The sequence below is a fragment of the Acanthochromis polyacanthus genome, chromosome 9 (assembly GCF_021347895.1).
Source record: "Acanthochromis polyacanthus isolate Apoly-LR-REF ecotype Palm Island chromosome 9, KAUST_Apoly_ChrSc, whole genome shotgun sequence".
NCBI classification, from domain to species: Eukaryota; Metazoa; Chordata; class Actinopteri; family Pomacentridae; genus Acanthochromis; species Acanthochromis polyacanthus.
This window is the reverse complement of record NC_067121.1, coordinates 26,582,889-26,871,246: the sequence shown is the minus strand read 5'-3', so window position 1 is coordinate 26,871,246 and position 288,358 is coordinate 26,582,889. Positions and strand designations below refer to the sequence as shown.

General features: G+C 40.8%; 13 protein-coding genes and 2 long non-coding RNA genes across 17 annotated transcripts in view; 7 read left to right on the top strand and 8 right to left on the bottom strand.

The window, feature by feature from the left end:
- LOC127535465 (uncharacterized) overlaps positions 1-435 on the bottom strand; it is a 1,537-nt gene extending 1,102 nt beyond the window's left edge. The window contains exon 1 of the long non-coding RNA XR_007944329.1: positions 233-435. This is a non-coding gene — a long non-coding RNA (uncharacterized LOC127535465). The remainder of the gene's footprint in view (positions 1-232) is intronic.
- Positions 1-10,490, top strand: part of LOC110956531 (uncharacterized) — a 10,959-nt gene extending 469 nt beyond the window's left edge. Inside the window, exons 2-3 of the long non-coding RNA XR_002596049.2 lie at positions 6,566-6,610; positions 8,888-10,490. This is a non-coding gene — a long non-coding RNA (uncharacterized LOC110956531). The remainder of the gene's footprint in view (positions 1-6,565; positions 6,611-8,887) is intronic.
- A 2,297-nt stretch (positions 10,491-12,787) lies between these two features.
- On the bottom strand, positions 12,788-13,796 carry ccl20a.3 (chemokine (C-C motif) ligand 20a, duplicate 3). Its single transcript, XM_022202074.2, has 4 exons — positions 13,647-13,796; positions 13,365-13,473; positions 13,175-13,249; positions 12,788-13,085 (listed from the first exon to the last, which is right to left on the bottom strand). The coding sequence occupies exons 1-4, from the start codon at positions 13,717-13,719 to the stop codon at positions 13,040-13,042; spliced, it is 303 nt and encodes a 100-aa protein (XP_022057766.2). The 5' UTR covers positions 13,720-13,796; the 3' UTR covers positions 12,788-13,039.
- Positions 13,797-20,778: 6,982 nt separating this feature from the next.
- On the top strand, positions 20,779-29,470 carry capn10 (calpain 10). Its single transcript, XM_022202087.2, has 13 exons — positions 20,779-21,089; positions 21,484-21,697; positions 22,065-22,196; positions 22,314-22,510; positions 22,624-22,853; positions 22,935-23,076; positions 23,978-24,144; positions 24,236-24,492; positions 24,578-24,780; positions 26,169-26,424; positions 27,336-27,529; positions 27,662-27,707; positions 28,386-29,470. Exons 2-13 carry the CDS (start codon positions 21,551-21,553, stop codon positions 28,413-28,415), a joined length of 2,001 nt encoding a protein of 666 aa, XP_022057779.2. The 5' UTR covers positions 20,779-21,089; positions 21,484-21,550; the 3' UTR covers positions 28,416-29,470.
- Positions 29,471-29,589: 119 nt separating this feature from the next.
- Positions 29,590-34,374, top strand: eif4e2 (eukaryotic translation initiation factor 4E family member 2). 2 transcript variants are annotated; one of them, XM_022202091.2, is made up of 8 exons: positions 29,590-29,724; positions 30,628-30,739; positions 30,824-30,958; positions 31,115-31,219; positions 31,731-31,883; positions 31,973-32,109; positions 32,753-32,830; positions 33,259-34,374. In XM_022202091.2, the coding sequence occupies exons 1-7, from the start codon at positions 29,705-29,707 to the stop codon at positions 32,799-32,801; spliced, it is 711 nt and encodes a 236-aa protein (XP_022057783.1). In that variant the 5' UTR covers positions 29,590-29,704; the 3' UTR covers positions 32,802-32,830; positions 33,259-34,374. The 2 variants fall into 2 exon arrangements, with proteins under 2 accessions (XP_022057783.1, XP_022057784.1); XM_022202092.2 differs by having other exon boundaries at positions 31,973-32,113.
- LOC110956533 (phospholipid scramblase family member 5) lies at positions 33,626-40,253 on the bottom strand. 2 transcript variants are annotated; one of them, XM_022202088.2, is made up of 8 exons: positions 40,040-40,253; positions 38,303-38,633; positions 38,126-38,203; positions 37,835-38,027; positions 36,376-36,487; positions 36,184-36,283; positions 35,529-35,587; positions 33,626-35,067 (listed from the first exon to the last, which is right to left on the bottom strand). In XM_022202088.2, exons 1-8 carry the CDS (start codon positions 40,040-40,042, stop codon positions 35,041-35,043), a joined length of 903 nt encoding a protein of 300 aa, XP_022057780.2. In that variant the 5' UTR covers positions 40,043-40,253; the 3' UTR covers positions 33,626-35,040. The 2 variants fall into 2 exon arrangements, with proteins under 2 accessions (XP_022057780.2, XP_022057782.2); XM_022202090.2 differs by lacking the exon at positions 40,040-40,253 and adding an exon at positions 39,548-39,976.
- A 310-nt stretch (positions 40,254-40,563) lies between these two features.
- chrng (cholinergic receptor, nicotinic, gamma) lies at positions 40,564-48,386 on the bottom strand. Its single transcript, XM_022202075.2, has 12 exons — positions 48,323-48,386; positions 46,437-46,573; positions 46,307-46,351; positions 46,089-46,213; positions 44,703-44,858; positions 43,472-43,569; positions 43,149-43,349; positions 42,820-42,934; positions 42,597-42,711; positions 42,227-42,491; positions 42,013-42,146; positions 40,564-41,169 (listed from the first exon to the last, which is right to left on the bottom strand). Exons 1-12 carry the CDS (start codon positions 48,384-48,386, stop codon positions 40,954-40,956), a joined length of 1,671 nt encoding a protein of 556 aa, XP_022057767.2. The 3' UTR covers positions 40,564-40,953.
- A 1,446-nt stretch (positions 48,387-49,832) lies between these two features.
- On the bottom strand, positions 49,833-57,096 carry prss56 (serine protease 56). The gene is made up of 14 exons (XM_022202142.2): positions 56,592-57,096; positions 54,964-55,122; positions 54,587-54,841; positions 54,221-54,410; positions 53,798-53,906; positions 53,519-53,675; positions 53,236-53,378; positions 52,874-53,033; positions 52,533-52,721; positions 52,204-52,395; positions 51,893-52,095; positions 50,797-51,361; positions 50,567-50,673; positions 49,833-50,475 (listed from the first exon to the last, which is right to left on the bottom strand). The coding sequence occupies exons 1-14, from the start codon at positions 56,689-56,691 to the stop codon at positions 50,302-50,304; spliced, it is 2,703 nt and encodes a 900-aa protein (XP_022057834.1). The 5' UTR covers positions 56,692-57,096; the 3' UTR covers positions 49,833-50,301.
- Positions 57,097-86,064: 28,968 nt separating this feature from the next.
- vwa5b2 (von Willebrand factor A domain containing 5B2) lies at positions 86,065-103,960 on the top strand. Its single transcript, XM_022202093.2, is given in 24 exon segments — positions 86,065-86,185; positions 86,486-86,684; positions 88,074-88,241; positions 90,079-90,294; positions 92,095-92,320; positions 92,425-92,582; positions 92,853-92,984; positions 93,083-93,207; positions 93,326-93,449; positions 93,452-93,501; positions 93,908-94,018; positions 94,677-94,879; positions 97,603-97,717; positions 98,198-98,383; positions 98,467-98,680; positions 98,765-99,099; positions 99,579-99,816; positions 99,903-100,244; positions 100,333-100,470; positions 100,979-101,107; positions 101,185-101,235; positions 102,331-102,442; positions 102,591-102,714; positions 103,161-103,960. Coding segments are annotated over 22 exon segments (4,230 nt in total). The 5' UTR covers positions 86,065-86,185; positions 86,486-86,684; positions 88,074-88,102; the 3' UTR covers positions 103,923-103,960.
- A 403-nt stretch (positions 103,961-104,363) lies between these two features.
- Positions 104,364-108,944, bottom strand: alg3 (ALG3 alpha-1,3- mannosyltransferase). The gene is made up of 9 exons (XM_051953444.1): positions 108,708-108,944; positions 107,929-108,028; positions 107,693-107,840; positions 107,311-107,471; positions 106,544-106,664; positions 106,246-106,451; positions 105,864-105,939; positions 105,498-105,643; positions 104,364-105,397 (listed from the first exon to the last, which is right to left on the bottom strand). Exons 1-9 carry the CDS (start codon positions 108,886-108,888, stop codon positions 105,217-105,219), a joined length of 1,320 nt encoding a protein of 439 aa, XP_051809404.1. The 5' UTR covers positions 108,889-108,944; the 3' UTR covers positions 104,364-105,216.
- A 27-nt stretch (positions 108,945-108,971) lies between these two features.
- mul1a (mitochondrial E3 ubiquitin protein ligase 1a) lies at positions 108,972-113,248 on the top strand. Its single transcript, XM_022202096.2, is given in 7 exon segments — positions 108,972-109,047; positions 110,069-110,222; positions 110,748-110,835; positions 110,941-111,061; positions 111,779-111,825; positions 111,828-112,009; positions 112,173-113,248. Coding segments are annotated over 6 exon segments (1,059 nt in total). The 5' UTR covers positions 108,972-109,047; positions 110,069-110,105; the 3' UTR covers positions 112,677-113,248.
- Positions 113,249-125,446: 12,198 nt separating this feature from the next.
- On the top strand, positions 125,447-128,583 carry camk2n1a (calcium/calmodulin-dependent protein kinase II inhibitor 1a). Its single transcript, XM_022202097.2, has 2 exons — positions 125,447-126,018; positions 126,699-128,583. The coding sequence occupies exons 1-2, from the start codon at positions 125,850-125,852 to the stop codon at positions 126,767-126,769; spliced, it is 240 nt and encodes a 79-aa protein (XP_022057789.1). The 5' UTR covers positions 125,447-125,849; the 3' UTR covers positions 126,770-128,583.
- A 7,166-nt stretch (positions 128,584-135,749) lies between these two features.
- ece2a (endothelin converting enzyme 2a) lies at positions 135,750-239,253 on the bottom strand. The gene is made up of 4 exons (XM_051953718.1): positions 239,069-239,253; positions 236,071-236,235; positions 183,867-184,150; positions 135,750-138,140 (listed from the first exon to the last, which is right to left on the bottom strand). The coding sequence occupies exons 2-4, from the start codon at positions 236,228-236,230 to the stop codon at positions 137,850-137,852; spliced, it is 735 nt and encodes a 244-aa protein (XP_051809678.1). The 5' UTR covers positions 236,231-236,235; positions 239,069-239,253; the 3' UTR covers positions 135,750-137,849.
- Positions 239,254-249,763: 10,510 nt separating this feature from the next.
- map6d1 (MAP6 domain containing 1) lies at positions 249,764-260,614 on the top strand. The gene is made up of 3 exons (XM_022202104.2): positions 249,764-250,806; positions 251,584-251,893; positions 259,860-260,614. The coding sequence occupies exons 1-3, from the start codon at positions 250,280-250,282 to the stop codon at positions 259,935-259,937; spliced, it is 915 nt and encodes a 304-aa protein (XP_022057796.1). The 5' UTR covers positions 249,764-250,279; the 3' UTR covers positions 259,938-260,614.
- A 783-nt stretch (positions 260,615-261,397) lies between these two features.
- yeats2 (YEATS domain containing 2) lies at positions 261,398-285,980 on the bottom strand. The gene is given in 31 exon segments (XM_022202101.2): positions 261,398-262,947; positions 263,833-263,906; positions 264,070-264,144; positions 264,301-264,536; positions 265,244-265,369; positions 265,372-265,447; positions 267,467-267,546; positions 267,664-267,740; positions 268,097-268,247; positions 268,709-268,840; positions 269,261-269,395; positions 269,524-269,896; positions 271,103-271,294; positions 272,850-272,996; positions 273,792-273,919; positions 275,349-275,507; positions 275,868-276,096; positions 276,221-276,406; positions 277,149-277,240; positions 278,305-278,472; positions 279,343-279,585; positions 280,003-280,171; positions 280,257-280,301; positions 280,695-280,806; positions 282,254-282,415; positions 284,216-284,334; positions 284,454-284,687; positions 284,776-284,868; positions 285,040-285,137; positions 285,260-285,365; positions 285,792-285,980. Coding segments are annotated over 30 exon segments (4,320 nt in total). The 5' UTR covers positions 285,360-285,365; positions 285,792-285,980; the 3' UTR covers positions 261,398-262,838.
- Positions 285,981-288,358: the final 2,378 nt, after the last annotated feature.

The following is a 288,358-nucleotide window of genomic DNA, read 5'->3' as shown; positions in this document are numbered from 1 at the left end:
CAAAACGTGATGTGTGCTTTTCGAGATGTGAAGCCGTTTTTTTGCACGCTGCAACTTTTTTATTTTAAAGAACGCGTTCCGTTTTACGCGCATCGATGGTACACAGTGTACAGATAAATGCTGCCTCTCATTTCTTGGAAAGTTTCAAAGATATGTGTGAAGGGCTCACGCAGCTCAAAGGAATCCTGCTAGGAGGCTCCAAAACAATGTAACTTTGATTCATTTCACTCACCGAGACAGTCTCCTGTTCCTGCTGGGCCCTGAAAGTCGGCGAACACTGATAAATGGTGGCTATTATTTTTCAGCTGAACAATGCGCACCGGCTTTGTGTGGACCATCTGTCATTATATCGACATGACAGCAACCCCTCCTGCCCCGGCGAGGAATCCGAAAGAGACACCTGAAGAGCGGAAAACAGACAGCGACCGTTCAGAGCCGCCACCCCGTCTCTCGCCAAGCCGTGACTCATGATCCGTCTGTGTGGATGGGTGCGTAACGTAGCCAGAAAATAAACAGGCACAGGAAGAAACTGATGCAATTACAAACGTTTGATGTTCCGCAAAGAGATGCTACACAATGCGCGCACGTCTGCCGTGGTATTTTGGGGATTTGGAATAGGGCAGCGAGAGGAGACTCGTGGCTTTTGCGCATCCTGAATTCTCGGAAACAGTCTTTGCGCATCTGACTTCCTGCCGGAATTTGGGCCTTCGGCACATGGCAAGAACAGCCAGACTGCCATTTTCAGGGTGGGCACTCTGAGAGGAGGATGCACGCTGACCAAATAAACGCACTTCATCATGTGCATTGCGCACGCAGTTTTGGCGCACAGTGGGCCAACGTGCCATTCAGCTTTTAGCCTCCAGGTAGTTTAATGCAGATTTATCCTGAAAAACGGAGACTTTTAGAAACTGCCCTGCTCAGTCTCTCTTGGCGTGCAGTGCCAAGCACTAATATGCCTTAAGCTTAATGAGGCAGTCTCCATAAATTCTTCTGCCATCTGGATGTAGTGGGTCTAGACGCTTAGAGCAGCACTACAGTTTACTGCCTATGGATTGTACACAGCGTGCTCTAGTGAAAAAAGTACATTCAAGGGTTTTTTCTCTCTCTTAGAAAAACTTACACAATGCTGACAACCATTTAACTTCTTGCACCTCCATTTCTTTCACACAAAAGAATTGAAAATATCCGCTTCCGCGTGTGACTGTGCAGTCCTGATGGATGCTGATGTGATCAGCTGTGATGGCCTCATTCCTGTCCCTCTCAGGGCTGAGCTACATATAATTCACTTTAGCTTTGTCCCTCATGAAGATTAGAAAAAACAAAACAAAAGACCTCCTCCATCACATTAAAGAGCAGCGAATATCCAAGTGCATATCGGTTTAATTCAGTTTCCAGTTGCTCTCAGACAGTTTGCCAGGATGAGTGAACAGAGCAGAGCCGGTGTCTCCCTGCTCCTGTAATGTGGACACAGAGGTGGTTGGATGTTGGTTTATCTTATCTCCTGCTGGAACTGTGATCATCATTCCTGTGTAGCTCATTATCACATATGATGAGTTTCATCAGCTGCACTCTGCAATTATGTGGAGGAGCAACCTGCTATCACAGCGGAGAGGCTCTCAGCCACGGATCGCTGTTGTTCCTTCATTACACGGCGTCGCTCCCGCAACAGAACGCACACAACAATTCAAATTAAAAACTAATGTTGCCACAGTTTGTCTTTGTCAGTGAAAATGTAATGTTAGCATCAGGGAGTCCCATCACACATCTCAGCACCATCAGCAGCAGCTCTCTGCTCGCTGCCATCATGCTTCTCAATTAAAATGTAATATTCAGACACTTAAATTCATGAATTACAGAACATGTTGTTACAGAAGAAGAGTCTGTGTGAAGTGAGACTTTATTAGCGCGTCGCAATCTTATCGCAGCTTCTTAGAAGAAACATTTGCAATGTGCTCGTGTGTCTGAATGAGTTCATATCAGCAGGAACTTGTGCTCATCGTGTGTTTGTGCTTCCCTTCATGTGCGTTTGCAGTGATGGATAAATGGAGAGGTTAGGTAATGGAGACCCCTGCCCCCTGCCTCAGGCATTGCGACATACTGCCTATTTGGATGAGTGGATGACCCCTGACCTCTCGTCTAGCCAAGGGCCCAGGTCTACTCGGATCAACCCAGTTGGCTTTCGAGGGCCTGTTGGTTCGATCAGAAGCACATGACATTTGAACTCTTTCCACTTGAGCACCAAATGCACCCTTTCGGTTAATTAAGAAACTCTCACAGCTTATGTGCAACTGTGTGCGTTACAGGTAAGCGTACAGAACAGAACGCACTGATTAGAAACTCTGGAAAGCTTGTTAGGATCAGAAGATCTTCCCTGTGGAATAATCTGATATTAGCCATCCTTTATGCTCAACAAAGCCTGGCATTTTTGAAACGGTCTGATGCTTCAGCTACTTTTATCTGGAAGTTCAAAGTAGGGTTTAGCAGCATAGATATGAAAAATAGCAGATATTCCCTGGAGTTGTCAAAACCAGACACAGGTCTGCCATTACACTTCACGCACCGCTCCTGCTGGAGACGTTACAGCTGTTGTGTTGCTGCTTTAATCATAAAGTATAGCGAGACACAAACTGGTCCCGATCTTGTTACAGCTGAAGGAAACAGCCCGTCTTGATTCTGTCACAACATGCTCTCTATTGTATCACTGTGCAAGAAACTCCCCATGGAAATTTTGGAATCTTTCCCATTGTTCCTAAAGGAAAGGGGGCTTTCATATGGAAGTGGGGAACGCCAGGAAATGACAGGCATTCTTTGTGGACTACTTGAAAATAAACTTGTGGGTCCTCGCTTTTCCTCTCGACAGTTAAGCAAAAAGTAGAAATTAGAAGAGAGGATTATGGTCTTAACAATTCCTCAGTGGCATTTGCGCTTTCTTATGTTTCCTGCTACAATTTATCCCCAAAGTATATTTTCTTATTCAGCATACTGGAGGCACGCCATCAGAGTTTCGGCTAAAGAGCTTTTTGTCTGGAGCTTTTCACTCTTTTCTCTACAGTTTCTTGAATGGATGCATTCTTATTTTGCTCCTGATTTGTCCTTATTTTGCCTTATCTTCCCTCCCCTGGCTTTAAACACAACCCCACTGCCCGGGCTCGGCTTTATGAGGTGTGACAGTGAGGTCTGGTTGCCGAGGCAGGCCGTGTGGACTGGAACGTAAAGCTTTACATTCAGCTGGCTGCAGTCAGGTTTGGGGAGGACTTAAACTCACTTCACCCCTATACAGTACCTCGTATACAGGAACTGCCTTCTTTCTGCTGAGCTGGCATGAAAGTGCAGAATTGGAAGGAGGGGAAAAGGAGGAGAGGGGAAAAAAGACCTGCTGTCTTTAACCTCAGAGGTCTTAGTTGCACTCGTACAGTTGCTTCGGTTAATAGGGAGCAAGGAGCGAAAACTGGAGGAAAATGAAAAGCAGGTGCAGATTCATTAAGTTTGAAATCATACAGAACTTTTCTTTTTATGTCAAGTTTTTTTTCACGCGTACTTCATCACCAGGTGTTCATAGTTCTCTTTGTGCAACTTCGTCCTCCCTCCTTTTGACGTTTAATAACAGGTTTTATTCACCAGGATGTGCTTTCTTAGCCGGTCAGTCCTGCCATACTCCAGATTAACACTCACACCTTATCCCCCCACGTCTCTCTCTCTGTCCCTCTTCCTCCTCCTCCTCCTCTTGTTGTTTTTCCCACCAGGCCAGTGGTAGTTCCCAGGTATTTGACCAGTGTAGCGTAGCCGGGAGGCTGGTTGTTCTGTCCTCTGTGAGACAAAGGCAGCGTGCCTCAAGGAGAGGGATGAAAGGAAACGGGGCTGTGCAGCCACTCCTTTTTACAATGGGAAACCTCCTTAGTGAGGCTGCAGAGCAAATAACCACCTTCTCTCTTCCTTTTTTTAACAAGCACCGAGACGGTGAGAGTGCGCCTCGATCTTTTTGTAGTGGGATAAGCAGCGTTGTGTACATAGATGTGAGTTTGTGTGTGCGTGCGGAGAGGAAGGGGTATCCTTTATGTCTACATAGAATGTTTTTCTGAGCCTTCTCTTCCTTACACCTGTTTAGTCTGAGCTGACAGATGGCGCTTCCCTTGTTAAAGACGTTTCCTACGTTCAGGTCGGTGTTTGTCGTGCTTCACAGAGGGATTGAAATTTCATGAGACAAAGCAAAAAAGAAATGTTTTTTTGACGCAAATGTTACCAGCATGGTCCACTTTCTTCAGGATAAGTGCTAAAATTAATAATTGATATAATATTTAAATATAATGGTAAAATCACCATAATTTTAAAATAATTCAGTATTCAAAATTTAAATTGAAGCAAGCTAGTATTAGCTGCATAGTGTCCTTTAGTAATACTTCAGCACAATGAATTCTTTAGACATTTTCAATATGCTTCATGCACATATATTATAAATAATGGATGAGATTTAAGTGAGCCAAGCTATTTAATACATATACTGTTGCCTAGTGTGAGGAATACCTTTTGTGTAATATTTTACAAATCTGAAAAAAGTGATGTTTTTTTCTTTAAATGTGTCTGAGGATAATTATAAATCACCACAAAAGTCTTTAAAAATACATCAGTGCACACGACATGAGTTAAAGTGTTTTGGTTCTTTCCACCTCATTTTCAGTGCCACAGTTCTGATTGATTAGCCTGTCAGTCATTACCAATATTACACCACATTACTGCATGCTTACAAATGAGTTTAATTATACACAAACGCTGGTGTTTCCTGCGTCTCTGCTGCATATCTGTGTCAGCTCGAACCCACCGGTGCTCAGTCTAGAGTTATCATCTCGGGTGGCAGTCAGGGGGAGGGAGCGGAAGCCGCAGGAGTCTTTTATGACTCCATCTCCAGAGACAACCTGTTCTCAGGCACTTCTCTTCTGGCACTTTTTTATGACATCATAAATTCCTCCATTTCCTCTGACCAGCACTAGGTGGGTATAAAGGACATACCTGGCCAGTAATTGTCTGTCTGGCCCTCTCATCTGTCAGATTCCTTATACTGCCGGTGACTTCCTCCTGAGCCAGACTCTCAGACTGCCTGGAGATACACGTATCTCTTAGATCTGGACAGTGGCTCAATACAAACAGTAGCTTTATTTGATGGCTGATCGAGCGTAGTGCAGCTTCATCTTGTACTGCATCTTTCTCGGTAATTTAGCTCGGCGAGGAGAGTCAGCCTGGCACCCACACTGGAGGCCTTTCTGCGTGCATGTGCACTTCAGACCAACAACAACGGACTACTCTCAAACCTGTTGATACCTTTTGTTGGCTGAAGTCTGAGGATGAAGAGCAGAAAAGAAAGGATTAGTGGAAGAAAGAGGAGGGTTTTTTTTTTGGAGGGGTAGAGGAACCCTCAGGAACATTCAGGGTTCACATTCACTTGATGCTCAGTCCGGCAGGCCTCAGGGAGGCTGGAACAATACACGCACCAGCATGACAACATTCCTCGAGGTTAAAAAGGTCATGGGTCACCCAATGACCCCACCCTGCCAATCAGTTCCAGGGCACTAACTCAGTGCTTTTGTTTTTGCTCTGTGTCTGTGCACTTGTTGAACAGACCCTGCACCTTGTGTTACAATGTGCCCTTTGCTCTCTAATAGACTAGATTGGCAGGAGCACTTTACGCTTTTCTAATGTTGGTTTAGTCCGTTTTGGCTCAGGCATCGATAGTTTTAATATCCAGTGAGGGTGTTTTAAGGAAGGACAATATATTTTCAGTTAATTCTTGAAGCTTTGGGGTCCAGAGATGGAAATACTACATAGAACCAGAAAAGGAGGCAGAAAATAAATTAGAGAGAAGCTTCAAAAAGTGCAAATTGAATTAGAAGGTTTTCTTGGCAATGCACTTTTTCAAATTATGTCTGTAGGCTATGGCACATACAATAACCCAGCCAGATGTTTGGCAAGCCTAGGTCTATATATGGTAGAAAAAGAGCCGCCACAAAGCAGACAAACTGTAATTACTGTCCATATTTTTGAATTGATTTATGCCCGTTTTATATAATCAGCCCACGAGGGTCAATTATTAGTCCAACCAGGGCACCAGAGGTCTTCAAAGTCGTATTTTTTCCTCCCTTATGAAAAAATGTGAGCTCAGTTTTTTTTTTTTGCGAACACCGCAGCACACTTCAAATGCAGGCTGAGGGAACATATGCATGTGTAGGCATGGAGCGGCATGTGAGGCCCCTACAGGCACACTGCAGGTCTGTTAGTCATTACCAGTGAATGTACAGTATACACTGGAGTGGACACGCAGCTACATTAAAGCCTCACCCACGGCCACATCAGACCACCCCAGAGACACTCCGCTGGCACTTCCTCCACCCGCCTCCATCCGAGCTCAACCTTCAGGAAAGCGTGTTTTGGGATTTCCGGAGGATGCACTGGACATTAATCGTCGGCTGATTAGGAAACTTTCTAGTGAAAATCGTTGGTCTCATTCCTAGAAGAAGTTATTTGCTGTAAAAAATGATATCCGCTGTGTGTCTGACTGTCTTGTGTTTTCTTTTAGGCTTTCACACGCAGCCCCTGCTGACTTTGTCGTCGTTTCACTGAGGTATATTTCACAACATCATTAAAACATCTTCATAAAAATGCTCATTTCATTACTGAATATTTACCATGTGCCGCATTCTTTTGTCCCTTTCCTTGGTGGAATAGCATTGCAGAGAGATGACTATAAACCCCCAGAATTTTATCCTGCAGACTAAATCCGCTTACAGTAGAGGAAGGAGACACTGCTCTCTATTAGTCTGCAGTTAGAAATGAAAGCCTATCTGGCTGCAGCTGTGGAGGAGCTCCAAAGATGGGGACGTTTATTGTCAGGAACAAATAGAGGCCTTTTTATTTTGTCTAGCAGCTGACGCCTCTACCCACCCACTCCTCCAAAACCGCTTTTGTCAGTAATGTAGAGTGGCCTGCTCAGGCAAGAGCGAGAGACCAAGAGAGTTTGAGAGCAGAAAGGAAAAAAAAAAGTGTAGGGTTTGACGGTGATAGGCTCGGGGAGGAAAAGGCCCGGCTGTTTGCCATATGGTGTAATTATCTGCTATTTCAAAAGATTATCTACCTCCATCAACAGCGTGTTTAAATGTATATGTATATAGACATACATATATATGTTTGTGTATGTGATTTGATCTCTGGTTTGTACCCCTCGGTGTAATGTTGAGATTCTGTGGCCTGCAGCTTGGCCCCCCACTTAAGCTGGGTTAGCTATGATCTCTCCCCCTTTAACCCCAATCCCCCCCCACCGTGATCACTCCCTCCCTCACACACACTCACACACACACACACACACACATCTACGCTCAGAGTCTCTCAACACAAAAGAAATATTCAGCTGTAGAGAGGGGGTTCCTCAGAGGGCGCGACATTGAACTGGGGGGGATTAAGAAGAAATGGCTGGCTGACACCGGGGTTGCCATGGCAAAGCCCCCTTTTCTCCTCTCCCTCGACCCTCCGCCCATTTTTCATTTTAGGTCTCATTGTGGGGCGAGGTGTAAGTGTGTTTGTGACTGTGATGGAGTAGGGAAGATGTAATATGGCATATGAATTTAGTCTCTTATCTGAAGCTGCTCGGCTTCACCCTGAGAGAAAAGAGACTTCACGTGCTGCTCAGTCACTGTCAACGTGTTTTTATTTTTGCGTCAGACGGCTTATAGATTTCCCCGCCATTTGCAAAGTGACTGTAAATATTAAATGACGTTATTTACTGGCTAACGCATTCCTCTCACTGGGAATAATTTGTACATTTTTGCATATTAATAGAAGAAACATGTCACGAGAAAACTGGGAGCTGGTAATTCAAAGATCCAGCATACTCACGAGACAAAAACCGAATTGTCTACTTTATGACTTTCTGAATTATAGCTGCAATAACGTGACGCATTACTCATCCATTGTAGCCGCCGTGTTATCATTGCTAGCCTGATGTTGGCCCTCCCAGCCCCGGCAGAGTAATGGATGCAGGTTTCGCTCGCTCAATGACATCAGCAGCCTAAGCCGATGAAATGGGCCGATGAATGACCATAGATCAGCGTTTGCCATCCTGACGTCAGCCCCTGGCCTGTGCAGCGGCGCAGCGACACTGTCGGTGGTTGTTCCCCAGCTTTCGCCTGCTTCTGACAATGGGAGCTCACAGTCTGTAGCCGGGCGATGAACGGGGTATAAAAAGCATGGCTGCACAGTAGGATACCAGCATTGTTCTCTGGACTAGATGTCCATAAGAACCATGGCAGACTTGAAGGTGGATCGGTCATTTTGTCCTGAGAAATGTCAAACCAAATGAGCTTTTCAGGACTGTCACACAACCGTACATTTATGTGATAAAAGTGTGCGCTCTCACTTTGTACTTGTGACCATTAGTTCCAACGTTTGTTTGTTTTGCCCAGATTTTAAGGTATTTGTCTCAGTTTCTACCCCAAAACAATGCAGATGAATGGAGCTGCATCTTAGGCACACTGTCACACTTAAGCTGGATAATCCTCCGTTTTCCTTGGAACTACTTTCAACTGAAGAAATCGTCCTAATGAACGCTGCCGACAGAGTGTTTTGTGGATTATTCAAAGTAGCCGAGTTGTTTCTGGAAAGCCGTGTTGCTATTGAATATTTGAAATGTTATTTCTCAGCGGTGGAACCACAACAAATTTCATTCAGTACCGCAGAAATCCCAGACACGGATCTCTTAAAATCTGCACAAGGGAAGCCCAATTTTTGCTCGTGGCTACACACCACGGGAGGAAATGTGTTTTTATAACCGGGGGTAAAATAGCCAATTAAAGACAAAAATACTGTGGTGTAAGTGCTAATAACTTGCTCTTTATCTGTGTTTCAGATGCTGTTCCGGTCGTCTGAAGATGCAAGGCTTCCAGTTGGTCTGATTAATGAGGTGGTAGTAATGCAATAAAGCACATCCACTCGGCTTATGTCGAAGCCTAAACATACTTGATGATGTTTTCTTCTGTGTATAACATAACCGGAACTGTCATTGCCCTGCGGACAGCGGACTCATTCTGCCACTGTCTTGTGTCATTACGTCCCCCTTTGTTGCGCAACCTGACCTGGTTTGAGCGACGTCCTCCTCGCCTCAGTCCCCCCCGTCCCTTTCGCCTGTCCTCCCCTCCTCTTCCTCCCTCTGTCAGCTCGGCTCACGGTCACAGCTGCCGTCCTGCCTGCCTCGGTGAACATTCAACGCTGTCGGTGAGTTTGGTATGGATCACATAAAAACCATCGACCGTTGACTGTGCCCCGTGGCTCGCTCTGACAACGTGAGGGAATGAGCGAAAGGGGGAAAGAAAAAAAAAAAGGAAAGCGGACAAAAGGGCAAGCGGGTGCATGCAAATCCGTAGACGAGAAACGCACGCGTACATGCACAAAAAGTGACACTCTGTTTCCACTGTACCCAAAAGACCAAAGGTCACAATCAACATTCATTGCTGTCGCTGGGTTGGACTGTGTAGAAAAGCTCACTGAACAATGAGTGCAACTGTGGCCCAGATCTGCCTGACTCGCGTCTCAGCCAATCAGCCGACCGGATGTGAAGCACTCGGATTTCTTTATTTATATACTTCTTGTTTTTCACTTCTATTTTCTCCTCTCTTCCTCCCTCCCCGGTGCTGGGAGTCTTAAGGGGGAGAGAGAAGGGGGAGAGAGATAGAGACACAAATAGACTTCTGGCTGCTTGCTTGTCCTCATCCTCCTCTCCTCTCCTCTAATTGATGGTTATGTGTGCAGCAAGGGGGAAGGAAGCGGAGTGAATGTGTAATCATTTGGAGTCTCTTCTCCTTTAGATGTTTCATCCCTCTCTTTTTTGTTTGTCTAATTATATACTGAGCCCAGTTAACTCTGTGTTAACTGTGCTGGCAAGAAAGAGGATTGACAGAAAGGGAGGTGGGGGGAGGGAGAAAAAAAAAAGAAGGTTGAAATTATTATCTAATTTTTGGTATATTCTATATAATGTTCTTCCTGGGGCCTGCTGCAAAGGATATGAGCAATTTTCAAAAAGAATGAAGAAGATTGTTTTCACCTTTCTGTGGATGTCTCATTATCTGTGTTTGAGTTTCATGAGAGGCTGTCTGGTTTCCTGTCTACCTCTGAATGTGTGTGTGTGTCGGTGATAGAGGACCTGTCTGCTGATCTCACAGTGTAATATGTTATTTTCCTTCTATACTAAAGCCTGTTCTCTCATGGGAGAAGAGGCAGTGTATAACCTTGTCTTCCTTCGCAGTCTGACCGGCCACGCCGCTGCCATTTCTCATTGTCCTCCTCCTGTAACAACTCTTTCACCCTGCGTCCTGTGTCCCTAATTCATGCCAGGTAAACACACAGCTCAGGCAGTTTATTTAAATCTCCAGGAATGCGTTTTATGATCATGGTGTTTGCTGCAGGTTTTTATCGCTGATTCATTCATTAACTCAATAAAGTTGAATCTAAAGCCATTCATTAGTGTCTGATATGATTATTTATTGTGCAGATTAACTCCTATTTACAGATAATTCACTTATCCTTCCGACTACATCTTCCCCTTGTCTTCATCCCCGAATTTCTAACAGAATTCACTCCCCCTGTCATTTAGTAACCAAGCCCCATGTCCATGTCCCCCTCTCCCAAGTCTCTCTGTATTATTCATAGAAAAGCACTCTGTGCAGTGGTGCAGAAGAGTGGAGGTGATGTAATAGTGGCTGTGAGCGTGGCTTCAGACTGTCATTTGGGATGGACTCATGCGACAGGAGAAAATGCTCAGTTTGTTCGCCTTTGTTGGCATCGCCAACAGCTACAGCTGATGATTGGGGATCGGACACGATGCACGTCTATGATAAAAGTGTTTTTGCTTTTTAAAGTCGTTTGAGACTTTCACCGAAATTAAATTGAGAAAGTTACATTTCAGAGACCTCACAGGCACTCCTGAGCCCCGCTGTGTAAATGTGAAAGTGTTGAAAGAAGTGAAGAAACAGTGTGGAAATGCAGCTGAAGGTCCACATCATGGTGTGAACCAGCGCCTGGAGATTAACGTGCTGTGTGCCAAAACATTTTCACTTAGAAATCCCACTGCAACAGCAAAACTAATGCAAGGGCTGCTGAAATGTCATTTCACACCACTTTGAAGTGACACTACCTCCATCTAGTGTTGAGGTTTTTATTTCTTTCCTACACAACTTCATTGTGTAATTGTTGTGAAAATAACATAATTAAATAGTTTATGGAACTAAATCTACAGCAGTCAAGTCTTTAATGTCATATGATAAACTATATTATCTTGGTTTTTCATAATTAGACTACTTTTTTTCTTGTCTTAATTCACAAATGCTGTAAATCATCTCTTTCCTCGGACTTACGTGTGCACAGCTTTGGTATACTTTAAATGCTATATAGCTGACAAAAATGACTCGATTGCACAGAAACTGCTAATTTGATCAGTTAAAGTGATTGTAGAACTAAACTGATTCATCACATTATCATTAGTCAGAAATATTCATTCACTCAAAGGCAGACAGCTGTGTTGAAGCATTAATAGGCCCAACGTGCTGAGAACTTTTTGTTACATCTGGCCTGTGAGTTATCATTATTCTTATTATTTTTATCAGTATTTTTACTGTTTTGTTCTAGCAGGGCTGTAATGCTTCATCTCATCTATAATAAGCAGCACTCCAACAGTCATCTGAAGACACCTAATAGGACAACGATTGATCATTTCTGCGTGCAGTTTACTGTGGCTGTTTCCTGCCTCATCAGCAGGCAGAAATAAGCTTCCTTTTCATACAACCTGAAGCTGCACATACAGTGACAGGAGAGGAAGTCGACTTCAAAGTATATATATTTCAAATTTATCACCTAAAAACAGCCGTTTTCCCATGCGAAGTGGATCATCTACAAATCCTGTCCCCATTAACAGGATTTAAAGGGAGCTTTATTTCCAAATGGAAAGTTAAATTCATGATCTGTAATAAACTCCTTTCCTGAGCGTAATGAACACGCAGGTTTACCGCTGCAGTCTGTTAATGCTCTGCTCTGCTCTCCTCTGTAGGTTTTGTTTATAACAGCTGGCATTGATGAGATGTTACAATTGTGGGTAAAAATGTCATTTCTACATGTATGTTCTGTGTGTTAAATCTATAAGCCCTATTTACAAACATTTGTTATTATTTGTAGGATATAGTTATAGCTGTACTGTGTCTGTAACTGACGTCAGAGTGGCTTTATTTGTGCTACGATTTCATCATTCTTTATTGCATCATTATCACAAAGCTCGAATGTTTCAAAACCATAGTGTAGGTTTGCTTCAAGCTTGTAAAGTAAGTGAAACATTTTTATTAATGGAGTTATGATGGTCCCATTTACAGCATCATGCATGCAAGTTATGGATAAACTTTCAAGAAACTATTCTATTGTTCTACTGTCAACATGGAAATACCTGTTCTCCAAAGTGCTTTAAATCAACAGCGATCACAACTTCCTCCTGCTGATGTCACACAGGACTCTCACTCCTCCGCGTTTAATTATTTTCTAGGTTTGATCGCAAGGCTTGAAAATTCCAGAGCTGGAATTTTTCACCGTGAGAATGTTGACAGGGAAGTTAGATAAAACACTGGCATGCTGTCAGGGAGGTATCACGTTACAGCTCCAAAGCAGCTTTACTACATGTTATCAGAAGAAGATTGTTTACGTAAGCACCAACCAAGTTACTCATTGTATCTACATTTAGATATAACAACACAAAACCAATTGTGGAGCCAGGTAGTCTTTCTTTAACAAAACTTTAATGTTTGATATAAAAACAAGTGCAACAACAACATTTTACATTCACAAAGAACATAAAAATATGAAAATTATATTATAAAATGCTCTTACAACTGAGCTGATACACATGGCTCAGCAACACAGCTTTTATTGACAGCAGTTAAAGTGTAAAACAGTGAAACATCTTTGGTCACCGGATAACAGGCGAAGCTGAGATAGAGGGTAGCTTGATGTAGCTGGAGTCACTTCTTCATTTGAGTGCTTGTGAGGTCTTGTGCACAAGTTGGGCCTTTTCCCTGCAATGATAATTGATTTGAGTGAGTTGACTTGCTTCACTTGCTGTTTTCTGGAGGAATTGCGGTATTATGTTTCATAAAGTTCTTACCTTAAAATTTCGACATAGTCGATCACCCACTTCAAAGCAGGATCAGTACATGCTTTACCCTTGCTGGTGTGGAAACTATGGATTAAAAGAAAGAAAATTTAATATTTATAATTGTTATTAACAACAAAAACAATACTACTAATAATAATACAAACACTAATGTTGTCTCATGTATTAGTTTCATACTCACATGATTGCATCCAAAGGACACATCTCTGTAACAGTCTGGACTGAGTATCCCTTGATAATACGAAATGGTAGTTTGACTGTCATGTATTTTGAACAGCATCTGGAACTTACTGTAAAACAAGAGGAAAGACAATTTAATTAGATGACAGAGGAGTAAAAGACAGTGATATTCAAATCCTCTAGGTAGTGGAATACATACAAAAAAAAAGAAACAAATCAGATGACAATTAAAATGAAGAAAGACTTGGAGAGGTAGATGCAAGGATTAAATTTGAGTACACACCTGCTTCGTTTGTGGCCACGAGGCAAAGAGTGACGAGTGTGATCGCCATCACCGTGAGTCTGACTGACACCATGTCTTCCTTCGTGCTGGCAGCAGTGATCCTGAGCTGAGCTGCTGTCTCGCCTGTTGTCCTCAGGTGGAGTCAGAAAGGTTGTGGTGGCAAGCTGCTGATCTCAGCAGCCCTTTATATTCTTTAGAGAAAGTCGGAAAACATGAGCTCTGCCCACAACAGAAGTGTTGCACCATCACAGAAAACCCCCCAAAATTTTCCCCTGTGAAAGGAAAAGAAAATATTAAAGGGGGACATCGCATGCACACACAGCAGCAGTGCTGTCATTCATCTGTGTGTATGATAGTGATGGTATGTTTATCATGAACAACATAGACATGTTTTGTTGTAGAAAAAAAATGATACAACTATGTTTAAAGATCAAGCTGTAAAGAAAGAAATGCTGTCATCACATGACACTGACAAGCAAATTACCATATTAAAAATGAAAGTATCCACTGCAGAAAAATGTCCCATGAAATATATACAACTATTATATTATATTATATTATATTATATTATATTATATTATATTATATTATATTATATTATATTATTGACAGTTTTAAATTTGTGTTTTGTTAAAAATTAAAAAAAAGATTATTATTTCTTGTTCTCTCCAATTAGTCCTGCAAATTTCCAAATTATAAAAAATAAAATATCTGAAAAAAGCAAGTCTTTAAATTGAGGAAAGTTTTAGCTGGAAACATTAAATATGATATTTTTAGACTGATTTTTTTTTAATCAACTGTCAAAATAGTTGCCAGTTCACTTTCTGTCTTTGTTTCAGCTCTGCTTGGATTTACAGGTTGGACTAGTTTAATTTATAACAAAATATCCTCTTTTATGAATTGCAAAATCAATAATTTGTACAGTAATTAGTACCTAAACGTTCAGATGGAACTAGAAATGTAAAATCTACAGTACTGTAGTTGAATAGAACCGTAAAGTAAATACTCTATACAGTATCTGACTTTGTTTCATTTCACCACTGCTCATTGCATCACACATAGACCAAATATAGAAAACGCTTGCAAAAAAGCACTTGAACATACAATAATTAAAAGCCAGTTCACTGTTGGGTTACACATTAGGTGTTGGCATCACCACACCTTCACAAAACAAAGAGTTTTGCAGAGCCAGTACCAGGAGTGGCTCCTTTTGTGACTCTTACTACGCACATAAATCGTAAAAGGCATGAAAATATTTGTTTAAAAACCCTGTGACATTTAGAAGCAAGTTTTAAAAGAGTTTAAGGAGGATGAGAACGAAGACCTCTTCGCTCCTGCTTGATGTGGGGCGCTACAAGTGGGTTGCTTTGAGGTTGTGCAGAGGTTCTTTTCTAGGTCAGAGGAACACTTACTAGACGCTCAAGACTCATGCATCAAAGGAAAAATATGCACTGGGAGCAGTGAAATAGGTCGCGATGCAGTTAATGTCAGTCTAATTGTATATCACGAACTTTCCACGAAAACCACACAATGCTTGAGCTACAGCAAATGTTTCTGATTTCCTGCAGCACATTGTCTCACACAGAATAAGTAAATTTAATTATTGATGTAAGACAGTGGCGTTGCTCTGAATTCAACTTCAGATCTGACCACTGAATAGAATTTTTTTTTTTTACCTTTCAAAATACAACTTCCCCTCTCAAATGCAGTACAGTAAGCTTCACTTACAATGAGATTTAAATAATAGTCTGCACATTCTTTAAGATTATGTCAATGTGACACTCTTATCACGAGCTAACAGTCCTGTTGAAGAGATCCTCGTCGTTGGAACTGTTCCTTGTGTTCAATGATGGTAGTGATGGAAGCCAAAATCTCCAGATTAGAAAGTTACAGTCCTTTTTGCAACATATGTTTCGCTTTATCATACTTTGGTAGCATTGGAGCATTGCTTTAGAACATACTAAATTTCTGTAAGAAGAAGACGTGATCACTGAGAGTATACAAAAGTTTACGTAGTTTTTCAATAAGCCTTTTTCTCAGGCAACTCAAAGCCACCGAGTGACATACCCCGAACCAAAGTTTGGGAGAAAAGGTAATAAAATTCTGTTAAATTTCCTTCTAGGAAGTTGGTTGAGCATGTTATATTTCCAGGACCTTTAATGGTTTAACAATAGAAGCACAACTTCCCCTTGACAAAGAGTCATAGCTGTGGCAAGCTTTTAACAGCAGACGTTTCGATTAGTCACAGACATAGAAGAAGTGCACATATTACTACCATCATTAACATTGTCTGCTCTCTGACAATGCCCCAGTAAGACATAACAGCAAGAGAATCAGGACAGCCATTAAGAATTATGGACAGGAGGAAATATTTTAAAAATTGGGCCTCATCCACCTGTCATACTTGATCCCAGTTAGGAGTCAACCATAGATCATTACATGGAGTCTCACTGTGCCCTGGGCTGGTGTCGACTTTGATCCCACAAGACCTGGACACTGAAACAGAAGGAACTCAGAGGACTGAAGCCATCATTAACTGTATTATTTCACCTGCTGTTCATTCTGTGACATGTAGACTGAAACAAGACTTTCCCAGTTGTTTTTGCCAAGTAATGGTTCTGATAAATGTGTTGCATCTTAATGTAAAATACCTATTTCATGACTGTAATCCTAGTGGTAAATGGTTAGTACTTAAAGCACTTCACAGTGTGTTTCTCATTTGTCCATTAACACCAACCTTGCAGTTAGTGGACAACCACCTCCACCACAGGCGCCCCAAAAGACTGAAGCCACAATGACATGAAGCCAGACTGTCTTACTGTGTAGAGTGTCAGGTGAGTGATGTGGGAGTGGATAGCCATTGTTAAGTCAATCAGTAAGAAATGGATGTTGGAAATAAAAAGGAAAAACACTTGAGGACTGTACGGTGCATCGGAGCCTTTTCCTGTTCGATGATTATGGTTGAGTTGAATTCAAATTCCCATTCTCTTTCCAGTTATAACTTCTGTACTTTGATACAAAAACAATAAATAAGATTTTAAAAGTGGTTTGTGGTAATACAAACTAATTACCCTGTTGTGCTATCTGCGTAGCAATGAAGTCAGCAGGATGTTTTGTTGTGAGGTTTGAGGTTACTGCATGTTGTTTCTTGCTCTCAAGTCAACTCTATAAACAGTAGTGGAAGAAATAATCATTTATTGTACCTGAAATTTGGCAATATTTTAGCAAGAACTTACTTAAATCTTGCTAAAGTAAACATACAGAAGAAGCAGCTTAATAAAGCAAAAGTAATAAAGTATCCATTATGCTGTCAATGTAGTACTGAACTGAATATAGTATTGTTATATTATAATTACTCATCTATAACTGTGAAAGAAGAATTTTAATGTTGATGGAAGCAAAAAAAATTTAGTCACTTCACATGGAGTTAATAGTTAAATGTATAAAACAAACAAAAAAATCCTATTTTTTTTAACTGATACTATACTGAAACATAGTGGAGGAGAAGCAGAAAGTAACACATAATAATAATAATAATAATAATAATAATAATAATAATAATAATAATAATAATAATAATAACAGTGGAAAAGTGGAAATGTCTTGTATTTGTAGTACAAGTTACGTACAACCTGAATAAATGTGAATAAATGTGGGTGTCAGATAATATTCGTCATTAGCCTAAATCATATTATCATGCCACTTTTAAATGTATCGTCTTTCTTGTGATGAGGGGATTTTGGGTATAGTAAAGGTTATGTCACATTTCCCGTTCGACCCAATTTACAATGGCATAGGTGTTTCCAGCGAAGTTCCTCGGGTGCGGTCGGTCCTTTCCCTCACATCTAACAGTATTTAAACTTCACGACCAGAGACAAACTTCACCAATTCATCCCAACTGAGAATCCTGATCAGATCCACCGCTGAAGATGATGCTGAAGCTCGCCGTGTGTGCTGCTGTTCTGCTGCTGCTGCTGGCGGCGCCAAGTGAAACCAGTGAGTATGACTTTGCCACTGATCCACTGCACTTGTTTCACAGTAAAATGGGTCATTGCATGTGATACCTGCCTCTGGTTTTACTCAGAGTCTGTGCTTCTTTTCTTTAAAGGTCCCCCAAGGTTTTGCTGCACACGCTACCAAGAAACTCAGGTGCCAGTTAAAATGCTGAAAAGCTACAGACTCCAAGACGACTTGGGTCACTGCAACATCAAGGCAGTAGTGTAAGAAAAATTAACTGCTAATGAGACTATATGCTTAAAGTGCAAATTGTCAGCTCTGCCTTTGTACTAATTTCTGAACTTCTTCCCTTGTCTGATAACAGTCTCAAGACCAAGAAAAACAAGGATTTATGTGCCAATCCTGAGGAAGAGTGGGTGCAGAAAGCCATGGAGCTGATCTCTCGGTATGACACTCTCTTTGCTTAACCAAACTCTGTGCTCAAAACAGAAAACAACGACAACAACGCAGAGTCAAGATTCGGCTGTCTTGTGCGACTGTATCTAATGTTTTGCTGCTGTCTTTCTACCAGGAGGCACTGAGCAGCATCACAGAGGTCACCTGAAGAAATCAACCTGAAGACATAAAGACGTACAAGATGAATTTAATGCATCACTTTCAATTTTTGGAATTGAATTACTATATTATTTTTAGCATCTAAAATGTATCGATTTGAAAACAATAAAGACAATATATTTTTTAAGGAATTTGGATCTACTGTGTTTATTTGTGTATATCCATGAACAACAGCAGTAAAGCTCTCAGCACCTGATGCAAAAGTACTCACTTTAAAGAAAAAAAAGAGATTCACTGAGAAAGTAATCAGCAGATAAATCTATAATGAGACTAATTATTAGATGCAGTTGGATACAAAATAATTCGAAACTGAGCTCCACCCCAATGGAGATTCCAAAAAATTACTTCCAATGACAATAAATCTTATCTTGATTAATATTTCGATCTGTGAAATATCAGAAGAGGGTGAAAAGTGTTGATCATTGTTTTCCGAATGATGTCCTCAGATGTCTTCTTTTGTCAACAACTCAAACATTTTTAATTTATTGTCATAATAGAAAGCAAAACAGCAAATGTCCAATTTATAAAGCTGGAATCAGAGGATATAGAAAAATGAGTTAAACAAATGCATCAATTATGAAAATAGAAATTAATTTTATAACTGACAACTATTGGATTAATCAATTAATTAGTTCTAACCTCATCCAAGTACAACACCACAATCCTGCATTGACGATAATTCATAAGTAAACGATATTGTTTATCACAAGGGACAAAAAGGCAACTCATCCCCTCTTATGCACTCAGGATAAATTATAATTCATTCCACTAATTCATTTCAGTTAGGTTTTGAGAGGTGTGGGTGAGTTTGTGCACTATCACTTTGAAATTTTATTGACTAGGCCAGATGTAATTTCATTCAACTATGATTTCCTTTTTTCATTATTTTTTAGTTTGGGAGAATTTTCCATTTCACTTCAGGATGTTTGTGATAACATTTTGTGGGTGGATGTATTAAATGACTAATAGGGGTACAGTGGGTGGCTTTGTGAAAATGAAAACACATTTTATTGTCCCGTGATTTGCTGAAGTTCATTAAATTTCCATCACACGGTGACAGAATTCTTCAAACCTGAGATCATAACTGGGGGCGGTGGCTCGATGGTTGAGGGTTTCTAATGCAAAGGTCGGGAGTTCAAACCCCAACACCACAAAACTGCTGGGTCAATATATAATTGTGGGACTTTTTATAACATAGTTGGCAGGTATCGGAGTTGACCTAAAATCAACATGGCCGCCTATAACCAAACACCACATGGTATTTTTAGAGAAAGATTCTTCTAAACATTATACATACAATTAAGTAAAATTGAAATTGAAATGTATTTATAAGGATCTTGTAGTAAACCTGTTATGCAACAAATTCACACTTGACTCGCAGTATTTTATATTAAATATCTAAGAAATCCTTGGAGTCTTCCAGTCTTTTCTTCAGGAGGAAATGACATCATGTGGAGCAGGTCATGTGATCTGGAATTAACACACTTCCTTGAGAGGTGTTTTTGTAATGGGTAACTTTGTTGAAAGTGATTTCTTAGACACAGATATGATTTTTTATCTTACATATAAAATTTGATATATTGCCAAAAAAGAAATATCTGTCATGATTATTTCAACTTAAGAAAAAGGTAAACACTTCGCACATCTATCAAAAAACAGGTGCGAAGAGGGAAAAACAGACCATGAGGATTGCAAAAAGAGGCCCCCGCACACTGTCCAACTTGCAATATATCCTTTATTGTAGTAGTGACGTTTCGGTACTAGACCTTCATCAGACAAACATTTTAAGTCCATGAGAAGCCATCTTAAATAGGGAGTGGTTGTTCCTCCACAGCCAATCCCATTCACACATACACATGAAAGTCATTAGCCCTAATTTAATACAAAACACAGAACAATTAATAACAAACAAGCATAGTGACTGGCTAAGCCCAACTCCCAAAGGAACATGAAATACTGTTAAAAGAATTTTATAATATCCTTCAGAGGCTCAGAAATGTATATATATACAAAGATGAACACAATCAACAGGTCATATGATTAGATAAACCTCATGATATATGTGCATATTTCATATGTATCCAGAAGTAGTTAAAACTAGACAGGATCTTCCACTCAAATAGGACATTAAAATTCATGCTTCAGCACAAGGTTAAATATGTTTCTGTGACCTTGTGCTGAAGCATGAATTTTGGCCTACAGGTGAACTATTTCCTCAAATACACTGCAGATGGGCTATTTTAAAGAAAAGACACAAATGCTAAGTGGACTTGTACTAGTCTGTGCACACCAGATATTTGTAACTTTAACTGTAAAACCTACTACTATGCCAGCATAACCAAAAGACAAAGCTAAATACTAAGTTTAGCTTCTCTATGTCTGTTGATTTTCTGTCTCTGTCCATTTGATTCCTCCTTTCTGCTAAAACCTTTAGCTTACCTTTAGCTTAATGCATAAGTTCTACTTGTAGCAGCATTTAAAGACTGTGGTATTTGCACTTTTAGCTGAGTAAACAGTGTGAAAACCTCCACTGGTCCCAAACATGTAGTTCAGAGCTCCGTCAGTGGGCGGCGGTGGCCTCCAGCACAGGAAGGATTCACTCCATCAAAGAGATGTTGGAGGCTAAAGTGGCTCACCGTGTTTCTATTCTCAGCAATATGAAACGTTTGGTCTGGAAATAATTGTTACTCAGAACGAAATGCTGCTTCAGGGTCGCTGTGGTTTTGTGTGTGAAACCGTGATAAGATGAAGCGACACGGAGATGCGAGGATATGATGTGAGCAGTGCAAGCTAGCTGAAGCTAACTGTGCTAGCTGTGCTAACATGAGTAATGACAGCTACGAGAGGGAAGGTGCTTAAAAGAGGAGCCAGGTAAGATACAGGCACAGAAAAAGGAGTCACAGAGTCACAGTTCAATTTGGAAATCAAGTCTTACAGCTTTTTTTTTTGCATACCAATGTTATTGCAGTTGTGTTACTAAATAGGTATTAGCTAAAACATGAACCACAAAGCATGTTTCCCAGCTATAATGCACTTTTACTATCATATCTATGTGGTTTAACACTATATCGTCCCATTATGTGGTAAATCAGTCACATAAGATAAAATATTTGATCAGATATTCTTATTTATTAACCTTTGCATGCAGCTGCAGCAGCTTCCTAATAATAACAATACCACAAATCTGCCTGAATTTCATGAATCAGTCATGTGGCTGATGTTTTGCATTAAGTGTAATGCATGTGTTTAATGTACATGAATGCAGTGAAGATGGTCGCAGCTGGCTGAGGTTCACCCACTGACCCCAATCCAGGCTGGAAGAAGCAGGAGCCATGAAAGATCAGGAGGCCAGAGCAGAGTGTGGAGGTGCAGCTCTGTTCGAGGACCCGGACTTCCGGGCCGAGGACACGTCCCTGTTCTCTGATAGCTCCACACCCATCGCCAGGCTGCAGGGAGACATCAGCTGGCGACGCCCGCAGGTGAGCGCGTCACAGGAGGAAATTGGAAATGCTGCAGCACATTCCTTTGTTTGCTTTTTCAAGCCATGCGTGAAATGTTGATATGCTGCCATTCATTTTTTGGTTCATGGCCCATCAACTCGCATCACCTGTCACAGGTTGATCTGCTGGAGACAAATTTCCTTCATCACCTGGTTGTAAAATAGTACCTAAGGGTTAAAAATTTTATGATACAACCAACAGATATGTGTAATAAAATGGCAAATAATAGAGTAATATGTTTTTTTTTTTCCAATTCCTGTGAACTGTATTTATGAAATCAACAGCAATTAGTCTTTTTCAAGTCTACATGTCTTAATCCAACTTTATTTCCATGTCGCACCTCCAGGAGATCTGCCAGTCACCAGTTCTCTTCCCCAGCAACATCAACATGGGTCACGCAAAACAAGGCTTATTGGGAGACTGCTGGTTTCTCTGTGCGTGCACGGTCCTGCTAAAGAACAAACAACTTTTAAACAAGGTACTCTTTGTAAACTCTTTGCACTAAATCTGGAGGACACTAACCAACTAGTCAAACTGTTTTTTTTTTATTTTTTATCTCTTGCACTGCTTTACTTATCCTGTTTGTCTTATGTAGGTATTTCCTCCAGACCAGCCTCAGTGGGGTGACAGCAGGTACAGGGGCTCCTTTCAGTTTCGCTTTTGGCAGCAGGGACACTGGACAGATGTGACTATTGACGACCGCTTGCCCTGTATTAATTCTGCTCTCTGCTTCTCACGCTGCCACTCCCCCACTGCCTTCTGGGTAGCGCTGTTGGAGAAGGCCTATGCCAAGTATGTGGAAATTCCATGTCTTATCTTTCTCGTGGACCTACTGTACATAAACATTGACATAGTAACCTTGTGGTGCTGAAATTTCCTCTTCCCGTCCCTTTTGTCCTCTCAAGGCTTCACGGTTCATATGAGCAGCTGTGGGCAGGGCAGGTGTCTGAGGCCCTGGTAGATTTGACTGGTGGCCTCGCTGAGCACTGGAGCCTGGGAGAGTCCGGTTCAGAGGAAGACCAGCAAACAGAGCAGGACAGCGACCAGGTCAGGAGGAGAAGGCTGGACCTGAACCTTCTGTATGCCGTGAAGGACGACTGTGCACTCAGCTGCTCCACTCACAGCACCCCTGGAGGTCAGAAAACTGTCCCTCTGTAGATAAAAGCAAACAGGGATTCTGTACCACATCACCTGTTGAGCTTCTTGCCTGTTCTAGGAGTCAGCGAGCTTGATCAGTACCACGCTATGACCGTCATAGAGTGGTTGGATGTGAAGAAGGTGTCAGGGGGTGAAGTGCGGCTTCTCAGAATCAGAAACCCCTGGGGAAGATGCTGCTGGGGAGGGGCCTGGATGTGGAGGTAGATTGGTGTGTTATGAGGAAGTTGTATCTGTTGTAGAAGTGTGTAATTTAGAAAGAGTTATGCTGACCGTTCAGACTTGTGGAATACACCTCCTGTCGAAAGTTTTGAGACGGGTTCTAATTTATTTGGATGAGAAAGTGTCTCAAAACTTTCGACAGGGGGTGTAGCAGAGTTTACAACTGTAACATCAAGTCACGCTAAACCTAACTGACTCTAACTAGCTCTGTCATTAGCTGTTTGAAGTTGTTGTTATCTTATCAGTATGCATCTAAATCTGATCTCTAATTTTAAAAACATTTTATAAAGGCTGGTTTATTAAACTACCAAAGTAGCATTCATTGTTCCAGGCACTTTAAGGATTTCACTCATGCAGACTCTGTGCATTTTAAGAAAAACAGTGTATTTTAAATAGTCAAGCTAATTAATTAAAACACAGGAGAAGCGATTTCCCACATAAACAATGGTGACTGTTACCTTTCCTGTGTGGCTTCTTTAACCACTCCCTGGACTTGGTCAGTACAAAAAGCCACAGCTATGTGAGAGTATATTCATTGAGAAATTCACTGACTCCACACAGAGAAGAAAAATCAAGATTCACCCAGATTGTTAAATTTGTTGCTGAATTGGTTTAAAAAGTTAAATGTGTCAAGGAACCAGCACATTGACAGTGTTATTCGTGTCAAAATTGCTCTGAGTGAGATTTGTATTGGCAAATATCAAAGCTTCCTACATTGATGACCATGTGCATCAAGTCTAGTATCATCAAGCACACTTCAGTGGGCTTCGTTTATTGTGAATTTGTACAGACGATCACAGCTGTATACCTGTATTGTCAACAAGTTTCTAATCACGGAGAAGTCCAGACAGTCAGATTCACTTGATATTTCTCTCTGTGCAGTGGCGAAGGTTGGACTTCTGTTGACCCTGATTTTGCTGCAGAGCTACAAGCCAGAGTTGCGGAGGGCGAATTTTGGTTGGATGAGGCCGAATTTATGTCCCACTTTGATGATGTCACAGTGGGATATCCCATCAGCGAAGAAGGACATTTAAAAAGCATTCACACTGGTAAGTCCCTTATTCTAGAAAAGAGGGTTTTCTACTTTCAGGCTCTGACTTTGACCCTATTTTTACCCTGAGGACTCTTCTCCTCTGACAGGAAACCTGCTCACGCACAATCATCAGCTGGCTGGTCGGTGGATCAAAGGACACTCTGCTGGTGGGAGCCGAAACAGCAGCAGCTACAGCAGCAACCCAAAGTTTTGGCTCAAAGTGTGTGAGAGAGGAGAGGTACTGGTATCCCTGCTGCAGCATCGAAAATGGAGAAACACAGAGACATATGCACAAACACCACTGGAGGACAGCAAGAACACAAAGCACCAGCACTACCAGGCTATCGCTCTACACATGTGGAAGGTTTGTGCTGTTATTTATGTAAAACAAGTGCCGGTGTGTGTCTGTGAGGCTTTGCAGCTTGTTACTGACACGGAATTCTCACCAGGTGGAAAAGAAGCGTTTTAATCTGAGCCGGATGTTGAACAAACCTCCTTGTGCTTCATCTCACTGCCATGCCTATGAGAGAGAGGTGCTTCTCTGCAAGCATCTGGATCCCGGATACTACCTTCTGATCCCCAGCACCTACCAGCCAGGAGCCGAGGCCCGCTTTCTCATCAGGGTCTTTTCCTCCTCGTCCACATCCCTTAGGTAAGGAGAAGAGAGAGTCAGCAAGTCCATGTTACCACTGCTAAAATGACTGAAAACATGCTTTAGATTGAAACTGTGTTTCCTAATTTATGGTAGAATTTGTACTTTTAAAGACGTGTATAAATGCTTTCCCCTACATAGTCCTTGAAAAATCATTGGAATAAGACTATGTCTGCTCAAATTACTCATTTGTGCCTTTGAATTGATACATCATACACAAATGATCACAACAGCAATTAACAAATACATTAAAGCTGCTGTCCGGAGTTTGAATCGCAGCGTCTCCCAAAACGCTGTTGGTTCCACCCTCCCTCCCTCTGATTTCGCCCCTTTATTTGTGCACGCGCGCAGTACATGAGAGAAGTGCCCGGAGTGCTGCAGCATATGGCCTGTTTTGCTGTTTTCCCCTCTTCTGCATTTAGTACATTTAGTAAATAATAAAGGAATTACGTTAGAATTCTGTATTGAGTCTAACTTGTCCTAATACCAAAATAACATGAATCTGCTAGGACGAACGAGTAAAGTTTCAATATGTGATTACACTCGTGTATCCCTCTCGATGACGTTGTTTATCAAACTTAGTGCATTTACACATGTATATGTGTTAGATTGTTTATTTATTTCTATCTAGAGTTCAGAATTGCATGACTCCTCTGACGAAGAGTATGTCCCAGACGCCCCAACATCTTCCTCCAGAGGTCGGGTATCTAAACGAAGCCGTCAGGCGGGCTATGGAGGCCGTGGTCGGGGAGCGAAGCGAGCACCCCGACCACAGCATCTAAACGAAGCCCGCAGGCGGGCTATGGAGGCCGTGGTCGGGGAGCGACGCGAGCACCCCAAGCCAAAAAACGTCCTGCAGTCTCTTGGCCTGACAAGCCGTGGGATTGGTAACTTTTCTGGAAGTTGCTGATCCCTGATGCTCTCTCCTCCACAAGCAAAACAAATGTGTGCGTGGTTGCGTAGTGCGTAGCTCGCCCACCTCTGCATGGGCTTGCTTGCTGTGCGCGTAACCGTTGATTGACAGCATGACAAAGCTGAAGCTCGAACTTGATTGGTCGGCAGCAACCGGCGCTTTTTGGAATAACATGAGGGTCTATGAGAGGAAGGCGGAGCTCAGGAATAAATTTTCATATCGCGTTATACTAACTTTATATTATAGTATCGAACTAGACTAACACATTTAAGCTTTGTTAAAAAATGATACATGATACATAAATTGAAAACAAACGGAAACTCCGGACAGCAGCTTTAAATGCATTCACTCCCAGATGTTAAATCTCACGTTTTTAACTGAGCATGGATTTTCCCACCGCTTCTTTCTCTTCAATTAAAAAAATATATTTGTGATAGTATTGTTCATGACACAACAGAGTGAATGTCATCCTCAGTGCCCTGAAAAGCCCAGCACCCTCACTGCCGTTGACCACAGATGGTGAGTGGGAGACCAGTTACTTCCAGGGCTCGTGGGTGGAGGGAAGCACGGCCGGAGGAAGCAGGAACTTTCTGTCGCACTGGCAGAACCCCTGCTTCCCTTTTACAGTGTGTGATAACCCAGCAGTGACATCAGGAGTTAATGTCAGGATTACCCTGCAGCAGAGCCGCCCCGACACTGACCTGCACCCTATCGGCTTTCACATTTATAAGGTCAGTCAAACAATCAGGGAAAATGTCAGTGTTTGCTAAAAGTTTTTGGACATCAGTCATCCTGATGGACAGTTTGCTCTGTTTGTAATTAGATCTTTGAAACATCTACTGTTATTTTGGCAATTTTACACTTTAAGGTGCTTGAGGTAGCTTGAAGCTAAATAGAGACAATTTGCAGTACTTAGATTTCCATCTGTAACTAAGTGGACCGAAGCAGCCTTGGTGTTAAATAACTTGCATTCAAGCAGACACAACAGAACAGAAACATTGTCAAGCTTGAATTCAGCTTCATTATTACTGTGAGGATTTATTTTCAGGCTGTTTTCATGTTTGTGAAGATGGTTTTCATACCACACAGTGTCGACTGGCATCTGTGACAGCAAGAAATCAAGCATCAGTCAGTTTATGTGGTGCACATTACTAGGGCTGGACCCGAATATCCAAATATTCGAATATTTGGCCGTGACAGTGGTATCCGAATATTTATTTTGAGATCTGAATATTCTTCCCCCCCGGACGATGATGCTCGATCGGTATTTGTCGCCGCACGTGTCACATGTAGTTGGCTCCACATTTCACGAGAAGACCGCATTATTAAGTGTAAATGCTGCAGTTCATCTAGCCCTGCCATAGACACTACTGCAAATAAACAGATCATATCAAAAACAATGCACCAACTACAAGAATGAAGGCAAGGTCAAATAGCTCCAAAACATTAGAAGCAAATTAGGGTTTGTCTATGAAAAATGTCAGTTTATTAATAAGCACTGATATTCTCCTGATTGTGTAAGCACCACAACTTCTGTAAAACACTGAACTTCCGTATTGTGCTGTTCTCCACACACTTAATGGAGGATGAGTCAAAGCTGCCATCTTGATTTTAAGTATCTTATTTTAACAAATGCACCCAGGTACCAGAAGGGCATCCTGAGCAGACGATACCGAGAGATGAGGATCCGGTGGCCAGTTGCATCCCTCACTGTTACACGCAGGACGTCAGTCTGTCCTGCTCTCTTCCTGCTGGACCTTACACCATAGTGCCGTCCACCTATCAGCCCGACTGCTCAGCAAACTTCACCCTCAGTCTGGCTCGCAGAATACACAGGTTAGCTCTCTTTCTCTGAGGTCTGCTAATGTTGCAATTCATCAAACTGTTATTTCACACGTAATTGCAATCATTTCAGTTCTAGGAGTTGTGTTACTGTCAGGAATGATGGCGGATCTGTGTCTCTTTTAGGAAAGTGGTGAAAAGCCAGGAAAGGCTCGGGAAAGCCATCCAGGAGGTGGGTTAGTTTGGGTACATGTTGCATTATGTAGCATTGTCATAATCACTTTATTGATTGGTTTGTAGAAACTGATTTGAACAGTTGATCTTGTGTAGAGATCAGAATTCAAGCAAAAAAAAAATGCATCTTTATATAGTCACAGCTTCTCAAATGTGAGGATTTGTTGTTCCCTTTATATCCAGTCCAGTGTTTTGAGTTTTGCACAGCTGTCAAGACAAATCAAACAATTTAAACTCATCATTTTAAGGTCAGATATGCTTGACAATGTCCCACTAATGTTTGAAGCCAACAGTCATACCAATCTACAAAATAATTGCACCTGTATTTTCCTACATTGCCTTCGCCTGAGTCAGCTGAGATAGGCTCCAGCACCCCCCGCGACCCTAGTGAGGATAAAGTGGTGTGTAGAGAATGGATGGATGGATGGATTTTCCTACATTGTGAGCAAAAACTTCACTGTTGAGGCAGCATCTTGTCTCCTACTGTGTTTTACTTCCTACCAGACTCAACAAATCAAATAGTTAACAGCAAGTCCTGTATCAAGGACAGCTCAGGGAGACTAATTTTTTATGTGCATAGCTTAGATATACATGTTTAACGTTCTCTTTCGTGACTGTGGTCAGAAGATGGCAGCACTGAATAACCCCTCTGTGTTGCTTTGTCTCTGGGCGGCAGGTTTCTCACATCTCTGTGATGCGGAGCTAGTTCTCTGGGACTGTTGCTGCTCCACTGACGTTGACTCACCTCCCTGTGCCTCTTGGCCCACGATGAAAGAACCAGCTCTACCATCTACCCTCGCCACAGAGGACATGTGTGTGTCTGTGTGTGTTTGTGTGTGCATGTATGTACGTGTACCATGAGTGGCTGACAAGGCAGGCAGATTTAGTGGGAATCCCAGAAACCCCTTTATCCTGAACCGCTGAGGCTCTGGGCTGATGGGCAGCTACACACTCATTGGCGATTAGGACATCAGAGGTTGTCGGTGGGTTGGGCTGCTAATGAAGTATGACGGGACTGGTTGGTGTAAACAAACAGCCGCCACTGAAGAAGGCCGCCACTGCTCTCACTCATTCACTCACTGGTGCGCCTGCCGGCCCGGAACAAAGGGCCCTCTCATGAAGGTCCTCACAGAGGCTAGGGGGCAAGGGGCGAGGGGATGGTCTGCCACAGCAGAGCCAACCAAACCACACCACACCATACCGTGCCATACCATCACAGAGCTTTCCTCCCATCCCTCACCCCCAGACACTCTTCTTCCTATCTAGCCTGCACTGTCTGCTCCTACACACAAACACCAGGTTTGTCACAGTCTTTATTAACAAACCTGCCTACAGTTACCCAACGAACAAAAAAGTCAGGCCGGACCAATAGAAGTCTGCTCACTCCCGAACTCCATCCTCACCCTCCGGCTCCCTTTCTGTACCCCCAGACTCGGTCCATGGCTCTGCTTGGACCTGAACAGAGCTGCCGTTTGAAGTGGCCGCAAGAACAGATGACAAGCGGAGGGACGGAAGGGATGAAACGAGGGATGCGGCACATCAGAGGAAGACGGTTTGTATGAAGAAGCCGCCGGTCCTCTTTGTGTCGAGGCTGCATGTGTGGTGATGTGTGTCTGTGTGCTGAGGGTTTCTGATTATTCCACTGGAGCCACAGAGAACAGACTTTTAGAAAAGCTATAATTAACTGATCAGAATGGTACTGTTGTGTATTTATTATGACTGGAAATGATGAGATTTGATGAATAAAATGTTCAAACACAACTTGGTGCTTCATATTTTAATATGAGCTTCATGTGTGTATATTTTGGGGCTCATGCATATTTACGAGTGTTAAATGAATGCATTGGATTAAAGCTGTGTGTAACCTCTGACCTCTCCACGCTCACCACCAAACACACAGCATGCGCGCCCACGTGGCTGTACTGTGCGCGTCGCCGTTCCTGCGGAATTCAGGAGGCTGTGGTCGGACTCCGAAAGGCTCCCACCTAGAAAATAATGAACAACAAATTTGACGCGTGAGTAACCCAAAAGTTTCCGTGGAATATGCGCAGTGGAGTGGGCTCTCCGTGGGGTCTGCAAATTCACCGGGGAGCATAACGTTAACGAAAGCTGCTTTGCGTGTAAAAGAGAGAGGTGTGTCAGCTCTATTGCATGGTCCTGCATGCACCGTGTGCGCTTTTAAACTACCAAGAAAGCGACGTCCACACACACGGGTGCATGTAAAACCAAAGGAAGCGCTAACGAAGAGAAAATAGTGGTTTACATTGCGGAATGAGGTGTGTTGTTAGCTGTAGCTTAGCCTTGCGGAAGGCGGGTAGGCCGCGAAGCCTCGGCGTGGTAATTGTTCTGAGGCCGGGGAATGTACGTGCATTCTCGGCTTAAACTCGACTCCCATGGCCCTAAAGATACGGATATAAACTGACACCGTGACTGACGGACAGACAGCTGCTATCGATACTGGAGATAGTTTAAGTGGAGTTTTGTGCATGTGGTTTAATATAGGTGTACATCTTGCAGGCCACAGGGGGAAAGTACTCTGAATTGCCAGTTTATCAGGTTCACCCACCTCACACTGAAGCAGCACGGTACAGCAGCCGAGCTATAAATCCTCCCTTTACCAGGATTACAGTTAATGTTCTGTTTTGTTGTGTCATGATAGCCCTATTTATTTCAATGACGCCACACTAAATATTAGAAATACTAGTCGTTGTAACACAGCAGCACAAATGACAGCTTCCACTGACCATAGTGTTGATTAAAGACGTCTATAAAAATGTACTTTATTGGAAGCAGAATCTATTGCAGCCCTTTTAATTAACTGTCAAAGAGTGTATGACCCCCTATATTTAAACTAGCAAATGCATGATTTTTTTTTTCTTTTAAAAAAAAATTGGCTCCTGTGTTTCCATTAAACCCAGTCTGAAAGATGATGACAGTGGAGATCACGACCAGGACCAAGGCTCACCGAAAGACAGTGAGAAGGAAAAAACAGAAGACGAAGACAAAGAACAGAACACTTCAAAGAAAAAAGTGAGGACTGTTAAAGACTGTCACACATGTATTTGCGGCTTGTACGTTAATAACATGACTAAGTGACTTCCTTGTCCTTGGCAGATGGTGGTTCCAGGGGCAGGAGAGCATCCTCTTCAGTACAACTATACCTTTTGGTACTCGAGACGCACCCCGGGGAGGCCGGCCAGCACTCAGAGCTACGAACAGAACATCAAACAGATTGGCAGCTTCGCTTCGGTCTGTCACTACTCATAATCTCTTTAAAGGGCATAAATAGGGAGGGGACACCCTTCTGCTTTTGTTTATCACCTCAGCCAGACACAGTCTCTACATACAAGCTTTGCTGACTCATTCTGTAACAGCTGTCAATGTAAACATTTTCTCCTTCCCAAGGTGGAGCAGTTTTGGCGTTTTTATAGTCACATGATCCGACCTGGTGACCTGACGGGTCATAGTGATTTCCACCTCTTCAAAGAAGGCATTAAACCCATGTGGGAGGTGAGTATATTTACTGACATCTTGCATTTTCTCATCCTATGTGTGCGCTAAAATAATGCATGTTTTGTTGCATATTAGAGCCTAACTGGTGAATTGAGTGGCTGCTATTATCCATTAATGTTGGTCTCTCACTGATATATCAGTATTTGTATATCAAACAACATATGTCAGAATTTTCTTTTGCAGAACATACTACAGAAAAAGATGCTTGGGGTAATTTAGAAATGGTGTCATCACACAGTTTGTTAAACTACAACACCATATTTTGCAATACTCAGCACTGTGTGCAGCATATGTAGGGAAGTATGTGTCACAGTTGAGCAGATGGTGCCTGAAAGTTAAGCTTACTCACTAGTTTGTGAAACACTTTTCTGGAAAGTTTATCAAAGACCCCATGAATTTCAATTTTAAAAGCAGCTCTAACATACTGTATATAGACAGTATCATGTTGACACTATTGTACATTTAATGTATTGTGCTCCATAACTAAAAAAAACCTGCATGTTTTTAGGATGATGCCAATAAGATGGGTGGAAAGTGGATCATTCGTCTGAGGAAAGGCCTGGCGTCTCGATGCTGGGAGAACCTGATCCTGGCCATGCTGGGTGAACAGTTCATGGTAGGAGAGGAGATCTGTGGGGCTGTGGTATCAGTACGTTTCCAGGTAAAACAGACACACAACTGTCTCATAAAGTCATAATCTGCTTTATTTCATCACACTCAGACATTCTTTTTCTTTATGTCTTTGCTCAGGAGGACATAATCTCCATCTGGAACAAAACAGCAAGTGACCAGGCGACCACCGCCCGCATCAGAGACACCCTACGCAGAGTCCTCAACCTGCCTCCCAACACCATCATGGAGTACAAGACACACACAGACAGCATTAAGTATGTATGTCTCTTTGTTTTATTATTTTTCTCTTCACCTTTTCTCTCTTTTTCACACTTGCATAAATCTGCATGCTCACAGACAAATTGAATGTAATGTGATGTTTCATTGTTGCATTGTGCATTAAATGTTTTTTTAAACATTTAATGCACATTTCATGCATGTAAAGCTAATCAGATGTGGTTTTGATAAATTAGATTTTTGAAAATACTGTTTGGTTGTTTCACCTTCTCTGTTTTATAGATTTGCTGTAAATGTGATATGTTTGGGTTTTGGACTGCTTTTTGGGATAAAACCTGCAATTTTAAGATGCTATCTCAGTATTTTTTTAAGTTAAGAACTAAGATTATTGTCATAGTACTCCTTTGGACTACTTACTGCGATTACTATTCCTACTGCTGCTATCGTTTTTCTTTTGGAGTCATGATTTGCTAATTGAATGCTTGTTTCACAGCTATTAAAAACAGACAAAAAGTCATGTTTTTTTGTATTTTAATTGATATTTGTTGGCTTATATTAACAAAATGTAGTAAAACTCCATCATGTTTATTGTTACTTTGCAGTAAATGGATGTAGGTCTGACTGTGCACTTGAATATAGTTTTTATTGTGAATGATGATGTGCTGCGTCCTCTGTTCGCAGAGCCTGGGAAGACTTCCATGGTCTGGTGAATGCTAGTGGCGGACGTTAGCCCTTCACACAGAAGATACTCAGCAAAGAGTAAGAGCTGTTGGTTTGGTTTTTTTAAAATTTTGCCTTCATTTAAACTTGGGAGTACTTTAAGGTATGAAGGTTTCATTTACAACATAGCCGTGTAAGAAAATAAAGACACACACATAAAAAACCTGGATAATGTAAAAAAAAACAAAAAAAAAAACAGAAGAGGCAAAGTTACCCAAGTAGTTACCATGAGCAGAACAGTATTTCAGGTCAAACCGTGTGTGCACTGCTTACTGCCAGAGTCCTTAAGCCTCATCGCAGATTTAATATAATCAGCAGGAAACCATAGACAAAGTAATAAATGTCTGTATTTTTACTACCCATACATCAGATATTTAATTGTACCATAGCATGTTGTGTATATTTTTTTGTAAAATCAACGCCGAGATGTGGGGGGAAAAAATCTAAAAGCTGTGTGTGTTGTGCAGGTGTGTGTATATGAGATGTGTTGAAGGATGACGAGTCCGTGGAAGGATACCTCTGCGTGGGTTGGCACTGTGTAATATGAAGACAGAGCTGAAGTCAGGAACAGAGGCCAGAAGACCATTCCTTCTTCGTGTCAAATTGGAAGTGAACAGAAAAGCCTTTCAACGGAATACAGAACCAAGCCGAAGAGAAATATTTTTAATCAACCAGGAAAGAGTGAAGCCTCCCGTTTTTTTACTTTTGTCTTTTTTAATGCAAGTTTTACCATCCGTTAACTTGCCAGCAGAGGGAGGCTATGCGACTGGTGTCTGCTGATCTGGTCATTAGCTGTTGACAAAGTGTACTTGACAAAATACAACAAAACCAATCTAACACGAGATATGATTTTATTGCTTACCATGACATCACACCTGCTGTTGAAAGTTCGTGTTAATATGTTTTATTGGGACTCAAACAGGGTTGCAGGTAGATGTTATTTTATTACAGTGCTGTATTTTAACTACAAGTCCTCTGGTCATTTTGAACTAGAATGGATACTATTATTGTGTATGATATATTTGTAAATACAATCCGCTTCAAAGATCGCTTAATTGAATCAGCGACGATTCTCCATCTTTGACATGGAAGTTGAATCCCAAAGGATGAGGACCATCCTGTGTTGGGCAGAAGGTTGTATAACTGGCATCTTTCGAATGAACTGCCAAGCTGCCTAAATCACTGTGCCTGGCCTCAAGCCCAACCCGAACCAGGTTTCCCTTCTGTCAGTTCTGTCTTTCCCCCCGCCTTCTACGAATCCAAGGGAAGGGCTTTGCTTTAACGTCCTCAGCAAAAGGTGTATAGGACTCCTGAAACACTGACCTTCACTCCTTTTCCATTTTGTAGTAAAAGAAAAGAAACTGGGCCCAAGGGCAGGGCCTGTTACAGTTTTTATCTTGGGGAGCATTTTTTTGGACCCGTGTTGAGAAAAGCGCCTATAGTTTGTTGAAAAACTGTAATACTGCCCATATGTGGTGGCGTTGTGATGGGTGCAGGTGTGTGTGTCAAAAGTGAAGAAACACTGTTGGATGTACACCTGATGGATTATAGCAATAAATGTTAAATATGCATCTGCTGCTAAAGGTGATTCATTGTCATGTTCTTTTAGAAGTGGATGCTGGAACTGAGCAGAAGTCTTGGAGTGTGTTAAGGATACAACTGCCTTTTTTGTTATGGTAAATTCCTTTACTGGTCGCTCATTAAACCTCTAAAAACTCATCTCCATATATCAAAGTTATATATATATATATATGTATGTATGTATGTATGTACATATTTTTTTCCTCATGTAAATATAATCGTTTCCTGACATAAGATGGGTTTTATATAACCCTACATTACTGCTTCCAGAATGTACAGATCCATTAAGTCACCATCTCTCACCATCCACCCACAGCTTCTCCATTCGCTGCAGCACAAGCACACCAGCACACCTACAGTTTGACAGTACACCTATAGTTCTAAAGCTACTCTGTGCTACACAGTCGCAAGTTGAAATGCAGGAGTAATTACACATATATACACATAAATATTAAAAACTGGAAAGCAATTGTTAAGAAGAAAACTATTCAAAGTCTCACACTGCAGGTTGGTGGGGTTGTTTTCTTAGGTTTGGTATGTTTTTGATACTTATTTTTTCACCAGAGGGGGCCCTCAAAACCACAGCAGACTTGGTGTATGTGTTGCAGTATCTTGTTTCGCTGGTGTGTCTCAGTAGTTGTAGTCCACTAACACTCTGCCACCATCACTCAGCTCATCTCAAAGAACATGTGATTCTGCAGAGGAATAATTCAACATTAATTATTGTACTTTACTAAAATGTTTCAAAGTCAAGTCATGTCAGCCTATTTATACATCATATTTGAACACAACAAAACACTGGGGCCAAAGTGTGAGACAATCTTCAAATTGGGCAATCAAAATTACAAATGTGTATTAAGTTATTGTATTATTGGTACCCTACACTCAGATAAAAGTAAAATTGCCTCTAAACCGCTAAAAAAGAAAAGGCCAAATCAATAGTTTTCAGTTGGCATTTGAAAACGAGTAGCAAAATTGAATGCATTATGACATAGGGTTATATGCATTAAACTATACAGATACTTTAAATTAGTTGTGATTAAAGCAGCAACTGTAAAAAAGTTCAAATGTTCTAATCTAATGTATAAATTCTACCACTATTTTCAGTGTTCCACAACAACATTTCATCCTAAAGGACAGAGAAACTCATGCTTACCAGTAAGAAGGTGGCTGCCAGAAGCAGGAGTTTGGTGTGTGGTTCCATACTGGGTGGCACTGGAAGATGGAAATGGATCCACAAATGGAAAGATTAGAGATTTCAGATTACTAAATATAAAGTCCTTTATGTTCTCCTAAAGACTGGCATTGCTTAAAATTTAAGAACTACGCTGCAACAGTGGCATCCAAGTGGATGTCCATAGTAAACACTAAGACTTGTCGATTATCTTCCTTTGCACCAATTGCTGCAAAACAGCTGTTGTCAATATCAGTAGCTCGATCCGTCTTTTGCTTTCTATTCAAGTTAAAATGTCTCTTGAGATAAAGAGAATGTTGAAGAAACAAGAGTGGTTTGATACTAGTGAGGCAATCAAGATTTGGTTTAGCAAGAGTTACTGTATTTGGAAAGAGAGATGACATGAAAATCTAAAGAAAAAGATCGACACATCCGTGAAATCCAAAAGAATCTTTCTGTAGAGATCCTTGTCAGTGTCGTGAGAAAGTCTTGCATAGTTTGGGTACATGAAGTGCCTTGTGATCTTGATAGTGTCTTTCTTCAGCTTCTTTGATGTACAAATTAAGACAAGATGGATTATTTTTTACGAGCTACTTCACAAGAATTTGGAAATAACAGTTCTTGAGGTTGAACTCACCCTCCAACCCAAAATATTCGTGGTCCATGTTACGCTCATCATTGAAGCCAGGCCATTTCTTCCATATTGTGCCTATTTTCTCACCAATGTTGGAGACAATCTGCAGTACAGTTTAGAGTCATGTGAGAACGCTGCTGCAAATGAACACATCTTTACATGCATGCTTTGATAATGGGTTATAAATATTAATACTTGGAACTGCTGGCTGGAGAAGCACCGGCTCGGGCAGCAGGAGCCCTGGATTCTGAGTGTTGATGCTCCTTCTGAATCGCAGACTTCCAGGAGAGGGGTGAACATGCTCCACCTGAGAACACACTCAGCCAACACACAGCAACTTAACACACTTCCTTACATAACCGTGCAATAAGCAACCTGGCAGATACACTGGCCTGCACTTCACACAGAGGCAAAGCTCAGTCTTGATGCTTGGTTGACCACATTTTCAGCTGTCATGATTCTGCAGCACCAAAACCATTGTTTGCTCGGTGTCAGAGGAGTTCAAATTGGGGCATGCTTTATTCTAGCACAACTGAGAGAATATTTATACCAAGTCGATCTCTGGTCACCGAAACCTTTGCCAGACCAGTCCTAATTGGACACAACTTCATTGAGTGCTGCTTCTGGAAAACTCTAAATTCGACACACAAAGGCAGCCCGACTAACCCTGGAGACAGATTTAGGCCAGTTGAAGAAGGAAGTATTTTGGTTTGACTGCAGAGCACCGGGTGCTGCCATTCCTCCCATTAGGAAGGATGTTGCATTCCTGCCCTCCGAGCCCAGTGCTACTTTGTCGGTGTGTCTCTGTGCAGACAGCTGTTTTGTGCATTAACTCTCCCAGGTTTAGACTAGACCCTGGCTGCATAGAACAGCAAAGGCCCTCACTGCTATTTACAGACTAGTTTGGGCATCTAGGGTGGCCAGAGGCTGGGAGTGATACGGAAAAAGGCTTACGTGACGAATTGGTCAGTCTGAGAATGTAAACCAGTGCAATATTCTGACAACCTAAATTTAAAAATAACATGAAAAATTGTATTTTAGTGTTACTGTGTTGCTCCGCTTAATCAGCTCAACAGCTTCTACATGAATGATTTCTGCAAGAGGAAAACGCTTCACACACATGATCCAGTGTAATGAAGCATTGTCAAAACTTTCATGCAAAATTTAATGCAACTCCAACTGCCTACATGCCACTGTTGTGTATGTGAGAGAGAAAAGATGTAGAAATTTGTAATTTATGGCAACTCAATCGTGCATCAAATATGTTATATTAGTACAATAGTATTTTTCTGAAGACATTTTAATGGTACATGTTGTACTGCATTCAACAGAGTCCTAAAATGTATTTTAATTTTTGGATTTTGTTTTAAGTATATCTCTATAGCATAAATATTCATGACTAAGTAACACACGGAGCTTTGTGTTAGTGTGGTTTCATCAGATTTGAAGTACAGCAGCCTGGTAATTTTTGCAAACAACCCACAATTCTTTTTATTCAAATGTTGTTAAATAATGATTGGTGCAACGTACAAAAGCGGACCAGCCAACGTTAGACCCCTGAGAGAAGCACAGACAAAAACCATATAGAAAGAGATCTCTCTTCTGAAAAAGTCAGCATCTTAGTAACCGCATGGACATATTCAGACTTGCTTACCTCTGGCAAACAGTGCCAATGAGATGTTTATGGGGTGAGTAAGCTCTCATCTCCATCAGGCAGCAACCAAAGCAGCATGCGTCCACCCTGAAGGGCCTTTCAAAATAAAAGACCTGGCGGCCGTGACAGTCAAAGCCCTTTAAGGAACAGGCCCGAGCTGGACCACAGCACTGGAGGCAAACACAAGAACTCTCTGACAGAACACAGATCAGCTCACATCAGCAAACTCATGAGAACATCATCATTCACTCTTTCTTTACAAGATGCAGACATGAGGAACAACAACATTACCTTCCACAGCCACAAACAGCTGTGACCTGCTGCCTCCTGAGGCGATGCTGTAGACCCTCCTAGAAACACACTGTGGACCTGCAGTCAGGAAGCAGAGCAGACAAATCTGTACAATGTAGGTGTCCCCTTTTACACACAGAACCACAAATGTGCAACAGTAATCCCTCCTATTGTCACCTTGCAGCTCTGGTCTGGCAGTGATATGAATCTGACTGAGTGTTTCCAGTACAGACATAAAATGTGAACCCGTTGCCCCTTCAGCCTTCTGTTCCTCCACCCCTGGACTCCTCAGTTTTCCTGGTGGCTGCATGTAGCCATTCTCCATCTTCCTCTCAGGAGTCAGGCCTGACAGCTGCTCTTCAGATTCCCAGTCATTAGGCTTATGGTGGCACTCACAGGAGGGAGCACAGCGGTTGTGAAACGCTCTGAAGATCATCTGGATGTGCTTCTCCCGCTCAAGTTGACCGAGGGGAAGAGGCTGACTGGTCACCGCTGACATGGTGTTAAACTGAAAATATCACAGTATATGAGCTGCAAGCAGTTAATACAAACAATATTTAAGTATCTGAAGAGTAAATGCTACATAGTTTAGTCTTTTCAGTATTTGACCTCATGGAAAGTCCACTGAGAGTGAAATTATTAGAAGAAATCATGAAAAGCAGCTGAATTTTATTTCAAAAATGGAAATATGGAAGGCATTTTTTCAACTCTATAATCTTATTTTTGAAGGAAGAGCAGCTTTTTTCCAATGAAGATATCATTAAATTAATCAGAAATGCAGTCTAGTCGTTGTTAATGTGGTAAATGACTATTCTAGCTGGAAACGGATTATTTTTAATGTAATGTCTACATGGGGTACAGAGAAACATTTCCAGCAACCATCGTTCCTGTGTTCTAATGCTATTGTGTTAGCTAATGGTGCTGAAAGGCTAAATGATGATTAGAAAACCCTTGTAGAATTATGTTAGCACATGAATAAAAGTGTGAGTTTACATGGAAAACATGAAATTGTCTGGGTGACTTCAAACTTTTGAACAAGAGTGTGTATATTATTAAATTTTCTATGGTTATTATTCTCTTTTCCTGATTCCTAGAGTGGCACCAACAGCCGAAACAAAATTTCTTGTACGTTGCGTACGTACTTGGCCATTAAAGCTGATTCTGATTTTGATAGTTTTTGTAGTTCAATAAAAACCAACTGAATTCGTCTTTTAGGTACTTGAAGACGGTACTTGACGACGTTACACCTCTCATCTAAGAGAGAACTGAAGAAGCCTCTTATATAAGAAGTGAAACATCTTCAAAAACCGAAAAGAGAAATCCAGTTGCTTTTTAAAAAAAGTTCCTAGGAGTCTCTAGAAGACAACTTGCACTAGCCCCTCCTCTGAAACAAATATGTGGCTTTATAGAAAGAAGGCTTACCTTTTAAAATTTGAGGGAATTCTAGAAGTTTGAATTGAAAGTTTAAGGAAAGCAACTTCTCTCCTGCCGCACTGTGTTTCTTCGAGCTCAGTACAGTTCCCTGGTAGCAGCATAAACATCCTCCTTGCCATAGCAGCCGGCCTGAACCTCTTCTTTATTCACATCACACACTGACAGTTGCTTCCCAGTCTACAGCTACACTGTTACAGCACCAAACCGTCATTCTGCTATATGTCCTTCATCTATACATTATCTATACACTGCTTAATCCTCATTAGGAGGCTGGAGCCTATCCTAGCTGATTTAGAACCGGGGATCTTCTAGCTGTAGGACAACAGTGCCAACTGTGCAGCTCCCTCATAAAAACAGTGATTACTAAAAGAGTACAAAAGGTGCTCAACTGACTGAAATGTTCCTGCAGACTTTACAGTCATACAGTGGACATAAAAGAAAGAAAATAGCACAATGGAGCATTAAAAGTCTGTTTCTTACCATCAGTGTTCGACCTCCACGCTTCTACTGACTCGGATCTTCTTTCTGTGAGAAAGAAGAGCCCAGGCCAGCCTTCTTCCCACCTGTGTGTGTGTGTGTGTGTGTGTGTGTGTGTGTGTGTGTGTGTGTGTGTGTGTGTGTGTGTGTGTGTGTGTGTGTGTGTGTGTGTGTGTGTGTGTGTGTGTGTGTGTGTTAGTGGGATCTGTGAATGTGTTGTTGGACATCTCACTCCAGCTCCGTCTCACCCCGACTCCGTTTCCATCCCAACCAGCCGGATCTGCCTTTTGTTGGGCTAGAAAGGCACCACTCAGCCATGTAATTGAAATCCTGCTTCCAGAGGTGGGGGTCAGTGCAAGTAAGCTTGTGTTTTGGTGGTTGCATGGGGGGTGTCCCTGTTCTCTACTGGCCTCAAGAATGTTGTCAAACACGGGAGGGTCAAGGAAAGCCTGGGATAGTCAATCAAGTAGTAAGAAGATTACACTTTTATTGAAGAAAGCAATAATTTGGAAGATTTAGGTGTAAATTCCTTGCATGTGTGATCAACACCATGTCTCAACTACTGTCTCATGATGGCCTCAGATTTATATGAAATGAAACCGTTTACAACAAATACTTTTAACATACCTTTTCCAGCATTATATGCCACAAAACTATTGTACAACCTCAGCAGTCAGTTACAGCTCAAACAAGTATGCATCCACACAACTGCACAACGGATCCTTTATCACCATGAACAAGCATTTTTTCACTTTATGTCTTTGAAAATCCACAGACTCACAACTGGCATCAGTACAGAACATACATACAGCTGTATCTTCTCCATTCTCTGTGTGTGATTGGTGACACCTCACGGACAGACGCTGTCAGATTTTCACTCGGGGTGTAAGGATGAGCTCCAACAGCTTCCGTTCGGTTCACCCCAGGAAGTCGGCTCCATTCTCAGCTACAACAGTAAGATTGTTTAATGGAGGGAGATATTTCTTTGGATCCCCGAGGAAAGGTGACGAGGGCGGCTGGTTGAAATGTCCCATCAGGAAGATCCCAATAGTGCCGATGAAAAACACCAAAGCCATGACAATAAAGCAAACCCTGTCGATCACCCGGGCGACCAGGAACCACTCTTGATTCTCCTGAAAAATTATAGATTACAACTGGTTGTATTACGTGCAACCTATTTTATTACCTTAAAAACCATATTTACCAATCAATTTATCAAATAAACAGATTCAAATTTCTACCCGTATACAAAACCCATTGTGACCAAGCTCCCTCATATCCTAAAGGCTTTCTTGTACGACATCATCCCAGTAAAACACTTTACTCTCTTACTTGTGGTTCCTAGAGATTCCGAAAGTAGAATGGAAAGCAGATCCTTCAGTTTTCAGGCTCCTCTGCTGCTGGATCAGCTTCCAGTTTGGGTTCAAGAGTCACAAACAGGTTGCGTTTTGGTAAACTTATAGTTGGAGCTGCTGAGCTCAACCTGAACCATCGCTTAGTTATGCTGCTACAGGCCTAGACTACTGAAGGGCCTCCCCTGCTGCACTGAGCACCATTCCTTTATTCTCCTCTCTTTTATTTCCATACATTTATATGCCACTATAGCATGTCATTAACTTTGTGTCTTCTCTCTCATTTGGTTTGTGTTTTGCCAGGACGTATCTCTGGCTCTACAGTAGATAATCACCAACTTTCAGAGTGTCTATTGTTCCTTTATGTGTTGTTTGTCTGTTTTTATTAACTATCCTTCCTTTCCTTTGCCCTCACTACCCTAACTGGTTACCAACAGATAGCCACCCTCCCTGAACGTGGTTCTGCTGGGAGTTGTTTGAGGTAAAAGGGAGTATTACTTCTCAGTGTTGTTGGAGGGTTTGCTCACAAGGAATCTTTGTGTTTGGATTGAATTATTGAACTGAGCAGAACTGAATTGAATTATATTGAGGGTTAGGGTTAGGGTTAATAAAATAAAAACTTACATTCTGGAAGTCGCTCTGCTGTCGTGCAGTCTCTGCTATGTGTTTGCAGGAGGCCACACACTGCCTTAGCTCTGGAGAAGCCTTTACTAAACTGGTGCTGAGCTGTTCCGCTGTGCCGCCCTCCAATCCCTCATCTGGGGATAGATATTTATGTGGTTACAAAAGGAAAGACTTTCCAGCACACTTAAGCATTCAAACTCTTTCAAATACTTACGTAGCTTCTCTAAAGCAGATTTCATCAATCCGTTTCTCTCTCTGAGGATGGAAAACATGAGCTCGGATCGAGCTGTTTTCAACACATATTCCTCTGCTTTGCTGATGAGAATTATAGAGCTGCGACGTCGACAGGGGACCAGAAACACACCGTCCCTGCCTGTGGGAAGCGTTTCACTGTTTTCAGCTTCTGAGATATTGTCACTGTTTGGTGTCCAGGGCTGCATCCGCATCCTCAGCAGCCGAGGCAGGATGTTCAGGAGGATCTGAGGGCGACACGGGGTTAAAGGGGAGTTTTGGGCAAATAGGCTTGTGCTGACTTCTCAGCAGCTTGGAAACGTCCTCAAACAAAGATCTGGACGGATGCTCACCTTTCGGACTTTGTCTGTCATTATGTGAGTGTTTGGAGTTCTCAGGGAGACGTTGAGGACAATCACACAGTTCATCACCACCATGGTGGTCACTGACATGACAAACATCAGATACCTGCAGCCAAAAGGTCATCAGTCACGTCGATTTCAAAACTGTTTTAGATTAATTCTGGTTGAACAGAAATTTTGAGCTGAAACCTCAGGGTCATGCGTGTAAACTTACTTTCCAATGAGAGGCACTGCTTTTGATGTTTCTGGAACCTTCTTTGCAATAAGGAAGAGGAACACAGTCTGGCCCAGAAGAGTGGCAATAGACATGGTGCACTTCTGACCACCAGCTGCAGAAGTCAAACCAACATTAGTCAGAGTGGTGAGATTTGGGGCTTAAATACCGTAAGCATATGCTGTATTAATGTCTGAACTGGTGAAAGTTCAGTAAGTTTGCTGTAATCTTGAATAGTTAGACTATTACTGTCTTGTCATACTCACAGGTTATAGTCTATAGAAATCTAAATTATGTAGGCTCAAACTGTAAGATATGAAGAAAAGAACCTTTGGCAGGTAAGTAGTAGACCAGCAGACAGAGAGAAGAGAAGAGCACACAGGGAGCAATGATGTTAATGATGTAGAAGAGGGGCTTTCTCTGAATGATGAGGAAGAAGACGACCTCCTGGTACTCCAGTTCATCTTTAGTATACTGAGTGTTGATCACCTTCTTGGCTGGCCTGTGTTTGATGATCCACTCTCCGTTCTCTGAAAAACATCAAAGCCTTTTATTCTGTTTAAACTCAAGAAGAACCCAGACTTCATAAAACTCTAGGAATGTTTTTATGCTGTGCAACTATTGAAAATCTTTTCTTCAAATGTTGCTCTACCTGTAAAAGCCTCTGGGTCGATATCCACCCACTCCAGTGTGTGGTTCTCTTCCTCTTTGAGAACCAGCTCGATCTCATTGGCACTGTAAGTCTGGGAGCTGAACACAGAGAGAAGACAGAGTCTGTCTACATAACAAACACAGACATCTATTATGCTTTACAAGACAGCACAGCGAAAAGGGACTGTGAATGAAGAAGATTGCTCTTGGCTTGGACACAGTGGATTCTATTTAAGCACAAAGAAATCTGGCTATTTGGACTCTTAACTAAGAGCCATGAGTCCAAATATCCCCAGTTCAACCCTACCTGGCTTAGAATTCAAACTGGAAGTCAACAAAGGTCTGTGGAACTCTCTGATCATTATGTAAACAGTTCAATTACATATTCTCAATGCATTACATTTAAGGGCACTCTCAGGTAGAAATCAAGTTATAATCTTGTCATAAGCAGTCAACACCATGACAGAGCACTTCCACCTTCAAACTGCAGTGTTTTAATGACAGTCTCAAAAACACAGATTTAGACTTTCAGGGTTTCATATATAACAAATCTAAAGAACCAATCCTGTCAACTTGCAATGTTGTCCTTTTCAGAATCAGTTTCCAGTTTGAATATGTATGACTTAATCATTCCAGTTTTACAACATGCCATTTTGTAACTTTGAGTAATTTACAGTGTTTGACCAGAGTTGTAGGTGAACTGGCATGCTCCGAGCTGCACGAGCCAAATACATTAGAGACTTCACAGATCTGCACATTTTATTGCATCTTAAAGCAGGAAGAATTGTTTTCATGAAAACAATTCTAAATATGCAATTCTGATAAACAGAAAATTACTTTTAAGGGCTTAATCAATGACCACAGAGGAACTTTAAATTTAATTCAATGTTTCAGGTTAATCCAGTCAAATTTAAAGACGCTAAAAATGTATTGAATCAATCTTTTAAACCCTAGAGTAATAATTCATTTGTGTATAATTTTATGATGTAAATCCTCCCTCATATCATTTAAATCCCCAAAATGGGCAAAGACATGCCAATTACCTGATCTATATGTGAAGATATTTACTAAAAAACAAGAAATAAATTAGGAAAAAAGTGTTTTGGGGTCAAAATTCAAGCACATTTTGTAGGTAAATAAATAATGAATAAGCCTGATGAGTCGAGACAGTTGCCAGTGTTTTGTACTGCTCGCAGACAGATCGAACCTTAACAGATTTCATCTCCACTTACCGGAAAACCATAGTGCAGTTTTGCCAGTCAAAGGGAAAGTAGTTAACTGTGATGGCACAAGCACTGCGGTAAATGGCAGGAGGCAGCCAGTACACACAGCCATTAGGAGACACAAGGGCATTGCAGTAAAGTGCGACCTCAAATTGTCCATCCACACTGATGACCAGAAGAAAGACGAGAGAGAAATTGTTGAAGGTTTCATATGCTCAGATTTATAAATTCAATCTGTTGATAGTCACCGTATTACCACAATTTAGCCTTACCTTGAATCAAATACAGCTGTTATATAGGGATTTACTGATATTCTATTTGTATACAACTTCCAGAAGATGTGAAATGCTCCCAAATCTGTATTATATGGATGTTCAAAATACGACAAATGAAAATCTCTTTTTGCAGTGTGTGCGTGTGTGTGTGTGTGTGTGTGTGTCCATGTTTTTGCTATATTGTGGGGACCAAATGTCCCCACAACGGTAGGAAAACCGAAAACTATGTCACTTGTGGGGACCTCATTTCGGGCCCCACAAGTTTAAGCAGTGTTTTCTTGGCCATATTGTTGTTACTGAAAAAAGTAAAAGTACAAAAACATTTCTTTAGGGTTAGCCATTGTTTTGGTTAGGGTTAGGGTTTGGTCAAGGTTAGGGTTAGGGTAAGGGTTAGGGGTTAGATATGAATGGGAGTCAATGGTATCTTCCCACAATGATAGCAAGATACACACACGTGTGTGTGTGTGTGTGTGTGTGTGTGTGTGTGTGTGTGTGTGTGTGTGTGTGTGTGTGTGTGTGTGTGTGTGTGTGTGTGTGTGTGTGTGTGTGTGAGTGTGTGTGTGTCTCTGTGTGTTCAAAACATTTCTATTTTACTGTCTGAAGTTCACTGACATTGTGTGTCATGATTCTCCCGTCGTCAAGTGTGTCTCAAACTAATTACTGCTGGTGTCTATTTGTGGAAACAGGGCATTAACACTGGACTTAGAGGAGGGGCTTTTGGAAACATGCTGTAATGTTTAACTTTCAATTTGGGTGGATTAAGAGGATAATCATTAGAAGCCACATTAACTTAAAGCTTTACATTTAGGGTGACAATGCTCATAAGTCAAATCCTATAGTGAACAAAAAACCCTTCTGTGACCTTATATGACCAGATATTGTTTTACTTATTTATTTAGTGGTATGATTTGGCTTAAAGAAAACAGATACAGATTCACGTTTTGCTTTAACAATGTGCTTCATCGTCAACTTCACTGACTTCTTTCTTTGCCTCGATGCACAGTTTTCGATTTATGGAACCAAATAAATCAGACAAGAAAAGAAAAGAGAGAACATCACTGGCTTAATCAATACTTGGCCTACTGTCCATACATTCACAGTTTAAGGTGGACACACTCACTTGTTCTCCAGTATGACGTCAGGCAGCCAGATGCTTTTAGAGGGAACACGTAGCTCAGAGGTGATGTTTCCATACAGAGCTGATCTGGGCAGCTGGTCCCATCTGAGCCTGTAGTCACACCATTGCTACACACAGAAATGCTGTGGGTTTGACTTTTGACTCACCATCACTGAGATGCAGCTGAAAAAACACATCACATGAGGCGCGTATGAAGTTACCATTTCTATCCAGACGCTGGTCGTCAGGGCCTCCTCTTTTTCATTCTAAAGAGAGACAGTTTAGTGAATAATGTCACCTCAAAGGCCTGTGCAGCCACTGGCACTAGTGGGAAAGCTGAGCTGCACTCACCAAAGAGATGAGGTTGGTGAGTGTCATCTTGATGAAGACCTGGGTGATGTCTCCGCTGTTCTCCATGGGCCGAACGTTCTTGTTGTAGCCCTTCATCAAGTCTTTGAAAAGTTCTCCTTCGAGGTTGAGCGCTGATGCTGAAGACAAACCACAGAGAACGGAGCAGGGAAATATGAACGCCTGAAATCAGGACTGCAAGAGGAATTATTTAAAATGAGTCACTTCATATTAAAGAGACACTTTGGGCTTTTCAAAGTGAGGTATTTCTTTGTATTTCCTCCAGCAGATGTCAGCTGACCTGCCTCTAGTTTGTGGTCCCCCCAGACTTTAATGTTTTAACGCTTTAGTTTGCATCCAACCTAACATACTGAAACATCAGAGTCAAGTTATAACACAAGAAAACCAATGTCAGCAGAGTCTGGCGGCTTTAATGGGAGCATAAAACAATGTAAAAGCTTCAGTTCCACACCCAACAGGGCTGTCTGGTGCCAAGATGATAGCTATATTCTAAATGAAGCGTAAAGAACTGTTTTAGCAGGGCCTTTTATTAGGTCATTTAAATTTGTTTTTGTTCATTGCTTAGTTTCCATGTTTATACTCCTGTCTGCTGTTACAAACTGTCCTCCATGATCTACTGTAATATACTAACTGTGGGTAAATACCACATAAAACCCAACTTCAAAGAAACCAAAATATCCCGTTAAGGTCAACTGGTACATCATGAGGAGTACTACTCTGTGAAAACAGGTATTTTCTGCACTCTGGAAGAAGCATAATGAAGTTTGAGAAAATATCCTGAGCTTGCAGTTTAACAATGTGAACAAAAAGCCTCCATTAAGAAATGTCAGTGTGGGGTTTAAAAGAAGGAGGCACTTAGGAGGAAGGGACATCTGATTAAATATGCTATTAAATTGCATCGTAGGAAATGTAAGATGTTGGTTTAGTTACTCAGAGTATCTCAACATCCTCAGCTTAAACCATAACCTTTAAAATCTTCCTCTTGTCAGTCCCCCAACATTGTGGAAGCATAATTGAAAACTGCAAAAGTGTCCTCGTGTAACAGCCAAGCTTTTGAAAACAAAATTCCAATTAAATCTCAAGTAGAGTGTTCACTGGAATAAAAACACATCAGGACTGGCAAGAGTAAGGATATAAAAGATTATTACTTTGCAATACAATGCAGCAAAATACATGTATAGCAAATGAAGTGACAGACAAAACTACAAAGTAGAGACAACAAGCAGGCAGATTGCTTGTCTGTATGGGTTTCATCTTTGGCAGAGTTGGTCTATTGTTTTGTTGGTGTCTAGTATTACAATACTTTAAACTCTTCTGTGGTGAACATCAATACAAACACCCAGTGACCCCACAGGCAAAATTAAAAACAGATAAAAATGAAATCTTCTATGGAGGTTGTCTTATATAAAGACTGTGCAGCACAGACAGTATGAGCACAGCAGGTTAAGTCTGATTTTACAGCTATGTCTGTCCTGTCAAATAATGAGATAAAATTCAGTAGCCAAATGTGTTTTTTTGGCCAAAAAAAGAGCCTTTCATCAAGACACGTGTGTTGAACAGTCCGGTAAACAGTGATGCTTCATTATTCTGTTTTGTTAGAGCTTTTTTAAAGTAAGCTTAATGAATAATAGGGACTGTACCTCGAAAAGCATTTTGTAAATAACTCTAGAAATAAATTTTGTTGATAACTTGGATCAGTCAGAAGTTATGTGGAAATAAGGTGCCTACCTGAAGAATGCTTCGCCGTCGTTTAACTCGTTTTTGGTCTTGCAAAATCTGAAAATTATCAACAAATTCACCCCACACCATGCAAATCTCTTGTAACTAACAAGACACTGTGTCGGGGGTATGTTAGACAGCATCCCTACCTGTGGCAGAAATCATAAACACTCTTACAAAGAGTGCCAGAGAGCAAAGAGGTCCAGAATCCATCAGTGCAGAGTTGTTTGAGACAAAGCTGCTATCACTAATCTGATCCACATGGACACAAGTAGTTGGAGCTGCTGGCACTCGGCCTGCGTTCTCTTATGAATGTGTGTGTGTGTGTGTGTGTGTGTGTGTGTGTGTGTGTGTGTGTGTGTGTGTGTGTGTGTGTGTGTGTGTTTCTCTGCAGAGGTCAGGGCTCGGGTTGATGGGAGGGCTGAGGGTTGGTGGAGTGGTTGGTGGTGGGGGGGAGTTGGAGTTGATGATTGTTGGGGTTAAATCCAATAGTGTATTTCCAGTATGGCATAGTCAGCTGTCACAACACGCCAACACACACAAACACTTAGGGAACAAGACATCCACGTAGTTTGGGCACTCCGCTCTGTGCATGGCTGCCCTCCAGTGTTGCACATGCTGTATTGTAATTCGGTTCAGTGCACCTGGCTATTGTCATTTAAGGTTCACATGAACATGGAATATAACTCAGGGAGTCTTTGAGGGCAAAATTTAGCACAGCGGCGATCTATAAAAAGCCAGTTAACAACTTTTCCATCAGAAGTCATGGTTAAATGTGCTCTTTACAGTAAAAGGATTAGACAGAAGATTAAAAAGAAAGGGAGCCTGCAGCAACATTATGGGCCAGAGAATTAGAAAAAGAAAAAAAACACAGACGGCGGATAAGAAAACAGGTGGCAGGTCTTGTTAATTTCCAGCACACTCTCTGTGATGACTGACTGGGATATGTGGAGGTTGCCGGCAACATTTGTGGCCTGTCATTACATTGTGAGTGTGCTTGCATGTGAGTCATAAGAATACTTGCTCCTGCCGTGATAGGAAGCATTTACCTCCCCCACACACACATCAACACAAGTCTGATGCGTCGTAACAGGAGTATGTCTGTGTGTTTACTCAGCTGTTACACTCATACCCCTGTAGATCCCTCTTGTAGGATTTGAGCTTGGCATAAAAAGTGCCACAGATTAGACGGCAGAGATTGATTATGAAGTCTTGTTCAGCCAGTCATCACTCAAAGAGTGGCCGAGACTCAAAACACGACGGACAGAGGTCTACACAGAGAAGAGGATCACTTCCTTAAACAAATGTTGTTGATTTTGCAATATTCTGACTCATGCCAGACAACAAGAGACTCTAAAGGTCAGTGGAGTTTTGGATCCAGTTACAATTCCTTATCCAGGAAATAAAGGGAGAAAACATGGAGGTACTAGTCATAACACAGCAGCTGTTGTGTTGATGGTAAAGCGTACTGGAACTGAGGTTAACATGGGGCCACAAACAGGGGTCTGTAAGCGCTGGAACCTGTCGTCGCGAAATTATGTTTGGGTGCAGAGAGAACCACAGCAGCAAAATAGTACAGGATTAGCAGCATTAATGTTAAATATCTCAAATTAAATGTTCAATTTGAGATAACTGCATTGCATTTAACACAACATGGCATAGCAACAATAACAATTTTATTTATATAGATTTTTTTTTTTACAAAAATACAAAGATTTTTTTCTATACAAATAAATATTACAAGAATAAAGATAACACCAACAGTATATACAGTCTGTGTGCTTCACAAGAGGCTCAACCTTTGTAAAAGACAATATGAATAATTTAGCATTTTGTACAGATTCATAAATTAGACAAGGCTGCGTCTCCCACCACATAAAATAAACCTGTGGTGTGACTGGCGGTCATAACTGGATTGATACATTCATGTTTTCATTTAGAGTCAAAGTCAGGCTCTCGGATGGGGAAGGCAAAACAATGCAGAAGGAGGAAAGTTTGTGAGTGTGCGCTTTCAATGCATCTCTCTGTTAGGACAGAGTTTCTTTTTAGATCCTTGACGGTTCACTTTAAGAGACTTTGTGCCTTCGTCTCTCATTGAAGTTCTTTATTTCCATTTCAGCCACACAAATCAAGACTTGAGTGCCTCCAGTGCAAGAGCGATGATCCTCGGCACACTGCGGTAGAAGGATTCATTCTCCAGGCCGACGAGACTGTAGAAGGTCAAAGGTCGTCCTCCCACCACAGCTCTGACTCGAGCCTGATAAAGCCCTCGATCGTTCTTGGAGCTCAGATCAACTAATACCTAAAAAAATGTGAACCCAAGTTTAATTATTGAAATGATTACGTTGCAAGCACATTTACTCTGATCAGCATCTTTGTTTTCAATTATTTACCTCTTGGAAGTTCATGCGTAAATTCTTGCTCGGGATGTTTAAAACCCAACTGTAAGAGTCTCTGACTTTGTTGACTTGCTGTGAAGTTTCTCTCACTCCAGGACAAACTACAAAGAAAAACGAAAAAGGTTTCACTTGAGAAATAACATCCACCCACATATAGATACTACATGGATTATTTAGTAAAGCTATTTAATTAAACTTTTGACAGGACAGGGTGTGGTTCATACCTTTCCCACTAACACCAGGTATCTGTCTCTTGTGAAGAAGGCTCCTGTATTTTCTGTGAAGATTTAAAGGCTTGCCAGCAGTCTGTCTGGTCTCAGCAGTTTCTGCGTGGGCACTCTCAGTGACTGGCTGGACGACAGTTACTGACTCTTCTGGGAGTGGTAACACGGAAAATTTTACTACTCCATTCTCAATAAAAGTAAAATCCTCTGAGGTGGGGTTCCAATTTATATCAGGGGAATCGTCTCTACTGGATGAAGTTTCACTTTGGGATTTATCTTCTGCTTCAATCCCATCTTGCGTACTCAAATTTTGCATCTCTTTTATCAAATCTGTCAGAAGTGACCAAGGCTCCTTGGGTTCTTGGGGTGAAGAGGATGGATCAGTGTGGATGGGTGCTTCGGTGGAAGAAATAAGAACAGATTGTTTGTTGGGAGACTCCTCCTGGAGGTAGACTGTGCCCAAGTGCAAGATAGGAGGAGCAGCTCTGAAGTCCAGTTTGGAGCGCAGAGCCGAGATAACAGATCGATATTCTCTATCCAGCTGTTGTACCGAGGAGTCCTGTGTCTGCAGAACACAATTCCATATATACATTAGGCTACAATAAATCCACATTAAAACAATGAGAGGACCTCTTTGTAAATGAGAGAAAACTATGCTGAAAGTGGACAAAAATAAGAAGCCAACATGTGCAGTTTTTAATAGCTTCATTTTTACTGGTATGCATCATTGATCCAATTCTTAAGTTTTGTAAATTACTGCATGTTTGCATTTGTTTCAGTTACAAGCTTCTCACAGTTTTTAAGAGTCCACTGAGCCTTTACATTACAGGGCTTCAGGCTACATTTTTTACAACTAACCAAAGCTAAAAAAGTTATGCAGAATTTTTTTAAAAAGTCATTATGAACAGTACGCTGTAAAACACTAATTTCTTTTAGGTGGTCTCTATTTTTTCTAACAATATAGCAAGCTACCTGATCCAGTTCTTCTCCCACTGGTACAATTATTTGAGGCTATTAGTCTACCTCTCCCGAATGTAACAATCTGCTGACCCCTCAACAAACCAAAAGTCATTTAAAAAATCATTAAACAATTTACCTGTAAGAAGAGGTTGTCCTCCTGCCTTTTTGCTGGGGAAGAGATGTATGTGGATGTATCAGAGGGTTGTTTATCCATATCATCAGCCATGTTTCTCAGGTATTTCTCCCAGTCATCCACCAAGGGTCCCACATCTCTGAACAAGGGTGGAGGAGCTGGAGAAGCACTCTGCTCTGCTGGCACCACAGCTCCACCTAGCTGTTCTGCAAGTAATAAAAAAAATTACAACACAATACATGAGCCATTGCATTTGTGTCTATACTGTTTTCTTGTTTAAGTACACATGTTGGAATAATCTGTCAATCACATACCTTTAATCTGTGTGAGATCATGGCTCTGTCCCAGGTCTCTCTTCTCTCTGGTGTGAATAAAAGCAGTGCTGTAGATGTGCTCCACAAGCTGAGGCAGAGTCTGAGTGAAGAAAGTTAAGTCCACTTTGTCCCTGATGTAGTCCTCAGCCCTCTGGAGCAGGTCTAAAAGAGTCTGCAGGAACGAGCGTAACTCTAAATGACAGGGAGTGAACAAAAGATCAGAAACCTCTCCAGAAAACAAACCTCAAAGCAAATTCCAAAATATCTAAACAGTAGATTTAGATTTTGCTCTACATCCATCAAGCTGGACTTTGAAGAAGAGCACTCACGACATTTCTTGAAGCGGGTAAGGCATTTCTCCTCAGCCATTCGGCTGCAAGTGCTGGCAGACTGACCAGGAGGACAGGTCAGGGTATAGAAGCGACAGAGAGAGCTGAACTCTGACCTCTGTTCCTCTTCTGTCATTTCAGTTGTCTTCAGAAGCTCTGGACAAGTTGGCTCCCGGCTCCCAAAAGACTCTAAACAGGAGAAACAGCGATGGTACGGGTGATTTCAGAGATGATTCAGGGTTTCATTATTTTGACACACATATATTTCAAAATACTTTGTACAAGAAAGATTTACAAAATATTTTAGTTTGGGCAGTATTTTGCTGTTACTTTAAACTCACTCTGTATCTCAGCCTGAATCCAGTCAGAGAAAGCAGAAACCCGCGTGTACACTCCAGGTTTGCCTTTCTCTCCACAGCCATCTCCCCAGGAGGTGATGCCATAGAGCTGGAATCGACCTGAAATTCGGTCCTGGTAAATCAGGGGCCCTCCAGAATCTCCCTACAGGTGGCAGAAAATTCCCAAAAGATTTAAAGTCTGCTTACCGAAAATGGTTTACTTTCTAGGATTTCAGGGCATCAGAAGGACCGCACCTCAGATCTTTTACTGTGTGTTATGAGTATGTTAGTTCAATTCGTTACTTGAGACTGAAAGATCTGAAAACAAGGACACTAACCCTAGAAAATGATGCTGTTTTACCCACCTGACAGGAGTCTATGCCTCCAGAGAGATAGCCAGCACAAAGCATAGTGTTGGTGACCAGTTCTTTGCCTAGGGCACTTTTACAGGTGCTTTGAGGCAGCAGCGGCACTTTGGCCTCCATCACCACATCAGCAGATGGGCCATCTGTGGAGAAAGATACACACGGATATACACTATGTCATTGGTTTATTAGGGTATTAAAGTACTCATAGAAGTCTATGAGTTTGCCAAACCATTTTTAGCTGTGACATGGTGAAGGTGTATGTCATTTATCTTCCACTCACCTTCATAGAGGGACCCCCAGCCTGCCACCAGACATGGGCTACCAGTGGGGGGCTCCATGCCAGAGGGGAGGCACACCGGGGTAACATGTTCAGACAGGACCACCGGGGACGTCAGTTCCACCAGGGCTATATCGTTGTTAAATGTCTTTGGGTTAAACTGCAGACAGATGGGAGTTTGATTCATGACTGAGCTCATCAATAACTTGAGGATTCAAATGACTAGTCTGTTGTTTAACTGCTTGGGCGCTGTGATGGGTGGCAGTATATTTGGACTTTTACCTTAGGATGGGGGATGATGCGGTTGACTTTAAGAACCTGCTCATCCGGGTCAGTCTTGGTGATGTCAAACTCGCCCACTACAGCTGTCCAGTAGCTCTCACTGCGGCTGCTATGGAGAAAGAAGGAACAACACATCAGAACTGTTGCTTCTAAAGCAGGGGTGTCAAGATCCGTTCCTGGAGGGCCACTATCCTGCATGTTTTAGATGTTTCCCTCTTCCAACACAGCTGATTCCAATGATCAGGCTCGTTATTAGGCTTCTGCTGAGCTTGATGATAAGCTGATCATTTGAATCAGGTGTGTTGGAAGAGGGAAACATCTAAAACATGCAGGATAGTGGCCCTCCAGGAACTGAGTTTGACACCCCTGTTCTAAAGAAAGGTCTGTCTTCTTAAAAAAAAACAGTGACACATGCACTCTTACCCAGCAAAACAATGTGCAGCAGTGACCACCCAGGAGCTGTCCACCAGGACCCCTCCACACATGAGGCCGCCATCTAGCTGCAGATTGACCAGCCAGGGCCAGCTGCCTGGAGGTGCAGGCGAGCCACCCACGATCCTGGAGCGAGGCTGAGTAATGTTTGGCACCGTGGATGACCTCTGACCACACACTGCTGCTGGGACAGAGAGGCAAAAAAAATAAATTAGCCAAGCTGGGTTCTTGTAGATAAACAGAATTCTGGAGCTGTAAATAAACATCACGCCTTGTTATTGACTTCACTGACAGAGAAAGCAGGCTAATCTGTTAAAATGTCTCGCTACTGTTCTGTGAAAACATGCATCCCCTCACCCTGTGCGTGTGTCTGCATAGTCGGTTCCAGGTTCTGCATTGTGTTAAGCAGGCTGCACTGGAGGACACGGGCGCTGCAGCTCTCACCCATGATCCTGATGCAGCTTTCGCTGTCCAGCTCGCCAGGCGGACAGCGACGCTGATAGTAGGCACAGGCCTGACTCAGAGCCCAGCTCCGCTCAGCTTCATCTTGAAGCTTCTGGGCCTTACTGACAACATCACAGCTGGGCTCAGATAAGGCACTAGAAGGAGAGGCTGTTGGACAAGAAGGGAACATCTGAGTGTCATGGATATAATAGGAAAGCATCTGGCGTCGATTCAATGTGACCCAAAGATGGTCAAGGATGAAATGGCAGTAGCAGTAATACTGCACTTACAGCAGGACCCTGACAGCTGTCCACAGTTCTGAAACAGACAAGGAACACAACCTCGGCAGCCGGCTTCAGCCCGACTCCTCTCAGATGATGCACGCTCAAGAGTGGACAGGGCACTAGTCATGGCAGCTTCCAAAACAACAGTGCCACGATCTGACAGAGCTGCAAAAGAACATAAACTTTAAATATATAAGAATCTAAAGCAAACAGCAATACATACTACAGCCAGACTTATTTATCAGCAGAGCTGATATACAGAGACTGCAGTATACGTAGAAGAGGCACATACATGTTCAAGATAATGTCTCCATAACAAATTTGTTGGTAGTCAGTTGATATCTCAGTCACATTTCTTAACACTCATATTCAATGAATCTGTGCAAAAAAATGCTTGTTTATCTGAAGGCAAGCTTAACAAATCCAGAGGAGTACATTTTTTATGATTATATCTACAGAGATTTGTTGAATTTGGACAGAATTAAGAAATTTAAAAGGGAATATTTTGGCAACAGGATCAAAGGGAGGCCATTACATGGAAGATTTGTCCTTTGCTGTGGGAACATTATGTTTATGTGAGCATCAGCATGAGCCGGTGCAGCTTTCTGGTATGTGTGTGAGTAGCCCCCTTTTTCTCATGCTGCTCTTTGAGCTCATTGGCAGCATTTTAGGGGGAGCCAGCTCACGCTCAGCGCGTTGGTGAGGCTTCTACAGACACACTTCAATCGAGCCGCCGACCCTGCAGCCCCCCTCTGTGCCGCACCACATCACAGGATGGGCCACTAACAACAACAATGCTGATTGAAGACTTAATTAGAAGGCCAGGGCTGAGCGGGCAGAGGCTAGTGCACAGGGACAGGCCCTAAGGGCACGGGCTGGCAGCCCTGGGGCGGCTGGGACTAGAGTCCCTTGTTCTAAACACTCCAAACACACTGCCATCACCAGCCGCCTGTATGAAGGCTCTGCTATGCTCATCACCTCAACCAGAGAAGGCTAGAAGCCCCTCAACACTGTGCTATACTGCAGGATTTGATGTGTTTCTCTGCAGTAAATGAAACCAGAAATAAAATTCTTATTGTGTTTATGAGACCCACTGCTGTAATTCATTGGTCTCATATGTGTTTTGGCATATCATAGCGTGTTATACTGCTACTTTGATGAGTGAACACCTGTTGATCTTCCATCTAACAGTCCAGTAGAAGCACTAGAAATGCAGGCAATCATCCAGCTTAAATAATATGAAGATAGTTGCAAAACTCCAGATTTTTCTGTACATGTGCCCACTATCATATGGCACCTGAGATGTTTGTGATAGTCCCATTTAAGATTATGCTATTGATGTTAGTAGCAGCATCAGATGTTTTGGCTGCAAAAATAACACTTGAAGCATTATAGCATTATCAGTATTTGCAGGATTCTAGTTATGACACATCTAAGAAGCAATCATGTAGACATCATAGATTTCCTGAAGCAGTTTTCATTTAGTTAGCTCTGCCTCTAAGGATGTCTGTAAAACTTTAAGAGATCAGATTTCCCAAACACAGTCAGTAACAGATACTGCTATGATGACTCTTTACATAAACTGCCACAACTGAGACACGGTGAACAAACGGCTGTAAGTTTAAAGAATGTACCTTTGAGTGCACTCTGGGGCATCCTGTAGACCTCTCTACCCGTCGGGGCTCCCAGCAAGCAGTCCAGCCCCATAAGCAGCAGTGATATCAGCAGCGACATGGTGTCAGAACATCAGACCTCCACTCCACAGTAACAACAAGCAGACAGGCAGGAGACACGTGGGACAACTGGAGGAGATGCAGAGGTGCTGGAGATGAGGCTGGTCTACAGTGTTTCCAGGTCCTTATTGTCTGGTGGCTCTATGCAATCACTAACTGTCTCCCTCCTCCTGACTCTCTGGACTCTCTCCCACACTGTGGTGCAGGGCATCTGTCTGTAAGTTTACTTAGAGGAACAATAGATGCCTGGAGTGGTCCCCGGTATATATAGAGTCCCCAGGGGAACACCAGTCAGAGGGAGGGGAAGAGGATAGGGAAGAGAGAGGGAGAGGGAGGGAGGAGGGAGAAATGCTCCCATGGCCAATACACAAACAGATGAATTCATTAAGACTGTGACAGCAAATCGGGTGCAACTTGCCAAGGCTGGACATTACAAAGAGGTTTGGTTCTATGAAAGGAGACTGAGGGAGGGAGAGAGAGATACAGAGATGCAGGGAGGAGGAGGGGAGAGAGAGAAGGGGAAAGCAGAGAGGATTGGCTGGGCGGCGGGGAAGGGGGTGTTGTTTGAATTAATTAATGTGAGAGGAAGAAGGGGGAAAGTTGTGCAGATAAGGATATGTGCTGATGTGACACTGGAGTGCAGGAATGTGGAGTGAACGGGACGTCAACAAGCGTCTGAACAGAAGAGTGGCAGCGTGAGCGGCAGCGAGCGGGAGGCCGAGGGAGGCTGAGTGACAGAGTGTGAGAGAGCAGGAGCGAGGGAGAGGGAAGTGTCTGCCATTCTCCATGCCTCTCAAAGAGGGCATTGTCCCCGGCGTCCCTCTGAGGATGCCCACATCAAAGCCGTCCCCTGGGCATCACTTGGCTGCCGCCTCCATTGATCACTTACAGTCTTTTATCCCCCCCATTAAAATATTGTCAGTTCACATCACTTTTGTCTTTCTCTGCTGAACTCTGCTTTTTGTTACATAAAGATACAGTAAAAGAGTGCTTATAAACATGATGTATTTTTAAAGTCCAGAAGAAATCATCATTTTTACATGGTATATGTTGCATGTGTGTTGTAGTGCATGCTTTTAGCTTTTTGGATGTGTCATGTCACTGCACCTATTGAAATTAAATGGGCATGCATTTAGAGAAAATCATTGCCTTAATGCTACATAAATGAAGTATGTTGTGCTTGCTAAATAATGCTAATTTATAACAATTCTTCTCGAGAAGTGGACATGCCGCTGAACAAAACTGGCAAATCACATGAGTTGATGGGTCTGACCGCTTAAAGTAAAGTGTGATTCCTATAGCTTACCTTATCTTCAGAATTTATAGTTTAAGCAAAAACATATACATAAATATTAAATGTCAAAAGCATATGACAAAAATGAAGAAATTAATAAAGGTTAAAGTACCCTATACAGTGCTGATGTAGCTTAGCCTAGCCGCGCTAGACCCAATTCGTTGCCGTGGGTTGTCTAGTGCGGCTAGGCTAGTGCTGATGCTCTTTCTGTTTTTAAATTTGACTATTTATTGAATGTGGATAGAAGTGTGTGAAAGTGTGTGTGTATAGTGTGTTTTTTAGGCGTTGCACAGCAAATCTAATTGTAGTGTTTGGTACAATGACAATAAAGCTTTCAGTTTCTCTTCCTTCTTCACTGTATCTCACTGAACAGAGATTTAGGAGGAGACGATGCAAATTGTGAAACTTTCAGTCAACTCAGGCTTTAATGTTTTGTGCTCTCACTATATAAAAAAACGTATGTTAAAGCATCTGCATGTCACCTCAACATCAATAAAACAATGTTTAAGAAAAGAGAACTAATTTTAATCATTTTTCAAAGACTGCATACCACTGCTCTGGATGGTCAAAATGCAGACAGTGGTCCATGGATAAGATGGGTAAAAACAAAACGTTCTGTACATTCACAGACAACACACAGGATGGACACAGAAAGAAGTCTGTGCTGACCACAAATCCAAAGCAGGAGTACAAATTGGAGTCAACTTTGAGCCAACTAACTGGCTGAACGATAAAAAGAGCGGCGGCTGAATCTAGCGGGGCATTGTCAAAGAGAGCCGTCCACTGCTGCCACAAGCCAGCTCGGACAGCCGAGTTCACACTGACAACAACATACAGTATGTGTTAGCGTGTGACTGTGTGTTCATGTTTCAGTCAAAGTTTCTGCAGCCAACTTCGGTTTGTTCTCTGATGGGGCTTAGGATGGAAGGATGGGAAGCAAAGACAGGTTTTTAGAAACAGAACGAGAAGCCAGAGTTTGAGTTAGACAGACTATAAAAGTGATAGTTTCTTCAGTTTCAGGCTGTACTTTGGGACGTTTGTTAGTGTGTGTATGTGCTGTTATGTGCATTGTGCCCCAGCCCCCTCCATGCACCCGTGCGGCACAATGGCCCTGAGATCTGAGAACAGGCTCAGGCGGAGCAGAGCCGGAACGGCATGGGACAAACGGGCGGCACTCTTTCATTTCTCCCTTCCCTCCATCCATTTGCTTTGATGTCCTTTGATTAATTTGCCTTCTGCTCACTCTTCCTTCATCTCTCCATAAAGCATGGAGTTCTCTCTCTCTCTTTTTTCCACTCTGCTGGCCTGTCTCTAAATCCAAAACCAGTGATGTTCAACACTCTCTCGGGTAATAGTGGCTTCATATAACTATCATATATGGCAAACCTCAAAGCCCCTTCGAGACTCCAGCACCTTGTGAAGCTGTGTAATTGTATAAGTGGGAATGTTCCTGAGATGAGATCTACAAATGAGATGGGAATTGTTTTCAATCATGTAAATATAAATCTTAATAAGCATATTTACACACCATTCAGACAACATAAGCAGCTAAGTTTACCTGTGCACAGCCTTTAGTCAATTATGCATCAATCTGACAAAAGACAAAGTTAAATTCTTAGCCGACAAGAGAGGTGAACAACTATTCCTATAATCATTTACATCTACACGTCTCAGTACATCATGTTCATCTCAAGACTGTCTGAATCAAAACCTGATGACTCAGCAGGTGTCCTTGTGGAAAGGTCAGTCATAAATTTTAAACAAAACAAACATTAAGCAATTATAAGTCTGAATGTCTGTAATTGATTCATTCGTCTGGCACTAAATCAATTTTCTAACTTCAATAAGCAAGATATTGTACCCCAGTTTTCACTCTCATTAAAATTTCACTGTGCTGTCATACACCTGTGACATATGAGGGTTTTAGAGGCCCATTTTTGTACAATCCATCAACAATTCTATTGCTTATCAGTGAACAAAGGATGTTAAAAAGAAAGTTGTAGCCTCGTGCCTAAATCACAAGTTCCAGATTAAGTTGGCAACCTTCCCAGTTGATGGGAGGACCTTAAATAGTCAGTGAATCACTTAAACTCAAGCTAGTTTTATGCCCAAGTGGCACGTATTCAATGATCAGCATGGTAATCCTTGATATTTACTGAAGCACAAACTACCAGGTTGGTTTTAAAAGGAGCACACATTTAAGATGCACAAAATTTTCTGTAAGAAAAACAAGAGGTGTGCATGTTGATCTGTAGAAATTCATGTGAATGCGCAATCATCTGTTGAACCATCTACAAGTGATTTGCTGTCTTGTACACAGGCTCGTCAATGGCTGGCTGCTTGAGCAGGTTACATAAAGAAAACACACAATGCACAGCACAAACTCACACCACAATGAGAACCTTAACAACAATCGTGTTGAATAACACCCAGGTATTGTGTTCAGTTATGAAACCATTTCTCCCATTGTCTCAGGCAGAAAACAATTGAAATCTAGGTCAGTGGGGTACGCAAGGGAGAGAAGGTTCCCAACATTTCAGCACAGACAGACACTTGAACCCCCTGACAATAGTCAAGCAGAAGCAGCTCGTCTGCACAGGCCTGTATTGGGTCATTGTTAGACATGTTGTTAATTAGATCTATTATGACCTCAACGATCACATTAACTGCCATCAAATGCACATTAACCACCAACTGTTCAAAAATGAAATATCCAATTTACTTAAATTGAGTGAGAATGATGGTATGGCTGATTAGGTTCATGGGGAAACACTGCATTTTCCCTGATAATAATTAAACTACACAGGCCCTTGATCTTGTTATAAAATGTGGTATTTTTACAGACATAAAAGCGCAGCTTTAATTTTTTTCTAGGAGTGGCATGCAGATATAAAAGTAAGTTCTTGGAATTATAAATAAGATCAAGTTTGCAACAGGGTTATAATGCTGTTGTTTAATGATCTTTTTTTTTTTTAAAGTCATAGACGTCCTCTGTTGATTTGGCCTAGCTTTAACATGTTTTGGGGTGCTTGCTGTGATGGTTTGCAATACTGGAAGGCCATATCTTTACCCTAAGACCCAAGTTTAAGCATGTGCTACAGCTCTTTTGAACTTCCTTCTTCGCACATTTTCACTCTGTCAACCTGCTGGAGGTTAAAGCAAATCCCCATACTGGTTGTACTGAAAGCAAAAATGAACATAAACAGAATGACCTATTTGTTTCTTACTGATAATTAATGCTTCAAGTACAGCAATGATAATGTATTACTTATCAAGGAAGCTTATGTAAGATGAGGTATTTACTAGATGTTTCTTGAAATTGTCCAGCTCCAAGTGCATGCTTCACGATAATATGCACAGATCAGACATAACATTATGACCACCTGCCTAATATTGTGTTGTCCTCCTTTTTCCTGACCCATCGAGCCATGGACTGTGGTATCTGGCACCAAGATGTTAGCAGCAGATCCTTTAAGTTCTGTAAATTGTAAAATGGGGTTTCCATGGATTGGACTTGTTTGTGCAGCACATCCCACAGATGCTTGGTTGGATTGAGATCTGAGGAATTGGAGGCCAAGTCAACACCTCAAATTTGTCGTTGTGCTCCTCAAACCATTCCTGAACCATTTTTTGCTTTGTAGTACGGCACATTATTCTGCTGAAAGAGGCTACAGCCATCAGGGAATACTGTTTCCATGAAAGGGTGTACATGGTCTGCAACAATGCTTAGGTATGAATGCTAATCAGAACTTTATCTAAAGTATCACATTGCCTCCGCCGGCTTGCTTTCTTCCCATAGTGCAACCTGGTGTCGTGTTCCCCAGGTAAGCGACGCACACACAATTGTCAGCTGACCCAACAAAATCTGACTCCCCCTACAGCATCCCCCCATAATGACTACATACTTGATACTTTTTAGTATACAACAGCAGCAGAGGTCCAGATGTTTCAGCTGAGAAAATATGTAGGTTGTCACTTCTTGCATTCACAATATAAAGGAGGAGTCAGATTTTGTTAACTGACCCAACAAAATCTGACTCCATTTTTATTATTTCATATCATACAGTCTGCACAGTTAACACAACCTGCATATCTCTGTTAAAGTCCTAGTTTTGAAATAGCCATTTTGTTCTTCATCTGCCACACTGTGATCACTTTAGCCCCTTATTTTATTATTCTGTTTTTACAGACTGTAATTGACAATGTCTTTTTTTTTTTTTAACTTGTTGTGATTTGGTGTTTTAGCTGTTGTAGGAAATACATTCCCAGGTGTGGGATAAATAAAGAATTTCTATTCTATTTTTAACTGGTCCAATAAAATAACAACAATAACAAATGACTTTATACTTAAGTACTCTACTTATATTAAATACTTTATACATAAATACCAGACATATGCCACGTCTTGTATTCTTCGGGGAGTCCAATTTTAAATAAGGAGATAAAGTTTTCTCAGTGAACAATTATTATATTGACACGTGTATAACACTGATGGAATATGAACAATATTACACCCTGTCCTGACGTCCTCATACGAGTAGCGTAGGATCTCCCCCGATGGCATTTAGACACTGGTGGAGCGGACGTACGGATGAGAAGACGAGGAGAAAAATGTCACCTAATCATATTTAACATGAAAACATGTCCGCAGTTCGGTACTTAATCACATTTAACCCGAAAACCTGTAGAAAACAACAACAAAAACAGCAAACGTACAACAGAAAACCCGTCAAGTGGTCACAGAGTAAAACGTCAGTCGCGCGCGTTCACGCGAAGGGGGAAACAGATTTTTCCGTGAGAAGAAAAATTCTACAACACCTGTAAGGACTCTCAACTGTCGCTGGATCTCAAAATATTTTAAAGACCCGCCCCCACTCTACTTCCCATTGGCTAGTGATATTGTTTGGTTGAGAGCAAAAGCTGTGTTCCCTTCATTCCATTGGTAGACGAACTCGAATGGCAATGTTGTCCTATCGTTTTTTCTTTTTTGTCGAGCCAAACGCCGACGTCGGACGCTGGAAATCCGGAACGGTGCCGGAATACTTTAAGCCATGTAAGTGACTACAGCTGGTGACTTCTCTGAGGCCATTTAAATAGGACTCATTGGATACAAACGCTACAATGGGAAAGTCAAAGGAGCTCAGCACGGATCTGAAAAAGCGAATCACTGACTTGAACAAGTCAAGAAAGTCACTTGGAGCCATTTCAAAGCAGCTACAGGTCCCAAGAGCAACAGTGCAAACAATTGTTTTTAAGTATAAAGTGCATGGCACTGTTTTGTCACTGCCACGACCAGGAAGAAAATGCAAGCTATCACCTGCTGCTGAGAGAAAAGTGGTCAGGAGGGTGAAGAGACAACCAAGAACCACTAAAAAGCAGATCTGCCAAGAATTAGAAGCTGCTGGAACACAGGTGTCACAGTGTCCACATCAAGCGTGTTTTGCATCGCCATGGACTGAGAGGCTGCCATGCAGGAAGGAAGCCCTTGCTCCAAAAGCGGCACCTGGTAAGACAAGACCTTCTGGAAGAAAGTTCTGTGGTCAGAAAAAACAAAAATCGAGCTGTTTGGCCACAATGCCCAGCCATATGTTTGAAGGAGAAAAGGTGAGGCCTTTAACCCAAAGATCACCATGCCTACAGTCAAGCACGGTGGTGGTAGTATTATGCTGTGGAGTTGTTTTGCTGCCCATGGAACTGGTGCTTTACAGAGAGCAAATGGGATAATGAAGAAGGAGGATTACCTTCAAATTCTTCAAGATAACCTAAAATCATCAGCCCCATGGTTGGGTCTTGGGCGCAGTTGGGTGCTCCAACAGGACAATGACCCAAACACACATCAAAAATGGTAATGGAATGGCTAAATCAGGCTAGAATTAAGGTTTTATAATGGCCTTCCCAAAGTCCTGACTTAAACCCCATTGAAAACATGTGGACAGTGCTGAAGAAACAAGTCCACGTCAGAAAGCCAACAAATTTAACTGAATTGCACCAATTCTGTCAGGAGGAGTGGTCAAAGATTCAACCAGAAGCTTGTGGATGGCTACCAAAAGCGCCTAATTGAAGTGAAAATGGCCAAGGGACATGTAACCAAATATTAGCATTGCTGTATGCATGTTTTTGACCCAGCAGATTTGGTCATTTTTTCTGTTAACCCATTATAAAGTCATAAAAGAACAAAACTTAATGAATATTTTTTGTGACAAAGAAGTATCTGTTCCAATCACTCTATCAGAGAAAAATCAGAGTTTTAGAAATAACTGGGAACTCACGAGAGCCATGACATTATGTTCTTTACAAGTGAATGTATACTTTTGACCACAACTTACACACACACACACACACACACACACACACACACACACACACACACACACACACACACACACACACACACACACACACACACACAATGACAAATTGTTTACAGTGTATACTTCTGTCCAACAATACCTTTACAGCCATGTCAACAATGGAATGTTTTTACAGCTGCAAAGAACAGCAGACATGCTTTAGATGCAATTCTAATGCAACAGAGATGGATTCGTGGTCTGAACCATAGGAAGAAACTGGGAATTAAATAAAGTTCCTGTATACATCACCAGTCAGCTGAAAAGGGAAATGAATATGCCAAGAGATTCCGGTCCACTATTAGAACCTGCAGATGATTTGATAAGACTGACATCTAGTGTCCCAGTACTGAAACATCTTTTAATAAGCCTATAGTTCAGTCTGGTGGAGAATAATCCTCTGTTGAGACAGCACTATACTGCATAATCAAAGTTTATATTAGCTCATGACTGCCCTGGTCAAACCGCCTTTCAAGATTCCACAGGAAAATTAGAGTTACAAAAGGAAGCTACCTGAAGATTAAATGGGATTTTTATAGTTTAGAATTGTTTCAAGATCATTTTATTGATGCAGGATTTTCTAAAATCTTAAAGAATTTTATCTAATAGGAATTTTAAGAAATAAACAAAAGGACTATCACATGTTTAACCTATGCAAATGTATCTAATCATTTAAGTTTATTTTATACAGTAGGGTTAACTCCTGAGGAGCAAGTTTAACTTTAAAACTATACAAAATAAACTGAAAACAATACACCTGTTCTTTTATTTTATAAGAAATCAGTGCAACAAGCCTTTGTCTGAGTATTCTATCTTGTCAAAATAATCTTTGTTTTGCTGTCAGGCATTTCCAGTTTTGACTCAAAATGTTTATGGTACCATAATTTATTAATCTGAACTAATCAAATGAGCGCTGTAGTACATTATTTATACTGGTATATTACCTTTTCCCAGTTTAAGTAAGTATATACGGGGGGGGGGGGGGGGGGGGTGTAAACCACATGTATACACATTTATTTAGCAAATGGGTTAAAACTTTCTTGGAGGGATTTTTACATTTGGCATTCCAGCCTTTGTTTCTGAGCAGTTTAGCTTAGACCAGTAAAGGTTTAATTAACTCTCTGTGCTGCTTTAACTCAGCTAAATTAAAGGCTAATTAACTTAACAATATAACTGCATTAGGTTGGGAATTCCTAAGTAACAAGTTAGCACAGCTAATTATACACAAGACTATTTAAATAATTTGTTTATATGTGTTGAATATAGATGTAGAAATGCACAATCACATGTGCTAAAATGTATTAATACAAACTAGGTGAGCCCTCAGTAGATTGCAGAACCACGCCCATGCATGATACTATGTATCAATTTTGATCATCCTACGTATATCCCTTCCTATACAAATGATGCAATATGCAAGAAATATGCTAAGTGACCCCTGTGACCTTGACCTTGATCTGCTGACCTCTAACTCCACAACTGAGCAGGGGACCTTAGACCGATCTTCAGTGCCAAGTTTGATTTTCCTGACTTCAGCACTTGCAGAGATATCTGAACGGACATACACACACACATACATACTTACCCAGCCAGCCAGATACCGAAGCGAATGCAGTAACCCCGCTGACGTACACGTCAGGCGTGGTTAAAGATGATTAAAAGAAATCAAAATTTTAAAAATTACACAAGATAAGGTTTATGTGTAACACTGAGAGGGACAGAGCTTTTTGGCTCAACAAGTGGACTGTCAGAGAAAGATTGATAATTGATCAAATTGTTTTTTGTATGATCCATGTCCATCACACAGCCTGACTGGGAGAAGCTAGACAGAATGGACATGTCATGATGTCTTTTATGTAGACATGATTTACAAAAATCAGGACAATGAGAATGTGAACTCTGAGAAGCTGACACAAAGAGTCACAGGACAGTCACATAACAAATCCTGACATGGACTGACAGTAGCTCTGAGACACAGATGGGGCAGACTGAGAACTGTCTTTGTGATGTTAAAAATTGGATGTCAAAAAATTCACTTCAGCTGAACTCAGTCAAAACAGAAGTTCTAGGCTTTGGTTTGCAGCACATAAAAAAAGAAGAATCTAAGCTCTGAGCAGTCCATCACAAAGCTTGTGCAATTGTATTTTTATTCCCTTAGAAATTATTCAAAAAAAGGGATAAAATAAGTAAATGAAAAATCTGGACAAAGACACAGATCATTTCACATGCTTTTATGTTATCACATCTGGATTACTGCAACAGCCTTTCTACCTGCGTAATCTAGAAATCCATTTTACTGATTACCGTACCTTGATTCATACTGGAGTTTTAATTTCCCTTCAATTGTCTTCATTTGTTTCAGCAATATGCTGACTTTTTCCAACATTGTATTAGTTTTTATATACCAATTATCTGTCTTTGAAAATCTGATAATTTTAAGATTTGTCTGTTTTATTTTCTATTTTGAGACTTGAATTTTTAAAGTGTTCATTATAAGTAGCAGTTCCTCCTTAAGGTCAGAGATTGCAGCATCTGAGGGCCTCTTCAAAAGAAGATGTCGTTGATGAAGGCGTTCTAGAGCAGGGCCAGAAAGGCCACGACCAAGCAGCCTGGAGATCGAAGGCAGCGTCTCCCTCAGGTGGGTGTCAATGGTGTACACGATCAGGTCTGTGCTAATCCCGTCAAAAAACCAAACAGAAAAAAATCAAGATTAGAAATCAGCATATAACCAAAGCACTCTGTGTATAATGACATAGTATAGGATGTAGTTCAAAAAATGTCATACTTTAGTATGTTGTCCAAAATATTACAAAAATGTCATAGTGTTGTATGTCATCGAAAATGTGGAAAAAACGTCATAGTTTAATATGTTGTCCAAAATGTGTAAAAATCGTCATAGTTCAGTATGTCGTCCAAAATGTCATTTGAAACGCCGTAGTTCAGTATGTCGTACAAATTGTGTAAAAAATGTCATACTTTAGTATGCCGTCCAAAATATGACAACAACGTCATAGTTTCATATGACGTCCAAATTATGTGAAAATCGTCAAAGTTTAGTACGTCCTCCAAAATGTCATTAAAACGTCAGTTTAACATGTCATCAAAAATGTGGAAAAAAAAGTCATAGTTTAGTATGTCGTCCAAAAATCACTAAAATTTCATAGTTTAGTATGTCGTCCAAAATGTGGAAAAAAGACATGTATGTCATCCAAAATGAGGAATGAATGTGGAAAAAAAAGTCATAGTTTAGTATGTTGTCCAAAATATGACAAAACGTCATAGTTTAGAAGGTTGTCCAAAATCTCAGTTGAAACGCCATAGTTCAGTATATCGTTCAAATTGTGTAAAAAAACATCATACTTTAGTATGTCGTCCAAATTCTGTGAAAATCGTCAAAATTTAGTACGTCGTCCACAATGTCATTAAAACGTCAGTTTAGTATATCGTCAAAAATGTGTAAAAATCGTCCAAGTTAAGTATGTTGTACAAAATGTGTAAAAATCGTCATAGTTTAGGATGTTGTCGAAAATATGACAAAAATGTCATAGTTTAGTATGTTGTCCAAAATGTGGAAAAAAGTCATAATTGAAAATGAGGTTCAAAATATGACAAAAACGTCAAAGTTTAGTATGTCGTCCAAAATGTTGAAAAAAGTCATACTTTAGTATGTCGTCCAAAAGGTGGGAAAAAAGGTCATAGTTTAGCATGTCGTCCAAAATTTCATTTAAAATGTCATAGTTTAGTATGTTGTCCAAAATGTGGAAAAAAGTCATAATTTAAAATGAGATTCAAAATATGACAAAAACGTCAAAGTTTAGTATGTCGTCCAAAATGTTGAAAAAAAGTCACACTTTAGTATGTCGTCCAAAAGGTGGGAAAAAAGGTCATAGTTTAGCATGTCATCCAAAATTTCATTTAAAATGTCATAGTTTAGTATGTTGTCCGAAAATGAATAAAAAAAGTAATTTTTTTGTCCAAAAATGGACAAAAAACGTCATAGTTTCGTATGTCATCCGAAAATGGACAAAAAATGTCATAGTTTAGTATGTAATCCGAAAATGGATAAAAAAAAACAAATTTTTGCCCAAAAATGAACAAAAACGTCGTAGTTTAGTATGTCGACCGAAAATGGACAAAAACATCATAATTTAGTATGTCGCTCAAAAATGGACAAAAAACGTCATAGTTTCGTATGTCATCCGAAAATGGACAAAAAAACGTCATAGTTTAGTATGTCGTCCGAAAATGGACACCAGACGTCAAAGTTTAGTATGTTGTCCAAAAATGGAAAAGAAATGTCCTAGTGTAGTATGATGTCCGAGAATGGACAAAAAACGTTATTTTTTGTCTGAAAATGGACAAAAATTGTCAGAGTTAAGTATGTCGTACAAAATGTGTGAAATTCGTCATAGTTTAGGATGGCGTTCGAAAATATGACTAAAATGTCATAGTTTAGTATGTTGTCCAAAATATGGAAAAAAGTCATAGTTTAGGATGTGATCCAAAATGTGAAAAATTGTCATAGTTTAATATGACGTTCAAAATATGCAAAAAACATCAAAGTTTAGTATGTTGTCCAAAATGTGGAAAAAAAAAGGTCATCCAAAATTTCATTTAAAATGTCATACTTTAGGCGCCTGTATGGCTTAATGGGTTAAGCAGGGGAACCGTGTATAGGGGCTGATCTCTGACGCAGCGGCCCGGGTTCGATCCCAGCTCCTGGCCCGTTGCTGCATGCCTTCCCCCAACTCTTCTCTCCTATCAAATAAAGCCCATAAATAATATAAAATGCCGTGTTTCTGAATGTTGTTAAAAAATATCATAGTGTAGTTTGTCTTCCAAAATGTGGAAAAAGGTCTGAGTTTAGTATGTTGTCCAAAATGTGTAAAAATTGTCGTGATTTACAATGTCCCTCGAAAATGGACAAAAGACGTCATAGCTTAGTACGTCGTCCGACAACAGACAAAAAACGTCATAGTTTAGTATGTCGTCCGAAAATGGACAAAAAACGTCATAGTTCAGTATGTCATCTAAAAATGTAACAGTTTAGCATATCGCCCAAAAATGGATAAAATCATCATGATTTAGTACGTCATCAGAAAATGGACAAAAACATCATAGATTAGTATGTCTCCCGAAAATGGACAAAAATAGTCATAGTTTAGTGTGTCGCCCGAAAATGGACAACAAACATAATTTTTGTTCTGAAAACGGACAAAAACATCATTGTTTAGTATGTCGTCCGAAAATGGACAAAAAAAGTCATAGTTTAGTGTGTCGCCCGAAAATGGACAACAAACATAATTTTTGTTCTGAAAACGGACAAAAACGTCATTGTTTAGTATGTCGTCCGAAAATGGACAAAAAATGTCATAGTTTAGTATGTCGCTCAAAAATGGACAAAAAACGTCATAGTTTATTACATCGCCCGAAAATGGACAACAAACATCATTTTTTTGTCTGAAAATGGACAAAAACATCATTGTTTATTCTGTCGCCCGAAAATGGACAAAAGAGTCATAGTTTAGTATGTCTTCCGAAAATGGACAAAAAACATCATAATTTAGTATGTTGTCCGAAAATGGACAAAAAACGTCATAGTTTAGGATGTCGTCCGAAAATGGACAAAAAAATCATTTTTGTTCTGAAAATGGACCAAAACATCATTTTTTGTCCGAATATGGACAAAAATGTCATAATTTAGTATGTCATCCGAAAATGGACAAAAAAGTCATAATTTAGTATGTCATCCAAAAATGGACAAAAAGTCATACTTCAGTATGTAGTCCGAAAATGGACAAAAAACGTCATAGTTTAGTATGTCGTCCGAAAATGGACAAAAAAGTCATATATTAGTATGTCGTCCGAAAATGGACAAAAAACGTCAGAGTTTAGTATGTCGCCCGAAAATGGACAAAAACGTAATTTTTTGTCCAAAAATGGACAAAAAAACGTCATAGTTTAGTATGTCGCTCGAAAATGGACAAAAAAGTCATAGTTTAGTATGTCACCCGAAAATGGACAAAAAACCGTCATAGTTTAGTATGTTGTCCGAAAATGGACAAAAAACGTCATAGTTTAGGATGTGGCCCGAAAATGGACAAAAATGTCATTGTTTAGTATGTCGTCCGAAAATGGACAAAAAACATCATAATTTAGTATGTTGTCCGAAAATGGACAAAAAACGTCATAGTTTAGGATGTGGCCCGAAAATGGACAAAAATGTCATTGTTTAGTATGTCGTCCGAAAATGGACAAAAAACATCATAATTTAGTATGTTGTCCGAAAATGGACAAAAAACGTCATAGTTTAGGATGTCGTCCGAAAATGGACAAAAAAATCATTTTTGTTCTGAAAATGGACCAAAACATCGTTTATTATGTCATCCGAAAGTGGACAAAAAATGTCATAGTTTAATATGTAGCTCAAAAATGGATAAAAAACGTCATAGTTTAGGATGTCGTCCGAAAATGGACAAAAAAATCATTTTTGTTCTGAAAATGGACCAAAACATCATTGTTTATGTCATCCGAAAATGGACAAAAAATATCATAGTTTAATATGTAGCTCAAAAATGGACAAAAAACGTCATAGTTTAGTATGTCATCCGAAAATGGACAAGAAACGTCATAGCTTAGTATGTCGCCGGAAAATGCACAGAAATTGTCATAGTTTAGTATGTCGTCCGAAAATGGACAAAAAAGTCATAGTTTAGTATGTGGTCCGAAAATGGACAAAAAAGTCATAGTTTAGTGTGTCGTCCGAAAATGGACAACAAACATCATTTTTGTTCTGAAAACGGACAAAAACATCATTGTTTAGTATGTCGTCCGAAAATGGACAAAAATGTCATAGTTTAGTATGTCGTCTGAAAACTGACAAAAAAAACGTCATAGTTTAGTATGTCATCCGAAAATGGACAAAAAGTCATAGTTTAGTATGTCGTCCGAAAATGGAAAAAACGTCATAGTTTAGTATGTCGCCCGAAAATGGACAAAAACGTAATTTTTTGTCCAAAAATGGACAAAAACGTCATAGTTTAGTATGTCGTCTGAAAACTGACAAAAAACGTCATAGTTTCGTATGTCGCCCGAAAATGGACAAAACGTCATAGTTTAGTATGTCATCCGAAAATGGACAAAAACGTCATTGTTTAGTATGTCGTCCGAAAATGGAAAAAACGTCATAGTGTAGTATGTCGCCCGAAAATGGACAAAAACGTAATTTTTTGTCCAAAAATGGACAAAAACGTCATAGTTTAGGATGTCGTCTGAAAACTCACAAAAAAACGTCATAGTTTAGTATGTCGTCCGAAAATGGACAAAAAAGTCATATATTAGTATGTCGTCCGAAAATGGACAAAAAACGTCAGAGTTTAGTATGTCGCCCGAAAATGGACAAAAACGTAATTTTTTGTCCAAAAATGGACAAAAAAACGTCATTGTTTAGTATGTCACCCGAAAATGGACAAAAAACCGTCATAGTTTAGTATGTTGTCCGAAAATGGACAAAAAACGTCATAGTTTAGGATGTGGCCCGAAAATGGACAAAAATGTCATTGTTTAGTATGTCGTCCGAAAATGGACAAAAAACATCATAATTTAGTATGTTGTCCGAAAATGGACAAAAAACGTCATAGTTTAGGATGTGGCCCGAAAATGGACAAAAATGTCATTGTTTAGTATGTCGTCCGAAAATGGACAAAAAACATCATAATTTAGTATGTTGTCCGAAAATGGACAAAAAACGTCATAGTTTAGGATGTCGTCCGAAAATGGACAAAAAAATCATTTTTGTTCTGAAAATGGACCAAAACATCATTGTTTATTATGTCATCCGAAAATGGACAAAAAATGTCATAGTTTAATATGTAGCTCAAAAATGGACAAAAAACGTCATAGTTTAGTATGTCATCCGAAAATGGACAAGAAACGTCATAGCTTAGTATGTCGCCGGAAAATGCACAGAAATTGTCATAGTTTAGTATATCGTCCGAAAATGGACAAAAAAGTCATAGTTTAGTATGTGGTCCGAAAATGGACAAAAAAGTCATAGTTTAGTATGTCATCCGAAAATGGACAAAAACGTCATTGTTTAGTATGTCGTCCGAAAATGGAAAAAAATGTCATAGTTTAGTATGTCGTCTGAAAACTGACAAAAAAAACGTCATAGTTTAGTATGTCATCCGAAAATGGACAAAAAGTCATAGTTTAGTATGTCATCCGAAAATGGACAAAAACGTCATTGTTTAGTATGTCGTCTGAAAATGGAAAAAACGTCATAGTTTAGTATGTCGCCCGAAAATGGACAAAAACGTAATTTTTTGTCCAAAAATGGACAAAAACGTCATAGTTTAGTATGTCGTCTGAAAACTGACAAAAAACGTCATAGTTTCGTATGTCGCCCGAAAATGGACAAAACGTCATAGTTTAGTATGTCATCCGAAAATGGACAAAAACGTCATTGTTTAGTATGTCGTCCGAAAATGGAAAAAACGTCATAGTTTAGTATGTCGCCCGAAAATGGACAAAAACGTCATAATTTAGTATGTCATCCGAAAATGGACAAAAAACGTCATAGTTTAGTATGTCGTCCGAAAATGGACAAAAAAGTCATAATTTAGTATGTCATCCGAAAATGGACAAAAAACGTCATAGTTTAGTATGTCGTCCGAAAATGGACAAAAAAGTCATAATTTAGTATGTCATCCGAAAATGGACAAAAAACGTCATAGTTTAGTATGTCGTCCGAAAATGGACAAAAAAGTCATATATTAGTATGTCGTCCGAAAATGGACATAAAACGTCAGAGTTTCGTATGTCGCCCGAAAATGGACAAAACGTCATAGTTTAGTATGTCATCCGAAAATGGACAAAAACGTCATTGTTTAGTATGTCGTCCGAAAATGGAAAAAACGTCATAGTTTAGTATGTCGCCCGAAAATGGACAAAAACGTAATTTTTTGTCCAAAAATGGACAAAAACGTCATAGTTTAGGATGTCGTCTGAAAACTCACAAAAAAATGTCATAGTTTAGTATGTCGCCCGAAAATGGACAAAAAAGTCATAGTTTAGTATGTGACCCGAAAATGGACAAAAAACCGTCATAGTTTAGTATGTCGCCCGAAAATGGACAAAAAAGTCATAGTTTAGTATGTCACCCGAAAATGGACAAAAAACCGTCATTTTTTGTCTGAAAATGGGCAAAAACGTCATAGTTTAGTATGTGGCCCGAAAATGCACAAAAATGTCATTGTTAAGTATGTCGCCCGAAAATGGACAAAAACGTAATTTTTTGTCCAAAAATGGACAAAAACGTCATAGTTTAGGATGTCGTCTGAAAACTCACAAAAAAACGTCATAGTTTAGTATGTCATCCGAAAATGGACAAAAAAGTCATAGTTTAGTATGTCGCCCGAAAATGGACAAAAAAGTCATAGTTTAGTATGTCACCCGAAAATGGACAAAAAAACGTCATTTTTTTGTCTGAAAATGGACAAAAACGTCATAGTTTAGTATGTGGCCCGAAAATGGACAAAAATGTCATTGTTTAGTATGTCGTCCGAAAATGGACAAAAAACATCATAATTTAGTATGTTGTCCGAAAATGGACCAAAAACGTCATAGTTTAGTATGTCGTCCGAAAATGGACAAAAAACATCATTTTTTGTCCGAATATGGACAAAAATGTCATAGTTTAGTATGTCATCCGAAAATGGACAAAAAAGTCATAATTTAGTATGTCATCCGAAAATGGACAAAAAAGTCATAATTTAGTATGTCATCCGAAAATGGACAAAAAACGTCATAGTTTAGTATGTCGTCCGAAAATGGACAAAAAAGTCATAATTTAGTATGTCATCCGAAAATGGACAAAAAACGTCATAGTTTAGTATGTCGTCCGAAAATGGACAAAAAAGTCATATATTAGTATGTCGTCCGAAAATGGACATAAAACGTCAGAGTTTAGTATGTCGCCCGAAAATGGACAAAAACGTAATTTTTTGTCCAAAAATGGACAAAAACGTCATAGTTTATTATGTTGTCTGAAAACTGACAAAAAAACGTCAAAGTTTAGTATGTCATCCGAAAATGGACAAAAACGTCATTGTTTAGTATGTCGTCCGAAAATGGAAAAAACGTCATACTTTAGTATGTCGTCCGAAAACTCACAAAAAAACGTCATTGTTTAGTATGTCGCCCGAAAATGGACAAGAAAGTCATAGTTTAGTATGTCACCCGAAAATGGACAAAAAAACGTCATAGTTTAGTATGTCACCCGAAAATGGACAAAAAAGTCATAGTTTAGTATGTCACCCGAAAATGGACAAAAAAGTCATAGTTTAGTATGTCACCCGAAAATGGACAAAAAACCGTCATTTTTTGTCTGAAAATGGGCAAAAACGTCATAGTTTAGTATGTGGCCCGAAAATGCACAAAAATGTCATTGTTTAGTATGTCGCCCGAAAATGGACAAAAACGTAATTTTTTGTCCAAAAATGGACAAAAACGTCATAGTTTAGGATGTCGTCTGAAAACTCACAAAAAAACGTCATAGTTTAGTATGTCATCCGAAAATGGACAAAAAAGTCATAGTTTAGTATGTCGCCCGAAAATGGACAAAAAAGTCATAGTTTAGTATGTCACCCGAAAATGGACAAAAAAACGTCATTTTTTTGTCTGAAAATGGACAAAAACGTCATAGTTTAGTATGTGGCCCGAAAATGGACAAAAATGTCATTGTTTAGTATGTCGTCCGAAAATGGACAAAAAACATCATAATTTAGTATGTTGTCCGAAAATGGACCAAAAACATCATTTTTTGTCCGAATATGGACAAAAATGTCATAGTTTAGTATGTCATCCGAAAATGGACAAAAAAGTCATAATTTAGTATGTCATCCGAAAATGGACAAAAAGCGTCATAGTTTAGTATGTCGTCCGAAAATGGACAAAAAAGTCATATATTAGTATGTCGTCCGAAAATGGACATAAAACGTCAGAGTTTAGTATGTCGCCCGAAAATGGACAAAAACGTAATTTTTTGTCCAAAAATGGACAAAAATGTCATAGTTTATTATGTTGTCTGAAAACTGACAAAAAAACGTCAAAGTTTAGTATGTCATCCGAAAATGGACAAAAACGTCATTGTTTAGTATGTCACCCGAAAATGGACAAAAAAACGTCATAGTTTAGTATGTCGCCCGAAAATGGACAAAAAAGTCATAGTTTAGTATGTCACCCGAAAATGGACAAAAAACCGTCATAGTTTAGTATGTTGCCCGAAAATGGACAAAAAAGTCATAGTTTAGTATGTCACCCGAAAATGGACAAAAAACCGTCATTTTTTGTCTGAAAATGGGCAAAAACGTCATAGTTTAGTATGTGGCCCGAAAATGCACAAAAATGTCATTGTTTAGTATGTCGCCCGAAAATGGACAAAAACGTAATTTTTTGTCCAAAAATGGACCAAAACGTCATAGTTTAGGATGTCGTCTGAAAACTCACAAAAAAACGTCATAGTTTAGTATGTCATCCGAAAATGGACAAAAAAGTCATAGTTTAGTATGTCGCCCGAAAATGGACAAAAAAGTCATAGTTTAGTATGTCACCCGAAAATGGACAAAAAAAACGTCATTTTTTTGTCTGAAAATGGACAAAAACGTCATAGTTTAGTATGTGGCCCGAAAATGGACAAAAAACATAATTTTTTGTCCGAATATGGACAAAAAGTCATAGTTTAGTATGTCATCCGAAAATGGACAAAAAAGTCATAATTTAGTATGTCATCCGAAAATGGACAAAAAGTCATAGTTCAGTATGTAGTCCGAAAATGGACAAAAAACGTCATAGTTTAGTATGTCGTCCGAAAATGGACAAAAAATATCATCATTTAGTATGTTGTCCGAAAATGGACAAAAAACGTCATCGTTTAGTATGTCGTCCGAAAATGGACAAAAAACATAATTTTTTGTCTAAATATGGACAAAAAACGTCATAGTTTAGTATGTCATCCGAAAATGGAAAAAACGCCATTGTTTAGTATGTCGTCCGAAAATGGAAAAAACGTCATAGTTTAGTATGTCATCCGAAAATGGACAAAAACGTCATTGTTTAGTATGTCGTCCGAAAATGGAAAAAACGCCATAGTTTAGTATGTCGCCCGAAAATGGACAAAAACGTAATTTTTTGTCCAAAAATGGACAAAAACGTCATAGTTTAGTATGTCGTCTGAAAACTGACAAAAAAGGCCATAGTTTTGTATGTCGCCCGAAAATGGACAAAAAGTCATAGTTTAGTATGTCATCCGAAAATGGACAAAAACGTAATTTTTTGTCCAAAAATGGACAAAAACGTCATAGTTTAGTATGTCGTCTGAAAACTGACAAAAAAGGCCATAGTTTTGTATGTCGCCCGAAAATGGACAAAAAGTCATAGTTTAGTATGTCATCCGAAAATGGACAAAAACGTCATTGTTTAGTATGTCGTCCGAAAATGGAAAAAACGTCATAGTTTAGTATGTCATCCGAAAATGGACAAAAACGTCATTGTTTAGTATGTCGTCCGAAAATGGAAAAAACGTCATAGTTTAGTATGTCGCCCGAAAATGGACAAAAACGTAATTTTTTGTCCAAAAATGGACAAAAACGTCATAGTTTAGTATGTCGTCTGAAAACTGACATAAAACGTCATAGTTTCGTATGTCGCCCGAAAATGGACAAAAAAGTCATAGTTTAGTATGTCGCCCGAAAATGGACAAAAACGTAATTTTTTGTCCAAAAATGGACCAAAACGTCATAGTTTAGGATGTCGTCTGAAAACTCACAAAAAAACGTCATAGTTTAGTATGTCATCCGAAAATGGACAAAAAAGTCATAGTTTAGTATGTCGTCCGAAAATGGACAAAAAAGTCATAGTTTAGTATGTCGCCCGAAAATGGACAAAAACGTAATTTTTTGTCCAAAAATGGACAAAAACGTCATAGTTTAGTATGTCGTCTGAAAACTGACAAAAAAGGTCATAGTTTCGTATGTCGCCCGAAAATGGACAAAAAAGTCATAGTTTAGTATGTCGCCCGAAAATGGACAAAAACGTAATTTTTTGTCCAAAAATGGACAAAAACGTCATAGTTTAGTATGTCGTCTGAAAACTGACAAAAAAGGTCATAGTTTCGTATGTCGCCCGAAAATGGACAAAAAAGTCATAGTTTAGTATGTCGCCCGAAAATGGACAAAAAAGTCATAGTTTAGTATGTTGTCTGAAAACTGACAAAAAAACGTCAAAGTTTAGTATGTCATCCGAAAATGGACAAAAAGTCATAGTTTAGTATGTCATCCAAAAATGGACAAAAACGTCATTGTTTAGTATGTCGTCCGAAAATGGAAAAAAACGTCATAGTTTAGTATGTCGTCTGAAAACTGACAAAAAACGTAATTTTTTTTGTCTGAAAATTGACAAAAACGTCATAGTTTAGTATGTGGCCCGAAAATAGACAAAAATGTCATTGTTTAGTATGTTGTCCGAAAATGGACAAAAAACATCATAATTTAGTATGTTGTCCGAAAATGGACAAAAACGTCATAGTTTAGTATGTCGTCCGAAAATGCACAAAAAACATCATTTTTTGTCCGAATATGGACAAAAATGTCATAGTTTAGTATGTCATCCGAAAATGGACAAAAAAGTAATAATTTAGTATGTCATCCGAAAATGGACAAAAAAGTCATGTATTAGTATGTCACCCGAAAATGGACAAAAAACGTCATAGTTTAGTATGTCGCCCGAAAATGGACAAAAACATAATTTTTTGTCCAAAAATGGACAAAACGTCATAGTTTATTATGTTGTCAGAAAACTGACAAAAAAATGTCAAAGTTTAGTATGTCATCCGAAAATGGACAAAAACGTCATTGTTTAGTATGTCGTCCGAAAATGGACAAAAAAGTCATATATTAGTATGTCATCCCAAAATGGACAAAAAGTCATAGTTTCGTATGTCGCCCGAAAATGGACAAAAACGTAATTTTTTGTCCAAAAATGGACAAAACGTCATAGTTTAGTATGTCGTCTGAAAACTGACAAAAAACGTCATAGTTTCGTATGTCGCCCGAAAATGGACAAAAAAGTCATAGTTTAGTATGTCGCCCGAAAATGGACAAAAAAGTCATAGTTCAGTATGTAGTCCTCAAATGGACAAAAACGTAATTTTTTGTCCAAAAATGGACAAAAACGTCATAGTTTAGGATGTCGTCTGAAAACGCACAAATAAACGTCATAGTTTAGTATGTCATCCGAAAATGGACAAAAAAGTCATAGTTTAGTATGTCGCCCGAAAATGGACAAAAAAGTCATAGTTTCGTATGTCACCCGAAAATGGACAAAAAAACGTCATTTTTTTGTCTGAAAATGGACAAAAATATCATTGTTTAGTATGTCGTCCGAAAATGGACAAAAAACGTCATAGTTTAGTATGTCGCCCAAAAATGGACAAAAACGTCATAGTTTAGTATGTCACCCGAAAATGGACAAAAAAACGTCATTTTTTTGTCTGAAAATGGACAAAAATATCATTGTTTAGTATGTCACCCGAAAATGGACAAAAAAACGTCATTTTTTTGTCTGAAAATGGACAAAAAACATCATAGTTTCGGATGTCGTCCGAAAATGGACAAAAAAACGTCAGAGTTTAGTATGTCACTCGAAAATGGACAAAAAATCGTCACAGTTTAATATGTAGTCCGAAAATTGACAAAAAACGTCATACTTTAGTATGTCGCCCAAAATATCAAAAAAAGGTCATAGTTTAGCATGCCATCCAAAATTTCATTCAAAATGTTATACTTCAGGTGTCTGTATAGCTCAATGGGTTAAGCAGGTGAACCATATATAGCGGCTGTTCTCCAACGCAGTGGCCGGAGTTCAATTCCTGCTCATGGCCCTTTGCTGCGTTTCTTCTCCCCATTCCTTGTCTCTCTCTGTCTCTACTATTAAAAAAATTTCATACTTTAGAATGTTGTTCAAAATATCATAGTTTAGTTTGTCTTCCAAAATGTGGAAAAAGGTATGAGTTTAGTATGTCGTCCAAAATGTGGAAAAATCGTCATAGTTTCGTATGTCGCTTCAAAATGGACAAAAACGTCATAGTTTAGTATGTCATCCGAAAACTGACATAAAACATCATAGTTTAGTATGTCGTCCAAAAATGGACAAAAATCGTCACAGTTAAGTATGTCGTAAAAAATGTGCAAAATTCGTCATAGTTTCGGATGTCGTTCGAAAATATGACTATAATGTCATAGTTTAGTATGTCGTCCAAAATGTTGAAAAAAGTCATACTTTAGTATGTCACCCAAAATGTGAAAAAAAGGTCATAGTTTAGCATGTCATCCAAAATTTCATTCAAACTGTATTTCAGATACCTGTATAGCTCAATGGGTTAAGCAGGTGAACCACATATTGGGGCTGTTCTCCAACGCAGTGGCCAGGGTTCGATTCCTGCTCAAGGCCCTTTGCTGCATTTCTTCTCCCCATTCCTTGTCTCTGTCTATCTCTACTATCAAAAAAATGTCGTACTTTAGAATGTTGTCCAAAATATCACAGTTTAGTATGTCATCCAAAATGTGTAAAAATTGTTATAGTTTAGTATGTCGCTTGAAAATGGACAAAAAACGTCATAGTTTAGTATGTCGTCCAAAAATGGAAAAGAAATGTTCTAGTGTAGTATTTTGTCCGAAAATGGACAAAAAAACGCCAGTTTTTGTCCTAAAATGGACAAAAATCGTCACAGTTAAGTATGTTGTACAAAATGTATAAAATTCGTCATAGTTTAGGATTTCGTTCGAAAAATCACTAAAATGTCATAGTTTAGTATGTTGTCCAAAATGTTGAAAAAAAAGTCATACTTTAGTATGTCATCCAAAATGTGGACAAAAAGGTTATAGTTTAGCACATCATCCAAACTTTCATTCAAAATGTTATACTTTAGGCGCCTGTATAGCTCAATGGGTTAAGCAGGTGAACCATGTATAGGGGCTTGTCTCCGACGCAGTGGCCTGGTTTCGATTCCTGCTCATGGCCCTTTGCTTCATGTCTTCTCTCTATCTCTACTGTCAAAAAAATAATATGAAAAAATGTCACACTTTTGAATGTTGTCCAAAATATCATAGCTTAGTTTGTCTTCCAAAATGTGGAAAAAGGTCTGACTTTAGTATGTCGTCCAAAATGTGTAAAAATCGTCATAGTTTAGTAGTTCGCCCGAAAATGGACAAAAAGTCATGGTTTAGTATTTCGTCCGAAAATGGATTAAAAAAAACGTAATTTTTTGTCCAAAAATGTCATAGTTTAGTATGCCGTGCGAAAATGGACAAAAAACTTCATAATTTAGTCTGTCGCTCGAAAATGGACAAAAAAGGTCGTAGTTTAGCATGTCGTCCAGGATTTCATATAAAATGTCATACTTTAGTATGTTGGAGTAAAATATCATTAAAATATCATAGTTTGGTTTGTCTTCCAAAATGTGTAAAAATTGTCATAGTTTAGTATGTCATCCAAAATGTGTAAAAACCGTCATAGTTTAGCATGTTGTCCAACAAACGTCCTCGAACAGCTTTTAGTCCAAAAAATGTTATAGCCTGGCTGTCTGAAGTAGGTGATGAGCAACACAAAAACAGTCCAAACGCTGGTTTCCAGAGAGTTAAACGAATATTTATTTGAAAGAGTAAATTTACAACAACACAACATGTGAAGGGGTTAAAAGCAAATGGGTGTTCGTAAAATAAAAATAAACAAACAGAACTAAAAGTGAACTTCACATTGACATTGATGGGTATTTCAACCAGGAACAAAGTAAAAGACAATCAATACAAAAAAAACCCTCTTCCTGTTCACCTCTTAAAACCCAAAAACACACCGCAGTAGCACCCAAAACTAAAACTGCAAATGAGTTCCCCGTTTTCCTTTCTGAACAATCCAAAGGTCCCTGTTTATCTCCCCACACAACCACCAACCACTGGAACACATCTCCAAAGTTCTGCTGAAGCTCAGCTTCCCCTCAGAAGAAGAAGCCTTTTGAGAGGCAGCTGGCATCGTGATTGGACAGTAGTTTGATCTGTTCCAATCCAGCTTCTGCTTCAGAGACGGCAGATGGGACGAGTCAACGGAGGTCGGGTGGACAAAGGCATGCAGCTGAGAACAATAAAGAAAACAACAGAGGAGGAATGCAGCGGCCCAGGGCCAGAACAAACATAAGTAGTAGCATAGTATGTCTCTTAGAAAACATCATAGTATAGCCTTTGGGATGACAAAACGCCATCATATACGTCGTAAATTGTACAAATAAGTCAAAGGAAAGAGACATACATTGTAGAATTGTAGTAATTGTGGGCTGACTGATTTACTGACATTTAATATTTTTGTTTAAACATTGTTTAATCTCATTAATTTTTGTAACTTCAGTTTAATTACCTAATTAAATATTGTGTGTTTAATTTAATTGTATTTAATGTATAATTTTCTTTCAAAAAGTTTTACTGCATTAAATATTTTTTCCTTTAATTGCTTTTTTAATGTAATTTATTTCTTTAATCAATTTGTCAAAATTTAACCCCAACCTTAAAAATGAAACAAACCCTTAAATCACAATGAAAATACTTCTGTTGTCACAATCATGAGTTAGTCAGTTATTCAGTTTATCAATTCAACTTTATTTGTTTCACACCTTCCACAGATGACAAAACTAAAGCAAAGAGAAAAAAATAAGAACCATATTTACCAAGAAAACTATCCAGTACAAAGCCCTAAAACACACTAAGAAACACATTAAAGATGATTTTACTGCTGGAAGCTGCAAGCCAACACCTAAAGAATAAACTAAAGCAACGGAACCAAACCCAGTTCAGTGAAGAGAAGCAGAGGAAATGTTTGACTGCAGCCATAAAGCAGGAAGACACTGAGCTGCTCAGGTGTTCCTGATAACACCAAGCAGCCACCTGGACAGCCAATAGGAACACAGCTTACTGGAAGTCCAGAGGGCTGGCTTAGTGAAGTAAATTTAGTTTAAAGTTGAAGCAGAAAGTTACCAAAGAAAGTTGAAAACCACCTTCTGATACCTGAAATCTGAGTTTTCACACAAAGAACACTTGAAAATGTCAAACTGCTTTCATAGTAGAACCATCGTTGTAAAAACGTCATAGTATGGTGTGTTGCTCCAAAAACATTACAACTGTCTGGGTCGCCGAGGAGCAACACAAAAAAACGACAAACACTGGTTTCCAGGGGGTTAGGAGGCTATTTATTTGAAAGAGGAAGTTTACAACAACACAACATGTGAGCAGAAAAATCACAAAGTCTGTCTTTCGTTCAGCTGAAAATATTAGACTTTGTCTTTTTCATTGACCAAACTTTTCAAGAAGTAGATGAAGAATAACTAAAGCTCTCATGGAGAAGTCCAACTTATTTTGGATCCTTGTGGAGAATTTAATGTTTGCGTTTGTAAAGCTGTTGAGTTTTTAGAGTCACATGGATTGTTTTGACATTTAATAACCGAGTCCTGGAATAAAATTACAGTTGTGGATTTCTGTCCTTTAGTCTGGGCTAAACAAATAACAGCAGCATTAATCTCAAATGTTATTATGAGGAGTCTGGATTGAGGTTTCTCATTAGATAATGATCAAAACATGAAATTTAGGTTGGCTTAAAGGAATATTCCATCTTAAATCTTTGAATGTTGACCTAAAAGGTTGGTTTCAGGAAGTATTCCACCTACAAGGTCCTCACACATCCACGTTAAAGGAACATTCCACCAAAAATCCCTGGACATGCACCTAAAATTATGTTTTAACTGAGTATTCCATCCAAAATTCTCAAAGAGACCTGAGAGGCTGGTTAAAAGGAATATTCCACCTAAAACCTCAACTAAGGCAGTATGTGTAGCAGTGACAACCGAAAGAGGTTCTCTCTGGCTGGAAGAACAGCGTCCGAGTGGCAGCTCCCTTTCTGCTCTTACCTTACTCACAAAACTCAAGTGCCATGGAGGACTGGAGAGGTTGACGTTTCCTGCTGCAACCTTCTCTTTTTCAGCTTTTTTCCACATCCGATCACTCCCGACCCGGTTTCTGTTGATGTTTTAGACCTTTTTTTCAAACTTTGACCAATCCGAGAACATGAAGCACATCATCGGCATCGGCGGTGTAACCAATGGAGGGAAAACCACCCTCACCAACCGCCTGATCAAGAACCTGCCCAACTGCTGTGTGGTCCATCAGGATGACTACTTCAAGCCCCAAGATCAGATTGAAGTTGGTGAAGATGGCTTTCAGAGTACGATCTACGCATGGCTGGAGAACCCGGTGAAGTTTGAGAAGTCTCATGGCATTAATAAGACCCTGGACACAGAGATCGTCCCGAAGTCGAACCACAAGGAGGAGGAGGAGACTCACATCCTCATTGTGGAGGGCTTCCTGCTTCACACCTACAGGCCTTTGATGGACGTGCTAAACCAACGTTACTTTATTTCCATCCCATATGAAGAATGCAAAAAGAGGAGGTGCTCTAGGAAGTAGACGGTACCAGACCCCCCCCGGCCTGTTCGATGTCCACGTGTACCATGTACCTGCAACACAAGAACATCTGCTCACTGTGAAAGATTATTGAGAGCAGTTTTTTGTGATTTCTATGCAGAACACTATGATGTTTGCTGAGCTGTGAACTATTAAATGACTTAAGAATATGGAGTATTGCTACTGTTTATTATTGTTCTCAGGTTTAGTATTAAATGTATAGAGTGCTAATTACTGTATTTTAAAATTGACATTACTGCACAGAATATTTAAGATTGTTTTACCACTGATCAAGGGTACAGATTGTTGTTGTTCACTGTGTATTGGGTAGTACTCATTTAGATTTAGACTGATTAGCATACAGAACCCTATGATGTTTATGGTATACAGCTGAGAACTAGTTGCTAAAAGTACAGAATATTATTTCTTATTTTAGGTGTGATAATTGTCAGTAAACATTCTAAGAAGTGGAAATTGACTGGGTTGTATATAGTGCTGTTCTTGCACAATATTTGTCACTTAATTGCATTCAGGATACTGTCCAAGAGCTTACCAGTTTTACATAACAGGCAGATGTTGCAGCTAATGATGCTGTAATTCACATAAACAAAGAAACAAGTCCGTCATAATTTGAATGTTAACTGTCCAAAATGAAAAGGTCATATACAGCTTTCCTACTGGGTTAAAGAGCCAAAAAAAACAAACATGAAAAATACTTTGTAAAAGTGAGAGGTCGGTTGCACCTTAAATTTTTTCTTACAACTTTTCGGTGCCCCCCCCAAATATCTGTTGTGCACCCCTGTGCCCCTCCACTAAAATTAATCTGGATCTGCCCCTGTTCACAACCAAAGCTTGATGGTAAAATTAAATATTTACTTCTTCCACCAAGGTGAAAGTTGACTGACTGTCAGCAAACTATGAAAAAACTACCAGGCTGCCTTTAATAAATCTTGGTGGGGAGGTGGAATATGGGTGTAAGAAGTACCCGTTAAGGTGGAGACCTGTCCTCTCTGTAAGCTCTTCCAGGTAAGACTATTATTGTAATTGCTAACGATAAAGGTTATATGGCATTAAAATTCTCAAGGGGTAAAAAGTAGCATGCAGTCATAGATTGCTGATGAATTTTTATTCTTTGTATTATCAAGGCTGAAGTGCTTGTGTGCTATTAAAGACAATCAGAATTTAGTGTCCTTGGACACCATAAGTGGATCAATGTAAATGGAAACAGGCCACAAGATGGCAGGATTGGACACTGATTGGAAATAGTGACTACTTCAACCTCTATCGCGCACGCACGCACGCACGCACGCACGCACGCACGCACGCACGCGCACACGCACACGCACACGCACACACACTTTTAGTGATATACTCAGTTCTTATACCCAAATCAATATGTGGTAGTTTGATATGTGTTCAGTTGATTATAGCTTATACCGCTCACCTAATTCAAACTGTAAAAATCATATAAAATATGTGAAATGAAGAACATAGTGCTATGCAAAAACCTGATCATGCAATTGCAGCTCAAGTCACAACACAAACATCAAAACAAACAGCAAAGTGCTTCCCAGCTGGAGTATCGGAGGGGGTATTCCATCATCCTGACCTTGGTTAGCGCTCTCTCATTGTCTGTATCAGTCTTTCTGTCTTCACCTGCAGCTCCTGGAACTGCAAAACAATATTGAAAAAAAAAACTTAATACAGCAAACAAGCAAGTCTTATCATGTGAAACGTACCTTGAAGATTTAATTAATCCACAAAAGTTTTATCAAATTCTTTTAGAATCCAAGAATATAGTGGAATAATACTGTAATAATAAAAATAATATAGATTAAAATGAGGTACTGTAATGACAGAAAAAGCAATATAAGAAGAACATACAGACAAATAGTTCAGTCATGGATGTATGTCTTATTGTTTGCTGCTCCATAAGTTATCATTATTTTCTTTTTGCAATATAGCTTTATTTTTCTCTCATTTCTAACTTTGGTGTGTTGGACCCATTAAAATGGATCCTAGAAGACATAAAGCTGCAGCTTCTTTGGTCTCACCTACCCACGCCTGCTGCTGCTGCTGCTGCTGTCTGACTGACCTGTTGGGAAAGGCAGAACACATCATCCCCCTCCTCTCCGCAGCCAAGCCATTAGCCATGAATTATGGCGCTGCTACCATCACAGCCAATTGTCTGGATGAAAAGCAGGCTCTGCCTCACTTACCGTTGTGTGCTAGCTTTTGCCTGAACAGCAGGTCCACGATCATAGTTTGTGATCGGCTCTGCGGGTCGGGTCAGAGCAGGTAAGCGGATGACATTTCACGGAACAAGAAGTGTAGGTTTGTGCAGAGCTGCAACGTGGTGATTGATCTCGGCAGTGAGACTTCTTTGTATTCTCAAAGGGATGTTTAAATTTGTACATACTCGCTGCCTGACACTGAATTTGAAAAGCAAATTTTATGTAGATAGCACAGATTATGGATGAATGCCTTATTTGCCATACTAAACTGGCAGAATATCATATTATGCATGGAGATGGTGTTGTTCTAGTTGTACATATATTCAGGTACATGATTCTGCTTTGTGAATTGACTTCTTTATAGGGCAACTGGTGGATCTGTGGAGAGAGACAGAGAAGGAGGGAGAGGGAAGGAAGGAGGGAGGGAGAGAGAGAGAGAGCAGTATCTGTTACCAGGAAAACTCCTAACGTATCACTGGGAAACCTGCGAGCAGATGTGGTGGTGGAGTGATGCAGAGACTGGACACAGAGGCAAATTACCAGACACCGGACTGAACAGTACAGTAAGTGTTCCCGGATGATTATTATTTTGCTTGTTATCTGGGGTTTGTAATTGCCACAGGGGGACTGCAGCATTGCTCAGAGCTAACTCTTGGCCGGCTATGCTACTGCAAACACAGACAGAATAATTAAACCTCACAGAACAAATAGAGAATTTTGAACTTTTTGAGATGTGAATTCATTTCTAATGTTTATGTCTGATTAACAGCATTGCCTTTTACCAAAATGTGTCACCAAATGTTGCAGTATTTTTTTAAAAATACATATCTGGGTTTGAGTTGTAGACAGAACTTTCCAATATTAGTATATACATGTGTACATCATTTATGATATACTGTAATTAAATCTACATGCATACACACGATAGACTTTTCCTGCACAGGATCAGTTTCTATGTGTTTTTTTTTCTGACTAATAAAGCTAAACAGAGAGTCTGTCAGAATTATTCATCAGCTTTTCCTGATCCCTGAGTCTATAGAAGGTCACAATGTTGTACTTTTCCTTGTGTGTGTGCTCTGCCCGCATGAGTTTGCTCTACTTTAACAAACCAGGCATTTATTTGCCTGTTATGAGCTGAGAGCACAGTAGCCAGATGGAGGCTGTTGATCTTGTTAGAAAGGTAGATGTGAAAAGACCATTACCTAGATCACAGCAAACACACAGAGACACGCGCACACAAATGCACGCATGTGTTCATGCTCAGCTGCTTGTGTCACATAGACACACGCTCAGTTTTGTGCAGTCTACCATCCACTAAGTGATCTGCAAACTGGTCTCAGCACCTGTTGCACTTCAAGTTATTAAGTGGTCAGTCATGAAGAAATATTGCAGGACAGTTTGAGTTCCAAAAACAGAAAGTTGCAGGATACTAGTTGGTTGTTTACAAAATTTATGCTCAGAAACAAAAGAGGATATCCTATAATTACCTCTGTCTACTTTGTCTATCAGCTAGCTTGGATGCAGTTAAGTGAGGGTTAGACCTTATTCGTGAGTACTCATGGATTTGCATACAGGCTGGCCACTGATTGCAGATGATAGCCAGGATGCATAGTGTAATAAGTGCTGGCCTGCGATGTTAATGATTGACTAAGCCTGTTATAACCAAACTACCGCGGTTGGTTGCCAAGAGCCTGAGGACTGGAGATAGCTTGGTTACACGTCTAATACCTGCTGTGTACATAAAAATAAATATCTGGCCTCACAAACATGTGATCTCCTTCATTTCACCTGCTGTTAATGCAAGAAGCAAAAATCGGGTCTGATTTACAAAGATCAGTGTGATTGTGCACTGCATAGCAAATGAGAGAATTTAGATGCACACTCACATATCCCTCTTCCTGTCGGTTCAGAGCTTCTCACTGGACTGTGTACCCGTGTTTTTATGCAAGCAGCATAGTAGAGGCTTGCTGGTGCTGAAGAGATGGCCGGGTTGAGGAACCGCTCTACATGGGAACCGTTGCTGCTCAAGGCCTCCTCCATCAAGTCCTGTGCCAACGGCTGCTCCATGGGCATCACTGCACACCTCACATATGCCAATGCTGATGTAGAGTCTGTAGAAGGTGAGTAGTGAGATGATACAGCCTTGTTTCATAAGTGTGTAAGTAACAATCATGACAACTGCAATTCAATTCAATGAGTCTTCAAATTAGAAAAATTAAGATATTTACAGACATTTTTGAGCTGGAAGAAATAACTAGACAGCCTACAATACACAGTAATCAAATCAAATGTTATAGTATAGCACAGGATAGCATACACCATTAGATATAGATTTAATACGGACTTAGCATTTGTAGATTTATTTGGATGTACTTTCTTATTTTGAGTAAAGCAAGAACAATAAGTGTTGAATATGAATGATGTAGATCTAGAAGACTGTGCTGCCAAATGAAAAAGATTAAGGGACGACAAATGAGGAACACCACATATCCTCTGAGCTGGAGGAATAAAGGTTGTACCATTTTATATGGAAACAAGGAACAAAGACTGTAATAGACTTCGTGCTGCATGCTTGGCATGAAGTCAAACATGTCAAAGTGTAGTCGAGAAAAGGAGGACATCCAGTTTGGGAACCTCACAGTTGGGTCTCTGCACTTTGCAGATGACATACATAGTTCTGTTCCTTTACCAAGTTGTGACCTTCAGCATGCAGCAGTTTGTAGCTGAATGTGAAGCGAATGAGATGAGACCAGCACCTCCAAGTCTGAGGCCATGGCTTTCTGTCAGTAACCAGTAGATCGCTTCTTGGGTTGATGAAGACTGTATGAAGAAGTGAAGGACTTTGCATATCTGGGGATCCGATTCATGGGTGACAGGAGAACGGAACATGAGATGGACAGACAGACTGGAGCAGCGTGAGCAGAGATGTGGGCATTGCACTGGACCATCATGGTGAAGGAGCTGAGCTGGAAAGGCGAAGTACTAAATTTACCAGCTGGTCAGCTCTGGGTATTGACAGAAAGAACCTTATGTTTTGGTCAGCATGGTGGAAGAAAATGATGTAAGTGGGTGGATAGATTTAAGAACTAAGGATGCACAATATTTGAAATGCTGCTGATATCTATTGTGCCCATATCTGAGAACTCTTTTCAGCAGATTGTTGTTGCTGTAGTACCTTTACTAATGCACCTGCTCACTGGCATGTAAAACAAAGCTTTTCAAATGTACACATTTACTAGTCGAAATAAGAAAACTACTTCAACTTACTTAAAAAAACATCAAATTATTTTGCAACATTTTAAAAACAAAACTGTATTTTTTTTTTTAATCTGAAAAAGTTGTATCTGCTTGCCGTTGTTTATTTTGGGCAGATGTTGATATTTCCTTTTAAAGACTTTATTGGCCATTACTGATTGCACGCCACCCTAATCATGTATCCCTTAATCTTTGCTTCAAAGGTATCAAAAGTTGCATTTAAATGTAACAGGACCAAAACTGGTGGGTAACATCAGCCTGCTTTTAGTGAACAACACAATATCTGCTGAATGCGTACATAAGACAAAGAGGACTATCAGCAAGATGCAAGAACTAGAAATAAACAGTAAACAAAATTTATCGGTGACTTAAAAATGTACGCAACTTTTAAAAAATAATGAACTCTTAAAGTATGTCATTGACAGAAAATTGCAAAGCACCTGTCTCACTCATTATATTACATCATTTAGCACATGCTTATGCCTAAAAGCAAAAGATACATTCATTTAAATATGAGATCTGTGAAGCTGACATAGCAGATCTCTATCATGTTCTGAGAGAATGTGCATATCTGTTGTACTTTAAAATACTTTTTTGTAGAAGCAAAAGTCTGCTTTAATTTTAGTATTTTAACTGTTTAGTTCTGAAGCATCACCTGGGTACTGTTTGCAAAACCTTGTCTTTCTGTAACCCTTCATCTAGGTGTGTTTGTGTACCCTCTTGGGGAAAAGGAGGTTGTGGTGGGCTTTGAAGCTGTGATTGCGGGCCGGTTGGTGGGGGTCCAGATCCAGAACCGAGGGAAGCTGAAGGACTGCTGTTTGGATTGCTGCCCGGCGTCTGGTCTTGATGGACACTGCGGGAACGGCCGGGAGTGGGGCTGCTGTGGGAGCTCCAGCCTAGACATGCAGTGCACCAATGGTGAGGAGAGAGGATGGAGCAATGCAGTTAAAAACAAAAATCATGCAATGACATGCACATATATTTATCTAGTTTGATTTTATAGTCTTTAAAGATTAAGAATTTAGGTATGTATTCATGTTGAGTGTTTACATTCCTCATGCTTTTGGGGCTACCAGTTATCTACAACCATCATTTTAATAAATGAGTCTAACAGCTACTGAGCACAAATCAACCTAATTCATTTATGGGTCTTTCCAGCAGACATTAATCACCGTGCTCTCTTCTGCAGACAGTGTCGCCTCGCAAAGCCAGATGAGGGCTTTCGGAACAAGCACTCTATATGATTGTCAATGCCTATAATTATTTTGAAATACCCAAGACGCATGACACAATACATATTAATGATAGAAGCAGATAGCAAGCAAAATCAGCATTTTACTCGCAGTAAAAGCTTTTTACACCACTGTCACAGAACCACAAATCATTTCAGCCAGAGTGTTGTGTGCTGCTGTAACGATGTGGTCTCTGCACGAATACAAATACACTTACAGCAAGCCTCTTCTCTAGCCAGTCTTAGCAGCTAGAAAGGACAGATGATGGGGACAAATAAACCTGGCTTCCTGCCTAATGCTGAAATTGCATTCACCTAATACATACACTATATATTAACTTGAAGTCCACAGCATTAATTGGAAATGGTGGTATCATGAATGTGGAGTAATGTCTTTGATACAGTCTGCAAAGCATGAATGACTGTTACTGTACTGGACTTAAATCTAAAAGTAATTAACATGCTTCTGTGTTGTATACATTTAACTCTTTTCACAAACAAACATTTCAAATAAGCCTGGACATGCTGGTCAGTAAGCATAAATTGATTTAATTGTAGTGGACAATCAGGCATCACATCGCAAACATATCGGACTACAGTATTTAAGATCTAATTCACATTCATCCTTATTTATGTATCTGAAAACAAAGAGTGAATATTTCACCATTTTGATAAGTTTGACATACAGTCTTAAAAGTAACTCAATTGAAAGCATAGTTGCAGGATTAAAAATCTAATTTGATGATTTAGAAAAACCTTCTAAATTGCATACTTTATTTTGAAGGGTTGGGTTGACATGATGATGTTGTCAATTGCATCAACTTAATATTATGTGTAATTTAAACTCAAATGTTGGTGTTGATTTAAAATTAAATTCAAGTTGAAGTAAGTTAATGAAATTGGCTAGATAACTTATTTTTTTCTCCACCTTGTCTTTTCAGTTCCCTCCCTGACCCACTTAACACTGGAGCAACTTTTGTTATTAAAGACGCCAACTTAGAAGTAGTATTCATAATTATGGTAATTAATAACAAAAAACTTAAAAATGTTTTATTTAAGTAACCTTGAAAATGCTGTTGGAACAAGTTAATTTGAGTTATTTATTCCTAAATTTGGTTAAGTATGTTTATGCTACCAAACATAATGTAAATGGTAACCAACAGTAACTTTTATGGTATTGGAAAAGCTAAGTCCTCTATCTCAATGTAATGTTTTAGTTTAACATAATTGCATTAGAAGTTATCATAACTAAAAAAATGGATGCAAACTGTTGAGGTAATCTTTGTTGTTGAGCCCAAACATTATATTTTAAATATATAGGTTGGGGCTACTGCACCTCACAAATATTGACAATGCCACAATCTGGCTCTGGTTAAAATTAAAGTTAACATTCAAACCACCTCCCCACCCTAATATTTCCATACAGTTCTTTATATTTGTTTAAATGTCTTTTGTTGATGTGAGTGTCTGTTGTATTTCGGCTTCAGGACATCTCCTCCTGGATGAGGACCTTCAAAGAACCACCTTCATCGTGGGCACAGGGGTCATCGGCCCCATGGACATAGTGTCCATCATCATAAGCACCACACTAGAACTTCCCACATTAGAAAACGGAGCAATCCGCATTGTCTACCCCACACTGCTCACCCCGATCGTCACAGGCCAGATGACTCCAAGCAAGAGTGAAAATGGAGGGAAATCTGACGAAACAGGGTATTTATGATAGCAGCTGTGGCAATACTGTACGTTTGAAAAATTAGATGTCCTAGACTAACTGTATTGTTTTCCTAAATATTCTACATTGCTCTTGTCCCCAGAGCAACCAGCTGTTTTGGTGCCACTTCAGGAAAACAAGATCGGGTCTTAGACTCCGAGCAGCAATGTTCCCACACCATCTTCACCAGTCCAACTGCCAACCTGGCACCTTATGAACTCAACTTCCAGCTGCTGGTCAGAGGAGCCTGTCTGCTGGCTGGTACTGACTGTGCCTCCAAATAAATGTGACTCACTGGTTCTTGTGAAATATTTGACCTTTAATGGGTTCACGGAGAGGGCCAGAGTCTAGCCAGAACACAAAATTCACAGATGATAGAAGGATGAATTATCTATGTGTTGGCTGTAGAAATGGATAAAGATCACATCCATCATGCATGTTGGGCGTTCAGGTATCTTTGAAGAACCAGCATTATAAAAAAAATGTGAAAACCTATTTGCTTCTCTTTATTTGCTCCTAAATTATTTCCAGGACTAGAGAGTCCCACTCACGCTCTGAGGGCAGATGCAGATCCTAGCGCCCAAAGTGCCTCCGCCACCTACATCACCTTGGCACAGGAGCATCCATACAACAGACACATAGAGATCATTTTGCACCTCAGTGGTGAGCAATGAAAAAAATTCCCCTAAAATGTTTGTACTTTTTCCTTTTGCCGATTTTTTAAAACCTTTTTCAAATTTTTATTCTCAAAACTTCCACAGAACCTCACAGCCCACTAGTCATCTTGGAGAGAGGCAGGCTCTCTTTCAACCAGTACGAACAGCAGATCAGCTCCCGTCGGGATTTCATCCGCTGCACCCGTAAAGATTCAGATCCTGAGAGGAAGGTTGGTGAATACTCGGTGGTTTACTCTTATTTGTTTTCATATCTGATGCATTTATTTATTTCTGTCCTGACTGTATCATTGATAAATCTTACACGCTGATGTTCCACTCACTCTGCAGTTGGAGTTTGTGAGGAAGCGACATCACAAGGACATTCTGAGTAGCCCCGTTCTGATGCTCAATTTCTGTCCTGACTTGCTGTCTAATCCTCTGGAGCTGCACAAAGCCACCAGAGAGCTGCTGTTCTTGTTGATCGCAGTGGCAGCATGAGTGGCACCAACATCCAGCGTGTTAAGGTGAGCTACAGTCAAAACCAAGGACTTCAGTTTTTAGACTAAGGCAGTCCCTAAGGCCAAGTACAAACACTGGGGGGACCGAGCCTTTTCAGTCGCTGGGCCCACACTCTGGAACAAACTGCCCTCTGACATGCACACCATCAATGACTTTGGACTTTTCAAAGCCCGGCTCAAAACGCATTTTTTCAGACTGGCTTTAAATACTCAGTAATGTGGTGGTGACATTTTATCTTGTTTTGTCTTATTTTATTTTCTTGTTGCTTTCTTTTTATTCTAATTTTACTGTTTGATTTTGACTGAAAAGCACTTTGGTCACATTGAGTGTTGTAAAGTGCTCTATAGATAAATTTTGATTGACTGATCATTAATCAGGCTCTATCCTGTCTATGCTTTCTTGTTTCAACAGGAAGCAATGGTGGTGGCCTTGAAGAGTCTACCTTCTGGCACTATGCTCAACATTGTGGGCTTTGGTACCACCATCAAGCCTCTGTTCACCGCCAGCAAGCTCGGCACTGATGTTAGTTTTACCCAGTGACTTTTGTGATAATACAGAATTCGCTAAATCAGGCTTGTTTGTTTGGATATCATGGAAAGAAATCGTATTTTACTCCCAAATCATGTTGTTCTTAATGCGTATGGATTTTTTTCAGGTGAAAGAAGCATAGCATTTGGTTCATGTTTCCTGAACACAGATGTTTTTCAGCCATGCAGGACCTTCTGTTCTATTATGTCTACTCTCTAATCAGGCAATAGGTCAGTTCCTTGGGTTGCCTTAGTAGCAGAGTATCAGGTTTTATCCAGACCAGGAGCTGCACGGACAAACAGTCTTTGCACATTCTCCTCACCATATGGTGGCCTTTCGTGCTTTTTCACTTTGGCAGGAGATGCCCTTCCATCTCCTGTCCTGCCAGGCATGTTTATCCAAATGAGGTAGCTTTAAGGCAGGTGCTAACATGTGTGTGTTTGTGCTGTCTTTATTACAGAAGGATTCAATTCTTTGTAACCCTCACAGGCTAATTGGCGCATTTGACATCAAATAGTAAACTTATCTTGACAACACACATGATGTTTGCACAGGCATTGCAGTTGGACAGGTGTTGTTTGCTGCTCCCTTTTTTTTAAAACTGTAGATCTGATTGCATCTCTACTTTAATCCACTGCATGTATGCATCTAGATAACCCTGAAGCAGGCCTGTGAGTACATCCAGAGGATGAGAGCTGACATGCGAGGCACCAACCTTCTGGGGGCGCTGTCTTGGCTCTACCACCAGCCCATGCAGCGCTCATATCCTCGGCAGGTCTTCATAATCACGGATGGATCCATCAGCAATGTGGCTAAAGTGCTGGAGCTTGTACGGAGAAACACATGTGCTGGCAGGTATGGAAATGATGTCTGTCCAGTGGCACAGAGAGAGATCAGGTGGATGTCCTACATGAAGCAAAACACTGACATTAATGTATGCATCTGGTTAATAAAACAAGCACTATATAGCTTGCAAGTGACAGGACATTAAATCACTGTTGGTAGAAATGAATGGTGTACAGCAGGGGTGTTAAACTCATTTTGGTCCAGGGGCCGCATACGGCCTAATTTGATCTCAAAGGGGCCAGACCAGTAAATTTATAGCATAATTACCGAGAAGTAACAATAAGTCTAAGTTTTTCCGAGATGCTGATCAAATGTTTCCAAGCCCACAGAGGCAAATCTGTCCTTCAGTTCTACATCACACTGCAAATCGATTATTTCAAGTTGCATGTCAGAGGGCACATCAGAAGCTTCGACTGTGAATGGTGAGCGAAAAACTGCCAATTCTGTCTCGAGTTCGCTAAAGACCTGAAATCGTGTCTCAACTCCCACAGCAATCCCGTAATCTTGTCTTTGTACTGGCTCATGTCAGCATTGACGCTGGCTGCGCATACATCTCTTAAACAGGGGGAATGAGCAGCGTCACCGCAAGCTGCATTCGGACAACCACCTCCATGACGTGATCCATTTTTAACGACTTACAACACAACGCCTCCTGATGCAAAATACAGTGGAATGTCCAAAAACAACTCCCTCCATTTGCGGCTTTGACTTTGTCTTTAAACTTTGCCACAACACCCGCCTTTTTCCCGATCACTGATGGTGCGCTGACAGCGCGGGACCAGTCTATTCCGACCCTGTCCAGCGACCAACGACAGCGCGGAAAATGTCCTCAGCTGTTATGGTGTCTGACATCGGCACTGACTCAAGAAACTCCTCTGTGACATTCAAAGTCTCGTCAACTCCACGAATGAATATGGCCAGCTGAGCTACGTCCGTAATATCAGTGCTCTCATCTGTTGCAACAGAAATGACTGCAAGTTTTAACGAACTCCCCCTCAGATTACTTTGATGCTAATGCTGTTTTGCTAGCAATTAGGTAGCTGGCTTTCACTGCAGCATCGCTGACCTCACGGCTGAAAAAAGATTGTCGTTCCCTCGAACCCGCCAACAATTCATTTATGTTCTGTCTTCTCAGTTCTCCTTGCAAGCTGTTGTATTTTTTCGCCATGCTGAGTCTCATAGTGGCGCCGAAGATTAAATTCCTTGCTTGCATACACACCAAGCACACAGGTTTGTCATTCCCCTCAGTGAACGAATAGGAAGTGGTCCATTTGTCTTGGAATATCCTACACTCGATGTCCACCTTTTTCTTTGTTGACAAAGACGTCTTGCTGATGGGCGTGTCAGGGCCAGCAGAAAAGCAGGTAAAACTCAAATAGACAAAACGACACTTTCAGACCTGGATCCCGTATTGCTGCCATCTGCCATAAGTGCCGAGTCACGGTGCTGCGTCACGTTGTCGGCTCCGAATAAGACAGAGCGCCCCTAGCAGACAATGTGGGATCTGCAGTTTGATCAAACAAATGCAGTAGTAATGTAAGTCATGATTTTTTGAATATTTTAGATGTATTCTACGGGGCGGGTCGGCCCCCCTGGCGGTCCGGTACCGGACCGTAGGTGTGACCCCTCCGCACACAGTATAAATTACAAGTAATACTCTCAACCTGTGTGCGGAGGGGTCACACCTACGGTCCGCAGACCGGTACCGGACAGCCAAATTCTCTGAAACGCCTTTGGAGACGGCTTATGGTAGAGAAATGAACATTCAATACACGAGCAACAGCTCTGATTGACATTCCTGCTGTCAGCATGCCAATTGCACGATCCCTCAAATCTTGCAACATCTGTGGCAGTGCTGTGTGATAAAACTGCACCTTTCAGAGTGGCCTTTTTTTGTGGGCAGTCTAAGGCACACCTGTGCAGATTTGTGAACAATATTTGAGAGAAATGGTGATATTGTGTATGTGGAAAAAGTTTTAGATCTTTCAGTTCATCTCATAAAAAATGGGAGCAAAAACAAGTGTTGTGTTTATATTTTTGTTGAGTGTATGTGGGGGAGAAAAGGAAGAGAAAGAGAGGGTAAGCAAGCAAACAGTGATTTTAAACAACTAAGAGCAAAGCACTGTGGAAGACAGAAAAGGTTGAAGTATTTCTCAGCCCCGCCCAGTAATCCCGTTAAGTGCTCTCCTCTGCAGTAAGAGTCACGCCCCTCTGGTTTCCCCCAGGCCCTTCACCAATGCAGAATAACTCCATTTTTGCCTCATTAGTATTCTCCTGTTAGACTGACTTTCTCCACTGTATTTTTGGCTGTCCCTCTGAAAACTATACATGTTTTTATTTCTTATGTTGTTAATTAAATTTCAGGTGCAGCTGGAACAGTGTTCTTCTCTTGGTGGACTCTGTTATTTGTGCAGTGCTGAGAGTATCTAACCAGCCTCATAGTCCTGCTCAGCCTTTTCAATTATTCTGTCTCCTGCTTTTTTCAAACTCTCAATTAGCCAAATGGTTTGTGATCCCTCATGGTACCCAAATAACAGTTCCATCTGTCTGACTACCACACATTTTCTTGGTCTCTTTGTCGGAGACACCTGCAAGCAACATTTTATTTCTAGTGCAGACCGCCCTGTAACTGAAGACAGTTACCACTCACATAATAATTGTAGCATTCTGTTGAGATTTTCTCTTGGGATGTGATAAAAAAATTTTATGTCTACATTGTATCACCTCTGCAGATGCTTTGGCCTGGGCCTTGGTCCCCGAGCCTGCAGGAGACTCCTTCAGGGCGTTGCCAAATTGACAGGAGGAACTACTGAGTTCTTGGATGATGAGGAGAGACTCCAGCCCAAGGTCAGCAGCACTACAACACTGACACCTATTGGAGACAATATGAATTACAGAACAGTCATGGGCATCTTTAGGGGATAAATCTAGAATGCTGTGGCAATTTACATTTGCCTTTCAACATAATAAAGACAATTAACAGTTATAAAACTTGCATTTATTGAAGTACTTGCAGTAAGTACAGTTTTGAAAAAATTTAGTATTTTATTCTTATACCATTTAATAGTTTGACTGCATAACCTTTATTAGGTATAAACATACATATAATGAATTGTTAAAATAACCAGGAGCTTGTAGTATTTGGGATTTTATGTCATTCATAGAAAAGTGCCTTTTCGTAACCCTTATCAAGTTTCAGATGTGTTCATAGCAGTCCGAGCAGAAGAATTGTAATACTTTTTCCACCACTTGTGACTAATCTTTTGTACAAACAAAGCTCTCATGTTCCAAAATTTGTGACCACTTTATTCCCTGACTCTGCTGCAGTTAATCAAGTCTCTGAAAAAGGCCTTTGAACCTGTGCTGACTGACGTACGGATTGACTGGTATCTTCCAGAAAACATGGAGGCTCTTCTATCACCCAATGAAATCCCTCCGCTCTACCCTGGCAATCGCCTCATTGGATATTGCACTCTTTATGACATGACAATTTTCAAAACAAAAAAGACAGAGGTATACTGTATTTCACTACATTAAAAAACAGAGTTTGTATGTGTCTGCACAGGAAAAAAGATCTCTAAAATTGTATTTTGTAGTCTCAAGGACGGGGCTCTAATTTTCATCGTGACTCCACTGGTTCAGTTTTTGGCCAATCAAACGATGAGCTCTCACCTCCTCCTGCTTCTGAGCTAATGCCTGTGGTAACATGTGCAGATGGCACCGACTTGGAGGAGGCACTGAGGGAGATTTCCAGAGAAATCTCCTCTGAGTTCTCTTGTGCCAGAGACGCAGAGCCTGGCACCAGTCCAGGTGAGTCGCTCATTACTGAAACTTACATTTACCTATTGAACTGGTTTTGCCACAGTGGTTAAAAGCTGTTTTTCCCCACTGTAGGTGCAGAGCTGGACTGGTCCAGCGATGTGAGGAGGAGGATCCAGGAGAGCTCTTATATTCAGGAGCAGTACGTCCTCACTCGCTGCTCCCTCAGTAGTGAGCGAAGCCTACAAACACAGTCCCACTCACACATACATGCCTCAAACTCAGATTCAGCAGGTGGAGCCTTTCTGCCTGACCCTCACTCCTCTGGTTCAGTGCTGGATACAGGCTCTTTACCCCAAGGCCTCGAGAAGATGCCCCCACCGGAACAGAGATCATCCTTGTCTCGCTGGGCAGACTCAACATGGCAGCAAAACCTCGCAGCTGAAACCCCTGACAATGAGACAAAAAAGGTAAAACTAATGCAACTAATTCACCCTGAAAAGCACACTTTTGTATTCTAGCACTTATTTGAAAAACAAAGATGGAACAAGACATCTACAACTCTTGAGTCAGCAATAATGCTGGGAGAAATTAATTAGAATATAATAAATTTATGCAGCTCCACATCAAAAAAGGAAAACAATAAGATCACATGATTGTGAAATTGTTGCAAATCTCTTCCTCTCTGACTTGACAATAATCATTGAGGGTTTATGTTTAATAAAGGTTGTACACCATTAACTGATGAAGAACGTAAGCCAGGTTGATGCTAAGTACAGCAATCAAAAACATTACACTAGTTCATTAAATAAAATATGTAATATACTTATATATTTCACTCTGATTGTCCTGACATCTTTTAATTCTGGACATATTTTGTTGCACAGAAAAATAAAATGATGTTTCAGCTTACTTTGTTACCGTTTGGTCGTCTCTTTTTGAAAACCAGAACATTCGTCTGGATGGATGCGAGGAGTCTCGTAGGAGACAAAAAGCACTGGTCCGTTCAACCATGGCAGCCCGGAGTTTCTCTTCCCCTCAGGGTGAACTGGAGATGCATCGCTTGAGAAGAGCTCTAGAGAGGGTCTCCTTTGACCAAACATTAGGAGGGAGGCTGGATGAAAGTGATGGGGAAACAAAGCCCCCATCAAGAGGGACAACGTCCCACAGAAGCCTCACTGACTCCAGTAAGCTTCACTACAAAGAAAAGCAAGTCTGTCCGTTTAATTCAGCTTCAACAAATTCCTGTCTTCTTTCCAACTCTGATCCTCAGATGGACTCCTCTTCCCTGCCTCTCCTCTGGACTGGGACAGCTTTACAGACCCAGAGTATCTCTTTACTGCTGCTCCATTAGAAGATCCTCCACCAGGTCAGTGCCGCTCCCTAATTCACGGCCTATTGAGTGGCAGGCCAGTTTCCTGGGAGGTCACTGTGGACCTGGGACACCTCTGGACCCCTGAGGACCAGGAGATCATAGAGAATGAGGGAAGTGGAGGAGGAGGTGAAGAAGGAAAGGAAGGCAAACCGTGGGAGGAAATCATTCACCAACTGACCGCTCGTTCAGTTATAAGAGACTTTGAGAAAATGGCAGAGAAGGAGAGTGACATTGGACATGGTGAGGGTTTACCAATGACTTTTCTTACTGATGAACTATTATGCATGCATCTTTTACTGTTTCCGTGTTGTATTTGATGGTTTCTTAGGTTCAGCTAAGAGACACCGTATGAAGGCTATCCAGACAAGTAAGCACTGCAACATCATCTGTATGTACACCGCCTTCACTACCACTGACCACAACCCTAACAAAGGCGCAGCAGACAGCATGGACGTCCAAACCACAGGTGAGCTACCAACCAACACACATATAGATAGAAAGCCACTCAATCAATTACTGTCCAATGTCCTTTGTGGCTTTGAAGGAAGCTCATTAATGCCTATCAAAATTACTTCAGTCATTTATTTATAGTTAAATAATGGACTTGAGGCCTTTGCATTTGCATGTACAACTTGGGATGTGGACTCTGAAATATGTTGGCATCTTAACAGGCACAAAAGGGTCTATCGGTTTTAGTGTTTTTGCTATTTTACCCATAGTCTGGGTTATAAACTAGGGCAGTTAAGTCATTTATTGACAGTGATTAAAATGAACTGTCTCTTGTAAATCTGTTCAATAAATAATCTCAAGAATGCACATTTTATATCTATTTTAATTGAGACAAATATATATTTGGCAGGACTACGTATGCCATAGAATGTATTATATGGTCGTAAAAGGCATAGGTAAAGATTTAAGGCAATTTCTATCCCGTATTTTAGTCTATATGTCAACTCTGTCTGTGTGTTGTGCAGGTGTGCATTTGGTGAACAGGCAGACTTCTCAATTAGGGAGTCGCAGGCAGAGATCCTATTCTGTAGGTCTGGGCAGACGACGAACCAGCAGAGACAGCGAAGATGTGGAAGACACCTGGAACGCTACAGGTAGACAGACTGAATGATACCATCAGCCATTTCTGCTGTCAACACTTTAGGTCATCAACAATCTTTGTATCTCTTAGACAGAGATGACACTCCTGCTTCACCATGTAGCGTTACATCCTGGGAGTCTAGTAAGTATTGCTGTCCATTCACTCTGCGAAAACACTCAAGTGTCAGCGTAGTCTCAGAGATAGAGGCTTCTGACCAGAATGCTAGTACAAGACTGGTGAGTCTGTATAGAGCGAGGAACAGTAGTTCTTAGAGGATCATTTCAGCCAATCTGCAAAAAAATGTCCTATATCTGTACTGGTATCCAGTCATGCAGATAACTGGTATTATTATATCTTCACACTGGAAACAGCCATGTTTGGAGTGAATTTCTTCAAATTTGGCAAAAACATTCACTTGGCCCAGTTAACTGATTTGATTTTGGTCATCAAAGATCCCTGTGATCTCACAAAGCACGGTTTTGGCTATAACTGATACACTAATTATGACCACATTTCACAATGGTGATGTTTTAAATCCAAAAGTTCAAAGGTCAGCTTCACTGTGGGCATTACAAAGGGCTGAAAAATACATTTCTGGGCATTATTTCACACCACAACTAAGGAACAGAGGAACAGATGGTTTTAAACTGAAACCTGACTTGGTGGTAGCAGCATACAACCATTCCTGTAATTCCAGTTTATCTTGATTTATTCAAAATTTCTGCATTTTTCTTCTACCCACTTACAGTGTAGGTCAGGGGTGTCAAACTCAGTTCCTGGAGGGCCACTATCCTGCATGTTTTAGATGTTTCCCTCTTCCAACACACCTGATTCAAATGATCAGCTTATCATCAAGCTCAGCAGAAGCCTGATAACGAGCCTGATCATTTGAATCAGGTGTGTTGGAAGAGGGAAACATCTAAAACATGCAGGATAGTGGCCCTCCAGGAACGGAGTTTGACACCCCTGGTGTAGGTGTATGGAGTTTTGTTTGTGCATTCACAGCATTGAAAATCTCAATATTTTTAATTGCAACAAATTCGGCCCACTGTCCTATTAATAATCCACAAAATACATTGTAAACAATTTTAACAACGTTCGTTTTGTAGGTTCAACTGTATTTTTCCTTTCTAATTTGGGTGAGCTGAGCCTTTAAACATAGCGAGTAAACATCACTTCTGCACTGTGCTGATGAAACAATAAAGCCTAATGTTTTTATCCACAATGTTGTCTCAGGTGGAGGAGGCAATGCCTACTGTGCAACATCTCCCACAACAACAGGTGCCTCGTGCACTCGTTCACAGCGATCTATAGAGAGCAAGTCAATGGAGAGCTTCTTTGGCACCAGGCAAGACTTTCAAATGATTGAATTGAAAAAGACTATTAAAAGCAAAAACATTGAAGAGCTGAAACTAAAAACATTTATGGAGTAAGATGTGGGCACATATAAGTTGCTCTATTTGAAAACCCACCTTTTTTTTTTTAATGTATTCCAGGTTCCCACTGGTCAGACTCAGGTCGTCAGTTTCATCAGGGAAGCAGGCGCCTCTCAAGTCCCACTGTTTATCTGCAGAGACTGAGAAACAACCTGAAAATGAGACTCCAGACTACCTGCCACTGGTGAGCTGTGCCAACACTGATCACATATACTGTACGAGGCAAAGAAGTTTAAGCACTTTAGATGTATAGATTTTCACCAACAGGGAGCAACCTGACTGGATCCAAAATAATTCTTCTACATGGCATTAACCCCAAAATCCAGCCAGTCATAAAGAACTATCCTTAGTCAATACAGCAAAGAGTCCTTGAACAGATGATCTAGACCCCTTGAGAGCCATGATCTCAAAATCATGGAGTCAGTGTGACATTACATGAAGAAACAGAAGACGACAACTTACCAGCCAAGAACTTTGTAAAACTGTGTGCAAATGTACCAAATGGAAGGGGTGCTGTTTAAAAGGCAAAGGGTGCTCACACCAGTGGATTGATTTGGTTTAAAACTTGTGCAAAGTGCTGTATTTTTAACTCAACTAATGTTATTATGTGGGTCCATGATGTCTCCTCAGGTGTGTCTGCAGCTGGCATCGGGAGCTTTTCTACTGACAGAGGTCTACTCTGACTGTGTCCAGATCCCCCTGGACCGCCTTAAAAGAGCATCACCATACAGCCTCCACCGTCGCAGTCTTAGCCCAGCTTTCCGCTGCATATCTCCCAGTGCTCCATCTTTGTCTACCTCTGCTAAGCCTCTCTGTGTTCCTGCAAGTCACCATGTCACCTTTTCTCCTTCTTCCTGCTCCCTTTCCAAACCAACTGCTCCTCCTTTCCACCACACTCCAGATGACACTCCCCTGATGCTAGAATCAAGGCTTCGTCGAAGACACCTATCTGACAGAGACCCTGTTACCTCACCTCCCGACCTTCCCAGCTCTGAGGAGGGCTCCTTGGAGCTGTCTGTTGGTCCCTCTCAGAGCCAGAACCAGGGCCAGGCAGACAGTGGTCGTGGATCAGAAACCGATGTGTGTGAAGGCTCTTCAGTAGACCCAGCAGACCTCCAGGGGAGCAGCCAGCTGGCTCAAGAGGATCTGGAAGGCTCGACATGGGCCACAGCTGTGGCTCTCGCTTGGCTGGAGCACCGGTGTGCCGGCTACTTTATGGAGTGGGAACTCGTGGCAGCAAAAGCCGACTTCTGGCTGCGCTGTCAGGAGCTGCCGGAGGGAGTGGACCTGGCAGGGCTCAAAGGGGCAGCCAGGCAACTGTTCCTGCTGCTACGCCACTGGGATGAAAACATCAAACTGAACATGCTGTGTTATAACCCCAATAATATGTGAGACAATCATCTCAGAGGAAATTGAGCCAGATCTACTGATAACCATCATCACTTGTTATCAATAATAGTGACTCCAAACGCCTTGACATGGAAAAGTAAATAGTGTATTTTATTAACTGATACCGTAACCCAGTGCCAAGTTCATTCTAAATTTACATGACATAGACCAAGTGGCCTTTTATTATTAATATGCTTTATGCAATCACAAGAATGCCTTGACCATCTGAATGGGCTTTTTGTAGTCTAGGTTTCAGCTTGTAGTCAGTATATTATACTACTATGCCAAATATTTAATTACAGTATCTAACGATGGGGATTTTAATAATCAGGGTGATTATTTGATAAATTAATGAAAGATTACCTTAATGAAATGACTGAAAGGGAAATAAACAGTGGAATTTGACTGTTTGTTGTAATGTGTAACAATGAAAGAAACACCACATAAAAGTTTAGTGGCATCTATATTTAACATAAAGTACTTGCTGTTTCAGTCTACTGCATGATTTTCACATTAAATCGACTTATGTGCCAACAAGTGTATCCACTCAAACCAGAGGTTGAATTAATTACATATCAAATCAGACAGGTATGTGACCACGATTGTCTACAGCTTACTTTTACACATTTGTGGTAAAATATTGAAAAACTACTAAAAAAAAATGGCCTCGTACTGGAGAATTCTGTTGTATGTCACAGAAGATATGCTTATCAAGGATATGTCTGATATTCAGTTAATTTTAAGCTTCTGGTTTTAGTTCTTTGGGATATTATTCACATTCTTTAATACAATGCTTTCTTAGTTCAATGTATAAGATCATTTGAGCACCAGTAAATGAGATTTTGACAATATCAGAATATAAAAGAATTATGATTAGGGCCGGAGCAATTATGGAACGAGAGTAGTTTTAACATAAGTAGAAAATAGTTCCTGTAACAAATTCTTTCCACACAGCACAGCATTTGCAACTCTCTCCTAGCGCTCCATTCTTGCTTTATATATCTGAAAATGAAACCTGAGAATCCATATTATCCTCTTCTTATCTCTTCAATGACTTGTGACAACTACACACCACCTCATCACGCAGGTATATGTCTGCATGCACCTGTGAGCTTCCTTCTTATTAATCAGTTAGCAGAGATGAGAAGCGTCGAATGGCTCATTATATTCACTGAAACAGTCTACCGCAGTGACCTCCCTTTGTACCAGTGGTCTGAAGCTCCAAGAGAGCAGGATGATGAAGGCTGATCTGCAGCTGACAGGGCCAAATACAACTTTGGGTCCGATCTGCTGTGGCTCAGTGGCGTTTGTCCTTGTTAGGCGTCTGTTGCCGTGTTTCTGTCGGAGCTGACGGCAGAGGTGGAGCCAGCCAAAGACAAAGGAGGATGATGAAGTGACAGACATGGAGGGCTGCTGAGCTGCTGTTAGTAGAGGGGTAGGTGTTCCATGAAAGCTCGATCAGACCTAGGATCAGGACCCTGCATGCAGGAATATTGAGTGTTTAGGGATGTGCAACACTGCAGGTCTAAAGCTAATCAAAAATTGGACTTGTGGTTTACTACTGACCCTCCCCCTCACCTGAGCAGGTGGGCCAGCTTCTTGACTCCCCCACTCCAGAGCAGGTAAGGCAGCGTGTGGAAGTACCAGACGTAGAACTGGTAATGTAATGAACGACTGAAGCACATCCCAACGAAGTTAGAGGTGAAGAGAACCAGCACTATCTGTAGATTATCTGTTAAGGTGTAACAAAACAAAACGATTGTGCCAGGATGGCAGAACTGACATTCACTGACTCCCTGATTGAAACTGTGTAGACAAATTCAGCCAAATTTATATCTGACACCTAATGGTACAACATACAGTTTCACCTTTCAACCCTGATGGATGCTTTTACGCTTGATGTTCTACAGAGAGGAAAAGATTCAAATGCAACAGAAGGATATGATCCACAGTGTTTTTCTGAGCAGGGATTTTCCTCTTTCCTGGTTCCTTGAGGAGCTCAAAGATGCTTTCTCGTGGTCTGTGAAGGGGGGGGGGGGGGAAGCAAAGTTTCATTTTTAAAAGTTTGCAAAGGCATCTTAATGACTAAAATGTATATAACTGAAAAACTGACTTAGTGCCTACTAAAATATTCCCATTACCCAATCATAAAAGGTGCCCTGAAGGAGTAACAACAATCTACAAAACTTTACTTAAGTCCACGAGATCAACTACTGACTGAGCCAAAGCCTGTGGTGTTGGGGTTGTAACCCCTTTTTAGCAGGCACTAAGTCACTTTGTCTCTAGTCACAATGCCAAAATAAGCTGGGCACCGCCAAAGTCTCACCTCTTCCAGCGGCGGAAAGCAAACAGAAGCAGTGTGAGCAGGTGAGCAGACAGCAACAGTAAGTGGAAGTAACGATTCAAGAAGAGCCACTCTGGCAGGAAGCGCCAGTTGACTGTCCACTTGAACATAAACTGGCGGCCAAGATCAAAGGCGCGGCTCACATAACCGATGGGATTCTCCAGGAGGAAAGGCAGGCCCAGAAAAAGCTGTGGTAAAGAAAGAGAGAGATGAACGTTGCTGAATTATTACAGCATCACAGTACAAATGAGCCTGGTTTGATATTATAGGGAATAGTTACCTGTATGCCTGCACACAGCGAAAGCTTCGGGATTGTCCTGATGAGACCAAACTCAGACAGGAGGAGAAAAAGCAATCCAGGGGCAAAAAGAAGCACGTTCATTTTCACAGACACTGCTAAACTGTCAGAAAGAGAGAAAGATTGAGTTGTAATTACATCATGTAAAGCATCAAGATTTACAAAGAAACACATCAAATCTTCATATATATTACTCTAGTTTAAAGAAGCAATTAGATGAGAAGTTGCAACAACAATCTGAACTCCAAACAGTCTCTGAGCATTTTTTACTTTACACAGAATTTATATATACATATTTCAATACTTAGATTTTTAATTTGTTTCCTATCTGCTCTGTGTAAGCAGCACAGTCTGAAGTTCAGGTCAGTCGGAAAAGTCCCCAAATTTCTGTCACATGACTGTTAGTCAAAGCTGAGCCTCTAATGTCACCACTGCTGTGCCAAGGAGCACAGAAGGTTTTGTTTTTTACAGAATCTGGTCCAAACTGTTCATTTTTGGCAAATATTTAAATGAGACATTTAGTATAAAGTCTGTTTCATGAAATATCACAATTGTTACCTTAGATTTGGTTGAGGTTTCTAATGGAACAGCATGTCACAGAAGAGTACTTCAAAGATCGTCAGAAGGATTCCTTCTGTTTTTACAGTTTCTAGTTCTGATAAGCGGTGTAATTTTGGGACTATTCTATAAACACCACACCTTTCAAACCTGCTGGCAGGTTTTGGGGTCAAGGAGGAGTCCATACTTGCCTGTAAAGGCCGCAGCCCATGGTCCAGTATCCATCCATGAAAAGATTCATAGCTCCAAACAGCAGCATCATGGCCACTGGATCATTGAAAAGTCGCAGCACAAAGATGGAGTGGATCCGATAGGATGCACAGCACACAAAGAAAAACACATAAGGAGGAACCTGTGAAAAAGGAAATGCAGAAATATTTAGACAACAAAGGAAAGTTATGCTGCTCAGTTTTTTAACAAGTAAACTTTAGGAGGCAGCACACAGCATTTGTACAGTATATACAGGATTGAAAGTTTTCTGGAGAGTTACACACAAGAGGATGCTGCAGTTTTATGGTATATTGTGGCAAAATTCATAATACTGAGGTATTTGTCACCTAACAACAAACTGACCTTCTTAGTGCGGTAATATATCCTGAAGACAAGAAGCAGTGTAATGAGGTAGAAAACAGCAAATATGTACTGGCCAAGGCGGATGTTAACCCCTCGGCTGGTAATGTAGTAGAGAGCTGTGAAGATGTAGACAAATCCAGCTGGGTACCTGAAACAACAACAAAAAATTATCCAGGTGACTTGCACTGAAATCTGGGACAGGAAGACCTACATCACTACACGCCTTTGAAACTCACACCAAAGGGCCTGTGTCTCCTTTAAGCTGCGTGTAGTCGTAGGTACCATTGATGACTCCCTCCACTTCATCCATGTAGGCTTTCCAGTCGATCTCAGTGTCTGCCGTAAACAACATAAAACAGCGATCACACATGATGAAGATTACTTCACTACTTTTCACTACTGTCAGTAATGTCACTTTTATATTGCTTTGCTTATAATTTTACCATACATCTTTCAACTTATTGTAAATGGAATACCATTCTTTATTGTATCGCTTATTTTAAATTAATGACAAAAACATTTTTACTGGGTCCAAACAGTTGTCACATAACTGATTATTCTACAACCAAAAAGCCAAACTCTTACTCCTTTCATTATTACACCTGTGCAAAACAGTTCTTTGCAAAACCTCATTTGAAAATTCTTGGTAAGTGCTGTATAAATGATTATTACAATTCACTTCTATCATGATTAACTGATAATGGCAGTATTATTGTTAACGTTGCAGCCCTATAGAAGACGTATAAGTGAGTATATTAAAGTTGTTGTCATTGTTTCCTAACAGTATTTCCAAAAAGAAAACACACCATTAACCGCATACAGTTTTAAAACAAGCGGTTGCTGAAAACAAGGAATGCCATTTAACCCCGGAAAGGGTCTTGCAATGACAGTAAATTCCCTTTGACAGGTGGCAGTGGAAGCTAAAGGTTTGCTAACGCTAGCCACATAGCATTTGGACTCGTTCAGACAAACGACAAAACACCACAGCATGCTAACTAGCCGCGCAGCTACTTACACGCTACTTTCTGTATGACCCACACATTGATCCCGACCTCGAGGAACCACAAAACCGATACGACCAGTAACGTGTATTCCGTTTTGAACAGGACCAAATGTTTGTCTTGCCACAGCGTGTGAAGTTTTCCCCATACCGGGGACGGGGAACCGGGAGACTTTTTCCGCACACCTCCTGCCATCTCGTCGGCGTAGACGTGGTTGGACGGAGGTCGCAACTGACATGCGCCGACACTTCGTCACGTGACAGTTTTATCACCTACGTCACGTGATATGGATGACGCCGTTAACTGGAACATGTCAACTTGAGGGTTAGTTTTTCTTTCTGTTTTCTCTGGCAGGTAAAAAAACAGACTTTGTATTAATCGTACCTTATAATAAGGATGCATATGCCTTCATACATATATTATTTCTGGCCATGTCGTTTGGTAGCGTTAGCTTGTTAAAACGTTTAGAGGTCACTGTTAGTCTCCAACTGTCCTAGCAACGTTAGCCGACTACCTGCTAACTTTATCATGAACAATCGGCATCAGCAACAATCTCATCGGAGTATAATGTCAGAACATATTCTGTGGCAGTTCAAAACACGCAATTGGACTTAAAGGATTTAGGTATCTATTTTAACTGGAGTTTGCAGTCTACGGTTACACTGATCAAGGAGTTTTTGTTTCAAATTTAGGAATTATTTTAGCTGTTCTATTTGGTCAAGTCCTACTCGCAGTTTGTGCCCTTTGATATATTAGCATTAGCTTACGTTTGACCCACAAATCTAACATTGGTTTCTTCAAAAAAATTAATGGCTGGCATTTTTGAAAAACCCAAGAAGTTTTTTGACTTGCTGCCCTGGTAGTATGTCCAGACTCATTAGGCGAAACAAAACATGACAGTAAAAGTCACTGTATTTTTTCTAAATTTAGTTGTGACAAGACTGCTGTATTTCACAGCTTGTAAGTGTCTCTTCTTCACTAAACACAGGACTGTGTCATTGACAATGAGCATGACTTAAGTGTTATTGTGTTGACTTAAATAGGGAACAATAATGACTCTTGATTAGCAAAACCGTACATCACTGACATGATACTGTTACATTGCATCAAATGAAAGTGCATGTTTTTTTCATCAGAAATGCAATGAAAAGATGTTTCAGTTCCTTATTATTACATAAGAATTTATTGCAAATTTATGGCAGATAATCAGTGTAGTGCTGGAAGCTGTATCACTATTTCTGTGTTATTTGTGTGTCATTCCCAAACACACTCTATTAACCTATCAAAGCACGTCACACTCAGTCAGGGGGCTCCAGCTATGAGTTTTACAGACAGTTGATTTATTGGCGTTTTTACATGTTGGATGTTTGTTCAGGTCTCCTCTCAGGGCTGTGACTGGAGATCCAGAGGAAATGGAGGGATTTGAATTGAACTTATCAGATGCAATGTGTCTTGGGGCCAGCCTTGCCCTCTCAGGCATCTGCTACTATATGTACAGGAAGAGCCGGACGACAGTAGAAGACATTGACGTGAGTGGTGAATTTTGTACAATTACTTTTTAGAGTGTTATCGTGCATATTCAGCTTGCGCTTTTCATGATGTGTAAGACCACAAATAGGATTGGAATTAGCTTTCACATGTGAACAGAATTCAGTGTGCTAATGTCTCTGAAAACTGAATCTTCCGACCCAGTTGTTTACAAGCTATTAGAGTTGTAAACCCTCATTACAAGTTGTGCCCAGCATGCCTTTGATTGGGATTTTTGAAAAAAGAGCAGTTTTCCCTTCTCAGATAATTTGAGTAGAGTGACTTTATTAAGCCTGAAAATGTAGACTGTGTAAAAATTCGATAGAAAAATCAAAAGCTAAAGAAAAGTTTTTTAAAAAAAATCATAGGCTGAATAGTTATATTGCAGCGATTGAGTTGCATCTCATAAAACATTGCAACTGTTTTGGTAGGCTGCTGTCCGTAACAGACATGCTTTCGAGCATGTAATTTGAAAACTTGAATTCTGTCTACTGAATATTCAAACAGTCTTTGTGTCATGTTATCAGAAAGCTCCACACTTCACCATAGACAGAAAACTTAAAGACATTTTGACAGTGACTCAAGGAGCGTCTCTACAGTATGCCGTCGTCGAAGGTAAATCAGAGTTTCATTGTTTCCAATATAGACGAGAGTTGATAGCACATTTCTTCACAGACCTGTTATTCTCTTTTACTGTATGTGTTTATTTTTACATTGTAGGAGTTGTTAAACCAGAGGGTGAGCCCCTGAAAAGTGACTTCCACAAAGAAATTTCTGGCGTGTTACAGAAATTTTTATTGAGAGAACACAGGCTGGTGTGGAACGACTATTCACGCAGATGGTGAGAACTGGATCAAGAAAATGGTACTCTACAGTATTACAAAGCCATGCAAAACAACACTTTGTTGTTGTTGTAGTGTGTTTGTGTGCTCAGGTAAATTACACAAACAAAAATCTTTATGTTTAACAGAGTTCTTGAAGTGGCTTTGACTTAAAAGAACACTGAAGTGATTTAATATCGAATTTCTGTAAAGTCAGGATAACAAAATAATGCTAAATATTGATTTATTAATTGACAGATATGTCCTATTTGGTATTCTGTAGTGCAGGAAACAAATAAACTACAACTGCTCCAATTAAAGTAATGCAATCTGATTGTGTCTCTGAAAATGTGACTACAGTATCATATCAATAAAATTTAGATTTAAATACCTTCAACTTGGGCTGCTAGGAAGTATCTATATTTGTTTGTCTTTTCCATCATGTGCATATTATAAGTCAGCAGCAAAATAGATATATCAAAGCATTCAGAAGTATCTCCATTTTCCAGTCAACATTTCAGAAAAGTCACAGATTAGCATTTACTATTTAACTACTTCCATATGACATAAATACGGCATACGTAGCCTGTTCAAACTACAACCCTCAGTTTGTAATGCAGGTTTTCCATTAGCCATTGTACAAGTGATGCTACTTGAGTAATTTGAGATAAAATGCCTTTTTCTTGTATTATATGTGTAGATTAAAAGGACTAACTGTTTCTCTCTACCCGTTGCAGGACAGACGATGAACGAGTCTTGCATGAAAAAGTGAACATGACGCCCTTTTTTTAGTGGGGTCGGATAAAACTGCAGTCAAAGTCCTGTCCCCTCTGCAGGCCTCTGGAAGGTACACGGAGGTCATCTACGAGAAGTTTCACCAGCACAATTCTGGTTTAGCTGACCTTGTGGGACAATACATCAGTGGGCAGAAGCCCAAAGGCCACCTGGAGATCGAAGAAATGCTCAAAGTAAGTTGTTAGATAAGATACTAAGACTGTTACCTTTTGTAGCTCAATAATTAATCCATATTCAGTTCACGAAATGTAAATATTGTTATTGCTCACCACTATTGCAAATATTAGCCAAAAATGATCCCAATGATAATTATGTAAATACACACCTCTTTTCCAGGTGGGAACAACCCTTACAGGTGTAGGTGAATTGATACTGGACATCGACGGCACCCTGAATCTTCGACCCCCTTCTAATGGTTCAAAGTATTTCTTGACCTTGGGAGACTTTGACACCCTGCGAGGAGAGAAAGAGAGCGAGGTTTTTTGCTGGAAGACGCTGGCTGTTACTTTTGCTTTGGCAGGGGCAGCAGTCCTCGTCTGGGTCGGCTTACGCTACTACCGCTGTCTGCAAGTTCGCTGGGAGCAGGAGAAGGAAAGAAGGGAATTTGAGAGACTTCAGACTGAAGCCCCAAGACAGCTTGTCACTGTGGGTCCCGAAGCCGTAGGTGACAATCACACGGACAATATATGCGTGATCTGCCTCACTCAACCACGTAACTGTATTCTGTTGGACTGCGGCCACGTATGCTGCTGCTACACCTGCTACCAGGCCTTGCCACAACGTAAATGCCCCATTTGCAGACAGAGGATCAACAGAGTGGTGCCAATATATCACACCTAAGGCGCCTGTATGACTATGTGACCGTATGACCTTAGTGGACTTTCAAACTGTACCAGCATTACACCTCAGAAGTCTAAACCGCTGCGCTAAATGACTTGGAAGTAAGTGTGAGTTAAAGGGATGTTGGGCAAGCATTTTGTTGATTACAAAGCTGAACGACTTTTAAATTGAAATTTGAAATTGCATATGTAGGAAAGTAAATGATTGATGAAAGATGTTTATTTTCCTAGATGCTGGTTCTGTGCCTTAATTTTACAAATGATACTGATTCCTGCAGCCTCAGAGTGATTGTACTGGATGTATGTAAGGTTTTGTTTCAATTACTGAAACAAAAGCACACCTACGGCCAGTTTTAGTGTGTGTGTCATTAATGCACTACAAAAACATGAGAATTCAGTACATTATCACTCTTGAAAGTAATATCTGTTGTGTGTGTCACTTACTGTGAAACATCCATGTCCAGTTGTGTTTACAGATATTTAGGAGTCTGGCCACATACTCCATGTGAAGACATGTTAATTTAGAAAATGTTGAATAAAGCCTTTTGTGGCTCCTGAGCGAGCTAAAATGAAGTCTGATAAATTACCTCAAAGATGCTCAGATGCATGCATGCACTACAAATTTAGAAAGTAAAAAATGATAGCGTCGACTCAAAAACTCTGTGGCTTGCTTTTTGTCTTTTCTTGAGGTTAGCGGGGTGAGGATAAATTTGCTGCTTCACGCTCATGTGAATCTCAGACCAAACTGTTTACCAGGATTGTAGGGAGTGAGGGCTCCAGCATTTGACAAGGAAAAAGAAAATGTGTGAAAATAACTATCATAGGTGTAGACTTCGGGTGGGAGACAGGATCCAGGACACTTTATTCGACTCAACTGCTCACAGATGATCGGAAACCTGGAGTGAACAGTGATACAAATAATCCGTTTTCTAATCTTCCATGGATTACTATTTGTGATGAAGTACTATGTCTGACCTACTAAGTTTAGACAAAATGCATTAAATCAGAGTTTTGCATATTAAACTAATTTCTATATGTATGTGCTGATCGTTTTAGCATTTTTAAAGAGCCCTGGTAAGAGGAAATGTACAAATCATGCACTACTAATGTTTAGAGGAAGATAATATTTGGCCTAGAGCCGTTTTTACAATATTATACTCATTCTGTATGAACAGCTGAGATCATTTTACATATAGTTTAAGACTTGGTGTACGACCCACCTGTGTCTCTGAGCAGCAGTTGTTATGTCAAATGGCTGCTGCTCCTCTTAAACATTAGCAAAGTAGTTTACGCCTGAAAAGACGCACGTGTTTCTCAGGACCCTCAAGCTGAATTCATGTATTTTTTATTTTTATTTTTCCATAGACACAAACGCTTGTTGACAGCACCTGGTGTCTGAAAAGACTCGGGTCTAGTGAGTCATCAAGCGTACTATTTCTGTCATCTCTTATCAGCTGTGAGTTGACACTGAGAACAGTGGATAGATGGAAAGCCGCCTCTGATTTTTTTTTTCCAGTGGTAGCACAGAAAGGGAAAAGCTAATAGGAGGTAGAGGGGGCCAGTGCAAGGTGAAGAGTGCGGCATAAGGCCTGAGTCGGGATGAAAAAGGAGCAGGTGGGCGACACAGGATCCTATAAATCTTTCTCAGCAGTCATAAGGGTTCACTTTGACAAATTCTTCATGAGCTCTCTCAGCAGAACAGCAGCTGTGGCTCTGGGGGAAGAGACTATTACTGTAGCACTGGCAGACCTCTTGGGGCATGGAAAAAAAACTGGTATTTGTTTGCTACTGAGGATAAAAAGAGCGATAGGAGTAATGGGACGGGCTCGGTAAAATGACATTAAAATCTCAAAACATATTGAACAAAAGCATGAAACTAAGTTAAAAATCTAATATCTGTTGGTATGAAGAAAAGGTTTCAAAAGCAGACTTCCCCACATTGTTTAACTTTCAATCATAAATTTATTAACGTAACATGCATCAGGCAAATAATGATGAAGAAAAGGGTTTAAATTAGCATTGTGCATAAATTGCGCACAAAATCTTTTTGAGTAGATCAACTGGTCCACTGAGCTAATTTACGCTCTAGTCAGATTGAAATTTAAAGGACCAAGATCAGACCCTATGACCAGAATACAGACTTTCCTTTGACTAGTGACTATAAATGTCACTGCACCTTAAAATGCAGAATGCTCCACGTGACAAGAGAAAGACCAGAACAGACTATCGGGGCTGTAACCAGGCACCTGAATGTCCACAGCTCCACCATTTGTCATCTAAGAAATAGTTTCAGGCAGCAGCGTATGATTGACAATCTGTCACATGACCACAGACCAAGCGTCACCACCCAAGACCAGGGTCATCACATCTGGCCTGTCCATCTGTGAAAGAATGCTGATGATGCTGTTGGTGTGAATAACCAAAGAATATCTACTTAGACTGTTAGGAAATGAATGATGTTCAAATCTTTGTTGAGTGTTTTGTTGATGTTGGTTTCTAAATGTTTTTTGACACTCGGCCCCAAATATTAAAACCTTTTACGGCTCACAAGCTGAAACAATTCACACATCAACTATCTTTCTGACTAAACTAAGATTAAAAAGTGAAAAACTGCCTGATTCCTGCATCATGAATGTAAATCTTTTTGGTTTTTATGACAGTAAATTGAATACACTGTATTTGGGGTTGACATTTTATAAACCAAGACAAAAAACGACTTACTGCAGAAAACAATCAACAGATTAATGGACAGAGAAAATGTGTTTTCCAACATATATGGCTGAATTCCTCCACCATTACAAGACACATACAAATTAAATTACATTTTATTTATATAATGCCAATTACAGATCAAATTGTCTCAAGACGCTTTATATTTTTGTTGTCATATTTAAAATATGACAAAGTAAGAAATTTAAACCTCTTGACTAATCCAATTTATTATCTGATTTTTAAGAGACTAATTGACAAAATAACTTTCTTCACTAAAACTAATAAACATGACGTCAAATAGAAGGAACAGTTTTAAATCCTGCAGTCCCACGACTACAAGAATAAAGTTTGTCAACAAAAACTAAATCTGCTGGTGGATTCCATTACAGTCCTAATAAATGATCATAAAGTGTCATACTAAAGGTTTGTGGCGCTAAAAATCTAAAAATAAAGATATCAAGTTGAACACCTGGATGGAGGTTGATAAAAGTTGGCCTCCCTTCATTTCTCTGGAGCCAACTCCATGAATTTTAGGGATGGTGGTTAAAGACCTGCTCTTCTAGTCGTCTTCCTTCTAGTCGCTGTAAAAAGTCACTCCATCCTCACCGACTGCAACACCTCTTCATGACAAGTTCTTGTGCCTCCGACCTGGTGGAAACTCGTCGGGCAGGGGAAGGTGTGGTGGGCAGTGGGGGAGTAGGGGGGAGCAGAGAGGGGAGGCCGCCACCCACCTCCCCGCCTACTCTCTGCCCTGACTCCACCCTGACTCTGACTTGGTTCCACCAGTGTGGTCACTTGGAAACTACGATAACAAAGGGATGACGAAATTATGTGTTTTTATCTGATCTGTAGCTCAGTGAGATAAGGGTTTGCTTAGGTTGCTGGTTCAAGACCAGACTCTTCTTAAATTTTTGAAAAACTTAGACAAAGACAAAGAAAGAAAAATGCCAGTGATCAGTCTTGAACCTGCTACCTTCCACTTTATCAGACTTTATCTGGAAAGCAGTTTTCTTAAACAAGCTCTCTGTCCACAATCAAACCAAGGACATAGAAAGAGGAAATGTTTGAAGAAACAACTTGATGTTTTCATTTCAGACGAGAAAACGCATTAAGACCTTTATCTGTTTTTGCTCTTTTTGATCATTTTATTGTCTCTTCGGTTTAATTTGATCTTCTAAAGTCTAACTGGTGTCTTTTCAAATGTTTTGTCTTTAGTTTGATTCTTCTCAAATGTTTAGTTTTGTTCTTTTCTCAACTTTTATTCTTTTCTAATATCTGATCTGATTTTCAAATGTTATGTCTTTTTAATGTTTAATTGTTTTTTCAAATATTTTATCGGCTTGTTTGAAAAAGTTCCTTTTCTTTCCCAATGTTTAATTTTTAGATTAAATCTTTAAGGTTTTTATTTTTAAAGGTTTTACCACCTTTTAATGTGTAATTTTCTTTTGAAATGCTTCATTGTATTTTCTGTTTAATTCCTATTTACAGTTTTATTGTCTTTAAGATTTAATTTTCAAATTAAACATTGAATTTTTAATTAAATGTTTTGTCTTTTCAAAGGTTTAATAATCTAATTAAATGTTTTGTATTCTTTTAAATGTTTAATATTCTTGTTTAATTGTATTTTTTAAATGTTTAATTATCTAAAATATTTCATCTTTGATGTTTAATATTTTTGTCTTGAAAAATTTTGTTTAATTTCTTAATTGCATGTTTTGTATCTTCTGCTTAATTATCTAAGTTTTGTCTGTAATTTAATTATATTTAATGTTTAATTTTCTTTTTAAAAGTTTTACTGTATTAAATGTTTTTTCCTTTGATTTAATTGTTTTTTTAACATAGTTTATTTCTTTAATCTTTCTTTTGTCAAAATTTAACCCCAACCTTAAAAATGAAACAAACCCTTAAATCACAATGAAAATACTTCTGTTGTCACAATCATGAGTTAGTCAGTTATTCAGTTTATCAATTCAACTTTGTTTCACACCTTCCACAGATGACAAAACTAAAGCAAAGAGAAAAAAAATAAGAACCATATTTACCAAGAAAACTATCCAGTACAAAGCCCTAAAACACACTAAGAAACACATTAAAGATGATTTTACTGCTGGAAGCTGCAAGCCAACACCTAAAGAATAAACTAAAGCAACGGAACCAAACCCAGTTCAGTGAAGAGAAGCAGAGGAAATGTTTGACTGCAGCCATAAAGCAGGAAGACACTGAGCTGCTCAGGTGTTCCTGATAACACCAAGCAGCCACCTGGACAGCCAATAGGAACACAGCTTACTGGAAGTCCAGAGGGCAGGCTTAGTGAAGTAAATTTAGTTTAAAGTTGAAGCAGAAAGTTACCAAAGAAAGTTGAAAACCACCTTCTGACACCTGAAATCTGAGTTTTCACACAAAGAACACTTGAATATGTCAAACTGCTTTCATAGTAGAACCATCGTTGTAAAAACGTCATAGTATGGTGTGTTGCTCCAAAAACATTACAACTGTCTGGGTCGCCGAGGAGCAACACAAAAACAGGACAAACACTGGTTTCCAGGGGGTTAGGAGGCTGTTTATTTGAAAGAGGAAGTTTACAACAACACAACATGTGAGCAGAAAAATCACAAAGTCTGTCTTTAGTTCAGCTGAAAATATTAGACTTTGTCTTTTTTATTGACCAAACTTTTCAAGAAGTAGATGAAGAATAATTAAAGCTCTCATGTAGAAGTCCAACTTATTTTGGATCCTTGTGGAGAGTTTAATGTTTGCGTTTGTAAAGCTGTTGAGTTTTTAGAGCCACATGGATTGTTTTGACATTTAATAACCAAGTCCTGAAATAAAATTACAGTTGTGGATTTCTGTCCTTTAGTCTGGGCTAAACAAATAACAGCAGCATTAATCTCAAACGTCTTTATGAGGAGTCTGGATTGAGGTTTCTCACTTGATAATGATCAAAACATGAAATTTATGTTGGCTTAAAGGAATATTCCACCTTAAATCTTTGAATGTTGACCTAAAAGGTTGGTTTCAGGAAGTATTCCACCTACAAGGTCCTCACACATCCACATTAAAGGAACATTCCGCCAAAAATCCCTGGACATGCACCTAAAATTATGTTTTAACTGAGTATTCCATCCAAAATTCCCAAAGAGACCTGAGAGGCTGGTTAAAAGGAATATTCCACCTAAAACCTCAACTATGGCAGTATGTGTCGCAGCATTAATAAGACCCTGGACACAGAGATCGTCCTGAAGTCCGACCACGAGGAGGAGGAGGTGACTCACATCCTCATTGTGGAGGGCTTCCTGCTTTACACCTACAGACCTTTGATCTACGTGCTAAACCAACGTTACTTTATTTCCATCCCATATGAAGAATACAAAAAGAGACATATAGCTATACAGGCATATAGCTATCGCACTAATTCAGGTTTGACATTATGATGTTCCGGACATTTGCTTTAATACAGTTTCTGAGACTGGACCACTTTGAATTTTAATTGAATACCCCTGCTCTCTAGGCTGGCTACCACCAGCCTGAATGACAATGAGTGCACAGGCAGTCTGGGTATTCCCAGACTACCTGCTCTCCTGGATTGCAATTGTTTTTTTCCAACTTGTCAAAAAGTTTGTATCGGTCTCTAGGAATGTTTTTGAATTTTTGTTCTGAAAATCCGACCTCTCTGTCGGTTTTTTGTCATTCAAAAATTAGTGCTTGATTCAGTCAACTGATAATGTTGTGGGCCGGTCTGGGCCAAAAATGCCAGAGCTGATTTTCTTTTGCTCCAGTCCACCCCTGTTTGAGACATAACTCCTACTGCTTCTTCCACCACTAGGTGTCCCTCTTTCTTCATTTGAGGTGGTGAAATACATCCTGCACTGACAGTGAGCAGAGACACTGATTCCAGTAGATGGTCTCCAAGTCACAAGCAATTAATGTACACCGTGAGATCCTGCTTAATCCACTCTGATAGCTGACAAACAATTTAGATGATATGATTATTCTCTAATTGGCCGTACTTCATGGGTGTTGACTCTGATTTGTGATGATGAGGGGCGCAGAGTCCAGTTAAGTGAAACCCTTTTAAGCATTACCTTAGTCGATGATTACAGGGAATTTTAACATAATCAGTGTATTTCCATGATTGAGTAAGGAGTGGGAAACTCGGAAAACTTTGTCTCTATTTTGGTGCAGATCCAAAGGTCTCAGATATTTCAATGGATTTTCACAAAATCTAGTTTAGACATTCTAGATGATGGTATCTAATGACTCTGGTGTTTACTTGACCTGTGATTTTGAGGCAAATGTTTTGACAATGGATTGCCTTATAATCAGAGCAGACATAGGTGTTCCACTCAGGAGGAACTGTCGTAACATTGGGGATCTCCTGACTTTTCATCTCACCTCAACATCAAGCCAAAATTAACATTTTAATAATCTAAACTTAATATTGCATTATGTAATCAAATGGTGCAAAAGCATCATAGTTGCACTGCTAAGTTATTAAATGTTGTGGTGCATTTATTTATTTGTTTGGTAATTTGCCACAGAATTATTTTGTGTGTCAAAGTCTTGCATCCAGAAAGTCTCACAGATCAGCCAAACCAGAGCAGATGGAGACAAAATGCTGTATTTAGCACAATAGAATGTGAAAGGAAAATGGCGCAGCTCCAGCTCTGCAGAAACAAAGTCCTGATAGATCTCTGAAATCCTGACACGCCGTGACCTTATGTACTTGTATTCCAAATAGGAAGGGGTTGGGGCAGAGGGCTGTTTTCTTCTCTCTCACAGTTTGCCAGCTCGGCTTTAGCAGACAATCCAGCAGACAGCAGGGGAAAAATGTAGAGATGCGGCACCTCAGGAGAGAGAGAACCATCACGCCGTGCTATCGTCCCTGATGCCAATTACTGCTGTCACCCATCTGCTTTGGGCAAGCAGTGAAATGTGGGATAAGTGACCTACTTTCTGACAGGAGTGTGACTGCAGTGCTTCTCTGCTCATCAACAAACTGAGTGCTCCCTCCCTGAGGAGAAAACACGGGATGGTATCACAGGGAAATACATACTGGTCAGAAATAAAGAGTTTTGTTTTTTGAATTTTCAGTTTAAGCAGAGTACACTGGTTTTATACAGCTCAGTCACTGAAATCAGGCTTTACTATACAATTACAGCATTTGACACCAAAAGATAAATGGACAGAGGACCTTAAACTGGAAGAAATTAACATATCTCCTAACCATGCAGACAGCTGTGGTTTTAATTGCTTGTGATTTCTGCTGCTTACCCAATTCAGTAGAATCAAATTTTAAATGTGGTACAAACAGCAGCCAAAAGTTTAATAATGAAATATATGTCAGTGCCCAAGTTAAGCAAAGTGTTAAATTGAAGTGTTCACAGTGATGTCTGCGGATCATCAAGAGGAACTGGAACATTGTTTCAGAAAAGCCATGTCCATGTGGTTCTCAACAGGGCGGTTGTGGGAAAAAAACTTATTTAAATTGCATTAATTTATATGATGGCCACTTGGGAGCAGCACAGAAAGCTAGAAACACAACAATCACCTTATTGAAAATGTGTTAGCGAGCTGTTGCCTGGTTACACATCCTGCAGACCTGGAGCATCATTAGCATTTATTGAAAGTTCTCTTTGTGGCCACCTGACAAATGTAAGTCCAATAGCCATTTTCTTATTGTTCTCTGCTAACTACTTTGTTGAATATCAGACACTTTACCTTCTAAATGCTGCACTGTGTTCACCAGCTTTGGTGTTGCACAGGTAATGTACTGTTGCCTTAAATGCTTTTGTTGTCACAATGCTGCCTGTTATGAGTGGAAATTATGCTGGAAAGAGAGATAAGAGTGAACCAAAAGACTAAATAGTGAAGTTGTGGGTCATAAAGCCAAAACAATGTAGTGAAAGATGCTAAAAGGCTCTGCAGAGCCAAGTCTAATTGTCACTATGGGTGCCTTTCACATTACATGTCATCATTAACTCCATTAATGACACAAAATATTGATTAGTTAAAGTTTGTGTACAGTAAAAAAAAGAAATTTAAAAAAGGGAGAAAGACCACTATTGCAGTTGTTGCGATTGGGTTGCAAGGAGACACACTAAAACTAAAAAGTTTGTATGAAACAAGAAATAACACTGGTTCCAAATCCACTAAATGTAGGAACTTGACTCATATAACACAACATGGTGGTAAGTTTCACTTTTAAATGACCCACAGATTTCACCAATACAACAGTCAACAACATGAAACCTGCCCCTCTGATCACAGCTTTTTCCTCCCATGTGAATGAGGTGTGGAATGCAGAGTTTACAGTATGGCCTCAGCCTGCTGCACTCTACAGCTGTGAGCATTTCTGTTTCTCACTGATCCAAGGGCAGGAGCTCTGCCAATGTTCCCACAATCTATTGGAGGATGTTTATGCAGGAAAACAAACAGCATTAATCTTCATGACGAGAAACCCAGATACAAACAGTACTTTGATTTGGTCAGCGACTGCAGATTGTGTTGTGAGTCTCCTCTTTCTGCAGCTACATTTTTAGTTTTCCTGAAATATACACCTGCTCTCTCTCTCTCACACACACACAGATGTGTTTCCATCACTTCAGAGGTCATTACTTTGACTTACAGTTATTTACTAGAAACATACCCTATCTCGAAGCATTATCAGTGTTTCCCTAACCCCAAACAAAGCCTTCAGCCTACAATAATTTATACTATACATACTTGCTTTTTGCACGATAAAGGGAGGCAAATCCCCACAGTGTGACTGTTTCAACACATTTATGTCCCCACAACAGGAGTAATACAAATGCACACACACACGCACAAATCCTAAGAGCTGAATTGATCCTGGCTCTAAGCTCGAGGCTTGTTATTGGTGTTTTTCCTCAGCTAGTGTTCCTCAAGGAGGAACATAATGTGTATATACAAAGTGTGCGTGTGCACGCATGGGTGTGTGTGTGTGTGTGCGTGCACGTGCTTGCGTGCGTGTGTTTCTGTGTGTACAAGTTCAGCAGAGCTTGGTCTGCTCAAGGGGAGAGATGGGGAGGAGGGTGAGTGACTCAGCACCGTCATTCATTTGTAATTGGAAGCAGTGCTTCAGGAGCACACACACACACACACACACACACATACACACACACATACACATAGACACATTTCTTCGGGGTGGGTGCCCTTGTCAAAGATGATGGGACTGATTGAGTGAGCCTGATCATTAAGAACTGCTGCCTGCTAAGAAGGCAGAGAAGGAGAAAGAGAAAGGATGGGACAGAGGAGGAGAAATTACAGCATGCAGAAGGATCAGCTGCACCAAACAGAGACAGACAAAATGAGGGCTTATTGCACTTGAGCCAGCTGGGTTATACACTTCAGTACCAAGCAGTGCCTCATTAAGGGAGGAGGTAAGGAGCAGACGCGCCTCGTTGCTATGACATATGCATGTTCCTGCCCTAAATAGTGAACATAAAGCAGCATCTGGTAACATGTGGGGCATCAGATCAGATTTTTTTCCCCAAACCGTCCAACTCTGTCGCCAGCTGATGACCTCATGTGAAATCTCTGGCCCTCGTTTGAACCTGGATGTATGAATCAAGAGCTCTGGCCATCGACAGCTGGAGGCTGCAGTTTAATGGGCAGGAGGAGCTTTGAGAGTCATCCCAGGGGAATTATATTCAGACAGAGTGACAGATTAATGACAGACAGAGTGTTAATCCCTGTTAGAGAATTATCATTACTGAGTACCTGAAGATATTTAGTTGCTGTGTGCACCTTAGTTAAATTTAAACAACTAGCAGCATCCTTATTAAAGCGGTGGGAGTTTTTTTGTTGTGAACAGATTAAGACTTGGGGTTCAATATGCTTCCAAGCCTGTTGGCTAGATTTTTTGTTGGTAAACTGGTGGTTAACAGAGATACTCTGAGCATTGCTTCACTGGGGGTTATGGGCTATGGTTCATATTTTTAATGTGACCCCAGAAAGCAGACAGACTTTCACCACACGACTCGTCCCTACAGGAAACCCAGGAGCTTTTCCAGCATCCTTGATCTCAAGACTGTCAGCTTCACCGTTCAGCTATGCAGACTGGCTGCTAAAACAGAGGAACACTGCTTCAATGGAAAGGTTTTCATGTGTTTGTAGACAGGTCAGCTGGCCCAAGTTGTTGGGAGAGGTTTGGTCCAATAATAGACTGTCTGACGGTAGATTATTTTAGCTTTTTATGAGACACCATATGTTATGAGGGCAGAATGTAACGCATGCTGCCAGAACAAACAAACACAGGGAAGAATGATGTCCTCACAAATGTAACTAAGATAGAAACTCTTTTCACTGTGCTTAAATGAGCCATCCATGTATTCTCTGGGGACATACATCCAGGACCATATCATGATTTCTAAAGGTATACACTTGAGTATTTTTGAGTATAATAAAGTTTAACATTCTAAAAAAATATTTTTTTTAAAATTTTTTGGGTTGCCTCTGTTGTTCAAGCATTTGTATTTGAAGCTCTTCATGCTATCTGAGGACATTAAAGTGGTATTCTTGTGCACTTACTCAAAGTTGACACACAAACATCAGACATTTATAAAAATAATAATCATAATCAAGGAAACAGAGGCTGAGCTTTCTTGAGCTTTAGTTCTTACATCCTAACATTTCCCAAAAAGCAACCAACTGTACTTTCACTTTCATAGACTCTCTATCCCAGGAAAATATCTCAGTTTATAAAGCAGGTTTTAGTCTCCAATGGTAAAAGGAGACAAGCCTGGTGACACCATCAGGTAATTTTTAGTTGATTTTCTCCTGGAGCCACAGAATACTTCATGCCCCAACCTTTACTCTCCAGTATGTGCTTAATCATCAGAGCTGAGGGACCTTTTAATTTCCCTGCATGACTTTAATAAAGTGTTAAATGCATATATTTTATTTTTAATCTGTTTTTTTTAAATCTTATTAAGTTTTCTTATGGCAACCACAGCTGTCTTTATCCCTGACTCTTTCTGTTTTAGTCTTCATATGTCAGAACACTGTACTATTGTGGTAGAAGAGCAGCTCACGTCTTACATTCAAGTCGAAAAATATTTAGTAAAAGTTTAACTCAAGTTTCAAAAGTACTCATTTTGCAGAATAGCTCATTTCAATGTGCTATTACAGCATGTTATGTCATGTCATGATACGTTATGTTATGTTATGTAAGGAATAACGTCGTACAACCTATGGTACACTGTCCGTCCAAAAAAAGGTTGCACACTCTAATATTTCATTGGACCGCCTTTAGCTTTGAGTATGGAGCTCATTTGCTGTGGCATCATTTCAATAAGCTTCTGCAAAGTCACAGCATTTATTTCTGTCCATAGTTGCATTCATTTTCTAACAAGATCTTATTTTGATGATGGGAGAGTTGGACCTCTGTGCAGTCTCCTCCAGAACATCCCAAAGACTCTCAGTGGAGCTGAGGTCTGGACTCTGTGGAGGCCAGTCCATGTGTGGACAACACTCCATCTCTATAATACACTGCAGTGCAACCAGAATGTATTGCACCACTGACAATGTTTGGGAAGTGATGGATCTGGTGGACTTGAATCATAAGGACAATCCCAGCCACTCTAGAACAGAAACTCATTTCGACCACATGTATCCACAATCTCATTCCTTCAGTCACTACCCAGAGCTTGTGACCACAGGTGAGAGCTGGTACTTTGCCTTCTAGCTCAGCTCTGTCTTCACTATGACAGTTTGGTACAAAACCAAACAACTATGAGACTGATCGAGAAATTAACAACAAAATAATTTGCTGTAGCCCTAACTGCCTGTTCATAACTCATGATCCAGAAACTGCCCATTATGATACTTTTGCCTTCAAATATGAAGCTGAGATATGCTCTGATGTTTAGTGCACACACTACAGTGAAAAATCTGCGTATTCAAGTTGCTTCAGTGAGTATCGCTTCCGTCTCTCTCCTGTTGGTGTCGCTCTTGCTCCTCTTCCACTCGGAGTCCCCCTAACTCACACACATTCACACACAAACACACAGTCGCGCTTCAAACCCGGATGGATGACTTCACCGTTCTGCCTGGGTTTCCTTTATGATCCCGGGATCTCCCACTTCCCTCGCCAGACATCAGCCAGCAACGCAGGCGAACGCAGCTCTCTCTCTCTCCCTCTCTCTCTCTCTCTCCCTCTCTCTCACGCACACACATACATACACACTTTCTCTGCAGCTGCAAACACATCGAGAGAGCACAGAGAGACCACAACAGCAGCAGTCGGACCTCACACACACTCACACAGCGGCGCCTTATCCACTTACGCTCAAAGAGGATCCCAGCAGGAGACGCACCAACCGCTGCACAAACAGGAACCTACGGCTGCACTGCGCACACGCTGAGGAAGACTTTTATCTACTTTTTTCTTTAAAGAAACCCTTCCAAAGGGCTGGTGATCCTTCTCTGTTGTGCCACAATGTCCGAGGTGCTGCCATATAACGAGGGGAAAATGAACGGCTACGGGGCGGACAGCGAGGTCAGTCAGATGTCCTTTAGCTGCGGACTGCAGGACACAAGCGCCTTTTTCGCTGCGTCGCAGGCGAAGAGACCCCCAAAGCTTGGACAGATCGGCAGAGCCAAGCGAGGTAACGGATGGTTTTCAATAGAAGATTGACACTTAAGAAGGCTTTTTTTATTCAAACTGAAACAGGAGCAGAGTTATTGTGTTGTGCAAAATGAACCAAATACGCAAAACCTGCAATGTTTTAAGTAGATGAATGATGATGCCAGTCAATATATTGTCATCATCTTGTATTTTATGCCATAAAATTACCATATCTTTCGCTCTGAGAATGCACTACAGTTTAATATCTGTGTTCCAAGGGTCAATGTGGTTGTCGTCGACAAACTGTTTATATTCACGCAGTAGAAAATGATCTTTCGTGCAAAAGGACACACCCCGCGTTGCACTCATCAAACAATAAGATAAAAAGCCTGGCCGGTCGCCATTACAGTGGAACGAGTTGTTTTCCACCATGGCACGATCGATGCTGGAGGATTTGCAATAGTGCTCGATATTTATTTATTTATTTGTCCACCTGCAGCCACGCCACAGCCACATTTACGCACGCTTAGTTTGGTGATTTAGTGCGACACGTTCCTTTTATTCTGTGCGCAAAAATCAGCCGTGGGGTGAAATCGTGACTTGGAATATAAATAATGCTACGTGGGGCCCGTGTTGGGGTCCTTAGTTGTCATGGTGTCAGTAAACATCCCCCTTTCTCCTTCTCTCTCTCTTTCCCTCTCTCTCTCTCTTTCTCCACAGTGGTCATCGAGGACGACCGGATAGATGAGGTCCTGAAGGGGATGACGGACAAGTCTTCACCTGGCGTTTAAACACGAGCGATGCCTTGCAGACTTTTTTAATTTTGATCACCGATTTGAAGCACTTGTCGGCTGTGCATGTTCGAGGATTGCGGGGAGAAAAAAATCGACGGCACGAAGCGAAAGGACGGGATGATGGTGAATGGGAAATGGGGGAAAAAGAAAATGGCAAAGAAGAAGAAAGGGGGAAATGGCTTAAATGAAGAGATGTGAAGAGGAGGAGGAGGAGGAGGAGGAGGAGGAGGAAGAAAGAGTGAGAAGGAGGAAGAGACTCTGGAAAAAGACCAAGATTTATCATGGGATTGCTGGCAATTCTCCAAACGAATCCCGATTTTAACTACTGCTGCGCAGCAAGATGTTGAGATGGCGGACACTGCTCTGTATCTCAACCTCTGCTGACTTTAGTGATGGATGAACTTGTCATTACTCCACGACCATCTCTCTTGTTTCTTTTCTTTTTCCAAAAAGCGCTGTAAGCAACAAAATACTGCAACTAGAGGGTGAAGTTAAATCCCAGCCCTATTTCAATAAGTTGTACAGTAGGTAGGCTAAGCTCTCAGACGTCCCCCCTTGCCTCCCCCCTCCTCTCTCCTTTAGGCTTTGCTTTGTTGATTCAGTCAGCGACGGTGCATTCAAGGGAGCTGTCCTTTCAGCACTGATCCAATGCATTCCTGTTGCTGCTAATGCTTTTAAAAAAACAGACCAACCAAACCCTCCATAAATAGAGGAGACCCATTGTATGTAAAAACACACACACACATATATCCGAGGATGGTGCAATGTTAATATTTTCTGCAGTAGAATCCCATTTGTTTTGGCACTTATACAGCATTAGGCCTCATGTTAAGCTGAAAAACAGGCTACATTCTACTTCTTGTCTTGCCCATCAGTGGTTCAAGGTGCAGGCCGGCACCTTCATGTAGCTGATTTACACCTGCACATATCTTTATTTTTGTTTCTTTTGTTTCTTTTCCTGCGTTTTCAAATGCTCAGATATCTACAGAGGCCAGCAGAAATATGTGGAGATTATAAGTAAATGTTTTAAGTAATAGTCATGAAATTGATGGGAAAAATAGCTTTCTATAATTTGGATATTTTCATTTTGCGATTATTTGTGTTTCGTCCTCTATGAATTTCAAAGTTTTTCTCCATCTATTTGCATGAACTGTCACTCCGGTGCCAACGCAGGTGCCACCACTCTTACCCTGGCACGCTTCTTTTTAAACAAAAGTCATATTTGTATTTTTATATCTAAATATTTGTTATTTAAATTATATGCTAGTCTATCGTCTTACAATTCATCAACAAAAATATTTGTACTTCAGAGAGGATATACAGAATGAGACTAGGCTTCATGGAGGCGAAGCTAAGATTTTTCGGTGGACTGGTCTCATTCTATATCAGATGTCGGACGTTTTTTAAAGACTAACTGAATGTGTCTGGGGTTTTTGCACACATCAATGTTAAACTATTATTAAGAAATCGTATACTGTGACTTGAGCTTCGTTGATGAATTTGTTAGAAAATGGCAGTTTTAGAGTATATTGCACTGTTTACGAGTATCCTCAAATAACACGTTGTTATTTGACCGATTTTGGACATTACAGTTTTTGTTTTTTAATTTTGTTTATTTTGTACCATTATTTTAAAGAAACTGGATATGGTTTGTTGTGCATGAAACCTTAATATTTTCAATAATGAAACATTGTTTTATGAAGCAAAAAAGCAACAAAAATGTCATGACATTCTAAGAATGAGTCATTGTATATTATGATGCCATTTTCACTGTATTTGGTGAATTAATAAATGGTGAAAGAAAATGTTAATGTGATTCCTTGATATGGCTTTTGTCCCAAGATGCTCTCAGTGAGCAGAATGACAAACACTGAGTCAGTACTGGACCTTTTTCTGTGAATGAAACTGAAGAATGAAAAAGAGAGAACATAGAGAGCACATTCTGTCACCACTTTAACAATGAAAAATACACCTTTAAACAAACAGAACACAAACAGCCTGTGCAGCCTATGGAATCAGTAGACATCACCTTACTGAAAGTAAATACTGCACCGTAATTAAATAGCGGAGAAGAAACAGTGATCCATCTTTTAAGCTGTTAAACAGCTCTGTGCTGGCCTACACTAGTGAATCCATTAAATCACGGACCCCTGGGGAGCCACGATTGGCCACACGATCATCTATCACAGTCTGTACAGTGTCCACATACAGTCGCTCTCATGCGATGGTGTGCACACATTAGCTTCACTCTGATGTTAAACCAATTCTGATTATATCATGTGCAAAGCTCTTAAAATCAACACTGAAAACATCCTGTGGTTTAGTGTTTTCTAACCTTTTACGCCCAACATGTCCTCACAGCCCAAACAGTCACTGCAGCCTTCTTATGGATGAGACGATCTACAGCTGAACAGCATTTAATGGAACAGAGAACACAGTAGCTTCAGCGAATCTGTGGCAAATCAATACAAGACTTTATTGTCCTGGGATCTGTGATACATCTTGGCCTCTTTACCTTCTTCGTATCAAGTTTGCCTTCATACCACAGCCATTTGGAGTGGCAGAAACTCAACCATTTGTTGATTAACTTCTTAGCTCCTTGTTGGATTTTTGCCAGATGTTTTAGCGATAACCCTGGAGGGGAACAACTGTTGATTTACGGAAAGAAATCTGTGAAATTAGGAGAAACTGTCACGTGAACGAAAGGGTACAGAACACTGTGTGCCAGCAGTGTCAGGTAAAAAATGAAATTGTGTCACCCCTCATCCAGCAATAATACACAAACCGGAACAGCTCTGATACCAGCTCAGTGAAGATGAACTTCCTCGTAATCACACTAGAATTTATTTTCCAGGAAATCATGATAGATTTTATCAGTCTCATTTGTTAAAAAAACAAAACACATCTACAGTAGCAGGACTAATCTATAAAAAAAAGGTTACATGATTCTGACAACAACACATGATCCTTCCGTTATTTTGGTCTGCACTTCACTCTAATAAAAGAACATCAACAAAGCGTCACAAGTGTAACCATCCACAGTCCCATCAGCGGGATTATTGACTGTCCCGATACCATCAGCACAGCACTGAATGAACACATAGTGTTATTGATCATATTGTTGTTGTGTCTCTGTGTGTATGTGTGTGTGAAGCCATGGACAATTACACTTTTCGCAGTAATAGGCAGCCCTGGAAGGCTGGAACCGGACAGACATATTTGGGCAGATATTGAATTGTGTCAGCTCTGCTTCACACCTCTCACTCTGCCATGTGCGTGTCTGTGGACATGTGACTTTTAGAGTAATTTGCTTAAGTCATACTATCAATAGGGCAATAGTTCAATGCTGGCTTTGCTGGTATGAAATTTGTATTCTAATGTGTAACAGTCCAACCATTTAACACTCAGGAATCACACTAAGGAAGTTAAATCTATGCAGAAATGTAAAGTTGATAGACTTAAAAGCCAACATTCCTGATTTAAGCTACAAACAAAGCAATCTAAAGCACCTCAGAACTCCACTACCTAATAAAAATTTGCAAGAAACTGTTTCACCGGGTAAATATTGCTTCATTACTATGATCATTTAGTGCAATCTCTTCTCCAACTAGATCCCGGCATCTACACTATCTTTCAAAAGTTTGAGGTCAATCAGAAATCTTGTTATTTTTGAAAGAAAAGCATTTTTTTTTTCCAATGAAGAGAACAATAAATGGATCAGAAATGCAGTCTAGACAATATTAATGTGGTAAATGAGAATTATAGGGAGAAAGCTGATTATTAATGGAATATCTCTATAGGGGTACAAAGGAACATTTCCAGCAACCATCACTCCTGTGTTCTAATGCTACATTGTGTTAGCTAACGGTGTTGAAAGGCTAACTGAGGATTAGAAAACCCTTGTGCAATTATGCTAGCACATGAATAAGTGTGAGTTTTCACAGAAAACATGAAATTGTCGGTGTGACCCCAAACTTTTGAACAGCAGTGTACATATCAGCTGATGTAATGCAGTCGTCCAGTATTTGTTGGTGATGAGTGACGAGATGCAGCACTTCAGAATGGATATTCTCTGTAGGAGGCTCTGTCCACCTCAAAGCACTCGGAGGTGTATTTTTCAGCTCTCAGTAATTCCATTCAAACAGTTCTTTGATAATGAAATTTCAACAAGTACTTATGACATTTTGAGAAACCTGCTTATTAGCTACAATTTTGTGCTTCTAGTGTGTCATCAATAGATTTGAGTCATACAAAGAAGCCTTCAATTTTCCAAACATGATTTTCCCCGCAACCTTTAAAACTTGAGTGAGGGATTTTTATATTTAAATGAACATCAGTAACATTTTAGCACTTGCGAGATGAGCTCACAAAAGGTCGATGAAGCCTATCAGCACCAAGTAAATGTTGCTTTATTTTGCAGTAAACCAGACTATTTAATCTGAATACATTAACTAGCAACGACTGGTTTGCCGGCACTGAAGATCGGAGCAAAAGTAGCTGAGAATGTGGTAGAAAAGTCTAGGAAAGATGGAAGAAAAGTTACTGGTAACTCAGCATTCAGCACAAGACTACAGTGGAAAACAAAAAAGGAGATACAAGTTTCACACTGTTGGTTCAAAAGATGCAGAAGGTAGGTTAACAACAGTCGAGTCTCATTTCTCGAAGTCTCTCCCAGCCATCTGGATGAAAAGAAATCATGCACGAAGCAAAACAACTAAAAAAATGTGTTTAACTTGTGGCTCTAATATCTCACCTTGCAGATCTGTACAGTAAATAAGAAGCTACAGGAAGCTGTGGTTACCTCTGTTCAGCACAAATCCTGAAATCGGTGAGTTTGGTTTTGTCCAAAGTAACAAAATCTGCTTATTCACATGTTAAGTGTAAAGTGTGTAAATGACCCCAAATACAAGTTTGGGCAAAGACAGGCTACAAGTGTTCAGTCTTTTAGTTAAAGTACGCTTGGAAAAGTATACCTTTGAACAAGCTCATCTATTGCTTTTAACAATCTCTATGTACAAGTCACATCATCTTTTATAATCAAACCTTTTAGAGACCCTTAAACTTACTATGGAAGGATCCATTTGTTATGTACTTCTATGGTGGGTCAGTCTTTGTTACCAACAAAGACTGAAACAAAGACAAAAATCCGTGTTTGTTTTGTTTTTTTGACAGGGTTTGTTGACGACAGTAAAAAAGAGAAGCCCTTCGAAGCATTTAAGTCAGCAATTAATGAGCTCCTGCCCTCTGATGAGACTGAAATTGAATCATCATTTCGCAGCTCTAGAGGTCAGAGGTCATTTGACTCTTAGATGTAACCCAAGTTGATGGGGGCCGACCTGGCAGATGGTCTGGAAATTCAACCCACACTGGGGTCAACACAGACATGCTGCAGTCGCCTCCCCATCGAACAACCCACCGTGTAACCACAGAAAGCCTGGACGGAAATACAGGCATGACAAACATGCAGTCATCAGCATGTGCAAAAACACACCAAATCCTAAAGTGCAGCACAGACAGACCGCTGCAAATGTCATTCTGCAGTCCGCTGTCGTCTCTCAGATACACAAACACCACTTTCAGCCCATCCTGAGTGGACATCCATTAATATTCCTCCTCCTGTTACATAAGCCTGCCATGCAATATATTATGCCATTACGCTGCCCCAAGAGACATAGGCAGATATACAGCGCAGTTGAAAGCAGCAGCAGTGCTCTTAGTGCAACAAGAACTGTGATTCCCTCAGTCCTGTCTATACTGATCTGAAACAGGTCAAAGGAAGATTCCAGTTTATTGGGCTCCACTTTGGTAGATGTGGCCGTATTATACAATTTGTTCTGATAATATTGTACATGGTACTGGGACGCTGGAAAAAGTAAATCCTAGCATGTAAAAGAAAACATAATCCCTCTCTCATGCCGATAATCAGATCTAGATCTAAACCCCTTTATTTGGAGTTGAAGCCGAAAGTGGGTGTTTCTGAAACGCAGGTAATAAAACCTTCTTATACAAGAAAACTGAGCGTAAACACAACCAGAACAAAAGGTTCAATTGAACCAGACAGACCACTCTGACCTACAAGCTGAAGGTCATGTGACTGATGTGGGTTGCTGAGCTCGTATTACGATCAGCAAGATAGGAGGCAGTAAAACGGCAATATACTGAAAGAATCAAGTATGTGGCTTTCAAAATTTTATTATGCTTGTATAAACAGTCATATTGGACATTATAGTTTTCCGCAGATAGTTTTGGTAATAACTACTGCCTGCTTTTGTTTTATCTTCTAGGTAAGTCTGAGTTAACCTGGGGTTTGTTAAAAATACATTTGCTCTTATTGCCCTCTCTCACTTGTTTTTAATAACACTGCTGCAGTCCCACATCTCAGCTAATTAACCTGGTGAGTGTTTTAACAACCAACAGGAGTGATGGACAAACCTGCGCAACACAGTTGTTGAAAAGTGAAAATTCCCTTCAAGAACCACAGATAAATCTGAGCAGTGCAATTCAAGTGGATGCACACGGGCAGTAGTGTCGTGTCGAGACTCAGTGTAAACACAAATAAGGCCGAATAAACCCAGAGATGTTTTGTAACGGCATGCAGCAGACCCTTTGATTTGCATGATCCCTCACATAACACCCACACAAAGAAATCGGGGCTAAATGCTGCACCTCGAGAGGGCAGGGAGGTGGTGGCGAGAAGATTGAGACGGCAAAAGAGAGACAGACAACAGAGAGAGAGGAGAGAGGGGGGCACTGAGCATGCAGTAGATTAGTGTTGTTGCTGCCCTTGGGCGACCGAGCATGGAGGACAATTAACAGCAGGAGAGAGAATTCTGGCTCCGTTTACTCTCTTACATATAAATACTCGCTAAATCACGGGCCGAGACACCTGGCTAACACAGGTGATCAGCTGAAGAAGCGAAAAAGACTATCCGGAAGACAGGGTTTATGTTTGAGGCAAAATTATGACAAAAGAATCTCCTGCATGAGGCCTGTGTGCTGCTCAGTGGTTATATAAGTGAAGTCCAGTCGAGTTAAATCTCGCTGTCGGAGTCTCTGCCATTGCACATCAGTCAGTGGGAGCAAGTGAGCTGAAAATGAAATTTAAGGCCTGGAAAGGAATTTTAATATAGTCATGTATCGACGGAAGTAAAATGAAACTAAGGAGAAACAAGAGAGAAAAGCGGAATCTTCCTTTGTGTGTGTGTGTGTGTGTGTGTGTGTGTGGGGGGGGGGAGTGAGCAGAGACTCTCTATGAGCAGGGTCAACCTCCATCCAGCCACAGTGTGCTGAGTCCATCAAATGTTTTTATGTCCCAGTGCTGCAAAGTGGCCGGTCCACCCCCGGCCCCGAGCTTTTATACTCAATATCAAACCCACTGCCATTTACAGCATTGCATAACCGGCCTCCTGCCGGGTCAAATAGGTGCCAGGCTGTACCTGAACCCTCCTGCTCAGGTAGTCAGGGCACTGCACCTATTTGTAACCATGGAAACCAGATAGGAAGCAGACAGGGATTTACCCAAATTCATGTTTGAGTGTGTGTGTACATACTGTAATGCTTTATTACATCCAAATTACAGTAGGAGATGGTACAGGTGTGTCTAATGCTGCATTCTTGTTCAGTATAAAAGACACACAGTGATCAAAATTGTACTTTTTGCACGCAGTAGATGGAAAACAGTCTCACCTGTTTTGAGATTTTTCACTGTATATTCCTCAGCACAATGGATTTGTCCTGTTACCATGGAATTCCATAACATTTTGGGGGAGATTATTTCATCAGATGGAAAAAAAAATGTTCCAATCCCAGCTAGCAAGCCAATAACTGACTGCTCACTAAACTCATCCCTCAAACACAGACTGTCGAGCTTTGATGTGGTGTCCATGGCCTCTAGTACACTGCAAAAACTCATAATCTTACCAAGTCTATTTGTCTTGTTTTTAGTCAAAATGTCTCATCCCATTTGATTTAAGATAAATTCACTCAACAAGAGACATTTCAGCAAGATGGAGGGACTTGTTTTAAGACAACGCATCTTAAATATCTTGTTAAGTCAAACAATCTTGAAATGATCTTGTTTTAACCCTCCTGTTGTCCTGCGGGTCAAACTGACCCGTTTTAAAGTTTGAAAATGTGGGGGGTAAAAAATATATTTTCACAGTGAAAACTTCCACATTTTCAAAATTTTTGGGGAAATTTTGGAACATTTTTTGATGGAAAAAAGTTTAAAAAAAATGTTTCTTTAATATATTATGTGTGATGTGATCGAGGTCTCCAGACCAGCTACGAAACGGACTTAGTGGTGACACTGTTTTGTCAACACCAAAGTTAAAGTGGAACAAACTATCACGTTACTCCAGCGGAAAATCGTGGAAAGAAAGAAGAGCCATCTGAAAAATCACACACCTTTTTTTTTTCCCCCCAAGTCTTAAAAATAGGCAGTAATTAGATCTCAGTGGAGAATTAAAAATAAATGATTTCTCCTTTATTAATGTGGTCCCCCCTCCAGTCACCAGCCTTCCTGCCTGTCTGCACCACCCGGCTCTCTCTCCCCTCTCTGGTCTATATTTAAGCAGCAGAGACTCAGCACAGGACCCGACACTCATCTCATGTGTCCTCAACAAATAACACACCGGCTGAGCTGCTGCTGCTTGTATGTTCATGCGTATGAGCTTACACGCAGTGTCGCATGCTTGACAGGTGTGTCAAACACAGCGTGTCTCCATTAGCAGCTTTTGTCTGGAATCTGAAGCAGGCCTGGGACAGACGCAGACAACCCCAGTAGAAGGGAGAGTCTGACTGACATATTGATAGACTTTCACACTGACTTTACATGCAGGCTGGTGCTGCCGTTATGTACTGTGTCTAGACATGCCGGTTTGTCTTGCAAATTGCATAACTCTGACAGACTCGGCACTGCCACAGAATCAGGGGCTGCAGAAAAGTCCTGAAATGAGACAAGAACATTACTTTGAAGTGAAAGGTACAATTGGTTTATAAATGACAAAAGTTTCAATCGTGAACAGAAGCTGATAGTAGCAGAGGCAAGAAAAACTATGATACAGACAAAAGAGGAGCCAGGATGAGTCAGAGTTAACCTGGCTGCAATTTTCTCTCAGAGCTGTTACAATTTAACCGACTGTACAATCATGAGAACATTACAACAAAAAAAACAAAAAACAAAATGGTGATTTATTTGTTAACCAATAGTCACTTGTGGCATGTTTACTGAGGTAGGTTTTCCTTCAGTATTATACAGGAGTGCACTGCAGTCACCAGATTAAAAAAAAAACTGGAGGCCTGTATTATATCTTGAAGCATGACGTCTGTATCTAAAAACCATGACGTTGTATCTAATAATCACAACAAAAGTAATGGTATCTTTGAACAAATGCAACCAACCAAAGTATTTTACTGGTGCAGTCAGACCATTCTCCAGAGCTCTGAAGATAGGTATGGCTATGTGAGAACAGAAGTAAACCTACATGTACCCTAGTACATGTAGTTGGTAGAAGTTGCAATATTGGTACAAAAACTGGTTCAAATTCTAACAATCTTCCCCAGTCACTTTTGCCTGCTCTATTGAAGAGCAGTTGTCCAAAATCTGTCAATTTTCACGTCATTACAAGATGAGGACTGTATTGTTCCAAAAGATTTTCTCGATAATAAGTCAGAATTCCAAATTACGAAATGAGGCCCCCATTTTTTTATGGTTCAAGGAATGCAATGTGCTTCTGTAACTTTAGACCACTGCAGGCTCAACTGCTGTAAGGAGCCAGTAAAAGGCACGTTATTTGTGGTGTTCTGCGCCTGAGTCATTATCCTGGTGATTTCCAGGTTCAAAGAAGCTGCATATATACAGTACTTGGAGACTTTAAGCAAGAGCATTATTTTGTGTTGGAATTGCCTTATGTGTTAAAGGTCCCATGTGGTAAAAATCCATTTCTATTGTGCTTTGTACACCTTAGAAATGTGACGAAGTAAAGTAAATATGAATATGAAGACCCTTGCTACTGCCATTACTCTATCCTCCTATAAGCTAGATAGCTTCCTCACTTTACAAGCTGGTCAGAATTTTGATCAGTCGGTAAGAAGGAATTGAAGAACCAATGATCATGGAGCTAATAATTGACATAATCTAGTGCCCTTACTGCCAGTGCTGCAAGAGAAGAATCTTTAGTAGTTTAACTGTTTTTAAAGCTACAGACACTGAAACAGCCTGTTTAAAGTAGAGTTAACACCAGGTGTTACACAGTCCTGGTAAAAATATACCCTTTTTTTGTGGTATTTTGAGCTTAAAAACAAAGATAAATTCTGGGGACATTGCTAAAAATGGTACAATATAGGACCTTTAAGGGTACTGTGTTCTGTATGTGGTATTTTATTTTATAGTTTGTCTTTGTTGTAAATGTTAAAAGTGTAAAATCTAAAATTAAGACCCCACAATAAGGTGGGTGGTCATGTGGGTAATTTAAAAAACAACAATACATTTACTGTACATTGGCCTCACTGCAACATGGGTAGTTTTAAAAGTTATTTAAAATTGGATAAGTTATAGAGGTTTTTTTGTTGTTATTTAAGGATCAATGTTTGTTTTACTTCATTTTTTATATTTGGCACAACCACTTTCCCCTTTTTCCCAAATATAAAATAAACGTTTGTCTGCTTAAATTTTCTAAAATACTTTTGATCAGGCACTGCTGCAGGAAACATTCTTTCTTTTTTTGATGCTCTCTCCAATTTCCTAATCCATATAGCACCTGCACTAACATGCACATGAATCTGAGTGTCCCTGTTGAGAGGTAGCCTGATTTCTGAAATGTATTTAAAAGATTTATTCAGTTAAGATGGTTTCTAATCCATTTGTCTAATTTTTCTAAATTAAAAAATTAGAAAATGTGTGCCTGTATGAATTACAATCATGACATAAAAACATCTACTGTATATCTAGAAGGTATTAAAACACATAAAATGATCTGTTTGAGTTTCTGAAGTCATCATCAGAGTATAGAGCCACCTTATAAAGGAAGTGTTAGGATAACATCATCCTAAGATTCCTTGATGAAATCCAGCCACTTTACAAGTCAATGTTAGACAGGAAGTCTTCTTTATCTTCATTTGCTGTTGTAGTGATGCTGGTAGGCGGAGACTTAGTGTCTTCAAGCAGTTTTTTCTCCAGAGCTGCATCTTCAGGACTAAGCTCCTCTCCTTTGGTCATCACATACAGGAAATACTCAAAGCCTTCTCCGTAACTGTGATGCTTGATCGACCAGTTGTACTCGGTGCGAGCATAGAGGCGTTTCCTAAAGAAGGGCTGCGCAAAGGTAACGGAGACAAACCGTCCTCCAGGCTTCAAGCAGCGACTGATCTAAGAGAAGAACAAAAAAAAAAAAAAAGCTAGGATCATTTATATGCTATAAAGCTGGATGTGAATAGCTGACTGTTAACCTTAGCTATTATTTAAGAGTTTTTTTTTTGTAACTTTAACTATTCTTTAATTGAGAGCCAACACTGTAGAAAGACAGAAGCCATTGTGAGGTATGAGATACAATAAAAAATATTATGAACACCAACTTTACTAATTGTTTGCTTTGACATAACCAGCTCATAAAACAGATCATGGGACAGCTGATAGTTACTAAGGATAGCATCCAAAACAAACTCACACTGGCTGGTAATAAGCTTGTGTACAGTCTGAGTTCAGAATGAGCCGCAGTCAGTGAGCTGTTGTGAACCTGCTGCCAAAACCCACCGATGACTAAAGTCTGCTGAACACATCGTCACTGAAAACATACTGTTGTGAAGCAACAAAAAACAACCTTTCACCAAAATATGAGGAGGAGTCATCCAAACAACTTCAGACTCAACACTGCCCTTCCTCGGGTCCCCGAAACAACACAATCGATACACCTGGCTAAGTGTGAACTAGATCGGATGAACAGTTGTCGAGAAAAGCAAGGGATAGACACACACACACACAGATTTCTTCATTTACAAGTGAGATAAAGTCAAAACAAAACAGTGAGACATTCAGATATACTCAGATTAGCCAACATGAATCCATTTGTAATTTTTTGCATTTGGAAGAACTGGCTTATGCTGAAATCTTGGCTCATTTAAGCATTCGGTTATTATAGAGGAGCTGGCTTTAATGCTGCTTCCCTTGACTCCACCAGCTGTCAGCCATGTTGACCATTCTGCATACAGCTAAGCAGATTTCATGATCTGATTGTTCATTGCATCTCTCTACTAAATCTTTAAGTGTATGTGTTCTTCGCATATTTCAACAACTGTTCGTCAGATCCAGTTTAAACTCGGCGGGAAGTAAGTTAAAGTGCACAGACTGGGATTCATGTCTAAAATCTCCAATCATGCCTTTCGTGATGTTGCCTAGCAACAGGGGCAACTTAGGCTCCGGCCATGTGCAGCCAGAAGGCCCCTGAGGGTGCTGTTGTGAAGGCGTATTAGAAAAAAACTTTTTGCCAAAATTTGAGGACCACGCTTCTAAATGACTTTAAACTTGTCACTGCACTTTCTCGGGTACCCGGCAACACAACTGTCAAGTGTGAGGTGGATTGGATTGACGGTTATAAAGAAGGGCAGAGAACACACACACACACAACTACAAACATAGAGATTCTTGCACTTTTTTGTAAGATGTTTGCATTTTTACTTGCATCTCTTGATGGGAGTTGAATCAGCCAGTCAAGTTGCTTGATGTGCAAGTCTGCATGTCTATAGTCATCCATAACATGTTTCTCTGAGTGAATTCATTTACATGTATCTTCGGCAAAAACATAATTCCAGCAGATGGATTGAACTTCGGAAATAAAACCTGTGTTGTAATATATCACAATTTCCCGAGGTAAGGTTTGTTGCGAGAAGCAATCTAAATTAAACCCAAATGTGAGACATTATATCGCTATGGTTACTTGAGATTAAATTCCACCTGTGTCACAAAAAAACACTCCTGCACATCTGTAAAATACCCAAGTTATCAAGCAGGTACACACATTAAATCACAGCGAGCCAAAGTTGACTTTGGGCTCTTGAGTTTTTCGGTCCACAGTTCCTGCTGCTTAACCATGCAGTCTGATAACACGGTGTGGCAGCACGACAACTGTGAGATTCTCTTCATATGAAAAATTATTGGTCTGGTTCCTGCACCATCCCACCGTGATTATCCTTCGTGTGAGATACACGTGTGCATCAGGACATAGAAAGCTTCATGAGAGGACTGCAGAGTGTGAGCCAACATAACAGACACACACACACACACACAAAGTATGAGGACTGGCACAAACACACATTAAGTTTGGCTTTGACAAGAGTTTCTCCAGAGACAGAAGTGTGTGTGGGAGTGCAGGGACAGAGTCTGCAGAACACTGAGCTGCGAGCAACAAAGTTTTTCTATTCCATATATCAAACGTGCCAACAGGGTCAATATATTGTCTCTAGACACTGCTAAAGAACAATTACAGACATACAGTGTATTTAAGTGTGACAAGTAGGTGTAAACCTGCCATTAAGTAATAATTGGCTGTCAGAGTGGAGGATCTCAGTTACATGAAGTGGAAATCATGAATCCACTGACTTCAGAAAGCCTGAAAAACGACTTGCACTTAAACCTTTTGACTAGGAATAAATTCCCCAGCAACAGTGGTTAAAAAAAGTAAAATGTGCATCAAATCATTGTTCTAACAAAAAATATGCTTTAAATAAGGCTGTCAGCAGCCAATCACCAAGCCAAAGGGCTGGCCCGAATAGTGGTTTCTGGCCTCCGAATATTCGGGCCCCATTAAAGACGAATATCCGAATATTCGTTCCGCCCCGTAACGTCCGATGGAGGGGGGGGCGCAGCGCAGCTCGGCGCGACGGCGGAGGTGCGGTAGTGGCGGCTTGTGACACAGACGGCCCGAAAATTTGGATCCTTTTTCATTTTTAGAAAGTTCTGGCCAACATTTCCTTATGACAGATTGAACCCAGTGTAAACCGACCTTCGTTGCCTTCGTTTTGTCTTCAGCAGAGGTCTTCGGCATCTTGTCTTGTGTTTATGCAACGAAGTGAAGCGCGACGTCAGAGTCGGCAGCCACCCAGCCATTCAGGTGGTGTTTACAAACACGAATGGAGGAGCCGAAATGAGCCGAAGAACACGGCGGGATGAGCCGAAATGGGCCGAAGGCGCAGGGAAGAGACGAGCTCCGAATATTTTCGTCCGGGGGGAGGAGGGAGTGATCACATAGACATATGTGTATATGTTATAGACATATGTGTATATGTTTATGTGATCACATGATGAGATGAGCTGATAAGTGCTGATGTGGGCCGAAGGCGGAGGGAAGACGGCATAGTCTTTCCGCCCAGTAACGTCCGACGGGGGGGGGGGCGAATATTCGGATACCAAATTAATATCCGGATAGTGCCGTAGTGAACGAATATCCGGCTATTCGGGATATTCGGGTCCAGCCCTATGAACATTAGTTTTGCAGACAATAGGTGATGAATGAACTGATCACAGTCCTGATAAAGTGACTAAACTGGGGTCAACAGAGAGCATATAGCAACATGATGAATGTGCAGCAATCAAAGAGAAGAAGCTACAAGGACTGCATCTGACGAAACCCATGAGATGCAGCTGAAAGCTCTTGAAAAATGTACTAATCGCACCCTGAGGACAAATTGGTCAAGCTTGAAATGCTATATGAGCAACAACTGCCACTGGACTCCTTCTGAAAAGACAACAAAATCTAAGCAAGTAAAAACTGTTCTGGAAACATCATTTTCAGTGAATTCATAAAGTCTTAACCCTCTCAATCCCAACTGGCTGCTTTTTGAAGCTGTCACATTTAAACTCAGTGTGGTCTCAGTTTTCAAAGGAAGTCCTGTAAGCTCATGGAAATAGCACAACCATGGCAGAAGAGCGAATTAAAAATATATTTGTGCACTAAAACTAAGTTATAATGACACAAATCCCCAGTTAAAGAAAAAAAAGTTGACATTCCTTGATTTTTCATTTTACAAAAACTGAAAAAAACACATGTGCAAGGTTTTCCCACAGGTCCTACCAATACTCCTTATAGCAAAACACAGCTGAACAAACAGCCTTTCAGGGAGTTCTGCCAAGAAGCATCCTCATATCATGATGCTGCCTCTACCATGCTTCATGGTGGGCATGGTGTATTTGTGATGATGTTTGGTGTTTGTTATCTGCTTAACATACCATCTGGTGGCCAAAAACCTCAATTTATCAGACTAAAGAACCATCTTTCAGTTGGTTACATCCAGTTTTTCCCTTGAAATTATAAATATCTCCCTACTTACATAGATTTTTTATTTGTTTCCATATTTTCTCCTATTTGCTCTTTGCAAGCACAGCCTGCAGTTCAACTGAAAAATCCCAGAATTTTTGTCACATGAATGTTTAGGGAGGAGCGCAGGATTTTTTGTTTGTCTTTTTGGAGAATCAGGTTAGTGGAAACATTTATTTTTGGTGAAAATGAGAAGAGATTTTGATGAAGCATCACGATTTTATGTTCAGATTTGGAGATGTTCTCCAAAGTAAAGACACATCATAGATGAGGATTTCATGGAGTGTTGGAAAAACGAAACTCAAACAATTTCTCATATTTTACTATTCTACAATTTCATTCAGCAGATGCTGTTATCCAAAGCGACATACATCTCAGAGTAGACGCAATTTTTGCAGTTTCTGGCCTTGATAAATGGTTCAATTTTGCTGATTTTTGAAAGCCAACATCCTTTAAAACTCCGCCAAAAGGTGTAAGCGTTTGGATGGTTAACGTCATACAATATACATAGATGTGTAGTGAGAAGCTGCTGCATGGTCTCTCTAGGTGGCTTCACACTGGTGTTGAGCTCACATGTGGCTGTCATGAAAGCTTGGATGGTTAAAGTCGTGCAGGCAGGACGGAGTCGTTGTGGCCTGTACAGTAAGCTGCAGCGTGGCAGAGCAGCTCCCCGTTTGGGTCTTTGGAGAGAAGAGTTGCTCTGAGATGAGCACGTGTATCATGCTCTTCTCACATGATTCATCTCCACCAGCGAGCAGCCCGAACATGAATTATTCACTCTCTACTGTGACACGGAAGAAAGGCGAGAGGATGGGTGCAGGGGTTGGATATGGGATAAAATAAGTAATATAGCACACAGAAAAAGGAAAGTGAAGGGTGATCCAGACGAGGGAGTGCCTGAAAATAAAAAGTGGAAGAGGGGCAGAGCATGCCTGTCATAAAATTAGAGAGGGTGTAAGACATTTTTAAAAACCTGTCTCTAACTTTAACAGTTCTTCAGCCAAATGCTATATATGGTACAGAATCAACCATTTCCTAATTTAATCATGTCTGAGAGAAGATGTTTGATCATCCAAACCACAGAAATGGCAGCAAAATATATTAGACATTGACATTTAATTAAAAACAACAACAAAAAGCAATGCATCATTACTCTAACATAAAACAAAAAACACTTTGAGTGTGAGACATCAAGATTGTATCTCTTGGTAAGTTTGTGCAAAGGAACATTTTGAATCCAAATAGCAAGAAAAGAGTCGAGCCATAGATGACGATCCATCTGATTTGGGACCCCAAATCTGACAAATGTGAGCTGATATTATGATTTGCAACTTCATAGAACACAACCTGTTAATATAGGGGAGCACCTGACTGGGGATGGGAATTGATAAGAATTTAGCCATTCCGATTCCATTATCGATACTGCTTATCGATCCGATTCCCTTATCGATTCTCATTGGGTAAGGGCATGAAAAAATACAGATGGGTTTGTTTGCTTTGACTCTTTAATATTGTCAACTTTGGACAGAAGATACAATGATCTTGACTAAAACTGGTCCAGCCATCAGCTGTGATAGCTGTTTTTGTGACATGTTTCAGGTCTGAGATCACATCGCTTTTCTTAACCCCATACCAAGCAGGAATCAGATGTATTGCTAAACTGTCTCTGTTAGGGGCATGGTATTTTGAGTTGAGAGTCTTTATCATCTCCCTACAGAAAACATGGGAATAATGATACATAACTACACTGATTAAAACAATTTATAACTTTGACAGTGTTCGATTTCACATGAGCAGATAACAGAAAATATGCAACAAATTAACGTACCAAAATTCAGGGGCATCTACTGTGGCAAAAGGGTGTAAACCCTTCACCACAAATCTGGTCACTGCTCGGTGACGTTCATTTATCCTCGCCTCTGTCATTTTAGTCCTCCCTGCCTCGATGGAGGGGGTTGCTAAAGGTGCACGAGAGCTACTCGCTACAACCTCCGAGCCAGAGTGAGAGCCAGCATCTGAGCCAGCATGGCTCAGGCCGTCATCATCGTCATCTAAAATATAATTCCAGGAGATAGGCAATATTGATATGGTGAAATGAGGTTAACTGCGCTAGCATAAACACAATGTACAGGATCTGGAGGAGTTTATCGTTACCTTCAACATGTAAAGCAGACGACGCCGAGACGTTAGCTCCACTCCTGCTTTTACCTGGATGAGGCTCGCCAGCGCTAAGTAGCGTATCAAACGCGGTACATTTCCGCAAACTAACTGAATGCTGGGTGGACAGATGTTTGAGCATATTGGAAGTATTTCCACCCTTTGACAAAATTGAATCATTGCAAGTGTTGCAAGTAGCCCTGGTGTCGTGTTTACGAGTGAAATATAGCCACACTTTTGAGTGCTTCTGCTGGGACGCCATGTTGGAAAAGTCTAGAACCTGCGTATGACGTCATCACGTTTTTGCAACGTAAGAGGAATCGATAAGCGGAATCGTCGGGCAAGTAAACAAACGATTCTTAGGAATCGAATTACTGGGAGCCGGTTCTCAAAAAGAACCGGTTCTCGATTCCTATCCCTACACCTGACTGAACCTTCACCACACATATGTTGATTTAGACTTTTTAAATAATCCATATGATGTAATATGTATGCGCCAGTATACAACTTTGGTGGGAAAACTGTCATTTGCAGACATTCTGTAAACGTGGACAAGTATGCTGTGGAAAAAACAAGCAACTAGCACTACACTAAATGGAAATAGATTCTTAGTCCCTACAGCCCCCGCCGGTGGGGGCTGTAGGGAAGAAATTGCAGGTGCCTCAAAAACGGCTCAGGGACTAACATTAAACAGCTTATATGCTGCCACCGTTTTGATTTCACAAGTAAAAGATAGCTCTGGTGTTGTTAAAAGGTGTAAAAAAGGACATAAACTGGCCTGAAAAACTACCAGGAACATCATCTCTAAATGATACAGAGAGATGAACTTGCTCATTCCTCTTCTCCAATTATGGGTAAGACAGCGAATTGTAACCGTTCTCAAAAATATTAGTGTACGTCAAAACATCATTAAGTAAATTCAACCATTCAGCGACGAAAGAGTTGGCCACTTTCAGAACCAGACAAGCACCAGCGTTAATCTGGAATCACATTTCCTTCCACTTCAACGTTCAAAACCATTTCTTGAGGAAAAATTGGGACCTTCAGGCAAATTTGAGTCAATCACTTAAGAGTATATACACAGAGATAAATCAGCTGCAACACTATGACCACTGACAGGTGAAGTGAATAACGTCGATCATCTTGTGATAATGCAATGTTCTGCTGGGAAACCTTGAGTCCTGACATTCATGTGGATGTTTGACATGTAGCACCCACCTAAACAAGGGAGGTCAAGCAACCCCCCACCACCACTAAGATTCGGACAGAGCACCCCGACACATGAACACGACAGAGCTAAGCTGTTCACCTGGGTTCCACATTCCCCAAAGGTAGTGTCTACAGATACGGACCCGTACCCGTAGCCTGTGGCCTACGGATATGGCACTTTCCATTTGCCAGACAGATACGGATTCGTACGCGAGTCTCGCGAGTCAAGAAGCTGCTAACCACTGCAAACTGTTGAAAGGTAAGCAAAAGTTAGGGTTAGGGTTAGTGTTAGGGTCAGGTTTAGGGTCCGTACCTGTAGTACCGATGCTACGGGTCGGTACCTCTAGCGTCTACCGGGAGTCACGTGACCAGATCTCGCGTATCTGATTGGCAAATGGAAAGTTCCATATCCATAGGCCACAGGCTACGGGTACGGGTCCGTACCTCTAGCAACTACCTTCCCCAAATCTTATTGAGCATGTGTGGGATGTGCCAGGATAATCCTGATCTAAGTAGGTCCCCCCCTGGAACCCACAGGACCCATAGAATTCACTGCCACCATCCTGGTGCCACAGGACATCCCTGGAGGTCCTGTGTCCATGACCCACTGGATCAGAGGAGTTTTAGCAGCATAAAGGGGACCAACATAATATTAGGCAGGCGATGATGTTATGCCTGATCGGTGTATGTGTGTGTGTATATATATATATATATATATATATATATGAGCTTTTTGTTTCGGTTAAAGACACTGATCTATGTAGTAAACATGCTGGCCAAAAAACTACATTTTGACATTAAAGAGACAAAAATTCCACTCAAGCAACAGAATTTTCTTTGATTTCAACACACAGGTGACCCCTTTTTTGCACCAGTTGTGTTTTATTTCAGTATATGTATATATATATATATATATATATATATATATATATATATATATATATAATGCTTAGTAATTCAAACTGAAACTATGGAAATAAGCAAACACACATTTCCATTGTAAAAAAACACAGTCCATATGGGAAATTTCCTTAGCCCTCCATGTAATTTGTCACTTAGCTTTACCTTAAAACCAAAGCACAGTACATGTGGAGCCCTACAGAGGTTTCACTGAATGACTAAACCACAGCGGGAGTTAACAAAGTGCATCATCCTGACTTCACCGCTTCAGCCATTATTCATGACTTTGAGATGTATGGGTGTACTCTCTGTACCTCAGCAGTGTAACTCCAGACCTTATGTCACAGGTGACTGAGGTCACCGCAACCCAATACGACACTCAACTGTAGCAAACAAATCAGCTGTAACCGCTGCAGGACTGATTGTTTGACCACGAGGTTGTCAGCTGGAGGACAGCAGCACATTCTGTTTAAGACCATTTTATACAAAGTGACATGTAGTCATAAATCGCATTACCCCAGCTCACTTACTGTGTGGACACATTACTGACCCACATTCTCTCTCTCAACATTGGAAATGTATGTATAGATACACGGAAAATTGCTACGAGGAGGTGGGGGATAGACTGAGTGAGATGAGTCATATTTAAACACATTCTGTATGCTTATCAACTAGCGCACTATGACAACAGCTACAACACCATGAATCAATCCAGATAAGAGGTCATTTATCAGGACAAGCAGATACACAGCGTCTCTTAAAATAACACATACACACAGTCACTCATCAGAGTCAACAGGTGGATGAAGGTTCAGTGGATGTTTTACCAAAACACTGGAGGAGCAGGATTGTATCCATAAAAACACTGAGCCTGTTTTCAACAAATCTACACTCAGTCAGACATCTGTAAGCTGATCCCAAGTGGGCCACGGGGTTCCTCCAAGAGGACAGGGGAAACCACTCTGTTCATCATCACACACTCTACTGCAATCATTCACAAACATACACACACACAGACACCCATGCATGCACACACACACACACACACACACACACAGCACCATGGCCTGTCCTTAATTATTCAGTGTGGTGGCGGAAGCTTGTGTCTAAGTGACCTGACCTGTCTTGAGTGTACTGAAACAAAGAGGAAATATGAGATCCGGAGTTAAGTTTCCCTTGAGAATTCCCAGGTGTTCCCACTGACACTTGAACAGGAATCATACCATCGGGGGGAAAAGAAATTCTTTCCACAGGGAGCTCAGAGCGACGAGTCACGCATACATTTTTGAAATTTTCAGATCCCCTTGTTAACATGTCCATATGAGGCTTTTATACTGTTTGCTGGAGGACAGATCACGAACAAAATAAACAGTCTATGTCTGAACATTCCAGCTTGAAATGTCTTGAATGTCTCAAATATGCAGATTCTGACGGCCAGCGTTTCATACATAATTAACCCAAGAAACCAATCATTGTGGATCATTTCTCTTCCTCAGAATAGGTGTCTGCTTTAAACATGTTTGCCTGACTTACTCCACTGAGCCACTTCAAGCAGGAGGGGATTGTTTTAATGGAACAAAACTTTTAAATATGGAATTTTGATAGACGGAGATGAGTCTTTAGGGGTTTAATCAATGACCATTAAAAGGTCATTCTCCTTACTCAACTCATAGTGCATTTGAAATCAACATCCCTTCAGAAAACACTTCTAACATTTCATCCTTAGCTCCAGGGATGACAGTGCTGTCATTTGGTGGTCAACAGAGGATGAACATACTGACTTCTGGTAGTTGGGAGGGTCAATGAGTAGAGCAGCCATCTTGCAACCAGAAGGTCGCTGGTTTGATCCTTGGCCTGGAGAGCTCATGTCGAGGTTTCCCTGAGCAAGATGCCAAACCCCTAACTGCTGCTCCTGATGAGCCGTGGTTAGCGCCTTGCATGGCAGCTCCCCCCATCAGTATGTGATAGCAATTCCATTGTACGCTGTATAATGACAATAAAGTGCATTCTTTCTCACTTTCACTTATTTAATGTAATATCACAACAAAGACAAGATGAACTGGCACTAAATTTTTTACACACATTAATGGTGTTAATGGTGCCCAAAACTTTGATTTAGGACCGAAATAAAACAAACAATATCCTCATCAGCTGTGCTTTGTGTTAAGTGCTAATCAGCAAATGCTAGAATGCCAACTCCATAACCAAACTGATCACTTTTCAGTTCCACACTTTACAATCTTTTTTGTTTGATATGCAGCCAAACAAACACTTAAAGTCCTATTTACTAAAGATTTAATTTATAAAGATAACAGAACTTTTCTAACTTTACAGAGGTGTACTAATACCAACACACCATTTTTGAGGTAACTATAATCACTACTTGAACTTGTCCAAGCCTTTGAAATATTAACTTTGTATTTGTCAGTGGAGCTCCTTGCCAGATCTTTCGGCATTAGTCAGAGAAGATAAGCTGTTGATCCAAAGAGAATGACATTCAATATTTTCAGTAGTGTCTCTTTCTCTAGGTGTGTATCCTCAGTTCCCCCTGTTCACTGCTTCGTCTTTCTGTCCTCACTGGGCCACAGTGTTACAGTTCATCTTCTGCTGTCTCCATTCTTTCCTCCCTGGGCTGAGGAAAGATACCGTACAAGAGATAACTGACAGTCCCCGGCAGTTAGATGAGGACATGGTGGTAGGTGGTCACCACTCGGAGATTTCTCTTTGCAGGACCTTCTGGTTGTGTAATCTGGGTTCATCTGAGATCAAAAAGGCAATGCATGCACACACGGTCATTCGTTCTCATTCTTTGTAGATCAACAACAATCTCTCAGATGATTTGTGCCAGCTGTTTACATCAGTTCAGCATTTTGAAATACGAGAAGCAAAAATATTTAAGAAAAATACACAATTGACAAGAAAAACAACACAAGTGGAAGAATGAATAAAACAAATGTGCATGAGCTGTAAAGCTGCTGTTGCAAATGAAAATGTTCTGATGTTACGTGCACACTCAGTGCTCTCTACATGGACACAAGGCTAGAATATGAGAGAAGAATTTTAGAAGTAGGACTAAAAGGAGGGCAAGTGAAGGAGTGAGAGTTTCTATTTTACATCATGAAAACAGGGAAACCAAAACAGCTTTTGTCCCTTATTTTTTCCATAAAAAATTCCAATAAAAAATACTTTTTATACTCTAATTTTGTACAAGTAAAACCTGCCATACCACACTGAGGTTTAGCTGCTGGCCTGCACCAGGTAACAGCAGACAGCAATGCTAAGGTGTGTGGTACATGTCAAACATTCACATGAATGTCAGAACTCAAGCTTTCCCAGCAGAACGTTGCATTATAACAAGATGATCGATGTTATTCACTTCATCTGTCAGTGGTCATAATGTTGTGGAGGATCGGTGTTTGGTCACCAGACGAATATGGAGTGTCAGCAGTGAAAATTAGCATCTTGTCAAGTGCATGTCAAAATGTGGAATCATCCAAGACACCTCACAACATCCAAACAAAAAGATTTCATGACAGAATTTATATGAAAATTTCTGTTTTATAATGCTGACCCATTGAAGTACTAGAGTGCTCCTAAAGCGTGGCTTCAGAGGCTCTTGTAAGTCAGACCAAGCAGGATATGTAGACTACAAGTATCCATCCATCCATTCTCTATACACCGCTTTATCCTCACTAGGGTCACTGGAGCCTATCCCAGCTGACTCGGGCAAAGGCAGGGGACACCCTGGACAGGTCGCCAGTCTGTCACAGGGCTACATATACAGACAAACAATCACACTCACATTCACACCTACGGGCAATTTAGAGTTATCAGTTAACCTCAGCATGTTTTTAGGACTGTGGGAGGAAGCCAGAGTACCCGGAGAAAACCCACGCATGCACAGGGAGAACATGCAAACTCCATGGCCGGGATTTGAACCGGGGATCTTCTTGCTGCAAGGTTGAAAGTGCTAACCACTACACCACTGTGCAGCCCGACTAAAAGTGTGATCATGAAAACATATCTGGATTGTACCACCACAAAGAAGTGACATCAGACCTTTCTAGCCAGCTCTGGAATGCAGCTCGAGCCTACATCAGCTGCTGTTAGTAAAACACAGCTCAATCTCTGATCACATTATAGAAAACACAATATCTGTTGTTCTGGTGCATCAGATTTAATGCTCTAAAAAAATCTATCCATCTCCAAAGGCTGCGGCATGCTAGGTTATAAAAAAAAAAAAACAAAAAAAAAAAAAACGGCCTTTGTTTGTCTGTTCCAACCTGATGATGAAAGCTGAAGTATGGAGGAGGATTAGCGAGGGGCAAGCAGAGGTGGAGGTGGCGCTTTGTCAGTGTGCACACCCACTTCACTGTGGGTGAGGCAGAGCTGATCAGTGGGTAGAGACAACAACAGAGTGCTATCTCTGGACAGCAGACCTGTACGGACCACAGCCTACTGTCTCCGTAAGAGATACTGTACACCTACACACACACACGCAAGAAACAAAGCACACACAGGCACGCTCACTCGCACACCAACACATGCACGGGTGGGATATGTATGTGAAGCTTTCAGACGTGCACAAGCACACACGCACTTGAAGTGGGGCAAAGAAAAACAGCGAGGAGGAGGTGCACATTCTTATTTAGGTCATATTTTCCTATCATATTTTATAAATTCCCTCCCATCCTCTCTGCACTTGTTTACTGCTATCGTGCACTGTTGCTCCGCAGACCCCCTCACTGCAACTTCTCCCCTCCCTGAAGGAATGTGCATTGGAAATCAAGCGCTTCTCTTTCCTTTCCATTTCACCTCACCCGTAGCCCGCAGCCAAGCATGTGGATGGCAAAAACGTGTAAACGTCTTGAGGAAATGAAGAGATGGAGAGGGAGTGGGTGAGAGGAACATGGAGAAATGAAGGAGAGGACAGGGAATAAAGATGGGAGGGGAGGGGAGGTGTGTGTGGGGGGGTATCCTAACAAAGCAAATCTGCTCTTCTGCTCTTCCCTCCAGGGGTGCAACAGCCTGCTTTGTTTCCTTCATCCCTCCATCTCCGCTTTATCCCTTCCTTTCTCTTCTTCTTTCTCCAAGCTTGTGCCTTTAGGAGCCAAATGAGCAAATGCTCTAAGGCACCATCTGCCCCGAAGTAGATTCATTTTGTGCACGTCCAAGTATAAATTTACCTAAGCGAGCGGGCTGCTGCTGCATAAGCATCCAAAGGAGCAGGCTTGAAATAAATTTAAAAAAAGAATTCTAGCATGGATTTTGTACAATAAACAGCAGATCTACTTGCAAAACAGCACAATAAACATGCACAAATCTGACCACACAATTGAATTTACTCAGACTTGTATTCCCACTGGAAGGCTTACAGTACTTGGGAGAGTGACGGCTAACAGAGAAAACGTGAGCGCGTTGGATTCCCTCTCCCCTTCCTCCTCTCCACCCTCCCACTCGTCGCCTCCTCCTCTCTGCCCACCCACCTTTCCTCCCCCGAATTTTCTCTCCTCACCCCATCTCCCCCACCCACTGACTACACAGCTAAATTATACATCAGAATCCTCTTTTTTTTCTCTCCTTTCCCCTCCACATATCTATACACTCTTGCCTTGCTGGGACAAAATTGCTTGCTCGTGCTCGAATGTGTACATAAAGCTCGCTATGCATGATTCCATATCACAGATTCGAAATGAAGATTTGTAGGCGCAACACCTTCCCTTATATCTGCTCCGATGTAAATCTGACTGCATCTGAGTGGGCTTGTGCAGGCTCGTGCAACTGCTGGAAGACAACAGCATCCCGCCTTCCAAACAGGCGCATCTCTGCCTCTCACACCTTGCGTTGCCATGGAGACAAAAGTTTTGAGCTGGTCACAGCAGCGTATGTAGGTCAGAACGGGACACCTCCTCTCAAAACAAAAACACCAGGCAGCAGAACAGCAAGACTCACGCCTTCATTAGACGAGGAGAGAAAGCAAAGAAAGTTGAGATAACGAGTGAGGAAACAGCTCAAACGACACAAAAGTACGCCGAGTGTTTACTGTGGAAACAAACATCAACATTTTTCTGGGATTTGAGGCTTGTTCAGTGCACTGTGTGTCAAAAGTCTCTCCCAGTAGCCTTATTAGTGGGGGGACTTTAGGTGAACGCAGGAGTTCAGGAAAGACAAGGAATTACTATTTTTTGACACTGAATGTAGCTCTGAACTGGGTCACTGCTGATGCGTTTACAAAGTGCCTCTTCAATGTGAAGGACGCTGAAAGCTCTTGTGAGGTTGTTTCCCTTAAAATGAGGGAAACTCTTGTCTTCAGGCTAATTTGGAACAGCGTGCTGTGAGAAGTAATGCTAGTGTGTGTGCAGAGTGCAGATCTCCCGTCTAACTGATCAGCGTCTTCGCATTCAGCCACCACATTCTCCCCTCATGGCAATCTGGCCTGCCGAGCTAAAATTAAAACCTCTCTTTCTTTTCTTTTCATCAAAAATAACCGTCTCTGGCTTTTATCTCTCCTTTCTTCTTCATCTCTCCCCGCTACCTCCTCACCCTTTCTACCTTCTCTTCTCCACTGGGGACCAGAGAGAGGTTTGCTTTAATTACTGAACTACTTTTCACACCGGTGGAGAAAGACAGAGACACACTTCAGACACCCACACCCGCCCACTGTCACGCTCCCAGCATCCCTGCACAGCTTTTCATGCACATGCTCCCCTGTTGGTGTGTGTGTGTGTGTGTGTGTGTGTGTGTGTGTGTGTGTGTGTGTGTGTGTGTGTGTGTGTACATTTGTTTGTGTTTAATTTCGTGTAAAGACTCCTCTAGAAATGCCTCATCCGCGGCGGCTGCTCTGTAGCAGTCACAGATACGAAGCAGCATACCACTGCGGTCAAATATGCTAAATTAATTAAGCAATGTTTGCTATTCTTGGCTCAGTGTGATGAAAAAATGATGCAGACTTTGTGAAAAACTTTGTACTAGATAGAAAGGCACAGAGTCAGCGAATGTGTAATTAATAAACTCATCTGCCTTTCAGAAGAGTTTGAAAAAAAAAACGGTGAAACTCAGAGGAATAAGAGGAGCAGGGAAACTAGAGCAAAACGTGAGCGGCTGGTACAGTGACACGTTTGGCTTAGAAGCAGGCAGAGTATGGGGAGGGCGGGTGTTCCCCTCTTTTTTTGGCTCGCTCCCTTTCGCACCCTCTCTGCGCCTCTGTTTTCTCTGTATCTCTGTCTGACGCTACGTCTTAAAGCCCAGGACACTTCTCTCACTTGCACTTATATGTAATTACCCCTTAAGTTCTTGTGGGTAAACTTGCATCAGCAACAACTGAAGCGTACACCCTGCACAGCAGCCAACGCTTCTTTTTTCACCATAAACTGGAGACAAGAAAGACAGAAATCAACACTCAATCAACCCTGATATATACTGTGGCTCGACCAAGAGCCAAAACACAAACAACTACATCAATAAAGTGTCTTTCTGTCCCGTTTAATGGCGAGCCAGAGATAAAAAGCTTGGCAGCAGCTGCAGCAGGAGAGAGGCACAGCATGAGAAGGAAGAAGGCAGAAAAGGAAGTAAAATGGGCCAGTGTGTCTGGCTGCTGAAGGGGTCTCCTGAGGGATGGGGAAGGGGGACAGGACAGACCGGTGGAGGTTCCTGCAGCACACTAACACAGTCCAGTCCGTTCAATGGGCCAGTGGAACGGGGAAGCCACTAAAAATTGGAATTTCACCTCTGAAGCAGTAACACACAGTTATCTCGGCAGTGCTGGATCAGTTTCTCTCACTTTGACTCTCTTTCTTTTCAGAGCATGTAATTTTGTTTCTACATTAATAAACACACATCTGCGGTTCAACAGGCAAAGCAGGAGGTCTATTAAATTCAGAGTTTGATCTGCAGCCCCTCCTGTTCGCATGTCAAACTGTGCTTGACTGAGATTGAACCCCGTCGGTAGTTAGACCTGCACGTGGCATTTCAGCCTCACCAGCACTGATGTGTGACTGAAAGGCACATTGTAAAATACTTCATAATTAGAGTTCTATAACTGTTCAGCGCGTAAAACTGAAAACTACTCCTGGAATACGCGCACTATACTGTAGTGAGCTTGTCAAAAGCATCATCTATTTTCTTACATTGTAAAACATGCAGTAATAATAGCACTTTGGTAGGCCAGCAAAGGTACGATGAGTAAACAGACATGTACTCACGTGTCGGAGCAAAAAGCAGGTGTGCTAGTGAAAAGAAGAGTAGCAGCTTTTCAAGCATTTATTTCAGGCCTCAGCGGGGCAAAGACGAGCTGAAATAGACATTTTCACTTTTTATCAAAATTTTTACCCTCATTATTCTCTATCCATGAACTCAGCTGTGCAACCAAACGATGCAGTTCAGTTTTTCTTTCAAACCGGAAGGAAACAGAAGAAAATCATGATTTTGGTCCTCCAAGTTCAATCTGACTGATCTCTGCACAAATTGGAGTGAAATTGATTATTAACAGCCAACATGACGTTGTTCCTTTCAGAAACCAGGAGTGTAATTTAGTGTCACCACAGGCACAATAAACATGTTTATGACTTATTATTGTTGCTGTATGGTTTGTGTTTACATTAGTTTGACGACACTACATGCTAGTTTGAATACGTTCAGAATGGGTAAGCAATGGCTCACAAAACTCGCATGGTAGTTTTTGATTCCCTGATTGGATCATTTTTACATGAACAGGTACTGCCATGACCATCATTATCAACTGTTTTTAGCTTGTTCTGCTCTTATAAACTTTACACTGCTTTGTATATTGTCACTGCAGCTCTGCTTTGAAGGTAAGGTCATTATTCCTCACCAAGCTTTCAGTCTGCTCTCTGTCTGTCTGTTAGCAGGATTACACAAAAACTACCAGACATGGTTTACTTTCTTAAAAAATGGTAAGACCTGCCACTGGCCTTGGCCGAGATTTGGACTCTGCAAGTACCTTGAAAACGTAACAGTGGCATTAAAACTGCCTTTCACACTACGGTGGTCAAACGTTCCAATTAATCCACGTTTCACATGTGTGCTGAACCGTGGTCCTCTGCACCACTGCTTCACGTGTCAGACCTTGTTTCTTGCTAGTGTGGATGAAGCCGTACACAAGTTCATGACTGCAAACGGCCCTGAGAGAATGAGGGCAAAGGTTCACTCCAAGTCAACGAGCCCGCTGAGGCAAACAAATTCATCTGAGGTGGTGTTTGTCAAAGAAATCACAGCAACCGCCCAATTTATCGAGGACGCCGGTGCATTTACTGTGTCCTTCGCAGGTTGACATACAATACCGGTTTTATTGATAGCTCCGCAGAGCACAAGTGGAATCCTCAAGACAGAAATGAAGTGCAGAGAAGAGGTTCTAGTGCCGGTGTGTTTACTGTATGCATGTTGTGCTTGGTGCATAACATTGATTAACTGCCACTGGGTGACTGCAGAGAGAAGTAGAAGGTAGAAAACTTCTGCACAGCACAGGACTGCTGCAGACGTAGGCAGGCCAGTTTCCATAACAACGTGAAATAAGATTCTTTAAAAAAAAAAATCCAAACAACTTCAGCCAATTTATTCTTGAAGTTTGGGTGCAAGAGAACAAGTCTGCTCTTGTATTTGTTTTCAGTGATATCTGTAACAAATAAATCCTTACGTACAGGAATACTTCCATCTGTGCTGGTTTTTCCGAAAGCACAATTTGTTATAAAACTGTTGTCACCACAAGCTACTGTCCTTGAATTGATTCCAGCCACATCAGTCATGTTTAGATGAAAGAGTCTGTTAACAGCTTCTTCATTCAGAAATAATGTAATATGAGCTGTTAGAAATACACTGTGCAACTAAATGATGGTGTATTCTTGTCTATAAATCACTACATTAGATCTCCTCATATGTCCAGTCTGTAAGCATTTGGGCAAAAAGATTCTTCATAACTATGCAACTAGCTTTGAATTGAGTAGGTTTTACATTAGCATAAATAGAACTATAGGGGAGACATAGGGGAGACTTGGCTACTAAATGTTTCTTGGGCAGCTATGCATTATTTTCCTGTTGATGTGTGCACGAGGTCTGTGTAAGACAGTGACCATGCAAGTGACAAAGATAACAAGGCTAAAAAGCATATAATAAAAAGATGGTGGGTTTTCAAAAAATTTCATTTCATTTCAAAAATCCTGATACACATAGGAAAACTCAAAAAGACTCTGTAGACCAAGGAGCATGGGACCTTTGAATTCATTTGTATTGTGAAGAAAAACCCTCTATGACTGCATAGTATGTCAAGAATGTTTTCCAGGAAGGAGGTCTGCATTTTTTGTCAACAACGAAGAAAAGATTGACCAATCTTGCCAAGGAACCAGGATGGTTAGCTTAAAAAACAGCAAAGTTGCAATTAACAAAAACATGCAAGTGTTTGGTAGAGCTGTGCAACAAAGTTCTGGAGACTTATAGTACAAAGATCAACCTCAAAAAGACAAGAAAGTGTTGAATAAAAGGAAATAGCTCAAGATCCAAAGCACCACCTCATATGCCAAACGTGGTGGTTGTGTTATGGCGCAATTACTGATAATTTCACTGCAGATGGAAGCAAAATCATGATGTAGGCAATGCAGGAGCATTTGTATAGGGAGATTCAGGCCAATGCATTAAAACACAATGGACAGCATTTCATCATCCAGCAGCTGATTTATGATTTTAAACATCTGAACAAAGCCACTGCTAATGAGGTGAAGACTTCAGACGATCATCTTCAAAATATTACACTTCATCATACCATTCCTGCTGATTACATCTAGTTACTTCTGAAACCCCAAAACCTTTTGCACTCAGGGTTTAAAAAGGTTATTCTTACTATATTGATCGTAACATACTCAAATTAAAGGTGGCACTTGTAGTATGACTAATGTACTATCATTTATTTTAAACTGTGTGTGCTGAAGCACAGAGCCTGAAGAACAAAACATGTGGAAGCCAATGTGGAACCAAATACAGCTCTGGACTGTAAATCAGCTGAATATAAATTAAAAATTAGAACCAAAAAGATGGATGCACTCGCTTAAGGTTTTTACCATTTCAGATCTGCATTCGTTTTCAGGGCCTCTGATGTCACTTAAGCATGTTTTGAGCCTCAGGTCCCAGATGTTTGGCACTCCAAACTTTTAAGAACCATGTCACCAGTCATGGCTGGAAGCTTGTGTACTGATGTCAGAAGACTGAAGGAGTCTGTTAGTCTCAAAAGCTGCAGAGTGCAACCTTTCTGTTGGTCAGCATGGAGTCACTCTAGAGGAACAGGATGCTGATAAGAGAGAGACCACAACAATATTTTATCTTGTTTAAATGTTACTCAGTGCTTGATGACATGCTGGGCACCTACACCTACACACTGCAAGGATTACTTTCTGACACCAGCAATTTCACAAAAATTGACATTTACAGGAATGACAACTGAGCTGCACGCAAATGACTGGAAAACAAATACCAACATGGAGGATGGAGGAATCCCAACAAACAACAGCAGTAGCTTTATAATATAGAGCTAAGACAACCACAGTCACATGGTTGGTCAAACTGTGTCTGTCTCAGTCAAGAAAAACTGTGCAATCAACTGTTTGAATTTAGAAACGGTCTCTGTTCTTGGACAAAGACAAAGTGTGTTTAAATTTCCTCTGATCTGGACAACACTGCAATTATCTCTCAGTTCTGTCTGGATCTACGTTAAGACGAAACGGCTTTTTCGTTCTTTCCTGCCCTAACTGTTCTTCACACAAACACTCGACTGAGACTCATTAAGCGCTAAATCCTAAAACTGTTCTTTAACTATGCCTCTACTGTCTCATTATACAGCAAGAACACCACACAAGTGCTAGAGCCTTCACAACCAGGCAGTCATAGCTGCAGAGGGGAACAAGTGATGGGTTCGAGCTCAGTGTAGTGTGACTGTAGTGTACGTGAGGGAGGAGAGGAGCAACTGAAAACGCATTAATACAGTGATGACTACAGAGAGAAGGAAGCAGAAAATGGTGGTTGGAACTGCAGTCTGCAAAGAGGAAAAGAGTTTTAACTTAGTAAGTGTAGAAACCAATCTTACCTACTTTTATCTTTTTACTGTTTTGTGTGTACTCTTATGGTATGAATATGCATATACATCGATCCTCTATAACATTAAAAGCACTGACAGGTGAAGTGAATAACACTGATTTCATCACTGCAATGACATCTGTCATGGGGTGGGATTTACAGCATTTGGCAACAGGTGAGCTGTCAATCCTTGAAGTTGATGTGTTGGAAGCAGGAAAAATGGGCCAAAATGTAGATATCAGCGTTTTCAACAAGTTCCACATTGTGACCACTAGACAACTGGGTCAGAGCATCTCCAAAACAACAACACTCTGTAGGGTGTTTGCAGTGTGCCGTGGTTGGAACCTACCAAACGAGGTCCAGGAAAGGACAACCAGTAACCCAGCAACAGAGTTAAGAGCTCTGTGGTTCACCGATACGTGAGGTGAGTTAAGGTCGGCCCATGTGGTCTGATCCAACAGAGGCTCTACAAATTTATGAAAACCTTCATGCTGGCTGTGATAGAAAGGTGTCACAATACACTATGATGGACACACGAGCATCACAATTAGATTAAGGACCAAAGGAAGAACCTTGGTCTGACAAATCACGTTGCACAGATGGGTAGTAGCAGGATGCACTATGGGAAGAAAGTAAGAAGGTAAGAATTAGTGTGATGCTCTGGGCAATGGTCTGTTGGGAAGCCTTGAGTATTGTCATTCACGTGGATGCTACTGACGCATGTACCCCCTAATAAGCACAGATGTACTGCAGGCCATATACACTCTTTCACGGCAACAGTATTGTACCGATGGCAGCAGCCTCTTTCAGCAGGATAATGCACTCTGCCATGCTGTGAACAATGATCAGGAACAGTTTGAACGTGGCAAAGACTGAACTGAACAACTCTACTGAGGTTCCACCTCGCAGCTTCTGTTGCTAATATCTCGATGCCTGACAGTACGAGACACTTTCAGAAGCCGTCTTGAGGTTTTGATGGGTCAGAGCAATTCTGGTGGCACAAAGGCGACCTATACAATATTAGGCGGCTGGTTTTAATGTTGTTGCTGATCAGTGTATTTCCATACGCAACACTATGCAAATGTTCAAAGGACTAAAAGAAAAATGAGAATTTCAAAAAATAACGCCATAAACAGATATGCTCTAAACATCAAAAGTGCCCAAAACATCTGCCGTATTTTTACAGTATATGTTGGGAAAACTGTCTCTTTGTAACACACCCATAATCCTCTGGCAAAAGTATTTCCTCTCATTGTCTGATTAGCCCTTTTTTTCAGGACTGCGTGGGTGTGTACATACTAGACTTTACTGACATCTTCATCACTCCCCTATTAGTTCTGTTGTGTAGACAAAGAACATTGTTATCTTTGTAATTGGTATAAAGAGTTTAGAGAATGTATTTTAGTCACAGGGAATTTTTTCTTTGTAGTTTGTCCAACTGATTTTGCAAGTCGTTTCCTCAGACATACAGTATGTGTATATCTGTGCCATTTCAGGACAAAACACTGACTCAGAGCTCTCCTATGGCACAGAATTGATTTCACACAAACTGCTAAATCCATAGTACATAGCAGCTAAAACCTTGCCACAAAGAAAAAAAAACATATGATAAATAAAACAATTAAAGAGTACTCTCTGTCAACAATGCTGTTGTAGTGAGATGTAGTGTACCTGGCATCTGGCCAATGAGGGAGTCTGTGAACAGAGTCTGCCCCAAGGCAAACAACATTTACTGGAGGGTGGATGGCTCCAGAAGAGAGTTGGCTCCATTCTGACAACTCATACTGATGGCTTTGCTAACAATGCCAAGCCATACAGTGCAGCAGTCTGTGCAGCTGTTTTTCCAGCACACCCTCCAGTGTCAGTAAGACACCTGTTATTAATACCATGTCATGACAAACAGAGTGGGTTGATGATGTGAATGTGGCTGCAGCACTGAGCGGGGTGGAGTTGGAAGCACACAGCGATTGACTGACTGCTGGCTGCCTGCAGCTCACAGGTGTTTTCTGCTTCCACCTGGTTGGACTGGACTCCCACGGTGAGAAGAGTAACAGACGCTGTAGGAGCTGCTGTTGAAATGACTGGAGTGGGACTGAGTCATCGGCAATGAGGCTTTCATCCAAATTTAACAGCCAGAGGAATCCCCCAACTGTTGTACAGCTGCATCAGCACTGACAATGCAGAATGGACAAGATGACAGATTTTTAATATTAGTGTTTTAAAGTGATGCGGTGTAAGTTTAGACACTCAAGTTCTCTTTCAGATATAGTAACTGACTGCTGCTTTGTATTAGTAAAAAACTAGTGCATGCAGAAAAACAGGCAGCTTGGTTAGTCAGCCAGCAAATTCTCCTTAAGTAGATCGCTTTACTGTTGCAGCAATAGCTAATAACCAGCATTCATTTCTGTGTTTGCCTTTGGTGGGTCACAGTGTTTGAAGATTTAAGTTTATTTGGAAAGCTTGCACTGTGCCTGCCCTGATGTGTTTATTGCCATGAGTCACATTCAACATCAACAAGCGGCGAGCGCAAAATTAGCCTGACTCAAAACCAGAATAGAAATAATCATCCATGCTATACAGACATAATATCAGAATAACAGCCAGACTGGAAAATGACCCACTGTGCCTATGAATGTGTGTAGGATACATATCAAAACACTCTCATGTATTTCAAAATTAAAGGCCAGAAACTATCCATAAGCGAAACGACATAAAAAAAGAAATTAAGGCAATTCTTATAATAGCACTTAATTTACACCCTTCACCTGGAGGGTGCTGTGTGTTGTTAGCAAGTGAAAAATCAGGAAAGAGCTGAGATGTGACATAAATATGTAATTTACTTCCACTTCTACAACCTGTTAGGGCCACTGGTGATTGTGTGCCATCTAGCTTCTGTGGTGGATTTTTTTGGGCCTTTGTATAGGGAGATGGTCTGTGTAGGTCCAGATGCGGCTGGTTTGAGAGCGTCTCCAGAACCTCAGCTGCCAGTCATCTCTGCTAATGAGCCTGGAGCTGAAGACCTGCAGTCCAGCCTTTGCTCTCCGCACCATCCCCTTCCAAACCAACCGGCCGCAGCCATCATAAATAAGGCCAGAAAGTGTGTTGAACAGTGCACATTTGATGACAGTGATGCTCATGCATTCGATAGATACCAAGAAAATGACACACAGAAGAGAAATTTCCTCAGGTGACTCCGAGAGTCAGTGCAGGATGTGATCAGACCGTTGGCAAGAACAGTCCATTGACAATTACATACAGAGAGGCATTAAAGCAGTCCAGAAACCCTTCATTAGACAGCTGAATGCACATGTGAGAGTTCAGTAGTGCAAAAACCAGAGGCACTGTTCTACAGAGATGTGGGAAAAAAAGAAATGTGATCAGATGAGTCATCCTTCAGCATGTTCTCGTCAGGTGGGTGAATGCATGAATGGTGCGCAGAACAGTGCAAACCTGAATGAATGATCGCTACAGTGAGAGAATCTGGTGGTTCTGTTTTGCTGTGGGAGATATTTTACTGGCATGGCTTCGGTCAACTTGTCTTCTTAGAGGCAGGAGTCATTCCAAATCAATATAAAGTGGTGTTGGTATACAGAGTAATCTCTTCCAGGAATACAATGCTGCCATCCATACATAAAAAACATCAAATAAGGGAATATTTTCTGGAAGAATGGTGTTCCATCCTTTAAATAGCATCTCAGAGACGTGAAGAATAGAGAACTGAAGTGCACTGAAGCTGTTCTGGCAGCACGTGGTGGCCCATCCTTCCTGAGACACATTATTTTGTTCTGATAACACTTGACAGCAATGTAAAGTATGCATACATTACAGGCTAAAACATGCAGAAACAACGATGGATTTCTGTGACAGTGTATATCCAAATTAATTTAAAATCAGCTAATACGAGCAGCATGTTGTCAAATACGCCTGCAGTCCCGTTGACTACATATTTTCACAGTTGCATGTTAGCTTGATTTCTATGGACGGTAATGACAAACAACATCAAGACAGCCTTTCCCAGAGCTAATCCCAAAGGGGACTGAACAAATCCCTTTGCATCTTGCCACCGGCATCAAAGCTAGAGCGAGTAACACTACACATCAAAGCTTGAAACAGCTCAAAAAAATAATTTAAAAATAAGAGAAAACAGCCGACAAGCTGCGGATCTAAAAATGCCTGGAAAAAAATAAAACCCACCTCATTTCTATTTACAGTTTCTGGCCTGTGCATTGAATAACCACACAAAACAATCACATGCTCGGCGCTGTGAGCTGCTTTGTCCAACCTTAAAATGTCACATCCAATTCAGAAGATACTCAATAGTGTCCTGACATGCAAGAGCGCGGGTAACTGTTGCTATTATTTGCGAGCTATTTTTGTGGCAGTAGCCAGTCCTACAGGCAGAATATGCAGCTTATAGACTCCAGAAGCGTCTGGTCACGTGTTATAAACCAGGTCAGCTACAGCATTAGAAAGCTCGCCCACTTAGGACTCCTCAGACCCTCCATCACTCAACATGCTCCTTTAATTTGGGAAAACAAGACGCAAACTTTTAATGCTCTGCAAGATTTGCTGCTGGATTGTGGTTTTAATGCAGTCTGAATAAGGTTTTAGATGAACATGGAGCTGATTGATTGTGCGTAACATTCCATTGTACTGCCTCTAAATCCGGCAGCACAAAAATCTCACGCTGGTAGTAGCAGGAAGTGATACCAACTCAGCAGCCGGTGCAATACGGTGGCTCCATCGCTGTGCTGCACCTTCTGTTTGTTTGCGCTCTGCTTATCTGTCACTCCTCTTCCAGTCCCCCTCTCTGCCTCTCCATCTGATCGAGGACCGGATGAGTTCTTGGATTGGAGAAGCTGTGATTGTTTTGTGAAAATTTCAATGTGCCCCCAGGCTGTTGTTTTTCATAATTAAGTACTGGAGCAACAATCTGGCTACGAACAATGAAAAAAAGCCCCACAACAGACAGGGGGCAGCGCTGAAACTGCCCGGCTGTGTGCAAATACCCACACATTTAAGGACAGAACTGACCACATACAGTAAGAAACTAACTGCCGTGAACATGTAAGATGTAAAAACAAGGTTGATGCTAGAGGTACGGACCCGTACCCGTAGCATCTGTACTAGAGGTACGGACCCGTTATGGTCACTGAAGAGCTGGCGCCGGTTAACTACTATTTGCTGCACATTACCCCTCCATCCGTTTACACGTGAGTAGCTTTGTCTCCTGAATGCTCTGCTGTTATCTCTTTCTTCCCGTCCATTTCTAAATTTAAAATGACATGAAAGCCGAGTCCCCCCCCCCATCACGCTTCTTTATTCTTGTTTTTTTTTTCTTTTTTTTGCTGTTTCTGAATAATTGCATCATTTGTCAAGTGGTACAGTTATTTCAAGCCCTTGGATATATGTACACAACGCAGGGGTTTAGAGGGATTGTTAAAATTCCAAATGTGAATGGATGAGAGAGGGGAGGAAAATGAAAATATCACAAATGAAGGCATCTGTACAGTGCGAGTGGGCCATCAGAGAGATTTGATGTTTCCAGGAAAGGTCGGGCAAATGAAATGGACATGATTTTTATCCTTTAAAACATTGCTTTAACAACGATTTGTGAATCTTCAAACTAAACTGTGATGTGTTTAGATGTCTGATTTGAAGCTAAAATGTAAAAATGTTTGTATTTGGACAGCCAAACTCTTTCAATATGTGGTGGCTGATAGGATTTGTATGTTTAAAACAATCAGAGCAGTATGTCAAAGCATATTCAAATTGATGTGTATACAGTTTTAAAATAAAGTTTCTCTTTGGATTTGAAAGAAAAACTTGAAATCAGACTCGCAGTTTCATCTTGAATTCAGTGAACAGAAGATGGACAAAAAGAAGAAAAAAAACTTTCCCTCTTCTCTTCGAACACCTCTTGCCTGGCGATAGCAGGATGGGATGCACTGCACTGTCACCTAGTTTCCATGGTAACCTGTTGCTATGGAAACAGGCCCTGGAACAGACTCAGGAGTCGGGCGGTGGAGATTTTGTTGAGGGAGAGGCAAAGGGAGGTGAGGACAGAAGGGAAGAAGGGAGCAAAAAACAAGTGGAGGGAAAAGAGAAAAAAAAGGGGAAGAAATGAAAAGAAAGTAAAGTGGAGGAGCTCAAATTTACAGCGAGCTCACATCTCGATCACTCTTTGAGCCTTAACGCAACTCACTTGTCACCAGAGCCTCAGTTAATCGTTCAGTCTGAACCACATCTTGCGCATCTTCAAAACAAGACCTGCTGGTTTATTAGTGCATTAACTGTTTTCTTTTTTCTTTAAGGATTCAAGTGTTTGATGATGTTGCATTGGAGAAAAGAAGGGAGCAGCTTCATTGACATTCATCTCACTCGTGTGATGGTGGTGTACAGCAAACATTATGTAACTGCTGTGATGGCTGGCACTAGAATCAAACACAAGTGTTTGAGTTTTAGACATTCAGGAATGAGCCCATTTTGACCTCCCCTCAGTTGTTTGAGAAGAAGGTGTAGAGGACAATCACAATCAGTTTAAGGGTTAAGGAAAGCATTTGTGTGACGCATGTCGTGCTGATGTGTTAAGGTCACCACAGAGAATAGAAATCCTCAGAAGAAAGCTACTCAGTGCGTGTGTGCGTGTGTGTGTGTGTGTGTGTGTGTGTGTGTGTGTTCTTGCATGCATGTTTTGTTGTGTAGATCAGGTGTCGATTCACAACAGAAGGTTGCATAAATCACCATTTCCAGATATCAGCCAACGGACATTTAAGAAACACACAAACAATCACAAATAATGCGAGTAAGAGAGCAAAGCAGCAAACGGCGTAATTTGTTTGTTACTGAGCGAATAATGAGGTGGCGACGCTGGCTGCCAGCAGGTAAATCCAAACCTAACACCCTCGTTTGCAGATGTCCTCACAGAAGGCTGTTTCTCAGAAATTACAGAGCAGCCAGCCGTTGGACTACATTTGATTTCCCGTAACGTCTCCCACCCCCTCCTCAGCTCCATCCAGCTCTCTAATCTGTCCCTGGCTCAAGTTGGACTGCAGCCTGCCGGGTTAGACGATTTCACTGCTGCCACATAAGGAGCCTTGGAGCATGCTGTGTACTACAGTCAGCCACAGACAATATGGACAGCACTATAGGACAGATGGACACATGCACACAAACACATTCACACTGCCACTTATTCATGCAGTCGGAGGCTTATTCACTCCATCGCTCAGACAAACTGCAGCAGAAAGTTCAGTCAGACTTTCTACATTAGGGCTGTTACATAAACACAAGTGTCTGGAATACAAACAAAGCTGATATGCAAACAGGAGCTGAGTTAGCCTGCTAAAAATGCTGCTTTTTCCCCCCCATTGTTGACAATGTTGCTTTTTAAGACAATTTATCACATTTGCTTTTTAATCCTCTGAGCACCAAGCTGTTTTCTTTTTTCTCCTTGTCACTGTTTTGCTCGCTGTTGGTTCATTTCTCGCTGTAATATAACGTTCAGGAAACACCACAGTCATGGTTGGAAGCAGAGAAAACTCAATTTTGTTGATTTCATAATGTGCAACATTTTTCCAAGTACACACAAATGCTGGAAAAATGTTGACTCTACATACTATCGATATTTTACTACTTACATTTTTAAATGGTTTTCATACTTGTCTCCCATCTGCTCTGTGTAAACGCTGCCTGCAGTTCAGCTGAAAAGTTCCTGATTTGTTGCTACAATGCTGTTTGTTGTAGTTGATTCACCAATGGTTTCACAGCTGCACCAAGGTGCGCAGAATTTTTTAGTTTTTACAGTGTGTGGTTAAAGCTTATGATTTACTTAAGGCAAATTTTTTGAATGAGACTTGTAGAAGAAAGTGGTTTTGTTGAAATATTAAGATTTTAAGAAGTTTTCTGATAGAATGAGTAGCTAAAGTTGAAAATCTAACAATCCATACTTATTTTGTCTGATAAATGAAGGAATTATTGTGATTTTTTTTTTTTTTTTTTACAAAAGATAAAATGTCTTTCAAACCTCCCAGTGAGGTTCAGAGGATTCGGCAACTCAGCCACATTTCACAGTAAAGAAACCACCAAACTCCCATAAGAACAGTACTTTCTTTTTAGTGTTTGCCTGATCAGATTTTCTTTTTCAAAATCCAGCATTAAGTTCACAAAGGGTGTTTAATGTGAATAACTCAAGTTCTGAGTAATTAATTCTCAAAAACTAGCTATTCATATGCGTAGTTACTTTTTTCTTGCTGAGACAGGAAATCTAATTCATATTCATAACTTCTAGATACAATCTGAAAAAGGTGATCAACTATTTGCTGTCCAACATGACATGCTTATAACTTACTTGGACATTTTCACACCACAGAATTCATACAGCTTTTCCCAAACGAGATATAAGATGTTAATTAACGGGCCGGGGAGATGCTGGGAGGCAGATTTTGTTACCTTTGAACAGAGCCAGCTGTTCCTCTTGTTTCCAGTCTTTGTGCTAAGCTTTGTTAGCTCAGGCTGCTGGTTGTAGCTTTATATTTATTGTATATGAAAGTCGTATTTGAACTCTCCACAAAACAGCAAAGAAGGGCATTTGACAATTAAAATTGCAGGAGTAGACCATTACCTTTGAAAACCTAATTTGTTAGCAGACAACCAGACAAGAGCTACAAACTGACATTCAGTATATATGATGGATCATTGCTGCTGAGTCTGTTATTTTAACTGGAAAAGGAAACAATGAGCACTGGCTAAAAAAAGAGAAGTCATTTTAGATTCCAGGAACTGGAAACCAGATATAAAATGTAAATAACTGCTGGAAGCCAGAGTGAAAATACATTTGTACAACTTACAGCTGTGTTCATTGCCTTCTTATATAATGTAATTGCAATAACTTGCTTCAGTCTTTACAAGTAAGGCTTTATGACTGACTGAAAAGAAAAGGTTAAAAAAAAAAGAGAGAAAGGAGAGATGCGGCCACACACCCGAGAAGAGAGAACATCTGATGATCAAACCCAGAGAGGAAAAGAAATGAATGTGTGTGTGTGAGTGTGTTCTATGAATCGTCACAATCGCCTGAGGCAACACCGTTTTCTGTACAAGACTGGATAAAAGGTTTAAAATGACTTCAGTCTGATGGTACTGAAGGAGGCGATTTAATTAACTGATTGGGAGTATTACACAACTCCACTTCTGTCTAATGAAATGCACAACCCACAAGTACCCCAGCGAAACTGCATCCAAATGCTGACATATCTGTGTATCTATCTGTCATGTCAAATGTACGTATAATTATAACGTCTGTTTCGGTTTATGCTGAAAATCTACATTTGTGATTTGATGATGCCGTGATTTTATATTTTTATCTACGTCTTCACCCACTGTTCTAAAGCAAAACTTGTGATTAAGCAATTAAGGTGATGTAATTTTTGAGGTGCAAACGTACGAGAGTTGGAACATGAAGTAACCTTTGGAGTTAATGAAGCCTTGAAAACACACTAAAGTAATCTAAAGCATTTAAAGCCTAATAGCCCAGAACATTTAACGGCAAATACAGTTATACTGCTAATTTGTACTGAGATTTGTTAAACCAAAGTCTAATTATACCAGAGTAATGGCAGACATTAGGACATTTCTTCATCACTCCACTCTGTTGGTACATAGTAACCGTAATGGCACATTTTCACGTATACAATAATGTCTGTGTCTGATGTGCAGTGTCTGGCAAAAGCTCGCCACGCTTCTTCCAGCATGGGAGGTGTCAGTTAAATAAATGTAGAATTATCAGGAGGTAGTCATGAAGCAGTTTTTAGTCCGGCGCTGCGCTGCCTGGCTCACAGAGAGAGAAAGATGAGCTCCTGACATCAGTGCAAAATACACCAATGAACTCCGTCTACACATCTGGAGGGCAGAGAGTTACATCTGTGTGTGGGCCAGAACATGTTTGTGTGGAATGGTTTTCTGTGTGCCCTTATAAGTATGTGTGGGTGTGTGTGTGTGTGTGTGTGTGTGTGTGTGTCTTGAGCAGTAGTGGCCAGCTGTTCAGTAGTGGGATTCCTGCACATCTGGCAGGCTGGACTTGAGAGGGATTCTGCCATGAGGCAATGACGAGGGGGATGGGAGAAAAAGAGAAGGAAGAGAAAGAGATAGATAAGATTAAAGAGAGAAGAGAAAAAAAGTGATGGATTTATCTGCATAAAAAGAGATTAAAATGAATGGGAGACACCTGGATGATCTGTGTTTGAGTTAGAGGAGGAGGAGAGGTCAAATACATTTATGCACTTCTGTTCAAAAAAAGAGAGCAACTCGGAATATGTTGAGGTGAACCATGTGGTGTCCTTGGAGGAGTCGACACACCATCAACTTAAAGCTCTGCAAACTATTCAGAAGGTCAGGGTTAAGGTAAGATTAATGGATGCAGAAGATCAGAAATCGTACTCTCACTGGGAGTTCAGTGAGTGACACAGAAATACATCTTTAAACAACAACACATCCGTGTGACAATCAACATAGTCCATCCGTCACTTCTGTTACATTTAATGTTGACATAGAAGGCATTCAAGCACAGCATTGAGTTGAATGGTCACCCATGATTTGAAAGTGCTCAGAATTCAACACACTCACATGCATAAAATGCAGGGGAAAAGGTTAAAAATAGGCCCGTCTGCATGTGATGCATGTGATACATGTGACATGTGACATTAGAAGAAGTAAGTTAACATGCACTAACAGATGCTTCCTCGATATGTTTTGGAGCAGATTGTACAGCTTTGGTTGTCTTTAGAGGTAATCTGTTGAGCTGTAGATGCACTGACAAGTCAGTAAGTATTTTGTAGATCCTCAGTTATCATCTTTAGAGTTTATGTTTTTTTTTTTTCCCACTCAGCCCTCTAGACCCTAAAAGTCACTGGTGGGTTTGAAAGGCTCATCTAAATAATTGAATTAAAATAGCATTTATTATAACCACAAACTCTCAAACCAGAAGGAACCACTGGCTGTTTACCTCTCTGATTTTGTGACATTGCTGTGGAAGCTGCAGTACACATACACTCAGAGACATCACTTGTTTAGTATGGCTACACTTTTGGAATGAAACAAATTCAATGATTCTGGATTTTCTAATGATGGATAAAGAGCAGATGAAAAAAATGGGTAACTGAACTGAAATGATTCCAGGCAGAGTATTTTCATACAGTATGTCCTAAAACATGTCTGATGAGAATCTTTCAAAGAGACTCTTTCAGATATTAAGACTGGTTTGCTCCAGATGAGGATTCATGCTTTTCCTGTGAAATCAGTAATGTCCTCTGTGGTTCTGTGGTTTGTAAGTCTGAAAAATTTGTGATTGTTCTTGGACACAACAGATAAAAGAGAATTCCCCTGTTACAAACCCGGTGCATGGAGGTAAAAGATGCTGTCTCATTAATGGAATTGAAGATTCAAATATTTAACCCACATTACAAACTAAAGGTCAAGAAATCCTGGCCTCTGCTGCTCCAGTTTTCAGCAATAGTTATTCCTCTTTTTCCTTTCATTTTTTCCTTTTCATGTTTAACCAAAATTGCTGTCTCGTCATTTTAAATATCCCCCAAAAAACCTGCAACACCTACTGAAATTGATCCTAGAGACCATGAGCAACATGGTTGTGAATCAAAACCAACTCCACCTCCACAACCGCACAAAAACCGACAGGGAATATTATTTAATTATGTTGGCAAAAAAAGCACACTTGTATAACTGACAACATGCAATTAGAGCAACCAAACAGGTCATCTTAGTAATTCATAGAACACTAGTGGACCATCTAACAACCTTCTCTGAGGCCTCTTCATTTTGCTTCAGTAAAAGCAGAACCAAATAGACTGCACAACTGACAACGGATGAGTTACATGATCTGTTTGGACCGGCAGGAAACGAGTCTATTTCAGGCAAAAAAGGTTGAGCCTCAAGTGTCCGAATCGTCTCCGTGCTTCATCCACTCCTTTAAGCAGCAAATAGCTGTTACCTAAACTGACTGCTTTGGTCCATTAGCTCATAAAAGAGGAGGTCATTTTGGTCACCTGAGATAGAACCAGCATAATGTTGCATGGACCTCTGCCAGCAGAGAAAAAGCTGTTTCCTAGGAGTCTTGTCTTTGTTCGCCGTGGGACCAGAGAGAAGATCACAATCGGCCATCGACCCTGACCAGTTTTCAGTGGACAGTGAAAGGTTTGGGCAGCAGAGAGAGGAGGAAAAAAAAAAACAAAACGAGTGCAACGGTGGAGAGAAAGTGACCCCACTGCAGCCGTGATTGATCTGCTGTGTGGAGGGAGGGAGTTTTCACAGTCGGCTGGGTTCGATCAATCCAGGAACATCTCACATTTACACGCAGATACATGCTCCTGCAAACACATAGAGGAACACATGCCAACGCACAAACACATGCTTTCTCCTGCATGTTGCCTCAGGCATATCGGATTCTTCAGATCCAGACACACGTACAGTAAAAAAAAACAACAACAAAAAGAACAGGTCAATGGTCGACCCTATTACGTCACAGCTTTGTTTTTCTCCATGTCGGATCAGAGAGTTTTATCTGACCTCCCTCCCTCCAAGCTGCACATACGATCCACTCTGCAGTAATGGCACTCTCATGAAGCCTGCATTGGTTGGTTGTATCTTTGATCTTTTAATGTGCAATGCATGACAGAATACATTCCCCACAAAGTGTAATTAGTGACAAACATGATACCCAGTATGTAGACATTACAGATTAAACTGCAAGATGATGACACGTGTAGGGAGACCAGCGAGGATGTGAACTGAAATGAACGTAAAACAAAAATCTCCAAACCTGCGATGATAACTTCCACCAGCTTCTGATAAACACAAAGCAGTTTGTCGGAGCCTCCTCTTCCCCCCTCCCTTTCTCCCTCCTCTCTGAGAGGCCTTAATGTGAGAAAAGTGTCTGTATTGATTCTCCTGTATTCTAACACTCTGTGGTCCAAGAACAAAAGCGAGGAAAGATTCAAAGAGAGACAGAAAAAAAGAGAAAAGGAAGAGCTTCCAAACACTGCAGCCAAACGGGACAAATTTGTGCATTTTAAAGCTTACAGGTTGAGAAGTTTGGTTCAAACAGAAGAAGAACTGCAAATAGAGCAGTGATTGTGTATGTTAAAGCATTTTTATGTGCGAACAGTACTGCAGAGAGAGAGTGGCGTTAATGAAGGTTGAGGCAAAATAGGCTCAGAAATATAACAAAACAACTTCACACACACTCCTGGGAGGTTTGTATAGTCTTCTCAAGGGCTGCACTAAACTCCATTTTACATAGATTTTCCACACATTCACTGTGAATATGGATTTCCCTGTTTTTTACTCACCACTGAGCTGAGCTTATCTTGTGTCACCAGGACACAACAAACAAATGCACGGTCGTTATAACAGCAACAATTAGCGGAAAGGCAAAGATAAAATGGGGAAAATACTGCAAAACAGTGGGAAATCACTCTCGTAAAATTAGTTTCCAAGTGCATGGGATTTTCTTTTCATATTTTCTGACCACACCTCTGCTGCTACACTTTTCTCGCCCTCATTATCTTCCCTCTCTGCCTCTTTTTTCTGTCCCCTGTCTCCAGTCTTCCTCATCCCTCTCTCCTACACTCTCTTATTCCAATTAATGATCTTCCTCCTTTAGGCATCCGTTGTTTCCATAGGAACAGTGCTCTGTAGTCAATACCCGTTGTCTAGGCAACGGCGATCTGGGCAGGACATTCTGTGTGTGTGTGTGCGTGATGGCGAGCGCACGTGTCGCATGTTTACTTGGTTTGGGCTCGCCTCTTGCTGTGGCGCAGGTGTTTTGTGGTTTTACGACTTTGTGTAAAAGTTGAAGTTTCTCTGACTTCATGTGAACATTTAAAATACATTTAATTACAGGAAAGCACCTTCAGTTTCATTTAAATGACGTTCGACCACACTAGGCAGCCATTTTACTCACTTTCCCCTTCAGTTCTGCTACAATGAGCTGCTGTTTAATTCTCCTTTGAACTCCATCCCTCAGTATCGTGCACATATTGTATGCTTCTTCATATTCTAAATCTCCCTTTGCTTATTGCTTGCACACACACACACACACACACACACACACACACACACACACACACACACACACACACACACACACACACACACACACACACACACACACACACACACACACACACACGTTTGTTTTTCTATACCGGTGGGGACTTACCATTGACTCCCATTCATATCTAACTCCTAACCCTTTCCCTAACCCTAACCTTAACCATCACCAAATCAATGCCTAACCCTAAACAAACGTTTTTGCACTTTTACATTTTTTATTAACAACAATATGGCCAAGAAAACGGTGTTGCTACCCGTGGGGACCTCATTTTAGGTCCCCACCGTAAGACAAGTCCCCACCTTTATAGCAAATAGTCAGGTCAAAGTCCCCACCGGTATAGCAGAAACAAGTACACACACACACACACACACACACACACACACACACACACACACACACACACACACACACACACACACACACACACTAAAGGCTAGTCCACATAGAATTAATTGTACGTGTTGTGAAAAGAGGTCTGCCTGTGAATTGTCTCCCACAGTAATACTGCAATCAGGTGCACAGCTGACATGACACACAACAACTGTATCTAGACCAATGCATGTGTGTGTGTGTTTGAAGTGTGCATTAATTCATGAGATGTGTGCATTAAAGCATGCAGCCGCATTTATGAGATTTAGCAATGACTCAGGTTTACCACAGCTGCATCTGTCAACCCATGTCAGCAAAACACGGGGACATCCATGCGGACAGCCTCGTCTTTGTGAGTGTGTGAGTTTAAGCGATTAAAGGGGAGGAACGGAGAATAAAGGGAGTATGTCTGGGGCTGGGCTTCCCTATTCGCAGCTGGGACAAATGTTAACGCTGGATTAACCAGAGAAAAAGCGCGAGCACGAGGTGGACGGGTGGAAGACAAAGAGGAAAATGTAGACAAAGAGGAAATAAACCTATTTTATTGACTGTGATGACTTGAAAAAACTATACATGATGATCTAACTGCATTCTTAAACCGTAAATGCAAATGTGATTGTCTCTCAAATCCATATTTCTCACTAATTTCTCATTAAAAAAAGTAACAAAGACCGAAGACTGACCAAAGCTAATGACTTGTATTTTTATGGAACTACCAAGAGAGCAGCAACGCACTTCTATACATTAAATGTTGATGACACGCTCTAAATGTGGCAAAGAATGCATATATTATGCAGAGCATTTATATGTTATGCGTTGGTGGCGGTATTTCTGTGAGCAGGGCAGGCCATCTGTCAATGCGAGTGGCAAGAATATGTATGACTGAACACGTGCAGCGAATCATTCCAGAGCGGTGTGAAAATCTCCAGAGTCTTTCCCCCTGACACAGACACACACATGTAACCATCCTTACACACTCACACACACACACACACACACACACACACATATGTAAACACACACGAGTCCGCAGATGTATAAAATGCATGCATGCTGGCATTTTCTACATACATACAGTGATGCAAGTACAACTACATCAAGAAGCACACACGCACATGAACAAAGAAATGGAAAAAGATGCTCCGCAAGCAAACACAAACGCGCACCTTGACTTTGATCCCATGCTCACATCTCCACACATGCGCAACCAGAATTGCAATCACCCACGCTCCCTCTCCCTCACGTGTGCTCCACTGCTCTACTTTCCCTCTGCTGGAACTGGAGAGGAGAGGGCTCATCGGGCCAGCACCTTCACACACATACACACACACACACACACACACACACACACACAGAGACACACATGCACACAAACCGGGACAAACAGCAGAGGAATGCACAAAGAATGACAAAATTTGAAGATGCAAACACAAACATTCACAATTCTGCACACACATGCGAAATCAAATGTCAAGGCAAACACAGTGATGGAGGACAGAGTTGTACTACATCACAAGGGGTTGTAAGATGTACATAAACACACAAAACAACAGTGTTTTAAGACATACTGTAGCTATGACTCGGGTTTGAAATTTTACTGATTGAGTCGCTGCATCACCACTGCTGGGACTAACAATTTCCTCTCTCACTTGCAGAACTCTAAAGTATTTGTATTCGCAAATATTCTAAGAGCAAATGGAGAGGAGAGTGTGATGTCATGTGAAGTGCATGAGGTGAAGCGCCGTTTAAAAACCCGCCAGCACCAAGGCTCAACACTTATTTTGCAAAGCGGAACAGACAGACGTGACAAGCATATCTTCAGATTCAGTTTAACTTATTACTCATTGCAAATAAACATCCCTACACCAGCATAAGGATCATGGAAACAGAGCATCATCTTGGTAGCTGGTGGATTTTAGCTTCGTTGCTGCCATATTGTTTTCACTGAATGTGTTGGCTGGTAAAAATCACATGACAAATAGAGAAACAGGACAAAGCCAGTATGGCAGCGTTGACAATGAGAGAGCCTTTTCAAATGCATTACACATTAAATTTATGTTGCCAAGAAAGTTTTGCATTCTCATGCTTTCTGTAGCAAAGATAGACTCAGATCACACATGAACACTGCAGGACTTCATTCAAGCCTGACATTCAAATTGATGCTAAAATCTGAATCTGGATGAAACTCCAAACTCCACTGAACGTATGTTAAAAATGCCAGATATGAAGGAGAAGCACAGAAAATGTTTTTCATTTTCCTCTCTCTTTCTGAGCTTTGCCTTTTACACACAAATGGAAGTGGTTGAGACAGAAAAGGGAGAGTGTGAAAAGAGAGAGAGAGAGAATAAAGTGGATTGGTGTAATCCACTTTATCCTGGCACAAAAGGTTCACACAGCAATGAAAACATGCCGACATCAAAACACGGAGAGACACACACATGCATAACACTGAGTGTTCCAATGTTATTCTAGCACGCAAGACATGCAAAAAAAATTCACAAACTGTGAAAAATAAGGCCGGAGCTTATGTGTATTTCCTAATATGAATGTTCCCCTGAGGCCGTCTTCCCGGCAGGCATCCAAGATTCCCAGTAATGGAGCAAGGGACGACTCTCCACAGCAGGAGCCAGGAACAACCAATCAATATCAATGAACGCTTCGTTCTCTCTTTCTCAACATTACACCAGCTCAGGATAACGTCATGACAGGAGCCGCTCCACCATGATGAGTACACAGGCCTATGTTTTCCGATAGATTAACCAAGTCGAGGCAGGGAGTCAAATGAGGCACTGCAGTATTCTGTCGCACCAAAGTGTGAAAACTGGCTAATCTTTAAAGATTCTCAAAGAGATAGTGCCAAGTATAAATTAGCATCAGAAAAAATTGAATCATATCACTAAATGTGCAAATTCTCTCATCAACAGGTCTTTTTTCTTGTTTCCTGTGTGTACTTGTGTTTCTAAGCAGCAGTTTATCTGCATGAAATGAGTTTAATGTAGAAGTTTACTATTGTGCAAAATTACCAAGCAGAAGAAGAAAGGAGCAAATCTCCTGCTGCTCTCAGTCACAGTTACAGAAACTTACAGTAGGAAAGAGAGGGAGAACAAATTAGGTGAGAGAAGTGTAAAAAAAAACAGCTTTATTATGAAAGCATGTCGATTAAATAACGGTACCAGCAGCCTTTGATATAACAACAATCTTACAAGTCTGTTCCACGTCACACTGTGAGATGGGCCAAGCAAAGTTGTCATCTCCTGTCATACACCTACGCTGTCCTGCTGTTTTGATAATAGAGCAGAACAATAAACAATTTTTGGCAATGGTGCTTGCACTTCTTTGATTGAAAAAAAAAAAAAAGATATTGAAGCCCTTTAAGGACACGGATATGAGTGCATTTTAGTAATTTTAGTAACTATACAGCAGAAGAAGCCATGTCGCACTGTGACTGGCTTCTCAATTTCTGAAGCAGTCCAAATTTTCATGCAGCTTGTCTCTGGTTGGCAAAGCTCTAAATATGCCACTGCAGCATATGTTTATCTTGATTGTTAACTTACATGTGGGAGAGCCTCATCAGCAGAGAAGACTGAGCAAACATGCACAAACAACATGCATCAAAGCAGGTTTATAGTTTATGGTGAGCTTACATATTTCTTTTTTCCTAATCTTTCTGTCTAATACAATCTAACTTTATTACACTGTTAACATTACATTTTTGTTACATTACTTAATTACAACAGAAAATGAAGCGGGAACATGGAAACAAAAGCAACCAGGAGGTATAGAATAAGCCATAGTACCACTCATGGGAAAGTGCTTCAGACTTGGGAAAGGGACTATCAGTGAAAATCAAAGTTTCGGTGACATCTCAGTCATTGTGAATGATTGTGAATTATGTCAACCTCTATGCATGGTTCAAGAAAAATCCCTTGCTTGCTCTTTGATACTGAACTGCCAGATCATTTTCCTGAAACGCATGAAAAAAAGCCTCATAAATAGTGCAAATAGAGCACATTCTTTGGTAAGATTAGATCAAGATAAATCTCTTTGGCCCAGAGGAGGTCAAACATGTTTGATGTGAATTTGGTCCCAACAGTGAAAGCACAGTCCTGACAGTGAAGCACCGAGGTGGGAGGCTGACAATATGGAGCTACAGTGTAAAAGTGTTGGGGAGACAACATTTGTAGATGCACCACGAGCAACAGAAATGAATGCTACTGTAAGAGGATTGTCGAGATAATTCAGTTTAACAACTTGGGAGTGGATTGAGGCTGGAATCAGTGCATCAAGAGACACAAACACATTTTCAAGAAAGGTGCAGCAACTGTTGCATTCCTGGTGTCAAACCACTCCTAAATTATTATCAGATGATTTTACCTGGGCTAAGGAGAAAAAGATGTCCTCTTTTCAGGTGGAAGTATATTTTGCATTTGCTTTTCATTTGGAGATCAAGTCCCATCTACCAAGAGATTTTAAAACACTTCATGATTCTGTCTGCTGACAAACTTCATGACGGCACCGATTCTTCTTTTCAAGCACATCTTAACACCTGCTCACTACCAAAGGGTTGACTGAGCATGATATTACTGTGCTTGATGGGCCAGCCAGCTCACCTAACCAGAACCCCATAGAATCCCACATGGAGGAAGATGATAAACACTCAACCCAAAACTAGATGAGCTGAAGGCCGCTATCAAAGCAACCTGGGCTTCAATAACACCTCAGCAGTATTACAGGTTGATCACCTCCATGCCACGCTGCAACGATACAGTAATTTGTGATAAAGATGCCCCAACCAAGCACTGAATGTAGAAATGAACATACTTTTCAGAAGTTGCACATTTCCATATTGTAAATCCTCATTCTGACTGATTTTAGGAAACATTCTAATAATTTGAGCTATAGACTTCTGATTTGAATAAGTAATAAGTCATAATCATCGAAATTTTAACAAAAAAGGCTTGAAATATTAAACGTTACGTGGAATCGATATAGAACATTTACCTTTTTGAATTAAATTAAGAGAAAGAATAGTTTCACAGCATTGTGGTTGTTTGTGGTACACCAAAATACATATTTATTGACCATGAATGTCAAGAAAAATTACAAGACATTAATGCATCAGCTGTTGAGATATTTCAGTCTGTACGTCAGTGGCAGACTGACAACAGACTGTCACTGCCATCCTTTAAGCCATGATTCCAGCGAGGATAAAACCTTGGCTTATCAGGCAAAGCTTTTTGTACATCTGCTGCACACAGTAATGACTTCAGTGTTTTAATTCAGATTATCTAATACAACTAACTAATACACTGAAACTGTGCTGAATTACCAAACTTAGAAACTAGGCCGATTTTTCAGTTGGACCTCAGTAAACATCTGGATCCTGCATAATCTCTTAAGAAACAAACAAACTGCATCTATATTGACGCCAAGGACTCTACTTTTCACAATCTCCACAAACGCAAATGTAAATCTCCATCAGTGAAGTATCACTTTAAACCACAGGTTTCTATTTACTTACTACTTTAAGGCGACTAAAAATTAGTCATCCTAAAGCAAACTTACCTCTCTGAATTAGCCCAAGGACTAGTCTTTACCTTTTTTGAAACAGGACTAAAGGTTAGCAATTAAAAGTGTTAGTCTGAGATGATATCCAATGAAAGAGTCTCCATAGCAACAGCTAGAGTGATTCACAGAGCGTGTCAGGCTGCGAAATAAATTTCACACTTCACTGCACCACAGCTTCTACTGTGGGATTCTGTTTGTGTGCATGAGAGTGTGTGCATGTTAGCAACAAAAATAAAACTGTATTGGTTGTTACACCTTTTGTCCCATGATTCTAAATACAGTATATCCACAGAGATGAGCAATTAGTGTGCAACAATGTCTTTAGTTTTGCTGCATTTCTGCTGCATTTTATTTGACTGTTGTGTGCACAGTTTGGCATTTATACACGATTTTCTTAATATATAGAAGTTCTTGGAGAGTTTTACACTCGTCCTCTTTACACGGTGTGATTCAGCACTTTCAATCTTATGTAAAATAATGCAGGACTTCAGATGAAGTTTTTACATCGGTGCTTTTTCAACAGCACATAACTTTGGTGGTTTCACCATGAATTAGAATAATAATTTTAAGTGTTGTCTTTGTTGTCAGTTGCCATACGCATGGAAACATTACATATTATATAACCTTGCACATTCTCTGGTGTTTAATTTGCACATTCCTGCATACTGGAAGTACTTTTCTTACTTTGTAACTCAATCCCTTGACTAGACTTTCTGCTAATTTGACTTGTAACACCTACTGTTATGCACTAAAACACCAAGTCAGATTCCCTATATGTGAAAATCTACTTGGCATTAAAAGATTTCTGGTTCTGATCTCAGTGGGCTAAATGTTTTCGACACTTAACTTATATTGGGATGATCCAAGACTCGTCTTTGGCTATATTCTAAGCAGTAGTAAATGAATCCTCACTCCTTCAGTTTGAGGAAACACTCCAAAGAAGAGGACTGCACTACCTGCCACACGGTCTTCACGGCACAGGACAACTTTCTTAGAGACATTGCACTTTTCTAATATTTCAGTTCAGAGCATAGTTGTGCCAACAGCAAAAACACAGTTCCCAGTTATGCTTTGGCTGCACTCTTTGTAATAAAAGCAGAATAACGATGGCTGTTTTATCATCTCGTAGTCTTTCTCACAGTTTCAGTATTTACTTATGGTGCTGGGTGAGTCAGCATGACCGGTGTGCATGCAGAGACTCACAGTCTAGAGTGAGAGAGTGTAGTCCAGAATGTTTTATGTAGTTACAAAAAATTAAGTTAAATTTGGATTGGACCATTGCAGATGAACACAAAATCCTTACATTCAACAATTAGAGGGTAGGACAGATTCCACTATGCATCAGCAAACTTAAACAGTTTTCTTCTATGTTTCATGTGCCACCAGTGACCCAGGAGTGATGCACCACCACTCCTTGTTCAGCTAAACCTTTCAGCAGAACTTTTGCAGTCATGTGGGGGTTTTGCATTCTGAAACAGGAAACAGTTACATCTGAAAGTTTTCTTGGTCTTCCAGATCTTATCAAGACTCCCACAGTCAGCTGAAATGTCTTTCTGACATTTGGAAGAGCGAAAATTGCAAGCTAACAGCGATTTGACATTTTTTCCACAAGCCTTCTACAAGAGAAAGGGTTTCTAAACTTTTGCCCATGCCACAGGTATTTCATTTTAAGGCCATGACATACACAGTAACAACACATGAACTCATTTAACATGAAATAAAAGTCTGTTGGCACAAAAGTCATCATTTGTCAGTGTGTTTCTTTATTTCCTTTACTTCGACCTGTATAATTGTTGGGAAACACCCTCGAAGCAGGTCTTAGATTAAAGCGTGCAGCACTCTTCTTTATCCCACATCTCGGTTTCTCCTTTCCCTTTGCTACCTTCTTCCTATCTGTGTCACAGTGGCGCACTGCTCATTAGCTTTCTGTCAGTCTTGGTTTCTGTCTCTCTCTCTTTCTCCTTTGCTGTCATGCAGCTCTTCACTCTCCTCTTTCTTTTTCCTGCCATCAGTTTCTCCTTCCCTGTGTGTGATTTCAGCAAAAGATTCGGCAGGATCTCCTCCTTTCTCATCACTCTCTCCTTCACTCAGGCCATTTTCTTGCTTCTCCTGAGCTGCTCTCACGTTTTTTTTCTTTCCTTCCCTCTCTATCTCTCTCTGTCGGCACCCGTTTTCCACTTAGTGAGAATGTTTTCTGTAAGAGATGAAAGAAGGATCTTAACCCGCCTCCCACATTCATGCACAAACACACCCTCACACAGGAACGTGGAATCGTGACTGCTGTAGACATACAAGCCACAGCGAGAGAGCAAATGTACACTAGCACAGAGGACTATCGACTTCTCCATGATTTGCACACCTAAAGGTGCGCATCACTCAAAGTGCAGCAGAAAGACAACACAAGCACAACCACACATCAGCACACAGCCCTGAGCACAGAGCAAGTGAGGGAACTGAAGGTGGAAATTAGGGGAAAACGGAGCGAGAAGCAGAAGTGAGAAGACGAGATGCTGCGAAGGGAAGCAGGCGACGACGAGTGAGAACGAACTCGACTTTCTTATTTTAACAGCTTTCAAATGGCGCTGCTTCGTGAGTTCAGCTTCACTCTTTTGAAGGAGAGTCCAATCCTCCCATCTGCCCACCAGCCACACTGACTGATCCCCCTCTAATGCTTCCTTCTGTGAGAGGAAAACACCCAGAATGCTGTCAACTTTTTGTGCACGTGTGTGTGTGTGTGTGTGTGTGTGTGTGTTGCCATTGTCAGACTATGTCCTTAAAAACTTGGCCTATAATCAGCTTTGTTTACTTCACGAATTGGGCTCACCTCTGGTTAAATTTTGAGCACTAAAAGCTGACTTGACTTGGAAAGAGCAAGAAGTACCTCCTCACTCTGATAACATGACTCAGGTTTCATCTTCTTCAAGGGAGGCCTAAATGCAATGCATCGAGCAAATCCCTTTATTTCAAAGGAATATCTATTTTAGTCAGTCACTGCACAGTGCTGTATCAATTAGGGCTGTCAGTTTAAAAAAGAAGAAGAAGAAAGAAATCAAGTTCAAAACTAAATTCCAAGCAGCACACCATTCAGGCTGCAACTAACCACAAAAGCACTAAATTGGAAGTTCTCAAACACTATAGGAGAGAATTAAATACATTTTGAACTAACTTTTTGATGTCCCACCTGTTTTTTGACACCATATACATGCAAATTTTCCCAGTTGAAATGCAGCTTACTGTAATTACTCATGTTTTCAAGTCTTTAAATTGGTTGATTTGCGCAACCATTGGTCCAAAATCAAAAGGCAGACTGGAAAATCTAGATGATCTATGCTATACATAAAGCACTGTCAAAATTAGAATAATTTGTTTATTGTATATTATTTATTTATCATTATTATTTTAAATTTCCATCAGGATTAAAGTATCTATCTATCTATCTATCTATCTATCTATCTATCTATCTATCCATCATCCATCTATCTAGCACTACTTCACTATTTTACTTAATACCATTTCACCAAGTATAAACATTATAAGTGGTAGCCAACTGACTGCAACAGACTCTTGTGTAACATTCAACTGAGAAGTACCACAAGATCTCCACTTGTGCATAATTTGAAAATACCTGTTAGAGCTTTTGAATGTGCATTAACATTATTTGTACTCGGTCTTTTCTAACTGCCTCCATTAATATGATTCACACACTCTGACCTTTTCCACTGTTGCATTTACTGTAATTATATATTCAGTCTAAGTATTGAGCCTAAACTATGCACCTGTAATTACAAACTAAACTTTGAATTACAACTCATTTAGCCACGCCACAAATGGAGCAGTGAGTACGTAGTGCACTAATTTCCCCCCCATTCAGAAATCACGAGTTACCCACTTCAGCTAATAGTGGCGTTCTCTTGTCTTACTGTGTCAAGGTCAAGCATGGCTAATGGCCAAAACATTGTCATTGTTGCACTGAGTCGGTGGTGGTTAGTGCTGCAGCCAACAGCTGAAGAGCACTCCATGTCTTGTCAGTCAACTGACGGCTGTGGAGATGGAGTGGAAATGTAAAGTGCCACTATTGCTGATTTCACTGTCGGAAAGCCATTTACAGATAAACTGCAGTTGTAGCAGAACATTCCAATTACCGTAGATGTGTAGAGACACTTGTGGCTGGTATAATACTGACAGCTAAGATCTGTAAATATGAATCAATCTACAGCATACACCAGTCAGCCACAACGATAAAATGATTGTAAACACTGATCATCTCATAACAATGAATTCCTCCGTGGGAGTTTAACTTTTCGTTTTTAACCTAAGATTGTTCCAAATATTGCTTAGAACTGTATACCTGTGATCTGGATAATTACTGAAGAAGTTTATAAAATTGAGACCCAGCACAGTTATTTACATATAACTAAAACCATTAACATTTAAATTTAAGTGTTACAAAGAAGGCAACTTGACAATCTTCACAGACATTTATGTTAACCTGAATCTTTTCCCAACTTCAACAAAAATGCTTTTGTAATACAATCCTAGCTATACACAGGAATCTTAATGCAAACGTGGTCTCTGTGGTGTGAGAGTTGTGTGCTTTGTGTGTCCGCCATCCACCCCAACAACCTCCTAATGACCGCGGTGCAGCTCCTGGAGCTCTGCATTCATTTTAAAAAGTAGATGAACGTAGGCTGGGATGGTGAGGATTAAAGTTGAATGTTTTCCTATGATTATTTTCCAGGAAAACTTTTTTTTTGCTCAGAAATCAGGTTATCCCACCATAAAAAAGTTCTAGCAGCAATGAGGCATTAGTTTATTGCTATTACATGTTTCTGTGTTCAACTGAGTGCAGCTCTGTTCTCTGGAGGTTGTGACCTCCAAGTCTGATTGAGCAACTTGTTGAATATCAAACATTATGTAGATTTCATTGACAAAATTCTGCTTTGATCTCTTTGTTTTTTTTAATTCCCTTGTGGTCCTTGTGGTCTTTATTAAAAAATAAGTCACTAAACATTATTGATAATTACAGGTACTGCAAAAATAATTGTTAGGTTAGATTTGCCAGCTATATTACCCAACCGTATGGTAATTTTAGGATTGAAATAACCTGCTGCAGATGAAAGGTGATTACAGTAATAATGATGTTCGAAGGTTGGATTTTAGCATTTAGATGTGGCAGTTGAGATTTTAATGAAAGTAGTAGGAGTAGTGAGAGTTTTTAGTAGGCAAACACATCAATACACTAGTATATTTATATCAATATTGAGGGATTTGGACTCCCACAAGCAGAAAATGAAATCAAGTTAGTGGGAATTCCTAGTAAATACCTTGATATCAGTGCAGAAATATTAATTTCCAGGAGGGATACACCAATTTTTAACAATACCTCTGTGAGCGCTTGGTGAATGAAGCAGGCAGTTTGAGGGGAAACCTCCCAAGGAGTCTTCTCCTCCACCATGATGGCGTCCAGGGTGGCTTTCTCCAGGACGACATCAAAGGACGCATCGGGGAAGGAGAGCTGGCGAACGTCCATCTGGTGCCAGGTCATACCTGGGCAGTTGCTGTACCTCTCACTCATTGTACTGATGCACACTGAGGAGTAATCTATGTTGGTGATGGCACGGTAGCCGGCACTGTACATGTCGCCACTCATGCTGCTGTTTCCACAACCTGAAGAAACAGAAGTAAAACTAAAATTTAACCAATGTCTGGTGAAAAGGGAAAAGACAACAGATGTACTAGGAAAGGAAAGAAGGTCATGAACTGAATGAAGAAAAACGATGACTAAATTATGATTATTCAAATCTGAAATTTGTCTTTCAATATGAATAAACAATAGTGAACAACATAATGTCATTAAACAGGTAGCTGCCATCGTGACAGCAAAAACTTCTACTTGACGAAAAAGACACATGCAGCCTCTATTTGATCAAACTGCTGTTCGGTCATAAGCAGCAAAGCAGAGATGGAAAACCTCCCACTCCAGAGGATCATATGGGGCTCATATAAAGTGCACTCAGGGGGTGCAGCTTATCCTGAAATGATGTCAGACTCCACAAAGATCATCGTCAAGGCTTCAACTTTTAGCTTGCCACTGGGTGACAGATGGATGAAAGGCAGGGAGGGAAATAAAAGGAGGACAAAAGAAAAGTGACGAGAGCCTCTCGTGTAGCAAGACGAGATGAAAATAATCTACTGAAAGCAGCATCTCACCTTTAGGATCAAATGACTCAGATGGTGTGGATGGAGGAGGAGGAGTGGGTGGAGGAGACAGGCAAAGAAAGAGAGGCAAAGAAAAGAGTAGAAGGAGGACTTGTGGGGGACATACATGGCGTCTTGATACACATTTTCTGAGTCAATAAAAGGTGAAGATCATGTGCGCTGGCCTACTTTGTTCTTAAAATGTCAATAAGTACATCTGTTCTTAAGAATATTTTCCCCTACCAGACGGGAAAGAGAGGGTGTAGGTGTGGCTGTGACTTCCGGCAACACATTGGCGCTGACACCTTGGTTGCACACATGTGACTGGCGCTTGTTATCACCTTGCTGTCTCTACTAATTACCACCTTGCAAAACCCCCGTGCACGTGTGCGAGTGTCTCAAACTGATTCAGTTAGAAGCCTTATGCTACGCAACACATTTGTAGCCTATTAAGATGTATATGTGTGTGTGTGTGTGTGTGTGTGTGTGTATGTGTGTGTGTGTGTGTGTGTGTGTGTGTGTGTGTGTGTGTGTGAGTGTGTGTGAGTGTGTGTGCAGCATATGTGGAAACCGTATGTGGCAAAATCATAGGTGGCATTAATTCTCACACTTAGACAACTGGGAGGCAGAAGATGTGAGAAAGAAACCAATAATGACAGATTTAAGGTGACAGGAGAATTGAAACAGGAGGCAGAGATACATTAAATCACAACATAGAGAGGAAATCCTTCCATCGATGATATTACACTCAAGAGATCTGTGTGCTTATGCATACAAATGTGTGTGTATGTGTGTGTGCTGCAGACATCAGAGGGCTGGAGCCGTGCCGTCCCCTGACGGTTCTCCCTGAGAAGTTGGCTTGAAAACAAGGAAGGAAAATATGTCAGCGCTGTTTGTCACACTCAAATAGTTGAAACCGTCTTTATGGATGGGTGGAATATGAGAGAATGTACCCGAGTTGAATTACACAGGCTCACCAGGTTATTTTTGATAACTTTAATCTCACTTTACCTGAGCCAAAAAAAAAAAAGCTGTGCAAACACATTGCACAGAAGAAAGGGAACTTAACAAACAAGGTATGTTCAAGGCAGTGCAGAAAATGTGACTTCAACCTTTGGGAAATAATCTGGACAATTTAAAAAACATAGTTCAGTTGTTGGCAAAAATGAGGGTCTTGTTTCTTGCCCCCGTTTGGTGCTTTCCAGAGTGGGTTAAATGGTTCCTGCTCTGCCCTCTCAGTTCCCCAAGCACACCAGACATTGTTTCCAAAGGGTTCTCCCAGTAGACACAGCCATGTGTGTGTGTGTGTGTGTGTGTCTGTGAGTGAGTGAGAGAGATAGAGAGAGAGAGTGCGTGTTTTCTTTTTCCATGCACTTGGCTCTCACGAAGGAGTGTCACATGACAGCTCATTCCTAGGGGTTGTCACGACAATTATAGTTGCCAGGCTGTCATCAAGGACACTACTCTCATTTTGGGTCTGTGACATCAGCTGGTGGCCCCCACAACCTCTAACCTTCACACAAACACACACACACATACACACACACTCACACAGAAGACATATGAAAGGGCGGACTGCCTGCATGACAGACTGTGTTCAAAACCACTGTTGTGAGGACGTTTCTGCATGGTGATACGTGGTATTTTGGTTGGTTCTTTTAACTTCAAAGGACCATTTAGGGATTCAGTTTGGTTTTAAGGTTCAGGTGAGGTTAGGTTAGATTAGGTAAGAGGTTTTAGCTGTGATGGTAAAAGGCAAAGGTGTTAGGTAATGCATTACAAATGCATGTATGGTCCCAGAGTGTTTGCACCATGTGTGTTTATGTGACAAAGGTTTATTCAGGATACCAGGCTAGTCCAGGCCAGTCTGGACCCTGGAGCCTGTTTGTTCTCCAGCTTTAGAAGAAGTGGATGTAATCCCACTGACATCAGTATCAGGTTTAGCATTTTGGCCATCTTAGTTTTATGGAGCCAGAAGTGATTATTATTAGACAGGGTGGAGCTGACAGAGAACCTAAGGACTTCTGTACACATCCACCTATAGTAACCAGACTGCACTTGACTCATGTCCATCCAATGCAAAGTCACAGTTAACATAATTAACTTCCGTAAGGTACGTTATAAGCTAAGATTAGAGCTTGAATGCTAGCTTGTATGCATCTGTAATTCGTGTTGACTGTGATAGCAAATGAGATGTTACTGAGCAAAAAAACAGGTTTAAAACAAAATGGCCTTAACAGCCCAGAGTTTTGGTACAACTGGATGCTGAGCAAGACATTTTTAGTGATGAAAATGTTGCAATTATTTTTCATGAACTGACAAACCACAACAACCCAAAACAAGCTCATGGCTATTGAAACTGACATAGCAGTGGATAACCATTGCTATATCTCTTCTTTGATTATATAAGTTGCTGTGGTAGCAACTTCTTGATTGCAAGGTAGCCACAAACCAAAACATACTCTGCTTTATTGTCTATTTCAATCTAAATGGAACCATAATTTACAAAACAAACACCCTGCTGCACCGAATAAGACCTAAAAATAGCAATTGAGACCATAAACTCATTTGGAAAATGTTTACAGAGGTAACAACCCAATACAGAAGTACACATTTCTACATTATCAGATATCATTTTTTGCAGCCAGAAGTGTTGCCCCCTGGTGGCTGTTAGAAAGAATGCACATTTAATTAAGTTTCACATTGACTTCACTTTTAAGGCCCAGATATTTCCTACAGTCTGTGAGCTGCAAGCAAGGAAGCTAAAATGTCCTGATAGACTGAGAGCACATCCTAACTGGATTATTCAGAGCGCCACAGAGGGAGACTAAAGTTAGAGGTGTCATGTCACTTTGTATGCCGGCTATGGGAGTCTATCCATGTGTGATGGAAAATTTAAGTCTGGGTCTTAAAGAGTTTCATACCACTTGGATCAAATCTGCAAAAACAAGCTGTGATAAACATCAGTCATATGTTTGTTACATCTGTAAACAGTTTCTTAGTTTGAGTGTGTTTTTTCATCATGTTTGCCTCCCGATGTCCATTTACTCAGGAAATTTTGCACAAACAAGAGGGTTTTTTTTTTAAATAGCGCAAGAAGTAAACCAGCTGCTGAGCGCAGAGAGGAATGTTGGCCAAACATGGAGGTGGTTCCGTCCTGCAGATTCAGAGATGCTCGGTCCAACAATGGTATCACGTTGCCCGTCTGACCTGACGAAGCCTTGCATATTCAAACAGCTCAACATGTGACTCTCATGACTATGGAGATACACCACAGGAAAGGAAACCTCTGAGGTAATCCACTGGAATAATGCAGCATTTCTGTGCTGCTTGCTGGCTTATCAGACATTAGGAAAAAATCTTGATAACAAAAAATCTGTGAACCAAACTAAGCTTCATTCAAATAACATGCAAGTGTCAAAAAAAGAAAAAGATGATGTTGCAAAGAGCAGATCTTCCAACAGAAAATCTGAGTCTTCAAAGTATAAATAACAGCTTCAGATATTTCTGTGATTTTCCACAAGGAATAACCCCATTCATCACTCCGCCCAAGCAAATCATCAGGCTGACTGTCTACATGGGTCCTCACCTCATTTATAGCACAAGTGCATAAGATACTATTACAGGAGTATTCACTGGTGGATGTAAACTAACTTCATTGACTTGCTTTTGATTTTAGTGCACCATCAGAATGTCTGCATTTCAGCTAAAATAACATTCATCCAAAATCACATAATTACTCATTTGGAGCCCATCCTACAGCAGCAAAAATGTCAGTTAAGATTTGTGTCTCTTTTCTAATAACTTAATCCGTTTACAGCCCACTTCTTTGAGTCTTACATGATATGAACTGTTGGAGATTTGACCTTTGAGCTTTAAGATGACTACCCTCCACATAAACAGCGACTGTCCAGACTCCATCTATGGTCTGGAGGGGTGGTGGGTGGGGAACCCCTGCTCGCGAGCCAGCGGTGTGAAATATCAAAGCTGTTATCTGTGAGGTGAGCCGAGCACAGCAGTGGAAACTCCATGATGTCAGAGGCATGCATGGTATTCATTCACATGCCAGATTGGTTTAGACACATTAAGGATGGGGACGGTGGCCAGGGCTGATGAAAGGTGATGTTCACATGCACTCTAGCAACAACAAAGTGCTTCACCACCCCTGCACACCCCTGCTCTGGGCTAGCCCGAGGTAAACTGATGCCACGGTGACACTTCACAGAGTTCAGCGGCAACCACTGTAAATGTCAACAAATGAAAAGTCCGAACCCAAGCGCAGCTCGTTTGTTGATGTGTGTGATTGTGTGTGTGCATGCACATTAATTGTACGGCTGCATGTTCATATATGCTTCGTGTCTCAGATTGTGTTGGTGAATGTGTAATGAACATCCTAAGTTATCTGACAAAGAGATGAAACATTGCCCTAAAAATGGACAAAAATTCGCCATTACACAGATGTGATGCCAATTTTTATGCAGTTTGGTGCACGATGTGTGATCAACATTGCCTGAGTTGTCGTGTCAGGTCACAAGTAGCCTGCACGTGCATCTGTGTTTGTGTGTGCATGTGACAATGATGAAATTAGACAGTGTCACATGGGACCCTGCTTTAACCAATTACCTCTTGTTAGATTCTCTGTAAGTTAGCGTCCACTGTTATCTACCTAATGAAGCATAACCATTTACGCCCATATGCCAAGACTTTCTGACACTTGCACATCGTCACCGAAACACAAATGAACACAGATGCATCTTTTATTTGCTTGACATTTATGGACTCTTAGGGCTGGGATAGTCATAGGACATAAGATCTTGAATTCACATTGCATGTGTTATAATATTTTCAGCAGCCCTGTAAAATGCAAACTCTCTTAAACTGCTACCTGTACCTGAAATAATTATTTTTTGTAAAAGAGATTTAGAGTATAATATTGCAGGATATACAAAGCATGGATAAGTTGTACAAACCACTCTTTCTTTCACAGGTTTACACTCTGAACCTCAAAGTGGCAGTTCTAAATCAAGGTTAGATTATGACCTGTTTTATCCAGTTTAATGCCAAAATCAGAAACAACAACCTTAAACTTCACATTTTTCTTGCCCATGTGTGCAAAGCCTTAGGTGGTTTTGGTGTGTGATAATACATTAGCGTCTTTGGTATTGTTCAGTGTATCTAATAATAATAACAATCTCTGTAAAACTGGGGTCACTGTAATCTGTAGGAGTCTGGATGTCCCCCTTATAGAAGTTCTGCTCTTAGCATTTTTTATGTGCTTGACGGTTCCGCAAAACTCTTTGTAGATTCATCCAGTTCAGCATGCTGAATGTTGGTCTGTGAGGGGGTTTGTACCTGGTGGAATGACATGCAGTAAATGGTCCTCAACAGGGATTCTCTCAGCCGATCTGCTGCTCAGGCCATATATGCCCATATGGTATTGACCCTAAACACTCAACCATCAGATCGTCACTGAAGAACATTTTTTATGGAATGTGGGCATCACTGATTTCAGGTCAGCATGGCTGAAGTCCTCAGCTACACTGAACAGCCCAATGCTCTCACTGTTAACAGTATTATGTAGAGCATCCCTAGATGCTACCTTACCATTACCATGTGAAAGCACATACACTGAAGAAAATTCTCTCAGTAGGAAGAACTGTTCGCACTTTAACTTAACGTCCAGGGACAAGTTAGTCTGGTTACAGATACACTTGCTGTTGGACAGCAGCTCTTATTAATGTCCATATCTTAAACCTTAGCATAAAGGACAAAAAAACAACAACAAAAAAACAAAACAGTTGTTCATCACAATACACAAGCAAAGTTCAATAACAAGAGCTGTCATGGAAAATTCCAAAATTTGAGCCACCACCCAACAGTCTCAATTTGAAGGGGTTCATAGTGCTGCTCTTCTTTGTATACAACAATGTAGGATTTAAAAAGAGCTTTAGAAGTATGTGTGTGTGTACATGAAACATAATGATCACTTTACACAAATATGAACTAAACCAAGACTGGTTATGACTGTGTCACTGTGATTTCATGTTGCTAAACTTGGCCAGTGTTTGCTTCTCTCCTGCTCTCTGTGCTCACATATGCTGCATTTTAATGCAGCTGAAGTTTAATTTAAGTTGATTTGACTTATATATTTTTCTGTCTATGTTGTAAGACAATGGAATAGGTATGAAACTGTGACTGAAATGCAGCCCAATAAGAATATATGTTAACTGGCAGTTACTTCCAAGCCATTTCCAAGCTGTTGTTCTCCACCGCTAAGCTACTGATTTATAATCACACCTGGCCTGAGCAACTCACCATATACGCATCATTTAAAGGCAAAGGCTCTGCTGAAGAATTCAGATGTATTCTGATGTGAAATGATTGCTAAGAGATAAAGTTAGAAGTGATAGAAAGTCTTGGTCTCACATACTGGATCACACCTGTGTTGGTTTCTGTCAACTGTTTTGCTACAATTTGTCCAACACTGAGTGAGACTTATTCTTGAAGAGGGTGTAAACAGCAGCAACTCACCAGCCCATTGAGGACAGGGTTAATGCCAGGAGATAAAATGCTATGGTGAAATGAATCATCTTTATAGTAGTTCGAGCTGAAAAACTGAAAGAAACATTTTGGAGACAAGTGAAGCTTTCATTGATTTGCTGAAAAGAGATGCATTATGGGGCTTTGTTTTGTCGACATAGGAGGTGTAGCAGTAACAGCTTCAGTACTTCATCTGTCACCTGTTTGGCAGCATAGATGAGGTGGAAATGTAGAATGGCACTATTACCGAATTCACCATCAGAGACAAGACATTTACAGATGAACTCCTGTAGTGGTGCAGACGTCAGAGCATCATCGGTTTGTAGAGACACTTGTGGCTTGTGTACTATACTGACAGGTAAAGGGACAGATGTCAGCAGCGTGATGCCGCTACAGCTTGTTCAGCCTCACACTGAGACAGAGGAGGAAGAGCAGAGAAGATTAAGGGAGGAGAGAGGGAAAGTCGAGGTGGACAGAATAGCAGATGGCAAGATAATGGAGGAGGAAACAGGGGACAGAGAAACAAAGGAAATGTGTGGATGAAAGAGAAGTCATGGAAAGGAAAGCAAAATAGGTCATATTAAAAAGTAGAGGAAAAGGAAAGCAAGGGAAGAATCTCCTCTGCCACACGAAAGCTAGACAGAAAAAAGGACAGCGTTGACAAATGATTACAGCAAGATCAGAAGGAAAGTGGGAGTAAAGGAGAAAAGGAAGGAGAAGATGAGTGAGCGAGAGAAGGGAAAAGAGATGAATGACTGAGCAAACTAACCAGCCCCGTCTCCATGGAGCTGAGAACCTCCAGCTCGATATACACCAGGCCCTCTGTGTCTTTAAATCACATTATGTACTTGTACATACATCACCTGTAGCAGCCCAGGGACTGAGGGATATTTAAAAAGACAAATAGCTGTGCGGTTCAGTCTCTGTGTGTACTTTGCCTCTCTGACGCCATCTTCGCGTCCACGCCAGATTTAGATACTCTTTATTGAAATGTTTTTCAAGCAGTTTCAGATGCTCCAGAAAAGTTGCATCAGCAGCGAGGCCAGATGAAATTCTCTCAAAAGATCGGCTCTTCCGGCAAATTCTCCTCGCAAGTCTCTTCCTCGCTCCGCTCACAAAAGCAAACCTCTGTTATGTAACCCGGGTATACGAGAGATAATTAGTGACTGAATAATTAAGCGTGTGCCTGTGACAGTGTGACTGTTTGATGGAGTGGGAGCCTGCGTGTATGAGTGATGGAGGACTTTTGGAAGGACTCCATTGTATGAATCTGCCTCTCTGTTGTGGCACGAAGCCTAAAGCATCTCTCTGATCCAAAACACCAACAGGCACCAGGAACGGGAGCTCAGTAAATGGCAACAAGAGGAGAGAGAGCCATCTTTTCTCGCCTCCTTTTGCCAGAACTAACAGTTATTGAATGCCACCCACCTCCCTCTTTATATTACTATTTATGCCTTGTTGCCAGAATTCATACAACGCGAGTCAAGCATTTGCTGCACATAATGTTTTTTTGAAAACTGGAAGCCTGAGTGCTTTACACTTCACCCTCTACACAAAGAAAAACACTCATCTGTGGAAGCTGCGGTGCTACAGCCTGCATTTAAAACCCTCTCTGTCCATAGTGGTGTCAAACAACAGCTGAAAAAAAAAGACAACTGTGGTGATGGTGGTGAAAGTCTGGAGATCAAGAAGATAGAGCATGAAGGGTGGGCAGCTGCCAGACAAAGTGGGTGAGATGGCAGCAACGGGGGTGACTAAAGTGGGAGTTAAAGAGTGAGACAGAGGCAGAGACAGACAGAGAGAGAACGTGTGGTCGAAAGCCCAAATGATGCAATGTGATCTGCCCTTGCTGTGAAACTGAAGAACGAGCGAGGGCACACACACTGCATGAGTCAGGTGTATCACTGCAGATCAGGTCCTTGTACTGGATGATGTTGTGACCTGTTATACTTCGAGAAACAACAACAACAACAACAAAGCATCCTTCCTAATACAATGAAGCGAGCAGATCGGTAACTATGATGACAATTAACTATTCACTCAGCACGTCTAGTAGCTTTTGTGTCCATCTCTCTCTCATTACCAGTGTTCATCCCACTGAAGTGGCTTCCCAAAATTTTATTATACTCATCAGCAACCCACGTGGCATATCGAAGCACAATCATCATCACACCATGCCATCCTCTGTCACAAATACTGATGTGTTACAAATTTAAAATCTGGATCGTCTCTCGGTGCATGGAAGCCATTCTTCATAACGATATTAGGCCATTCTGCAGGAGAATCATCTATGATACATCGGTAAAGAAGAAGAAAAAAAACTTCGAAAGGCAAAAAGTAGTAATTGTATATTAATTCACAGCATTGCAGCATCAGTGTGTGAGTTTCTTCTTCTTGTTTACTGCAGGTTAGTTAACTTCCGTTTACTTTACCCCCAGTCACCTGATACATGCCACCACAAGCAGTCATTAAGTGACTCTGATAAGAGCGGGCTAAGTCTAATTGGTTGGAAGAATTGGTATTAATAGTTGGGACCAGGATATCGAACTCTATGAGACTATCTCAATATTCCTAACTTCTTCTGAGACAGCTCATTCAACACGTTTTGACTGCTGTCCTATTTAAAGAGCATATTAAACATTATATTGCTTTGTCATTTATTCAGGTGCTGGTTCTTCTTATAAATGATCGTATTCATAAAATGCACAAAAACTGCTTTCTGATCATCAGTGGCCTCAGAGCATCATTCAGAACTACTGTCATGAAAACCTGAAGTTATCAAAGAAAGTACTACTCTGAGCAAAACCTATAACCAAGTGCAGCACCATTATATCACTGTGAAAATAAGTATGCACTTCTCTATGACTGTGTCTCTGTTTTGGCATCCGGGACAATACAACACAACCAAAAAGCAAAAGTGCAAGTTTTTATATCACATTAATATCTATTTTCATGCAGCATACTGTTATTTAAAACATTTGCTAAGTCCGCTGTATCCATTTTCAAGACAAAAACTTTTAAATTCATTATTATTTTTTGACATTTTGACACAAATGCACTGCTAAAGATGAGTAGTTTTAAGGCATGTCAGAAAGTTGAGTGCTTAATTGAGAAAAATAAATGAATTATTGAGGGTGCAATAGTCCTGGGTCACCTTATACTCAGGATATGCATTTGAAGGTGAATCATTACAGCTTTGTTTCTGAGAAATGTCTCAGTTTGGTATGGAGGATGGCAAATATTCTCCTTATTGTCAGTGCTGCTATTTATATATGAATAAAATTCTCTATGAAAAATTGAAAATGCAATGCTTTGACTCTGATTCATCCCAGGCGTAAACTAACCGTGACGTCACCCGTTGGTTTCAACGGCGAGAAAATGAAGCCCGGATTTTGCTACTTCCTGGTCGCCATTTTGGATTTTTTGGAGCCAGTGACGTAAAAAGCGTCAAACAGGCTGGACCGGAGAGTAACTCGGGGCAGGACCAGTCAATGGGACTGTCAATCAAGTATAGCCACGCCCCGTGGCTCCGCCAAATTTAACAATTTATTTAAAATTCAGTATTGATTTATTTTAAGATCGGCCACCTGATCTCTCATTTTGACCATGAAAACTAAAAAAAATCCTGAGCTGTAGAACATCAGTCTATCAAATTTTATTTTTTCCAAAAATGAATTGGGGTCTATGGAGCACAAGCTTTTTGGAGCCAACCCGAGCAGATGGCGTGATATTGCAAGTTTTTGACACTTCCGGGTGGGCTTCATTTTTGGAGCCAGATGCTACGTCCACTTTATATACAGTCTATGATTCATCCCCCTCTATCTGTAGTTACCACTCCGCAGTCTCAAGCAAAGCTCCACCCACAGCACTATCTGACTGGCTACACTTCACATGAAATAGTCTATCGACACTGAAAGATAAATGTTGAAATTTTGCTCTTAATTAAACACATGCAAAATAGAAATAACCAAAGAAAGTTACCCAGGTTTTCTGATGGAGTTTGTATCATTCTAAATTTATTCCCCAAGCTGCATGTTTTGGCATGAAATGGCAATAAATATAGCAAACTTAAAATGTTTTATGACTGGAATTACATAGTTGCCTAATTCGTATAAAATTGATCAAGAATCTGGAAGTGAATTTGATTATGCTGCAGATTACTAATCAGCTGTCAAAAAAGTGTAATCTTTCAGTTGTGTCAGATGTGACAGAATTTTACTGAATTCACTTTAAGAATCATAGTTAACTTCTTTACATCTATCCATCTATCTATCTATTTATCTATCTATCCAATCGTGGAAGCAGATATAGTAATGTACATTATTATATAACCAGGGGAGTCTTAATGCACATCTGAGCCTTCAATGTACTCCACCTACGAGTCAATTAACATTGTCTGGTTCTTAAATGAATGAGCAGTTTGCAGCATTGTGCTCTTAATGGAAGCATCTACATTTAATATGTTTTTCCATTTATTTACTCAAACTTCTCCATCACTTTTAATGGTCCTTCTCTCTTTAGTTAAATTAAGAGTCTCCCACTGCAGTCTGGTTAAGCAGCACACATACAACACATCACCGAGGCACGGTACATGACACCTTTCACGGTGCCACACCTGTCATGGAAAATCACCAGCACGGTTCCCACATCCCAGGCTTTGATCACAGTTTCTCACAACACGCTTCAACACAGTTTTCCATTCAGTATTGCAGCCTACAAACAAATGCAACACCAAGTCCCTCTATTTGCTTTTAAAAGAACAGCGTGCAATGTTATTGTCAGCAGTGGAAAAAAACACATTGTCACATCTTTCGTCACGTTATAATACCTACATGAATGACACTGAATTGCAGCAGCTTGTCCAGGGCTGTTTATTTGCACAGTTGCATTGACAGCTGCGTCTGTCAACAGCGTTCCCCTCTCAGTCCCCTTGATAGTCATTATAGCCACACTGAGTCAGTTGCAGAGATACCAATATTCATTTTTCCGTCAGGCTACACTAGCAGGAAACTATGTGCGTACATAGTGTGCATCTCATCCTGTTCTGTTTCAGCAGCAGTGTTTTTCTCTCAGCCAGTTGGTGGTGTAGCAGCAGAGAGGAAGGTCATGATTCAGCAAGAAAGTATGGGTGTGTGGATGTGTGTGTGTGTGGATGTGTATGTGTATGTGTGTATGTGTGTGTGTGTGTGTGTGTGTGTGTGTGTCTGTGTGTGTGCACAGGATCAGGTTCACAGGACTCATTTCTATGCTCCCTTTAATCTGTGATTAATCCACCTCCCCTGTGCTGAGACCTACGGCACACAGGTGCAGTAGAAAGAGGCAAGTGCAGCAGATAAAGTCTTACAAACACACTGCATGTCAATAAAGTTTGGAAAAAGCAGCACTTTCTTGAACAGTCTCACATATGAGGCAACAAGATTCAACACATACAGAGATACTAATGTCATGTACTTCCTTATATCTGCACGCAACAAGGATTCAGCACAGAGAGGATGGCAAAGTCAGGGAGATAAAGTGCACAGACGAGCTGATTTCTGAGGTATTTCAAGACAATTACCTCAAGTTGGATGTTAAAATTACATTGTACGGTAGCAAAAAATCTTTTCTTTTCAAGTTTGCATGTCATGTATGATGTAAATGAGGCCAAGCAAATAGTCTGACACATGCTGGGAACACGTAACACAAATAAATACACACAGAGAGACATGCACACCTACATTATTGTGTCGAGGGGAAAGAGAAGGTAACAGCAGTGTTGGCATTTTCAATTAGCCACCTACTAAGACCGCGTCTGTGACAAAATGAAATGGCAGGAAAAGCACAGGTACTGTCAAGTTTAAACACACACACACACACACGCACTAGCCCTACCCACACACAAAAATGCACTTAACACACATACACACACAGTGGCTCATACTTGACTTGACTGGTTAATTTTCTGCCTGGTTGGCAGGCAAGTTTGTCAGTTCAAGGTCCCTGCATCTATATGTAAATGGCTCTCTCGCCTGACCTTGGAGTGATTATGCAGTATGGATCAGGTTTTACAGATGAGGGCCAGTCCAGTGTGGGAGCTTTCTGGCTGACCAAGCATACTGATCACTGCAGGAGGAAATAGCATGTCTCCCCTCAGTGTCATTGTGTCATAGCCTGATCTGAATGTGAGGTCTAAATCGGCGGTGCTTCTAGAAAATGTGGGGCACTAAAAAACCCAGGGCCCCTAAATCATTCAGCAACATTTAGAGTTTGAAAAGGCTTTAAGCTGGTGATTGCTGGAACACCATCGCATACTCTGGATGAATGGACGCTCATTTATTTGCCGAAAGACTCAACAAAAATATCCAAGGGTGAAGGTAAAGCCAATACATTTTTTGTGGCTAACAATCATTTATTTGACGTTGATGTAAGTGGTCCCACTCAATAAATAATTGGGCATCAGATCTACAGTGAAACAACAAATTCTTTGTTTTAAACTAAAGATGCAGGTACACTGATTCTGTTTTCTTTGGACTGCGTCAGGCTCCTATTTCCTCCCGTTTTCAGGCTCTATGCTGACTGACAAAGTAACCTGGTTTACAGCTTTGGGGAAGAGAATCAACACCTCCAAATCGAAGAGCTTGGTTCTCTGCCGGAAACTAGTGGATTGCTCTCCCTCTAGGGTTGGGGGCGAGTTGCTGCCCAAAGCGAAGGAGTTCAAGTATCTCTGGATCTTGTTCATAAGTGATGGGAAACTGGAGCCTGAGATAGACAGATGGATGGGTGCAGCATCAGCAGTAATGCAGGTGTTATACCAGACAATCATGCCGAAGAGGGACCTACGCCAGAAGGCAAAGCTCTTCATTTAAATGTTTTTCTACATTCTAACCTTCACCTACTGTCACGGGCTTTGGGTAACAAGAAGAATAAAGTTACAAATAAAAGCGACCAAAATGAGCTTCCTCTGCAGGGCGGCTGTACTCAGCCTTAGAGAGAAGATGAGAAGCTCAGAACCTGGAGGGAGCTCAAAGAAGAGTCACCGATCCTTCATGTGAAAGGTTCAGGCATTTCAGTAGGATGCCTGCAGCGCCCCTTCCTTTGGAGGGTTTCAAGGTATGTCCAACTGAGAGGAGACCCCAGAGTAAACCCTGAACTCGTTCTAGGGATTATATATCTCATCTGGACTGGGAACGCCCTGAGATCCCCCAGGAGGAACCGGAAAATATTGCTGGGAAGATGGATGTCTAGGATTGCAATGCTTACCCTGCTGCCACCGTGACCCGACCCCGGATAAGCGGAAGAAAATGGATGGATTGATGGATGGCTACAGCTGACAAACTTAGTCAAACTGTCAAAGTTGTCATCATAGACAACAGACACCGCAACTTGCATTTTGTGGCCAAGCTAGAACCACAAGGCTGCTCCTCTACACGCAGCTAAACTAGTGCCACTGGTCTGGCACTTCTACCAGTTACTTGAAAAAACAGTACTTTCGCAGTTTGCAATGTGTGATCCAAACTAATCTTTCATTGACGAAGCAATCACACATTTTAACATTGAAAAGACAAGACATTTGTAGGTTAGTAACAGTCGTGTAAAAGAATATGATCATTTTTAAAGCTAGTTCGCATTTATGCAGATAAGCTCAGTGACTTAAATGAAAATTATGGCTAGAGCTGTCATCTTTGTTTCAGGTTTATAGTCTAAAGTTGAAGTAAATTGATAAAGGCCTGGTGTTTTGCTCCATCTATTGGAATTGATATTTTATTATGACCTCAGTATGATTTTGGCTCTCCCTTGGTGTGTGACACATTTAGCATTTATTCTAATTCTGCAAGACAGAGGGTGGAATATGTTGCATGTGTTGCCTCGCAATACATAAACTGTCGGTACTGTAAATTATTACTCCACCAAAGAACACAGATATATGTCATAGTCTGTGTACATTTGTCTGTTGGTCTGTTTGTCTATCTGTTGGCAACATTACTCAAAAATGGACCAATGGATTTGGATGAAATTTTCAAGGAAGGTCAGAAATGACACAAACAATTGATTAGATTTTGGCAGTGATGCGACTTATAGTCTGGATCCACGGATTTGTTAAAGATTTCTGTATCATTGTGAGATAGCAGCAGAGCGTCACTGTAACTATGATTACAAGTGAACAATACATCAGCTGTCTGCTGACAATCACACGATTGCAGTCCTACTACAAATCAACCACTGTGGACTTACTGGGACTTATCCGTCAGAAATCATACAAAGAACAAATGATTAAATTGTGGAGGTGTTTCTGAGTTCCATCAATTCCAGTCGCCTGCTACATATTTAAGTCATGCGATTCGTTATCCTTACATAACATACACATGCATAACACATGGCTGTGCTCAGCACAAGGTCATTTTGTTTGCGGATGCATCTATATTAAATGGCCACATTCCACAGTGTCGTGATTAATGCCATGAATTTTTTCAAGATTTCAGCCATCAGAAATGATACGACTAAGCAACCTTGACGGAGCACTGCGCTCTCTGAGTGCTGTCCTTGTTGATAATTTATCATTCTTGATATACAACATTGTGAAAAAAAGTGAAGTAAATAAACAATTAATGTTATACAATAAATAGAGGGATTTCCGAACAGACCCAGGAAAAGAAGGTAGTGCTGTAAGGACCAAGGACCATAGCCATAAAACATAGTCACCCCTTTGGAAGTTTTCCTCTTTTATTGCTTTTCAACATTGAATCATGGTTAACCCTTTACGCTTCAGTGCGTCGTAGGTGTACCGCTGGCGGTACACCTACTAATTTGCACAGGAATTTCAAGAATGTCCGATGGACTGATCAACAATCAGTTATTTTGCATTTTATTTGATCAACTGACATTACTTTATGGACATCTGTTTTCAATTTGGGGGCTGCACATTGCCTTGGTGGTTAGCACTGTCACCTTGCAGCTAGAAGATCCCTGGTTCACGTCCGTGCCTTCCAAGGACCTTTCAACATGGAGTTTGGATGTTCACCCTGTGCATGTGTGGGTTTTCTCTGGATACTTCAGCCATACACAAGCCAGTAAACTATTTTGTCCAAAACATGTCCTGAAGTCGGTATAAAATCCACGAATCGGACGTTTTCAAGGAAATGCACCTCGCGATGTGCGTCCAATATTCCCTGTATTTTTCGTCATTTTTTTTATTTAAAAATAGAATATTAGCGATTTTTTGTACTGAAAATGGCTGGAATTGACTGAAGCTTAAAGGGTTAATACAATTTGGCTTTTTGACAAGAATTCGGGGGGGAGGGGGTTTCCAATGTCAAATTTAAAGCAGATTTTTACAAAGTAATGCCGGTTAATTAAGCACGTAAAATGTAAAACTAGAAAAGCATTCAGGAGTGCAGAACTCTTCCAAGGCTGCTCATTCCCTGTATCATTTCCGACGAATAAGTCCCAATAAGTCCGCAGCAATCGATTTGTGGTAGGACTGCAATAATTGTAATTGACAGTAGGCAGCTAACGTAGTGTTCCCTTGTTGTCTGCCATTATAAATGATACAGAAATCATGGATCCAGACAATAAGCCCTATCACTACCAAAATCTAATCAATGGTCCTTGTGTCATTTCTTACCTTCCTTAATGTTGCTAACAGACAGACAAACCAACACCGATCGTCACATAACTGTGCCACATTCCTTGGCAGAGCAATAACTGATGATATTAATATAACATTAACATTATAACATTAACCCTTTTTAAAGTGACTCACATAACATAATACAGATGCAGTTAGTTAGGGCTAGAAGTTGTACAATTAGTGGAAAGGAGATTATCTGAGTGCAGTGGATGTCTCTCAGGTTATTGTAGTTTAAAGACACCTAGGCCAGGAAGGTCTGGTTATTCATGAATCAGTACTCTGGCCTATAATTACACAATAAAGACAAAAGAACTCCCTGAGAAGCTCGGTGAAAATGTTATTAAAAAGGACAAGTCAGGAAATGAATACAAGAAAATGTCAAAGACACTGGAGTTAAGTCAAATCCATCATGAAGAAATGGAAGAAATATGGTACATGTATAAATCTGCCTCAAGCTGACCACTTTCTAAAAATGCAGAGACTGGTGAGTGAGGCCACCAAGACACCAATAACTCCTCTGAAGGAGTTAAAAGCTTCAGCAGATGACACAGGGAACATTTACAGCAACTGTTGCCTGTTCTTCACCAGTGAAAGCTTTATGGGAGGGTGGCAAAGAGAAAACAACTGTCAAAAGACATAGAATAAATGTAGACTAGAAATCATCATAAAGAAAGTGTTAGAGTCTAGGTCAGCTGGTTATTTTGTTTGATGATACCAAAATTGAGCTTCTTGGCAATCAGCAAAGACACTATAGTTGGGGGACACCAGACACTGCACATCATCACACCACCATCTCCACAGTGAAGCATGGTGGTGGCGGCATCATGATGTGGGGATGCTTCTCGGCAGCGAGACCTGGAAGGCATGTGAAGGTTGAGGGTGAAAAGAATGCCCCAAAGCAAATGGGAATTGTGGTGGACAAATTGATACAGTCTGTAAAAGAACTGCAACTTGAAAACACAGCGACCAAAAAAAATAATAAACTAAGCTACACAGACATGGTTCAAAGACAACACGGTTAATGTTCTGGTGGCAGAGTCAGAGCCCAGATCTTAATCCAACTTAGAATTTGTGACTGGACTTGAAAAGTTGTTTTCCTTTACAGTACCCATATAACCTGGTCAAGACTGAGTAGTTTTGCAAAGAAGAATGAGGTAAAATAAAACTGCAGTCTCCAGATGTGCAAGGCTGATCAACATCTATCCAGGGGTTACATACTTCAGCAATCAGTTATTTTGCATTTTATTTGATCAATTGACATTACTTTATGGAAATCTGTTTTCAATTTGGGGGCTGCACATTGCCTTGGTGGTTAGCACTGTCACCTTGCAGCTAGAAGATCCCTGGTTCACGTCCGTGCCTTCCAAGGACCTTTCAACATGGAGTTTGCATGTTCACCCTGTGCATGTGTGGGTTTTCTCTGGATACTTCGGCTTCCTCCCACAGTCCAAGAAAATATGCTGAGGTTAATTGGTAATTCTAATTGTTCAAAGTTGCGAGTGTGATTGTTTGTCTCTATGTGCAGCCCTGTCGTAGACTGGTGACCTGTCCAGGGTGTCCCCTGTCTTCACCCTAAGTCAGCTGGGATAGACTCCAGCCCCCCATCACCCGGATGACGATTAAGCGGTATACAGATGATGGATGTATGGATGTTTTCAATTTGACATTAAAGAGTCTTTTTTGGGAATTCTTGTCAAAAAAGAGCGCCAAATTTTAATTGACCATGTTTCTATGTTGTAATCTGCAATCTGCTGCCCTAGTGAATGAGGACTGGACTGTACAATATGACACACACACACACACACACACACACACACACACACACACACACACACACACACACACACACACACACACACACACACACACACACACACACACACACACACACACACACACACACACACACACACACACAGAGAGAGAGAGAGGACAATCTGTTGTCACTGAATCATGGTCTCTTCCTGCTTGGCTGGAACTGGTTGTTCTTCATCCATGGGAAAAGCAACATGAAGTGGAGGAGGTGAGAAGGATGACATGATGAGAAGTCAGACTGAGTGTGAAACAATAGTTATGTGGTTGGTATCTCCCAAGAGGCTCCTTGCAGTACAAGCACCAATCCAAACTCAACTGTTTAACAGAAGAAAAATGTCCGAGACCTTTCACTGCAAATGCTCAAGTCAGACCAACACTGTGATGTCACTCACACAGGACAGAGGAAGTACTTATATGGGCACAGGAACAGGAACTCCAAGAGCAGTTGCGAATGTCACCGTAATGCTATCTGCGATGTTCTGAGGCTTCCTGCAGTGCGAGGAGTGCTGCTGAAACTCTAAACAGCTCTTTCCCAGGCTGCAGGGGATTGAGAGGGAGGTATGAATGACATTCAATTTGTTGGAATCGAGAGAGCAAGTGATGTGAATGGCTGGTGCTATGAATGAGGACAAGAGCGGAGGAATTTAGTGGGTGGGGTAGAGAGTGAAAGGGAAGAGATGAGGAAGAAGAGCAGGCTGAGATAGACAAGTGTGAAAAGGCATAATTGGCAAGTACGACGATAAAAAGGAGAGAGTAGGGGCTGGAAGTGAGCCGGTGGTATGACGTATTCAGAGTCTTTCTCCAACTCTCTCTTCTCTCGCCTGCTTTCTCTATTAGGCATCTCTGCTGCAGCGTTGACTCCAACTGCATACTTGATGAGAGAGCCAGCACAGGTCCCAAGCCTCAACACACAAACACTCTGTTTGATAAGGCAGTGCCAGGCTAAGCACTGAGTCTGGCACCAATCCTGAACTGCTACCAATGACACACATTCTCTTGGTCACACATTCAGAGAGCTGGTTAAAAGAGAGTTGCGCTGTTGTCAGCACTGTATTCAGCTGATGAAGTGTTGGTTTATTTGTGAGATGCTGATAAAAGACAGACACCAAACCAATAAACAACAAGCAAAAGGAAATAATATGCAAAGCAAATACCATATAACCAATATCTTAATCATGCTTAATCAAGCACATAATCACACGAAACACAGCAAGTTAAACTGAAGTGATGCAACAACAGATATGGAAACGTACACAGACAAATACACAGCACAGGCCTTGTTTGATTCATACTATATCTTTAAATCGTAGTGTCGCAGCACAAGCTATTTCACACCTACAGCTGTGGGCATGGCAATGTGCACCATCTACAGTAAAAGCAGGAGACAGAAGAGCAGCAGCTTAAGTGCTGTAAATGTAGATAATAAGTTATATAACTGAACGCATTAAAGTCCCTCTCCGGTCGTTTATCAAACTGATAAAAACTCATTCCTGCATGCTACACAACGGCAAGTTGCAACAGAATTTAGCTGTACATGTTAGAATTGGAAACCAATCCTGGAGAAGAATTATACAGAAAACCCCACCAGACAAGTTGTCAGTGTTTTTTGAGTTTGTTGTATGAAGTTCTGTCTGTCTGAATCTGTGTTTTTGATAATGTCATCAGTATGCTGTACTTTTATGGAATTACTCTCAGTGGTGGAGCAAAGAATTGCTCCAGATTTCTATGTTAAATTAACTGATGGTTACATAACAAAAAAGTTCAGTATATGATTCCTCATGGTGTACATCAACATGACAGCTGTGCCTATATAAGTGAATGATAAAAGTTAGTGACTAAAATTATTGACTCTTTCACCAACTGTGATTCGCCCTTGCAGAAATATAAATTAACAAGATTTTAGCCTCGGTCTCACCTAAGTGTGCGTCACCCCAATAAAACCTTGTCTGGCTCTTGCACTGAGTCAGCCACAGTGTTGATGGCTTATGTTACTCATGATGTGTCTTGTAGCACATAAAATCATCATATTGACATGTTAACAAGGTAAAAGACTTTTTACCCGATAGAGTATTTAAGTCAAAGAAATACATTTGCCACATCTATAAAATATAAATGACGAATTTATGGCTTTTAAAAGCTAACATTCTAAATAACTAACATTTTGTGTTAACATACTGGAATGTACAAAATGTTGAAAATGGTCAGTGTGCTTTACACTTTGCTTAGCTTGAGAATATGTCAGCAGCTAAGAGTTGGCTAGCTAATTCAAGCTAAATTAAGTAACAAAATAATATAATGATGTGTTTATTTTGCTTAAGAATAGAAAACCTAAGCATACAAAAACAAAAACAGATGAAATAAATCAAAATAAGAGTTGCATTAACTTTGGCTCTATGAGGTTGTACTTCAGCGCAATAGATATTTGAGCTAAATGCTAATACCAACAGCTAACATGCACACAAAGACTATAAATACTAACCTGGTGAAAAGGATAATATTAAAGTTTACCAAGTTTACAAATTTAGAGCATTAATGTGTTAAAAATTTTGCAGCTGGCAGTAAATAAAAAGTACAGCTGAGGTCAATGGAAGTTATATTTTTAATAGTATGTCATAAACCAAATTTAGACCTGATGATGGCTATTGGGTACTAGTTGGAGTGTTTCAGTCTAGACCAAAGTGGTGAACTGATGGAATAACTAACATCCTTGCAGGATTGAAAAGAAACTGAAGTATAGTAGTTGTTTTTATCCTTCCATGCATTTCTGAACATTCTGTATTCTATAAATACTTCACTTTGTTCCAAACATGAAGTTGGCCTTGAAAACACAGAGAAATATGAAGCAGGATTTTTTATGTTTGCAAAGAATATAAAGGAATTATCTGACAATTCTCAAAGAGAGAAACAGGAAAGCGAGTCTGTAGATTAAAAGGCTTTACTTGATAATAACCAGCCCTCTGCAAAACAGAACACAGAAGCAGCCCCTCCCTTTATGTCCTGCACTGCACTCAACAAATGGTAAAACAAATATTGCGCGCACACACACACACACACAATATACACAAACTGCCCGTGGGCAAACACACATACAAAAAATAATATTGGATGCAGATTAAAATCAGTGCTAGTGGATGAATGGCTGAATAACCTGGATGTAAAAATTCTCTGTCTGCTGTCAAGTAGATGTTTATGAATACGAGTGCAGAGACTGAGTTGCCAAGGCGAAGAGCTGATAGCAGTCAATGACAATCAGATTCAGAGTTAAACAGTAACCTGAGCCAGCGTGTGTGGTCGGAGGGTGATGTCATGCTACTGTGTCCCTGTAAGGAGGTGAACACACCACAGTCCCGTCTGATGACACGAGGCCTCATTTCCTGGCCCAGGAGGCTGATCTATGACAAAGCTCACACATCCCTGGAGACCGTCTCAGGTTCAGACTGCTGGGGGGTAGAATTACGCCGGCAAAAGTTAACGTGGCCTCAAAGAAATGAGAGCACCTTTATATGATGCAGAAGTCAATGAAAAGGTGAGAAAATTACTCATTCGCCAGATCATAGAGTTACAATAACCACTTTGGTGAGCTCCAAAATGAAAGTGAACTAAAGTAGCTTCACAAAGTAAAGAATCCCCAACAGCATGCTTTCATTCCCTTAGGCAAAATGATGCCACTGCCAAGCAATAATTCAACATTTATACATCATTTATTATTATTACTTCATTAAACGGGGACATTGGAGACTACAGCTTAATGTGAGCAACAACATGCACCACTGATTACTAATGGCATACTTATATTCATTACAATCTCCATGTTTAATGCACAATGCAATATTTGACAAATGACTGGTGCAGCTTCAGACGAAATGTAGAAATATCTAAATATTTTAAGACAGTCATTGGTTATGTAGAATGCAGAAGAGTCAAGCATGTTAAAACCTTATTGTAAGATAGAGCAAGAATCTCATATGTACTTATTGTTATTATATCGTTTCCGCTACAAACTCTGCTAGTTTGCTAACAGAAAATAAAGCCTTGCCGGAGTGGCAGCAGCTGCAACATCAGATTACTGAGAGTTTGAATTTATTTTTCATTTAGGCTGAATTCAACCTCTAAACCCCACAAAAAAAACCTGAACAACTGGGAATTGCAAACAGGATTGGGGATATTGGAAAATGAATTTTCAAGCCACATAACCTCTAAGTTTACTTAGATTTTATCGTCGCAGATCATTCAGTCTGTTCTATCCAGAGCAATCAATAGGCTCGTTCCAGATGAACTGCGGGTAGGCGGCAGCAGTAGTGGACGGTGTTAAACATCAGCAGTCAGGAAGGACATTTTCCAGCAGTACAGAAAGTTACCAAAACTCACTCAAATGTTATCAGACACATCTATGATTTTGCACACAATCTCTGATAGTTTTACTTATGGTAGTATAGTCTACAAACATGGTCCAACCTCCATTTTACATAAATTCTCATGCAAATCAGTATTATATTACCGTATTTGCCTCTGTGCATTATTCAGTTAAGTCCAACTGTCCCTCTAAAACTTCATAAATACACAAAAACATTAATAAAAAGTGAAATTCAAGATAACAGCTTTCATTACTGATCTGTCTTATAGATGACTGTGCTTCACAGATGCATATATGTTATTAGAACAATCCCACTTAACAGAAGCTTCGGCATATTGCTAAACATTGGAAGAATTATTGCATTTTGTTTGCAGCTTTAGATGTGTCTTTCTGATTGATAAATGTCAACCCAACATTTATTTTGTTAACAGAATAAACCTTCAAAATCAGACAAGCTAAATCAAAACCTCTTCGTTTAAATAATAAAAAAAAGTTTCTGTTGAATTTCATATTCTTGAGTCAGAATCTAAACCAATCAGCTGTTATATCAGCTGAGAGCAACACGTCTTTTATCCTGCCCTGAGGCTGAGCAGTCATTGGAAGGCAGCTGCAGCGCCTGGCTCCAAAAATTGCAGCCGCCTTCATTTCACAATATTATCGTTGCCTACGTCATCATGGCATCAGTGGAAGTCTGCATCAAGTCGGACAGAAATGTCATTTCATGGGTTGTGTAGCTATTACTACCGATTGATTGTGAGGAGGTGTGGCTCATTTTGAATGAGTGATGCGAGTGATGCATCAGTCATTCCTTGTTTCAGTCACATCGGAAGTTGCTGTGAAATTGACTAGGAGGAGTTAATGGGTTTGAATTAATCACACAATTGTCTTTAGTTTAAGAGATGTTACTTGTGTTGTGTCAACACTGGAAAATCTCCTGGCTGCACCTCTTTATCATTCTGCTCATTAGGTGAAAAACGCTGTGTTGGACGGCTTTAAACCCGGGATGCAGCGACGGTGTTCCTGCAAAATAGTGATGAGGGAGTCGTCTTTGTAGAACTTTCAAATGTAAGGAGGCGAGCACTGTTATTCATTTGTTAAACTAATCAAGGCTTGTTGACATGTTGTCACTATTTTCATGAATAAAGCAATGTAGAAAAATTATCCGTTTCCTTTTTCTGATAGACCAAAATTTTTTTAACCTTGGTAAACGTGTCATAACACCTGATGATCGTTGAAAAAATGAGATGTATAATTAACACTTTGAATCAGGAAAATGAACATACAGAAAGCAGATTGAGAAATGCCTCTAAATAATCTCACTTCCAAGATGTTGACAGCAGAGAGGACTGTAAAAAAAATACCCAAAAGCTGGTGCAGGAGACTGCAGGCTACAATTACCAGCATCCTTTTACTCGTTACTTAACAGGAGTGTTTTAAAGCTTACTGTCATGCAGCTGAAGCACCAAATCACCTGGGAACTTTCTGAAATTCTCTTCCCTCTTCAATCTCATTCTCCTCACCCGTATTGAGTTATTGCTGGAAAAAGGCATTAGGAACAAGATTAAGACCTTAAAAAAATGGCCAGAGTGGGTAGAGGCGGAGGCAGAGATTGAGAGGGGTGAATCCTCAGAAAGATGGGACAATATAATGCTTGGCAAGGGTAGAGTCTGCTGCCAAAACGTAGTTACATCATTGCAGGTCAGCGAGGCAAAGTGTAATCATGATAGAGATGAGATAAGGAGGGGATGAGAGAGGGAGAGGGGAGGAAAAGACAGGCAGACCAGATGTCAGCTCCTGAAGATGAAAATGAGCTGGACCAGCAGCAAAAGCTACAAAAACATGCCATTTATAGCAGAGAAAAGGGGGGCAATTTGAAAAACAAGGTGGGAAATTAAACAAAAGTAATTTAGTTAAGTGCATATGGACACAGCTCCTGCAGTTATGCACAGAAAACAACAAATCAGCTGATCTTTTGACAAAAAAAAAAAAAAAGACTCAGACTGTGTCACGTCCATTAAGATGCATGAGAACATCAAGCTTGTCAGTACAAAAGCACTATATCTTCTTCTCTTCCTTCATCGCCTCCACTTCCTTACTTCTACCATTCTTCCCTCCACCTCCCTCTAATATGCATTATGTAACCCGGGTTACAGACTCCTGAGGAGAGGAGGGTGAAAGGGATGAAGAGGAAAAAGACTGTGCCAAAGGTAAAGACAGAAAGACAGATACATGAAGACAGGCACAGACACAGACCAGAACACAGAGCATGCATAGGAGGAACGAAAGAAGCAGAGGTGTGAGGCATGACAGCTGTTGCCACGAGTTGTGAGGAGGCTCTTAAAAGAAAAAGAAAAAAGGAGGCAGCTGCAGAGAGTGAATAGGAGACAGACAGAGTCAGAGGCAAAAGTCAAAAAGCTGTTTAAGGAAAAGAGCTGGGAGAATGTTAGTCAGCAGACATTTGACGAAGAATTCAGAGAAGAAAGGATGATAAAACATTTAAAGTGAATGAATACAGGAGAGCAGACTGCTATGATAGGGGAGAAAAGAGACGACACAGTGGATGTGTCAGTGTTTTAAAAATGTCACTGTGCACAGCATAAAAACCAGAGAGACTCTCAGATTCTCTCATCATCAAATAGTCATGGACTGAGCACTCATCGGCTTTCATGCAGCTTCATAATCAGCGCACTGTGACGGGAAACACATTTACCATCCGAGCATAATGCACAGCAGGCAAATGGGACTTGGGCTCTTCAAACTAAGAGCTATGTCTTGTTACAGGGATGGAGGAAACCTCATCAGCTGGGACACAAGCATGAAAACACCGCCATCTGAGTGACAGCGTGACAGCCTGTGTCATAAGACAGCACTCTCAGCCCGGTTTAAAGTGACATAGTTTAAATATGTGTAAATATGTGTGTGTGTGTGTGTGTGTGTGTGTGTGTGTGTGTGTGTGTGTGTGTGTGTGTGTGTGTGTGTGTGTGTGTGTGTGTGTGTGTCCGTCGGTTGGATTAAGTCTGCATGCGAGCACGAGGTCTGGAAAAACTCCCAACAGTGGGATTTGTGAAAATCTGCAGCTCAACTCTCTCCTTTCTCCCAATCCTTCAGCCGTCCTTGCTGTCTTGTTTTTTTTTCCATTCTTTTTCACGAATCCGAATAACAGGTACTGCTCACTAAACTCCTCCCTCCATCCACTAACTGTCCAATCACAGCATAGCAACCGTAACTAGGCACAGAGGAAGGTCTGCTAAACTTTGGATTTCCTCATATCTTGAAAAGGAATGCATAGAATTTTAATAAAAAAGTGTCTGGACGGTCAGGTCTCTTTTAAGCCTCTGCAAAAAAGTGATGGATTGATCAGCTTGTTCATGTGCTAGCAAGTAGAGGTCTGGGGCAAGAAGGAAATTTAACATGTCAAGTTACCTAACTGACAAGCAACTGAGCGCATCATTTGTATTATATACTTCATGTGAAGAAGCTAGCTCTGGAGATTAGGTTAACATTAGAACCTCTGTGATGCACTTTATTTGATTATGCCTTTTGTCTCTGAACCCATTTGTAATAGTCATGGACAGGATTGTGAGGAGCAGCCGAGGTGATTAGGATGTCTGATTTGAGAACTTCATGGTTGTAGCTCTACTTTTTGGGGACGATGCTTCTGTTGGTTTCATCAGGCTGTGACCTTCAGCGAGTACTAAAGTTATTTGCAGTCGAGTGTGAAGCAGCCAGGATGAGAGTCAGCACCTCCAAGTCTGAGGTCATGGTTCTCTGATGAAACCAGTGAATCGCTCCCTCTGGGTTGGGGGAAGCTGCTGCTCCAAGCAAAGGAGTTGAAGTAAAACTGAAAAGTGGAGCCTGAGAAGGACAGATGGATTGGAGCAGCATCAGCAGTAATGTGGGTGTTATACCAGACTATTATTGTGAAGAAGGAACTATGCCCAAAGGCACAGAGCTTAATTTACCAGTTGATCTATGTTCCAACCATTACCTGTTGTCATAATAATAAGTTGAACAGATGGACTGCTGCGACACCCCCACCATTAACATCTTGTCTCACCCCTAAACCTGGCAGTTTCACATCCACTGTTGTGTAAAGTTGTGTTGGGACACCTGGTTTCGTAACATTTCACACCTTGAGATGTGCAAGTTCTTGGTAATTAATGGACTATTAGCTATGTGAGCGGAGGGTGACTATATACATCTGTCCATGAGTCAGAAGTGATGCAGATGTTGTACTGGGATTTCTTGGTGAAGAAAGAGTTGAGCTAGAAGGCAAACCTCCTGATTTACTAATGTAGCTGCCTTCCAACTGTCATCTATGGTCAATAGCTCTCGGTAGTGACAGAAAGAATGAGAGTTTGTGGATACAAGCAGTCGAAATTAGCTTCCTTTTTAGAGTGGCTGAACCCAGCCTTAGAGGTCATTGAGGTGAAACATTTGGAGGGACTGTGGAGCAGAGAAGCTGCTCGTTTGCATTAAAAGGAGGCAGCTGAGTTGGTTCAGGTGTTGGTTAGGTGGCCTTCATGAAGCACGTCTAGCTTGAGGGATTACATATCTCATCTGGCCTGGGAAGGACTTTGGATTTGACCAGGAGAAAATAGAAAGTGTAGCTGCAGAGAGGGATGTCGGATGGTGGGATGGATGGATGGATGGATGATAATTTAGCTTCAGTATTTCAGCACTATATTATGTATGCAGATATCAAGCTTGCATTTAAGGTCTGTTTTACAAGATTATAAATGAGTTGGGCTGAAACCCTAAAATGTCAGCCTGAAACAGCAATTTCATATAACTTGCGGCATAGCTCGGTGGGTAGAGTGGCCGTCTCGCAACCGGAGGGTTGCGGTTCGATCCCCCGGCCCGTCGTGCTCATGTCGAGGTGTCCCTGAGCAAGACCCCTAATTGCTCCTGATGGGTCGTGGTTAGCGCCTTGCATGGCAGCTCCTGCCATCAGTGTGTGAATGAATGGGTGAATGTGATGTATCATGTAAAGCGCTTTGGCTAAAAGCGCTATATAAATACAACCATTTAACTTACGAGTTATTATTAGCTTAATTAGCTAGCTATACCTGATGGCACTTGCTAGCAAAAGCAGTCATTTCAGGAGGACAAATCAACATAATTGGATAGTAACGTTTTCCACTTACTGCTTTCTGAAATCAATGGACCACTGCTTTTACAATAAATAAAAGTATTTATGCTAAATCTGTCTATTGCAAACTGTAAATTGCATGTGCAAAGAGAAAAAACTTGACAAATCTACCAAGCCTTAAATTAGGAAGGGTAGGGCTGGTCAACAGCCCAATGAATCTCAATATATCTTTATCAACTGATACATCCATTCACAATCAATACAGTGCTTCCGGTGTATATGTGATGTAGCGGTGGTGCTTTGGTAGCTCTTCTACTAATTAAAGTGGCACACAGAAACAAGAGCATCACCTTTTTATTACAGCCCAACAGTAAAATTAATGCATAACAATGTGTTTTTAAATAAATATTGTCTTGGGGAGGAGGTAGCCATGGCAACAGGCAGAGGAACTGACTCCGCAGTGGTGGTTTGGGTTTGTCTCTTGTTGCTCTGGTAGACTCCAACATGATTTAATGCTGTGCGGATGGGAGGGACTTGCCTTGATGAAGCATGTTAAACATAATGGGTTAATAAGTGCATTTGCTCTCCATCTCACCTGACTAACCAAAACAATCTCACCTTGTTGTTCCTTTATTTGACTTCCTTTGAACATCAACTGTTTAAAAGCAAGGTCACTTAAGGCTCAGGTTAAGGGAACAGATGATTGCAAACTACGACAGACCATCTGCTTTCTGACTCCCAATAGAGGCCACGCACAGAGACACAGGTGTTTGTTATGCCCTCATAGTGCTAGTTAATCTTTGCACCACTGGTCAAGATTAACCTCCATCCAAACGTGAGTAATCCTCAAAATACGTTTTCCACTCATCACTGTGTCACCAGGTTTTTGCACTGTCCTGCTTGAACTCACCCACAGTCAATAAGGGTATTTAAAGCGGTATTCATGTGTGAAGTCCTTCTGATCAATTCTGTTCATCATCAACACTTTTACAACACAATAAATGGCACACAAAAGGAAAGGTTCACTGCAGTTTGATTATGACGAGCAGAGGAGCCTATGGGCACTTTTCCCTGACCTCATCATCATGTTCCTCTCTAACAGGGAAATGTCGATAATTGTAGCACTAGTTTGTGTTTATGTGTACTTTTGTTTGTGTGCCATCCGTCTCTCTCTCTCTCTCACATGCATTTATAGAGATGATCTATTATAAGTCTTCATCTATTATATAGGCCTGTAATTAATGATTTTCTTCATTATTAGTTGTTTTTTTCTGGATTAATTCAATAACAATTTAGTTGACTAAAAAGTGAAACATGTATGTCGTGATTTTCCAAAACCTCAGCTGACATAACAAGCAGACAACAACACTGACAGTAAGTTTATATAACTAATTTGTGGCAGTTATTTATATACACATCCAACATTCATGGCACAACATTAGCTTTAATTTGGAGCTAAGTTTACCAGGTGGCCAGAAACACAACTCCAATGTACTCTCTTTTAGCCCGTCGGCCTTCTAAATGCTCCACTTTGTCGACCAACAAGTTGCTAACTATTTGTCAGGAGTTTGTGGCTAGGCAGTGACTTTTCATGGCTCAATGATTAGAGCAGCCGCCTTGCAACCAGAAGGTTGCTGGTTTGATCCTTGGCCTGGAGAGCTCATGTCAAAGTTTCCCTGAGCAAGATTCCAAACTCCTAACTGCTGCTCCTGATGAGCCGTGGTTAGCGCCTTGCATGGCAGCTTCCCCCATCAGTATGTGATAGCAATTTCGTTGTACGCTGTATGACGACAATAAAGTGCATTCTTTTTCTAGTGCCACCAGCTGATGCTTTCACTTATTTAATGTAATATCACAACAAAGACAAGATGAACTGGCACTAAATTTTTTACACACATTAATGGTGTTAATGGTGCCCAAAACTTTGATTTAGGACCAAAATAAAACAAACAATATCCTCATCAGCTGTGCTTTGTGTTTAGTGCTAATCAGCAAATGCTAGAATGCCAACTCCATAACCAAACTGATCACTTTTCAGTTCCACACTTTACAATCTTTTTTGTTTGATATGCAGCCAAACAAACACTTAAAGTCCTATTTACTAAAGATGTAATTTATAAAGATAACAGAACTTTTCTAACTTTACAGCACACACAGTCCTTCGTTCTCATTCTTTGTAGATCAACAACAATCTCTCAGATGATTTGTGCCAGCTGTTTACATCAGGTCAGCATTTTGAAATACTAGAAGTAAAAATGTTTATTTAGGAAAAATACACAACTGACAAGAAAAACAACACAAGTGGAAGAATGAATAAAAGAAATGTGCATGAGCTGTAAAGCTGCTGTTGCAAATGAAAATGTTCTGATGTTACGTGCACACTCAGTGCTCTCTACATGGACACAAGGCTAGAATATGAGAGAAGAATTTTAGAAGTAGGACTAAAAGGAGGGCAAGTGAAGGAGTGAGAGTTTCTATTTTACATCATGAAAACAGGGAAACCAAAACAGCTTTTGTTCCTCATTTTTTCCATTACAGTTAAATAATTTTGTACAAGTAAAACCTGCCATACCACACTGAGGTTTAGCTGCTGGCCTGCACCAGGTAACAGCAGACAGCAATGCTTAGGTGTGTGGTACATGTCAAACATCCACATGAATGTCAGAACTCAAGCTTTCCTAGCAGAACGTTGCATTATAACAAGATGATCGATGTGATTCACTTCATTTGCCAGTGGTCATAATGTTGTGGAGGATCGGTGTTTGGTCACCAGACGAATGTAGAGTGGACTTGTGGAATCATCCAAGACACCTCACAACATCCAAACAAAAAGATTTCATGACAGAATTTATATGAAAATTTCTGTTTTATAATGCTGACCTGTTGAAGTGATAGAGTGCTCCTAAAGCGTGGCTTCAGAGGCTCTTGTAAGTCAGACCAAGTGGGATATGTGGACTACAAGTATCCATCCATCCATTCTCTATACACCGCTTTATCCTCACTAGGGTCACTGGAGTCTATCCCAGCTGACTCGGGCAAAGGCAGGGGACACCCTGGACAGGTCGCCAGTCTGTCACAGGGCTACATATACTGACAAACAATCACACTCACATTCACACCTACGGGCAATTTAGAGTTATCAGTTAGCCTCAGCATGTTTTTAGGACTGTGGGAGGAAGCCGGAGTGCCCGGAGAAAACCCACGCATGCACAGGGAGAACATGCAAACTCCATGGCTGGGATTTGAAACGGGGATCTTCTTGCTGCAAGGCAAAAGTGCTAACCGCTACGCTACTGTGCAGCCCTCATTGAATACAAAGAAAACAAATATTTGCATTTGAGAAGTTGGAACCAGTGGGTTTTTGGGATTGTTGCCAATTATTCAGTCATCAAATTTACAGATTGGTTTTCTGTCGGTTGGTTAATCCAAACTATTGGTATTCAGCTGTAATATCACAGTCAGCAGATAAACAGTGTTACAGTCCATTTACTGGAAATTCAATTAAGAAATATTTATGTATAAACTAATTGGAATTGGTGCTCTTGGGAAGTTGCAGAATCCAAATATTGTGATTTTTGTACCAATATCTAACAAAATACTGGGGGGGCATGATACGGCCTTGTAGGAAAAACGTATGCATTTCCTAAATATGACATTCAACAATATAACTTCAGAAATGTATTATTGCTTTATAATTTCTTGTTTACATACACTTGTGCACATCACACTGCAGACCCAGCAACAAAAAGAACAGTGCAGCTGGATCCAGTCGTGTGCAGTGATGGACCGGAGGGGCAAGTGGCCTTAAGCCAGAGTCACAGCCAGAGTGGTTTCCACCATTAATTGATTCAATCTATCACCTCATTTCACTTCCCCTCAACTTTTACACTTGTCTCACTGAATACTCACATTTGCTTTCTGGTCAGGTACATATAGAGACAATGCAGAGAAAAGACACTGACAGCAAGTGTCCAGAATTCTTTAAATGCTTTGAAAACAGTATAAAGTACCAAGCAAGGTTGAGACTAAATGTCACCAGATTTGATGTCGCAGTTGACAGTCTTGCTCCTTGTAAGTATTCAGTATGGACGAGACAAACAGGACACAGTGGCAGTTATAATTTTGGGTTTCAGAAAACAAAAACTCCGCTTATGTAACTGCAGCCAGGTCTGGTCTGTGACGCTGGTTTGCCCTTCATCATGTTTGACAAGAATTCACACTGAAATTGTATTCGTTCGTTAGATTGTGACAGCTTATTAGACGCTGCCTGATATGCATCATGAAGACATACCTAACGAGCATTTGCATACGCAATTCTGCACAAAACATACACAAACAAGGACTGAGTGTGTGTCCATCAGAATCTCCGTATCACTATGGTGATGGTATGACAAATGCTCAAAGAGTTTCTAATGTATTTATATATTAGAGCTGAAAGTTAACTCTTATCAAAATGGCATTTACGATACTTTAATGTAGCCTCCTCCTGCAGTGCCTGTATAAGCAGAGAGATACGCTCCAAGTGATCTAAATTCCCTGAGTTCTGTCAGCAAATGACAATACTGCGTTAACACTGTGATGAACTGTGCACAGTAGGAGGTAGCAGAGGCAAAAACAAATCTAACATGAAATACAACAGAGGAACAGTGAAACGTGTCTGACTGGAAGACCAAACTTTTGCAAACCTGCCCAGCAACACTGCAGTTTTTCAATAAACAACAATATGAAGACTCACTACAAACACGATATGAAATGCTCCAAAGGAAGGCCGTGAAAAACTACCCAGAACAATCTGTGCAGCAGAGACACGCAAATGTTCAAAATACTAAACAGGTTTCCCCTAAAAATTGCATAAGAAAACTGTAAACCGAATTTTAAGCAAGTTTTATCCAAAAGCATACAACTCCTGTGTGTGTTTAAGTATGTGTGCGTATCTGAGTCAAGGGAGACCGCAAAGGCAAATGGAGAGTTACATAAGAATATCAGAACCATGCTGAACTAACTCTGTTATGCATGGCGTATCAGAAGTGATGGAGATGGAGAGAGAAGATATACGGACATGCAGAAAATACAGCAGAGACTGGAGGACTGGCACCGAGCTGGGTCCACAAACAGAACCATTAGGCACACAGTGAATTAGCAAATGACAAACAGAGACGGGGGGGGGAGTTCATTTGTCAATTAAGAGGCACAAAGACAGAGAGAAAAGAAGCATTAGCGGACACAAAGTATTCAAGCTTATAACACAGTCTAGGAGGCAGGGTGACAAACAGATCCACAGACTGGCAGAGACAGACAGACAGACATGAAGATGCAGAGGTGGAGGTGCAGGTCTGTTAGTCTGTGCCTGCAGCATTACAAGCAGTATTATGTAAGAGTGCTGGGGACCGCCTCGCACAAAGCCAGCAACTCTCCCAAAAATCCTATTGGACACACACACACACACAAGAAAAGAAAATCGTTGTATTTAACGACTTAGTTGCAGTAATGGTCTTACAGAGGAGGATGACGAAGGGATTTGGAGACATATGTTGAAGATACGGCGGTGCAAGGTTCTGGTGAGAGATAACAAGCTGATGAGACAGAAGGAAGGAGACAGAGGTTAAGATGGTGCTGTCATACGTAATATTAGTGCAATACTACACGCAGCACTAATTCTGAAGAGGGTTTGACTGTGCTGTGTGCTTCATACCGGGAAAACAACAACAGTTCTGACAGCTGCTGGATAACCGCCTCACAGAGGGCATTTTAACTTAAACTCTTGTAAGCTGTGCCAATAAGTCAGTATACACATTACCAACAGGGTCTTGGATCTGGTAAATATAAACTGTGTTTGAAATCATCTGCTATACTAACAGCACATACTGATGTTGGACAAATATAGCACACAAAATGCAGTATGCAAATAAAGTAAAATCTGCAGTATGCCAATGATAATCAGATGTGGTTCTAATAAGAAAATCTCCAGTATGGATCGCATCAGTCTTCCTTGTCTAGTGTGTCCCACAATGCCACACAGTGGAATGTTAATCCCTTGATGCCTATTGTGGCAAATTCGCAACATACCACTGTCATTCAGATTGCAGATGAAACAGCGTATCCATTCCATCAATGCAGGCTTGTGCACATTCAATACGTACCTCAGAACCTTTTGCCAGCACTGGTTTCTCATAGGACCGGTCGAACTGGGACCTTATTATTATATATCTGTTCTATGTGTAACAGACAATTTAGCAATCTCCACTTATTTTAGCATCATCTGGAAAGCAAAGACACGCAAAGGTTGTTTTTTTTAAAAAAAAAATTGTAAATAAATTCAGGCATCAAGGGGTTAACAGCAACAGAAGTTTTTTTCTGATTGCATCTATTTAAATGCATCTTACTTTTAAAGCCAACCACGACATTGTGACTTATTTTGCCATGAGTACCATCAGACATGAGATCGTTTTTAATGTATTTCATTGAAATTATATAGATACTAAATAGGGTAAATGTTCACAGTATTACTAAACCAGCATATGAATCATAATAAAAACTAAAAACTGTCACGGCGCCCCGGTAGCTCAACTGGTTGAGTGGGTGACCCATAAACGGGGGCTATAGTCTCTGATGCAGTGGTCCGACCCACAAACATGTCCTGCATGTCCTTCCCTCACTGTTTTCTCCACTGTCCTGTGCAATAAAGGATAAAAAGGCCAAAAAAAGAAACTTAAAAAAACTAAAGTTCAGTCAGTATGTTTGATGAAAAGGTGCACAGTTTGATTGAACTAATAAAGCATCAGAAATACCAGCTTAAACTGGTGCTATGTTTGCAGTGAAGCTAAACAACATTTGCCAGCAAATCTGTCTCCTTTCAGACTGGCATCACCTTGGTAAATGTTCATTTTTGGAAAAATAATTAACAACCACAATTAACTACTACAGGATTTTTAGAGCATCAGTGAATGCTACACATTAGTAAAGCAATTTTTTACTTCCAAAACCTAAAAATCAACTAACTATTGAGCAGTTACATACTGCATACTTCTATAGAATGCAGTCTTTAGTGTGCAGTATATACCATCTACTACATTCTCAGTAGCATGTAGTTGGTGAGTCTGAACACAGCCAAAATTGAATGCTACCATAAAATATGTTAATTATGCTCACAGCTGGAAACCAAATGTCTTATTTAAAGATTTAAAGCTGCAGCAGGCAGAAATGCGGCTCTTCTTTCTCCCATCTCGGTTGTAAGCCCCTTCCACCGGATGAGCACGCACTTCAAACATAAGCCAACTCCACCTGGGATTCAATTTCAACTCTCCTGAGTTGAAGTAACTCATTGTGTCACCACGTCCTACACTAATTACAGAATTTATAGCTCTTTATTCTTCCTCCTAGGCTCTGTGTGAAAAGGCCTACGATTGGCTAAAGCATGTCTTTACGGGCTAGAGACCGAAAACAAAGAGGAGGTGCAGAAGTCTAGTTTCCTCATTGAACGTTTATCTTCCGCTATGCTGGAACGTCATCGTGGAATTATTGCCCAATGATGCAAAAAATACTGCCTACCGCAGCTTTAATATGTTGTGCTGCAGATTTAATAAAATAAGCCTTCAATATTTATGTCTAACAGCAGATTAAAACAGCCACTGACTTGTTCACTGCCAATATCTCAGGGACCTGCCAGTTGATTGAGAAAAACAGTCAACACACAAAAAAAAACTTCTGCTGTACATCATCATTGTTTTGACACTTCATGCACAGATTCCAAAATAAAACCCCCTCACAGGTGACTGAAGTGTCCAGCTCTGCATCACCATGGCAGGCTGGCAGCAACAGTGCGTCACTAGAGATAGCTAAATGCATCGGGACATCAGTGACGCACGCGCAGCGCTATTAGCTAGCTGATAGGGCTTTCCCTGCTCAGAGCTATGTGATGATAGGTTAATGACGCCACTGACTCTCACACAGACACACACAGAGCCTGACTCTCTCTCCTCACAAGCAGCAAAATATAAGGCTCTTCTTTTTCTCTCAGAGACAAAAAGATCTTATATGCGACCACATGTAAACAGTGTAAGTAAAGGTGTGAGCATTTTTGGCTGTACACGTATCTATGTGCCTTTGGAGCATCCTGCTTACAAACCATGCAGCTGACTGCAAAATAGTAAGAGATGCTGTCACTGCACTGCTGTTTCAGATGTCACTTGATAGCTAAATCTGGGCAATTGGACACACAGCACTCAATCATATCCAAGTGCATCATCATAGAATTTTGTACTTGGGCCTAATCTTGAGCCACCAATTATATGCAAATACTGCAAGCATAAATATTACGTGTTTTCTTTAAGTATTCTTTAATATTTGGTGCATCTTCTGTATTAAAGGAAATCATTTTGATACTATTCAAATATTTAATGCTGTGTCACGCTCAGCTCAACAGCTGTGCCATATGCACTCATTGTCCCTGTATTGTGCATCTGCATTGTTTTATTTTGTCATTGTCAAGCCCTATAAGAGGACCATGAAACTGAGTCACTCTCACATCTTCATCTGTAGTCCCGAGTCTAAGCCGTTACTTTAAAATTACATGTTGATTTCTCCAGACAGAGCCTGTCGCAGAAATCACAGATTTCAGTGTACAAGGTCACGGAGAAGGGACTTCTTGTGCTGCAACATACAGCGATTGTCACAGCGAAGGAAGCTTGTCTCTCGTTACTGGTGACAAAAGAGCGGTGCGATTCCGAATGCACTTAGATGACCCATCTGCGAGGTCAACGTGATGTCTTTGTGAGCAACGCACAGCGAGCTCCAGCATGACACATCAGCTCTTGAGAGGTGACTCTGGCTGCAGATGCACCTCTCAGCAGTCGCTCTTTCTTCCTTCCTTCCTCCTCCTCTTCCTCCTCCTCTCTGCCGGGGGAAAAAGGGGGAGAGCAGAGAAAGGACAGGGAGGAAGGCAAGAGGTGGGAGAGTGTGGAGGGAGGGGGAGAGCGAGGCTAATGTGACGTAGGAGTGAGCAGTGCAGAGAGAGGAGGTTTTTTTTATTGCCAGTCACCGTCATATTCTAACCCAGTTTTGTGACACCATGTTTGAAACGTAAAACCGACAAAAAAAAAAAAAAGAGTCTCTACAGCTACATGAAATCCAGTAACGCGCACTGTACAGATTCAATTGAATGCTAGTTTTACAAATACATTATATTTGTTTGCTTGCAAGAGAAGACAAACTCCATGTTTCAATTCAGCCTCGACAGCACACAGCATCGTCCACTGACACTTCAAGAAACACGTCTGCAGGTGCTTATGCTGGGCTGCAATTGAAATACAACAGCTGTATGTGGACTCTGGTGACATATTTTAAAAGCCCAGGTACTGTGTACTGTCACACTGAAACCACATCAAAGGTTCAGTTCACCCAGATTATTTAAAAACACATTTTCATACTTAACTACAGTCGTATTTATTCATTCAGTAATCTTTCCATTTGAATGTCTCTGTGAACTGCAACACAATGAAGGTACACTAGATTTTGTTCACACAGAATTGAAAATTACATTTTACGCCTTTTACTGCAACAGCAAACTGTATTTCCATTATCAGCACACACACGACCCTGAATAATCCAACAACCTTGTGCGGAACAGATTTCATTGAACTTATATCTACCAATTAACCCTCTGAACTCCAAGCAGCTTCTGGGTGTTCTTTTGTTGCTCCTGTCACATTTTTACCCACTGTGAGTTCATATATCATTTCTATATATCCTACTGCAATATAAAGTCCTGCACCTCTATGCAAACAACCGTGGCTAAAAGTAAAGAGAGCTCAGAAATGTCCTTTGTGCAGTATGGCGCAATTATAATGGCATAAATCACAAAAAAAAGGCAAAAAAAAATAACAAAAGTTGAATTTCTTTGATTGTTCTTAAAAAACTGAAAAACCTTACATCAAAATGTGAAAACTTTTTTCAAGTCCCCACCAGGATTGGGTCTGTGTTGGGCCTGTGTCTATATCCAATCTGCTCTGTGTAAACAGCCTGCAGTTCAACCCTATTCAGCTGAAAAGTCTCTGAACTGTTGTAACAGCATGTGGTTACTGTAAATGTTTATTTTGGTATTGTTTTTGTAGACATGTAGAATATTGTGACTTTGATGGAAAATGATGATTTTTAAATTTAAAGTTGGTTAAGTGTTTCAGCAGAATGGCAAGCTACAGATGAGTAGCTCAAAGACTGTTGGAAAACTGAGAACCCCTTCTGCGTTTACAGTTTGAAGCTATGAACAATTAACATTTAAAGGCACATGAAGGCCACTGCCCCACGAGGAGATTAAAGCTCATGTCCGGAGTTTCCGTTTGTTTTCAATTTATGTATCATTGTTTAACAAAGCTTAAATGTGTTAGTCTAGTTCGATACTATAATATAATGTTAGTATGACGCGATATGAAAATTTATTCATGAGCTCCGTCTTCCTCTCATAGACCCCCATGTTATTCCAAAAAGCGCCGGTCGCTGCCGACCAATCAAGTTCAAGCTTCAGCTTTGTCATGCTGTCAATCAACGGTTACGCGCACAGCAAGCAAGCCCATGCAGAGGTGGGCGAGCTACGCACTACGCAACCACGCGCACATTTGTTTTGCTTGTGGAGGAGAGAGCATCAGGGATCAGCAACTTCCAGAAAAGTTACCAATCCCACGGCTTGTCAGGCCAAGAGACTGCAGGACGTTTTTTGGCTCGGGGTGCTCGCGTCGCTCCCCGACCATGGCCTCCATAGCCCGCCTGACGGCTTCGTTTAGATGCCCGACCTCTGGAGGAAGATGTTGGGGCGTCTGGGACATACTCTTCGTCAGAGGAGTCATACAATTCTGAACTGTAGATAGAAATAAATAAACAATGTAACACATATACACGCGTAAATGTACTAAGTTTGACAAACAACGTCATCGAGAGGGATACACGAGTGTAATCACATATTGAAACTTTACTCGTTCGTCCTAGCAGATTCATGTTATTTTGGTATTAGGACAAGTTAGACTCAATACAGAATTCTAACGTAATTCCTTTATTATTTACTAAATGTACTAAATGTAGAAGAGTGGAAAACAGCAAAACAGGCAAGATGCTGCAGCACTCCGGGCAACCCTCTCATGTACTGCGCGTGTGCACAAATAAAGGGGCGAAATCAGAGGGAGGGTGGGACCAACCACTTTCATGTTGGTTTGAATCCAATTTTGCATCCAATCCATTTACGTGAAACTACTGAACATTCTAACAGTTTTTTACCTGTGTTAACAGAGTGTATCACCAGAATGGTAGATTATTGTTTTACAGCCAAGCCCTAATACTAGCATAAAGTAATTTATTAATATTATAAGGTAGTTTATCTGTTAATATAAATGATTTCTCATCAATATTAACGGATTCAAAAAGCATCACAATGCTGTGAAGACGAATTTCACACCAACAAAAACCTACGATGACTTCATTTTGCCAACGAAATAAACATCAAAACTGTAAATGCTAGACTGATGCTGTATTTCTATGTTTTGCAAGACTTTGTAAAACATTTATGGTTTTGTAAACAGCTCTTAATAAGTGCATAATCATTTTTTCACCATTACCTCTGATATGTGAAATGTCTGTCTTATTCTCTTACCACCTTCTCCTCCTTGCATCTTTTAGATCCTCACTCAATCCATTTTGTTTTCAAGCGACAGCACTTGTAAAAACATAATCATATGCAGCAAATCAAGTAGCCAGTTGGATTCATTGGTTTGCTGTATAATTTGCACTCTGGGAGTGACTAAAAGCCATGCAGCCTCTCTCTTTCCAATGGCCATATTATTACTGTAAGTGGATGAATCAGGATAGCGTGTGCGTGGTGTCCACACAGTCTGCCTGTGGGGGTGACCACACACACTTCATCAAAGCCATATTGTAACAGAAAACAGAGTTAGTCATTGAAAAAAAACAACCACTCCATGTCCACACACAAATGGCAAATGTGCTCCCTCTGAACATGCATGCAGTGATGCTGTGTTTCCGTGAGCAGTCGAAACACACACGCATACAATCACAGGTCGGAGGAGACATCTTGTAATTGTCGCAAAACAAAGAAACTCCCACTGCGACATCAGAAACCCTGTGACACACAGACACACACAGCAGCACGCTGCCTCTGTGCTCTGTTTATCAGGGCCAGGCCCATCGATCATCCTAGCCTGGTTGCCCGGGTAACCCCGTTATTATTCAAAGCACGGAGCACCAGCTTGCAGAGAGGGCTGTGTATATGTGTGTATGTATGTGTTAGTTAGGTAGTGGAGATTCCCATTGGCTCATAGGCAAAACAGTCACCAGTCCAGGCATCCTCCTTCCCGGCATCCTCCCTGATCTGCATACCTATGAGGCTGGACGTTATCATACTCACACATATACAGTGAAAGCTCCAGGGACAGGAACTGAAGCCCGGCTATCTTTCCAGTGTAATTTCACATTCTCTTCATTCTTCATTTCCACCCCCAGCCCCACCCCCATGATTTTCATTCAGCGTCTTTCCTCCATTTTTCTACCCCTGCTTTGCTGCATTTCATTCAGCTTGCGCCCCTATCCCCTCGCTCCCCCTCTTATTTTTCATTCACATTCTGCGGCTCTGAGGCTCATTCATAAACAGCACCACTCCTTACAGCAGCAAAAAGTAGGGAGGAAGGGAGGCGGGAGGAGGAGAGGGCGGATTGGAGGGAGGGTTGCCCCTACTGACTTACTGACTGCTGCATGGTGAGGGCTCCCTGAAAACCGAAAAACAGCCAATGCAGAGGCAGAGAAGAGGGGAGGGTTGGGGTAGAGAGAGAGAGAGAGGGAGGGAGGAAGAAGAAGAGGAGATGAGAGAGGATGAGGGGGTAAGAATCTATGTGCCTAAAGCTACACTCTCCTTCACCTCCTCTGTTTCTCTTTCTTTCATTCAGTCATTCATCCCTGCAGCCATTCATTCAGTCAAACCGCCCTCCATTCACACGGCACCCCTCATCTGCCGCAGTTTTACATCTGCTGCAGATGCTTCAGCAGTACAGTACAGGCAGACAAAGGGGTAGTGTACAAGATTTTGTGTGCATAGACAGCATAGGTGTACATGTGATGCAGAAATGTGTGTTTAATTCTACGACTATCTTTATGAGGATCACTTTGAGTGTTGGAACATCTCAGTGAGGGCATTTTGGAAAAACAAACACATTCTCGCCAAAGGACTATTTTGCAATTTTGAGGGTGAAGATGTGGTTTTCAGGTTAAGGATAGATCTCTGTGTGTGTATGTGTGTGTGTGTGTGTGTGTGTGTGTGTGTGTGTGTGTGGTTGAGGCCAGAGGACACTGCAGACAAAACAACCTCTGCTGGCTTTGTTTGTTGAGCAGCTACATTTATCAGTGCATACCTTGCACCTTGACAAAAAAAGCAAACATTTTGTCCTCATTGCTGCTCATTATTACCGAACAAAACGTGCAAATCCTCCTGCAAAACTATGACAGGAGTGTGAATGACAAATCACAGCTTGTCGAAGCCCCTGCGACAACACATTCAACTCAGAATCAGGCCACTGTAAATACACAAAACCAATATATTTCTCAAACATCACTGTGAACAAACTGGACAACATCTAGCACAAACTACAGGGAGCAGATAGAAGCCTGTTTGATCAGACATGCTCCGCCTCCAGCCGACCCTGGAAGGAAGAACTGTGATCAATAAAAAGGAAGGGCCAGCGTGAAACGGCCCAGGCTTGTCTTGTTTTTCCTCTGAAAGCTACCTCTTCCTCATAGCCTGGCGCCTGTTTGTCATTGCAACACACCGAGGTATGCATGCGTGAGCTTGCCTGTGCAGATACTGCACAACACAAGAGAAGGAAGTGGAGCAAATAGATGGAAAAATGAGAAAAGAAATACAGAAAGGAACATGCAGATGAACAGGGAGAAATGGAAGGAAAAGACAAAGTGGGAATAATGAGGAAGAGGTGCCAGAGAGTACAAAAAGTGAGGCAAAGGTTGCATGGAAAATTGCAGAAACTCAAGTTGGGAAATGAGGGTTGAACTTCCCATGAGCAAAAGCATATCTGATATCAGCTGGATCTTCTGACAGCTGCTAAGACAGAACTCCTGACTCCGAATCGCTCTCACTCCCCACGTTCTCTGTGCTGCCAGTGACTTTCCATCCCATCAGCGTTATGCGTCTCTGCGTGTGTGTGTGTGTGTGTGTGTGTGTGTGTGTGGTGTGTGTGTGTGTGTGTGTGTGTGTGTGTGTGTGTGTGTGTGTGTGTATGTGAGCACTTCTAACACTGAGGGGGGGCGGAAAAGAAGTGTGAGAACTGTCAACAAAGTTCTCTTTGCTAACACTGAAATGAAATCCTGCTGCTCAGCCTATATACTCCTCCAACGCCGCTTGTGCTGCACATAATCATTAGGAAAAAATGAGTACATGCAATAGAAATTTGGCTTTTTCTGAGACGGTATTTGGACAAGCAAACATCTGATCATCTTTGAAACAGTGTGTTCAGATAAAGGTGGCATTCTTGAACGTAGCCACAAAAAAAAGGTAGCATTTACAAACTTTATTTCAACCAAAATACCAAAAGATATGACATATTTCAGCGTAAACACAAGCTAGTATCAGTCACTTTGAGTAGAAAGGACTTCTTGAAAGAGTTCTGCATCAGTGTCCGCTAATCTTTGACATTGGCTTTTGGGTTGGCTGATTAGATGTATGTATAAGTTGCTTCATTTGTCTAATTTGATGACCTGCCTCCCTGATATCGGACTCAGCAGATAATAATGTAAATGCATTCAGATAGAGGTGATGAGTTACTGTCATCAGCTGCTAAGTGTAGGTCCAAATCTTAATAGAACAGCCATGTAAATGTTGTGTACCGTGTTTGCTAGTCCAGAAAAGGTAACAAAGGCCTGATTCATGCAACGTTAAAATGATGTCTCTTCTCTTCTTAACACTGCAGATTTGGTGCAAACAGTAAAACTGAATTAGCAAAGACACAGTCTCAAAGTCAGAGGTCTCTCTACCACACGTAGGCTTCTAACATGCTTGCAATGGCTAATTCAAAGAGCTGAATCTCTGAGTTTGACCAGCATTGTGTTAAGAACAGATATACTAGTTTATCAGAGTTAACTTGCATTCATCGGTTTTGGGGGAAAAATGTGCAAAGTTATTAACTCTGGACTGATTAATCCAACACCAGTTATTCCTCTCACACACGTTTTATTTAATGTGTGCATGGAGAAGAGGGACTGTTCACTGATAAATCCGTTGTCAGTGTGTTTGTGAGGCAGACAGATGAAGACAGAGAGAGAAAGAGAGCCGGAAGATTTTATGCATTTAAAATAAAAATGGAAAATCAATACGTGGCGGTGAGTGTTGATACTGTGGCAGGCTGCCGCAAATAAATCAGTCTATGGGAAACAATGATCTGGTGGCAGCAGACTCTTTTCAAATAGTGGCGGCCACCTCGGTGAATATATCAGCAGTCATGGTTGTTGGAATCAGAATGTATCACCCAATCCCAATCAGCTTGTTGAAATATTTCGAGAAGTCATTTGTCAAAACTCAAACTCAATTCACAGCTGAATCAATGACTGCAGCCTGCCCAGTTCCTGAAGCAGTGAAGCAACCCCAAACCAGAACATTTCCACCAGCGTACTTCACAACTGATATTAGGTTCTTTTCTTGAAGAGCTGTTTTCTTTAGTCCCTATATGTCAACTGCTGTTTGGCTGTTATGGTTAGATCAGACATGCTGGGTGTATTTTATGTTTTGTTTTCAGGTCACTCAGGTGTCGGAGTGGATGATCCTGCCTGCCTGGAGCACTTGGGTCCAGTGTTCCTGGGCTATAAAAGATCCAACCCTCCATACTGTCCCAGTTTCTGTCACAGCTCATTTGCTGTGTTACGACAAATCGGGGGTTCAGCGGCTTTTGTTCTCAGCATTGTGTGTAAATACGAAGTGTGGGTCATAAAGTCTGTTTGATTCGTCTGTCCAGAACGCAACATTACAAATTGTCACCAATGCAAGTGTGTTATCCCCTTTCTGATTGTAGTCATATGCGCTTCTTGAAGACTTCTTTTTACATCATGCACTGTGCTGTCAGGTGGAATTTGCTGTTAGGACAACTCTTCGCAAATTACCAGTCTGTTCCTTTTGTAAATGATTTTCCTAACGGTGAAATGATGTATTTCAAATAGATTGGAGATCTCTTTAATTCCTCATCACACAGGCATCCATATTTCTTTTTTCCCAAGGGCCTGAGCTCTTTAGAGGTTGGTATAATGGCACCACACACCTCAAAAAAACAAAGACAGCACGAGATCCAGAGGTCAATGATTTAAAGAAGACGGTTCCACTTGTTTCTCTCTCAAAGGAGTTTCTTAACTATTGGCACCCAATCTGAAACTGTTGATTCTTTCATTTAAATTTAATTTAAATTATGAAAACAATCATAAAATGACATTTTTTTGTATCACTTGGTCACATTTATCTGCTGTCACTGTTTAAGAGATAATTAAGTGTTTTCTTCTTCATATTTGTGGATAAAGTCGACTATTTCAGTACAGCCCAGTGCTGATAAGGATGCACAAGCACAGAATGTTGGCCTAAAATACTACATAACAGGAATAAAGCAGCAGCAGTGACTGATAGCATCCCCTAGAAATGTGCAAACCTCTAGTGAGACGCCAATTTCTGAATGAATCGTAGCTCGACATAATAGCCTACAAGCAGTTAGTTGGATTCTCCTGTGAAAAGTGCAGCTCCCTAAGCTCTCAATGCTGTCGTAAACACCTCTGCTCCAGCTATATATAGTTGGACTGGCTCAGGGCACACAGGTGGACAACTCTGATACCAAATACTGACAAACGGACACAAGGGAGGGCAAGGGAGGCGATGGACGACGAGAAAAAAAGAGAGATGTGGACAATGAGGACCAAATGGAGAAAATGAAGGAGTGTTTGGAGATGGTGGTGAGGAATTCGAAATATGAGATCAAAGGCCAAGAGAGTGGCGGAGGAAAGACTTTAAGAGGCTGCATTGATGCAAGAGTGCAGTAATGTTCTTAAAAAAGGCATAGCATCATTGTTGTCAAAGGAGTGGGTCAAACATAGTCACACAGCAGCTGACTGAACAGTCACACTTGTGGTCTTTCTTTATGCCTTCGCCAGTAAACACCACTTACATCACCCAGAGGAGCTCAAGGGTCCCACCAGTGACGGGTCAGTGATGCTCAGACTGATGACAAGTAAAGAAAAAAACACTCACAGACCCTTACTCACTTTTTCTACATCACAGTTTCTACATCTCATCTGCTAAAAAGAAGACCAGTTGAAAGCTTCACTGAAAGCTAATACATGTATTAGGAAATGCATGATCTTCACATTTAAAAAAAAACAAAAGCAAAACTTATCAAGAACTTATTTAGTAATTTCATGTTTCTGTTTTCAACTGATTTAAAATTACTTGGTCAAAATCTGTTTTCATTTAGTAAATTCTTGTCAGAAAAAGAAAGATTACATTAACCATTATTTAGTGTTCAAAAAGCAATAAAAAATACATTTATGGGGAGTGTGTTTTTCCTTGAAAAGTCACTTTAATGATTAAATCAATCATCAAAATAGTGGGAATCTATAAATACGTAGAGCTTTTTTGTGTCCGCATGTGGCTGTTCTGAGAAAGCTTTGGCAAATCTGGGTATTCCCCTGTTTACCATCAACGTCACATGAAAATCATTCAATTATTCAGTGATGCTAAAACGCACCTACACATATTTCAGTAGCCCTGTGGACCCTGAAAGGCAGTTCTCGGTCTCACTTTGAAGATTTTCTGTCATTTTTCTCCGTATCAGCTGCACCGAGCAGATACTCTTGGGACGACACCACAAACACACTCACACGCATCTCAACTACACACACTGCAGGATAAAAGAGCCATTACATCATCACCCCTCGCCTTGGGGGAACAGGCCGTGAGCGCTGACCGCTTGGAGACGTGGGGTCATTACATCACTGGCAGCAGCCTGGAGCAGGCCAGAAAAGAAGGAGCTGTGCGCGGCAGGCGGGAACTGGACCGTGTGCGAGCTGATCACTGCTAATGCTCGGTAATGTTGCTAACTCTCACAGTGGTCAGATGGAGGTTCTGGGACTGTTTGACGCAACGCTGTGACACACATCACCCCGGGCCTTCAGCTTACCATGCAGCCAGGCCAGTGCTGAGCAAAATAATATCACATTAAGAGGCAGCACAGGACACACACGGTGCTATAAAAGCAATATTATTAAGGTTGGGGTTTTGTTCAGCGTACAAACTGGAATGTGCTAGTGATGTCTTTACTTCCCACAGCCCTGTTTCATAACTGTAGTCTTTTCATAATCCAGCACACTTCACAGTTTGTGCTAATTTTCAGAGCTAGTGTTTTTTTCTTAACTTGCAGTCATCATTATTCCGAGAAATGAGCACCATTCCGAATTATATTATGAAGCAGAAACAGCACTGACTGAATGTCAATGTGCTTGAAGTGGGTGTCTCAGTGGGGCAGTGCAACTTCTAAACAGGACATGCTATTATGAATGAGTTTACCACCGTTGTTGATCATGAGGGACTAAGGGATCGATACTGTATTTTGAGTATCCATCCTTATGTAAAAGTTTTTTTTACTTTTGCAAAGGTAAAACGCTCGTGATGTTGAGAAAGAGAAAAGGTGGAAGTGCACACAACTATAGATAAAACTTAGTGGAAGCAAAAACACTGCTGGTTAGAAAAACCATTTTAATGTTCTTCTTCCTGCTTTTAACAATTTGCAGAGAAATGAAAAATTTCTGGCCTCAAGAAGAACTATTGTTAAAATACTTTTTACGTACAAGGAAATATCCGAGACAGTCTTTATTTTGCTATTGTCAACATAACCTATGGAAAGCCAAGCATTAAAATGTAAGTTTGCCTCTTATACTTTTTCTTTATCAGTCTAAAACCCATTTATTTCTACTGGAAACACAAATCTTTAAAAAAAAACAGGTTAGAAATATATTTTAGAAACCCCGGGCAATGTGGTTTCTAATAAAGGTTACTCAAGAAGCAGTGCAAGTCTATTTTCTGCTACCGCATTTGGTGTTCTGGTGAGTATTTATAACAGCAGGACAGTGTTTGTGGGTCACCTTTTAACAAAACATCTTCAATACATCTTGGCATTGTTCCTCCGAATCTCTAAAACGCTACTAAAGTGATGGAACGTCATTTCTCACAAAAGATATTCCCTCATCTAGTGGTTTGTTGATGGCGTGAGGGAGCGCTATTTTACATGTCAGCCTGAAATCTCACACCAGATGTTTAACTGTATTCAGATATGGTGACTGCCAAAAGGCCATAACATCTGATTCACTACGTTTTAAATTACTTCCAAACCATTCCATGAACCCTTTCGTGCCCTGAGATTGGGTCATTTATGATCCTGGAAAGAGAACTGCCCAATAAGGATAGAAATGTTTTCATCGCAGCAAAAGGTGGTGTCGGATCTCTTTTTTAGTGATTTGCAGTGATTTCTTCTCATGTAAACGGTAGTGAATTGGACCTCAGTCTTTGGCCACAAAAGCCTCTTAAGGAATAACAGAGCAACAGGATCCCACAGTGGGAGGTCAAGGGTTCATCCTTTAACCTCCTGTTGTCCTCACTTTACGGCACAAAAAATATCGTTTCCTTGTCTGAAAAAAATCTCAAAATTCAGCAAACAATTCCCAAAATTTATGAAAATTTGCAAAACTTTCAGAAGAAAATCCCAATAATTCCTTAAAAGTTTCCTTAAAAGTTGTTTTTTTTTAATTCTCCAAATGTGGCAAGAAATCCTTGTACATATTTTCAAAAAATGAGTAAAAATCTACCACAAAAAATCCTAAAAATTCTAAAATGATTACATACACATCAGCAAACTTCTAATATTTCTTTCAGAAGATTCCCAAAAAATTAACCAAAATCCAGTGAATTTCACTGAATTTTTAGTTATCTTAAGAAACATTTTAACGTTTCTTTTTTCCACCAAGAATGTTCAAGATTTATAAAAGTGTTGAAAATGTGGACATCAGAAGTTTCACTGTGAAAATATTTTTTTTCCCCACATTTTCAAACTTTAAAACAGGTCAATTTTGACCCGCAGGACAACAACGGGGTTAATTTGTCACCCATCTATATTCCTACAGTGCTGCCTATGAATATATCGATTGGCTAATATTGGCGTGAACACACTTATCTCAGTATCGACATATGCACTGTCCAATATGGAAACTGTCTTTGAAAGAACATAATACAGAGATATACTTGGGGTAATTCAGAAACACTGTCATCATATCGTTCGTCCAGCAGCACATGTAGCAGAGTCACAGCTGAGCAGATGGTGGTCCAGCTTTGTCGTTGGAAAGGTATTAAACGGATGACACTAATGTCCGATCATGCACTATCTCATGTAATGTCAGATTATCTCAAAAGGCCATCATGACAAACCGGACTAAGAACAAAAGGCAGAAGTAGGGTACTGAAAAGGTGAGGGGCATAGATGTCCTGAAGAAAACAGGAAAATGGAGGCTGACAGATGAACACCAACATGCAATATGAAACTGTACAGATAAAGAGAGAAACAAAGTAAAACACACAAAAATCCACGGAAGGAGAAAGGCATTAAAACTGCCATCAAGATGCAGCAAAACATTGAAGAACGCTCCTCATCTATGCATCCCTCCCCGCGCTGTACAGATTATCTTAATGGAAATGACCTCCATCTGAGACAGGCAGAGTGGCCCAAACCTGATTAGTTATTTACCTCCCCTCCATCTCTCTTTCCTCCATCCACACATACAAACAGCGCTGTGGCGCCTCGAGCCTTTCTTCAAGTCTTCCCTCCTCTCTGTACAGTTGTGCCCCGGCCCCTCGATACTGACACTAATTTTTTGTGTCATCTTATCGTCAATAGTCTCTCTGGATTTACAGACCTGACAAATGAGCGTAGGCAGTGAAATGCGTGCAAGCGTGGCGATGCTGAAGTACTTTTAAGAGTTCTCCGTATCTATACGACACGTGACGGTTCACACATCTTTACGATATGCTTCCCTGTATATAGCTCCCCCTCTGTGCATGTGTGTTGTTGAAGAAGACACCGGCACGTGCAGGTCACTGAAATGCATGATTCCACAATTTAGCCCGCAAGACAGAGAGATGCCCTTCGAGATGAAAGCTCTCAAGCGATATAATGGCCTTCTCCTTTGGGCTTAAATCAGTGTGCAGAGAGTGGCCTGCCCTTGTGTTGCCTGCTGCAGTGTAATGCAGGAGAGAAGCAGGAGAAGATGTTTTATATATCAGACTCCGGAGTCTCTGAGCCCACTCACGCCTCTGCTGTAGGTGTGCCAATGACGCACACTGAAAAAGTGAGGCTGCATACTATCTGAGGCTGTCCGTCTGTCTGTCAGTGCTTGACTTTACTGCTTCAAACTGCAGTTTTTAACCTGCAGGGTGCCAGATCGTCAACACTCAAAATAAGCCCTGCAGGTGGAATAAAGTTGCATGTATTTTGGCACGGTGGTCTTGCAGGGAAGGAGAATAGAATACCCAACTTTTTGGGAACCACACAGACTGACTCTTACACATATAGTAGAAAGCCCCTGTCACTCCCTGACACAAATTGAACAAACCTCCTGACACACACAAACACCACTGCACATGCAAAAACAAAGCTTCCACCAGAGAGAGACAGACCACCACAGCCCTCTGTGCTTCTGCAGAGGAACAACAACAAAAGGCTTTAAAGCTGGCATTTCAGCATATTGGTCTCTTCCAAATGATATATGAGAAAATGACTACCAAAATCTGTCTTTATTAAAAGTGCATATTAATACAACCTAAAGCAGGACTATATCAAAGTGTACAGCTTCAATCCCAGTAAACAAAATGCTTGTTTTTATCATCTTTAGATAACAAGCAATTACATTGAAAATGACTGTAATGCAGAGTGGCATTGTCACCTCAGAACTAGTAGGCAAACAACGATATGCAAATCCAAACAAAAAAATCTTACTATGGCATCTAATGAATATTAAAACAACAAGGAAGCAATAAAGAATTTGGCCTACAGTGACAATTTCAAGCCAAACGCACACCGAACCTACTGTGTGTTCAGCAGCCAAGACGCAGTGTTCATGATTCAAATGTTTTTGTGGCATGTTTTACAAAGAAGCAGGGCCACTCTGGTGCTGAGCACAAAGGATTTATTTTAATGCAACACTGCCACCTTGTGGGCATTTGCAGAATTAACACTTAAAGCCAAATGATTTAACACCTCATGATGAACAAATTGAATGTTACTTCCATTAATAATGAAGATTACGTCCAACTCTGTATTCCTCACAAAGAGATTACTTGCTGCTTTGTACGAGTTGTAACTGAAATAACTTGGGAAATACAGCAAAATATTGCAGAATTAAAAGTCTGAGCTGGGTAATGAACCTCACTATTTTTTGCCCTTACTAAAAGTGTGCATACCAAAAGCTACCAAACACTGTTTAAGTAATATAAGCACTTTATCAGATATTACCTGATTACCACTGTGGGATCCTTTCTATTGCAATATCTAATGGCATCACTACAACATACATATTCAGTTCAAGTTGCACTAAAAAGTGAAGCAATTACTGGCTGGTTCCTCACAAACGGGAATGTACAGACACTTTTACAGAGAAAGTGACTTTTTGTGGCAGTAATAGGTTAAAAAAAGGGACCTGGATTGTCTTTTATTGTCTCATGATAGAACAAGACAATTTAGTTTCCTCCTTAACCCTCTGAACCCTAAAACACATTGTCAGCTTTGAAAGGCACACTATCTTCTTTTTTTTTTCTTTCTTTTTTTTTAAATACCCAAAATCACATCATTTATCAGAGCCAGAAACTGGAAAAAGATTTTTTAAAAATAGCTTGAGTTTCAACTGTGCTATGTAGTGCAAAAGACATTTTACAGTTCTCAGCAATTTTAATAGTGGTTGTGTTGAGGTGCAGGACTTAATATTGCAATAAATAAAAAAAGGCCACAGTGAGTAAAAAATGTGAGAAAAGCAAAGAAATGCACAGAAATTGCTTTGGGGTGACTGGGAATGCTCCTATACAGACATATTTAGCTTTGCTTGCTGTACATTTTGCATACATCTGGACCAATTAGCTAAATGCAAAGGAGATACAGCTCCAATAATATGCAAAATATCAGGTTGTATACTCCTTATTAATTATGAATTTTTTGCTGTGCATCATTCTGTATGATGACATGCACGTACAATGGCAGTGGGACATATTATTGACAGAATGATAAACATTTGCACAGTATTTGTTTTAGCAAACTTCTACTGCTCCTGCTTTTTAGGTCAAATTTACCAACTGAAATTGTAGGCCTCCTTTCTTAAATTAAACAAGTAGCAATTGGAGACTACAAAACATAAAGAATACCACGCTCTAGCAAAGACTAAATAAAAATAATTATTAGAAACTACCATACAACAGATGTCTTCACACCAGCCACATGACAAATATAATGATACTTTATCTAAATATTTGGGCCACATTTATCACACCGCCACATGAGGACAATTCTATGCAAATGACTGTCTGGAAAGATTTAATGGCAGTATTGATGATTATAATGACAGTAATGACAACCATGGTGATGATATGTGACAGTCATAATGACAAATAGTGGCAGAGATTTTTCCCTCTATTTGACAGCAGACTGTGGGGAGGTGACAGTAAATGGAGGCTAGAGATGAGCTCTGACATGTGATGCAGACATCGGTCTCCAGCCAGAGTCAAACCAGGAACTTTTGCCATTGCAATCAGGATCTCAGACCTCTAATTCACCAGGACAACCCTCAAAGAGGAGAAGAAAGAAGAAAGCAGGCCACCAAACAAAACCCAGACAAAATAGGGGGGAAAAAATCCTACCAACCCAGTATCAGAATGGAGTCTTCTTTCTTCACCAGTTTTTCCAAAAGATGCTGAAATTTGGAGAAGCTCCCCAACCAGTCATAACACTGCTCCGTCTTGTATCTTTCATCCCAGTATTCAACGTCTTTGTACCTGGAGTTATTATCTGGCAGGTGGTCCATAATCCCTGAAAGAATTTAAAAGAATATACTATTAACAAAACGATACGACCATCTGACGTATAAAACGGCTCTGGAACGCTTCGTGTCCACACTTCTTATATTTTAATAACATTAGCCAAAAGATTAGCAGAGAGCTAGCGTATATTAGCTCGTCCTAAGATGCTTTAGTGACTGAACAATATTTAACGTTCGTCAGGCCGCTGATGGTTGCGATCATCTGAATGAAGTTAACATTAAAACCGGTGCAAAACAGCTAAACGGGATACGTTAATTAATTTTACCAGAGGAGTGTAATGTGGAGGACAATAACATTAGCTTACGGAATGTCAAAACCATTAAAAAAAATATGTCAACACAGCATTGATCGAAATGCACTTTATCAATTATTGATTTATTAAGACAGTTAAGAAAAACTTGTCAGATCTGGATGATGGAAACGAATCCCCCAAACCTACGTAAAGAGGTGACAACCGGGTTATTGCTTGTTTATAAGAAGTTTTTTTTTTTTTTTTTAACAATTAGCTAACCACGTGCTACAGCTGGAGAGCATTCTACAGTGTGCGTCCTGCTGCCCAGCAACAGCATCGAAGGCCGTCACGTCACACCACATCATGACGCCAGAACATCTTATTACATCATATATGTTCATTTGGAAACTTACTAATGTATCGCCTTTCCTCAGACAATCAGAGCAATTCCAGGACCTTCATAGAAGGCAACCCAGGAGTTTTCTCAGAAACATTGCTTGAACACTGCTTGACTACAATGGCCCAACAAACCAAGAGAGGCATCAGAAGGATGTCCTGCACTGCATGCAGAGCTGCACTCCAGTCTGTGGAGGAGACTGCCTCCACTCAGCGACAGGGAACTTTAGAAGTTCGACCTCGGACAAACAACTGTCCAAAACCTGACGAAGCTGGAAAACTCAAAGAGAAGATAAAACAGCTTCAAGAGAGGAACCGGAAGTTGCAGCAAGACCAACTTCGGTATGAGAACGAAATCTCAAAACTCCAGAGGAACAACAAGAGTCTTTCCTCTAAACTAAGGACTACCAAAAAGGAGCTGCAGACCCAGAGAGACCAGGCAGAGGCCCTCAAGAGAAGGCAATGTCTGCAGAGATTCTCCAGACAAGAGTTCCAAGCACGTCTGGACCAAGCCAGACGGGAGGCAGAAGAACAGCAACAACAACTTCTGCTGGACCACAAAAACCTTCTTGGGGATTATAAGACACTTCAGTCAGAGAAGGAGGCCCTTCTGAAGGAAAACCAACAGCTTCTGCAAGAGAGTAGCCAGATCCTGGAGGAGAAGGAGGACCTCTTGCTGGAAAGACATGTGCTGCTCAAGACCAAAGACAGCATGGACAAAAAGGTCAGACTGCTCATGTCTGATAAAGAACAAGCCGATCAGCATCTCCTCGGCTACAAGGCCGAGATTCAGAAGCTGGAAAATGAGCTTGAGAACAGCAGCGCCTCGAGCAGCGAGCTGAAAGCTGCACTGGAGGCTGAAAGTAAAGAGAACACCAAGTCTAGCCAGCTTCATGAAGAGGAAATCCAACAACTCCTGCAGAAGCAAAACGAACTGTAGAGGGAAAATGAAGCAATGCAGGAGTCCTTGATGAAAAGAAACACGGGATGCTTCAGCTTCCTGAAAAGGGCCAAAAAGCCTGGGCGAGAGCAGACAGCAGAGCAGAAAGACAAGACAAAGAGCAAAGAACACAAAGACGACAATGATACGACTGAGAGGAAGAAAGGCCGCTGGAGCTGGTGGCACAAGAAGAAGTGATTTGGCGCGTTGTAAACTGACAGCCAGTCTCCTTTCTCCTCCCAATCTCCTCCACACTCACCCCTCTCTATCTATACCTCTCTCTATCTTTCCTTTCTATCCTTCCCACTGTCTCTATAGCTTCAATATAACACCTAAAAAAACTAAAACTAAAAGAAAATAAATAAATCTAGCCCCATGCTTTAGAAACCTTCCACATGAGAAGAGTGAAGTTAAAACTGAGTTAATGGCAGCTTTACACGGGGCTGTACTTTCCTGAGAAATAAACTCTAAATATATGTGTACCTATGTGCTCTCTGGGTTGAGCTTTAAAGTTTGTATATTTGTTTATGGCAATAAAGGATCGAGGCTACAAATACATATAGCCATCACTTGTTTCTTGAGCTCTGTTTTGACGCTTGAGTATTTAGACTTGTTTTCATGCCTAAAACACAGAAAACATCTATCAGCCAGAGTATTATAGGCCTAACCTGCGTTTTGCATTATGATACTCCTCAAAGTAATAATGTTCACTTTTCAGAGGTTTTTACATTGTGTGAACAAGGTCATTCATGTTTCCCCAACTCCAAAAACTCTCTTCAGATGTTCCTCTATCTATTAATTCTTAACAGAACATGAGTGCATGCTTTGCGTTTTGAAGCAGACGCTACAATAATGAATCCTTGTTTACTGTCACTTTTAGTTTTGTCAATAGAAAAACAAAACATTGTTGTGCTCAAACTTTGCGTTTGTGTTGTAGAATGTGGCAAATAAACGATCATTAGTTGAGCTAATGAGTTTAATGTGTTACTATTTAAACACTGCTGTGGTGACAACACAAAATTGACACAGAGAAGCGATTTTTCAGTGTTGTTGGATGCTCTAGTAATTCCCGAGCCAAAAGAAACGTCATACCAAATACACACAGCGCATGCGCGGAAGCGTAACTTGCAGCTGCAGCCTGCCCAGCTCTCTGTACCGGTTTAATTTAACACATTAACCTGTTTTTTTTTTACACTCTGACACACATTCCACACAGCTGTTTAGAATTACAGGAATGTGTATTTAGCTACTTACGACTTCCGGGTTAACTCCAGTGGCTCTGCAGTCCGTATAAAAGCCGGTTCCAAACTGGGGGTGAATCCACGTGTTGTAATTAACAGCAACAAATAGTCCGCAGAGGCTATGTGAGTTCAACACAGACTCCATGTAACACAGAAAAAAAGCCACTCGGTGAAAAACTACAGAGCTCTAAAATCTCATTCTATAGAGGAATTCGCTTCTTCTATGTTACTTTTCTGATTCTTATTAGTGTCTTTTACAGAAGGCGGAGCGGAGACGAATTAACGTGTTAGTGCCCGAAGAGTTGCGTTCAAGTACCCGCTTGTAAAAAAAAACAATAAGAACCCTCCATGCTGCATTCAGGACAATTGGTGAAAACACGTAGCTCATGGTTTGCTTTTAACAAGCCAGTAGTGGTATGAGCAGACAGGCCTAAATGATGTTGCAGTCATATGAACAAGTCAGCTTGTATTAAAAAATTCAGTATAGAAGATTGTGTTGTGTGTGAAATCCCTAAAATGAAATGGACGCTCTGGTCATTTCTTCGTGGCATCAGCTTAAATTCAAAAAAGTGAAAGTGGTTGAGCTAAGTGACTGTTTGCTGGTTTTAATTTTGGAATAATTTCACTTCACTGTATAGAAATTAATATCATTGGACATTTGAATAACACTGCAAACAGCTAACAGTACCACACAACCATGTTAGACTTTAACAATTTCAGACACATTTGTGTTCTTGTACAAACTCAATTGTTCTACAAGTTAATGACTGTTAGGACATCTCAGTGACAGGCATTCTGGGAAAGGTAGGACTATCGTTGGAAAATATTATACATCACTGATAATAACATGATGGCAGTAAAAGCAGCATGGTGTAATTTTGCTGTAGTTCTGCTGGTCAGTTTGTTAGCAAACATTAAGGGCAGTCTTTTCTGAAATTCCCCATTATCAGTAGAGTAAAGGTGAAAAAGTAAATTTTTTTAAAAAAAGTAGGTAATATGTACATTTTGCTCCATTGTCTACAAGGTGAGACAGAAAGAAAAGCTCCTTTTGATCTTACAATCACAAAATAAAATCACTGAGCACACTAACACAAAGAATAAAATCTAAACTTACATATATCCTGGATTCGGTAAAATATCAGCTACAATATAAAAGATGTGGTCATGTTCAATCTGTTTGTTCAACAACAGCCAGAATGTGGTGCAGTTTATGTTTTACTGTTCTGATTCAGAGAAGCAGAAACATGCATAAATAAGACTGATTATGTTTGCTCAGGCGTAAATATCTTAAAGGTGAAGTGATAAGTTGAATTGTTGCGATGCAGAGGATATTAATTACAACAATTTTGATAAAGGACTAAGACATTAAGTCTTTAATCAAGCAAAATACAGCATCTTCTCTGTTAGGAGTCTCTTAAATGTCAGGATTTTATTGCTGCTTTCTTACCACTTTCAAGAGCTACCATTAATATTTCACATTTAAAGCAATTCATCAAAAGATCAAGGTGAAATAAGTATTACTTTCAGCCCTGTTATATTTGTAGGGAAGTATATTAAGTTACATTTCCAAGCGGCATTTTTTAAAAAACATAACCTTCCAAAAATCGTCACTAAAAACAAACACAAAATTACAAAGTGCTTGAATATTTTATCATTTTCGCACATAGGTTTGCATTTCATTGGAAAAAAAAAGGTAAAAATGGGCATGTTTATTCAACTTAAAACGCAGCAGCTTTGCATTTGTATTCAAATAAATGAACCACGTCAGTCTATAGGAGGAGCTGAGGAATGCATAGCACATAATAATAAATAACATATTATTCATCAAAAATGATATCCATCCCAGAACCAGAGTTGGATCCAGCATAGTTTCAGCATATTACTTTGTCTGCTCCATCACAAAATGACTGAGCACCTTATGCAACCACAGTTGTGAGTCAGCCAGCAGCCGGTGAAGTTCCAGTCATTTGAGAAGGTTGAAAAGCTGTTTGAATATTACAGCTGCAAGGACAAGAACCGTGAAGCACAGTCAGGCCACGAGATAACACCACCTGCCTGATCCACAGAGCAGCTGTAGCACTGGCTGCCTCATCACAGTCTGAGTTACATTCTGTATTTCAGGACATTAGATGAAAGTAATGTTGATTATCTTCAATCAGTGAGACTGTGTCCATATTAGACAGCAGCTGGGGGTTAGTTGTTTATGCTTTTCACATACATATATGTTACCAGAGTGTATGAGACTGGATAGAAACAATGAACACAGCATGCATTCACAGTTCTTTCTCAGATTATGACCTGGACTCCTGCTCTCATCATTGCCACTTCATATATCTGTATTACAGCTGTTTGACATGCACACTAAAGGTAAATCCAGAGATTTATCGACAGTGAGAAAAATTACTTGCAGACAGCTACTTTTCCACAGTTACAATTAATGATCCCTGTGATAGCTTTAAAGTCAAAGTGTCATTCTTCACTTGTGACTGTAGAGGGCAGAAAAGACCAAGTTATTCATACCCACAGTTTTGGACCCTTTATTTAGGCTATAAATTGTATTGATTTGAAATTAGTCATTGGAAAACTACTTCCAAAGCTCCAACTGCCCAGCATTTCAGAAGAGGAATAATTGAAGTTGCTGAGAATTTAATCCAGAAAACAAGGAACAAACAAATATCCTCTCAAGATTAACACATGCAAGCTCTAAAAAAACAAACATTTGCAGTGTTCAGTGTTTTGTTTTATTATTATTATTATTATTATTATTATTATTATTATTATTATTAGGTAAACACACCGATCTTTCAAACTCCACCACTTCATCTGTGTTGAAGTCTCCAAGCCCAAGCTGATATAACCCTGATGACATCATGAAGGTTGTTTTCTGACTTTTCAAAAGCTTACATAAGCCGAATAATCATCTTGAAACCAGTGCAGAATAACTACACAAACACTTTGTAGGCCTACTTGCACCAAAAATAAACTGCAGCAGAATTACCATGAAGGTAGCAGTGACTGGTAAAGAACCATCTCAGCTGTCAGCTCAACCTGATTGATCTTAATAATCAGGAGTCATCAAGCTTCAGAATTTCACCATTTCAGACATCACATGAAAAAGACGCCACCTCCGCCAAGTTTAACAGTTTAAGAAAATGTAGAACTACATTCTGGATTGTGACCAACTCAAAGCTATGTATAGTAAAAGGCAGTTTACTTTTGTAAGTCTTTAAACTATACGATTAAAAGAGATCAAATGCCGAACTGCTGTAGAAGGAGCGTACTGAGTTCTGTTACAGAACAAGTTTAAAAATGACTGATCCTATCGACAGTCCACATGTCTGAGTCTGAGTCAACGCACCAAACCCCATTGCCTTGTGTAACCTCAGCAGCTGTAAATGTACAAGATCAGAGCCAAAGATGTCTGTGAGATAGGATTCACTGTTGCAGAGTCTCTGTAATTCCAAGAAGAATCACAAAGATCAGAGTATACTGCATTAAGAACATTTCCAGTGACTCCAGTTGTTACCTGAGGCGGGATAACACCCCAACACAACATGGACTCAGGATGGGCCTTTAAAGCTGCATGGGCTCTGTGTTTATGAGCTCAGCAGGGGAAGCAGGCCAGGAGAAGAATCCAAACAGGTCTTTGAAAAATGACACTCCCATATGTCTGCACAAAACAAAACACAGATCAGACGTATGCACAAGAATACTAAGAATAGAGCTACCGTGTAGGATACAGAAACACAATAACAAATGTTAAAACTTTGGACAGTAAAACAAGCCCTAGGAATTGAGATATGAGCGCATTACTGGTCGATGTCAACTCAGGACAAACACACGAAGCAAAACAAAAAACCAAGGTAATCAACAACTGATCACAGAGACGTGTGGGATTTCAGGCTTAAAGCAGAATGTTATAGAGTGTTAGGCTAAAAACCAGGCACCAGTGCAAACAGTTTTATAGCTGTCTGCTCATCTTTATTTCTAATGCCACACCTGCACGCTCAGATTCCTCCAGGCAACCACAGAACATGCACTGACAAAGCTGATCAGAAAGATCAGCAGCAGCAAAATGTGTTTTATTATCGAAAATTAGAAGTAAATTACAGCCAAAGCAGGTTTGTGTCAGCATACAAGCAAATCACTTAATTAAGAATAGACAGCCAAACCCAAACATTTTTCACATTTGCCAAAAGCCAACACAAAAAAGCACGAACGACGTCAGTTTGGCTGTCACAGAGGAACTATAGACGGGTAACAAACTGAAGGTTAAACTTGAACCACTGAGTCTTACTTTAGAGGGCCCTGTTTTTCTTCAAGGGGTATTTTGCTGGCATGGTTTGGGTCAACTTGCATCTCAAGTTGTTCCCCTTTAACCTTTGATGGAGCACTTCTATCCAGGATGACGATCGACAGAGCATGAGCGGTCATTGTATGGTGTGATGAAGATGAAAATAATGTGAATCACATGCTGTGGCTTTCACAGTCATCAGATCTCAAAACAGTTGGACATCTATGGGAGGTTTTGGACCATTGTGCAACAATAAATGAGTGAATACCTTTTTTGGGCAAGAGTTTTTCAACCCTCTAGTAGAATTCAGAGATTTAGACAATCAAGGCCAAGGTGAATTAAAGCTGGTCTGATTATCCAGTACCTTGTTAAGACTCTTTATGTTGGTTTTTTCCTCATGTTTCTCACCCGTCTGTAAAAATGTACTTTAAAACAACACAACAAAATACAGAAATAATGTACATATTTGAGGGATGCATCTGTCCCTATACTTACCACAAGCACTGCTGGTGTGAATGCAAACAATTATTTCTAAGGAGCCACAGTTTACCTCATTGTAAAACACTCAGACTTTGAAATGTGTGTATCAAAGCTGTCTCCCGGGAGAGAGAGGATGGAAATATAATATGATCCTGAAAGAGGAAGCTTACTGGACAAGCTTGTTTGAAAGGAGGCTTAGTCTCCTAGTGGCATGTCTGATGAGTTTATCTCATGCTTTTGTTGCTATTGTATTTACCCTGGCATGCCCTGGAGTCGACCTAGCACTCACTGCAGGGATTACACATCTTATCTGGCCTGGGACAGCATCAGGATCCCCCAGGAGGAACTGGAAAAGGTTTCTGGGGAAAGGGTTCTCTGCAATACACTGCTTAGCTCCTGTCACTGCAACCCAAAATTGGATGATTATTTGACATCCATGCCTATTTAGTCTGTTTGTGCCATCTATCTCTGCAGCATTCACTTATGCAAACATGCTTCACCAGTTTCAAGTGTTTGCTGCTCACACTGCAAGACTAACATGACTTGCAGCTTTTGCGGCTTTGCAGAGGACCCCCCAAAAAAACATACTGCCACTGTTTGCCAATGGGAAGACACAAAGCTCTGTTTTGAATTCTTTTGAATGTCATTTCTGATCTCTCGGTGCAGGATGTCAGCTTAGAGCTACTGCTGCTGCTCAGGGTTTTAGCAGAGGCAGAGACAGAGTTTTTGTACAGTTGCAAAAGGAATTCAGATTTAATATTCATGGGTGTTTCTGAATTTTGGGAATTAATCCATACACTAAAGAAATACACAGTAAAACTATTTATATACTGATAAAATACACACGTGGACAAAATTGTTGGTACCCCTCAGTTAAAGAAGGAAAAACCCACAATTCTCACTGAAATCACTTGAAACTCACAAAAGTAACAATAAATAAAAATTTATTGAAAATTAAATAATCAAAAACAGCCATTACTTTTGAATTGTTGATTAACATAATTATTTAAAAAAACAAACTAATGAAACAGGCCTGGACAAAAATGATGGTACCTCTATAAAAGATTGAAAACTATTTGACCAGAGTGACATGATTAACTCAGGTGTGTCATTTAATTGACATCACAGGTGTTTCCAAACTCATAATCAGTCAGTCTGCCTATTTAAAGGGAGACAAGTAGTCACCCTGCTGTTTGGTGAAAAGGTGTGTACCACACTGAACATGGACAACAGAAAGCGAAGGAGAGAATTGTCCCAGGACATCCGGAAAAAAATTATAGACAAACATCTTAAAGGTACAGGCTATAAGACCATCTCTAAACAGCTTGAAGTTCCTGTGACAACAGTGGCTCATATTATTCAGAAGTTCAAGACCCACGGGACAGTAGCCAACCTCCCTGGACGTGGCCGCAAGAGGAAAATTGATGACAAATTGAAGAGACGGATCGTTGGAATTGTATCCAAACAGCCCAGAGCAACCTCCAAAGAAATTAAAGGTGAACTCCAAGGCCAAGGTACATCAGTGTCAGATCGCACCATTCGTCGTTGTTTGAGCCAAAGTGGACTTCATGGGAGACGACCAAGGAGGACACCACTGCTGAAAAAACTCATAAAAAAGCCAGACTGGAATTTGCAAAAATGCATGTTGACAAGCCACAAAGCTTCTGGGAGAATGTCCTTTGGACAGATGAGACCAAACTGGAGCTTTTTGGTAAGGCACATCAACTCTATGTTCATAGACTCAAAAACCAAGCATACGAAGAAAAGAACACTGTCCCTACGGTGAAACATGGAGGAGGCTCAGTAATGTTTTGGGGCTGCTTTGCTGCATCTGGCACAGGGTGTCTTGAAAGTGTGCAAGGTACGATGAAATCTGAAGACTATCAAGGCATTCTGGAGAGAAATGTGCTGCCTAGTGTCAGAAAGCTTGGTCTCAGTCGCAGGTCATGGGTCTTCCAACAGGACAACGATCCAAAACACACAGCCAAAAACACCCAAGAATGGCTGAGAGAAAAGCGTTGGACTATTCTAAAGTGGCCTTCTATGAGCCCAGATCTGAATCCCATTGAACATATGTGGAAGGAGCTGAAACATGCCATTTGGAGAAGACACCCATCAAACCTGAGACAACTGGAGCTGTTTGCTCATGAGGAGTGGGCCAAAATACCTGTTGACAGCTGCAGAACGCTCATTGACAAATACAGAAATGGTTTAATTGCAGTGATTGCCTCAAAAGGTTGTGCAACAAAATATTAAGTTATGGGTACCATCATTTTTGTCCAGCCCTATTTCATTAGTTTTTTTTTTTTAATAATTATGTTAATCAACAATTCAAAAGTGATGGCTGATTTTGATTATTTAATTTTCAATAAATTTTTATTTATTGTTACTTTTGTGAGTTTCAAGTGATTTCAGTGAGAATTGTGGGTTTTTTCTTCTTTAACTGAGGGGTACCAACAATTTTGTCCACGTGTGTACACAGGCTATTGAGTGAGTAATGTCACATTGTGCCCTGCAGATGGTAGCATCACACTGCTATCGCAGAAGTCTTTTACTTCCTGGCAAAAGCTTATTACCTGCTACCAGAAGTTCACTGACAGCCTAACCACGGCCGTGCCATTTCATTATCTGTTGTCTGCAGCTAGCTGCTCTGCTTGCACTACAAAGCCTGTGTCATCTATCACCGAAGGTACAGGAGTGTGAACAAGAGCACAGAGAACCTGCAGATGATTTATGGGCTGTAAGCACCCGTTCATCTTCATCCACAAGAGTTGCTTTTTTCTGTGTCAAACTCATCCGAGTGGCTTTTAAACTGTTGCCTCCTTGTGTGAAACTGAGATAGCCTCCTTCTCTAAGGACACCTTGAGGAGCCGAGTTCTTTTGCTGTGAGTGCATCAAGTGCCATTCTGCCAGTCTCGTGCACATTCTTCCATTTCACACTTGCTGAAATGCAGTCAGCTGAAATTCTTTACATACTATCAAGCATGTTCCTTTCTTTCCTGTAGTGCTTTTAAGGCTTCTAATTAGCCGCCTGAGAAAAAAAAAGGACCTCACATCTTTTCTACAATCTGATTTACAGCGAGTTTAATCACAGTGTTAGTAAAGATGAATTGGTCATTGCGCTAAGATTTTTTTCTCTAAATATTGCCAGATAATGCTTATTTAATTCTACAGTATATATTGAAACAGCAGACTAGATTATTTTTCCATCTTTTCAAAATCATGTGAGCAAATATGACCGTCCTCCCCCGTGGTTAGGACAGAGTTACTTTAAAAAGCTTCCAACAGCTAGGGTCAAAGTCAAGAGAATACCCTTGTGTGACAAGAAAATGACACAACTCCAAGCTTAAGCACTAACCAAGGACCAAGTGAAGCTATTTTCTCTATAGAGAAGAAACTTTCTCTATTAGGGTCAGATTCTGAAACATCGGGCCGCTAGACATGGACATGTAAACGGCCCCCAGCCCTCTGACACAGGAACACTATACTCAGACTGAAACAGTCATGAAATGACCACTAACCCTGAAGCTGTGCTGCGTGTCTTGAAAATGCATTGCTTGCTATGATTTTATGACTCTTCCTCATCCTAATTTGTGTCTGTTTGTAGCTGACTTTCATCCATTTGTATTTCTTACAGGTGTGCTTATAGTTGGTTTGTAGTTGTTTGGTGATTCTTTCTCTGTACAGTCATTTTGTGCCTCATATTGTTTGTTTGTTTTTTGTCTTTTTTGAATATTTGCAAGGGAAATAACTCACCCTATGCTCATTAGGCCCATTCATTAATCCATCCTTGATGATCTAGCTTAAGCTGAGCGTAAATGAGAAAACTGTGAACCCCAAAAAATTCAGACAAAATGCCTACCTGTGTGCGTCCCACAACAGGAGTGTCAAGAAGGGGCAAATCTATTTGCCCCTTCTTGACACTTGACAGTGTCTTGACACTTGACACTTGACACTTCCTTCTACGAAGCAAATCTATATGAGATTGATGTGGGTTTAGTGTGAGCTTCTCCATGCCCACGTCATTCCATCATAAAGTCACAGGGAGTGTCTGAGTGTCGCTTGCTGGACATATCCTCGTAATGTTGTTTTTCTAGTAATTTGTAAATTCTTGTCAAGATTTTCATCCTAAGATGTTGGAATACATTGTGATTTGCCATAGTAATAAAATCTCACATGATATTTTGGCATTTCAAAACAAGTATAATTAATAAGAGTAATAAAGGCTGTATTTGAGCCAGGTGTAGGGCATCCTGGTTAACTGAAAAGTGTTTTTGGCTATGACACGAGATGCTATGAAGAAGGTCCATAACATTATTTTGAAACTGAAGCATCTAAATGGAATTCAGTCACCGATAATTTGATTTTGAACACCTATGATTTTTCCCGTTGTAGCATGTCAAAAGTTGTCTGTATTCCTGTTGTTTTCAGCCACGACACAATATCTACAAAAAGTATTTACCCCTTTGGAACTTTCCATTTTCTATGCTTTTCGGCAGTGAATCATGACCACCTTAAATTACTTTTGTTTTTCTTTACTTACAAGAATGTACAGAAAGGGGACTCTTTAATGTTGAAGTGTGAGCAGATTTCTGCAAAGTTATGTCAGTTACAGCAAATACAAATACAGCATTGATCCTGTGTGGATAGATCTTGATCAGCTTTGCACATCTAGATGCTGCAATTTTACCCCCTTCTTTGCAAAACTGCTCAAGCTCTGTCTGGTTACACAGAGGTTGTGAGTGAACAGCCTTTCTCAAGTCCAGCCACAATTTCTTAATTGGACTGAGGTGTGAGTTTTGACTCGGCCACTCCAGAATATGCATCTTGTTGTCTTTGGATCATTTTTGGAGACTTGACTGTATGTTTCAGGTCATTATCCTGTTTGAAAACAAGATAATGTTTCTCCAAGTTGCAGATTTCTTGCAAACTAGATCAAATGGTCCTTCAGAACTTCCCAGTACTTTGCTGTGCTCATTTTACCCTCACCGCTTAAAGAGCTTTCTCACATCATGATGTGTTCATGGTGGGGGTGGTGTGTTTGAGATGATGTGCTGTGTTTGCTGTCCACCAAACACAATGGCCCAAAGGTCTCATTAGACCAATAAACCTTCTTCTGGTTCACTTCAGAGTCTTTCACATGCCTTCCGGTGAACATTAATTTTATTATGATATTTTTTTTTCCCCCAACAGTGGCTTTCTTTTTGCCACTAGCTGTAACTGGTGAGGAACAGACAACAAATGCTGTATGCAGAGTCAAGCCCATCTCAGCTGCTCAACCTTGTAACTCCTTCAGAGGAGTCATAGGTGTCTTGGTGGCCTAACTCAGCTTTGAGGACAACTAGCTTCATCCCCTGTATCCATCATTTGAGTTATCCTTTTCAGTGACCTTTTCAAAAAGTCACTTGAAGTGCTCTTTTGTCTTCATTGTGTAGTTAAAGCCAGGAGTACCTGGATAAGGGTGTCTGCATTCACTGCACTCAGATGATCTCCCTTTCACTAACAGTGTGACTCTGAGCACCATTTGAGCGCACTGAAGTTGAATTAGGTTAGTCTTTTTAAAGAGGGTGAATGCTCCTGCAATCACTCATTTACACACGTTTTTAATAAATTGACATTTCTTTGTAAAAATCTGCTTACACTTTGCAAATTCTTGTCCAAAAAAATCTGAATGACATTGGCCATGTTTCAGTGTTGAAAAGGGAAACAAAGGGAGGAAACTTCTTTTAAAAGACACTTTAAATAAACTGATGAGTCAAATTGAAACAGAATAGTTAAATACCTCTACTTCAGGGGAATTAGGCGGGTTGATGCAACACATGGCAAAGGGTAACCTAACTGTGAGAAATTACATGAAACGTTTGGAAGAAAAAAAAATCGTCTGCACACATCCTCCAGCTGATGAGTGTTTAAGTTCACACATTCTCCCGGGCTTGACTGTACACCACTGTACGCTGGACGCTGCATCACAATTATGTAACCTCGGTGTTGGGGTGCACTCATTTCAGTGATTTGTAGGAGGAGAAGCCATAAAACATCTCACGCACGAGTGGAAACCTGCGGTGGAGACGAAAAACGACGATCCTTTGATTTAAAGAAAAAAAAATCCAATCAGAATGATGCAGACACCGGGATCCGGCAAGAGATGCGGATAATAATTTGCCACAGATTCCTCTGCATAGTGGAGGCACTATCACAGACCACGTGAGAGGAATATTCAGTGACGGTCCCCGACAGACCGGCTCATCTCCACTGGCAGTCCTCTGCTGCTGACATGGACTCTTGGACACTGTGCGCTCTGAGCTTCCCAGAAACGGAGCAGGAGGGAGGACGACACTCTGTCTGAATGTAACCTTTGATCTCTTTTTTTTGGCCGTTTTATCTTCTTTTTCTGTTCTTTTTTTGTTTTTCTTCTTCTCCTTCTCTCTAAGTCAGAACACTTGGGTGAGTATGGCTTGGCCGTGCATCAGCAGAGTGTGCTGCCTGGCTCGCTTCTGGAACCAGTTCGACAAATCGGACCTGTCCGTCCCGCTCACCATCCAGAACTACTCGGACATCGCCGAGCAGGAGGTGCGGTCCGTCACCAAACAGGTCTCCGCGTCGGAGCGCGCACCCGGGAATAACTACTCAACCCCGGAGCCCCGCGCCAATAAAGGCTCTCCTCAGGCGCCCGGTGATGGAGCGGGCACCAGAGGATCGTTCAGGGCGCGGAAGGAACCCAGCTACAAGCCCCGGGAGGACTACCAGCCGCCCGGAGTGCCTTTCCCCAGCGTTACGCAGTACAAGCAGGATTTCAAACCCTGGCCCATTCCGAGGAAGGAGAATTTCCCGTGGATTAGTAACGGAGGCAGCAGGGCGGACAGTGTTTCGGACAGTCCGGTGAACAGTTACCACGTCCAGGAGAGAGAGGAGCGGGGCAGGGGGCAGAGGTGGGGGGAGCAGCAGGTGATGGAGGAGAGCAAAACCAGCTCCTACAGGTATGTCAGCCTCCTGCACCTGTTCCTTCACCCATCCGCTGCTGCTCTCATGACTAATTAGAGTCATTTATTAATAGTTGAGTGAAATCCAAGGTCGACCCAGCAAGGATGGGTGGAGGGTCATCAATAATTCCCTTACACATTTCACATCCATACATGGGAGAACTCAAGTGTGAATGCTTGATTTTGGCTTGCATTTTATTTTCAAGAGTGTGAAAGCTGGTGCCTTTTGAGCACTGACTTGAAAAAGAAGCATTTTTTAAAGGAATATATATGAAAGATGTGTGCATCAACACATGATGAACATATGAATGATGTTTGATAAACATATTTCCACTGTTCTCAGGGTGATTCAGACCCCCAGGAGGAGTTACTATACTAACCTCTGGACATGAAATGCATGCAGTCTTCAAAATCTTCGGTGTATTTATAGTTGCACCTAGATCAAGTCCAATCCAAGATAGCTCCAGCAACCGAGTTATATTCTCAGACTTCAAAAAGCTTCCTCCCTCCACAAAGAAGACATCAAACAGCTGTTTTTACAAGCATCGTGCTGAGTAAAGTGATCTGCATGAGTAAAATCAGCAGAGTGCCCCTTTAACTCAGTCTTTGGTGATGGTGTATACATTATGCATTACATACATTATTACTGCCATGTTAATGCAACCACTGGGTCACATCCACTCTTGCCTCGGGGCATTAAAAAATAAGCCTGATGTAAACTTTTACCCCCTACATCTGTCAGCCTACTGATGCACATCCCTTCCCTTCCTCTAGGCAAGAGTACAGGCCGTGGACGGGGGTGAGACCGGCTAAAAGTGCGAGGAAAAACCCTCCAGCTCAGTACTCCAGCCCAGGGACAGAAGCCACCCACATCCCCCGTGAGACCAGCTACCAGGCCGCCTACAGCGGGGAGGTCAGCAGGTCCATAGGTCCGCATCAGGGCGAGCACATCATCCCATCTGCTGCCTCCAACGTACAACCTGCCCCGGTGCCCCACCCCGCCTCAGCTTCACCCTGCCCCTCCAGCCTCCAGCAGAGCATCCTGCCCGAGAGGACCGAGCTCAGTGGAACCGCCAAGGGAGAGGTAGGATCACACAGCATCATTCAGCCTGTGGAGCTTTAGGTTCAAACAGCTGACGGGAAGAGCGACCGGTTTGAACTGCAGAACGCTCCTCCTGAAAGTCATCTTCACTCATCTCCCAGGTGGCCTGTTGCTGTTGGAGCATCTCAGAGAAAGTGATACAGCATTGTGTCCCCAAGCAGCTCAAAGTGACCCAGCTGTTTAAAACAGGCCATGTACCGTGTTATGTAACACTGCTGGTGCCACACTCATTACGTTGACCTGAATAAAACAGGGCTGATGAGAACAAAAAAGTAAATGGATAATTCTTCCAGCTGTGGTCCAGTTTGGAACACTCGATTATTTAATCCTTGCTGTCATTTTCCCCTAACATTTGGAGTAAAGGATTTCCACTGCGACCTTAAACATACTCTAAATATCAGTGATCTTAACATCAGTTCTGGGATTTACCTTGCATGCACAAACATAACATACTAAAACATGTATCTCATTCATTTTTGTCCAGTGTGTCAGAAACAACTCTAATAGTAACACATTAAATTCAGGTATTCATTTGTCTTTCATATTTCAAGTCGAAATGATGCAGGATCGGGGGCTTTTGTACTGCAAAGCTGGAAGTGCAGCACAGTAAAGACAAGTAAGTGGAGCCAGCATCAAAATATGTTCCTAATGTGGCCAAAAACAAATTGACTGCAGTTGAAAAATCCCACAAGTATTCGCACAGTTGGATATTTTGCCCCAGATTTGTGCTCTCATCAAGAGACAGGACGGAGACGGACAGATGCACAATGTGATTGAAATCTGAAGCAAACCTAAAAGGTGAGAGGATTTGCTCAGGGAGCGGAGAACTCATCAGTTTAGTCGGGATGTCCCAGATTAAACTGGGTGAGGGGACATATCCCCGTTTTCCTCTGTCCTCTGCCTGGGTGCTGCGTCGGGTCAGCTGTTGCGTGACAGTTCGTCGGACAGTTTTGGGGAATCTCCAGAGGTTTAGTGCCATCCCTCTTCCCCACCCACACCACTCAGTGCCATCTGCCAGAGCAGAGCTGTGGTTGCTCTGGACTGGACCGGGTCAGGATCATTTGTCTGTTTGCAAACTGTGCTGCCACAGCTGTCCTAGTAAAAATCTTAAGCTGAAAAAGTAACCGGGAAAGTTGTAAAACGTGTGTTTGACGCTGCGTTTGCTCTCCCTCCTGCAACTTCAGTCTGCTCAGGAAAAGTGATTAATGCGTGGGAGAAAAATAAGACGACCTTCTGGTCATTTGCATAATTTTCTGAACAATGCCTGCCCTATTAAGCTGTTGTGTCCCGCAGTATCACGTGTGAGAATGATGGAGGTCGAAGTGAGGGGTGTCAATGGCAGGACACAGACTCTAATAATAACGCTGGCCCAGTTGGAGTAAGAGTTCACGGCATATTAAGAAGGACTGTGCTGCTTGTGGTGTGTCAGACGGTAGGACAGAACACTGCAGTCAATATTTACCACACAAAGTGCCTATAAAATGATTTATCTCTCTCTTAGAAGGTTTTTCCCCTTTCTATTTGCTCTCAATGTTGAATCATGGCTAATACAATTTTTCTTTGACAAGAATTTAGTTTTAGAATTTAGTTATATAAAATGCGAAATCAGTGACTGCATCCTTTTTTACCCCCTTTAAAGTGACTCGGCATGAAGCATGGTGGTGGCGGTATCATGATGTGGGGATGCTTCTCAGCAGCAGGCCCTGGAGAGCTTGTTAAGGTGGAGAGGGACATGAATTTAGCAAAGCATTGGGAAGTACTGGAAGACAAACTGATGCAGGCTGTAAGAGAACTGCAACTTAGGTGAAAATGTGATTTTTCCAGCTAGGTAGTGACCTGAGGTGTACAGTTAAAGCTACACAGAAATGGTTTAAAGATAACAGAGTCAGAGGACACACCAAATGTGTGGCTGGACTTGAAAAGGGTTATTTTCTCAAAATGCCTGCTCAACCTGAGAGAGATGGAGCAGTTTGCAAAGAATAATGAGGTAAAATTAGTGTCCAGATGTGCAAGACTGATTAAGACCCATCCACACAGGTTTACTGCTGTAATTGTAGTCAAATGTGCATCTACTAAATACTTGCGCAATAATTTATTATAGGTTTTTAGCATTTTCATTAACTGGCATGACTTTGTAGAAATCAGCTTTCACTTTGACATGAAAGAGTCTTTTATTCGGGGTAAATTGTTGTCAAAAAAGCTAAATTCAAAAGAGAAAACTTCCAAGGGGAGTGAACAGTTGTGTACATTGTGCACTTTTTCAGTGTTCATGCATTGTATCAGCCATACCACAGTCTTCCAGTGTGACACAAACTTGCCTGGCAGTAAATCAAGTTGATCTTAGATAATCCACCCCGGTCACCGATGGCCCACTCACTGCCAACTCATTATTGACTCACCAGCCCCCTGCAGAGGTGTCCGACCAAGCATTACACATCCCACTCCAGTATGCATTACACTGGGTCATGCCATTCGGCTGCTATTTGTCTGTGAGGGCAATCTCAGTTTTCGATGCCATTCTGTAAAATCTATGACCACACCAAGCTGCGTTATCACCGGCAGGCAGAGCGCCTTCATTTACAACCGATTCAAACAGACTGCCTGTGCCTGTCATTAAAAGATTTAATGGAAAAGTCCCAAATAAGCTGCTGAAATCAAATCCAATCTGCTCTCGATGACAAAGGAGATGAGCGGCCATAAAATTCTCATTATTGTGCAAATCAATTTGTGAAATTGTGCTCTTCCTCACCTATAGCGGATAAAATCCATCTCAACAGATAAAAGCCGCCTCTAATTTTGTGACACCCAGCAGACAGACTGAAACACGGCGACGCCTTTCAGGATGAGCGAGTCGTGTTTTCTTGAACTCACCGAACTCGCAAACCTAATTTTAAACACCCCAGTGAGAGGTTGTAGCGAGTTCAGCGACAGAACGTCTGTTAAAGCTGAAACCTGGCTGCTTGGGCTTAAATGCATGAACTATGAGCGCAGTGTGTGCATGTGTGTGTGTGTGTGTGTGTTAGGAATCAGGCCTGGCAACTGCTACACAAGGCAAACAGATTTGTGAGGATGGGCCGCATAATCTGCAGCGTGTCAGGGACGAGCAAGACAAAAGCGCTGAATGAGGAACACATTTAGCAGGCAGAGTGGAACCTCAGCAGGAACTCTTGCTATGACAAATTCTTGCTTGTTTTATAGTCGGCTTAGAGGCAGCGCTGCCCTGAGATTTGGGATTGTGCTTTCAGAGCTTGTGGGCACCGCTTAACTTCCGCATGCAATGTACAACAGTGCTTTATTTTGCTGTGGCAGTAACATAGATGTGCAGTGAAGTGATGGAAATGCTGCTCACAATAGGTTTACTGCATAAAGAGGATTAGATGGCCTGCCGGGACAATGCACCCAAAAATTCACTTTCCTGTTGCCTCCTTTCGCTCGCTTCTCTCTCCAGCTACACGAGGCTAGTTCAGGTGACAAGCCTACACTGAAATCAGATTTTCCACCCCTGGTGCCTCTCTTTCACATACACTGTAAAAAAAAAAACAAAACTGTTTGTACATTTTATGGTGACAAATTGTCAAACCATGACAGTAAAAATCTGTAAACTCTAAAACAGTTAGATGCAGTTTGTCTGACATAGAATCACCGTAAGTAGGTTTATGAGGAGAAAAGTGTGTTTATTTTTAGAATTTTTTCTCTTGAAAAAAATACATTTCCTGACTCCTGCACAGTTTCAAAAGGAAAAATGACCATCTGTATAACACTGCTGTAATTTTTGCATTTAATTCTCAAAAAGAATACACTTTTTCACAGTTAAATGTACATATTGTTGTCCTGGTAATGAAAACATGCTGCAATATTTACAAGTAACATGGCGATTTCTGCATTTATTTCATACAAAAAATACAGTTTGTTAGTGGTCAAATTGATGTACTTTTGTGTTAATAACATCCTTAAATATTTATGACAGTTTTAACTGCAATTGTTTGCTAAAAATGCATATATTTAATGTTAAGCACACTAACTGTTCATAGAAAAATGCTGTAATATTTAAAGTTACACAAACTTTTTTATATAGCATTTCATGTAAATTTTCTAATTTTTCTTTTACAGTAAAATATGAAATGCAGCATGTTTTTTTAACCCTAAAATCAACAACATCAATACATTTCCTCACCGTAAATGTGGAAAATGTTTTACCGTAATTTTACAGTGGCATTCTGGCAACCACAGCTGACGGAATTTTAACGTAAAAACAACAATTTATTTTTATACAGTGTAGAATTTGCGCTACAATGCCATCAGTGCTTGCTTTTGCTCATTCAGATTGAGCCACACAGGCCGGCATAATGGCGCTTGGGTTTGTGCTTTCATGTAGCATGCCAGCCTTTCGGAATCAGAGACGTGATGTGTAACACACTGGCACTGGCGTACACGTGTGGCGTGCGCTGCCAGTCTAGCTCTTCCTTTCACACAGACATCGATTAGCCCTGTGACCACCTCTGCTGTCGCTTAAAAGCGCAGCAAAAATGCTTCTCTATAGCTTACACACAGAAAAGCGATGGAATAACATCTCGTTTCCACACAGGTGTCTGTTATTCGGTGTAAAATACGTATTTTGCCCCCTCGTGTCCGATGCAAGGCAATGCATTGCTTTTTCAATTTGACCAGTTTTTACCATCCAGTTATGGAGAAACTGCAACATAAACAGGACTGATGAGGTAGGCTGAGATTTAAGTGGAGAAGTCGACTTGCCAGGGTGGAGCCAGTCTGTAAAATATTTTCTTTCAAGATATGTGAACCAGTATGCATGAACTGTGTGTGTTACACAGCTGGCATGTGTTAAACTCTGAAGTTTACATTTTCTCAATTTGACTGTCATACTAATCAAGCACCAAAAATCCACCACAAAAGTTACATATTTTTAATATACTTGAGGCAAATTATAGAGAAATATGTGGAAACAAGACCTAAAGGTGCAACAGTCCCACCTTAACCCTCATGTTGTCTTCATTTGTGGGCACCAATTTTTTTTTTCCTTGTCTGAAAATAAAATAAAAAAATTCAGCAAAAAAATTCCCCAAATTTCAGAAAATTTGCAAAACCTTTAAGAAAAATTCCAATAATTCCTTGAAAGTTTCCCTTAAAAGCTTTATTTAAAAACAAACAAATTTGGCAAAGTAATTCTTGTAAATATTTTTTAACAAAAAGTAAAACCTTTCCAAAAAAAACCCTAAAATATATGAAGTGATTGTATATATATAGCAATAAAACTTCTAATATTTTCTTTAAGAACATTCAGAAAAAAACAACTAAAATCCAGCGAAATTCACTGGATTTTGGTTGATTTTTTTAAATAAATGTTCAGAAAATATTTTCTTTAGCATTTCTTTTCTCCACCAAAAATGTTCAAAAAATTCCCAGGAATGTTGAAAATGTGGTCATCAGAAGCGTCACTGTGAAAATCGATTTTTTCCCCCCCCACATTTTCAAACTTTAAAACGGGTCAATTTGCCCCGCAGGACGACACAAGGGTTAAACTGGGTGTGAAAGGGGCTGTAGATGGATTACTGCGGAGGCCAGAGCCTTCATACTGAAGCAAATGTTTCTTGTTGGAAAGTCATTCCAAGGACCACAAACACAAAACCACAAAAACGCATTTGTTCCCCTTCTGCAAATGTGCCTTCTTCTTCAGCTGCCCCCCTATTATCCCTTCTTAAATTATTTTTTTCTTTCCTCCCCCATTTCTTCCGCATCCCAAAACCCAAGTTCTCCCCCTGTTTGCTGCTCCCCTCCTCTTTTCATGGGCCTCATCCCCATTCCCACGCTGCCCAGGACGACAGAGAAAGAGAGTCCGGTGCCAAATTGGCAGAGCTTATTCAGGGAAAGGGGGGTGGGGGGGTGGGGGTGGGGGTGGGGGGTGTTAAGAACGGGGCAAAGGCAAAAAAGGGTGAGGGGCTGAAAAGACAGACAAAGGTAGGGAGGAGACAGGCATGAGGCACACCGTGTGATAGATAGGTGAACGAGAGGAGAGAGGTGGTGGAGGGGAGGGCAGTAAAGTGGAGTGCACCGTTTGATGGATTATCTGTTAAAGTGCAATGTTGCACTGGGTTGCAGTCTTGTTTGGCACCAATCTAATTTAGGAGAGAGGCAGACCTGGCCACCACACAGAGCAGGAAACAGAGTGTGTGTGTGTGTGTGTGTGTGTGTGTGTGTGTGTGTGTGTGTGTGTGTGTGTGTGTGTTCTTGTACTTGCTACATTGTGAGTACCATTTTCTGCATTTAACTTACAAAGTGAGGACATTTTGGCCGGTCCTCACTTTGAAACAGCCATGTTTGAGGGTGAAGACTTGTTTTAGAGAACAGGTATGAATTGAGGTTTGGTTAAGGTTAGGGTAAGGATTAAGTTTAGGCCATCAGTTGTGATGGTTAAGGTTAGGGTAAGGCTCCAGGAAATGCATTCCGCCTATGGATGTCCTCACTAAGATAGAAGTACAAACGTGTGTGTGTGTGTGTGTGTGTGTGTGTGTGTAAGGGGGAGGGGCAGAGGTGAATACCCTCACACACCAAGCTGACTTGCTGAACAACATGTACTGCCTCCCTGCCACCCACTGCGCTGTACAGTCACATTCAGAGCGATGCCGGGACCACACGCTGACAATCTCCCTGCAGACTTTGTGCTCCGATTGTCTGATTAAAGCCGCCACACTCCACAGATATTCAAGTAAATTGAAACGCTGTGGCCCATTTCCATTGACAGATCCAATAATTGCTAGAAAGACCAGAACGTGGTCGAGTGCTCCGTGCTACTGGACGTTTATTTATGTACTCGCCACAGCTCGGGTAGATTCTAGCTGTGCGTGGAGAACAGCTGCCATCAGCAGAACAGAGCAGCACTAAGGAGGAAAACACACTGCACAAACTCAAAATTTTACCAAGTTCATTTGTCTTGTTTGTAGTCAAAATGTCTCAAACCACTTGATTTAAGATAAATTCACTTAACGAGACATTTCAGCAAGACAGAGGGACTTGTTTTAAGACAATTCATCTTAAATATGTTGTTGAGTTAATCTTGAAATGAGTTTGTGGGAGGGTTAAGTATGTGGGGAAAAGAAATATTTTCACAGTGAAATTTTCCACATTTTCCACATTTTTGAACATTTTTTGATGGAAAAAAATGTCAAAAAAAAACTTTAAGAACATTCGGGGGGGGGGGGGGGAATCAACCAAAATCCAGTGAATTTCGCTGGATTTTGGTTGATTTTTTCACTGAATCTTCTTAAAGAAAAAATAACTTTTACTGATATATATGTAATCAATTTAGATATTTTTTTAGGATTTTTTGGAAGAACATTATCTATTTTTTTAAATAATTCTAATTTAAATTTTTCTTTTCATTTTTATTTCTTGCCAAATTTGGTGTTTGTTTTTAAAAAAATATTTTTTAAGATAAACTTTTAAAAAAAAAAATCTTCTTGAAGATTTTGCTTAATTTCTATAAATTTTTGGATTTTTTTCAGACATGTGAACAATGTTTTTTTGGTGTCGTAAATGAGGACAACGGGAGGGTTAAGAAAAAAAATAATTATAAAGATCTCAATATTCTAAAAATCACAACTTATTTCAAGAAATGTGACCAAGCTTTTTTTCCACATGTGCTATTAGCAGATTTTTTTCACTTATTTCAAGGTGAAAATGATTTGAAATAAGTTTTTTTTTTTCCTTGCTTTGAGAGGAGCATTTTTTCCAGTGCAGCGATACAGTCCGGGCTGCTTGAGCTCTGACAGCGGACCTGATGCCTTTTGACGGCTCAGTCCGACCAGTCTCCTCTCATTTCATGGGTCCAGTAGGAGCACCACAGGCGCTGCTATCGGTTTTCATCTCTCTGAGCATTTTAAAGGCTGCTGTTACACCTCTCTCTCTCTCTCTCTCTTTCCTTTCCTTCCTTTAGGAACATCTAGTGAGGACCAAACTCCCTCCAAACCCTTCTGCTGTCTTTCAAAGCGGATCGAGGGTCTTCAACATCTGACAGCCGCTGCGATTTTCCAACCATTCCACTTTGACCGGTTTCAATTTTAAGGAATCACCAGGGGAACGTTTTCAGTCCATTCCACAACACAAGAATCTATGCAAGGGAATGTATTGTTGTGAAGCCTGTGGTGTCCCAAAGTGGAGACACATAGATGCCCTTTTACACTCCTTCCTGCCCCCCGTTACCATGGAAATGAATATGCATGTAACAGAATAGTTTTGAAACACAAGCTCTTTTTTTTGGTCGTTTTTGCGGTTATAGACGCACAAGAAACTGGCTGCTCTCTCTCTCTCTCTGTGTGTGTGTGTGTGTGTGTGTGTGTGTGTGTGTGTGTGTGTGTGTGTGTGTGTGTGTGTGTGTGTGTGTGTGTGTGTGTGTGTGTGTGTGAGCCTGCTGATTTGTCCCTTTTATTGTACATAGCGTTGAGTCCGCACCGATAACGAATGACACAGTTTGTCATCGAGTGTGTATGCTTACTATGTTGCCCTTCGGTGTTGCTAGAAATCTGCTCGAAAATAAGTTATTTCCTCAGTATTCACTTCATTTACTATTTTGGGAGAGTATTGTTCAGTCTCATTTTGTAAATCTGTTGTTAAAGAAAAGGCGCAAATACACAATGTAAGTGAAATTACAATAAAAGATTATTAGCTAGGTTCTTAGCATTTTCTCTCCGATGCCTGTTTGGCTGTATTTTTTATTTATTTTTGGTGAATCAGTCATTTGTGGGATCGTACGAATGGAGTCCTGATTGTAAAAATTCACTATCATTCAAAAGATCAGGTATTATGAAAGCGGATATTTTTCAAAAAGCTGTAAAAATTAATTCAATGCTCAAAGGACCAGCAGCCTCAGCAAACTAAAGAAAATATTTTCTGACTTTTCTAACCAGTATATATCCATGTTTTAATTAGGCCTCTGATGGAAACAATGAAGGTGAGTGGAGTTTTGCTTGTTGTTTTTCCAGCACTGAAACTTCATATGAAGGAGAAGTTTAACATTTTGGGGAATATGCTTATGTCCCTTCTTTCCAAGAGTTATATAAAAGGATTGATTACATTGTGCCTCTTAGCTATAATTCCATAATTAACATATCTGACTCTCAGCAGAAGAAGAAAGAAGTAAATAATGTTTCCCAAAGTGACAAACTATTCCTTTAAAAGAGTTTACCAGCATTCCCTTTTTCAGAAATATTGCTGTCAACAATAATATAGGGGGCATTTCTTTAATAGAATTTCCAGTGAAAACTGAGGACAGTGAGGAGACAATGTTTAGAAAAGAAGAGACAACATATGAGGCAGAAATATAAATTTAGCACACTTTAAAGCTATTTTTTTTTGGCTTTTCAACTTGCAATTTGAGTCAGCTGGCCGTTTAACTCGAGGGTAACAATTACCTAAATTTATTTTTATCACAATTACCGAAAAATAAATTGAAAAAATAAGTTCAACACAAGTCAGTTTTGCAAGAAATATTTTTTAAAGTTTATTATAAGAATATTGATTATATTTTTGGTTTGCACCGAAACATGAAAATACAATGTTTAGGTTTATCTTCTATGCTAGTTTGATTTGGTTCAACAAGCATTAGAACCACTCAGCCCAAACACATTCACTTGTCCAATCATCCACACATTCACATGATGCAAAGCTCCACATCAAAGAGAATAACCGAGACAACACAACCTTGTTTGGATGTGACAAAAAAAACACATTAGCATTCACTTACCATCAAATTCACTGACTTCTGTGGGGGGGGGGACTACATCCAACAAACCACACATATTCATATAAACACACTCACTACTGTTGGGGCGTCACTATTCGCAGGTGTTGATATTAGAATAAAAAAATAAAACAGTATTTGAAAACACCATACTTCATATACTGGTCATGTACACTATACATTACATGATAAGATAGATTACGGTTGCTAAACAGAACACTTAAAAGCACTTCAAAGGGCTGCTAAACCTGGTCATGAGGAAGGAGATAAATATGAACGAGTGTCTTAAAATCAAATTGGTTCACTACTACCTGTATCTTAGTAAGACATGAGATCTTTTCGAGGCTTAATGAAGGCCTCAGTGCCGTTATCTGTCTGCAGCTTGAAACTATGAAACATTAATCTGTTCCCTCTTCTGAAGCCTTACAGAGTCATTTCCTGCATTGTTTGTTTGGCAAGATCCATAATTACCTCTGCCAGGTAACACTGAAATACAGCAAAAGGATGCTGGCAATGACGATCACTGGTTGCCATGGCAATGATACTTTTGGAAGAAGCGCTCGGTCTGCTTTGCCCAAAGTACCCACTGACTGATGGAGAACGCTCACATGTTCATCAGTGTTTGCAGATGGCTGAGAATCTGTGGTTCACCTCAGCCGAGAAACTGAATCGTATAAATTCGAGGGATGCGGCAGCGAGGTGGCAGTGTGCAGGAGGGGACAGCTGTCTGATGTTATAATTTAGCCCTGTAAGTCGCTCAGGCGTCGTTTCCCCGATGAGATGCCGGCTGTCTGGCAGGAAACACTTCATCATTAAAGTAATCTTGTTATGAGGTAAGCAAGAGCACAATAGCTTCTCCAAATCAAATCACACGAGCCCCCGTGACGGCGCATCTCTCGACACATTTGGACTGAAACGGTACGATATACCCAGAGTATTAGAAGCATTTGTTATTCTGCTGCTGTGCGGCTGCTTTGAGAAGCGAGCTGAGCCCTTCTATGATCGAGTTAATGAATACAGTACATTAGTTATTACTGCGCAACCTGAGGCAATGGGACTACATCTGGGTGCGGATATTTGCACAGTAGAGCCGTCAGTTCCAAGAGCAGAGTCTCTTTGTCGTTCAGCAGTTCAGACAGTCCTCATCTCTCTAAGCGAGTCAGTTACCAGTCAGTATCACTTGTCCTTAGCCAGGTAGCCCATGTGTGTGTTGGTGAGGAAGTCGCAGGTGGGGATACTACTGACCGCCTGGTGGATGTTCATGGCTGTGATCTCTCTGGGTGCTCTGCAAACCCAAAAGCAAACCAAGTTCGGATTTTAAACATACCGCAACACACTAGAAATATATGTTTTAACCCGGTGATATCACTGGCTGGCTCCTGAATACTTACAGCTATTAAATATTAATCTCTGAATCAGTGCACTAAGAGGTCTGTGCTCTACTGTCTTACACAATGCAAATGGCACTAAACAAATAAAATCTTGTGCAGGTAAAAGCAGGAATTTGAAACAGCAGAAGCTACCAGCATTTATCACACAAGCACAAGACAAGCAAACAAATGTAGTTGGGACTATTTTCAGCTGTAGATTAATACACATTTGGTGCTGTAGCAAGTGTTTATGCCAGCAGCGTGGTGCATGTGAGACTGGCTAAAAATAAATATGGCGGCATAATGATAATGTGTGAAACTCATGGATGTGTTTTAATCGCTCTGGGACAACAACTGAATTACAAACAATTTATGGCTCACAGGCATCAGCTATATGAGACCTTAGTTATACAGAAAAATCTAAGAATGATGAACAGATAATTGGATTTGGTGGTTTAGTGGCATTTTTATATATGAGAAAAATACAAAGCATCTAAGAACTTTTGTTTCCAACACACTTTAAAATCCAAAAAACATGTTAAACACACAATCCCAGTGGTTTATCCACAGTATTTTCCTGCTTGATTCCAGCAGTACTTAAACTGTGCTGCTGTAAATTGTGTAGTTTATTGTTATGGAACATTTATTATGGGATGATTCTTCAATATTCCATTTATAGACATGCTAAGAATAATCTGAGCAACAAATTGGAGGGCTGGACAAGCCCCAGATATAATTAATAAAGTGAAAAATGGAGCACTAAGCAGGTTGCATGTTGCAGAGAAAAAATAAAAGCTGACCTGTTTGGAGGGGATTTGGCGTAGGCCCCAGCCAGAGCTTCTCTCAGGATGTCACTGGCAAACTGTTCTGTAGCCTGCAGTGTCGCCACACACAAACACAAAGTCATCATTAGTCACAAATGAACAGTGACACATGCAGTACTGTGCAGGTGTACATCCAAGTCCAGACTTTACTGAGGTAATGACGAGCTACTGTGAACGGATAATGTTTCTACTCTGCTCTGTGACGTGACCGACCTTCAGAATCATCGCTTCAACTACTGGAGCGAACACGTTCTTCTCCACCTCTACTGGCTGGAAGGTTACCCCGATCTGAAACAGACAGAGGGGTCATGATAAATGGAGAAAGAGGTGAAGCTTCTTCTCATTTACATTTCATTTATGAAAAGAAACAAAGTAGCAGGATGCTATTAGTTGAATTTAACAGCTTTTACTGCATTTCCATTAAACCCTGGAGAAGTTCCTGACCTGCTGAGCAGTTTCACTGACAAACTGGGTGGACGTGCAGGGGCCCAGGAAGAATTTGGGCTCCACGTCGGCTTCTTGCTCCTCCTCTTTGACCTTTAGTTTCTGGCAGGGAGGGGTCACAGTGACAATGTCGACGATTTCATCGTCCGCCTCCTCTGGTTCAGTTTTCAGCAGAGCTTGCATCTGTTCCAGCCGCAACACCAACTCATCGCAGCCACTCAGGGTGGATGGGCACTCTGTGGACAGATTCACACGTACGTTTCACACATCAGCACTTTGGAGCAGCAAAGCAGAAACAGCAAGTGCTTCAGTATTTTACTCAAATTGCAAATTCTTGATTTGTGGCTGTGCGTTCAAAGTATTTTATGTTGAAAGTTCAGTTTCAGTCTGTTCTGTGTTTCTGCAGGCTGGTCAGGCCATTGTGATTGTGGTTCTACTTCGGTTTGGCATCAACTGAATTTTCAAAATAAAATACTTACAGAAGGCACTTTAAAAAGCAAAAGTTTAACGAGTTTTTTTGAAGCTTTTGTTTAATATTGGGTCATTTTACCACATCAACAATGTGACAATTCTAAATCAAGATATTAGTGTGAGACAGATTGGCACAAGAACACAAATACACATTATTGTGTTGTCTAGCGAATGTGAGACTCACTGAGCTAAGCAGCTTCGTCTCTCAACAAAAGACAGAATTAATGAGAACTGCCAGTGAATAAAACAAAGCAGCTGAACAAAAACGCCGAGGCTGCACACGGCTCGCCCTCACACACAACAGCACTGCAAACACATAACTGGATCAACTGGTAACTGCAGAAGCAACACACCCACACATGAAACACTGAGTATTGATCCGCTGCGAGCTGCTGAAACCAGAAAAGAACAGACTGTGAAATTGCAAAAACGAGAAGATGCGCAGCAAAAACACATGCAGAAAGAAACTCACCGGGCTCATTATCTATTTGCGTGAGAATGTCCTCAATGGACTCGTCATCATTCTTGTTTTGGGGCTCTGGGTCGGGTGGCGTGTAGCCTCTCTGTCGGCACCATTGCACCACCTCTCTGGTTTTTGGGGGGTGAGAGCCTGCAGGCGGGGTGAGCGGTCCAACACATCCTGGACAACCCGCTTCACCGCCACTGCTCGCTGAAGCTGCACAGACACGCATGCCAAAAACTATTAAGCACGGTTAAACTTACATTAGGCCTAAAAGCACTAAAATCCACAGATTGACATGGATTCACATTTTGTGTTAATCTCTTTTGCTTACTGACCAAAATAAGAGCATCTGATGTGCAGAAATTTGTGCACACACATTCGTTTTTTTGCGTACACTACCTTGGAACCGATCTTCCCCTGTCCTGGTACTGTATAATGATTTGTTTCAACTCCCCTGTCCTCTAAGTAAATTAGTAACCTGTAGTTCGAAATATCCAAGTCTGATCTTGTCTACGAGCCTTTTACAGCCGAAGACAACAAGAACAGATCGCTAAGACATGGGGTGGCCAGTATGAGCTATTGATGAACACATTAGGAAGAGATGACAGGAGACAACCAGGCAGAGATACACATCGGACCTGATAGAAACACATGAGGCAAGCAGAAAGCTCGAAGTTGGTAGGCAGCACGAAGACGGATTACACAGACAACAAAAGTGCAAGCACTGCAAATTATCACTGACATTACAGGCGCCCTCAACCTGGAACCTGGAGAGTAGGTGAAAGTAAGTGAATACTGTTCCTTTCAGATGGCGCTAAAGGAAACATTAACTGGAGGAAATGTTAAATGTTGCTTGCTTAACACTTGCCCTGATTTGTATTTATTGAAAGATAGCTTGACAGCTTTAGAAAAAAGTCCTGGACTGCTCCTTGGACTCCACAGAGGAGGTGGGTGAGAGGAGGATGTTGGTAAAGCTCACATCCATCATGGGCAATCCCTCTCTCTCACTGCATGACACTGTGGGGTCTTTAAGCAGCTCCTTTAGCATCAGACTTAGACATCCACCATGTAAGAAGGAGCGCTATCGCAGGTCATTCATTCCATCTGTTGTGAGGCTTCACAACATCAGCATCACTGGCTAATGTTAACATAAACTGGACTACATCATATCATCTTAAATATTGGTAAAATCTGCACAACAATTCTTAGCACTGCTGGCATTTTCTGCACTTTAACGGTTACATTTGTTCCACAAGCCACTTTATGCTGATGTCACCTATAGTGTTAGCCTAGCCGTGCTAGACCCATGTTCTGAAGGCACAAGGGTCTAGGACCGCTCGACAGGGAGGGAGGCGGGCTAAAAGGTTGTCTTTCCAATCACTCTGCAGCAATTGAGTAGGTATACAACCAATCACCGCAACGAATAGGCTGACGTAGTTCCTAGAGCGCCGGCGGATTGTGGCTAAGTCCCGTTAGCTTCCCAACCAGTGGAGCCAACTGGTATATTAAGGATTTGCCATACCCCGTCGGCATAAGTCCAAATACGTCTTTTTTCTCAATGAAACACTTCAGTGCCGTCCTTTGTTTATCTTTCAAGTTGAATTTTAGCTTCAAATCTTTAAGGGCTGTGGTCAAAGTTGAGTCGAAAGATAACTGTTTATTGTGCGCCGGTTGTTTCTGTCAGAATCGTCGCGCCTCTGTCGTCACTTAGTTACGCCCGCCTTCTGACTCTACACTTCATGGTGATTGGTCCGGCCAGTTTTAGGAGAATCCAGCCTCGAGCCTTATGGAGGGTAACTAGACCCACCCTGGCAGAGAATTAAATTCGTTGCCGTGGGTTGTCTAGCGGGCTAGGCTACTATAGTGTAGTAATACTGTATTTATTCATTCTTGTATATTTTATATATATTATTGTTATTATCTTTATTGTACATATGGTTAGTGCTGCTCTGAAAGCTTTTTGCTGCTGTAACACTGGAAATTTCCCCTGATGTGGGGAGTAATAAAGGACTATCTTGACACATGCTGATAAACCATTAAAGCATTTGCATGATTGTAGGTAAGAACTGTGAAATATTTTGGCCACTGCCCCCAAAGTTCTTCACAGCAACTTTAAACATCCCCGGTCCTTGACAGCAATGAAGCCTTACAGTCACCAAAAGGTGCACATAATGTGCATGACTGAATTGGAATCGTCATAATCACACACATCGACAAGAAACAGAAAGTCACCTCTGATGCTCTGCGCTTGCCAATATTCCAGGAATAATACTGTTCTGTTGAAGAGGCACAAAATGGATGGGAGTCTTCGGCTAAACAAACAGAGAAACAGGATTGAACAGCTTCAGAAAACCCAGCGTTACGCTTTTCAGACACTTTTTTAGGACGTCTGTTTTTAAGCAGACCAAATGAATGGCAAGCTTACTTACTCTTATCTGGCACTATTAAAGGGAATTTCTTCACCACGGCTGTCAGCAACTGCATCATGGTTTCTATGTGCTCAGTGCTGAGGAGAAAGCAATCACAACTGTCAGCTTTACTATCTAGAATACATTCACTGAAATGGCAGCTAAGAGGAGAACGTATTATCAAAAACCTCAATTCATCTGCCGGCAGCTCTGCGATATCTTTAATAAATGAAGCTCTGCTCTGAGAAACGACAAACTAGTTCAAGTTAAAAATGGAGCTGATAACACTTAACTGGCAAAATATGTAAAAATCCCCGTTATCTTCTGATGACTCAGTCAGTGGCAGGAGCAGTGAAGTATCTAATTCTGCTTTTTCTCCAAACAATAAATTATGTATAACTTTAATAAATTAAAATGTATATGTGCTGTAAGTAGCATTACAACTCGTCCTTACTTGATGAGGTCATGCGTAGCGTTATCTGCCCCTTGTTCCTGCTTGACGGTGGTAGCTGTGGAGGCAACATGGACAGAAGTGGAGGCTAGAGCAGTCACCGGGGGCGATGGACCAGCTGTGACGGCTGTGCCAGCACCTGGCTCTGTCTTCACTGTGGCAGTAGAAAGAGACAGCAAAAAGCAAGCGTGAGACCAAGGCTCATTTTATTGTGCACGTACTACTGTGTTAAGTGGGTGAGATAAGGAAATGATGAAGTGATGCTCCAAAGAGAACTAGGGGGTGGATATCAAACCCTAATATGAGTACTGACCAAAATTGTGTCAAGTATTAAAGATTGTTCAAATTCTAGCATGCTTTCTCTTTTCTCACACATTTAGGTAGAAAATATAATCTGAATAGTGCTAGAGTGTAAATTGTTTGTATTAAACAAAAACAAATTTAATCTGTGCCGAACATACTGTATGTTATTCAATCAACTAAAATGTTTCTCGGTGAAGAAGGTAGTGACAATTTATCTTTTTCTTGTCAGTACCAACATTTATTATATGGTGGTTTGGAATAAACGAAGGAAAGGAGAGAGAAGGCGATGGAGTGAGGATGGATCCCTCTCACCTTGTGCCAGAGGCAGGGTAAGGGAGGGGGAGGCCTGACTGGCAGGACTTGGGGAGGCTCCAGCTCCAGGTGCTCCAGGGGTGTTGGAAGAGGAGGAGGAGGAAGGAGTACTGGAGACTGGGCCTTTAGACACTACTACACACAGAGAGAACACACTTGGATGGATGGATCGATGGCCCATTAGGTAAATAGGCTTAGCAGTTAGATGGAAAATGAGAGGGAGGGAGATGGGCATTACAGAAGCTGTTCTTACAGAAAGAAGACAATCTACTGCCTGAGTGTCTGTGTCAAATAAATCATATTCTGCAGTCATCAGCAAAATAAGTTAGTTTAGGAAGACAAGCTAAATAAAGCTGTTAGCTACTGTAGTCTTGCATTAAATTCCTATGAGACTATCACGCTATATTTCACTTGTTCTTCAGAAACGTATTGTCAAAGATGTGGCACACCAGCAAAGAAATCAATGTCAATACAGTTTAGTTTTATCACTAAGCACCTACTTTTTCCTCTGGAATACACACTTGCTACTGTTCATCACAGAAAACAACTTACCTTTCCCAACAGGCATGAAGATGGTCTGCAGCCCACCAGACCCAGTGCCAACCCCCAGCTGTTTGAGCTGGTTAGCAGGAATGGTTAGGACTGTCTGCTGTGAGCTGGAACCTCCAGAGTGGATCTTCAGCATACCTGGCCAAAAGAAAATGCGATCAATACCAAAAGCAATCTGTGGTTGGGCCTGTACTATATTTGTCCAAACAATTTGTGCACATATAAAACCAATAGATGCATGCAGTATGAAGTTTGTTTCTGCCTACCTGACAGAGCAGCACCTGTCTTCCCTCCTCCGGCTGCCACCCCGCTGACTAATGAAGCTGTATTAACTAAAGACGTGCCGCTGCTTTTGGGCACACCCACCACAGTCCCCACCCCAGCACCCTTGGACATGCTGATGACGGGCATATTGCTGATCCCCTTTGCAACTGTTACTACAGCACCAGTTGAACCCACAGCACCCTTTGTCAGTGTGGCAGAACTGCCAGCACCCTTGACCAAGGAAGCCACAGCCGCCTTGGACAGGCTACCGCCTGAAGCAGCGCTGGCATTCTTAGCTGCACTGATTACTGCTGCTTGGTTGGCAGCCACCAGGAGTGAGTGGTGCTGAGACGCAGACTTCCCACCACCATCAGCCTACATGAACACACAAACACATTGGTCAAACAGGAAATAAACAGAAACACTACATTTTGGAACTCTTTCAATGTGTTTGTCAATCAACACAGCTGAATTACAACACAGGCTGAGAAGACATTCCATTAATTTTAACCTGCTAACGTTCTGATGACAAACTGCACTGCTACAGTGTGCATATCATAGTTCCATGAAGTGAAATACTTGTTAAATCGAGACATAGAAAAATGCTTTATTCGACAACACCTCACCTCATTTGCAGGTACATGAGAGTGAATGTGGTAATGACATGGCAATGATTCATGTGAAAATCCATTAACGGTAAAGTGGTGTTCAAAAGAAGAACATTCACTGTGGCAGGAATAGTTAATGTTAACCGTCTTTTCTTTATGCAGCTAATGTTTGTTTTCCAGTGCTGTGTAACTCCCACAGTGAGCTGTGCTGATCAGGTCACTGGTTTTATGGAATTCTCTAAGACAAAAGAGTCAATTTCTCTCACAGAGAGTCCTCATAAAGAGCAGCTTCCTCTCTTGTACTTGCATAAACATCTCTCAAGAGTGCTAAATGCTGTATACATATTTGTTTTTGTGTGTTGGTGCCTCCAGAAAGTGTTTTTGCGTGTTTCCATTTCTCTAGTTAATGAGGCCTGGCCTCTGACACTAAAGCTGTAATCACCCCATCCCAGATCAGTGCTGATGTACTGCTCAGGGCTCTTCATACACCATCTCAACTCTCTGCTTTTCCTGATGAATAACTCACTGACCATGCTACTGCATTGCCACTAGATCATTCTTTTCTATTGCAGTGGAAAATACTTCATTTGCATTTATGCCACTTACACACAAGTGCAGAAAATACTGAATTGTTACATATCTAGATGCAAAAGCATCAAACTGCTTGTTAAACGTAAATTTGGTGCACTTTATTTACCATGACAATAATCTACAACTAACATATAAACTATGCACTTTTGTTATTTGGAAATACGGAATTATATTCAAACGGATTTAGTGAAAGTGTAACTTCTTACAAAATTTGAGGTAAATATAAACTAAACAGCCAGTTTGAAAGCCTAAAGAACACTTTAAATCCATTTCAAAAGTAACTGTTGCTTGATTGAAAATGATTTTAAAAAAGGAACAGCTGTCAGGCAATTATTATTACTTTTTTTTTTTTTTTTTTTAAAAAGAGGAAACCAGAACTAGCCTGTTGTTGGCTTGCTGCTGCTGCTGCAGTGCTGACAGAGGCGGGGGTGGAACTAGCAGCAGTGATGACTCCACCTGTCATCCTCAATGTGGTGGTACCCGGCTTGGACAAGTGGCCTGCTCCCGCTGCCGTTACCGTCTTAACAGAGCCATCAGACAATTTCACCTGTGCACCCTGGGAGCCGCCCACTACCTGTAAATCACAGAAAAAAAAAGTACCTGCTGACCAAACTGTCAATGAAGTGAAGGGACTATAAATTTTGAGCATTTAATGTAAAATGTGAATTTTTTCAGACTTTGACAAACCCACATCCTTACCTTTGGTCTGCATATTCATGCAAAACCTAAATAAGATTTCTAAGTCTTATACACAACTAGAATGTTAAAGCTACTTTTAATACCAACTCTGTAACCAAACACTTCAATCTGGGCAAAGTACTAAGAGAATAAGTTGTCTACAATGCTGTTATATAAACTGAGATTAATAAAAGTGCATACAAACTTGTCTAACTCCAGCTAGGCAACCCATGGATAAATGAGACCTACGTCTATTGTCTGGAGAAGTCCTTCACTATTACAACTCATTCACATATTGGAACAGGAGGAAAACTGACTAACCATCCATATACTATTATGGTGACACATTTAACAGTAAGGTTTTGATATATCTGTGTAAAAGGGTTTTCTCTGACCTACCAGACTGACAATACCTTAAATGCAGACAGTAATAATTACACTACTTTAATCAACTCAAACAATACTTCTCCTTGCAGTCTCTGAATTAAAAATGTTCTTGAAGAAAAACTGAGATAAGAGAACTCATCAAATTTAATGACAGCAGGAAAAATAAGAGCAGAATCAAAAGTTCCAATCTACCTATCAAGGGACACTTGGGTAACTTTGTGAATCAAAAGAAATCCATTGGTAATGTGCAAAATAAAATTTTTAATGTACTTTGCCAGATACAACATTAAATATGAATGCATTCCCATCACCTGTTTAAGTTTTAAACTCTGAGAACTGATATGACTATCGTGTCAATCTGGAAGCAAAATAAACAGAGCTGAAGTACTGTTTTGAATAAATCTCACTAATCTTTCTGTGTTGATAACAGTAGTTTACTTTTGGGGATTGTCTCAACTTGAAATTACATTTTATCTCTTTAAATTGGTATTCTAATTTTCAGTAAAAAAAAAAAGTTCCAAAACAAATTGGTTTATTGCCCTTTAGCATTGTATGTCTAACGTCACGACATTCACATTTCTTCAAACTGAAAACTTGTGCTTTCTTCAAGCAGAGTGAAGGTGAGGAAATAAAAGTAAGTCTAATGACAAAATGATGTTTTACATTTTATGCAAGGCTAGCGAATGCTTAAGCTGGTAAAACTGGAAACTTCAAATTGAGTTTCCTTAAAATGAAGTTGTAGCAATTTGCTCATCTGAGAAGAATACAACGATTTAAGCACATCTAAGTTAAACCAGTGGCATTAATAGTACTTGTTAACTTAAGTTGGATATACTTCATTCAGTTGCATGTTACCAATTCATTTCAACTCACCAAAGTAGGCATCAATGAGCGACTGTCTCAAAACTGTACTCGTCATTGGTTTATGCCCCAAAGGCTAGCAAGTGTATATCAAACAGTACTTTTAGTTCTTGTGAAATAGTTAAACACAAACAGTTTACAGTAATATCACAATCTGTACAGGCTATAGCCCTGGTAAAACCCAGACAGTCTCCCATACTGACCTGAGCCAGGATGGCTGCCTTCTGTCCAGCTGTGACCCGAATAGCCTGCTGCGTAACAGCTGCTGGAGATGATGCTGCATGACCTGTCGAACTGGAACCCCCCTGCTTCCCTGAACCCTGCGGTGGCTGGCCAACGAGAAAAGTACCCTGGGAAAAATGGACAAGATAGTATGAGGAGGAACTCCATCAGCATTATTACTTCAATTAAATTGAAAGCCAGTGACATAAGTTACGTTAAATCGAAAATCAAAGTACATTTCCATAATCTACAAGGTCATTAAGTTCAATTTTAACAGGCTTTGAAATGAATTCATCATGTAGGTCTTATACAGAATGTGCATGTGCACTGGCTCTTTTGTAGCTGAGAGTACACCATATATATGTATCGACATCACACTTAAATAACACTTACCTTAAAGATTCATTACTATTAGGAAAACACGGTGAACAGTTTTACTTTAAATGTAGGTGGAAAATTCAGTGAAACCTCTGCAGATAGCTTCATTATACGCTGTCGGCTAACTGCACAGGCAGCACTGTTCTAAAGCTGACTGCAGGATCAATGCTGCTATAATGAATGCGTCTAATTAAGAACAGGTCGGGCTCGACCTCTACTAGAATACAAAAATCTGACATTCACCAAGGAAAAGAAACCCCATGTGGAGACAGTGCGAGTCATGCTATGAAGGAATAAAATAGAAAATCTGATTCTTGTAACCGTGGTAAGGAATACTAAATGGATCACGTGCAAAACATCTTCAGTTTCCTACAGACTCTGATGAAACACCGGTTAAACATTCCAGCAAGTAAATACTAATGCTGTAATAAACTAAAATGGGGGTTCACAGAGACACAAAAGGCTTTTGAAAAAAATCAAAATTTTCCAGCAGAGTATGGCTGTCTGCAAGGTTGGTATGACAGAGAAAAAGTGCGGCCACCCACCTGTGGGGTCTGTTTAAGGATATAGGACGTGTAGGAGAGGTTGGAAGGCAGACTGCTTGAAGAGGAAGAGGAGGAGGAGTTCTGAGAGCCACCAGTGGCTGCTGACGAGCTGCTCTGGGACTGCTGACCTAAATTACAACCGCACACACAAGTGTCTCAAATCAGATAAACATTTCTGTTTTCTTCATCCAAAATTAACATGATCATCTATTCAGTTTCAAATAAGTAAAAACGTGACTCTGAAGCAGAGCTGTACATTGCAATATTGGTTAACTGCTGTGAAACATATGTTTTTAGACTAAATACAGGATGCTGTAAAACCCTCTTCAAGCAGAAAAAAACAGATGCTCTGACTGACTCACCGTCTCACAGAATCACAGCAGCCAATATCTGTAACCGCCACCAGCATGCCTCAAGTTGTAGAGTCACTACAGAAGTGGATTTCTTTTTCCAAACTTTATGATGAGCCCAGAGCAATAACATTTTTAGTACAGCTGCCTACAACTTGAGGCATGGCAGAAGATGTCAAGACAAATCGTTTTTGGCTGGGGCGCTAACCCCAAATACTGAGTCACCTACAGAACTAAATATTACTTTCATTTTGTACAAAGACAGTTCATAAAGCCAGATTTTCTTGTAAGTTACAAGAAAATCTGGCTTTATGAACTGTCTGTTCTCCTTCAGTGTCTTACAGTAAGAGACACTGAAGGAGAACATCTGCTAACTGCCTGCTACAAAATAATATGTAATGTGTAATAAGATGCTGAACTCATCAGTGTTTTACTTTTCTCGAACATCAAATTACAATTGAAATTTTTGAAGACTATTTCTTGGAAACTACACTGATCAGGCATAACATTACTACCATCTGTCTAATATTGTGTTGGTCCCCCTTTTGCTGCCAAACCAGCCCTGACCCGTTGAGGTATGGACTCCACTAGACCCCTGAAGGTGTGTTGTGGTATCTGGTACCAAGATGTTGGCATCTTTAAGTCCTGGAAGTTGCAAGGTGGGGCCTCCATGGATTGGACTTGTTTGTCCAGCACATCCCAGAGATGCTTGATTAGATTGAGATCTGGGGAATTTGGAGGCCAAGTCACACCTCAAACTTGTTGTTGTGCTCCTCAAACCATTCCAGAGTCATTTTTGCTTTGTGGTCCAGCGCATTATCCTGCCGAAAGAGGCTCCCTCCATCAGGCAATGCCGTTACTTGCTGCTAGTGGGACATTGCTATAGTAGTGAGTTTTTGACATTCTCTCAGCAGTATGTATCCTCAAGCAAATACACTCCTTAAAGTGCTAACAAGATCAACATATCCTAAGTAATCTGCTCCTCATGTTGTGTTTTGCTGACATAATACCAAAACACAGAGAGCTATATAAGTAGATGGCATTAGCAACAATAAAAGAAATTCTTTCACTGGTGCTTGAAATGAGTGTGTCAACTATCTGACTGGATAAGGTAATAAAGAAGGAAAGTCAAAAGCCTTAAACACTAATAACTGAGGGTTCCTTTTTCAATGTCCACATCAAAAAATTTTAATACAAGAAATCTCACTTGCACTGGAGGCTCGGAGAATAGCTCCCTGTGGGATGAGAAGCAGCTTTCCCTTCCCCGAAGGGTTTTTGCTGTTGGTGGTCAGGTAGAGCTTGGTGCCTGGAGGCAAATTGGCCAGATTGGCCAGATTGTTGGCTGGCAGCTGAAGCGTGGCCATCACTGAGAGCATACAGAGAAGGAAAAAATAATTACTCACCTGAAATTGTACAGAAAGTTTTTGAAAATGAAACTGATCTCAATACACATAATTAATACATTTAATCCTGACCAAACCTGAAAATGACATTTTTTTTAAAGAGTGATTCATCCAAAGCATAAGGTCAAATACACGACCAGCTCAATACTAGTCAGAAAATTCGTTCTCCTAATAATTAGCAAAACAATAGCAACTGACTAAACTACTTTTAAAAATGTCTGTGCCCTTTATCAGGCTATACAGGAGTTAGAGTAATTGTGCTACTATTTGTGCTGCTCTCTCTCTAAAACTGTGTATTGTGTGCATGTATGTGGAACTCTGACCTCCACTTTTTCCACTTGAACCTCCAGCTGCTTTGGCAGCAGCCTGTTGACCAGAGATGCCACTGGCTCCACTGACAATGGCTTTAGCGACTCCCTGAGCCAAAACCTGCTTCCCACCCATCACCTTTGAGACAGAAGGGTTGCCTTTGGCAACCAGAATCTGTCCACTGCTGATAGCAACCTGTTTGACCGAAGACTGAAGCGCTGAACTAACTGGAATACCTAACATCTAGAAAAAGAAAAGTGCCAAATTAAGTTTTCAAATGACTAATTTTAGACACACATGTACTTTACAATTAGGATGTGAATTATTAGTATGCCTGTATGTCTGGGTAAATCCAAGAAAGACTGACCTTGCCAGTTGTTGCCCCTGTGGCCCCTCCGGCCTGTTTCTGGGCCGACATGGAGATCATGTGACCTCCCTTCACTGCGACAAACTGGTGTGCTGCTGTAGCAGCAGGTTGCTGCTGGCTGGTTACTGTGGAAACCATCTGCTGTTGCTGTGCTGAAACTTCCCCTGGCTCTTGCTTGATAATAACCTGCACAAGAAACATGGAGAGAGGGAGTAACAGGAAGGCCACGCTGGCTTAAAACACTTCACATTGCAGATATTGCTGCTGGCTACTCTAATAGTTGAAAAAAAAAATCAAATAAATGATTAATATGATGCATTTTGGCTGTAAATAAAGTTTTACTTATCATTTATCAGCAGGCTACAGACAGAGCAGCAAGAAGAGATTTGTTGCTTAAAACAGATCTTTGAAAATCAGCATCATCATTTATTCATCAAGTGGATGCTTTTACGTACACCATCTGTCCCCTCTGCCCTGCACTTCAGTATGACAGCAGATGTCAATGATTTACAACTGAGAAAACTACAGAATCAAAAACTAATGAAAGCGTCACTGCAATTTAAAAAAAAAAAAAAAGTGAAATCATATTTCATTCTTTGTGGATACTGACAGTGTGATGAACATGTGGGAGTGGGATGATTTTACAGCAGGCTATTGACACATTTTGCATGAAACAGAACTGTGCAATTCTCTCTGCAAAGCTTCCCACACCCCCTCCCCCACCTTCACAATGATGTCCCATTTAAATAGCTGCCAAGGCACTCACATCTGCTGAAGATAGCACCCTAGCCTACTATTAATACCACACTGCTTTGTTAAAGATACAGATACTACAGGGACAGACCATCTTCGCAGTTGGAGGACAGATCTGTACAAATCTGCACAATTCACGCTTAAGATTGAAACCACTAAAGCTCTGCTAACTCACCTTCACCCCTGAGGAGAGGAAGGTGCCAGTGTGAACTTTAGGAGCTGGAGAGCGAGTGCCTTGAACCGCAGACTGTTTAGTGGAGGGGCTTCCTGTGAAAATCACAAACAGACACACACAGTAATTCATGGAAAATAATGCATGTACGAGTGAGGGCCACTGTCGTTCCTGTCATCCTTTCCTACAATTTCAAGGCGCTTGTGGTGCAGGGTGACAGTTTCTTGTCAGGGTTTGTCAGCGTGGGTGTTGAAGCCCAGCTCTGGCTGCGCTGTATTTACTCAGGGAGCTGAGTACCGCTGAAGTTCTGTTCCTTACCTACTGCATTAAAATGTGTTTCATTGCAGGATTGGTGTTTCAGCCACAACACCCACATCAGCCTCATCCAGCTTGATAAAACATCATTTAATAGCACTCCAATCCTGCTGCCAGATCTGGTCGAGCTGTGCATTTGTAGAGGAAGTGTAGGAGTGGCTGAGTGGGCGTGAGAGCAATCTCTGGGAAAGAGCTCCTAAGTGGAATGTGAACTGACGCTGCTGATGTGGGGAAGTAAATACAGCAGTTATGGTCATGTAAGATGACACCGTTCTCTGACGTAGTGACGCACACACAGACTGCCCACTTGTTTCATATGGAAATGAACTGTGATCGGTGCAGACAATTGTGCTCTACATTTAAGGACAAATACACACGCACAATCACATACAAAATTCGATGTGAGTGTGGGGTCTCATCCAATATCCTTCTAATCTGGACATGAGACACATCAGCTCTGTCACCATGGCAACCTGCCATCCAGAAACGATCTTGCTGCCTCACCACACGTCACACTTTAGGAGTGCAAATTGGGGACAAAAGAGAAACTCGGGGACAGAGAGAGAGGGAGAAAGAAAAAATGAAAGAAGGGAACGCACAGAGCTAGATAAGAAAAAAACAAGTGGATAAAAAAGGAAAAAGAAGCGTACCAAAATGTACAGAGAGAAACAGAGAGAAGGGGGGAGTCTGAAGGGTATTGTTCATCATCTGTTCTGCTACGGAGTACATTCCTCATAGCCATTTTTAGATTCTATGTGGGCAGCACAGACACCGCTTCTCAATTTTGATGCAGGTCCACTTCCGATTTCGAGCAGCACTCTGACACTGAGTAGGAGATGCGTACCTGTGGAGGCAGCAGATGAGGAAGCCATGCCGATCACCTGGCCTGGCTTGTCAACAATGATGTAAGGATTGTTGAGCACAGAGGAAGAGCTCTGCTTGCTGTGGACAGGCGTGGAGGCTGTGGGTGTGCGGGGCAGCGGAGAGTGGCTCGGTGTGGAGATGGGTGACCCTGTGGGGGAGAAATGGCCTATTAGCAGAACAATACTCTTTAAAAATGCTATTAACAATTCAACATGGAAAAAGTATAGTACAAAAAGGCCTCAGGGATTGTTGAAATTTAGCAGTGCTGAGAAAATTATGAGGTGGTGTGTGCACACGTCACCTCATGCGTCACATATTCAAATTTTAAACTAAAACACATTTCCTCTCAGATCAGTCAGGAAAAGATAAATGTTGTGTGATTTATAATATATGCAAGTGTCTATTTGATGTAGTATAATCTACAATACGTCTATTATTTCGGGTTTTTGTGCCATACAGCCGAACTTTTGTGAGATTTTGCATTAATTTACTTTGCTTGTATTTGTAGTGATGGTTATTTGGCAAAAAAGAAAAAATTTTTTTTGCAAACCTACAAAACTCAGTAATATAGAAACCAATTTCTACAATGTTAGGCAAACAGAACAAATGTGAGTTTACAGGAACACACGATAAATTTGTTTTTTTCACTTTAGTACAAATACAATGTCTTTATTCATTCTAACTTACAAGCAACAGAACAAAACAATACCCATACTGAAATAATGGCATGTTTAAATGTCAGGTATGTATTTTCTGAAGGCATCTATCAGGGTTTTAAATAATCTTAGATGCATAAAATTGATCATAAAAAATGACTTTATAAAGTAGCTATAAAATTAGATGAAAAGGTGTTGTATGACCTCTCTCCTTTGGTCTATTATAAACTTCTTTCATTTGAGTGACGAAATCCAATTTCTCAAATGTACATTTTATTTCATTTACAGAAAAGAAGTGAGGCAAAGTGATCAAACATTCTTTAGAAACAATGTGAAATCGAACACTAGGTGGAGATATTTACCTGAAATTATTTTACAGCTCATAGTGATTGGCTGGAATGATTTCCCAGGAGACTCAGCAGGACTGGGTGGCTGTCCTTGGGGGACAATCTTACAGCTTGCTGTGATGGGCTGGAAGGCAGAGTTGCCATGGGAACCAAGAGTGACCCTGTCACCAGCTTTGGGGCGTGTTGGAGTGCGTTCACCAGCAGTGAGGCCTGTACTATGACTACCTGCTGGTCTCCCCATCTCTGCTTTGATGAAACCTGGAGACGGAAGAGTTGATTTCAATAAAACTCTGTTTCACCTTCATGTGGAGTTGATAACGACAGTCTTTTATAGACTTAAACAAGCAGTAATACAATGTATCCAATTCTATTTTTCAAGACAAGGCTTTTCATTTAGGAAACCTGAGAAACCACAGGAGTGGTTCAATTTGGTTTGATGGTTAAACATCAGCAACAGGTGGCAGGACAAAAAATTGACATTCTCTGTGCTACTACATTGCCGAAAATCTAAAAAATTGTATAATTTCTTGCTTAACCTGCTTATTATCTAGATCTTATAATTCTCAAAACAGTCCAGTATATACACCCACAGATAGGTATGCCCTAGTTTTCCAAATGTACTAAAATATCCCTTTATTATTTTCATTAAAAGGACAAAGGTTTGTGTTGGTGTACCTTTGTCGACATTGGAGTCATGTGAAATGGGAGAACTAGAGCGTCCATAACTCTGAGCCATGGAGGTGGCCGACATGGGGCTGGCTGCTCTGTGAGTCACCTTGGTGGAAGAGGAGTGAGGGATGTAGTCGTCCCCAAGAGAATTCCTATGAAGCTCCACGTCAACCACCTGGAACAAATGAAGCTCATCGTCAAGGTAAAGCTCAGAGCAAAAAAGTCACAGCAGGAAATAGAACAAAACATTTATAACTTACAGTTTCTGCCCCAAGTGTCTGTAGCCCAGTGTATGTTCTGTCGAGCTGTAGCAAAATGAGAGATCAAAACACAGATTTGAATGAATGTGAAATTAAACAAAGTTTGATGAAGGAGTTCTAATCACTAATAATTTGAGAGGGCTAAATTATGAATATTTCTTCTTATAATCTATAAAAAGCCTAATTAAACTGTACTACAAAGTATGCCTACAGCAATGCAGCTACTTTGGCTTTAAATATACGCTTGCAGTATTTTGTTTTTTGTCAAACACTAAACTGTATAATAAACTATTAGTGGCAGGAGTCAACAAAGTACATCATGGAGCCTTTAGGGTGTCTAGAAGAAGCTCAGTTAAATCTGCCTTTAGAAAACTCCCGTGTACCAGCCTGAAGAGTAAATGAAGCTGAATGCTGATGGGGTGTATGATGTGGTCTGACCTTTAACTGGTGGATGATGTCGATACGTTTGTTGCGAGGGTCTTTGAAGTGGATCTGGATCCTCACAGGGAACTCACCCCAACCGCGACGTGTTAAATGAAAGGGAGGCTCACTGAGAACATACACATTCAAAATGTCTTATGTAACGTCACTAAAATACTTAATCTGGAGGGGGAAAAAAATCTACAGAGAATGCATCACAATGTCTTTGTAAAAAAAATACTCCCACCCTGTTTTCTGGCTGAGATTGAGTTAATAATCTCCTAAAATCAATGACTTGAAGGACTCTCATCTTCTCCCCCTTTGAAGCTCGAGGTTTTCATCTCAACATTACAGACACTGATCAGACTTACGAGGGCATGTGTATATCCCTGGATATTTTGCGTCGGTTAAAGCATACCCTACAAGTGCTGCATTTGTTCTTTCTCTCTTTTATTCATCCCCTCATCTACATTCGGGCTGCGTTGCGAGTCAGCAGAGAGCATCAGGCATGTGAAGGGTTCACCGGGAATGAAGACTTGAGTCAGTCAGGGGGAGCTTATGCGCGGCTGAAACAGCAACGGGAGTGCTTTGTCAGCTCAAACAGCCAGGAGGCTACAGCTCAGGATAAGGATTGCTGACTGATGAAAGAGATCATTTATTCAGAAGCCATGGGCAAACTTAAATCCTTTGCCATTTTTAGAGGATAATACCGAAAATGAGACATTTCAACTGCAGAACTAAAGGCAATAAAAGTTCTGTTCCTTCCAGATGCTTACTAAATTAACTGATCTACACACCTTAGCGCTTTGGGCCAGGGCAGACGAGCGAGTATGTATAATTTAGGCGTGGCCAAGATTAGTCATGTTGATGTTGACTTCTGGTCTGACTCATTATGCAGTACATGATGTCACCTATTGATGCGTGTGTACAATTTGCAAAAAGAACATGTTGTTTCTTAAGTTTCATAAACATTAACTGTTTACAAGAATTAACTGGACAAATTATCATTTAGTGACACAAATACTGCTTTTGTACAAAGAGATATGATTAGTGGGCATGAATGAACAGCATCAGGAAATATACACAAGGGGGCACTGTTTAATAAAAGATGTTCCTAACGGTTTGTTTACTGGTAAGTCGATGGGACTATCAGACTGGTTTTTTGCACTTGGAAGTTCTGTTTTTTCCAAGACAGTTAATCCTGAATTACAAGTCAGCTGATGAATGGCTCTTAGGCTGATGACATTATCCAAAATTGTTTCCTCACTTCCTTAAGTTTGACAAGTGGAGTGAACAAAGAGGTAGGGCGAACTACTGACTCAGAATAACAATATAATGGTAGAAGTAAATATTGTGTCTATGGGCAACAAAACACAGTGAGGGCAAATCTTACTTGAACATGTATATCTGAGTCTCTCTGACTTCTATTACTGCCTAAGGTGAAACAACACCTGAGAGCCAGTGTCAATAACAAGAGGAGTAGTCCCACCTATCTCAAATAATGTGTAGATGTCTGGGAAGTGCTTTTTAAACGTTGTAAATATAAAAAAACAAAACAAAAAAAAACTAGCACAAACCTGACTTCCACTAGGTCATTGGGTTTGTAGCTGGGATGCAGGAAGAACCAGACTTTCTTTACAAAGTGGTCGATGCTGGGTTCCCTCCTGGAGCCTCTGACATATACCATCCACTTATGGGTAGACTGGTCATTCTCCTCCCGTTTATCGGGGGGAATGTACCTGAAAGTAAGAAACAAAGTTGGAAAAACAGCCAGAGGCAGTGAAGATTTAGCCAAAGTGAAGAAATGAGATAATATATAGTAATTATGTGCGTTCAGACGGTTAAAGGAGGAGGAGTTAGAAAAGACACAAGCAGCAAAATAAGAAGTGATGACACATGTCGGTAAGGCAATATATATATAGATATTTTTTTTCTTTTCTATGTTTCTTAAAACTCTGGTCAGGAGAAAGAGGGAAGATGGTGCCGAGTAAGTCACAGGCAGAAACTCAGCTCCAAACACACAACTGAAAAATAAGCTACGTATAATAATCACACCGGCTTTACAAAGGCTGCCAGAGAATGAAGTGTTCTTGGTGCAATTAAGCACATCTAGTTCCATTTATCTTTTATAAACCACCTAACACCCTCTTATTATGTACAAGTATACACTGTGACACATGAGAAATGACTATCCCATTTAGCCCTCTGAGACATTTAGAGTTAATACATGAGCATTGGCAGTCAAGATTCCTAGAATTAATAAGTTCTTAATTTTCACCTGAATTGAGCGGTCTTGAGAAACTATCTGGATGAACTCAGGCCCAGGGGGTTTTAGATTTTCAAACTTTTCTCAAGAATGGACTTGTAGCAAAACTGAATTATGTCTCATCTCTTCTGTGCACAGTCATGCAAGAGACAAATTCAGCTGAGTAATGTAACTTCACCTACGTCACCTCATGTTTTGCTTTTTCACGAAGGAACAACAATGTTCATACATGAGTTTCTCCTTTCTCTCTCTCTTAGTTTGGTTCATTTTAGCCAATAAATTCAACCACCTTTTTGAATTTAATCTATTTTCTGTGTCATGTCGGTTCTTCAATAAGATTTTTTAAATTTCAAACAATGTAGCTCTGATGTCGAAATGGGTTTGGCTGCAAGGACACAGAAATAGAAATCAAGTTGTACCTCCAGTTTACGACAACACCTTAAAAGGCGACAACCTGCTTAAAGCTTAAGTCATTTGATAGCTTATAACTCGTTCACTGGTTTCCAATTCCTTTTCATGAGGCAAAAGCTAGCGGTTTTCAAAAGGGTTCATTTAGAATATAGACAGATGCAGGAAAATTACGTTATCAAAGAAAACACTCCGATTGTTTTATTTGTGACAAAATGAATGTTCACTTGTGATTTCAAACCTATTCAAAAGTTCAACACAAATTAGACGATGTTTTCCTCCATCACATAAACACTAGTTTCACTTTACCAGGCCTGGCTGTACCTCAGTTTCAATCTGCTACAGGGGAAAAAGTTCTGGCTTGTTCTTATCTCTTTAAACCAATCACAACTGATAGGGTGGAGCTAAGTGTAGAACGTGTCTTCGGTGTTACATCAAAGCAGGGTTAGGTGGATTTTTTTTGTTTTTAGTTGGAGCCTAAGCATGCAGGCAGACTTACACTATCATTAAAATACAAAATCTAGTGGAAAAAAAATAGCAGGGCTGCCTCACTGCATGATCCAAATCCTCAGCAAAACTTATCATTTTCAGAGTAATTTCTACCCAGAAGTTGTCGTTTCTCATAGTAAAGTAGATTTTGAAAATGGCAACATGCAGAGACTCAAAGGAGAGGCCAAAGCTGCCTGATATGAGCACAATGATGGGCCTATAACTGCATCCTACATCTGGTGAGTCAGACTACATAAACACGATCCTGACTTCCTAAGAGGCCCCCGAGCTCTAAATTGGAAAGACCGGCTCTATGTCATAGTGAGTCACAAAGATGATTGAGTGAGTAAAATACTTGTTTGGTTTAGTTACGTACTTGGACACATTCCCCACAACGATTGTCTTCTTTGCATAGAGTCTGGAGGCCTCTTCTCCTGTGGTGTGGTAGGTCACCCTCTGCTCTGCTCCAAAGGTTGATGGCACACCAAACGTGTCCTACACCAAACAATGAAAAACACAGCAGGCTTCAAGAAAGGTAAAAGGATGATGCTCATACCCACTTAACAATCATCAAACAATCACTATTCTGATCATCTCAGGTCAGCCAAACTCACTTTGCCTACATTCCGTCCAGGTCTGCGCTCCTGCCTGTTGCTGTCATCTCTCCATGATCCCTCTCCATTCCTCTCAGCTCCTTCTCCTTGCAGTGAGAGGGACTCAGATTCCGATTGGGCCAGAGAAGGAGTTTCAGAGCCCTGGTTGAGAGGGGAAGAGGAACGGGACGGGGACTCCAGGAACCGGCGGATGGCTGGATGGTTCAGCACAGCAGGGTCACTCTTCGAGCCATGCTAAGACACATAGGAAATACTGGTTAATGCTACTGTACTAAACCACCATCTTAGACGGTCATATGCTTAAGAATGCACAAGAATTTACCTCTGAGAGTTTTGTCATTCCAGCGTTGGCATAGTAATTGGCCACAATACATGCCCGCAGCTTGTCCATCATCCTCCTGGCTTCATTAAGTCGCTGCAAAACAATGAAGACACAATAAACCAATATGCTTTGCTTTACCCTAAACACAAAAAAGAATAAATAAGTTATTTCAATATCGGTACAAAACGTTTCTGAATTGCTGATACAAACAAGTGCAATATACAACAATATGAAGAAGTTAGTTCTTCAGTAACATCCACATACCTGACTTATCACGTCAATCTCATGCTCTTTGTTCTTCATTTCCAAAGAAAATTGCTCCCTGATGATGGTTTCAATTTTCTGCACTGTTGCTTCTCGAGCTGACAACATAATAAAAGGGGAAGAATATAAATTAAGGAACAGTAAATGACAGAGTGGAGTTGCTTTTGACCACAACATGCAAAGCAGGTGTAGTAGCTCAAGGTGGAGAGCATGAACTTACCATTATGTTCAGCCGCTTTGTTTCTCTTACTATTTTGGACCAGGGAAATGTCCTCATAGTCGGGATCATTGCCTTCTATTTTCCTTTTAATTCCTGACATGGCTGCCTGTGAAGAATAGTATATTAAGAGACATGCATATCAACAGCTAATGTAAGCTAATCAGTCCCATGCGCCCATGTCCAGGGAAGCTGACAGACAGGTTACAGCTAACGTTAATGCCCGTAGCTAACTTTAGCACGAACTAGCTAGCTATGCTAACATAGCTGTCTACCTCCTAGCATGTTGTTTCAAACTGCTGGCCAGTTATTTAAAAAACTCTAATTCTTTCATTGAAGCAAATTAAACTAATAATACTACATGTTATACAACCGTACTGTGTCTCATGAACTCCCTGGTAGATAAATCCGTGCCAGTCGTTCGTACAGCCGGCAGCACTGTAACGTTAGCAACCGCTATTCTTGTTTGCTAATTCTGCTAACGTTAGCACACAGTTGTAGACACCGACTCAGTCTGTATGAAATGCAAACTTACTGGAGTTCCCTGTGCTGTGGAGGAACGTTTCTTTAAAAGGCGTGTGTTTTAATTAAATGTGAGCATATCCTTTCGTTTTTGCTGTATTCACCACACGCTCTTGTTTTGGTAAATTGCTAAATCCCAAGCTGAACAAGTAAGCTAACTAAATAGTGGACAGTTAGCTTTGTAATTCATCAATACAGCCACAAGGTACCGCTGTTCTACAAAACACATTATTAGTAACACCTGAATTTTCATGTTTATGTATTTCTTTTTTCACTGGAAAGAGAATGCTTTATTGTTATCATCAACAACGTGCAACCTGATTATAAACAAAGATTAGTGTTTTACAGGCGAAATCTGAGAAAAATAAATAAAAAAATGTAAAAGATAGTGTCAAGTAAAATACAGAAAGGTCCATGCAAGTTTGATTGAAGTACAGAAAAGTTTAAAACCACATACAAGTAAGAAATGCCATGAAGACGGATTCATTCTAAACATTAAAATTCAGTAGGGGCAAGACTGATTTGTGGCACTGGCAGCTAGCAGTGACACTTTTTGTGGCACCGCTGCGGTGCCACGGTTAATGCCACTGTGCAGTGACACTTTTTGTGGCACCGCCGCAGTGCCACGGTTAATGAGTTGCTTGAAACTTATACAAAGATTTGTACATTGTCATATTCATTATTTTATGTTCTTATAATGGCATAACATTGCAGCTGAATAAAAACCTGGGAGATGAAGTTTGTCAGTGTTCTGCTGCTTGTCTGTAAACAGATTTGTAAACAGATACAGACATCCTTCACCTAAGCAACACCACTCTGCTTCTCCTAATGGATCCTGTAAATACATTAAAAAAAATAGAAAATACAAAAACTTTAACATTAACCTAATTAATCCCATAAAATTTTTCACATTAGATATATGTTGCATACTAATGAAATACAGCAATACTTAACTATGTGTCATAAGGCAGATTTTATTTGCTGCCAGTATGCATTAACTGGGACAAATATAATAGACAGTTTTAATATGTACCAAGTGTGATCTCTTTAAGAGTGTATAGTAAATACTCTGTAACTTTAAAAACTAGTTGTGAATGATGTATACGCAAAATACCTTGATGAGGTTTTTCTCTTTACTGCAGGGAACAGTGCTTCTAATGCATGCCATAGCTGCAGCTGACTGGTGCAAAAATTCCAAATTTGGGAGAGCCTTGAAGCTGCCAGCTGTCATTTCAATGGACAAAGGGGAACAAATGGAAGTCCTCAAAGAACTGCAGAGCTGGGAGGGTGAATTTGATGAGTCCTCTCCAATGGAAATGATGTCATTTGTTTTTGAAAAACATGATGACTATGAGAACTTCATTAAAGAAATAGTCGACAAAAAAAAACTGAAAATATTTGCCAGGTTTGAGGAGGTTATGAACCTGAGTAAATAAATTAATCCAGGAAAACACCCCCTCCCACCCACCCACCCACCCACCCACACACACACACACACACACCCACACACACACACCCACCCACCCACCCACACACACACACCATATATGTTGTATTTACTATTTTACTTTATTTTGCATTCTGTATTGTATTTATAGTGTATTAAAATGGTTGAGTTGTTCAAGACAAATATGATGCACACACCTAATATTTTGTATTTTATTTCTGTATTTACTATTTTACTTTTTTGTATTTTGTATTGTATTTATAGTGTATTAAAATGGTTGAGTTGTTCCAAGACAAATATGATACACACACCTCATATTTTGTATTTTATTACTGTATTTACTAATCTACTTTTTTGTATTCTGTACTGTATTTAAATTTTGATAGTAACTAATATTTACTTTCAATTTAATTAGTTTAAATTTCATCTGCTTTTAATTGCACAGCTTTATTTCTGTGCGAGGCTCTGATGAGAATTCTTCATAAGAGCATGGAGACGAGGGAGGGGGTTAAACGCTGATTGCCATTCATAACAGAGTTGCTGGAGTGCTGGTAAAATAATAATAATTAAAAAAAAACTTTAAGATCCCAATGCACCGTGGCATGAATCGTGGCATCCAGGGGTGAAAGTAGTTTTAAATTCTTGCCGGAACTATTAGTAATAGTTCCGGACCGTTCCGGCTTACTTTCACCCCATTCCGTCGATGCTAACCATTGTAAATCCTGTTGAAAGTTTTTCAGCCAATCACAAGAACGTGTGGAATTTCACGTGTAATTTATTGCTCGTCCCAGTGCAATAAATCAAGCGCACCTATTTGCTATTGGCTGCTACTGGCCATAACAATCGCTGTGTTACAGAAGTAGACACGCATGCGCACTCACGTACTGCTGAGTGAACTCCGGTCGATATCTATGGATAGCAGGCAGGCTGGCGGCGTACCGGTGTACCCATAGATACCGGTGGAAGAGCGGCGTACCGCCAGCAGATCCTTTCCCGGAACTGCTTTCCGCCACCAGATCTTTTGCCGGTACGCAGTTCCGGACCGTTCCGGCTTACTTTCACCCCTGGTGGCATCTCCCTCAGACAGAGGAATAAACCATGGCATCGCCCAAACAGCGGTAAAAGTACTGGCA

What these genes read in the sequence shown, in the direction of transcription:
- alg3 (XM_051953444.1), bottom strand. Translation starts at nt 108,888, where the DNA reads ATGGCAGGAGGTGTGCGGAAAAAGTCTCCCGGTTCCCCGTCCCCGGTA. An exon ending in ATGGGCTGCGGCCTTTACAG is followed by an intron (nt 106,665 to 107,310) that starts GCAAGTATGGAC and finishes TCTTTCTGACAG; the next exon opens with TTTAGCAGTGTCTGTGAAAA. An exon ending in CGCTGTGTGCAGGCATACAG is followed by an intron (nt 106,452 to 106,543) that starts GTAACTATTCCC and finishes TCTTTACCACAG; the next exon opens with CTTTTTCTGGGCCTGCCTTT.
- eif4e2 (XM_022202091.2), top strand. Translation starts at nt 29,705, where the DNA reads ATGAACAACAAATTTGACGC. An exon ending in AGAACACTTCAAAGAAAAAA is followed by an intron (nt 30,740 to 30,823) that starts GTGAGGACTGTT and finishes TGTCCTTGGCAG; the next exon opens with ATGGTGGTTCCAGGGGCAGG. An exon ending in TGGTATCAGTACGTTTCCAG is followed by an intron (nt 31,884 to 31,972) that starts GTAAAACAGACA and finishes GTCTTTGCTCAG; the next exon opens with GAGGACATAATCTCCATCTG.
- chrng (XM_022202075.2), bottom strand. Translation starts at nt 48,386, where the DNA reads ATGGATTCTGGACCTCTTTGCTCTCTGGCACTCTTTGTAAGAGTGTTT. An exon ending in ATCTGCTTTAGAGAAGCTAC is followed by an intron (nt 42,147 to 42,226) that starts GTAAGTATTTGA and finishes ATCTATCCCCAG; the next exon opens with ATGAGGGATTGGAGGGCGGC. An exon ending in AGCAGAGCGACTTCCAGAAT is followed by an intron (nt 41,170 to 42,012) that starts GTAAGTTTTTAT and finishes ATAATTTTTCAG; the next exon opens with GAGAATCAAGAGTGGTTCCT.
- map6d1 (XM_022202104.2), top strand. Translation starts at nt 250,280, where the DNA reads ATGGCTTGGCCGTGCATCAGCAGAGTGTGCTGCCTGGCTCGCTTCTGG. An exon ending in AGCAAAACCAGCTCCTACAG is followed by an intron (nt 250,807 to 251,583) that starts GTATGTCAGCCT and finishes CCCTTCCTCTAG; the next exon opens with GCAAGAGTACAGGCCGTGGA. An exon ending in GTGGAACCGCCAAGGGAGAG is followed by an intron (nt 251,894 to 259,859) that starts GTAGGATCACAC and finishes TCCTTCCTTTAG; the next exon opens with GAACATCTAGTGAGGACCAA.
- ece2a (XM_051953718.1), bottom strand. Translation starts at nt 236,230, where the DNA reads ATGGACCACCTGCCAGATAATAACTCCAGGTACAAAGACGTTGAATAC. An exon ending in AGACTCCATTCTGATACTGG is followed by an intron (nt 184,151 to 236,070) that starts GTTGGTAGGATT and finishes CTGTTTCTTCAG; the next exon opens with GTTGTGGAAACAGCAGCATG. An exon ending in TTCACCAAGCGCTCACAGAG is followed by an intron (nt 138,141 to 183,866) that starts GTATTGTTAAAA and finishes TTCTTCTCTTAG; the next exon opens with ATCAGTCGCTGCTTGAAGCC.
- ccl20a.3 (XM_022202074.2), bottom strand. Translation starts at nt 13,719, where the DNA reads ATGGTGTCAGTCAGACTCACGGTGATGGCGATCACACTCGTCACTCTT. An exon ending in TGTCCTTTGGATGCAATCAT is followed by an intron (nt 13,250 to 13,364) that starts GTGAGTATGAAA and finishes TTTAATCCATAG; the next exon opens with TTTCCACACCAGCAAGGGTA. An exon ending in GACTATGTCGAAATTTTAAG is followed by an intron (nt 13,086 to 13,174) that starts GTAAGAACTTTA and finishes TTATCATTGCAG; the next exon opens with GGAAAAGGCCCAACTTGTGC.
- camk2n1a (XM_022202097.2), top strand. Translation starts at nt 125,850, where the DNA reads ATGTCCGAGGTGCTGCCATATAACGAGGGGAAAATGAACGGCTACGGG. An exon ending in GATCGGCAGAGCCAAGCGAG is followed by an intron (nt 126,019 to 126,698) that starts GTAACGGATGGT and finishes CTTTCTCCACAG; the next exon opens with TGGTCATCGAGGACGACCGG.
- capn10 (XM_022202087.2), top strand. Translation starts at nt 21,551, where the DNA reads ATGAAAGATCAGGAGGCCAGAGCAGAGTGTGGAGGTGCAGCTCTGTTC. An exon ending in GGAGGGGCCTGGATGTGGAG is followed by an intron (nt 23,077 to 23,977) that starts GTAGATTGGTGT and finishes CTCTCTGTGCAG; the next exon opens with TGGCGAAGGTTGGACTTCTG. An exon ending in CTGGCTCGCAGAATACACAG is followed by an intron (nt 27,530 to 27,661) that starts GTTAGCTCTCTT and finishes TGTCTCTTTTAG; the next exon opens with GAAAGTGGTGAAAAGCCAGG.
- prss56 (XM_022202142.2), bottom strand. Translation starts at nt 56,691, where the DNA reads ATGTCGCTGCTGATATCACTGCTGCTTATGGGGCTGGACTGCTTGCTG. An exon ending in CTGGGGGTCCCTCTATGAAG is followed by an intron (nt 53,379 to 53,518) that starts GTGAGTGGAAGA and finishes CTTTCTCCACAG; the next exon opens with ATGGCCCATCTGCTGATGTG. An exon ending in GAGGCATAGACTCCTGTCAG is followed by an intron (nt 53,034 to 53,235) that starts GTGGGTAAAACA and finishes TGCCACCTGTAG; the next exon opens with GGAGATTCTGGAGGGCCCCT.
- LOC110956533 (XM_022202088.2), bottom strand. An exon ending in ATTGGCACTGTTTGCCAGAG is followed by an intron (nt 36,488 to 37,834) that starts GTAAGCAAGTCT and finishes GTGTGTTCTCAG; the next exon opens with GTGGAGCATGTTCACCCCTC. An exon ending in CGAATATTTTGGGTTGGAGG is followed by an intron (nt 35,588 to 36,183) that starts GTGAGTTCAACC and finishes TCCATCTTCCAG; the next exon opens with TGCCACCCAGTATGGAACCA.